Consider the following 288,358-nt stretch of genomic DNA (forward strand, 5'->3'; position numbering starts at 1 on the left):
CAAAGTTGCACGGTGCGGCCCGGCCCTTATTGCTGACCAATAAGAGTGTCGACCTTTTCTTACTGCTGCCAAGTTAAAAGAAGTGTATTTGCGATTTTCATCGCAAAAATTGTCCCATTCCCATCAGGCCAGTACCTCACTCTATATCGGATCGACTTTAGTTGTTTATAATAAATACCTATAAAACTTATTTCATACCTGTTTTTCTCTTCTTACATATTGAATTGTCATAGCTTGCATCGGTCACTGTGTCCAAGTTGGCCGATCCTGGGACTGCAGAATTGTCATAGCTTCCGATATTTGCGTTTTCTGTAATTTAACATTCTGGCTCGTCACGGAGACCGAGATGGGACATGCTACACCCGTCAACTCATTTGTCGCACAAATTTCCATACATTTTTTCATGTCGCGCAACTAGTCGGTCGACAAAGTTGCACGGTGCGGCCCGGCCAATAAGAGTGTCAACCTTTTCTTACTACTGCCAAGTTAATAGAAGTGTTTTCGCGATTTTCATCGCAAAAATTGTCCCATTCCCATCAGGCCAGTACCTCACTCTATATCGGATCGACTTTAGTTGTTTATAATAAATACCTATAAAACTATTTCATACCTATTTTTTTCTTCTTACATATTGAATTGTCATAGCTTGCATCGGTCACTGTGTCCAAGTTGGCCGATTCTGGGACTGCAGTATGCCTTCCGATATTTGCGTTTTCTGTAATTTAACATTCTGGCTCGTCACGGAGACCGAGATGGGACATGCTACACCCGTCAACTTGTTTGTCGCACACATTTCCATACATTTTTTCGTGTCGCGCAACTAGTCGGCCGACAAAGTTGCACGGTGCGGCCCGGCCAATAAGAGTGTCAACCTTTTCTTACTACTGCCAAGTTAATAGAAGTGTTTTCGCGATTTTCATCGCAAAAATTGTCCCATTCCCATCAGGCCTGTACCTCACTCTGTATTGGATCGACTTTAGTTGTTTGTAATAAATACCTATAAAATTAATTTCATACCTGTTTTTCTCTTCTTACATATTGAATTGTCATAGCTTGCATCGGTCACTGTGTCCAAGTTGGCCGATTCTGGGACTGCAGTATGCCTTCCGATATTTGCGTTTTCTGTAATTTAACATTCTGGCTCGTCACGGAGACCGAGATGGGACATGCTACACCCGTCAACTTGTTTGTCGCACACATTTCCATACATTTTTTCGTGTCGCGCAACTAGTCGGCCGACAAAGTTGCACGGTGCGGCCCGGCCAATAAGAGTGTCAACCTTTTCTTACTACTGCCAAGTTAATAGAAGTGTTTTCGCGATTTTCATCGCAAAAATTGTCCCATTCCCATCAGGCCTGTACCTCACTCTGTATTGGATCGACTTTAGTTGTTTGTAATAAATACCTATAAAATTAATTTCATACCTGTTTTTCTCTTCTTACATATTGAATTGTCATAGCTTGCATCGGTCACTGTGTCCAAGTTGGCCGATTCTGGGACTGCAGTATGCCTTCCGATATTTGCGTTTTCTGTAATTTAACATTCTGGCTCGTCACGGAGACCGAGATGGGACATGCTACACCCGTCAACTTGTTTGTCGCACACATTTCCATACATTTTTTCGTGTCGCGCAACTAGTCGGCCGACAAAGTTGCACGGTGCGGCCCGGCCAATAAGAGTGTCAACCTTTTCTTACTACTGCCAAGTTAAAAGAAGTGTTTTCGCGATTTTCATCGCAAAAATAGTCCCATTCCCATCAGGCCTGTACCTCACTCTGTATTGGATCGACTTTAGTTGTTTATAATAAATACCTATAAAATTAATTTCATACCTGTTTTTCTCTTCTTACATATTGAATTGTCATAGCTTGCATCGGTCACTGTGTCCAAGTTGGCCGATCCTGGGACTGCAGTGCCGCATTCCCAGTGGGGTGAAAAATTTAGACATGGCTTGCTGCGTCCATTGTACTGAATTTGGACATTTTTGTTGCTACAGTTTAGGGTTAACCAAGTACAGGTGGTGGGGATGAAGGCGGCTTGGTTCAGTATTGATTGGGCGGGCGCTGGCGATAACCGTAGCGCCCGCTATGGCATCGCTACTTGTGCTCGTCTTCGCTGCGGCGTTCGTGGCCAAAGTCATCGGAGATCTAGAATACTATCCAGGTAATATATTTTTATCCATATTAAAATCCCCCCTTAAATTATATATCAAAATAAAAAATAAATCATAAAAAAAAAACACTTGAAAAAAATTTTTTTTACCAAAACATTTCTACAACGGTAAACAAACACGAAGATGCTTCTTTGTGTACGCTTTTTTGCGAATTTAGCAGCTTTCGTGCCCTTTGCGAAAGTGTAGCCGAATGCAAACATATGCACGCGTAATTTTGACGATTTCGATATACCGGAATCACTTTTTTGTCTTCTCTTTTTGATGTAACATATATCCATGTTGAATTGTTGTAGATTGCTGTGTTTGAATTTTTTCTAGTTTGTCTTCCGACGGAGTATTTCATGCCGCGATTTGTATGTATTTGTCAGAAATGGGCGTATTGTACAAATGTCAACGGGCAATACTCTCTACTACAAGGTTTCCCATGCTTTTTCCAAAAAGGAAACTCTTGATATTTCGACGGAACTTATTTAATTTTTGTATTTTTTATATGATCTTATCTTATGCGGAATTTCATGATAAAACCTACATATTTCTAATTCAATGCCTGCTCGATACAATTGAAAAATACGAAATCGGTTTTTTCAACTTATGTATTAACATTAAAATAAGATAATACTCATAATTACTAACAAGAAAAATATTATGTAAAAGCATAAGCATTTAAAAATCAAAATCAAAAACTTTCTATAAATTTAATGCGATACATTTTCGAACGATAATAAAGGGCAAAACTTTCCAACTAATAATACGTACATACATGCGACGAACAAATTCTGCGAATTTCTTTCGTATTTTTTTTTATACGGAATGTTGGAATTTGCCGCAGCGTTTGAAACGAAATATTTTGTTTTATACACTTTTGCGGAAAATTAGAGCTCCGCGCAACAGTTTTAAAAATACTGTATTAGTCGAAAATGTAAGGCAAAGTATTTCAAAATCAAAAAATCACTTTTGATTTGTTGCAATATTGAAAACGCCGTCGGGAATAATTGAGCCGCTATATTTGAAAATGGCCGAAGTCCGATTTTCAGTTTTTCACAAAATTTTCACAAAATGTCCAGAATATTCCAAAATAAGAATAATCTTATAACAAGCCAACATTATTTTTAAATATTTTAAAACGCAAAACACTATATTTAATATTTCTCGAAATGATTGCAAGTGGACTTTGTCCAATTTTCAGATGCAGAAACACTATTTCAGTTTTAATTAATTCACAAATTGATATAATGGAAAAGAAGAATAATCTTATAATAAGCCAACATTATTTTTAAATAATTTAAAACGCAAAACACTATATTTAATATTTCTCGAAATGATGGAAAGTGGACTTTATCCAATTTTCAGATTCAAAAACACTATTTCAGTTTTGATTAATTCACAAATTGATATAATAGAAAAGAAGAATAATCTTATTACAAGCCAACATTACTTTTAAATATTTTAAAACGCAAAACATTATTTTAAATATTTTTCGAAATGATGGAAAGTGGACTATGTCCAATTTTCAGATCCAAAAACACTATTCCAGTTTTAATAAATTCAACAAATTGATATCTCTACTTTTAATTGCATATTTTTAGAATATTGAAAAAAGAAGAATAATCTTATAATAAGCCAACATTATTTTCAAATATTTTAAAACGCAAAACATATTTTAAATATTTTTCGAAATGATGGAAAGTGGAACACGATTTCAGTTGTAATTAATTCACAAATTGATGTAATGGAGAAGAAGAATAATCTTATTACAAGCCAACATTATTTTTAAATATTTCAAAACGTAAAATATTACATTGAATATTTCTCGAAATGATGGAAAGTGGGCTATGTCCAATTTTCAGTTCCAAAAATAATATTCCAGTTTTAATTAATTCAACAAATTGATATATCTGTTTTTAATTCGATATTTCCAGAATATTGGAAAAGAAGAATAATCTTATTAAAAGTCAAGATTATTTTAAATATTTTATAACGCAATACATTATAATTAATATTTCTCGAAATGATCGTATCACTTTCACGCTCTGAAGATGCGAACACGTACATATCTAATTGGAATTTGATATGACCATGTAAATGTTTATATTTGATGTTCAAAATATACTAATGTTACCCAATTAATCCAGTAACATAATCCGTTTTACAACGCATGATGTTGTATTTCATATCTAATTAGTTGTAAAAAGAATTGTTGTTCCAAAATACACGTATTTATTTTATATACATTTAAAATCTATATAGTTAGTACATAAGATACGCCTCCGCTACATAAAAAGACTACGTGTATAAAAAACGGAACCTAATTAGGTGCGCAGCAGGTTTTTTACTACGAGGGTAATATTACTTTATTAGGAAGCTTTACTTTAAAAAAAATACGTGGTATATAATATTTTCAAAGATTAAAATGTCGGATAATTAATTCATACATATTATCCTTATTCGTTATGACTGGTAGCGAGAACATATTTTGCGGTTTTCTTTTGAGTGAGGGTTTTTTTTATACATTTCAGATGTCACTCACTTACATATGTATATGTAATATGTCCAAATAGTACAATTTCAATGTCCATAAGTTGGAATTTTGAAAGAAAAACTCATTTTTCAAACAAACCGAAGGGTGTGGCTCAGGCCTACGTAATAAATATGTACATATGTATCTAGTTCTTAATAATCCTAATCACGTTTTGCCGCAAATGTTGCCGATATGGACGATTTGAATTTGTTTGTAGGCTTTTTGATTTTATATCCGTAGGCAAATTTGGAAACGGTTCAGCGATTAATCAAAGTAAAAGCAAAATAAAAATAATTGGATGTATTTTTTCGACGTTTCCAAATAAAGCTTTTCGGGCTTTTCGACAGTCGTTTTGTATTAGTTGATTTTTTTTATTTTATTTATTCGCCTCATTTTTGATAGTCCGTGTGTATTTTCGTAACAGTCTATGTAAGCCGCCGGTTAATATTCGAAAGCACTCACTTTATTAATTGCTTTATTGAAGCTCTCATTCCAAGCGATCTTTTTTTGCGTATGAATTTTGCACACAAAAAGGCTTTTGGATTTTTTTTTAATTATAAACGATTTTCAAATTATTTTAACCTTTCATACAATACGCAATAAAAGTATATTTTAATACCTACTGATTCAGTGATCATTTTCTATAACATTTCACACATCATTAAATCTTCTTAGTATTTTTTATATTATCTTAGTTTAATGTCAATGCTTAAGACATACATACATACATACATGAAAAAGTTCAAAATCTAATAATTATAATTATTACCAAAAATAATTCATAATACATATACATTATTTTTAACATATTTTTCAACAATACAATAGAGGCGATAGAACAATGGAGTTCACCACTCATTTTTTTTTATTTTAGCAAGGATTTATAACCACTCACCAAATTATTTTGTTTTTAATTATGATTGAGTACTTTTTTAATCATATCTATTAAATAAAGATGAATTTTGGTTGTTTTTATGTAAAATATAAATTTCCATTAATATAAAATATATACGTATTCCATAAACAAATTAATAATATGAACAGCTTGCGTATTTTATATGAAAATATTATTAATGTAAACATTTCAAAATACGAAGCACGAACTCAAAACTAACAAAATATGAAATTCAAATTCTACCGACGGCTACACGCACGAACAATGTTGTATTTCTTGTCCAAAATTCAACGCGAAACTGAAACGAAATGCAATTGGCCATCGCGGATCGAACGTGGGGTGAATACGATATAATCGGTTCGCCTTATAACATTAACTTGAAAAATATAAATTTATAGTCTGAAAAATATAAATTTCCATTAATACAAAATATATACGTATTCCATAAATAAATTAATAATATGAACAGCTTGCGTATTTTATATGAAAATATTATTAATGTAAACATTTCAAAATACGAAGCACGAACTCAAAACTAACGAAATATGAAATTCAAATTCTACCGACGGCTACACGCACGAACAATGTTGTATTTCTTGTCCAAAATTCAACGCTGAACTGAAACGAAATGCAATTGGCCATCACGGATTGAGCGGGGGGGGGGGGGGGTGAACACGATATAATCGGTTCGCCTATAACATTAACTTGAAAAATATAAATTTATAGTCTGAAAAATATAAATTTCCATTAATATAAAATATATACGTATTCCATAAATAAATTAATAATATGAACAGCTTACGTATTTTATATTAAAATATTATTAATGCAAACATTTCAAAATACGAAACACGAACTCAAAACTAACAAAATATGAAATTCAAATTCTACCGACGGCTACACGCACGAACAATGTTGTATTTCATGTCCAAAATTCAACGCTGAACTGAAACGAAATGCACTTGGCCAGCACGGATCGAGCGGGGGGTGAATACGATAGAATCGGATAGAACGACTTTCTAAAATATTAAAAAGAAATCTAAAATCTTGCCATCATAGTACATATATAAAACGGGCTGAAAACCAAACTGGTGACATTTTTAAAGTGTGTAAAATTAATAGCATTCCATATATGCTATCATTTTTACGGGTCCACGTGACGAGACAGAATGTGAAATCAGAGAAAACCCAAATATCGGAAGGCAAAGATCGAAAAAAAACAGGCTTTTCCTCCCGTATTCTGCGCGCGCACATTAATACGGGAGGAAAAGCCTGTTCCTCTTGCTCCTGTTGTATCCTGCCCGCGCAAATTAAGTGAGTATGTACGTGAGTATATACCGTTTACCATGCACCCTTTTCTTTTGATCTTTCGACTTAAAATCTTTCGATTTTCCATCTTTGCCTTCCGATATTTGCTTTGTCTGTAATTTCACATTCTGTCTCGTCACGGAGACCGCATTTTTACACACTTAAACCAGATATTTTTAAAAATGTCACTTGTATCAGTCCGGTTTTCAGCCCGTCATATGTACATACATACAAATTATATTCATATTTTTTATGTATAATATTATACATAGGTAATAGAATTGACATCTTAAATGGTAGACAATGTGTACGTCATAGGAGATTATTAACCGGCTATCAATTTCTTTCTGAATTCACCTGTTGATATTATCAACGAGCGAAGAAAGCACTCATTATACACATGTGTATTTGATATGCATACTCCAGTGTTCCAACAGGTATTATATCATAATATGTAATCTAGAAGGTAGCTCCAATGACTGAATTACGCTTGTGGTTAACTATCGGTAACACGATTACTCTCTAAAGAGGTTGTCACATTTTCCACACCATATTGTGTTCAGATTTACGGTTAGCTATAATTAATACACTTATATTATTTTGTGTCCGCGGTCTACTCACTTGAATAATACATACATACACATACCTGCTGGTTAAGTTAAAACCAGCTGGTTGGTTGGTTGGGTTTAATAAATGCTCGACTTCCGTTTTTAAAGCGATAACAAAAATACACTCGACTAAAAATAATGCCCGTTTAAAAGTCAATTGCTGCCGTTTTGTTCACAATCTGTCGGAAACTTCACCCGATGATTTCAATTTGCTCCTGTTTTCAGTGACTCGGTAACGGAATGCGATTAATAATTCATAACGGCACTCAACTGGAAGGCATCGGGAAAATGTCAGACTAATTTCCGAATTGTCAAATCCCTATCAATATCAGACGCATGCCAACTACAATATATTATTGAAGTGTATATCTGATATAATACATATTTTATTTTTTACAATTTCGCCATATTGACATTACAGACTCGTCACTTTGCATAATTTATTATAAGACATTGAAAACTCACATTATTAACGAGACATCTAAATACATATGCGATTAATAATTCAACAGCACTTAACTGGAAGCCAACCGGGAAAGGTCGGACTATTTTCCAAATTGTCAAATCCCTATTAATATCAGGCGCATGCCAACTACAATATATTATTTAAGCGTATATCTGATATAATACATCTTTTATTTTTTACAATTTCGCCATATTGACATTACAGACTCGTCACTATGGCTAATTTGTTATAAGACATTGAAAACTCACATTATTAACGATACATCTAAATACATATGCGATTAATAATTCAACAGCACTTAACTGGAAGCCATCGGGGAAATGTCGGACAATTTTCCAAATTGTCAAATCCCTATCAATATCAGGCGCATGCCAACTACAATATATTATTAAATTGTATATCTGATATAATACATATTTTATTTTTTACAATTTCGCCATATTGACATTACAGACTCGTCACAATGGCTAATTTATTATAAGACATTGAAAACTCACATTATTAACGAGACATCTAAATACATATGCGATTAATAATTCAACAGCACTTAACTGGAAGCCATCGGGGAAATGTCAGACTACTTTCCGAATTGTCAAATCCCTATCAATATCAGACGCATGCCAACTACAATATATTATTTAAGGGCATATCTGATATAATACATATTTTATTTTTTACAATTTCGCCATATTGACATTACAGACTCGTCACTTTGCATAATTTATTATAAGACATTGAAAACTCACATTATTAACGAGACATCTAAATACATACACACACACACACACACATATAAATCGAAACAATACATGACATCTATGGTCAGATACAGAGAAATGTAATAATTAGTCACCGGACCCAGAAGGTGCCGCGTATTGTTCAAAGGTTTTAAATGCATTGTTAAAGGTTTGCCGAACCTTTTTTACAAAGGATTTACAACAATGGAACAATGCAACAATAGCACTGTGATCCGGTGTCTAGTAATAATAATAGAAGGGACATTTTGTCGTGTCAACATTAATTATGGCAAATATGGAAGGAGTGCTCAAATTTCGAACGAATTTTTTAACGCCGAAAATCAATCTTAAATCGCGAATTTTTAACAAAAACCGTAAATAGGTATAAGTACATAGTTAATACACTTTAAATAAAAACTCTCATAACTTCCAGCTGACTTTTAAAACGCCCCACCTTTTTATATAGAAACAAGGAGATTCCTCGTTTGTAATCATTCTAATTGCAGACACACATTATGCTGTGCTCGTATTACTGGCAATTCCGATTTGTGGCTTACCATCGCTAATTATTTATGTACGTGTGTATTATGGCAACACTCAGATAAGGAAATTCGATCGGTATATGTATGTCCTTTGTTTGTTTTGTGCAACTAATATAATATACATATGCAAACTGAAAATTAATTATGTGGTCGCCACGTTTCAAATTTATGTATAATATTATATTCTGTACGGTAATATGTAATTGAAATATACCATGATATTATTATATACGAGCGTCCATTAACTATAATATCCACTCAACGGAGCAGAAATGTTTTAGAGTGAACCGCATCGCTGCACGTGAAAATGCATTTACTTCGCTTATATGTATGTACATAGGTGCTATAGTTACGATGACCATTTTTTTTTCGAGAAAATAAACGACATATCAAATAGTGCTTTATAAGTTTATAGCATTTAATATATAAAATATTAGCATACACAATTTAGAATTTTAAACAATCATATTTAGTAGATATTATTGCAATTTAAAAGACATTTACCGCTCAGATTAGTAAGTTAAGATAAAAAATATTGAGATAGAGAACTTTTATTTAGAAACATTGATGAAATTAAAAAGGTAGAAAAATCAGATCATTATAACGCGAAAATGTAGATATTAATTTATTTATTTATTTAGTTAAAGTTTGGACCATTGTAGCATTACAGGAATTCCTAATGCGCCACAATGGTCAAAAATATAACAGAAAAGAAACAAAATAATAACTAAAGAAATTAGACATGACAAAAATAAAACATATTTATATACACAAACAACACATTTAACACAATCATAAAAATAATAAGCTATATAATAGCGGATAATAATAATGATTACAAATTATAAAAAAACGACAAAGAAGGGAATGTCTTATAAAGAAAAAAGAGAAAGAAAAATAAATATAAACATATGTATGTTTATACATAGACATAAATACATTTATACATAATCATAAAAAACAATAGCATATAACGTAAAAATACCAAATATAAAATATAACATAAGGAATGTCATGCATCTACAGCTAGTTCCAATAAATAAGAACCAACTGCAAATACAAAACATCTCTGTGAGGCCCAAATAGAAGAGAGTAAATCAAAATTCATGAAAGCAATGATGAGCGCAGACTACCAGACCAATAGGTAAGATATAAAATTTCAGTAAACTTAGGAAAAAATATTTAAAAAATATTGGGGTCCGAAATTTTTAATCTCTATTACATGTAAAAAAATTTCAATCCGATTCAATTAGCTGTTTGGGAGATAATTGAATTCAAAAAATTAAAAAAAAGAGGACACCTATGTATAAGGGGAGGTACCATTTCCGGTCAATTTAAAATATTGAAAAAAATTTACGTCGTATCGATAAAAATTTCACTACTAACAGACTAACAGTATTCAAAAAATTCCCAAAATACACAAAAACACCCACACACATTTTTTCTAGATCATGAAAACGTGATCAGTGATCGATTCTGAGTTCGAATCAGTCAAAATTTCGAGTTTGAATTTTTGCATGATCACAAAACTTCATTTATTGTTACTACGTACACAGATTAAGTAAAAAAGATTATTTTTTACTTCCGAAATAAATATTATAAAGCATTGAAAAGTCACAATCAAAAAGGAAAAGATCTGACTATTGATTTCAATACTCACTTTTGGCATAGCAACACTAGACTTTGAGCTAAAGACTGAAAAACCCAAAAAATTGCGCATTTTTAAAACGCTCAAATCTCAGAAACAAAAAGGAACCAACAAAAATCATTTCCATATTCGAATTCAGAAGTTTAAACTTAATAAATATTGATTAATCTCGGCTTCCGTAATTTTTATCTGTTGCTCAGTGTAATCAATACAAGTTTGATACAATTTATAAAATTCATCTTGAAATATTTCGGCGTTCATATTTTAACGATAGTCAAAATTAAGGACAAAAGGGCAATGTTAGAATGTTAATAAATCTAAAGGACAGAGCAGTGAAATAAAACAAGGAGTGTTCTCTTACATAAAGGACATGTGATCAGCGTAACTATAGTAGATGCGAATTATGTATATTGTGTGCATATAAATGTAATTTTGCCCTGAAGAAAAGATATTGAAGAAACTTATTATATATTTTTCCGTGCGGAAAACGTTTCACTTTGAACATTTTCTCGTTCGCTGTATTATTACGTTTCGCGTTGTGTTGTATAAAGACTGTTGGAAAAGGAAAATGGTGAAAAATTATTATGAAACAGCTATTATTACTTTTTGTATGCGTATGTATATATGTGGCAAGGACTTATTTATATGTTGTATATGTATTAATGTTGGTTTTCTCGAATTGACATGTTCAAAGTGAAGTTTAATTAAAATTGTGTTGCCGAGAAGGCGCGGCTCATCCCCAACTAATGCGGCACTGCAGCACTCCATCAAAGCCGGTTTTATTTTTTTGAAACTACGTACATATGTATGCTTGTATATCATTGAAAAGATTTTCAAGAGCCGGCACTAATTAAAACCCCGGTCCCTGCACACACAGCATTGAATCTAGGCTAAAAATCTTGACCCATAATATTAACACAGATCTCTCTTTCATGGAAGGTATTAGAGATACTATATTCCTGCTTGTAAATGAAGGACTTATATATCATTTCAAGAGTCTTTGCAGTGGACGAACTCCAATTCTAGAGTTCCATTGGTTCAAAAGCTTCATTAAGAACATAACATAACGACTTATTGTATAATTTTCTTTTTGTGTAGCCATAGTTACGACTTGGAGCTAATCTGTAAAGTCACTGTGGCGAAATTGTAAGAAATAAAATCTGTATTATACCAGATATGCACTTTAATAATACAGTTGGCATGCTTCTGATATTGATAGGGATTTGAAAAAAAAATCCGATTCCTATTGGTCAGAACTAAGGACTGCCGGTTTTAGTCAAAATTCGACTTTAAGTATGTACTTTGGAAGAATTTGACGTTGTATCAGTTTATGATTTTCATTTTTAAATGCTTTTTATTATTACGAAATTATGTTCTTATATATATTTTAACAGCTATTGATCTACTGAACATTTTCTATTTTACAATTTTAATTTAATTTTTTCAGTAATCATAATATGTATTATATTATTCTAATGTTAATGTACAGCGTAAAAGGAAAAAGCGCTCGAAAACCTATTTAAAATTCTTGTATTTTTAAGCAGTAAGAACCATGTATTATTCTACTTGTGAAATGAAACAATATTTGTTTTGCTTTTTTTTTCATATTTAAAATCGAGTTTTTTTTTTTAAATAAAACAAATATTTATAACTCGTCCTAATGGATCTGCATTTAGATTATACTTTTTTGCGCGAATCGATCAATAATTGACTGGGCTTTTAAGATTATTCTCAGGTTGTGAGTGCTTTCGAATATTCTGGAAAGTGATTTATTCATACATATTTACGTCTTGTATAAGTAAAAAAGGAATATTCATATTGAAAAACAAAATGGCGAACTAAATAATAAATTGAAACACATTTGTATATATATGTGTGTATTATATTCCACAAAAAATGTTTCCAATCATTGATTGGAATATTTCTAAACCTTTTCGTACTAAATATTCTGAAAAGGTTGTGAGAATACTAAATAACGATCAACATTTTAATAAAATTGCGTTTTTTTATTTATAATAAAAACTTGAAACAACAAACATTAAAACATAATTTATCAAAAATATGATTATGCACATACACATACACACACACACACACACTATGTACATACATATTTGATTGCATTATGTATGTATATCATAGTTATTTATATACAGGCATATCATATTCATGCATCCTGACTGATACGATACGTTAGGAAGCCAATTAGGTCACAATATGAATCTCAATTTAGAACACAAATACCTACATACATACATACATATGAAGTTTATTGTTACTGGTTTATAATATATTATATAACTATAATATATCTGAAATGCTTATATTCCCAATAGTGAATTATGCAAACGACGTGTATCAGTTACAAGTTATCAGTTGCAAGTTGTAGGTTACAGTTCAACAGGAGTTTTTATACAATCGGAATGATACTTCTAACCAATCACAGAATTTCAATTAAGTATACAAAGTAATTAAGATACAAAGTAGCATCCGTGTGAGACAGTTTTAGACCTCAATTGTTGGAGATAAAGACATAGTTTATTACACAGATTGATAGTAAAATGTATTTGAGAGTTGCACGGGTCATGGGACAGATGCAACTGCAGCAATAAAGATTATGAAAAATAATACTTAGGAATTGAGTAGTAGTGTCGTCATTTTATCTTTCATTTGTAGTAATTTTTAGCTTTCAAATCTCTCTAAGTAGTCGCCCAGTTCAAATCAAAAGTCAAAAGTACGTATTTTTACTTGGGATTTTTTCCCACTGTTAATACTATTTTATATTGAGTATTTTATATTGAAACATGTTTATTGGGATTGTGTTCTGGCCACACTATTTTTTGTTTTCGTTTAAATGGGCTTATTGGAAGTGTGCTGAATTTTAAATCGGTAAAATTGCGAGCTAAAAGCTCGCACTAGTATTTAAACGAATCTGAATTGAAGTAATAGGGTTTATTGTCTTTATATGAGAATTAAATAAAATTCCACTTAATAAAATCATCTATAAGAAAAGTCATATCTCGTCTCTGGACCAAAAAAAAGCCGTCATTTGTCGAACAGTGTTATTAGAGATAATATTTTAGAGCTTAACAGGTCGCGTGATTTTATCGTCTCAAAATGACGTACGTATCACAAACCCTAATAAATTTGAATAGATACGATTTTAGAGTTCAACAGGTTTTGACTGTGGAGCTTTGGAGTAATAAAGATGTTGAAAAATCTAATCTAAGAGTAAACATCAAGTATTTTATGTAAAAACGATGCTATGTAGTATGTACTACATAGCATTATACACAAATACATATGTATTTCTTCTACATGTTTAGAAATGAAGCTTTGGTGTTAAATAATCCAATTAATTCTATTCGCATTTTAAAGAAAAACGGGTGACGGGGATTGTATACACATGTACATATGCACGTGTGGTTACCTTACTTTGTTAGGGTTGCCTACTGGGAAAAAAGGGACATTTTTAAAAATATTAATAATTATTAAAGAATCCCAATAAAGATAGCCTCGACATTAAGAACTATATTCGATCCGATGTAGCGTGAGATCTACAAAAACCTAGCATGCTGTCGCATTCGTGCAATATGTTTTAACATTGTAAGGACGTAAAATAATTTCTTTATTTTTTTTTATATAATATTATTACAATATAATTCAATGGAAGGTCTTTAATAATATAACTGTAAGTTTTGCTGTCCATAACATGACGTTGACAATTACTTTTATCGTCTAAAACATATAAATTTTCATTAATAAAAAATATATACGTATTCCATAAATAAATTAATAATATCACCAACTTACGTATTTTATATTAAAATTTTATTAATGTAAATATTTCAAAATACGAAACACGAACTCAAAACTAACAAAAAATAAAAGTCAAATTCTACCGACGCACGAAAAATGTTGTATTTTTGGCCAAAATTCAATGTGAAACTGAAACGAAATGTAATTGGCCATCGCGGATCGAGTGGTGAATGCGGTAGCATCTATATTTTACGTAACTCTCTCGCTACATATATCGGTTCGACTTTATAAATGCTTATTTATTATAAAATAATAGTAAATACTTGTTTAATTATTACAAAATATTAAAAGTCGGCTAAATATAAAAGCATATTTGTCACAAAAGAGATTGAACCAAAGAATTTTGACAAAAAAGAGGCACATTTTATTTTGAAAACAGACCTGTTGGAAACCCTACCTTACGTTTATTATATTTTACGTTTAGTGAAATGTGTGATTAATTTTCTTTCAATATTAATATTACCATTTCAACTGCGATACTTCTTTTATTAATTTTTATACTACCGCAATCCGAAACCACAACCGCAAGATAGTATACTAGAGTTTATGCGATTTTATCCCGTTTTAATTCAATTTAAATCTAAAAACACTGTATTGGAATTCGACGTGTAAGTCAACGATTAAAATAAACATACCGTGCTTCGGTATAAAACGTGCTTCAATATTATGTTGAAATTTTTTTAATTACATTAAATTTCAGTATGACAAAAGTTTTACTACAAATTATTCAATTTTTTTAAACTTATTATTGCTTCAAGGAATATAATTATAAAATATCATGAATATCAAAACGGCAAAATAATATTGAAATATTTTTTCAGTTGACGGGTCTTCAATTTATTACGTACCCCAACTTTTACTTGAAACTTTTCAATATGAAATTTCAATTCCATATATTGAAGGATTTCGGAGAAAAACTTTTGAGAGTCGAGAGTAAATTTCCACTCGAAAAAATAATATTTAAAAATATATACACATTTCAAGTGATTGACAGTACTTGGTTATTCTCATAATACGGAGAAATGGACACAGTATAGGAGGAAAATAACGAAGATTGACGGTTTTTGCTGTCAAGTCACCGTTGGGGGTCAACCGGGTGTGCAAATATGGGTCGCTATCCAATCCGATCCGAGTGCACACGTATTTGCAAAAATAGCAACCTCACCGTTTTCTCATCGCTGTCATCCCTATATATTAATATAAAGACAGACAGAAGCCATGGATATTTTCGCGTCAATTTTTATTCACACTCACAATCTACATACATATTTTAAAATAAAAAGTGATGCATACGACTATCTTCGTGTTTCAAAACCACGTTTTCAAAAAACAATCAGCGATCCATACATTAGAGATAGACAAAATAATACCTTAATGTATTAAAACCTTATATGTAGGTACTCGTACATATAGATAAAATGTACACGTTCAAAAGTAATAGGGTTAAAAACTTTCCTCTACGCGATGCGACAGCTTGACGTTTCACTATAAACTTACTACGAGAGTTAAATACTTTAATGTAATGTTTTTGATCCTGGTTGACGTTAGATTACTCACATACGTTTCAGAACTTTTCGCAAAACAGGATTAAGGATGGCTTTATGAATATGACGGTATTTAAAAATGCTGCTAGACACATGCATAACATAATCCATGTACGGAGATAGTCTCATATTATTTCGGATTCCAATTGTCTTTGAGTTTTTCAACCTTTTTCGGAATATGGATGCACATATGGATGCACGTGCATATATGCAAAAGCTAGACATCCAGTTAAAAAGTTTAGCACCCTCGCATAACATACAAATACCCCTTCACGCTTTATTGTGGAATTCTATTGCATTACTTCTCCTTGAACATCTTTGAAGGTTCGGATGTCTCGACAGTGCAACTATCTCGAGTGTATTTTTCCGTTCACCAGCAACTTCAAAGTGGAGTTTGTCGCGCAAAAATGTTTTCTGTCAGGTGTACGATATATAAGTGGTTTTGAAAAGACTCGAATTGCATCTACTGGGGATACCAAACAAACTTAGATACATTGTTGGAGGTTTGCTACAAATGGTTGCAAACCAAACGGCTGCATTCTCATTTCGATTGAATTTTGACTGTTTGAATTTCAGCATGTACCAAATACTAGACATTCATGGGGTTGCGCAGATGACATTTCGATGTACATATTATACATTGATAATTGGCAATTCTTAAAATTGAGTTGGATCTTTCTGGCAAGTTTAAAATGGCAAAAGCCGAGACAAAAGTATGAAATGAGCATGCGGCCGCGTGGTTTGAAACCATTTGTAGTGGAGCGATTTTCGGACATAATCTACGATTTTTTGGCATTTCTAACATGTTGAGGTACATACATACAACTAAAAATAAGGTTCGGTGATTATTGGTCACAAGGCGCTCGTCCAAAGTTCACTAAAATCTCTATAACGGAACATCTGGCAGCCGAAAAGTCCATCATACTAACGATAACTATCATATTAACGAGAATTCGAGTGCCAAATATGCCGTATTTGCGATTTTAATGGTAAAAATTGTCTTTTGGGCGGTCGCAATGTGCGTAATAATCCAATTACATCCGAAAAAATACACGATGAAAAATTTTCATATCAAGCTTTACCATTTAACTATAATATGTACATATAGTATGAGCCAGCCTTTTTTCAACTTTTTTTGGACCGTGGCCCCCCTTTTTGCGTTTATTATTTATCTGTGCCTCCACCCATATTTTCTCGGGAGTACATATTATATAAACTTTATTTTATAATTAGAAATTTGAACTTACATACGTAATATTTTTTCAAACATAATAAATTGTGCCTGATATGACAAAATATTCAACATAATAAATATACTTGTGGCTGATGTAAACTAGCGAATTTATTTATGTCTGACTCAAATGCTGTTAGTGAGATACGGAGATAGCCACTTTGTACAACATCGAGCCTTTGAGGGGAAATGCACAACTCGACTAAATCGAGTTTCGGAGAGATACGAAATAAGGAAATGCAGAAATGCAGTAAATAAGGAAATGAAATAAGGCAATGTAGAAATGCTGTAAATAAGGAAATGTGGTGAAATATAAACTTGCGTTCTCTCAAAGCTGCGGAAATATGTATACTAGCTATTTCAGTGCCGATCCAAAAATAATCTTTATTTAGTTTAAATCTTACTTGTGCATTCATATTATCAATTGCATTCACACTAAATGGATCAATCATTAAATCTAACTTGCATATCCTCATGAAGCTGCTTCAAATTTTCAATATACCTATGTATATATGTACATATGTGTGTAAAGATCATCATCTTGTAGAATTATTCATAAGAAATAACAGCCAATGATGGAAATTGTGTTAATCCACGTCGTCCAATATTAATTTTGAAAACATTTAAGTTTGATGAAAAATAAAACAATAAAGAAAGAAAGTTTGATGACAAATAAAACATTTAAGCTCTTCTATCGATATTATTTAAATATAAAATTTTATAATTTCATTCTAACTGTGCCTCCCCTAGAGCTTTTTATGCCTCCTCAAAAGTAGAATTTTGGTTTGTGGACTCAGGTTTAGAAACGCTGGTATAAGCGACCCGGTTAACCCATTTAAACGAAAACAAAAAATAATGTGGCCAGAACACTATCCCAATAAACATGTTTCAATAGAAAATAGTCAATATAAAATAGTATTAACAGTGGGAAAAAATCCCAAGTGAAAATACATACTTTTGACTTTTGCTTTGAACTGGACGAATACTTAGAGATATTTGAAAGCTGAAAAGTACTACAAATGAAAGATAAAATACTCGGCTATAAATTCCAATATTCATTTTGAACAGTAAATTGACAGATTTTGATACATCGACCGAACAACACGAAGATATAGAAAAATCACGCGATTTAAAAAACACATACGTATATTATATCTCCGAATCTCGAGCCAATCAACATTTTTTATTACCAGATTCGTGTTCACTGGGCATAGATCTATAAGAAAAGTAATATTTCGTCTCTGAACCATTTTAAACAATTACTATTTTAAAACCATTTTTATCCGCGAGCTATTTGCACGGGATACCGGGAGCTATTTGCACGGCTAATAATGTTAATTGGTATGTCTGCAGGGGATACGTGTCCGGATACCAAGCTACCCAAGAGGATTTTTCTTCTCTTTATCAAATGGAGTGTTTGTAATTGCATTGAAACGTTCGGTTAGTCATTTAATAATGCATGAATACCAGCGCACTCTATCGGCAGACTAATTGTACGTCTACGAGAAACTTTGTAATTGGTCAAGAAATCGAACGGTTTGCACAATAAATTGTTAATAGGCGACATGTAGTCAGTTTGAAGACATTAATCGTCGGATTTTTGCCGCCCCAACCTGCATTATGAAATCGTCACCGTGTTTGTAAAGTGCAATTTCAAGCTTCAAAGTCTTGCATTTTTTAATAGTAGAAATGCGGGCAGGCTATTGCTTATTGCTTAAATATTCAACATACATACATAGTTCAAAGAATCAATGCGGGCTCGAAGGAGAGTGACGTTAATCCTTAACCCCTTAGCGAAATTCAAATTGTGGTATCGCGTGAACCCCACATATACATACATATATGAAGATATGTACATACGTATGTGATACATTTACCGTCTCCTCAATTATTCACATTATCAACTTTCCGATGGCGTAAAATGGCCCCGCACGATTGACGTGCGCTGTATGCGTTTAATTAGATAAACATTGCAAATGCAAACTCGCACAAAGGCACACGTCATCTCGACAAAATGCATTGCGAATTTGCGGATTTGAATGTGAAAGACGAAAAGTCGTCATCACAAAGGAGTTCAGGTGTTGTTTTCGTTCCACGTTGCGAAACAATAGCCGAGAAAAACAAAAGGAGCGTGTGTATTGAAGACGAGACGAAGCGTGAAAGGTAGCGCATTAAATGCCAAGTGTCATCGAAATTTACAACGAATTTGAGATAGTCGTCTTTAAAGTGGAAAGTGGTTGTTATTCGAGAATAGGTTGCTTTGAAAGTTTTGTTTGAAATTCTTCATCGACGTATGTATATACAACTTATTTGCGGACGGGTGTGGTGTGGTTATTTGCAAAGCTGAAATATTGCATGAAACTAAAGGTACAAAGAGATGATGTTAGTTTGGCAGAAAGTTAGGTGACTGTAACAATAGGTAAACAAACGCGTCGATGAAGATGCAGTGAGCGACCTGCCCTTTATAAGCAGGTACTTAGGCCATATGAAGGCATTATCGACGGCTATCCTTAATCACCATTGAAGTTAATGTATAGAATAGTCATTCCTAACAAAAGTATCGCTTAAAAGCGAGCCATCGAAGAGAGAGACGGAATGTCAGAAGAGAGACAAAAGAGTGAGGAAAAAAAATTCGTGGAAGTGATCGTCCCTTATCGTCCCTTGACGTTCAGGGACGCACGGGCACATACATATGTTCGGACTTTGTCGAACTAATACTACCACACAATTTCACTAGTAGAGCCTACTGCTACAGAGTTTAACAATCAACTGGGCAAAACAGCCGAAATCTCCGTTCACACGGAGTTTTTGTAGCAACATTTTTGGAAGCTAAGAGCGCTTCTACCCATTCTACTTCAATGTTAATCACCCAATAAATGGTGTGAAGCGACTTTGGCCTTTCATTTGGATCCTCCACCCACCCCTACGCAACAATATTTTTAGTTCAGTGTTATTAGATATTGTTATATTAAATTTTTATAATGTATTATCAATAGAGCTCGGAATCTGAAGCGGCCGGAAACGTGCCGCCTATTGTTCAATTGTTGTAAATGCTTTGTAAAAAAGGTTCGGCAAACCTTTAAGAGGGCTGGACAGTAGCGCCTTGTCCATACTATACTTCTCCCTTCCTCAATTATGGAACTAGAGAAATTATTTTTTAATATGCTATGGATATCCACCATTGGGGTGCTTCTATCGTTTTATTTTTTGATTAATTATTTTTTATATGAGCTAGGAGTCGCCAAACATCTATAAAATCGCCTCTTTTTTACACCCACGAAACGAGTCCAGCGTGCTTATTTAACGGTCGATTTAAAAAAAAATACGCCGATAGATGCACAGAAAGTATCTTTCTCATACCGATGATGAATTTTTTTTTAAAAATTGGTCCAGTTTTGGAGAAGAAAATAGTAGAATACGAAACCTCGATTTTGTCAATTTAAAATACGTTTTATCTGGTCGAAGCGCAACTGTCGCATTCACTCAATATATATATATTGATATATATTGTCGCATTCACTCAATATATACATACACTCAATATATATATCGAAGAAAGGAACGGTAACAAAATTAAGGTTTCGGGTGTACAGCCCTCTTAACAATGCATTTACAATCTTTGAACAATAAACAGCCCCTTCAAATTCCGTTGCTCTAGTTATGAATGCGTCTCATTGGCAATTTTCCCCGTCCCAATAGGATATTGCTAAATCATAGCGACATAGTAGGTATACCCGAATTGTGGCTTTAATCAAAATAGTTTACCATTGTCATGAATCTGATCGTCAGAAATAAAATATACTAAAATAGAAGAAATTTAGGTCAAAACGTCAACAGGTGAACAGTTCAATATAAGGCTTTCAATCCTTCACCTCAATCCCCACTCCCTCCTATCTCGTTACTGATTAATGTTTGCTGGTTGCAACCTGACATTTTCAATATCCGGATATAACAGGTGTCCACGAAGGCACTGAGGTAATTCAATCGACTCTATAATGGCACGATAGCCTAGTTACATTATATAATATCTCCAGTGTAGTAATTGAATATTGCTCGGATGCTCAAGCACGAAACTCTCTGCTTTAAAATTTATAAGGAACGTCGAACGGTTTATTAATTCAATATTACGTATTCCCGTTATATAGACTGGTGTAATATGATTATTTAAAATTGAGTTATGAATAGCGTCGAGTGCCATATTTCATGAACCATATTGAACCAGATAAAACAAAGTCTTGCAATTTCAAGCCTCGAATACATTCGAACTTTAATTACTGCATACAGATGATTTTTTTCACTATTCAACAGAACTAGCAAATTCTATAAATTGTAATTATTTATTTATTTGTTTTAACATTTTTAACAGAAACTTACAGCTGATACAAAAATAATAAAATGAATAGTCATTTACGAGTTTCTTCAGATAGTATGAAACATCTGAGTAAAGTAGAACTACATAGCTAGGAAGGTTTGCTAAATAAAATGCTGCAATTATTTATTTCATTTTTTTATATTTATTATGTGATTTTTTACTAGCACTTGTCGCTTTGTGATGGAAAGCGAGTGATTTTATTTCTCCAAATATACTGAATGCAGAGTCCTTATATTTTATTTCAATCGAAAATGTACGTAAATTCGCCTTTACGGATCGCTCCAAAGCGACGAGTCTACAATACAGATACAATAGAATAATACAAACAATACAAGCATTTTATACAATGCGAATTCATACAAACAACATCCACAGTAACATCTACGGAGGGATTTGTGCCGTTTTTTACAGAAATTGTCGAATCTTAAGACGTTGAATAACTTGAGATTTGCAAGAGAGATTTAAAAGGAGATGTCAATTTACGGGAACCGTTTCAATGAAAATCAGAAAAATTGGCAAACTCTGATAGGAAACGATCGACTTGGAGTCATAAACCAAAGTCCTAGTGGGAATCGAACCGTTACCACTCTGCTTGAAAGTATAATATGCTAACCACTAGTCCACGCTGCTGGTTAATTATTATTCTTATTATGTATTCCTCATCAAAACCGCTATGATTCGAATAATGCCATTACGAAATAAAAGCTTATTTTCACGGGAAGCCCCTTGTAGACGTGCGTCATAGATGCGAGAATTCAGTACGCGCCGCGCTACATGATATCCACCTTGGAATGGCGGCTCTGCTTCAGCCGTCCTGTTTTTTTCATTTATTACACTTATTTTATACTATTCATTCGATTACGATTCGATTCGATTACACCTAATTCGATTTTACAAGAATGAATAAAAAATGAAACTGTTCGGAGCAAAACTTTTGCCATTTACTAACGACGCAAAAGTTCACGTATGTACATAATATATTTCTCGTTGGTAAAACACAGAGCGAACTTGTTATTTCTTTTGTATTTGGCAAACAAAATAAAGTTTGTACCCCGTTTGTCGATACCTTCAATTAAATATTTATTTGCAAGACTCGCAGACTGTCTATTCAAATATTAAATTGCCAATTAAGGGCAAACTGTTCGTTGAGTTATCTGAATTTAATTGTTTCCTTTTGATAGTTGGTTATTATTTAGTCAGTATAGCAATGGGAGTTCGACACGTGCAAATGATAATGATGAAATATTTTAATATAAGACATTTCACATTTCACAATACAAATATGCGCCTTGTGACACGTCTTATACTAAATATTATATCAAGTTTTTTACTGCTAGAATCCATTTATTCTATTCAAATTCTATCAAAAGTCATGTTGCCACAATCCGCTCTGTGAAGGCACTTAGGGAAAACGCATATAATGCCCCAGGGTCGCGCCTACCATATGTACAAATGTGTGCAACGCACATAGGCGGCCAAAAGTAATGAGTCGAAAAATGATATATACCTTAAAAAATACGAAACAAGACATCGTACTTTTTAAAATGCATTTAACTGCTTGTCTTGTTGTATACTTTTGGATTGCTGTTGCAAGTTACAACTATAATTCGGGATGGCAGGTATAGCTTCGGTCCGCACAGAGCTATAAAGTCTTTTATTTTCTATTATCTTTGCAACTGCCAGATGTATTTCTTCAAGGATGTATTGGTTGGTCATCGAAAGAATGTAGGATTGGCGGTAAAAACACTATATTTTCATGAATGAACTTGAAACGTCCAGTGTTTCTTGTCGTCTGGTCCTGTTCAGAGCTAAACGTTTTGGTTTGCTGTCTGATTTTCAGGTTATTTTTAATATGATAAAAAATTTTCAACACTATATTTCTCACACAATTAGTTTTTTTTTTATTAAAATGACTTATACAAATGCTAATAAAATGAAAGAGTGGCCGATTTAAATTTGCACACGGGTGACTGGTCTCCTAGGCGCGGCCCTGTGCTGTCCATTTTACCTCACATCAACCAATAGCATTTCGTACGTACAATATTCTATTGCAGAGCCACGTAACCTTCTATACACTTCTACGTGTGCTGCGGCACTCACGTTGCGATGCTCTGTTCTATTGTATATATTACAGTGAAAGCATATTTCAAGTGAAAATATATTTTCGCAAATTCAAGCAGTGAAAATGTATCAAACAATGAATTTACAACGTTTAACTCTATAAATTTAACCCTAACAGCCCAATCTTAAATGAATAGAGCCAAACCTTACTTAACCTAACCTATCCTAACCCTTAAATAATACCAAAGCTAGCAATATAATCTTAAATGAATAAAACCAACCCTGAAAATGTAAATGGTTATGATTTCACTGAAACGTTACTGAAAATATATTTTCACTGTGACATATAGGTATATACGAAATGCTATTGGTCGAGAGGTGGCGAAGAAGATAATTTGGAATACTATTTCATAGTACTACGTTATTACTACTACGACATTTTTTTTAACAGTCTACCTTTAATTCTCACCCTCCTGATTAGCGCCTGGTGATTCGGCTACTAATTATTTATAAACGTCCATAAAATTCCTTATGTAAGAAACGAACCTGCTGAAAAATATATAGACACGTTTAGACGAGGAGAGTTTCGTGTTACGTGATGGGCGAGGCCACGTATCCTTAAATAGCTTCACTAACTTGTAATTAATTGAATAACCACTTCAGACGTCCCATTTCATTACGTTTATTTTTATATATGGCATCATTCGACGAAAGAAGCCTCCTTCAAACAGTTCATACCCGAAAAACTTTAAACTAGGTTAGGTCGGTGTGTGCGTACACAAACGTGTTATATATTTTTCATCATTATGTACTACGAATTGAGAAACGTGAAACGTTAATAAATACAATACACAATAAATAAATAATTAATACGAACCCATTTAAGAAATACGGATTATATTCTAGCATTATCAAGCATTCGCCCGAACATTTAACGTCGAGCGTGTAGATCAGTGGTCGCCACGCGGGCTCTTTTTAGGCGTAGTTCATTCTTCCAGTATTATTCTATTGCCCTATTTTTTCTATAGATGCAATTGACCGGGGTTTTCTATATAAAATATTATAGTAACAAAATAAACCAATAACAATGTAAATATTTTCGTATTTAATATTAGAATAGATAAGATTCGTCTTTTCCTTTTTTACTATTTACTTTTTTTTTAACTATTCGACTCCTTTGAGAGTATTATTTTTACAAGGTTTTAATTCGTTTTACTTTCACATTGTTTTGGACAAACCTCCTAAAACTCTTCCGATCGCTTTGAAACTTTGCCGTTTTGAGAGGTTTGGCCCCCCGATAGAGTTTTTAATTGTTTCTAATTACATAGTTGATAGTGAAATATACATAGACATGTTTAAAAATTCTAAAATTTTGGACACAGTGACAGCTGACTCGTTTCCAAGGGCCGGTAGCATTGTTTGTTTGACTTTCCGCCCCCCACTCGTTTTGTCAGATTTCAATTGTTTAAAGGTCTATAACTTTATCTTCTTCGCACTATATCTTATATCATTTGCATTATAGGCTCTAATTTTATTTCATATGTAGTTTTACTACACTAATAGATATATTATATAATGAATGACAAAATGTTTATATGTATTATAATGCTGTTAAACATGTGTGTTACGACCAAATTCAGCCTCTAGATTTTGGGTTCTCTTTAAAACTTGTTTATCCTTTAAAATTATTTTAATATTAATATTTAAATCTTTCAAAGCAAGACAAACAACAAAACAAAATATATTTGCGAGATAACATTTTTTTTCTGGGAAAAATCGACGTGCTTATACCTGACAGTGTTCTAAAGAATTTCAATTTTATATTTTTGTCGGTTTAGTATTTTAATTCAAATTCATAATAATACATTAAACAACGTGGATAGTCTCGTTCAAACCCCGGGGGGGGGGGGGGGCTGACCCCCCCCCCAAATGACGCCCTTTAGATTAAAGTATTTATCTAACATTATTTCCATACAAAAATAGTCACAATGAACGGGCATAGCCGGTACTAATCTAATATATAATTTAGAAAACGACTTTGTAAGTATGTAAGAAAATATGTAATGTTGGTTGGGAGCTTCGTAAACAAAACAGAGTTTTTATGCCGACAATTCAATTGGTTGAATATTATATTTTTTTCAATTCAAATAAATTTAATAAAAAAACAAATGAATATTTACTATTAGATTCGCCATGTTCACGCAGTTTATATTGCAAATACTGAGCGAAGCCGGGTAAAACAACTAGTATACCACAAGTATACATTGCAGCTATTTATTTTTAAAAGATGCGAGAACACTGTCGATTTTTTGACTGGTATTCGTCCTTTATAAGTAATGGTAGGACCGGAAGCGTGCCGTTTTTGTTTATTGTTCGCCGTGCATTGTTCATTTTTATGATGAACCTTTTTTTTTGCACTCTAGCTTAGTAGTTTACTCTATTTCCTGGAAAATAGACCCATAACGCCTTGTAACGTCCTGGAAAAAGCACACTTCTGGTCCTACCTCTATTTATAAGTTGAAAAAAAGGTTCACGCCTGAAAAGAGCCCACGTGGCGAGCACTTATGTAGATGGCCACTCGCCGCGCCTCGGTCGAAGACACCTGAGATATTTAAATAGCGATCGCACAATTGTCTGCCTGGTGGTTGGCTCTTGTGAATGAATGAATTGTAAGTTGTAGCAATTTTCCTTTGACATTTAAAGTTTGCCTTTGTTTCAGACATAGGTGGCCCGTCTGACGAATACACAATGCAAGAGCTGAAGGAGCTGTTTAAAAGCGGAGAGTACTTACCTTTCGACGCCAAGGACGTGGAGTATGAAGGGGGTCAGATGCCTCCTTATTATGGGACTCAGCCGCAGGAAAAAGGGTCTGCGCCCCCGTTGGACGAGCATTCACCCCCTGACCCGAACCCAGCCCCAGCCCCGGTCCCAGCCCCTGCCCGAGACTTCAAGAGACACTTGAACACCAAGAATAAACTGTTCTTTCGCGAGAACAAATCTCCATCAGATCGGCAGGGGTATTCCGAAGAGCCTGAGTTTTATTACAATATGAAACGTCAAGAGGGCCCGGAGACAAAGACGCCATTCGCGGTGCCACCTGTTGATCCCAGGTACTATCAACAGGTACCCAGCGCCACCGACAACAAGGCCGGTGAGTCATACAAGTGTTTTATTTACCTACATACATACACCCACTACCTTATTCTACTCGGGATTTTTAGTCGACCTTTTCTGAAATATACACGAATATGTATTCAGTGCCGAAAATAACTTTTTCCACCCGTAAAAGATTTCAGTTTTTTTTTAGAAATAATAATACACACGTAAATACATGTTTTTGAGGTGAAAATTCTATGCGGACTTCTATCGCTTTAATGTGAATATTTCGCAAAGCTCAATTCCGAACATTGTCGTATCCATCATTGTTAATATAATATTATATTTCAGTAAAAGCCGAGTTTACGGACGAAGCGAACCTTCTCGGTTCGCTTGTCATTGGCTATTGTGAGTAGTCACCGGACCCAGAAGGTGCCGCGTCTTGTCCAAAGTTTGTAAATGCATTGTTAAAGGTTTGCCGAACCTTTTTTACAAAAGATTTACAACAATGGAACAATCGATAACACTGGGACTATCCTACCTCTAATTGTGAGAGTACTCGAGTATTGCCGTGCCGTGATTAAAACAGTGCGCAATTATTACACGTACCTATGTATACATTATTATACGTACATATACAGTTTACCAACAACAAGACATTTACCGATATAATTATTACGCCTTTAAAACGAAAATTGACGCCTTTTGAACTAAGCATATTTTTGAATTCAAATTATAAAAATAAAAATATTGTATTTATACGTAAAATATCGGCTTTTATACGTAACATATAATTTATATAAATTGGTAAATGTCTTGTTGTTGGTATACTGTACAGGGGTGCAACTCACGGGATCGAATTAGAAATGCATGAAAAACCAAATATCGGTAAGCAAAGATCGAAAATCGAAAGATAAAAAAAGGGTGCATGGTAAACGGTACATCCTCACTTAATTTGCGCGAGCAGGATACAACAGGAACAAGAGGAACAGGCTTTTCCTCCCGTATTCTGCGTGCGCACATTAATACGGGAGGAAAAGCCTGTTCCTCTTGTTCCTGTTGTATCCTGATCGCGCAAATTAAGTGAGGATGCACGCGAGTATGTACCGTTTACCATGCTCCCTTTTTTTTTGATCTTTCGATTTTCGATCTTTGCCTTCCGATATTTGGTTTTTCGTGCATTTCTAATTCGATCCCGTGGGGTAGACCCACTGTACAGGTACCTATAATAATTAGATGTAGGACCGGAAGCGTGCTTTTTCCAGGAAACAGGGCGTTTTCGGTCTATTTTCCAGGAAACAGGGCAAACTACAAAGCTAGACAGCATAAAAAAGGTTCATCATAAAAATGAACAAAGCACGACGAACAATTAACAATGAATTGCGCAAAGTAGGTCCGCTCTTTAATAATAATGAATAGGTACTACTAATAGATAACTCACACAGCAGCCAATGAAAGTCCAGAACATGGCGTTGACAATTACTTTTACCGTCTAAAAAATATAAATTTCCATTAATATAAAATATATAAGTATTCTGTAAATAAATTAATAATATCAGAAACTTACGTATTTTATATTAAAATTTTATTTATGAATATATGTATTTCAAAACACGAAACACAAACTCAAAACTAACAAAAAATTGAAATCAAATTATACGCACGAGCAATGTTGTATTTCTTGTCCAAAATGCAATGCGAAACTGAAACGAAATGTAACTGGCCGTCGCGGGTCGAGTGTGAGGTGAATACGATAACATCTACATACATTTTTCGTAAAACTCATGCTAGATCAGTTCCACTCATTGATGTATAATACACTAGATGGGCCCTGACGTGTGATTTTGGTCGGAGATCTTGTCTTCACTAACTGAGGGGTGCGGGGGGGTTTAACTAGCGGGGAAGTTGGGTTTTTTTCCCTACGACGCAGCGGTACTTACCTACCCACTGAGAGAAACTGTGCATGCGCCATGTATTTTGCATGCGCCAAAAGGGAGACCAGTATAAAACGTAAGGGCGGATCTAGTGTATTATACATCAATGGTTCCACTACAAGATAATATTTAAATCTTTGCTATATATATATATATATATATATATATATATATATATATATATATATATATATATATATATATATATATATATATTTAATAGCCACCACAATTCCAAAGAGGAGTCACTTTTGTAAACTAAATGCTAAAATCGTCCCCGTTTGGATCCTGAAGCAAATTATTCCGACGAGGACCCAAAACTACTATACGTATTATATACTGCATACCTAATTACGTATCAATACCCGTCAACATACCGGCCCGAAGTTGAATAATCGAGTTATATTTGTTTGTACATAAATGATTGATTGCATGCAGATGCCTATCCCATTATACAGGTTGCAATTGTAATCGGCCTTTCGAAATCGATTTTGTTATCCTTTCGGAATCAAATGACGCAATGTGCGTAATATAACGCTAAAAAAATCAATATGTTTCAACAGCATCGTCCTTGCTGTATACACACAAACATGCATATATGTACTTTGGTGCGGTCTTTTTTTTTTGTTGTCTAAATTTGCAAAAACCATTAAAGGCGTGACCATTAAATCATCTTATTTGGATCAATCCACATACATAGCATGTACCTATGTATGTATATATATAATCCAAAGTGTCATTTTTTACGTTTTTATGTAGAGTTGAAGCGTGCTGTCAACGAAAAACTCCGCTCTCGATTTGATTTGGAAGAGAAAGACGTCAACTACTATGACGAGAGAAGCTCTGGAGATGCTAACGATCCTCAAGAATATGAGAATGCTTTTGAAGAGCCTCGCCAACATAGGCAGAATCCAAATTTGGCCGCTACCAAGATCAACAAAATGATATATCCAGCTGAAGTTGGATCGGAATCCAATTCACAACGGTAAGAAATTACGACCAAGTGGTGTTGTGCAAGGAGTTGATACACATATTAAAATAAAGCAATTTTGTTATAGTTATTTTTATTTTAAAGTTAATTTAATGGCGCGCGCGCGTATTAATACAAAAAGGTCGAGCATTCAAAAAAATACGAGCGCGTGCAGATCGAACACAGGACCGACACATTTTTTTTTTTTTTTTTTTTTGATTTAATAACTTATGATGATATTTCATCGGCCACAACACTAGTAAATATATATATAATATAAGACGTATTGAAGTGACCAAATATGTCAATTGGCACCTGAACTTTTGTTTTTTAATAGTGAATCACACCTGAAATGTTTTATTTGCACAGTGAGTCACGCCACTCTAGATACTGGCATTTTACGTATGACTCCTATAGCGGTCATCAGCAGTCTTCGGCGGTGGAGCGTGGGAGTTTTGGGGCTATTTTCCAGGAAAGAGGGCAAACTACAAAGCTAGAGAGCAAAATAAAAAGGTTCACCAATAAAAATGAACAATTTATACGGCGCAGGGTCGCGCTGAAGCTTACTCATCATTAAGGCTCGGCGCGACCCGGTGCTATTTAGACAAAAAATGGGTTCATCATTTTTTTTTGCTCTCTAGCATTGTATTTAATTGTAATAGACAATGGTCAACCCATTTTTTGTCACGATAGCGCTGGATCGCTAATACGCTCGAAATGATGAATGAATGTGTGTCTACGTCTACGATTAAAAAGAAGTTGAATCAACCAAAGTAACCAAATCATTATAGAACTCAAAGTAAATGTGCTTATATATGTATTTCAAGGGGTCCGACCATCACTCGGTTGAATATAGAGCGGGACATTCCGACCTCGTTGGTTCCAACATCCCATCGTCATCAATACGTGATCCAGCAAGCTCTGAAGAACAATCCAGGATATTATCAGGACTCCAATGTATACCTCTTTGCTATGATCGCTGGAATCGGAGCTGCTGTCACGGTCGCCGTTACAGCTTTTATCGTAGGATGGTACACGTTAGTCACGAAAAGTTCTAGAAACATCCACTATAGTCGCTTCCATGCCTTGAGGTCTGATCTTGCTGACCCAACCATTGTTTCAGGATGCGCAAGAAGTCGAAGGCCGCGAACGACGTGGAGTATCCAGCATATGGAGTGACTGGACCCAATCCAGAGGTGACACCTTCTGGAGATCGCCAATTGGCTCATTCGGCACAGATGTATCATTATCAGCATCAAAAGCAGCAGATAATTGCTATGGAGAGGTTAGAATCGTTTCGGAAAAAAGAAAATAAATCTTATATACACCACCAAATTAAACTTGTCGCACTTTATTAACTATATACTTTGCAATTGTTTGCGATTATAATGTTTCATATAATGCTGTGTATGCCTGTTTTTTTTTTTTGTATATAAAATAATGTTTATATTTTTGTTTGTTCGTAATGCAAAACCATAGCTTTCGACTTTGGTATAGTGTGTATATATTTCATAGTACTTTAACTTCGACCATTTGAAGGTTTTTTCTTTAACTTTCACCCATCTGAGTAACGCCAGGCATCACCGGGCATCGCCGGCTAGAATATTATAACTAGACACCGGACCCAGAAGGTGCCGCGTATTGTTCAAAGGTTATAAATGCATTGTTAAAGGTTTGCCGAACCTTTTTTACAAAGGATTTACAACAATGGAACAAATCCGGTGTTTAATTATAACAGTTCAATTAACTGGGATTGCTTATCTGGTTGAAATTTGAAAAAAAAAAGTGAAAAACAAAACGTTGGACTAGATTATGGTGATAAAAAGTATGTCAAATTTGTTGGTATCAAATGGTAAAATGTGGATTTGCATTGCGAATATGAACAAGTATTCATCTATGTATTAGTTCGTTTAGTTTTCAGTTGAGCGATAAATAACATCATGATTTTTATTAATAAAATTTAGTTACCTGACTTTTTTACAAAAAAAAAAAATTATCGAATGCGGCGTATTTTTTTTATATACATTTCGAATAAAATCAATTTTTAATGCGGTTTAAGAAATTCATTTATTACACTTTTAATGGCGTATTAATTTGTCATGGTGATAGATGGATGTTATAATAAAATTTGCTTTTTATGAAAATTTTCAAATAGCAAATATGTTCAAAAAATTTTGCAGGCGGCGCATTTATTTTTAATTTCACAACAGAATTGAAACAAAGGTATGTATATATGTATATATATAAAGTCATAAAACCATTAGTTTTGAAAAAACATATACATATTTTTTATGCGTTTATTGATTTTTTTTAATATAAAAATTGTCTATTCCTCTATAATGTCATTATATCTGTATATTCATTGGAATAATATTATGCAAAGCGATTTATCTACAAAAAAAAAAACATATTAATCAAACTGTTATCTTCACTGTACATACATATATATGTATATATATATATATATATATATATACATATATGTATGTATTTATCGTATGAATAAGTGCGTTTAAAGAGCAATACAACCATAAATGAATTAAAATAATATTGTATTACTTACATACTTATAACATATATGTATATGCCATTGCGTGTGAATAATTTATTTACCTGGTATTTGGGAATTAGGTTAGGTTAGTTTTGGTGTTTTATTTATTTTAGGTTTTATATTTACTTATTTACTAACATACATATGTATATATTTGTAAATTATTCCATTTGAGGGTTAGGTTCCATTAGGCTATGTGTTCAGGTTAGGTTAGGCTATACGTATATAAATTTGTAATACTTTCATTTGAGGGGTGGGTTCTATTGGGTTATTTATTTTGGTAAAGTTAAGTTAGGATATATATGTATTTATGTATTTAGGCTAGGAAAGGTTCGTAGCTTCACTAAATCCAGACCTAAACTAGAATTTAGAAATGTGTAGAATTTGAAATAGAGTCGGAAGATTAATAATTCAAAAGCAATATTGAGTAGGTAAATTATAAAATAAAAATCCTGTATGTGTCCATAGTAGGGTTTCAATTTACTACCCTAACTTGTCAATCTCGCAAATATACTTTTCAAAAACAATGTTTGGTACTTGTTCATTATTAAGGCTTAGGTTTCGCTCTCGAAAACCAATTATTACGCTTCGCTGCGACATCAAGCTTCGACCATGTATCAACAGATGTCTCAAGTGCTGAAATCGATATTCGCGCGCGTTTTTCACGTTTGGAAACTAACACATGTGATATACGGTAATTGGACTATACGTCACATTGGGGTGGTCACAAAGACAATTTTTTTCATGAAAATCGCGAATACAAAATATTTGGCACTCAAGTTCTCGTTACTATGATAGTTATCGTTAGTATGATGGACTTTTCGGCTGCCAGATGTTCCGTTATAGAGATTTTAGTGACTTTGTGACGAGTAATTTGTGACCAGTAATCACCGAACCGTGATATACATATGCACAGTGCCGGTTTTAGGGGGGGGCTGGGTCGGGCGGCGCCCGAGGGCGCCGCTCGATGCGCCAAATGCGCTTTAAAATTTAAAATTAGAGCGCCAAAAGCCATGCAAAATTTAAGATTAGAGCGCCAAAGGCGAAATTTTTTTCTAAGGGTGTTTGGAAAAAATTGCCCGAGGGCGCCATTGGGTTTAAGGCCGGCACTGCATATACATATGCTTGAAGAATAGTCCAGCTGGAGTCCATAAAGTTTCGGTTAGTTCCTCGTCTCCGCTCATTTCCCCATTTGATAAAGTCCCACATTCATTCTATCCGTTCACGGACGCCATTATTACATATGTAAATAAGTGAAAAATGCACGAACGTCATGAAGCGTATATCATCTACAGCCATTCACCATCCACTGCTGGACGAAGGCCTCTCCAGCACGCTTCCACTCGTCTCTGTTTTGCGCAACTCTCATCCATCTCACCCCACATACTTTTCTGATTTCATCCTCCCATCTCCCCTTTGACCTTTCTTGCACCCTTTCACATTATCTCGGGTAAAATTCGAGCACTTCTTTCGTCCATATATAACCCGTTCTTCTAGCTGCGTGGCCTCTCCAACACGATTCCACTCGACTATGTTTTGCGTAACTCTCATCCATCTCACCCTACAGATTTTCCTAATTTCGTCTACCCATCTTCCCTGCGGTCTTCCTTTTACCCTTTTGCATTCTTTCGGGTACCATTCTAGCACTTCTTTTGTCCACCGTTCGTCCATTCTTCTAGCCGCGTGGCCCGCCTTTGACTAACATACCTTTGACTAACTTCTAACCTACCTATTCCGTTATGCCAAGCATACAGCGCTTCACACTTCTTTTAGTGCACTGGACTTTAAGCAGCATTCTGGCGTTTAATGCCCAAGTTTCGCATCCATGCGTCATCGGTTGACGGACTATTAGCCAAATGGACACTTTGCCGACTGACGTTTGGCCGAATTGACATTGCACTGACGGAAATTTGGTCGAACGGACACTTGGTAGATCGAATATTAGACCGACGGATATTGGCTGAATGAAAATTTTAATTGCTATAACCACTACTCTTTTCATACTTCTCACCCACGTATTCCGTTTATTGTCTTTCCTCGCAATGTCAAGCATACAACGTTCCATACTTCTTTGAGTGCATTGGACTTTGTGTAACAACTTGGCGTTCAATGTCGTTCAAAGTTTCACATCCATACGTCATCGGTTGACGGACTTTTAGCCGAATGGACACTTGGCCGACGGACGATTGGCCGAATTGACATTGCGCCGACGGACACTTGGCCGAACGGACGCTTGATCGAATGGATATTGATAGCAAAACACATTGATTTGAAGATCTTTTTCTTCAGGCAGAGTGGCATTTTTGATTTAAACACCGCACTCATTCGTCCAAATCGCCATTAAACACCGCACTCCATCCTAATATCATACTTCTCTTTATTTCTTCTTCTTTACTACCGGACCTAAATATAAATAATTATTTACTACTTCTACTATTTTATCATCTAATAAAATGCTATCAAGCATGCGATAAATATGATAATAATAATATTGAAACGTATATACATACACACATGTGTATAAATGTCACTGTTGGAAACTCGCGCGAATAGATTTTATCAATTGAGACATCTGTTGATATATTGTCGAAGCACTTTCTAGAGCGAAAACTGAACCTTAATAATGAACAAGTACTCTACTTTTTAAATTTTGTCTTTTAGAATTATTCCTAATATGCCAAATATTTTTCACAACTAAAATAATTATTATAAAATAAAATTCGAATTCAAAATAAATCATTCATTTTTTTCCAACAATTTGTAAAATTTGTATATACAAAATTTGTATGTAATTTTGTAAATTTGTATTTAATTTGTATGTAAAATTTGTATATACAAAAAAAATTATAACTTCATACAATTGAAATATATTTTGTATACAGATTTTTCATTCCAAATTGACCCTTTTGCATTTAATTTCAAATTGACCCCTTTTCAGTGTCAATTTTGAATGAAAAAGGGTCAATTTTAAATGGAAAAGGTTTAATTTCAAATGAAACAGGGTTAATTTCAAATGAAACAAGGTCAATTTGGAATGAAAAACCTATATATCTGATCATACCTTAATCTGTGTAGCCGTGGTGGTGTGGCTGAGCGCAACGGATCCGTCTCCGATGCCGAGTCCGAGGATGAAAACGACGAAGGCGACTATACCGTATACGAATGCCCTGGATTTGCTACGGTAAGTTGTTGCACTGAAGCGATGGCAAAAAAAACACACACACACACACAGTTCAAGCGTATATTACATCCGAATTGTTTTCAGACCGGAGAGATGGAAGTGAAGAATCCGCTGTTCTTGGACGAACCGGCACCGGCTATTCCCGCACAACAACAATCGGCCTCCTCCTCCAACCCTAAAAAAAATTAAAAGGATACAATTCAGACAGACTTACACGCACGCACACATATGATTAACTGATTGATTGAATTTAGCATATTTAGTATTAAAAAAATTTTATTATATAATACATACATATAAATTTGATGTAATGGGGTTACCATAACCTGGCCAGAAAAGACAACAACCAATCCATATGGATTTTAGATTTATATAGTTCAGAGCCCTTACTCATTGTTTTTTAAATACAGTTTCATATACTATTAAATGTCCAGGTCAAGGTCTTTCATATACCCACATATTGTCTAAAAAATGTTCACATACCTACACAGATACAACTGTTGGGTGTCCAAACGTCTAAACTAACATCTTATTAAATGACATCTTATAGAACATGCAGTGGCGGCAGAGCCCCTATTTAGGAACAACTGGTGCACTGACCCACAAATCTTTCTCCTAACCAAAAAATATAATAAATCATCTCACCTGTCACTTGCGAGTGGCACTAAACAAAATTTTGAACGGTATGCTTTAGATGCAGCGGCGGTTCGTTAGAATTCAAAGGGGGTGAGGCTGTAGAGAGATTAACGGAACTGCAGTTGCTCAGGCTGAAGTACCGGTTTATCAAATGCAGACAAAAATATCATGCATATGCACCAACTGGAAAGTCTGCAGTCCCACGGCCCATATGGACGGAAAATATAGTACGCATTTGTGCTATATAGGAAGGGCTGTTGCCTCGTAGCCTACAAAGACGAGCCGCCCCTGTTTAATTGTCAATTAAAATGTCACAATTTTATCATTGCATGTTTTTTCAGAATACATAATGAACGAAGTCGATAATTTTTTACTAAAAATATGTTTAATTCGTTTTTTAGGTAAAATGAACTGAATGTATTTTTGGCTTTGGTCTGATTATGCCCCAGCTGTTTTTAAATTTAAGAGCTTCCTCTGCAAATATGTATATGTAGTTATTTTGTGAACATTTTCAATTTATTGTCCGAAATGCACTATATATAATAGCCTTAATTGCCATACCAGCCATATGGAAATTCAAGGCCTCAGTAAAAAGAGGCTGTTTTCCACATAGAGAAGACGACCGCATATGGTAACCCTGGGTAAAATTATACTATATTAATATACATACATATATAATTATTTGTATTCAGTCACTTCGCACAGTCTTCATCACTTGTTAGATCAATAAATAAATAAGCAAAAAAATAAAAAGAGAGATATTGTATTCCGTTCTGTAATATCATACACTTCTGTGATTCTTTATACAAGTATATCTATACAAAAATATATGTATACACCCGGCTTTGAAAAATCTTGACTATAGATAAGTCTTAATGTTTTAAATAAATTATTAATATATATAAAAAAAAAAAATTATTGAATGTTTCAAAATGTGTAAATTTTATTCATAGTTTATAGTGCGTGTCTCATGGCTGAGGTGTCACGCATAGTGTTTAAGATCCATTTTTAAAAATGTTTTAAATGTATACTCACATATATATATTGAAGTGCATATTACAGGCAATTTAAAAATATTCAAGTATAAGTAAATATAACCCATGTTTAAATATATGCATATATATGTACACACATACATATATATGAAAATTATTTAGATTGTACGGTTGTCTATATTTTTTATTCGTATATAATACACATACAATACACATAAAAACACATACACACGAGTATAATATATAATTAAAGATGTTAAATGTATAATCTTAATCTATTATAATGGCAAGTAAAAAGCCACTTATTATTAAAATTTAATATTTTTAAATTATATCATAGATAAATGAGAGCATCTAAATTGTATTTGGAATTATTATAATACAAATATTTTTTCTTTGTTCATATTATTGTTATATATAATCCGATAGCGGAAATTAATTTATTTATTGTAAAAAAAAAAAATAGAATTAATTAATAGAAGCTTTTTGTTTCAATGGATAGATCAATATTATTCACAGGATTTTGATCTATCCATTGAATTCGAGTAATTCTAGTCAATTCTATCCAACAATTTTGATGAAATTACTCGAATAAAAAAGCGATATGTTAAAATCAGAGTGTTGAAGTTGTAATTAAATTAATTATATTTATATGTAAAGCACTTATTTTATGTATACTTAATTTTAAATAATATATGTAATTTTGCGAGCTTTCGAGACTTTGAAAGTTCTGCTTTTATTCGTGTTAGTAAGTAAGCAAGTGTATACAAAAAATATATTTAAAAGAAAAAAAAATTAAAAAAAAAAATGGCATTTCCAAATTATTACGTCTATATTTAAAGACGATGCCAATTTAAATTTATAAACTATTTTTGGTGTATTTAAAAAAAATGAACTTTAGAAAATTGTCAATTATGTATACTTTTCTATACCTTTTATTCATTTTTCAATTAAAAAAAAGGAATTTTAAAATTTTACGAGGGATTTGAACATTTGTCATGTATGTAATAATATTAAAATTTTCACATATATACGTGTGTAGACTTTTAAGGATTTGTATTTTTAAGAGAATAGCTATTTCACGTTGATTTTAACGCAATTAATAAAACCACTTGACGTTTTTCGACCAAAATTTCGGTCAAAACGGGCTGAAAAAAGCATTCATTACTCCCACTAATTTTTTCTATCTGTCACATGTTTTAATATGTATGCATATTTGCAAAAAAAAAAAATATAAATGTTTTGAATTAAATTTATGTATAAGATAAATGTGGACATTGAAGTCAAAATCTATTGTCACCAAATATATCATCTGCAAAAATACTTAGTTAATTATTTAAATAACTGAATGTATTTTGATGTGAAAAGTATTATATATAAGAATAATATAACAATACACACACACAAGTATTTCATGAAATGAAAAAGGCTTAAAATAACGATTTATTCGTAATATATATATATATATATATATATATATATATATATATATATATATATATATATATATATATATATATATATATTTATATATATATATATATATATATATATATATATATATATATATATATATATATATATATATATATATATATATATATATATATATATATATATATATATATATATATATATATATATATATATATATTACACAGTAGTCAAGCTGTGCGTCCAGGTAACGTTTTCTTACTATACACACATATATTGATTGATAACGGACAATTCAAATTATGATCAAGTGAAATGTGAGTATTTTTCGTGCTCGATGCATATACATATACTAGCTGTATTACCCGGCTTCGCTCAGTATTTATAATATAAACCGCTTAAAATAAAATTAAAAAAAAATCAAAAAAAAGGCCCCTGAGCCTTTGCCATTTAGGGCTTCGCCCCCCTTAGCTGATGCATTTAAGGGCTTCGCCCTTCTGCGCCCCCATGATTAAATGCCGTCTAGGGCTTCGCCCCTTTTAGTTTTTGCCTTTTAGGGCTTCGCCCCTCCGCGCCCCCATGATTGAATGCCGTCTAGGGCTTCGCCCCCCTTAGTTAATGCTTTTTAGGGCTTCGCCCCTCCGCGCCCCCATGATTAAATGCCGTCTATGGCTTCGCCCCCATGATCAGTTGCCGTTTAGGGCTTCGCCCCATGAGGCTGCGCCCCCTTCAGGGCCCCATGCGGCTGAGCCCCATAAGACTGCGTCGCATGAGGTTGCGCCCCCCTGCGCTCCATGAGGCGGCGCCCCCCTGCGCCCCATGCGGCTGAGCTCTATAAGGTTGCGCCCCATAAGGCTGCGCCCCATAAGGCAGCGCCCCATAAGGCTGCGCCCCCATCGGGGCCCCATAAGGCTGCGGCCCCTTCGGAGCCCCATGGGGCTGCGCCCCTTGTGGCGCCCCTGGCGGGGCCCCATGAGACTACACCCCTTGCGCCCCCGCGGGGGTGAATCCATTGAATCGAAAATAAACAAATCGGCGCCTATGAATCGAAAAAAAAAAAAAACGAATCACGTGCCCGATGACGTCACCGATCTACGGACGACGAACCAACGAACGAAGGATACATACATACATATATATATACAAAGTCTCTTTCCAAATTATAGATTACTAGCTGTATTACCCGGCTTCGCTCAGTGTTTATAATATAAACCGCTTAAACATGACTAAGCTAATTTAATTAAAAAAAAAAAAAAAATTTAAAAATTTAAAAAAAAAATAAAAAAAAAAATTAAAAAAAAATAAAAAAAAAAATTAAAAAAAAAATAAAAAAAAAATCAAAAAAAAAATTTAAAAAAAAAAAAAAAAAAAAAATCAATTTTTTTTTTTTGCCTTCTAGGGCTTCGCCCTCGGCACCCCCCTGAGCCTTTGCCTTCTAGGGCTTCGCCCCTCCACGCCCCATGAGCAATTGCCGTTTAGGGCTTCGCCCCCATGATCAGTTGCCTTTTAGGGCTTCGCCCCTCCGCGCCCCCATGATTCAAAGCCGTCTAGGGCTTCGCCCCCCTTAGTTAATGCCTTTTAGGGCTTCGCCCCCCGCGCCCCCAAGATTAATTGCCGTTTAGGGCTTCGCCCCTCCGCACCCCCATGATTAAATGCCGTCTAGGGCTTCGCCCCCCCTAGTTAATGCCTTTTAGGGCTTCGCCCCCCACGCCCCCAAGATTAATTGCCGTTTAGGGCTTCGCCACCCTTAGCTAATGCCTTTTAGGGCTTCGCCCCTCCGCGCCCCCATGATTAAATGCCGTCAAGGGCTTCGCCCCCATGATCAGTTGCCGTTTAGGGCTTCGCCTCATAAGGCTGCGCCCCATGGGGCTTCGCCCCATGAGGCTGCGCCCCCTTCGGGGCCCCATGGGGCTAAGCTCCATAAGGCGGCGCCCCATAAGGCGGCGCCCCATAAGGCGGCGCCCCATAAGGCAGCGCCCCATAAGGCGGCGCCCCATAAGACAGCGCCCCATAAGGCTGCGCCCCACGGGGCTGCGCCCCTTGTGGCGCCCCTGGCGGGGCCCCATGAAACTACTCGCGAAACGAATAAAACAAATCGGCGCCCATGGATCGAAAAAAAAAAAAAATCGAATCACGTGTTCGATGACGTCACCGATCTACGGACGACGACGACGACGACCAAGGATATTTACATACAAAGTCTCTTTCCAAATTATAGATTAGATATAATTATAGATTAGAAGAAGATATGATATGATATACAAAATTAAATATTTTAATATTAATACAATCGAAACGTTTCCTTTTTAAATAACAAATCATAAAAATAAGTCGTTTCGAACGACGTAATCAAATCACAACAAATTCTCACACGTTCAATTTAAAAAATGTGTGTCCAAATGTTTTATCTCTTTTTTTTTGGAATTGTATTATGACTTTTTCCAGTGTTTTCTAAAAAGACTTAAATAAATTTAATTCTCACCGTTCGTTTTGTTGTTTTGAACGAGACGTGTGACGAGTGAGATCTTCGCGGAGCCGGAACGAACGCCGCAACTGAACCGCTCGCTGTATAAGGAATAAGGTTTGTTCGGAGTGTGGTTGTTAAATAAAGAAACGAAAATAATCCATACGACTTTGGGAGAGTTCAATATAATAATAATTATTTTAATATAAAAAGATTTATCACAATTATACATTGATTGGTCTGCTCTGGCTCTACCACTGACAAGTACAAAGGTTACAAAGTGTTATTTGCTTACTATTTTTCTTTCACATTTCGTTCGATACACATTTATATTAAGTAACATATCACATTTATTCAATAAAAGGTACAATTATCAACATAATCATAGCTTTCGTTCCGTCGAGTTGGTCTACAAAAATACCTACGGAAAGATCTACAACACTTTCAAACGACGATCACAAATGAAAGTACACAAACAAAATAAGTGAAATTTCAGACAATTCAAACACTATAATAATACTTTCGCATACATTACAGCGATCTTCACACAATTCAAGCCGAATAATCATCATTGCTTTGGTTTTTTAATAAGTTAAAAGCCTCTGAAAGTCCCCGGGTGTAATTTATTTTTCATTAATATGGGCTGTGGGGCTGCAGGCCTCCCAGTATAATACATATGCATGCTATTTTCGTTTGCATTTGGTCACCGGTGTGGTCCTCAAGCCACTACAGCCTGATTCATCTCTGCAGCCTCCTCAATTTGAATTATCAAGAGCCGCCACTGCTTATATTACATATAAAAAGTTTAAAAATTAAAATCTGATTAATTTTCTTCAAAATATTTCAGACTGAGAAGCTTAAACGCATTGCAAAGCCAAAACAATGAAAAATTTTCGTCAAATCGAAGACCACTCTAATATATATATACATATACCCTCAGCAACGGAGTCTGATCTGTATTATATGATAGATGCGCCGATTAAAACGGCATAACTATTGCTTATACACATATATAATTATAATATCTTAAGTATCTATGTACATATAGGCACAGTTTTTATTTTTTTTAGGAATTTTTATATAGAGCAAATCGCATACGACGGGCCGTAATGTTGAAAATGTAAACCATATTTAGGGCACGGTTCAAATTCGTATCTAATCCCAATCAGTATACTTAGCATTTTATATATATATATATATATATATACGACTAGAGTCTGGGAGATTTATCGCAGATGTTCTGAATGCTGAACGGCAGCTAGACACTCCGTCTGCTTGAATTCATGTCTGGATTGATTGAAACAGACTTAAAATTGATGTAAATGCATCGAAAATGAATCTGCTGTCAATACTTCATTGGACAAAGCTCCCAGCCTCTATATATGACACATTCTGATCACGTTTGTCCCCTCGATTGGAAACCTTTTACTCGTATGAAAAAAGTAAATGTGATATTGCATAATAATAACAACAAAAAAAGTGTAACCTATTCATAAATTCATTCTTTATATGATACGATAGTCGTGTTTAAACAAAAAATAGACTACACTTAAATGTATATAATTATTTTTCTACGCAAGTATTTGCTTAAAAACTAAAAGTGTATAAATTTGGAATGATTACAACCATTTGGGACGGAATAATAACAATTCACAATAACTTAAAGTGTAAACTTATTCGATAGTCAAAAAAAAATTCAACTAATACACCGATAAAAATACTGAGTTATGTACACATTTAAAAACAAGCATATAATCTGTCTTCTTAATTACATTTACATCTCTATAAAATCATGTACACATACGGATATGTACTCATATCGGATGCATCAAAGAAATGGATAATTGATTTATTAAAATATATTATACGTATCATAATCATATGAAACTATGTCATAAAAAACAAACCTAAGAATTACTTAAATACGCTAATCACAATATCATACTGAAGTTTTGTAATATTAAAAGATAAACATAATCAACATTTTGCATCATCGTATAATAATAATCTCCGCATAACTAAACCCCGTTTGGATATATCGAAGCCGTTCACAGATCACATATCGTACAATAATGAATGATATAAAAATCTAAACAACCTATCTAAATATCAAAAGATTCTATATAAAATTATAAATAACATTTCATCAATGTCTATAAATTATCATATACATAAATTGAAAACAATTTTTTAAAACGATGTCTTGGCAAGAGTGTTTTATTTCCTTATTTCTTTTTTTTTTTTTTTAATTATTTTTAAGAGAACAAACTATACTTTAAAATCATACACTACAGCTCTCTTTCAACATTTAAATATCCAAAACATCTAGAATAATTTCCACGTATATTTCATCCCATTCATTGCCAGTGAAGTCCTTGAAATTCATCACATATAATATTTTGGGTTCTATTATTTAATAAATAAGAAATTCCATTACATGAGTTCTCTTCAGAAAATTTTTTCCCAGGATTTTTTGCATTTTGAGAGCCAGTTTTTGAAAGCAAAAGAAATTTGAAATCATTTATTTTTAAATAAAACCGTTTTTTTTTTATTATATTACCTACATATATATATATTTACAATATAATTTTTTTTGAAATAATCTAAGCTATGCCTGGCGAAAATGAGTCTGGAGATAACACTGTCATTACCCGTCATAATTCTCGTTTGAAGTATCGAATATTTTACACATCACTATAATAATATTGTATTGATTTACACTTGAAAGGATGAAGTCGTAATTTTTCACACTTTGTTAAGAGTTAAATAAAAAATTTGTTCTGTATTAAATGGCGAAAGTGAAACGGTTCATAAATCAAATATGAATTTGGGCAGATGGAATATCTATTTTGTCATAAAGTTCCCAGCCTCTAAATAGAAAATTTTAATACAAATAAAAATATTTATTAATTGCTGGTTTTGCAAACTTTAAAAATAATTTCACTAAAATTTAAACCCTTGTTTGAAGCCATACATGCCGATTAAAAAGGAACTTAAATTAAAGTTAAAATTAATTCTCAAATATCATCAACAAACATATACATATATATCTTAATATTGTTAGTATAAATTTCAATATTTAAGCAGACAATTCAACCAAGTTGAACGGCCGCATGTTGTGTACGTATATTAATATAAATTCGCTAAGCAGAATGTTCTTTAATATATAATTCAAATAGAAAATAAATATAAAATTGATAATTACAGTTACGTACAGTGTTTGCATCTCACGACGGCGTATTTTCCGTCGATTTTTTATAACTTTTACAAAAATTGGTCACCAATACAGTTTCAATGTACACACACATACTTGTTTCTTATACATTTAAAACCTGCCCAATAGAATTTGTAAAATACGCCTTCGCGAGTTGGAAACACTGTAAGTCGCTGTCAAATTTGAAACTACTCCAGCATCATTTGTTTGGCCTACATGGTAGGATTCCTTCCGAGCTGCTCTGCGGAAGCTCTCGCACGTCGAACGTCAAATTTAACTATTATATATTCCATTAGTTAACGCTATCGAAACGCAACGCGCTCAAACGTAAACCTCGCCTAATTTACTAGAACTTTGTTTGCGGTTTGGTTTACTTTCTTTGCTTTCGTTTTCGTTATTCTGAGAGGTGCATGTGGCCGCTAGCGATGATAACATTGAAGGCATGGTCAACGTGGCGTTCGCCAATCCATTGGAATCCAAAGCTGAAGACATAGCCTGATCAGTCGCCTCGTTTTGCTGACCGCTGTCCATCTTAGACGTGGCTATCAACGACGAGATGGTCGTTATCGGAGTGGACGCCGTCGACGGAGTCAACCTTGACGTGATCAGCGACGGGGATAGTCTAACGAGGGATTGCATAGTTACAGGCGTGACAGTGATCGAGTGGAGCGAGTTTGAAGAAGTGGAAGATAAGTTCAGTGCGGAGCTATTCGTAGTGGACATCGGTGCCGTAGACGTGGAAGACGCTGATACAATTTGAGATACGGCTACCGGAGTAAATGTCATAGGCGTGGCTGGAGCTGTCAGTATTGGACCGAGACCTGGAGATAAGACGGCTTGAGCAAGTGCAGCTGTCCCCGGGGAGCCGGGACTGAGGGTGTTATTCACAGACCCGCCGTCCAATTCTTGAATCGGAGACAGAACGAGCGCTCCTAGGACGGGAACTTCGTTCTGAAGAGAGTGGTGTGCCATCAAAGCAACACCTACTGATGAATTGTTACTCAAAGCTGTAGCTATCTGCTCTCGGTCCGGTGTTGGGATGCGCGGACGGTTCCGAACGTTCAACGGAACGGCCGAACCGTTCATCTTTTGAGTGCCTGAAAAGCATACGGAGAAATTTGTAGTGCAATTTCGAAATGAATACATTGAAATGTGAGTGAAATGTTACCTTGTCTTTTTGCGTGGCCTCGTACTGATTTGCCGCCGAGGACTCGCTCGTTGACGGACGTTTTTCTCTGGTGACCGGTCGTCGGCTGGGTACCGTTTGGAGATGAGGTCACGTCTCCAGCTTCCGGATTCGAATACACTACTGAGTTCAGAGAGTTTTTGGTGAACACGCCGCTGGAGGAGTATGCCGTAGACACGGAGCGCATGGATCCCATTCTTGATATTTGACGCTGGAACCAATTCTTGCGTCTCTCGACCAACGGTGTATCTACGCTTTCCTGAATTTACATATAAAATATAAATATATAAAAGAAACGCTAAGGATGGCATTTACAAATGTATGAAAGTGTTTGTATATTAGTCCTAGATTTTGTCTAATACTAACTGAAATGCTCGGCGTTTCTCCGGAGGGTGAAAGTTGAAAAAAATTCAACAGATAAACAAACAAACATTCATCTTTATATAGTAGATTATTTATTTGATTTATTATTATAATAAATACATTATAAATTAAGGTGACCATTTTTTCCAAATTCAAACCAGGACATTTTTTTCCAAAAATATGTTTCTAAATACTTCAATTATTTAGAGCGAAGATTAAAGAATCATGGACGCACATTTATGAAAAAGAAGAATTCATTTTCTTGATTAGCAAACATTTTAAGGTTTCAACATTCAATTACTAGACTATATATTGTTCATCAAAGTAAAAAATCCTTCGGCTGGTATATTTGTTCCTGATAAATGGAAACAACACGTGACTTATTTGCCAATGTTTTTGTAGGAGACATCATTTTCGCCGAAGAATTTATATATTTATCCATCTATTAGATAAAAATAATCTATTTCATAAAATGGGTACTGGTTTTATCTCACGACTTACCAGGACAGATACTCAAATATGTAACTAGTACTGTCTTGGTAAAATCAGTACGAATGGTCCCCTTATTATAAATGGATAAAGAATAATAATAACAAATTAATGACCAATGTAATCACATCAGTTTTATAAAAAAAAACAAGAACAATAACAAATTAGCAATCATTCATCTCATTCAAATAGACTCGTGTTGAATTTCATAACACTGACAGTTCATCAACACGACAATCAAACAGGTCCAAATACTCATCTATCACATTAAGGAACCGGATAGCCTTTACAAGAGACGAGTTATTGAAAGCAGACGTTTTTGCAAGCAATAGGTTGGAAAAGTCGACGATGACGCAAAGCTCTACCGCATTCAGTTTCAAAATTTAAGTTCTGATAAAACCGAAGGGTTGTCAATACTTCCCTTTAAAACTCCAAAGAAGTGTTTGGAAATGGCAATAATTCTTCTCGAAGATAGTGAGTCAAAGCCTAGTACACCTTGTAAAAAGGCAGTGGAAAATAAATAGAGGTAATATTTATATATCCTCATGTAAAGGCATCGAAGAAACTTTTTTTTAACTCTTTCTAATCAAGAGAGAGAATTTAATTTCAGTGGGACTCCAAATTACAAACCCAAACTCTAATATGCTTCGGACAAGCGAACAATAAAGCAACACCATTATACTTGGATCTTGGATGTACATAGTGAGCATTGCGCAAAACAAATCCAAGCATTTTGGTAGTCCTACAGCACATATCTGAAATATCTGGGGTCAAAAATTTGAAGTCACTCCTAAACAGTATGACAAGATCCACAGTTGAGTCAGCTATAAGAGAACTCAATAAGGGACATTATGATTGACAATTTCACTAATTAATAATAGGCTACATATTATTGCTCCTCATATGGTCTTGAAAACATCTTCAAGAATTTCCAGAGTCTATTCCTTTGTTGTGCATATACATATCTATATAGTTGGTGTTTGCATATGACAAATACTTAGAAAAGGCTTACAAAAATGTATACCAAGAAAAACTAAGTGTAGGATTAATATTGAATAATTCTTATAGCTTCCCTCGGTGAGGATTTGAACCCACAATCTCTCAACTGACATACAAATGCTTCACCAATAAGCCACAATGTGAGTACAATATGATAAAAATGCTTACATAGTCTGCGTATGTGTCATCAGTGTGTGATTTTCTCGGAGAGGTGGGCAGATTGGCATATACAGACTCAGACGGAGGAACCTTATAGTGATCTGCTGAACCAGGAGGTTCCCCTTTTCTATACTGTTCAGCAGCTAACGTGTACGGTAAATCTCGAGGCACCACATCCTCCCAGTACTGATCTCGCAGCAGCTCGGGATGTTCCTCGTGCATCTCGTCGACGATCATGTAGGCGGCCTACATAGAAAACATAAAATTAATATTCACATACAGTTTAAAAAGATAGATGCACAGTCAAATTTTAATTTTTGATATAAGTAACAGCCATAATTAAATGTTGAAAATTTATTTCACTCACCTTAACATGTCGGTCGATGAGCCAATTCAGTTCAAAGTCGTCGTCGTCTTCGCCGAAGGGATTAATAAGGACTTCAGCAACCTTGAGCCATCCGAGGTACATACTGAACTGCAAAAGATAAGTCACATACTGTATTTATAAGCTCAAGGATAAATCCAATATGACATTTTCCTTGTAACCAGCATTGAGCCTAATACGGTATATACCAAATTTATAATGTTAAAAGTGCCCAATTCAATTCTCTACACACACATGACAATAATTTGGTGTTATTTATGCAAAAAGGATCTATCTGTTTGATGTGAGTAATACGTATTTAGACAGCTGTATATTTCAGAATCTTTTTTTGTACAATACAAAAGCAAACTTGGAATGAATTTTAAACATGAATACAGATGTATGATTGAATATCATATACACATTTTAGGTTTCCATGAAACTTTTTCCATGAAATTAAATATAATTGCTATAACAGTCTGATATATAATATTAAAAAAGTCGGAATATTGAAAGGTTTCAGAAATACATACATATATTGTACAAAAAATATATTTTACATATAATTTATTTACAAAATATATATGAAAATCAGTAGAAGTAGTAAATAATTATTTATATTTAGGTCAAATAATAGATATGTCCGGTTGTAAAGAAGAAAATAAAAAAAAAGACGTATGAAATTAATATGGAGTGCATTTGGACGAATGAATGCGGTTTTTAAATAAAAAATGCGACTTTGTCTGAAGAAAAAGATCTTCGATCATTGTGTTTTGCCAGTGATGATGTATGGATGTGAAACTTGGACAAGTTGCTACACAAAATCCAACGCACTCAAAGAAGTATGGAACCTTGTACGCTTGGCATAACAAGGAAAGACAGGAAACGGAATACGTGGGTGAGAAGAATGACAAGGGTTGTGGATATAGTGGATAGAGTGAAGAGATTGAAATGGCAATAGGCGGGCCACGTGGCTAGAAGAATGGACGAAAGGTGGACAAAAGAAGTGCTAGAATGGTACCTGAGAGAATGTAAAAGGGTAAAAGGAAGACCGCAGGGAAGATGGGTGGACGAAATTAGGAAGATGGATGAGAGTTGCGCAAAACAGAGACGAGTGAAAGCGTGTTGGAGAGGCCTTCATCCAGCAGTGGATGGCCAGTGGCTGTAGATGATGATGATATGAAAATCGTCGCTGCAGAAAATTTTGTTTCCAATGTTGTTTCGATGTTATAAAATGGAAAAAATATGCATCGCAGGCGAAATTTTATCTACACAAATAATTGTTTATACGCCATTTCATAGGAGAATTTATTTGGAATGTACGCGTTCCTATTTTATCATGACTTCTTAAAGTATACCTGTAAAAAAAAGGGTTTCTAATTTGGTATTAATAAAATCTAGCTATTTTTTATATAAAAATAATTATTTTTTTATGAAAATACACATAAACAAAGACATTCTTATTAAAAAGGGAGTCGTTGGATGAAAAATATAATAGATAATGCAGAAGAGTATCCTAGATAGTAGATATATGTATGTAGATTGAAAGGATGTTGAACACAATGAGATGTTGAATCATAAAATGAAATGCGAAGATGACCAGTGCATTAAAATCTACAATTAAGAAATATAAAAGAGATTTTAAGACTCTTATTAATCTGACCATTTCAGATATAAGTCGGATTTTCTTTGAACCATTTCATCAATAAATGCTTGATTTTTTTAAAAGAAAAATTTTACTCCCTATTTTTATAATTTTCTTGTTTAAACTATTATTTTTGGCAGTTAAAAGGTGCTATTTTGAACAGAAATGTTTGTTTTTTCAAATTCAATATATTAAATGATTAAAAACTTTTCAGTGCAGTTGTTCTTGATTTTTGAATTTATTATTATAATACAAATAAATCTAATCAAACTTGATTAGTTATAAGCTCTGTTTTCTTTTATATTTCACGCCAAACAAATAACCTAACCTAACCTTGAAGGATTTGTAGCAATCATTAAGTCGACTTTCGTTCTTTGCAATAAATAACACAACCCAGAGGTGCTCAACTGAGCTAGTTTGTTTGAAATATTCTATACATATTAGATTACATGAACAAATTCAAAAAAAAATATATTGAAACAAAAAAACAATGATTTTGATAAAATTACTCTTATAACTCTTTTTGGCCAAAACATCCAATGAAATAAACTTCAAATTTATAATAGAACCAACTCGAACAAAAAAAAAAAACGATTTATGAAGCAGCAATATATGTACGTTCCTCATATTTTTCCTTGCATATTCTAACCCTAACAAGCTTTGACGGAATTATAGTGATTTTGGCTCAATTATTTCTGTATACACTTGTCAACTTGGCATAACCTAACTTAGACGGACTTGTAGCGCTAATTTGCCCAATTTTGTGAAAATCTGTTTTATATTTTGGGCAATTTGGCTCGGGTTGGCGTCACAAATGGACAAACACGAGCCGGCGGGTTGTTATTCTGTCTGTCAACATGTGCAAACATTGTTCGGTGTCAATAGACGTGTGCATTCTTTGTTTGCACAAATGTTGATCGTAGCCGATGTCAAAACTAGCCGAACGTGTCGCAATACGGTTTCCGATGAATAAACATGATACGATCATCGCCATTATTGCGAACAAGTAAGAGTGAAAACGCCATTTATTGCCAGAGTGGAAATGAGGATCGACATCGTTATCGAAAATGTTATCAGGAAAAAGCATGCATATAATGATTCAATAGAAATTGGTCACTGGACGGTCGCTTGCACTTTGCCATTGCGTAATATTACCTGCATAATGGCGAACAAGGGCACGTACACGTCTGGTTCCTCTCCTCCCTTCTCGTCATCTCGAGAGCTGATCATTTGCTTGCCCATCAGAGCAGCCAGGAAGTACGAGTACAAGCCGAGGGTTACCACCTGAAATATAAATAAAAAAAAACCGTTAGAAAACTAAAGCTTTGAGCAAATGTTCGGACAGATTCATAGGCATAAATTAATTGATAGGTACATGCATCAAATTAAGTTCTATGTATAATTATAATAACAAACAACAATTGTCGTCTTATTCGGAACCGTAGTCAGAAATGGAATAAGATTCGGAATCATAATCGAAACTGAAATAGGAATCGGGAATCGGAGCCAGATCTGAAAAAGGAACGGGAATCGCAATCGGAACCGGAAAAGGAATGAGAATCGGAACCAGGACTGAAATAGGAATCGGAACTAGAATCGTAACTAAAATAGGAAGCGGGAATTGGAACTGAAATAGGAATCAAGAATTGGAACTGAAATAGGAAATGGGAACAGAAATACATAAGAATCTGGAATCGGAACCAGAATTGGAACCAAAATCGAAACCAGAACTGAAAAAGGAATCAGAATCGCAATCGGAACCGGAATATCATTCGGAATTGGAACCGAAACTGATATAGCAATCGGGAATTGGAACTGAAATAGGTATCAGAAATCGGAACTGAAATAGGAATCGGGAATCGGAACTGAAATTTTAAATTAATTAATTCTAAGCTTTTTTTGAAATCTTCATTCTTGTTGATGCACTCACCACATAAAAACATACAAACGTACCGATGAACATGAAAAAGGTTTAATTTGAAATTGAGCAAGTCAATTAATTCGAAAATGTAAAAAATGAGTTATTTTTGATAAAAAATTTAGGCTGCAGTGGACTATTTCTTACGGCTTTCTTTAATATAAAAACGTACTATATATATTTTTTAATAATTCGTAGAGGGGAGGGTAGTTGGTAAGAAACATTCTTGGTTCAGAAAAAATTGAACCCTTTTACAATTGTTGATTTTTTTTAAATTCTAAGCTGAGTTTTAGATTTTTAGCTCAAAACGGTTCACCACCGCTGCTGTCGATGTAGGTGTACTGTTTTAGGTGATAAATTCTTACCGTTACAATTTATCATGTAAAAAAACTCTAGAAAAACACGTGTGATGCTTTCAAAGTGGTTTTCAATACGCATACATAATATGTACATATACTAGGTATATGTACATACATATATGTACATATATGATCGAAATCTGTGTATATATGTATGTAAAATTAAAAGTGCGTTAAATTTACGTCTTCTTCGAAAGGTGACTGGAAAATGTTCTCCCAAGGATTCCCAATTGCTAAATTTACTTTTCATGGCAGCAATTTCATTCTCACATCAACATGCTTATTTATTACGGTGTAAATTTTTCATCACTGAATCAGACGCTTCATGAATATTCGAACGATCACAGGTAAAATCAAATATTTGCATTGTGATGTGAACGGCTCTTTTAGCTACGTACGATTTCATACACAATAAACAATTATATTGTACTTATATACTACATATACAATGTATACTTGGGACGTGTTATTGATATGTGAAAAGACGGAAGAAGACATCTGGCGAAGAATGCAGTTCGGATGAAGTACATAGTATATACATTTGGAAGAATGAATGCTGCATCATTATTCACAGTCATTCGCCGTCCACTGTTGGATGAAGGCCTCTCCAACACGCTTCCATTCGTCTCTGTTTTGAGCAACTGTCATCCATATCCTAAGGGCCGGGCCGCACCGCTCAACTCGCGAACAACTTGGTTGAGGGCGACCAGACCAAAGCATGCAGGTAGATGGAACATGCCGCACTCGTCAACTTGTTTGTCGCACACATTTCCATACATTTTTTCGTGTCGCGCAATAAGTCGGCCGACAAAGTTGCACGGTGCGGCCCGGCCCTAAGCCCAGCTCGGTCGTTAAGTTTCTGCTTAACACCAAGTTATGTAGTTTAGCAAGACTTCCACTATAAAGTTGCCATATGGGTTGACCAAATGTGCAGAAGACACTATCTGAGTCAACCACGTGCATGTGTTCATGCAAATAGCACAGAAGTATTGCATTGAACTAAAGGTGCAAAAAGATCGAGTTGGTTTAACAGGATTTCTGCTATGAAGTTGCCATGGGGGTTGACCGGATGTGCAGAAGATACTATCCGAGTCAACTGGAGTGCACGTGTAGAAACCAAAAAGCTCATAAGTATTAAATTAAAGGTGTTGGTTTAGCAGAATTTCCGGTATGAAGTTGCCATAGAGGCGATCAAGTGTGCAAAAGATACTATCCGAGTCGGTCAGGGTGCACGTGCACAGAATAAGCCAGCAGCATAGCTCAATCGTTAAGCTTCTGCCTAGCACCGAGAGGCGCCGGGTTCAATCCCATGAGCTGACCTCGGTTGAAAATAATAACTGTAGTGCAGCTGGTCAGACCTGGATATTTGTGAGTCCAGGTCGATCGTTTCCTATCAGAGTTTGCCAATTTCTCTGATTTCATTGTTGAAACGGTTCCCGATTAAAATTGGCTAAAAACCTTCGTAACTACTATGTCACCACTATTTGAGTATGATTAATGTACAATAAAATGTATGTACAATTCATAGATGTCTCGTTAATTAGTGAGTTTTCAGTAAATATCATTTCGATTCGACATATATATGTATGTACGTCATAGTAAAAACACTGACAACAAAATGTACGAATATAATAACAGATCAAGAAAAAACTTCTATATATACTGTTTGCTACCAATTTTTCCTTTAGGGCAATAGTCTAAGAGCATTTAGCGCCATCTATTGAAAATTAATTAATTCAGTAATATTTCTATTGGTGTTTTATATTGTTTATATGTAGGTACGTATGTAGTTTTTACCATTTTATTTGTCATATTAAACAATTAAATATAAATATTAAATTAAATATATTTAAAAGGTATTTGGAAAAAAGTTTTTCTTTTATTTATTTTTTATTTAATAACTTAATAATGCCATTACCCATGCGATGATATTTCGTCGGGTACAACACTAGTTTATTATAGTTATGATTTTAAAAATTTTACATAGAGGCGGATTTGGAGTTGTTTTAACAAAACACCGAAAACAAAGAATCGGTGAGGGAGAATTATAATATTATTGATGTAATTTTGGTCATGTCGGATTTTGAAAACGGTCTGGTTTCGTCACTGGTGCACGTGTTCGCCTCTGGGCAAGGTCCCGCTTCGATTCACCTTGACATTGGTCACACTGATTGAATTGGTTCGAAATGGAACTTTTAACCAATCGAACAATTTACTCGTTTGGAATTTGAGTGTTTTAAGTGGCATTTTGTAATAAAATATATTATAATCTGTATTCGAGATTTCACAGTGTATAACGTTTGTACTATTTATAATGTGGTGAAGTTGTATTGGGAGAGTTTGCAATCACCATTGATTTCTCATTTGAAAAAACAAATAAAATAATGAAAAAAATATGAATGGATGATGATTTTGGTATGATTCTGGGTAGGTGTCGAACCAGTGACCCTCCTAATGATAACTCTTTGTATGTATGTATGTATAATGACTAAAGCCCGGACCCAGAGCGTGCCGCGTATTGTTCAAATGTTGTAAATGCATTGTTAAAGGTTTGGCGAACCTTTTTTACAAAGGATTTACGACAATGGAACAATGGGCGGCCTCTTGGATATCCTACCTCTAATAATGACATTAGAATTATGCTGAAAACGAACGAGGTGATGACGGTTAGTCATTTCACACTAATGAATAAGTACCAGGTTGTAAAAAAAATAAAAATTGAATTTTATAATATAACCAGTGGTGTAGTGCTAAATAATAAAGAACCAGAAAATATGTATCAAATATTTATAAAAAAAAAACAAATGCTAATTAACAAATATTCTTGTTGAAATTATGATGTTTTTTTATATTTTCTTAAGACTTCATAATAATAAGTAACATAATAACTAAATGAAAACAAAAATATAGAAAAGATATTGGAAAAGCGGAATTACAAAAATCATAATATTTTTAATAATTATGTTTTTCCGAATTTACTAAATTGTTGGGAAGAATATTTCAAACTTTAACCACTCTGTTTGAAAAGAAGAACTCTCTGATGAATTTATTCGAATTTTCTTTTTGGAGTCTGAGAGTGTGACCTCTAAGATGAGGGTTTTCATTGAACGGAATGAGTTTGGACAAAAGACAATTATGATGATTATTAATTATTTTAAAGACTTAGATTAAGTCGCCTCTTATTCGTCTCGTCTCAAGTGCTATTAATATTAGACAACATATTTTTTAATTTTACTCATAAAACAATTTTCATATCAATCAAAGTGCCAGAGCGGCGACCTGCCCCGACCACACCACTGAATATAACTAGTGTTTTTACCCGGTTTTGCTCGGTATTTGTAATATAAACCGCTTAAACATGGTCAATCTGATAGTAAACATTTTGTTAAATTTATTTCAACAGTTTATTTTATTTAAATTTATTTGAATATCCATTCGTTTCATTTATTAAATTAAACGTCACGGAATCTACGACCCAAACAAACAAACATACATACATACAAAGTCTCTTTCGAAATTATATATTAAGGCCTGACCGCACTATGCGGCTGCGACCTGCTGCGGCACGACACGACACGCCAAAGTTGATGGAAAAGGCAACGTGACGCGTAGTGCGTTTTATCTCATACAATTTCATACAAACAATATTTGGCAGCGCACTGCCGTGTCGTGTCGCTGCCGCATAGTGCGGTCAGGCCTTTAGACTAGTTGAACCCGGAATGCGTTGCAATGCCACAATAAGGCATGCAATTTCCGTTCCCGTTCCCGTTTCTCCATGTGCGTCGATAAGTGAATGTTTCAATTTCAAATTAATTAAACAAATTCCGACAAATTAAATGACAGTAATGATAATTTGTCGGAAAAACGCAGGCGGCGAACACATGTGAAATTATTCAATCGTTAGTTTATTTTACCCTAACAACGCAGGTGGTGATCCGAAAACATTTGAAATTATTGCCCTGCAATGCCACTCATTCCCGTTTTTGGGCTATTGTTTTTACAGGAACTATCGCGGATATACACACAATAACTCCAATTAGTTTCATTGCAACCGGTTGAATGGTATAGGAACGCATACGTGACAGACAAACATTGATTTTTATATATAGGTATATGTATGTATATATATGTATATTGTAGATAATTTTTTTCAATTAAAATTTTGACTTTAATTAATTTAGAATTGAAAGGGGTTTACTTGAAAATTATTACAAAAGTACGAAGAGAAAAATACAATACACATTAATGCATATGTGACGAGGTCAAAGCGTTTTTGTGCTTCATGAGTCGTAATTAATTCATTTAAATATTTGTTGTAAGATTTTAACAAATGTTCCTTTTAAGGTTATATTATAGATGCTATCGAAGCGTGACAGGTAATGTAAGCATACTGACAAAATTGACGAAAATAAATCGAATAATTTTTGATTTTTAGCCTTTAAATACATATGTATATTAATCATCGAGTTCTTCATATATGTACATAAATAAATAAATATACAATTTGATTCACAAAAGCCGTTCAAAATAAACTACAAGGCTTAAGGCCTGACCGCACTATGCGTCAAATGAACGATCCGACGCTTCACAACAGTGTGCGACAATATTAGGTAAACCGCACTTAAAGTATCTTTGAAACGGACGCTATTATAGTATCTTTGATAAGCGAGGAAGAAGAACAATCGAGAAAAACCAAAAGATTATGGCTACATGCTATTTCAAAGTCACGATATGAAGAAGGAGAATAATTGTCGCAAGGCAACCCCCACTCAACGACACTTGCATCACGTCGCAAACGACACCTTGCGTCAAAGTAGGTCGAAATGACGACTTTGACGAAAGGTGTCATTCTACGTTATGCGACTGTCGCGCAGTGCATTATGTCTCATATAATTTCATACAAACGATATTTGATCGCGTACTGTTGTGAAGTGTCGGATCGTTCGGTTGTCGTACAGTGCGGGCAGACCTTTAGGGCGCAGACGCATTAAATCGTACGGCACGGCATGCGTAGATTGACTCCAGCTGTGATGGGTGTATCCTTTTATTGGATCCGTCACAACAGTTAAATTAGGTAAATTGGAAAACTCTTGCAGGAGACGGTCGATCTGGTTTCAACAATCATCTAGAGTCCGGTCTATCTGGATTAAAAAATCATCGAGATTTCGGCTGTAATATGAACCCATGACCTCTCTACTGGTAAACTATTGCTAAATCAACGAACCACGTTGTGACTTTTGAGTCTTTTGGATCTTTGTGAACAAGCTAGCAAAAATCAGCAACTTTTTTGACATTTGATTTGCGAATTGACGTTTGACAGCTAAAATTAAAATGATTAATTTAAAAGTAATGAATATTTGAAAATGTGTATGTACACAGACGCACTGAATCGTACGGCACGGCATGCCTAGGTAGACTCCAACTGTGATGGGCGTATCCTCATTCGTCCGTTATTTATAAAAATTTATCCTATATTTCATCAAGAGAATCATAAGTAGAGGTAGGACGGGAAGCGTTCTTTTTCCAGGAAACAGAGCGTTTTGGGTCTATTTTCCAGGAAATAGAGCAAACTACAAAGCTAGAGTGCAAAAAAAGGTTCATCATAAAAATGAACAATGCATGGCGAACGATAAACAAAGAACGGCACGCTTCCGGTCCTACCTATAATCATCACTGTCAAACATATATGTATATGTCAATAGAAGGATAAAATATCACCGAAAACACTCCAGGGGGTCAGTTTTGGCGTGGGTGTCATAGCATAGATCAGGCGAGCTAGCATTTTTTTTATAAGTGCAAAACTATCTATGTATGTACGTATATAAAAAGGTTGTGGCTATTTGCAGGTACTATATCTGCAAATAATTGGCTATTTGCAGGTTCTATGTCTGCGAATTATTGACTATTTGCTGGTACTATATCTGCGACAGGCGCAAAGCCTTCTGCGCATGCGCGCGAACTGTCACTGTCAGCGTGTTTACTGTTAAAATTTTGTTTTATACCTCTTAAAATTTAGTTCGAACTCGTAAAGTGACGTAGAGTAAAAATATAATAAAAAAATAGTTAATATTATTAATTGTTAGAAAATTATTATCATATACAACGTATAATACCTACATACAAGTACAAGCCGCGAACTAGTTAAATGATATAAATGTATTATAATAACGTGCGAAATTTATTTTCATCATGTATAATGAACGATTGAGTAAACAAGTCTAGCATACATTAAATGTAAGAAATTATAATCGGATTATAAGTTCACGCGCATGCGCAGAAGGCTTTGCGCATGCGCAGAAGGCTTTGCGCATGCGCAGAAGGCTTTGCGCATGCGCAGAAGGCTTTGTGCATGCGCAGAAGGCTTTGCGCATGTCGCAAATAAAGCACCTGCAAATAGCCAATAATTCGCAAATATAGTACCTGCCAATAGCCACAACCTATAAAAAATAATAGCATGGAATTCTCGTGTTAGCAATACTCGTGTGCTTTGAACAAACCCTTATCTGGTGCCAGATAAGTTACTCGTCGCCGAGAAACGCCTTACGGTTGCCAAACTCATTCAGTTTCAATTTATATAAAGTTGTATTAACACGTCGCAAAATAACTATGCAGTAGGTTAGATCCATTTGGCAAAACCACGTCTGTGTCTGTACAACGTATTCGTAGTAGAATTACTTTCGCGTGTCAGTTTCTCACCGGATATTACTTCAATACACTTAATTAGGTTTAAAATTACACATACGAAACACAGGTGTGAATTAGTATGCGCAAATTGATTAAACAAGTACGTGTTCTATATTAATGAATTCGACTTTTTTTCAGCCTCGTTTTCAGAACTGAATCGAGTATTATAAAGTGAAATTTAAAATGATTACACTAACTATTGTAGCCATGTATATATGTACATATGTACGTGGAAGAAGAAAAAATAAATATACATTTATGATATGCATTTCTCAGAAATAGTTCGAATGCTTAGAAATGTGTATGTAATATGAATTTACAATACGTACTGTAATATTATACATATTATGCAAGTGTATGACTCGGCTCCACCCACGTAATATTTTTCGAGTTCTGAAAATTTCTGTAACGTCGTCGGTTCCATACAATCATTGAAGTATAATGTATAGAATAGTCATTCTTAACAAAAGTATCGCTTAAAAGCGAGCCATCGAAGAGAGAGACGGAAAGTCAGAAGAGAGACAAAAGAGTGAGGAAAAAAATTCGTGGAAGTGATCTGGACAAAACAGCTGACATCTCCGGGCACACGGATTTTTTGTGGCAACATTTTTAGGGGCTGAGAGCAATTCTATCCATACTACTTCAATGTAGATAAAGCAATAATTAGTTTTAAAAAAGAATACGGCCCTGTTTTTCAATGAGTGAGGCTGGTCCGAACATCTAGCACGTGCACATACAGATGTTTGGACTTTGTCGAACTAATACTACCACACAATTTCACTAGTAGAGCCTATTTCAAAGAGATCCTACTGCTACAGAGCTTAACAAACAACTGAGCAAAACAGCCGAAATCTCCGTCTGCACGGAGTTTTTGTAGCAACATTTTTGGAAGCTGAGAGCGCTTCTACCAATTCTACTTCAATGCATACAATAGATATTATTACAAACATATGTATATACTTGCATTTGAATTTTATTTATAATATTTTACAATATGTTTCCTATGAACAGTTTCGAAAAATCGTTGAAGTGGAAAGTGTGAAATTTTTATATGGATATTTTATTTTATTTTTACATAGATATTAGGAATACCCCAATGCGCCTTCCTGGACAATTAATTACAAACAATGCAGCATTTTATTATTACATAAATCACTGTATTTCCAGAACCTGAAGAATACGAAATAACTATTAATTATTTAATTAATTACAGAATTAATCCATTGAGACATCTATGGATTTTAGATTTGTACATAATTTTTACAAATCGTACACACAATAAATACAGAAGATTTGTGACAAAAGAAAATATGATTATTTACCAATATTGAGGAACCGTTTCAATGATAAGATAAAATTGGCAAACTCTGACGAGAAACGATCGATTTGGAGTCACAAATACCCCCAAATCTAACCAGCAGTATAGCGGATCGAACCCACTGATCACATGGTGCTAAACATACACGCTACCATTAAGCCACACTGCTGGCTATAAACAATTTATTAGAAGTTTTATTAAATCGCGGGGCCAATTACATTTCGTTTCATTTTTTCATTGCATTTAGTCAGAAAATTCAACATTGTTTGAATTTTACATAATCGGCTAAATATCCGTTCGGCCAAATATCCGTCGGCCTAATGTCCGTTCAGCCAAGCATCCGTCGGCCAAGTGTCCATTCAACCAAATGTCCGCGTACGCTTCGCTCTCTCTACTATATACTATGTATATCCAATATCCTTGTCATATTTATCACCCACGTATTCCGTTTCCTATCTCTTCTCGTCATACCAAGCATACAGCGTTCCATATCTCTTTGAGTGAACTATTTTCGATGTGAAACTTGAAATATGAATATGACCATATGAAAAACTTAGGTACTTCAGTTTTGTGCAATGTCTCAACGTTGCAAAATTTTCTCGATGAGTGAGGTCATCCCAAAAAAAATTTGCTTTACCGTCCGTAATTACTTCCTCATAGTTCCTCATAAACCTAACCTAATAACTTTTACATATTCTTGATCAGTGGGTCCAAATTAATAAAAAATCTTAAATTTTAAGATATCCGGTAAATTGCTCGCACAGCAGTTGCTCGAAAAACGACTTGCTCAAACAGCGGTTGCTGGAAAACCAAGTTGCGTGAACATCTATTGTTCGATTCATATTGGAATCTCATTTAAAGTATTTTCATTAATTGACAAGTTCATCTCAGTTAATATTAATCTTGGTAGAACAATCAAATATAATATTATATTAGTTGAAGAATGTTCCGAATTTATTGTATCACGTTTAATTTTATTATATATACCTAGATTCAAAATTATTATATAAATATGTATAAAGGTCTGCTCAAGTCTGTTAAGATAAGTCTGAACGTGCGCTGCTGTATGGTATGAATACAAATTGTATTTTACGTGCACTGCTGTGCCGGGCAGATAGTATGAATAGACTGATTTTTCTATTCGAGCAACTGTTGAGCAGCTTACCAGCTATTTTGAAATTGAATGTTTGTTTTTATTTAATTAGTACTACATGTATGTGTATGGTATCTGAGTAACTGCAGTCGAGCAAGCTACGTATAACCAACTTTAACGGATCAAAGAAGCGAAAAAATGAGTCAGCCGGTGCAATTTGTTGACACGTGTCAAAGAAAAAGCCTTAAAGTATAATAAATCGAACGAAAGAGTCATTGATATGTAAAAATGAGATGAGAAGAGACACAAGAGACTTTCTCGTGCATGAGATGCGGGACGCTGTGGATGCACGGGCGTGAAATGCGAATTTCTCGGAGTTCTATTGGGCATGCATAATACGACTGGGTAGACGATAAGCACAATAATAGCATCACGTACACATTTATGACCGTGTCATAAATATACATAAATATACCTTGTACATGTATGCAACGTGTGGTATATGAGCCGTGGCTTTTTCCGATGCAACAATCAATTTGCGGAAAATTGTCCGTGGCCCAATTGCGAAGACTCTTTAAATTCAAAGTCATAAATACATAAAAATACAATCATTCAAATTCAATTTTGGATTTATAGAGTTAATGTAGTATCTGGGCATGTAAAACTCTTACGGCAACTTCTATTTCCTTTTAATACATCATACTTGATTTCGAGTTTGGCCGTTACGTAAGCTTTTTGAGGGTGTTTTCCACACTAAAAAAAGAAGATGTTCATTTTTTGGATGTGATAAATATTTCCAAGAAGGGCATAAAGCTGTTGAGGGTGCATCACGGTTTTGATCATCTGAATAGCGGTCGGTGTGAGCATTTGAAGATTGCAAAACGCTTACGAATGGCGCCGGTTGCACATTCTCTCGATACAGTTTCGGTTGCACAATACCTGTTGCATGCAACGCTTCTATCTGCTGTTTTTGCTCTCGTTGCACATTTCGAGCTCATTTGAAACGGTTCGGCGGTGAAAATTAAACAAGGACACCGAATCCTCATCGAATGAAAATTAATGCTTTAAAGTCACCTATGAAAATCCACAGTTTCAACTTAGGATTGGCAAATTTGGTATATACATATAATTTAATCTGATGGTACATTAGCCGTATTTTCATACATATGTAGATTTTGGAAGAGCTCGGAATCGAAGGACTCTCATACAAAAATGTCCGGGCAATACCATCTCACAGTAACTGTCATCCAATGAAATGCCTGACTTTGCCGGACAACGCCGGTTGGTTATTGAATATAATACAAAATTCAAAACTAGTTGGACGGGTCACGGTCGAAGTCAGATTTTTTCACTGACTCCACAACCTTGATTCTAAAAATATTGTCATTACTGACATTTTCCCCAGATTAAAGCGTGATGTACATATGTAATTTTTTAAAGAATTCAAAATTACTAAAAAAATAAGCCACGGCTTAGCTTACCTGTAAAAATATTTACTCATTCTAGACCAAATCGACCATCATATCAACTCTTTGCCCGTGGCAACTTTCGCGGTACTTCGACCAGATAAAACGTATTTTAAATTGACAAAATCGAGGTTTCGTATTCTACTATTTTCTCCTCCAAAACTGGACCAATTAAAAAAAAAATTCATCATCGGTATGAGAAAGATACTTTATGTGCATCTATCGGCGTATTTTTTTTTAAATCGACCGTTAAATAAGCACGCTGGACTCGTTTCGTGGGTGTAAAAAAGAGGCGATTTTATAGATGTTTGGCGGCTCCTAGCTCATATAAAAAATAATTAATCAAAAAAAATAAAACGATAGATGCACCCCAATGGTGGATATCCATAGCATATTAAAAAATAATTTCTCTAGTGCCATAATTGAGGAAGGGAGAAGTATAGTACGTTTGTATGGACAAGGCGCTGCTGTCCAGCCCTCTTAAGGTGTGGATTAGGTTGTACGGGTCGGTATTATTCAGTCTCACTGTCGCACGCAAGAACTGAGACAGTGAGACCGCATATGCAAGTAAAAACGTGAAGGTAGATCGCATACTAGAGTAGATACCGCATACTAAAGTGGCACCTCCTCAATATACCTATACAATGAAGTGCATTAAGATAAGAAGAAGGAATAAAAAATCAAACCTGGGTGTAAACTAGTGGCACGCAGACTGTGTCGTATCCAATGAGGGCACCGAGCTTCTTCCTGATGTCTACCAATTCAACCAGCATTGTCTGGACGATGTGGTCATTGGTGATCTGTCCGTCCTTCCTGGCCCTGTTGATGATGTTGGTGGCCCACACCAGGGGCATCCAATACTTGGACATGGTGCTCTTGGCATCCATCTTCTCGAAGACCTGCCTCTCGCTCTCCAACATAATGCCTGAGGAATACGCACAAATGCATTATGTGAAAACACAATCGTGGGTTAAAAACATCACTATCCACAACGCGCATTATTAATAGCACTAAATATGTATGTACATGAACATGGATGCTGAACAAATGATATATCAGTGAAGTGTTCGAAGAATTCAGAATTCGAAGGAGTTATGGTCCAAAGTGAAAGGCTCACCATAATGGATTATCTTCTGAGAAGGACTGTCAATCCATTGTGTTCAGACTTTCACTTTTGACTATTCCTAGAGTAAACCGACGACGGAGAAATATGTTGACACGCAAATATACATATGACTATGATAGACTCGTCTCTAGAAATTTGCTTGTCGTAGCTGTTTCTCGGCAACGAGTAGTTAATTTGATATGATTTTTGTATAATTGGTTGACTCAAAATCTAGAATGTGTCGTAGCGTTGTTGGCTACGATCAACTTTGTGGCTAGAAATTTATTGTTTATTTTTTTGAATAATTATGTACCATATGTAGAAGAATAATTTTAAGCACATTGAAATGGTTTCAGTGTCATATTATTTTATCATATAATGGAATATGAATACCAAAAATGTCAAAATTTGGTAATGATACCTGAATAATACGAAATTTAATTATCAATAAATTTATTATTCAGTGTAACTTCTAAATTATATTCGACAAATTAAACGTAGAGTGCACATCGTAGCGTTTCTGGCTACGACAAAATTTTTTGTAGCTAGATGTTTAAAGACAGATTTATTTACTGTCAAGCCGGCGAAAAATAAGGGTAGGTAGCCAATTTGATAGGACCCGTTTCAAAAAAGAAATAAGAGACATACAGCTTACTCTGATAGGAAATCGACCTACCGAGTCACATACATACTATATGCAAAGTCTGGCCAGCAGCACTGTACCAGGGATCGAACCCGTGACCCCTCAGTTGCTAGCACTATACGCTAACCACTGAGCTATGCGATTGGTTTAACGAAATTCCAAGATTTGCGTATCTTTTGAACACATTGAATTGATTTCAGTGTATTCACATTATTTTATCATATAACGAAGGATGAATACTAAAAATTCGTAATAAAACCTCAATAATACGAAATTTAACTATTAATACAATTTCACTATATATGTATGTATATATATATATATATATATATATATATATATATATATATATATATATATATATATATATATATATATATATAGATAGAAAAATAATTAATTTTATTATTCGATGCGTATTTAAGAACTATAATCGATCTAGCATGAGACTTACGTAAAATGTACATGCTATCACATTCACTCCCTATTTGACTCGCGATGGCCAATCACATTTCGTTTCAGTTTCACACTGAAATACAACATTAGTTGTGCGTATAGGTCGTTGGAATTTGACTTTAATTTTTTGTAAGTTTTGAGTTCGTGTTTCCTGTTTTGAAATATTAACATAAATAAAATTTCGGTTCCCGGAAAGATCCACTATGTATATTGCACTGAATAGTAGCGCAGTTTCGAGAAGTCATAATTTTCAAAGGCGCTCAAAGAGAACTTATGCAATAGAATTCCACAAAAAAAAGTTTAACACCCTCGGATAAATCCCCCTTGACGCTTTTTTGTGGAATTCCATTGTGTTCGTTCTCCTTGAGCATCTTTGAAAGTTTGGATGTCTCGAGAGTGCAACTATCTCGAGTGCATTTTTCCAGTCACCAAAATTTCAATATAAAACAAGTAAGTTGTTGATATTATTAATTTATGTATGGAATACGTATATATTTTATATTAATGGAAATTTATATTTTTTAGACGGTAAAATTAATTTTCAACGTCATGTTATCGACAGCAAAACTTACAGTAATATTACTAAAGACATTGCATTGAATTATATTGAAATAATATTATATACTTAAATAGGAAATAGTAAAAAAATATAAAAATAAATTATTTAAAGTCCTTACAACGCTACATTGCACGAATGCGACAGCATGTTTGGTTCACGTAAGTCTCACGCTATAGAGATTAAATTATTTGATAAATTATATAATTAATAAAATTATTATATTTTTTACTTTGTTTGTTACAGACATTACAAACAAACTAACCAGTAGATTCTATGACAGAATAGTGATTCAGAATATTAGTGAATAACCATACTAACACACTTGTGAAGAGTCTCGGTGATTACAACAAAATGTCTTTACCCTTCAGGTATAACACACAGATTGCCTAAACACAATCTGCTTTATGTCATCGACTTTAGAGAGTCTTTAATTAATATTATGTATTAGATGTATTATGAACATTTATAAGGATTGTAAATACGTTTTTGAGCTCTTTTTCCTATTATGCTTTAGATTAACATTAGAATAATATAACACTGTGAATACTAACCAAATTAAATTAAATTGTAAAATAGAAAATTATCAGTAGATCAGTAGCTATTAAAATAGATATAAGATGTATTGTGAACAAAATTTCGTAATAATAAAAAGCATTTAAAAATCAAAATCAAAAAAATATTTTTTACTTCCAGAGAAAAGAAATTCGGAAACATTCACAGGTTATATTATAATTACATGCTTTTAGAAACATTTGGATTAAAATACAAAAGAGCACTATAAAATTATAATTTTCATGCAATTGAAAAATAAAACAACAAATGAATATACATACATAAGATGGAGGCCATAATGCGACAATGAAATGATATAAAACTCGCCTTTGTTGCATAGATATGTATATTATCATATAGAAAATATATTAAAATTCGACACACCTTCACACATATATATATATAAGCTTAAATTAAAAAAATCCTTTGAATAAACTTGGAAATATCCATAACATTCAAGAGAAACATTCTGTCATAAATAGTTTACGATTGCAACCTTCGCTCAATTGAACCAAAGCGGCCGTCAATAGCAAAGGCCAGGGCTCTAAGAGCGAGAAAGTTCCACACTCTCTGAGATTCATTAAAATCATTAAAATCGTGACAGAAATTCACTGTAAGATCGAATAAATCGTCGCGACCTTTGGTCAATTCGCTCACAATGCAACCAAACAATTATAAAAAAATAAAAAGGATACGTGAATTGAATGAAAATTGGTTCAAGACAACAGGAAGCTCAGGATGTGATATTGAAATGGATAGGTCGCATATTTCGATTATGTTTTTATAATATAAAATATATACATATATGTGTATCTGACCTCCAATTATCAACCTCGTTTTGTATAAGTGTATTTGACTTTCAATCACTGACCTTTGAAAAGGTCCTCTTGGCTAAAGTAAATAAAAACATTGATTACTTATTTCGATTGAGTAACGTTTCTCATTCGAGAGCTCGTCGTTGCACCCAAATGTTTCATTTCAATATACGAGGGTTTGAGAATCTTTTATGAATCGATGAGGATGAGTTTTATCATCTCATTTTATTCCTTTGTGCTTGCAGAATAATTGTAAAAAAGAGGTTTGTAAAAATATATTATAGCTGATCCGATGTATTCGTGCAATGTGTTGTAACATTCCAAAGACGTAAAATAATTTGTATATGTTTTTTTAATTATTTCTTATTTAACTATATAATATTATTACAATATAACTCAATGCGAGGTCTTTAATTATATTACTGTTAGTTTTGCTGTCCATAACATTACTTTTACCTTCTAAAAATATAAATTTCCATTAATATAAAATATATACGTATTCCACAAATAGCGTAATAATATCCACAACTTACGTATTTTATATTAAAATTTTATTAACCTTTGAATGCTGACCAACGCCGATCAGCGTTTTGCCAACAAGTCATTGAGCCTGAAATACGCCGATAGGCGTTGTTTTTTGAGTATGTAAATAAACAAAAATACTACCTCGCTTAGCCTTTCCAGGTAGTATTGAAAAAAAAAAATGCATTGAAAATGCGTCGTGTAATCCGCGTCAATGTTTATAAAGACTGGTTTACACCGGAATTTCTGAATCCATAACCATTTTTCAGATATTTTAAGCTAACCACTAAATGTATTAATTTTTATCCTATATTCGATTCGATGTAGCGTGAGATTTACGATAAACGAGTATGCTGTCGCATTCGTGCAATGTGTTGTAACATTGTAATGACGTAAAACAATTTCTTTATTTATTTTTAATTATTTCTTTTTTAACTATATAATATTATTACAATATAATTCAATGCAAGGTCTTTAAATATAGTACTGTATGTTTTGCTGTCCATAACATGACGTTGACAATTACTTTTATCGTCTAAATTAATATAAATTTCCATTATTATAAAATATATACGTAGTCCATAAATACGTTAATAATATCAACACCTTACGAATTTTATATTAAAGTTTTATTAACGAAACACGAACTCAAAACTAACAAAAACAAAAGTAAAATTCTACCGAACGCTATACGCACGAACAATGTTGTATTTATTGACCAAAATGCAATGCGAAACTGAAACGAAATGTAATTGGCCATTTCCGGTCGAATGGGGGGTTTTACATTTTTTGTAATTCTCATTCTAGATCGCTTCGACTATAGTCAATATTAAAGTATTTAAAAATAATGAAGATGGCTTTTCATCAACCCCCTACCAACTTATACTGGATTATATGTACATATGTATTATATTTTAACTTAAAGATATTCGATTTTTTTCCCGCCTGCAGCGTATGTTTTAATTTCGTTAAGCATTGACGATAATATTTTATTTTTTGGATATTTCAAGTACCTATGTATGTATGTACCTACATAAAGATTAGCTCCCCCTCTATAAAATATATATATATTGCGGCCCCCAAAATAGACACAAGTTGTTTTGCGGCCCAGTGACCCAAAAAGGTTAAACTGCCTGTTTATATACATATACATATATGATTAACGTTTGAAAATAAATGTTTTTGGCTTATATTTTTTTTTATTGCAAAATAACCAAGGTCGGAATTTCAAGATCGTAAAAAAAATTGAAAAACCCCTTTTATGCGGTATTTCGGAATATTGTATGTCTTTAATTGATGTAATTTTAAACTTAAATGTTTATGTATTTATGTATAATTAAAAAGTAAACGAATCGACTATACATTTTTTTTTCAGTTTAATTGAAAAAGTTTTCATTTTTTTTTTTATTATATGAGCCGTTCTATTTGAATATGGTATAAGAAATGAAAAAGGGTCAATTTTAAATGAAAAAGTATCAATTTGGAACGAAAAACCTGTATATATGACAATGTCTTGCGTTTAACAATAATACGTTTGCTTACTAATGCCTGTAATACGTTTATTCTGCTTTCCCAAGATTCTGGACATATCGAAGTAAAATAAGTGATAGCATTTTGTGAATACCTTCATATAGAAATAGTATTATTGGAACTGAATATTGCAATTCCACAACTTTCAAATATAATATAACGGCTCATATAAAATCATTTGACTGTGTAGCATTTTTGATTAACGGTTTAATCATCAAACAAAGAATCTATACAACTTTAAAGTCATCTGAAATTAGTCTTCACCGATCGTATTATGTCACAGTGACATTACATATGTACATATAATAAAACTACGTGGAAATTCGTGTCTTTTTCTTCGAAATCGCATACATCGGCTTGCAACGTGATTGAATTCGATTAAAATTTTCCTCAAAGTTTCGTCTGATTTCTGGGAAACTTTTCCTCGTTTCGAATTCACCGATCGCACACTACTCGGCTCTGCAATTCGACACACAGATCTTCCAAAAACGACTTTGACCCATTTCTCTGCAAACGACCGGCCATTTCGCGATTTTTAAACGATTTTAAATTACCCGAGAGTCTGCACCGTTTGCCATTTTTCTTCTCGCACGCGAAACTTTTACCGAACCATTCATAGAATCGTAATCTGGGAAAAAAAAAAAACCACAACCAAACTGAAACGTACGGGCTAAATTTCATCAGATCTAGAATACGCTTTTAGCAAATGGAATCGTCATTTTAAAAAACAATATTACATGTATCGAAAGGGTAAAATGGAGAATTAAAAGAAATTCCTTTTGAACTTAATTCACTTTCTTATAACGAAAGATTGAAAAGAATGAATCTCAGTACACTTCAGACGAGAAGAATAAGAGGCGACTTAGTTGAAGTCTTTAAAATACTAAATAATCATTATAAATGTTATATATATGTTCAATCTTATTACATTCAACGAAAACACTCACCTCAGAGGTCACTCGTTTAGACTCCAAAAAGAAAAATCTAATAAATAGATCAGTGATTCCTTCTTTTCAAACAGAGTGGTTTCAGTTTGAAATAGTCTTCCCAATGATATTGTAATTTCTGACAACTTTAATATTTTTAAGAAGAAGCTTGATGTATTTCTTTGACTTAAAAAAAATCTGTAATTCTTCTTTCCCAATATCTTATTTCTGTTTCTTGTTTACTTTTTTTTCTCTCTTATTTTTATTTTTATTATTATATTGTCATATTGAATGTATTTTACTTTTTTTTCTCATTTAATTTACAAATATGTATAAATCAAACCCCTTGGGTCTATCGGCTTTGCCGCCTCCCCCAAGTATCTAATATATAATTTCTAAAGAGATTTTGTAACTATAGTTGCGCCGGGGGCGCAGGCGCCGGATTCTGGTATACATATAATTTCGAAAAAGACTTAGTATATATGTATGTTTGTCAATTTAATAGAAACAAACAAGTGAATATTCAAATAAATTTATCTAAAATAAAGCTATTCAAATAAATTTAATAAAATGTTTACTATTAGATTAGTCATGTTTAAGCGGTTTATATTACAAATACCGAGCGAAGCCGGGTAAAACCACAAGTGTTAAATAAATAATAAAATATTTGACTTTCAATTTTCATAAATGCTTTTTCTATTCAGTCGACATATCAAGCTTGAGAGTATCTGGTTTGTGATATACATATGTGAGGTTCGAGTTTAGCCACATTCTCGGACTATCCTCGTCTATCCAGTGGCTCGGCGAGTTCTCTAGTTACTAAGCCGCCATTATGGGTTTTGCCGATCTATTTTTAAATGATATAAACAATACTGATGTTCTAATAAGTTTAGCCAGCAGCGTGACTCGGTGATTGCGTTGATATTAAGCACCGAGAGGTCACTGGGTTTAATCCCGTGAGCTAACCTCGATTGAAAATAATTTATTCTGAGTATAATCATAAATGCTGCCGGTCAAACTTGGATATTTCTGACTCCAAGTCAATGTCTGGCTAATTCTTATATAATTATAAGCACCAAAAGGTCCCTGGGTTTGATCCTGTGAACTGACCTCGATTAAAAAAAAATATTTTGTGTATAATCATAAATGCTGCTGGATAAACTTGGATATTTGTGACTCCAAGTCAATGTCTGGCTAATTCTTATTAAATAGACTATGAAACTTTCACGAGAAAGAAAAAAATCCGCATATATTAATCAGAAGCCTGGCTCGGTGGTTGCGTTGATTTCTACGAACGAAGGATACATACATATGTATGTATATACAAAGTCTCTTTCCAAATTATATATTAGATAAGGAATAATTAAAAATAAACAATGAAATAATTGTACGTACTTTCAATGTACAACACATTGCACGAAGTCTCACGCTAATATATTTTTATTTGTTTATTAAAATTTTGAATCTTTAAAAGAAATGGATCGTTCAACTATGTAGAACCACTAGATTGATTGTACAATTGTTTTGCAAATAAAAACCTCATCTGTTGGCAGACAAGCTGTTGGTCTCTAAGAAGCCATTACAGTGGCCAATGTAAGTGGCCACCTTCATATGTAAATTCCCATTTTAATCAATTCACATAGTGCATAGGTTCAGACGAAACATGTTCATAAATTCAAAATTATTTAATTAGGGTATCTTAACTATACACGGCGTCTAACATGCCAAGGCTTTCGAGAGATGTCCAATATTCGATATAATATAATATACCTGCAAATTACAGACACGAAGGCTCACGTGCCAAGTGTGCTTCAAATTTTGCCAAACAACTTCACCTTGACGTATGTGTGTGTGTGTGTGTGTAATGAGTAATGTATTGCTGACAATGATGATAATGATAATGATGATGATGATAAGCGCTTTACGTGACGACAGACATCGATTATAAAAGCGCCGGTGAAATCGGCGCTTCTCAAACGTTTAGCACGAAAGTATTTGCATACATACATATGTATGTTAGCGACCGTGTGTATTTATATAGGAAAGGATTTTTGTGAATATTAATGTACATATATATTGTATGTATGTAGAGCGGATGGCCAAAGCGATGATTTGAATAGTTTGAAGGCATTCAAATTTTCGCACTTAAGAGTCGTAATTGTATGATTATGCTAATTATATGTACATATTTGTATCCAATAAGTTTTGCTTTGAAATAAATTACATCAGATGTAATACTGTTACTAAAAACTACTGTAATTAAAAATCATATGTATGTATGTAGGTTTTTGAGCTTTTTTTAAAAAAAAATAAGATATTACTACAAATACTAGCAAGAAAAATAATGTGTAAAATGGATAATGATCACTGGATCAGTAACTATTAAAATATACTTAAGGTGTATTGTGAGCATAATATATCATACATATGTACATATACAATCAAAAACTATTACAAAATACACTTTAATGTAAAATATACGCTAAAATATGACGGTTAAAGGTTTCGGTACCATTCAACATTATGAACCAATTTTATTAAAAGTTTTTTATTGTACTAAATAACAATTTTTTACAGATTTTTTATTTAAAATATCAATGATTAAGCTTCTTGAGTTTATTTATAATCTTCATAGCTACAATAAAATGAGTACTAAGTAGTGGGAATGGTCGGAATCTAAAGTCGCGAATATCAATTTTGAAGAAATCATCATTTTTGGAATGTAAAATGTTGATTACTTCTACTATCCAACATTTATTGTAATATAACTGGTTTCAAAATAAAGCCTTGCTATTTGAAATATTTTAAAATAAAATTTGAAATACCAATGCAAGTTTGGATCATGACGGTGAATAGTACAATTACCTATAATATATATATGTGTATATACATACATACATATACATATAATAAAATCAGAATTATGTATATGTAAAAAGCTCAAATTAAAATTAGAACATAAAAATATATATATGTATATATATTTATAAATCTCTCGTATAAACGTCGTAAAAATGTAATATAGATAAAGTAAAACGAATAAAAGATTAAAAACAGCGGTTTTTTTTTGTATTGAAATAATGTTGAAATTGTAACAATTTTTGTATTTTTTTTTAAATTAATTGAAAGATCAATATTTAGAAATTTTTTTCATTATTAATTAAAAATGAAATAAAATATCAATTTAAAATTGGATAGACGAATCGCATATTTACATATGTACATATGTAAATAAAATATATTTTAAATCAAATTGACAAAAACATACGCATGACAACGGCTCGAATAAAATTAAATCATCAGCATTCAGTAAAAAGAATGTTTTATTGTAGAAATAATTTTTGTACTTTTTTAAATAAATTAAAGATCAATTTCGAAACTATTTACAAAATTTTTTCTTCATTTATTCAAAAAGAAATAAAAAATCAATTTAAAACATAAAGTTATTATATTGAAAAATTCGACAAACGTATCGCATATGAAAGTAAATACAAAATCAATCAATTTCAAATAAAAATAAAAAAGGTACGCATGACAACGATTTGAATAAAATTAAAAACAACAGCATTCATTAAAAAAGTAAAAAACAAAAAAACGCGCATATTAAAAATCATAAATCATTTTTCAAAATATCACATTTTTTAATCCAATATTAAAAAAAATCAAAAAAGAATTGGGCAATTTAAATTAATAACGCACAACATTAAAAAAATTTAGAACAAAATAAATTTAAAATACAAAATTGGATCGCAAGCGCGAAAACACATCACACACTCATACATACATACATACATATATAAAATGAAAACGCAATGATAATGGTATTTAAATACGGTGAATACCAAAAGAAGAGCTGTAATGCTGTCTCACCCGAGTCCACAATGTGCTGCAGGGTTGGAAATCTCTTCTTGACCCTTAGGGACACCCTTTGGAGAGTGACGACAAAGGCCAAGATGGAGTATCGGACGATGTTGCGCCTCATCAACCTGGCCGTCTCATCCTGAAATCGGAAAATATATATATTTATTCAATAAGTCACAAAGTCAATAATTCATATTTTGCTGTGGTTTCTTAGACCACCCCAACTTTTATTTAAATGTTGCCATAATGCCATGACAAGTCCCCCTAAGGGCGAAATCACACAGAGGTGAATGTGGCACGTGGTTTTTTTTACATGTAGAAAAAAATATGACGTTCACGGCACGCATGCATGGCACACAGTGAAATGCGTCGTCTCGAAACGACACTTTCGACCCAAGTCGTTGAAATTGTATGGTATTATTTATTCTTGCTTGAAAGTGGTATATATACCAAAACGAACTTTTGGACCATTTTCGGTAAAATTGTATCCTTGCTTGACAGTGATCGATCCCGTGACGGTGTATCCCATATTCGTGTTTTAATATTGAAAGGATGTAAAATATATATATTTTTAAATTATTTCTTATTTGACTATAAAATAATATTACAATATAAATCAATGCAAGGTTTTTATTAATATTACTGTAAGTTTTGCTGTCCATAACATGACGTTGACAATTACTTTTATCGTCTAAAAAATATAAATTTCCATTAATATAAAATATATACTTATTCTGTAAATAAATTAATAATATTGTAGCATACGCCGCTGGTTAAGTGCAATCGGATTAGGTCGAGTGGCATCCCCACTATTTCCCAGAATTCAGACGAGCGTGAGACGGCGCATCCTTGACACTGTGCGACCGTTATAATTGGTTTCGAGGATTATCTCCAGGCTAAGTGCAAGTAGGCTAAACAACGGAGATCACCGAATTGACTTAGTAACGGCACCCGGTCCCTGACGACACCCGGAACTGACAGCACGATAGCGTGGGACTACGTGCCTTGGACCGTGGGAATGCATATCCGGGTACGTGCCTAAGCAATATGTAGGTAAGTAACCGGAGGTCGAAGATGCAGTGAGCGACTTGCCCTTTATAAGCCGGTACTTAGATGATATCAAGGCATTCTGGACGGAGTACGGGCAGTGCGTGGATCTTCTGAATCACCCAATAAATCCTATAAAGTGACTTTGGCCTTTTATTTGTATCTTCCACCCAATCCTACGCAACAATATCAACAACTTCCGTATTTTCTATTAAATTTTAAAACTCAAAAGTAACAAAAAATTAAAGTCAAATTATACGCACGTACAATGTTGCATTTCTTGACCAAAATGCAATGCGAAAGTGAAACGAAATGTAATTGGGTTGGTTGCCGTTTGGCTATTCATCATTCGAACCGGTTAATATTGACAATCAGTTACGCGTAGTGATACCAAGTGATTTCAGTACTACTTGTTTTTTTCATAATAATTTTTAATTATATAGAGCCAGAGAAATGTTATAATAATAAAAGTGGCCTAGGCGTTATATTGTTGTCAAGTGACGATTGTCCACAGACAATCCTAAATAATTTTAGCATCAGTCGTATTTGATGCTTGATGGTCGATGTATGTCTGATAAAAACTTCTCTGGGCAAGGGCAATAGGCAAGTGCATAGTTAAAAATTGCACAATGCAATCAAAAACATAGAATTAACAACATGGGATATATATAAGTAAATTGATCATTTAAGTAACATATTATTCAAATATCATCGTAGTTTGACAGTTTTTAAAAGTGTCATGGCGTTCGCCCGCATTCTACATAGCATTTCAGGGGTGGTACCAGAGAAATGTAAAAAATATTTTTAAATAAATGTAAGAACATTTCTCTTGGTGGCGCCGAATACTCAATTATATTAATAACCAATTATTTAAGTTTAATTAATATAAATATTGTTCATTTTATATTATATCACAATAAAAAAATAATTTATGTAGTAAATATGTGATGACCCTGATTTTATTTCGTGCATTTTAGCATTGTTGGGGAGAAGTACATCATAATATTGAAACAAATTATTTATTCGTAATGGCGTTTCTATTATTATAACATTTCTCTGTTTAGAGCCGTGTTGAAATTTTCCTTCGCGTGTTAAAAATCAATTCATTAGTTTTTGTATAGAGTGAATTTAAATTATGAAAATGATTAATATCATTTAAAATGGTATGTAAAATAAATACCAGTTTGCTAAATTATGTGCAATCTTTTTAAACGTGCATTGAAGAAGATGATTGGCAAATATCACTATGGAAAATGCATACATAAAGCTGGTAAATTTTCAAATTGTTTTACATACATACATACATACATACATTGCTGTGCAAATCTGTTGATTTTAAATATTATATTTAACTTTATAGGTCGCAGCTAAGATAGGAGATTAAATTTAACTTGCGCAGATGATTGACCTGTAAGCATATTTTATTTATTTTTATACAAACAATTTAAATCGTCTTTAAATTTCGCCGTATCCCTACTGCATACCAGCAGCGGCATAGACTAGTGTTTACCATATCTTGCTATGGTCAGTGGGGTGATGAGTTCGAGTCACACTGGTTGCTGCTGGCCAGACCTTGGTTTGTAACCAAGTCGGTCGTTTATTATCGGAGTTTGCCAATTTTTCTGATTTTCATTGAAACGATTCCTGCAAAATTGGCTTTCCCTATCCATTTCTCTCGCGAAAGTTATTGAGTTATTGTGTTATATCTCAGGATTCAGTGGGTTACTCTTCATATATGTCTCTGTGGATGTTTATTGTATGCATTCGTATTCTTGTATATAAATGGTTATTAATCGTATTGTATTTGATGTTTACTGATCGTATTGTATATGATGTCTGACCATAGATGTCATGTATGGATTTACCTGTAAGGCTTTCCTGGTATATATGTAAATAAATAAATTAGCTATCCCCCCTCCCCTCCTCGTATGTCGGTAAAATATCAAAGCGATCCAAATAATGAAAGTGGTTCAAAATCAAATCATAATTTTTTGACGGGCAGGAATAATGTCACTGAACACACAGAGTGAAGCTTTTAAAAAGACATTTATCCCCACTAAATTGTTCAATTAAATATGTAGTTACGAAATATGCTGTATATTATAAAAGAAATGTTTATTAGAAAATAAAATAAGGAAGTCAATGATTTATCGAGTAGCAAGATTTGTAATGTGTTGGTTTAATTATGACTGTTCGCCTTGTAAGGTAAACGATTGTTCCATAAATTTTCTTGCTTGGTATAATATCTCTTTCCAAAACACAATTTATTTAAAGTGGGAAGAAGACATGATATGGTGGGTGGGTTTGATCGTGTTAAGATTTAAATTGGATTTTTTTCCCTCCGATATATGTATGTATATCTTCTGTCAAATTTAATAATAATATCACTTTAATACTGTCTAATTTGATATATGTATGTAGTATAATACTAAGAAGAAAATATCTAATATAAACAATTTACCTTTCCGAGAATCGGTCAGAAGCGTGTTAAGGCTCTTTTGGAATGTAAATACATATATTAACGTATAGAAATAATCAGGTTGATAAGAAAAAAAAAATAGTAATCAATATGTTACCAAAAATTTACTTTCCAAATTTAATAGTTTAATAGTATTTCCAAATTTAACAGTTTCCTGATATTTGATCTTAGAACGTCAAATAATTGTCGTCAAACGTTTGTGTGATGTCACAAGGCTATTGTTGACTAAAATTATGCATCATTATATTATAATTTCCGTGCGATATATTAATGGGAGAATGTGTGAAAAAAAATAATACAAGCCGATTAAGAATGACGTCATAATGTTTCCTATAGAAGTGGAAATAATATCACGAAACCTTTGCTATATGAAAAAAAAAATACAATTGGTAAATCAGTTCGACTATAATTTGCTTGTTTTTACCTCATTTTATTTATTCTCTTTTTTTCTAGATAAAATAAATGATTAAAAATTGTTTTCGTATTTAACAATAAAATTTTGATTGAATTTGAATGAAAAAAAAATCTGATTAAGTGCACCTTTTTCAAAGCCAATGATGTGAGATACAATAAATTACATACATCTTTAATAATTATCAAGAACCGAGACCTCATCAATCATGATTTTAATCAACGAATGTGCTATCGGAGTAGACTTCATTTTGCTGCAGTATTCTATTGTATAATTATTTTGAAGAATTTTTTTGTTTATACTTTTTTCCTTTTAGTAAAAACAATATTCAAAAATTGTATCTTAATTTTTAAATAACTTGTTTTTGAAACTTTCACCAATAATCGTACTAAATGAAAGAATTAAAAAAAAATTGTTGATACAAAAGCTCAACTTAATCGATTCATCATTCTGTAACTCATTCTAACCATTACTTATGATTTTTAGATAAGATTCCAGTGTAAAAATACTCATTTTGAATAGTAGTTACTTCCAATTAGTTTTTTACTGTGTCATACATACATACATATAACTATATATGTATGTTCTACATACTTTTGGATACTTTGATAAATCACTCGTTTCTGATGATGATATCGATAATGATACTGACAACGAGACGGGGTCAATGATCTCCGTCAGCCGTTCATTGTGGCACTCGCCATTGTCCTTTTTAACACTGCCATTTCTGTTCGAGGGGAAAAAATACCAAATAAAGAGTTGCGTTGCAGAATTTCTTTGGAAGAAAAGAACTCGATAAGAAACAAAAAAAAATAACAACAATAAGAAAAGAACGCAATAAGCGACAACGCAAAGTAACGTGTTGGTCGCACTTGACTTGGCAACATGAAAAATCACAAAAAAACGTCCTGACACACTCGATTTACTACCTTTAAGGTGGCCATCTACATAATAATTTGTCTGCTTACAAGTCTTTGGTCATGACATTTGTTATAACAAGAAATGCTACGACAGATATATCGAAACATTATATAATAAATCTCTTACAGTACATTCCTTGTCTGATGGTTTCAAAACCATAAAGGTGGACATCCACATAGTAAGATTTATCGAGAAATCCTTTCGATTACGATTGGTTAATATATGTTTAGTAGCTAGAAATCCTATGAGACACATAAGAAGGAATCAGTTTCCTAGCTTCAATAGCTACATATAATCTCAGTTTTTTATTGGCTTCACTTTGTTAGTTCAGTGACATTCCTGCTAACTTTGAATTAGTTCCACCGTTTATTCAAAATTACATAAGAGTCATGTATCAAATCGGAGCGATGACATCCCGCTTTCCATACGTCTCTTTCTACCACCCCTTTACAATCAATCGAAACAGTGGTAAAGCCACTTTTTTCACTCTCATTTACTCTCATCTTATATAAACTTTTGTTTTTTTTATACACATGTATGTCAAAATAGAAATTATAAATTTTATACCTTAGTATTTTTACTCCAACCAGAAGTAGTACTCTTACTCTAGAGAATCGAGGTTTTTTATGTTTTTCTCAAAAAACTTTTTGTTTATTGAACTGAAATTTCGTATCTAGAAGATTTAGCTTAATACCAAGTTATAAATGTATAAAATTTGGTAAGCATCCGTCAACCGGAAGTGGCAGTTTACTCTTGTTCGATTTTTCTTCCACTATTATTTTCGACCCCGACTTTTCTTCCACTATTTTTTTGACCCATGTGTGTTCGAAAAAATTCAAGTATAATTCTTGTATCAATGTGATGAAAATAAAAAAAATAGTGGGACTCTTTCCTCTTAGAAAGTTCAAAAATGTTGTGCCCACTATTCTGTCCACACCCCTGAGCTAATTAAGCTGAAAATTTATATTTGAATTCTTTATGTATTAGCTTAGAACTGATAAGGTTTTGGTCAGAATTCGTAAACCGGTAGTATTTTTTTTTAAAACAATATTTCATTATTTTATTTTGACCTTTTAAATTTTTGTATCTTCTTGATATGACATGTTTATAATAAAGTGTATAGTTTATAAGTAATAAAAAAAATTTGAACACAATCCAACCACCGGAAGTTTTTAGTTTTGTGCGAGTTTCCCTACATTTGCGCTCAATTTATATCGAAAATGCTCAAATAGCCGGTATGTGTGAACGTGTATGTATTTATCATTGTTGAATTTTGATTGATATACTTCTTATCTTTTTGATATTTATTTTGAATAATACTGATGGTGTTTTTAAGTAATAAAAAAATTGAACAAAATCCGATGAATGGAAGTAGAACTTTTGTCTTGTGCAAGTTTCCATACATTTGCGCTCAATTTGAATCTAAAATGCTCTCATAGCCGGTATGTGTGAACGTGTATGTATTTTTCATTGTTGAATTTTGATTTATATACTTCTTGTCTTTTTGATATTTATTTTGAATAATACTGATAGTGTTTTTAAGTAATAAAAAAATTGAACAAAATCCGATGACCGGAAGTAGAACTTTTGTCTTGTGCAAGTTTCCATACATTTGCGCTCAATTTGTATCGAAAATGCTGTCATAGCTATTAGTATTTCATAGTGCTGCCGGTATCTGTACGGTTCAATATAGAATTTTTTTTTTGTGACTTTCTTATATTCCTCAAATACATAGATGAAGTCATAGATTGGTCACACCCGAATTTTTTAATATATGTGATTGAGTCCTTGAAACTTATCGATCATTACAATTACGATCACTCGAACGATTGTATTGTGTTGTGAACGAAAGCCTCATCTGTCATCAGACACGTTGCTGATCTCTATGGAAGTTGACAAATTGCTAGAGACTTTGCCGATTTAAAAACGCCAGTTAATACATATAAGTTTAAACGTATGGACGATATTATTCCTTCTATTGAGAATTCGGAGACTTTTTTTTATCGGGTGTCAACAATGAATCAGATGTTAGGGCGTGTCGAAACAGATTCGATTCGTTGACCGTTGACAAAATGACGTTTCCTGTGTCGTTCCGGTATTGTGACCTCTTAATCATCGACCGGTCATCGGAGTTAGTATCATAGCGGACATGCAAGATTCGAAGGATCTTCAAAACCGAATATTAATTCGATTTATGTATCATCGAATGAACAAATTAATACGTTTCATATAAATAACTTAAATGATTTATAAATTTTATAATATAAGTTTAGTGATTTTTTTTTTGCATATTTGCATGAGATCATTGTGTGTTTATAAAATGTATGGACGTGTATAAATACAAATATGCATACATATGGCTCGCCATTACGTTTCAGGAAATAGAATGTATTTATTCTTCGATTTACACGCTAGATTGGCTACACTACTTAATAACGTGTAAATCGAAACTATGTAGCATAAGTCAGTGCTTAAAATTGAAAGTGTACTCACTTACAATTACATACGTACGTATTTATATGTTACAGTCAAAGTGTATTTTCAGTTGTAATATATTCCAACTGGGATTTTAGGTCATTCATATTCGAATACGATTATATCTCTAGAAGCGCAAATACACTTTCCACATTGTGCGTCAGTTGTAATATAACTGTTGCGTTTTGACAGCTCTGGTGTTTTTATGAATGCTTTAGAATTCAAAAATGCGCTAATATTTGCTAGGTATTATGAATAAAGGTAATGAGTACCGTAATAAGATAGCTCTAAGAATGTGTTCAAAATAAAAATGTGACTTTCAAAGTCAATTTATTAATAGAGTGACGTTTCCTCGAAAACCTAACCTGTCATCTAACCTATTACCAACTTACATATAATTGAACCGTATTTTCAGTTGTAATATATTTTGATCAGTTGAAACGTAATTTGCCATATGAATTAACTTATGTGAGTTAGACGGAGTATATTCCAACAAGTCAAAATATATTACAACGGAAAATACACTTCAACTGTAACTGTTGTTGGTACCAGGTTAGTTGGAATATATTTCAACTAGTCAAAATATAATACACCTGAAAGATACATTTCAACTGTTACACACATATGTAATATATAATGTATTACTTATTTCGAGGTCTTCTATTCCATACGTGTAAGATTTTTTGCACTTGGTATACATATGTATGTACATAGCCAGCTGTATAGCTCAGTGTTTAAGTTGATAGCAACATCCAAGAGGTTCCCGAGTTCAAGCCCTGGATTGATCTCAATTGAAAATAATTTATTCGAAGTATTATCTGTAGTGCTGCTGGTCAGACATGGATACTTGTGACTCCAAGTTAATCGTTAATTTATGGGTCCCACTGTGGAAACGATTCCTCACTATGTATGTATTTATATAACAGCAGCATAGTTAGGTCGTTAAGCTTCTGCCCAGCACCGAAAAGCGCCGGGTTCAATCCCATGAGCTCACCACAATTGAAAAGAAATTTTCTGAGTATATCTGTAGTGCTGTTGGTCAGACTTGGATAATTGTGACTCCAGGTCGATCGTTTCCTGTCAGAGTTTGCCAATTTTTCTGATTTCATTGTTGAAACGGTTCCCGATAAAAGTGGCTAAAAACCTTCCTACCTACTATGTCACCGCTATATGATTATATACACTGTGATTAATGTACAATAAAAAAATATTTACCTTAATATTTAAAATAATACCTACTATGTCACCACTATTTGAGTATGATTAATGTACAATAAAATATATCTACAATTCATAGATGTCTCCTTAATTACGAGTTTTCGGTGCCTCGTAATTCAGTGACTTGTGTAATAAAAATGCTGCATTGTTTGTAATTGGCCAGGAAGGCGCATTGGGGTTTACCTGTAAGGCCTTCCTGGTATATACATATGTATGTAAAATAAAAAAATAAATAAAAAATATATCACCACTATTTGAACATGTAATTTATAATCCATAAATGTATGTAAGTATGTATGTACATACAAGTTTAATACTATGGGTGTCACTCAGGGGCAGCCCGTATTGGAAAATATAATTTTATTTAAAAAAATACATACATACACAGGTATATACATAATATATAGATATGCATATGAATGAACTAGTTCGTTTGTCAATTCGTTTTTTTCTGTAGTTTTTTTGTCGTTTTATGAGTTTCCAGATTGGTTCGTGTATGAAAAGTTAGTTTGTTCATGAACGAATTAAATTTACGCTTGGACTGTAACATATTTTCATATATGTATGTATGTATATATGTATATATATACAAAAGCTTAAGTTTAGTATTTTCATCGTTTCTAAATAAATATAATTTTTTTAAGTTAAAACTCGTCACTTCTAAAATAATAAAGTAAAAAGGTAGTTAACCGCGTAAATCAAGGCATAGGTGAACTCAACCTTGATGTATGTATGTATCTCCGAAATATTTGCATAAAATTTCAATAAAAAAAATAGTATTATTTAATCATCAATTTTATGACGAGTATATGATGATTTTATATCACTAAACTATAGATGATTTAGAGTAATTTAATTCTTCAAAATGATTGATGACATAAACGATTTATTATTAGGTACGTAGCTAAATATAGGATATGTATTATATGAATGTGAAAATCATCTTCATCATCGTTTGAAGATCGTGTCATATTTTTTGGAACTCGTTAAAATTATATTATAAATACGTTGTATAAGCGAATTATTAGGGCATGAAATTGATCGGAAAATGGCATTACTGGTAAATCGGTAAAACATATTTTTCGTTACCAGTTTACCGGTAATTTACAGATAATTTTGAAAGTATCAAAGTGTTTTATAAAACATTAATATCATTTATTATTTCATTCAAAAGATTATTACAAATAGCAATACGTTGAAAACAAAGTGATAAAACATTGTATGCACGTATGAATATGTTCGCTCATTTGCGAGTTTTTTAAACTTTTAAAAATCAAAATGTAATTTTGGCGAGTTATTATTAATATTTCACTATGGAATTTATTTCAAATTCCAAATTAATGCCAAGACTTTTTTTATTGAGATTTTTTTTACCGAAATTCCCGGGAATTCAAAATTATTTACCGATAATTCGGTAACGGAATTCGGCCATAATTACCGGTAAACCGGTTTACCAAAAACCGGTAATGCATGCCCTATGAAATATATGTAGACTCGCCAAATAACCAGTTTTATTTATTCTTACTAAGGACAAAAGTGAAGACGAATTTATATATATAAATGAAAAAAAAATGATAAAAAAAACCAAATAGTGTTGTTATGTATTATAATATCATAAATACTTGGCCAAACGACGCAGTAAATTCGACAAACATGTAAACATCATAATCAAAATGAGTCACATTTGTTTTATGCGTTTTTAATAAATTTCAATGGTTTATATACGTACATAAGTAAATAAAAAAAAATCAATCATTGGATTATATACGCTATTGTTATGTACATATATAGTGTATATAATCGGAGTTGCTCGGGATTTTTTCGTACGGGAGTCCTCCGATCCCGGGCTCCGAGCCCTTCTAAAACATGTCAACGGTCAATGTTAATATACTTTAAGACCGCGGAATTTTATAACAGACTCTTGCAAGGCATTGCCTGGTAAGTTTTGTACAAAAGCATTTCATAGAAAAGTCCGAGCTTTAAGTCCATACGAAACCAGTCTATGTACAGTCTTAAGTTAGGGTCGCCGTATTGCAAAGGCGTATATCCAGAGCTCCTTTTCTAGTATAGGCCCTAAGCCAGGGCGCAAACACGCGGCATGGTACGGGGCACGTGTTTTTTTTTTTTAGATAGTTTTGCACATGTAAAAAAATCATACTGAAAAAAATCTCCTCGCGGCACTGGTGGCATAAGAGCGAAAACACACTGAGTGGTACGTGGTACGTGTTTTTTTTAAATACTTTTGTACCCACATATATACATGATACACAGTCCTAAAAATCAACCCCTGGAGTGTTTTCGGTGATATTTTATTTTTGTATTTATTGCATCCTTGCTTGACAGTGATCGATAACGGTGAATCCCATATTTGAAGAAATGTAGGAGAAACTTGTCTGATGTCGGTTGCATATGGATATGCATACACGCGCGAGCTATCCCAAACATATGCACTTTGCACGTGAAACTTCACCTGAATTCGGTTTGGGGAACCCCCCAGTGTGAAACTGTCACAGCGGTGAGCCAAAGGACGTGACGTCCCGTACCACTCAGTGTGTTTCCGCCTTGAGTCCACTTTACTTCATTTCGTGATATATCTCGCGAAAAATTAAATATATGGAATATATTTAAAAAGAGGTTAGTAAAAATATGTAAAAATAGATTCTGGACCTATCAAATTAAAAGAATTGATTTTTTAATCAAGTCAATTTGTCATTTTGTGAATTGAACCAAATAGAAAGTGTTTTTGGAATTGAAAATTGAACATCCGCCACTTTAAAATATAACGACTCATATATAGAAGATCATCATCATATATATGTATATATAATATCGCTATTCTGTCTGTGTGTCTGTCTGTCTGACTGAGATAACGCTTGCCGTAAAACACATCCAACAAAACGTATACATATACGAATACTTAAACATATACAAATACAAAACGTATACATATAAAAACTTCTATATATACTGATCGTAACTAATGTTTCCGCTTGGCAGAGAATTTACCGCCGTCTATTGAAAAATTATTTAATTAATTTTTCGTTGTTTTATATTGTTTATATGTAGGTATGTACATAGGTAGTTTTTACCAATTTTTTTTCATATTTAAACAATTAAATATATTTAAAAGGTATGTATTTGAAAAAAAAATGGACCGCTTAGGGATCGAACACATGACGGATGAAGCATTTCTTTTAATTTTTTTTTTTTAATAACCTAATATGCCATGCGATGATATACCTATGTCATCGGGCACAACACTAGTGCTATAAAATGATGATGAGAGTTTCCCCGTATTTCGACCGGTCGACCTTCGTGCGGATTAGATCGAAAATCGTATGCACAAGAGCGAGGTGTTAAATTGCAATAAAATGTCATTTGAACCGTTGCAAATTGCACAAATCGAATGCCAGTTCACACCACAAGTCATATAAATAGCGTAGCGAATTCGGAAATCCGATATATTGCACTTCGTCACGAAGAAAAATACCAAAGCGATTCGATATGTGTGAATGTATGTATGTATGCTGGATAGCATTCCATAGCTGATGGGTTGTAGTTTTTGTGGTTTGTTAATAAAATTTGGACTTACCGTTCCAGGAATTGCGGCACTGACGTAGAGTGCCAAGTTGTCTGGCCACGGTAGCAACTTGTACTGCTCCCACCATCTTTTCACGATGAATGCAACATAGAAGCTGAGGGCGAAAGACATCGGTATGCTTTCGCTGTGTGAATTGCAATATCGCATTATGTTTTCGAAAACCCTGTAAAAATAATCAAAAAAAAAATCAGTAAAGAAGGTTATTAAAAATAATTTACATACATAATAGGTCACCCTAAATCAACACTGTCGCTAGCACATGCTTACAATAATCGAGAGGGGAGGGGAGGGGGGGGGGAAATTTTAGAGAACTAAGTTACATAGATAAATTGGAAAAGTCATCCAGATTCTGGTTGAGACTTGAACCCACGACCTCTCTACTGGTAAACTATTGCTTAATCAGTGAGCTACGTTGTGACTTTCGTGCCTTTTGGGTCTTTGTGAATAGTCTAAACAAAATTCAGCAACTCAATCGTACGGCACGGTTTGCCTAGGTAGACTCCAATTGCGATCGGCGTATCCTTTTTCCATCACAACAGTTAAGTTAGATACATTGGAAATGTCTAGCAGGAGGCGGTCGATCTGGATTCAACTACCATCCATACTCCAGCTGAAACTTGAACCCATGACCTCTCTACTGGTAAACTATTGCTTAATCAGTGAGCTACGTTGTGACTTTCGTGCCTTTTGGGTCTTTGTGAATAGTCTAAACAAAATTCAGCAACTCAATCGTACGGCACGGTTTGCCTAGGTAGACTCCAATTGCGATCGGCGTATCCTTTTATCCATCACAACAGTTAAGTTAGATACATTGGAAATGTCTAGCAGGAGGCGGTCGATCTGGATTCAACTACCATCCATACTCCAGCTGAAACTTGAACCCATGACCTCTCTACTGGTAAACTATTGCTTAATCAGTGAGCTACGTTGTGACTTTCGTGCCTTTTGGGTCTTTGTGAATAGTCTAAACAAAATTCAGCAACTCAATCGTACGGCACGGTTTGCCTAGGTAGACTCCAATTGCGATCGGCGTATCCTTTTATCCATCACAACAGTTAAGTTAGATACATTGGAAATGTCTAGCAGGAGGCGGTCGATCTGGATTCAACTACCATCCATACTCCAGCTGAAACTTGAACCCATGACCTCTCTACTGGTAAACTATTGCTTAATCAGTGAGCTACGTTGTGACTTTCGTGCCTTTTGGGTCTTTGTGAATAGTCTAAACAAAATTCAGCAACTCAATCGTACGGCACGGTTTGCCTAGGTAGACTCCAACTGCGATCGGCGTATCCTTTTGTCCGTCACAACTGTTAAGTTAGATACATTGGAAATGTCTAGCAGGAGACGGTCGATCTGGATCCAACTACCATCCATACTCCAGCTGAAACTTGAACCCACGACCTCTCTACTGGTAAACTATTGCTTAATCAGTGAGCTACGTTGCGACTTTCGTGCCTTTTGGGTATTTGTGAATAGTTTAAACAAAATTCAGCAACTCAATCGTACGGCACGGTTTGCCTAGGTAGACTCCAACTGCGATCGGCGTATCCTTTTATCCGTCACAACTGTTAAGTTAGATACATTGGAAATGTCTAGCAGGAGACGGTCGATCTGGATTCAACAAACATCCAGATTCGGGCTGGAATTTTAGCCCATGACCTCTCCACTAGTAAACTATTGTTTAATCTGTGAACGATATAAATTTGGAATCTTTTGGGTCTTTATGAATAAACTAGCAAAAATTCAGCAACTTGATTGACATTTTTATTTGCGAATTGACATTTGACAGCTAAAAATAAAATCGTTAAACTGAAAGCATGGTCAAGTACATGGTTCCAATGAATATTTGGAACCATGTACGTAGTATGTAGAGCGCGACTTACGGTGCGGATGCACTGAATCGTACGGCATGGCATGCCTAGGTTGACTCCAACTGTGATGGGCGTATCCTTTTATTGGATCCGTCACAACAGTTAATTGGATCCATTGGAAAAGTCCAGCAGGAGACGGTCGATCTGGATTCAACCACCATGTGAGCCCATGACCTCTGTACTAGTAAAAAGTTGCCTTATTTTTGAACGATGTGATTTTAGAGTCCTTTGGGTATTTGTGAATAAGCTAGCAAAAATTCAGCAACTTTATTGACATTTATATTTGCGAATAGACGTTCGCGAAGACACAAATTTATTCATCATTTCGAAAGGGTAAACGGGTTGGATCGGTGAGCGTGTAATGCACGCACTCAACTTTTTCTGTTAATACGCGCGCGTCTATAAATTACCTTACATTATCTATATATTTTTGCATTTTTCTTATATTTTACATATATACCAGGAAGTCCTTACAGGTAAATCCCAATGCGCCTTCCTGGCCAATTACAAATACAAATGCAGCATTTTTATTATAAGTCGTTGAATTGCGAGACACTGAAAAAACTCGCAAATTAACGAGACATCTATGAATTGTACATAAATTTTTATTGTACATCAATCAAATTTCAAATAGTGGTGACATAGTAGGTAGGAAGGATTTTTAGCCATTTTTTTTTTCCGGGAACCGTTTCAACAATGAAAATTGGCAAACTCTGATAGAAAACGATCAACCTGGAGTCACAAATCCAGGTCTGACCAACAGCATACTCTGAAAAATTCATTTTCATTCAGGGATAGAACCCGGCACCTTCTTGACGGTAAGCAGAAGCTTAATGTCCGAGCTATGCTGCTGGCTATATATAGGTATATACAATTGAATGTCTGTTTGTCTGTCTCGTATAGCCTCCTACTAAACCACTCAACCGATTACGATAGAACTTTCAGGATTTGTTGTTTGCATGTCCGGGAAGCTTACTGTGAAAAAAAATCTTAATAATAATATTCACGAAAGTTTGAAGCGCCATTATGTAGTCAAGGAAATGTGTTCGTTGGTAACCACGTTACCAGTTGGTTTATGACGACACGTCGTTAGACAGACGTTAGTAGAGCTCCAACTATCACTTGAAACGGGAACGGGAAGGCAAGATTCGGAACTTATCGAATCTTGCCTTATTAAACTCGCCTGAAAGATCCAACTCAATTTTAATAATTGCATCTGTGCACATCGAAAGGTTACCCGTCATCTGGTGTGAAATCTATCATTCGAGAAGACGAGAATTGCATGAGAATTGCAGCCGTCCGTTAATCTGTCGTTCAATTTGTCTGGCGATTTTAGAGCGGATGCACCGCATCCATAAAAAAACACGTGCCGCGTACCACTCTGTGTGTCAGCGTCCTTATAGAAGATGCTTTTTGGAGCAGCTTCAAAAATAGACAGATTAAAATATATCTATAGATCGCCAAGAATGGATACTATCGTGGAAGATGACTAGTTCGAATTAGTATTATGTCAAACGGTGACAATTCAAATTCATCTTTCGTGTCAATCAAATGCAAGTGGCTCACACGAAGGCGTTACATAGTAACACAATTGGCATAAGGTCGACTCATTTCTTTATTTTTTTTACACTTCATCATTATTCAATAAATATTTTTTCGCCGTCATTAACATCATCATCATCGTCAGTCTCCATTCAAGGCATAATAAGCTTCTTAGAAAGTTAGCGCGACATGTACGTACATATACATATGTGTACACAGTACACTCATATCGAGATCATTGCCGGCGAAATCATTGTTCTCAGACGTCGGCAACCTTCGGCGACATTTCGAACATTTTAGAGACGAAGTGCTAATTTTTGCGTAATTCGCGTCAGTCGGCTTTTGTGGGAATTCCTCTGCTTAGTCACACGAGCAGTTTGGGCAAAATTAGCACTTTCGCCGGTGATCAGTGAGATCGACGGATGCACAAAATTGCACGGCGATAAAAATAGCAATAGAATAAACATTTATGTACATAATAAAGTGACGAAACTTCAATGAGCCGGAACTTGGGTTTTTCATATAAATTGTGAAATGATTCCTTTATAAGCAGGATGAAAATTTGGGTCGATTCCACTTGTTGGGATCTATATATCATATGTACAAATATCTTGGACAACTTTCATTTAATTTTTCATATCAGTTTTGACTTCCTTTATATCAGAAGCTATTTCCAAAGACACTTCAGAGATATTGCAGAAGGTTTTATGATGAAATTAAGTTGGGCTTATATGTAAAAGTGATCCAAATGTTTTTGAAAGTTTTATACGTCCAAGCTACGTCCAAATTCGCATCGTGTCATCCCGGAATTATTGATCTTATAGTTTTAGCGACCTAGCATTAGACTTTACCATCGCATTCACATTTCATTTCAGTTTCGCCTTGAATTTTAGTCAAGACATACAATATTATTCGTGCGTTTTATTTTTTGTTAGTTTTAAGTTCGTGTTTCGTATTTTGAAATATTAATATTAATAAAAAATTTTATATAAACATAATTAAATACCATGCATTGAATTATATTGTAACGACATTATGTAGTTAAATAAAAAATAAATAAATAAATGGTTATGAATTCAGAAATTCCGGTGTAAACCAGTCTTTATAAACATGGACACGGATTACACGACCCATGTTCAATGTATTTTTTTTCAATGCTACCTACATAGAAAGGCTTAACGGGGTAGTATTCTTTATTATTTTTTACATACTCAAAAAACAACGCCTATCGGCGTATTTCAGGCTCGTGGAGTTGTTGGCAGAACGCCGATCGGCGTTGTTCAGCATTCAAAGGGTTAATAAAATTTTAATATAAAAAACGTAAGTTGTGGATATTATTAATTTATTTATGGAATACGTATATATTTTATATTAATGGGAATTTATATTTTTTAGACGATGAAAGTAATTGTCAACGTCATGTTATGGACAGCAAAGCTTACAGTTATTAAATATATTAAAGACCTTGCATTGAATTATATTGTAATAATATTATATAGTTAAATATGGAATAATTAACCTTTGAAGGATTTAGCGTCGAGATTGAACGAGTGTCCCGAACCGGGGTCGAGTAAGACCCCAGTATTTTTTAATCAAAATACAGCTTTTCTCAATACAAATGGGTTTAATATATGTATATCTTATTAATCATTTTATACATCAACATAAAAAAGTTTTAGTCCTTTAACATATTTTTAACTATTTTTGTATTAAAAAATAACGACAAACATCAACACGCAAACGCGCATAGGTAAGGCCAACAGGCGACTGCATGACTCAATAATAGCCACGCGCCAAAAGCGACGAAAACAATAGCTTACGACATGTTTTTAACTATTTTTGTATTAAAAATAAACGACAAGCATCGACATGCAAACGCACATAAGTAAGACCAACAGGCGACTGCATGACTCAATAACCACGCGCCAAAAGCGACGAAAATATAGTTGTCTTTTTCTCTCGCATTGATTCATCGATCAACAAAAATATGAAACCGAACAGTCAAAAACATGACTAGAAATGTATAAATGTATTTTTTTACGATGTAACCCTTTTCTAAATCATACAAAATATATTAAAATAAATTTCTTGTAGTACATTCTAGGAATACAAGAAATAGAGGGTGTATAGCTTTGAAAACCATATAGTTATTACGAAAAACGTAAAAATTGGGGCACTTGCATACCCCACTTCGCTTACAATGTTACAACACATTGCACGAATGTGACAGCATGCTTGGTTTTCGTAAATCTCACGCTACATCGGATCGAATGTAGCATAAAAATTAGTACATTCGGAGGTTAGCTCAAAATATCTTGCGTTTTCTGAGAGTAGTCTATCTTTAGGCTATTTCACTTGCAACGATGAATAAAAATTTGAAATCGATTACATACATAGATGTCAAATGTCACTTTGCAGTTTAATGTGAAGTGACAGTTGAGATAAAAAATAAATAAAATCTTCACATTGATACTCTGTCTTTGGAATGTAAAATACGACTACGTGCATATGATACAATTTTTGAAGCTTGGTAGAGCTTCATTTTGAAAAGTGTTCCATAAAAAATCAGTCCATAGAACAAACGAGGTGAAAAATCCCCGACATATGTATGTACTTTTGGATATTGAGGATTTCTTTTGTCCATATTCACACCTTTCTAATCATCTTCTATTAATTACATTTATCTTGGGTAACATTCATGGCCAAATACATGAATGAGATGTGTGCAAATCGGTCTTGCAAAGTTTTAGGTGCTATATGTAGGTGCTATGTAGATTGGTTAATAGAGTAATTTGCTTATTGAGTGATTATAAAATCAGTGTCGAACGTCTTCTACTTCATTAGGCAATGGGAAATTACTTGACAAGACACTTACATAGCTTCAAAGTGAAATATTGTCAATATAATTTATGCAAAGCGACTGCTAAGATGCTTTATTATTATACTGAAATTGAATATTCAGATTGAAGAATAATAAACAGTTAAGATTTCATTATTGAACGAAAAAAAAACCATTGCAGAAATAATACCACATGTTAATGACAACGAATACATAATATTATATTTAAATTCAATTATGAGTATTTCATGGAAAACTGAAATTAAAATACAATAAGCCATAATGATGGCCTTCGATTACAGGCAAAATGATGAGCCATTATAAATGTGCGATTCTTATTATGATTAAATATATACCATTCATATAGGTAGACGATAATGTATACATGACTTTCACTCGTTAACTGCATAACATTGGAACGATTTTTTGATAACACGAAAAGCGATTTCGATATTTGATATTAGTAAATATAAAAAAGACATGCCAAATTGTCCAGACACACGTAATTATATCCGCTAATTTTCTTTTTTCGCAACTTGACTGCGATTGTTATTATATCGAAGAGAAAGTTTCGCAATGATGACTATCGTTGAGCATTTGCAACAATCAATACACGATAGTCATTTAGAAAAATTCAATTATATACATCATATATTATATATACATATGTATGATTCGTTAGCATTTTCAATTCAATATGGGTTTTATTAATATTTAATTTTCCGGATTGATTTATGATCCCGGATTTCACTCTGTGGGCCCAAAATTTTTATATTATATTTATTTATTTTTACTCTTTACCAGGAAAGCCTAACAGGTAACCCCAACGCACCTTCCTGGCTAGAGAAGAGAGACAATGTACATTTAATACAAGTATTATACAAAGTAAACACCCACAGAGACATATACGGTCAAATTTGTAAATTTGCAGCATTTTATATAATTCGGCTAAATTCGAGATTTCCGAGAAAATGGGTGAGGTTGCCAGTTTATTGGAACCGTTTTAATGAAAATCAGATAAATTGGTAAACTCTGATAAGAAACGATCGACCTGGAATCACAAATCCGAGGTCTGGCCTGCAGAAACCAGTGGGATTTGAACCTGTGACCACTCTGCTCAATGCATTATATGCTAACCACTAGTCAATTCTGCTGGTATATGTATGATTCATGCGTAAATGTACCTCACAAAACCTAACCTGTTTATTATCTAGTGACTTTTTAATGTAATATTGCAGTACATAGTCGCATTCGTGCAATATTGAAATGACGTAAAATAATTTCTTTATTATTATTTTTAATTATTTCTTATTTAAATATATAATATTATTACAATATAATTAAATGCAAGGTCTTTAATAATTTAGTGTAAGTTTTGCTGTCCATAAAATGACGTTGACAATTACTTTTTTCGTCTAAAAAATATAAATTTCCATTAATATAAAATATATACATATGTATTCCATAAATAAATTAATGATATATCAACAACTTACGTATTTTATATTAAAACTAGCTTTATTACCCGGCTTCGCTCGGTATTTGTGATATAAACCGCTTAAACATGACTAATCTAATAGTAAACATTTTATTAAATTTATTTGAATAATTTTATTTTATATAAATTTATTTGAATACTCTTTTATTTTTTTTTATTAAATTTACTGTCACGAACAAACAAACATATATAGTAAACATAAAGTCTCTTATAAAAAATATATGTACACCCCGGGGTCTGCGCCCTCGGCGTCTGCGCCCCCTTTGAATCGGAAAAAAGCGAATTATTTTTTCGATGACGTCAGAACAATAGACTGTCGACTATTAATTAAATTGACGAAAAATACATAGGTAAAAAAAATACATATTTTATTAGTAAGATTTTATTAATGTAAATATTTCAAAATACGAAACACGAACTCAAAACTGACAAAAAATAAAAATCATATTATACGCACGAATAATATTGTATTTCTTGACTAAAATTCAATGCAAAACTGAAACGAATTGCAATTGGCCATCGCAGGTCGAGGGGGGGGGGGGGGTGAATGCGATAGTATATACATTTTTCGTAAGTCTAATGTTCGATCGATTCAACTTTAGTATTATGTATTTACATTATAAAGTTGTAGACAATTTTAAAGTCGATTAAATCCGGCATATATTATATTATACATATATAAGTGGTTTTCCTTCGTCGAGTGTTTACGTTTCCGATTGAATAGACAATTTGTCGATCTACGCATGAATATATATTAAATTGATGTTGTTTTTTTTTCGGTTCGCTCGGCAGAAATATGCAAAACCATCGCAATTAATTGCCGCGTTGAATGAACTCGAATTTCGTTTTCGTTCATTATGAAATGGCGCTATGAGTAATCCGGGAGATTTTGTGTCAGATGTGCGATCTCACTTCAAATCCGTCAGATTGACGTTGATTTTATAATTGTGTATTATCAAATGATTATATTAAGTGGTGTGCAAGTTTTGTATACTATTTCCGGCGATGCCAGGCGTTGCTCGGCCGGATGAAAGTTGAAAACAATATCCGCCCAAGGAGGTCTGAATCATTTACCGAAATACGTTTACGGTATTAGTTGGAGTACTGTGAGATTAAAATAGGCGATTATAAGTTGAAAATTGTAGATTTGCATAGTGGATAAACATCCATACAATAATTAGAGAGGTTCTTAGTTTGTCAAAATTATCATCTATGTACGTAGTAATAATAGATGAAGTTTTGTGATCATGCGAAAATTCGAACTCGAGATTTTGACTGATTTGAGCTCAGAATTGATCACTGATCACGTTTTCATGATCTAAAAAAAATGTGTGTGTGTGTGTGTATTTTGGGGATTTTTTGAACACCGTTAATCCTATCGAACTGAAATTTAGTTCTGGTTACTGAAATTTTGATCGAAACGACGTAAATTTTTTTCAAATTTTCAAGGTGACCGGAAATGGTACCTCCCCTTATAGGTGTCCTCTTTTTTCAAGTTTTTGAATTCAATTATCTCCCAAACTACCAACTGAATCGGACTATATATTTTTTTCATGTAATAGAAATTATAAATTTTATAAGCTAATATTTTTTAAATACTTTTACCTGAACCGGAAGTAGTACTTTTACTCTAGAGAATCGCAGTTTTTTTAAATTTTTCTCAGAAACCCTATAATTTAATGAACTGAAATTTCATATCTAGAAGTTTAAGCTCAATACCAAGTTATATATTAAATTTGGTAAGCATCTGTCAACCGGAAGTGGCAGTTTACTCTTGTTCGATTTTTCTTCCACTATTTTTTTCGACACCTTAAACATGTGTGCTCTTCACGAAAAAAATCAAGTATAATTCTTGTATTAATGTGATCAAAATAAAAAAAAATCACTAAATTTAATAAGCCGGAAGTGGGATTTTTTCCTCTTAGAAAGTTCAAAAATGTTGTGGCCTCTATTCTTTCCACACTTCTGAGTGTATCAAGCTAAAAAAATATTTTTGTATTCTTTATGTACTAACTTAGAGCTGATAAGTTTTTGGTCAGAATTCGTAAACCGGTAGTATTTTTTTTTAAAACAATTTTCCTTTTTTTATTTTGACCTTTTAAATTATTTTTATTTTATTGATATTTAATGTCTATAATACTAATAGTGTTTTTAAGTAACAAAAAAAAATTTGAACAAAACTCGACAACCGGAAGTAGAACTTTTGTCTTGTGCAAATTTCCATACATTTGCGCTCAATTTGTATCGAAAATGCTGTCATAGCTATTAGTATTTCAAAATGCTGCCAGTGTGTGTGTCTGTACGTTTCAACATCGAATTTTGTTGTATACTCCTCAAATACATAGATAAAGTCATGGGTTGGTCACATCCGAATTTTTTTCATAGTGAAGAATGACATTTTATATAAAACTATGTGTATAATTTGAAAAAGGTAGTTTTGTACTATAATTTTGACGTTTTTACATGTACATATGTATATAAATCTGTAATATTTGAGTGTTGATTCACAACGGAGACTGCCAGCTCCCGTCGAATCACCCAAAAATATTGTATTATATTATATTATATATATTTATATATGTATGTATGTATTCGTGATGTGTTTTGTTTATTAGTGTACATACATATGTACATATATCCTAAGAACGGACCGGCTCACGGTTTGACTAGCGACTAACAAACAAAAACCAGTTTCTGCTGATTGACGTAACAAATGTTTCAATTACACGCTCGGTCGAGAACCAAACTGGTCCAATAGTCCAAAACGTAGCCAAGTTGGAACAACACCGTAGAAAAAAAATCACCTGTTCGTAGTCCGGCAAGGGTTAACGTCTCCGATGGCAGGCGAAATAATAATAAAATAAAAAAATATAAACTAGAGAGGAATTCGCATCATCGAATTTTACAGCGGCTGTGAAACCGACTGTAATACAGTGGGCGGGTTTCTCCTTCATGACGTTCGAAGCATAAATACATAGATGTAATTTCGGTATAAACTTACAAATTGCACTATAATTTGAGTGGATAAACTTTTTTCTGCGGGATTGTTTAACCTTGCACTTTGAATTTGCGATATGAAAAAAATTAAACGTACTTGAGGAATTCCACGAAACGCAACTGACCAGATTCGATCTTTCAACGGTAAGTATGTAAGACTTGTTTCTGGCAATACGTCTGCCGTAGATATTTTTCAGAGTTGAACAACTGGTTTGCCAAATGAATAATCTTTCGCATGATTGTGTTATTATAGATAACTGAACGCGGCGTGCGTTGCAATGCCGCAATAACGCATGCAATTCCCGTTCCCGAGCACATTCGAGTGCAAGGTAGGCGCGGCGCAGTTATTGTCACACTGTAAAGCTCTGACCGCACTATGCGTCTGCGACACGAACGGCAGCGTGCGGCCAAATATTGTTTGTATGAAATTGTATGAGATATAACACACTGCGCGTGACGCGACGTAGTAAAATCGTAATTACGAATATTATTATTAAGAGGTTTTTTCTCATTTTTTTTCACAGTAATCTTCCCGGATATGTATACAACAAATCCTTAAAGTTTCATCGTAATCGGCTCTGTGGTTTAGGAGCCTATTCGAGACACACAGACAGGCATACATTCATTTTTATATACGTTACACCGAATCCGTGAAATTGTCTATTACACGCATTCGGCAAGAGAATTGCCGAATGCGTGAAAAATGCAAGCACGTTGCCCAGTTTACGGATTCGGCAAATTCTTTGCCGAATGCGTGTATTCGGCATGAATTTGTCTGCTCAAAACGTGGAGTCGGCAAATAGACAGCAGCGCTCCGGTGCTGTTTTTTAGAACTGGACAGCGTGGACAAGTGTCAAAGTGACAGCTGAATGAGGATGTTTAATTTACATATTATTATGTATAATATGACTACAAAAATATGTTTCGATCATCTCATATAACTTACACTGTAACAACTCCTGTGAAATGCGCCAAATTTAAATTTGAGCAAAATCTATCTGTGACGGTGGGAAAAGTTGAAAAAATTGTTAAAATTTTTAATGTTAATTTATATCATGTAAAAATTATGTACTATGTATGAACACACAGTTATTTCTGGGGGGGATTTCTCTTTACGGTGAATTTTAATTCCAGATAATAAGAAGGATAGTGCAATTCCTATTATACTTGAAAATTACATTGAAGAACTATTTTGTGGACTTGTAGAGGATCACTTTCATCTTCAACTTTCAAGACAAACAAATTGAAAAAACTGAATCGTACGGCACGGGTGCGTTCTTGCGCTCATGTGGTAAAAAAACATTTTTTTTTCGACAAGTTTCTGCTACATTTCTTCGAATCAAACATTAATTGTCAAACCTACATATATTTGGCAATTTTGGCCTGGGTGCCTAAGCATACATATATCAGGCGTGCTAGTGTTTCATTAAAAAAAAAAAGTGCTGCATATCTCTCTGTGTGTATGCGCCCTTAAGATCCCTATATAGCACAGTTCGTTTTCGGCACGTTCATACTTGTTTCGGACTAGTGCAAGGAAATATCGGCTTACATTGTAGTTTACATTACACGACGATACGGTGCTTTATTTATTTATTTGCTTGCGTCATACCGTCGATAAAATATTCATATGATAATTTTCCATGACATGTACTTCTGTATAATATGAATAGATCATGCTGCTGTTTCAGATACGCCACATACATATTACGGAACATCAGCGTGTCTCCAACAGCGTGGCTCGGAAGTTTCGTTGATACTAAGCACCGAGGGGTCACCGAGTTACATCCCGTGACGTATCCCGTATTTATTCTGAGTATAATATTTAATGCTGCTGGTCAGACTTAGATATTTGTGACTCCAAGTTAATCGTCTCCTACCATAGATTGCCAATTTATCTGATTTAATTGTTGAAGCGGTTTCTCCATCGAATTGGCAAAAACCATCCTAACCACTATGTTATTTGAATATATATGTCTCAATATTATATATAGTATCTGTATTATGCTTGTATGTCTGGTCACAGTGACGCGTTTGAGCATTCTGTTATATCACTGTCTCAAAAAATATGTAAATTAATAAAATAAAAATAAATAAAATATACCCATAGAATGTACTAGATAATATTTTTCGTGCTGTTATTTACGTGTAGTTGCCGTTTTGAGCTCTGCTGCTATAAACGAACTTTAATCCGTGCTTGTAAACTATCCTGGTATGCCTATTTACTTGTTATCGTACATATGTTTACTGCCTTAGTGGTTTTTTTTAGACTAAATCTTCTAAATTATACTACATAATACATAAAAATTAGAGTTAAAAGGGTTAAAAACTAGGATACATTATTGCACTGTATCAAAAATTTTGTCAAAAAGTCTTATTTTGCTCTCAAATACAATACATATGTACATATGTAGAACACTCTTCAAACGAATAACATACATACATACATATGTACATACATACTTACATGCATATAATGGATATGTCTGTATCCGGGGTTTGGAAATGTTGAGTTAGTCAGTTGCGATTTATTACATTTGTACAATGTCGAATTGCACTAAAGTTAATTCGCATACACGTTTGTATGTGTTCGTACATATATATGTTCGGGGTTTTTTGCGGTGTGAATGGGTTAAAATTGAAAATGACAATATAATTACAGTCGTTAACGCTTCGATACGTTCATTGCAAATAAAATCTGTGTGTGTGGCGTTTGATGATAAAAAATACACTTTTTTTTTATTTGCACTGACTGTTGTGCTAATTTACAGACAATATGTCTCTTTAAGATTTTTCTTGGTTTATATATAATATTATATATATGTACATGTATGTACGTTGAATTATGATGATACAAGGAGAGGAAATTTTAAGCAATGGAAAGATATAGTTCAGTTTTGTCATATTGTTAAGTTCACACTTCAGCTTTATAATAGAATTCCCCAATTATAATACACGAGTGTTGTGCCCGTTGATTTCAACGGGTGGTTTCGAAAATGAATTGAAACACGAATAAAAAATATTAAAAAAAAATTCAGTCTGATTCAGTTAGTGGTTTGGGAGATAATTGAATTCAAAAACTTTAAAAAAAGAGGACACCTATAAGGGGAGGTACCATTTCCGGTCAACTTAAAATTTTGAAAAAAAAATACGACGTGTCGATAAGAAGTTCATTAACCGATACTAATTTTCAGTTCGATAGGACTAACGGTGTTAAAAATATCCCCAAAATACACACACACACAGACGCACACACATTTTTTCTAGATCATGAAAACGTGATCAGTGATCGATTCTGAGTTCGAATCAGTCAAAATCTCGAGTTCGAATTTTCGCATGATCACAAAACTTCATCTATTGTTACTACGTACATAGATAAAGTAATAAAGTTATATGTTATATGTATATAAGTATAATGTAAGGTAATTTATAGGCGCACGTGCACGTAATTATATATTTAACAATCCAACCCGTTCGAAATGATGAATGAATGTGTGTGTGTGTGTGTGTGTGTGTACACCTCTAGAATCCAGAATCGAAATCGAAACAGCTGGTTTCGGAAAGAAATTGATGCACGAATTATAAATTAGAAATTACGGAATGATACGTTTTGTGCATCGACGACGCCCCCAGCGCTTCCGACGCCCCCAGCGCCCCGACGCCCCCAGCGCCCGGTGCAAATGCAAGTGACGCTCGACACCCCCCTTCCCCCACTTCCCCACTACCACGCTTCCCGGCGTCTCGAATACTCAGCTGTGATTGGTTCCCCATACTGGTCCACGGTCTGTCACATATTTATATACATACGAACAAAGGTCGCCATTTTTATACTCAAATTAGATATACAGTGTACTGTTTAATTTTTGGTGAAAAAAATAAATTTAAAATATATAATGGTACATACCTTTTTTGATCTACGTTGAGTGCATATCGATAGACAAAATTGATTAAATAATATAAACTCAGGTAGGTGAGGAGTTCTCTCCAAACCAACTTGTAAACGCTCCCCCGCCATCTGTAAATAAGAAATAAATCAATTAAAAACGACTTTATAAATAAGAGGAAGCATACATAACAATATCCTGTCGTTCGATTACAATATGCACGATATTCGATATTGTGATCGTTTCGCATAAGCGAATTCCAAAACGCATGAGTTAGCTATGATATCGCAAGTACCGTACAGACGAGCTTTTTTTTCTAAATGAAAAATCAAACATATGTATGTATGTATGTATGTACATGCATACTTTCAATCGAAAAAGACCTAGATTAAATTCTCGGAAAAATGCCTAAGCGTTTATGTGTATAAACACAAATATATGTACATGTTTTTGCGATGTATCTGACGACTGTTCAATTGACGCGATAATATAATATGAGCGTTCTCTGTATTTAATTTTTTTCGGTGATTTTTTCAATTCATTTTCGACCGAAAAAAATCTTGATGTTTCGTTTGACCTTCGTCGAGATTTTTGAAATATCTCTCGGTACAAATCGATGCCGTCAGATTTGACGGGAAGTGATTTATCGACGGGTTCCCCCTTTCGGTCGTCCGTTTCATTTCTTACGTGCGTTCGAATCCCTTATCCGTAATGCAGAATGTGATTCCATTAAAGTCTTTACAGAAATAATACCTGTCTTGTGAATTTATTATATATGTATGTATGTATGTACGTTACAGTCGAAGTGTATTTTCAGTTGTAATATAAAATTCCAACTGCCGTTTTTGGTAATTCATATTCGAATACAATTCAGCTAAGAAATTATATCTCTACAAGCGCAAATACATTTTCAACATTGTGCGCCAGTTGTAATGTAACAGTTGAGTTTTGAGAGCATGCTTTAATATGCTAGGTATTATGAATAAAGGTAATGAGTACCGTAATAAGATAGCTCTAAGAATGTGTTCAAAACAAACATGTGACTTTCCAACTCAATTTATTAGTCGAGTGATGTTTTCACGAAAACCTAACCTCTCCATCTAACCTTGTGCCAACTTATAGTTAAAGTGTATTTTCAGTTGTAATATATTTTGTCCAGTTCGCCATATGAATCAACTTAGGTGAGTTAGACGGAATATATTCCAATTAGTCAAAATATATTACAACTGAAAATACACTTCAACTGTAACGGTTGTTGTTACCAGGATAGTTGAAATATATTCCAACTAGTCAAAATATATTACAACTAGAAGATATGATATAAAGGCGACCCAAGCTTTTAAGTAATAAATTTGATTACATTAATCCTTTATGTTAATCCATATTATATCTTTATATCTCGTTTTCACGAAACCAAACCTGCTGTCTAACCTAAAACCAACTTGTAATTGAACTGTATTTTCAGTTGTTTTATATTTTGACCAGTTGGAATGTAATTCGACATATCAATCAACTTACGTGGGTAAGACGGAATGTATTCCAATTAGTCAAAAATATATTACAACTGAAAATACACTTCAACTGTAACCGTTGTCGTTACCAGGATAGTTGAAATATATTCCAACTAGTCAAAATATATTACAACTAGAAGATATGATATAAAGGCGACCCAAGCTTTTAAGTAATAAATTTGATTACATTAATTCTTTATGTTAATCCATATTATATCTTTATATCTCGTTTTCACGAAACCAAACCTGCTGTCTAACCTAAAACCAACTTGTAATTGAACTGTATTTTCAGTTGTTTTATATTTTGACCAGTTGGAATGTAATTCGACATATCAATCAACTTACGTGGGTAAGACGGAATGTATTCCAATTAGTCAAAAATATATTACAACTGAAAATACACTTCAACTGTAACCGTTGTCGTTACCAGGATAGTTGAAATATATTCCAACTAGTCAAAATATATATTACAACTGGAAGATACACTAAAACTGTAACATATACAAATGTACATACATATCTTCGAGATCAATAATTCCAATATTCTAAGAAGCGAAGTTGAAAAAGCGTGTCTAGAATTTCGTTTTGAGACCTTACATAGTTTATGAGTCATAAATTATGACAAGAGAGGATTGTTAACGCTACAATTTACGTACGACAGAAAATAAACAATAGTGCATCATTTTCAAATTAGCTTATAATAAATTGTAAGTCGCTATCGATCGTTTGAAACATAATTATTACACGCAAAGAACAATTGTATTCAATGTCCAAGCAGGTATGGGAGTTTTTATGACTCAATCTAATCGTAAACTGCGTTTAATAAGTATAATACTAATGAAACATTCACAGCGAACATGAATATTGTTTCGTAATGCCGATAAAGTCACTTTAGTTATCATATTTTATAACGACTTCTTGACGTGTAAAATATTTATATATAAATACATACATACATATATACGCCAGAATTGACTTTTATTAGCAAACGTTTCGAGTTGTGTACATAATAGCAAAATGGTCAGTTATATTTCATACGGAATCATATCGGAAATGACTGCTATTATTATAATCTGTCAAATTTTAGTGCAATCAAATTTATCTACATACATATATGACAATGACACTAATAAAAAGCTTTTTACTAACCTCTTCTTATTTTTTACCACGTTTAATTTATTTTATGCTCTTTAGTATTTCAGAATTTTGGGAGTCGAGATCAAACGAGTGTCCCCAACCGGGGTCGAGTAAGACCTCAGTATTTTTAAATCAAAATACAGTTTCTCTCAATACAAACGGGTTCAATATATATCTTATTAATCATTTTATACATCAACATAAAAAAGTATTAGTCCTATAGCATGTTTTTGACTATTTTTGTAATAAAAAATAACGACAAGCATCAACACGCAAACGCGCATAGGTAAGGCCAACAGGCGACCGCATGACTCAATAATATCCACGCGCCAAAAGCGACGAAAACAATAGCTTACGAAAATATTGCTATCTCTTTCTCTCGCATTGATTCATCGATCAACAAGAATATGCAAGCAAACAATCAAAAACATGACTTATCGCTACCGCCTATGAATCATACTTTGGAACGTAGAAATGTATAAATGTATTTTTTTACAATGTACCCTTTATCTAAATCATACAAAATCTATTAAAATAAATTTCTTGTAGTGCATTCTAGGAATACAAGAAATATAGGGTGTATAGCTTTGAAAACTACATAAAAATTGGGGCACTTGCATACCCCACTTCGGTGAGGGAGGGTTAGTCTGTGAGCTGTGACAGGGTGGGAGGAATAGTAATCAAAGAAAATAGTTTTGAATCAAAATTTCGAAGTTAAGACACAATCCTAACGGTGATATCGAAATATGATTTTTTAGATCAGCTTCCAAAACAATTGGAACTTTCGTAACAAGTACATATCTTGGCCCCTTACTATTCATTTTATTTGTTAATGATATTAGGGAAATAGTCCACAACTGCAACTTCTTATTATATGCAGATGATCTAAAACTTTTTAGGTGCGTTGAATCTTCTTCCGATGCTCTACTGCTACAGAGCGATTTAGATTCACTCGTTATTTGGTCACACTCAAATTGTCTTCCGATAAGCGTTGAAAAGTGTCACATTGTCTCTTTTTCCAGATCTCGATCATCAATTGAATTTGGTTACAATATTGATGGCTCTATTCTTGCCCGTCACACACATATCAAGGATTTGGGAATTACTTTTTCAAATATCTGGAATTTTAATTCTCATATCCAAGATGTGTGCAATAGGGCTACAAAAACTTTAGGCTTCGTCATCAGAAACTCACGCGCCTTTAATAGCACCAGAGTGACGCGTTTACTGTATACTACATTGGTGCGCAGTTTGCTTGAATCTGGTTCGGCCATATGGAGTCCTAATCATTTAAGGTACACGCTAATGTTAGAGAGGGTGCAAAGAAAATTTCTTCGCTATCTCTACATGAGAGAGTTTGGGCGCTATCCCTACTTATTTCCTAGTAAGTTTGTCATGGGCTCCTTGGGCTTTGACTCCTTAGCTTCACGTAGAAACAATCATCTTGGTAAGCTTTTTCTAAAAATTCTAAGGGGTGAATATCATCTTCCTGAAGTTCTGTGTAATCTTAAACTTAGAGTACCTGAGAAACTGAGAGAATCTCGCTCCAGAACTCTATTCCTACCTATTCGGGCCAGGACTAATGTGCTTGATGACTCACCCCTTTCAAGAGCCATTCGACTATTTAACCTGCTTTCTGGGAGCCTTGATGTTTTTACTTCATCATACAGTTCTGTCAGGCAGCATATTTTAAATGACTTCTAGCTACATACATATTTACACATGTTGTTTTCATTTTGTAATGTTATTATTTAGCATAATGTGTATGTATGTTGGTTTTATCTATATTTATATATGTATGCTATTTTTTATTTATATATATATATATATGTATATATATATATATGAGTAATTTATCTTTATTTATGTGTATTGATGTGTTTATGTGTATATGCATGTATAATGTTTGTATGTTTATGGATGTATGTAATGTATGTGTATATGTATATGTATATGTGTATGTATGTATATGTATGTATATATGTGTGGGTATATATATATATGTATATATATATATATGTATATGTATATATGTATGTATGTATATATATATATATATATATGTATGTGTATATGTATATATGTATGTATATGTATATATGTATATATATGTGTATATGTATATGTATATATGTATATGTATGTGTGTATGTATATATATATATGTAGGTGTGTATGTATGTATATGTATATATGTGTATTTTTATATTTATGAATGTATGTATCTGTATTTGTGTATACGTGTAAGAATTTGTGTATATATGGATGGTATACATATATGTTTATATAATTGTCTTTGGCCAGGAAGGTGCATTGGGTTTACCTGTTAGGCCTTCTTGGTGTAAATTAAATGAAAAAATAAAAAATAAAAATAAAATAAAAATATGTATGTGGTTAAACCAAAGCTACGAAGAAGTCTGACTGTATACAATGTTGTTTTTTTTTTTTTAAATAACATGTATGTATTTTTTGTAACAGTTACATTCACCTGTGCGATCACACCTCGAGTGTCTATGATGGTGATATAAATAAAAAAAAGTCGATGGCACGTGACATGTGTACCTATATATGGGAAGGAGATTGCCCTGCCCGCCGAGCCGAGCCATACAATTTTGTGTGCTATTACGAATTTGCGAACAAGTATAATACAAACATACCAGTGCGGTTTTTGCGAATCGTGAGCCGCAATAATGATGTTAATTTGAACCGAGGTCTCGGGTTCAATTTTTGATATGTCTGTCTTTGTGTACGTAGCACGTACATACATACATACGTACATGCATATGAACATACACGATGGGTCCGAAAAACAGTACATGTGTAGTTTTGGAAATTTCGGAGAGCCGATCGTGCTGTTTGCCAGCCTGATTTTGGTATACATATTAATTAACGGTGCTTTTTTCATGAAGTCGTCAAAAATATTTGCCGATTTCATGGAATGAGCAAAGTTAGCCAGCAGTATGGCTCGGTGGTTGGGCTTTTGCTTAGCGCCGAGGGGACGCCGGGTTCGATCCCGATCGACCTCGATTGAAAAAGAATTTATTCCGAGTATAATCTTTAATGCTGCCGGTCAGACTTAGATATTTGTGATTCCATGTCGATCGTTTCCTAATTGAGTTTTCCAATTTATCTGATTTCATTGTTGAAGCGATTCCCCCATCAAAATTGATAAAAACCATCCTACCCACAACGTAAATTATTTCAAAAAACTATTATCTATTATATGACATAGATGTCTCGCAAATTTTCTTATATGTATATAGTATTTGTACATATACTGCTTATATGTATGTCTGGTCACAGTGACGCGTACGAGTAATCTTTAATATCATTGTGGCTAATATGTATATAAATAAATAAAAAAATAATTAAGTGTTAGGTTATTATATGCCGAGATTTTTTGGCGATTTCATGAAATGAGCAATTTCGCGAATTGATGGGTAGCCTTTGAAGACCATTTCATTTTACACAATATGTACGTCTTAAGGTAGAAATTCAACGACAGACAAATCTCTGTCAAGGAAGTTTTCCACGAAAAATGGACACATTTTCTATTTCTTCTTCTTCGAGGCAGTTCTTCACAAGACAATTTCTCACTAGAAAAGCTCTTACTTTGTGTTTGATGATAAGCACAAATATGTAGTTTTGAAATAACATGCACTTTTATTTTCCATAAATACGTCATCATCATCATCATCATCATCATTCATAGCCATTCGCCATACTTCCATCCGTCTCTGTATTGAGCAACTCTCATCCATCTCATCACACACATTTTTTTTCTGATTTCATCCACTCATGTCACCTGTGGCCTTTCTTGCTCACTTTTACATTCTTTCGGGTACCATTCGAGCACTTCTTTCGTCCGTTTACCTGTTGGGCCTTATAATATAATAAAAATAAAATATATGCACGAACTTTTTAACTTAAAGAATTTCCACAATGATTTTTCGCACGTTTTTATTTGCTCACAGATTATTTGTGTACATTCAATATACATAAATATGAATGTATTTCTATATTCAGTATAATTTTTTTATCGTATGTCTACGCAATTTCTTTTTTCTTCTCGGAATAAAAAGTTCTCTATGACGTGTTTTATATGAGTCATATATGTATGCATTTCTTTCATACATATGTCACATGAGAAATTTGAATTATTATTTGTATTTCATTATACATAATATATGATGCTTTTGAATACTGATTTTTTATATTTATGATAATGCCTTTGTACATATGTAAATAGTTTTTTTTATCGTAATGTACTATGAATGCAATTTCATTTGAACAAATCTTCGCAGGAAAAATCAATCAGTACTACAGAAATATTTAAACTGGTGTCGGTATTAAGTATTGATTAAATATTATGATTTTTTTGTACGGTATGAAAAGTAAACTCGTTCAATTGAATGATAGTAAACAACAGTTTATCGGCTAATACCACCGAATTGAATAAGTTTGCTTTAAAATTTCAGAGTAAATATTATACATAAATCGCCGTGTATTTTTCTCACTCGCGTCGATTGATGCGTTTAAACGTTTGTTTATTTTTTGCGTTTACATTCATTCCTGTTATTATCAATCGTTTACTATAATATCGCGAACACTCATCTTTGTTGCTTCAAAGTGCGTATGTACATATGTGTTTTCAATTCGAATTTAAGCTATGTATTTTTAGGCATGGAATTGGGTTTTTTTCATCGATTTTTGATCGAAAATGTCGGCTGCCTCGTTTTAAACGACATAAAATCAAGAACGATTTTCTATATATGAATATAATGTTTTTTTTTTTTTATTTGACTGATCGATGTCCACCGATCGAGCTAACGGTACGCTTTACCGAAAAATAAAGACCTTTATTGATGCTAATAAAACGAAATGATACTTTTTTTCCGACGTCGAATTCGTTATACGATCAAAAGTGTTTTAAAAAGTCACGACTTTACCGTTACCTTCCTTGTCGAATAAAAGTATTATATAATATATAATTAACCAGCAGCGTGGTCTAGTGGTGAATGTTGAATTATTTCGTACTTGATGTTACGGGTTCGAGTCCCACTAAGTCTCGTTGTTGGCCAAACCATGGTTTGTCGAGGTCGATCGTTTCTTATCAGAATTTGCCAACTTTTGTGATTTTCATTGAAACGGTTCCTGTAAAAATTGGCGTTTCCTTCCTTCCCATCCCAATTTTCCGTTGCAAAACTTTTAATTATTGTTATATCTTATTTTTCGCCATATTGATCACCATAGATGTCTCTGTGGTTGTTTATCGAATAAAAATTCGTATTGTTACATGAAAGTTATTCATCCTTATTTATCGTATTTATACGATGTTTTTAATATCTGACCATAGATGTCAGATATTGTTTAGATTTACATGTATCTATGTAATAATTATATGGGCCAGGAAGGCGCATTTAGGGTTTACTTGTTAAGGCTTCCTGGTATATTTGAATATATATGTATGTAAAAAATAAAAATAAAATAAAATACAATATATTATGAAGTGGAATGAGTCTACTCTATCTCCGAATACATAAATATATTCAGCATATATGTAAATACATATATAAATACTAGTGTTGTGGCCGATGAAATTTCATCGCATAGGTTAGGGCATATTAAGTTATTAAATAAAAAAAAAATTAAAAGAAACATGTCGGTTCTGTGTTTGATCCACATCGCGGTGTTATTTTTTTCAAATATTTACCTTTAAAATATAATTAATTTAATATTTATATTTAATTGTATAATATGAAAAAAAAAAGATTCAAAACCGCACTAAATCAATTATCGTTATGTATTTTTTATATGGCGTGATGTAAGAAATTTCTATATCAGGTAACAGACCTGTAATATAGTAACAGACCCGATGAAATTTTAATCGAGTGTAATATAAGTAAAAAATACCTACCTACCTGCATATACATACATATATACCTATATAAAATACTAGCTGTATTACCCGGCTTCGCCTGGTATTTGTAATATAAACCGCTTAAACATGACTAATCTAATAGTAAACACTTTATTAAATTTATTTGAATAGTTTTATTTTATATAAATTTATTTGAATACTCAGTTGTTATTTTATTAAATTGACTGTCACGACAATCAAACATAAGTAAGGCTCTTTTGAAATTATGTGTATACCAGAATCCGGCGGCTGCGCCCCCTAGGGCTCCACTCCCTAAGGCTTCGCCCCCCGGCGCGAAGGTGGCTTCCCCCTTGGCGCCTTTGCCCCCGGGGACTTAAAATTATCAAATTATTTGTCAAATTATCAAATTATTACTTCATTTATCAAATTATTTGTTCAATGACGTCACGGATTTACGACCCAACGAACGAAGGTTACATACATACATAGTCTCTTTCCAAATTATATATTAGATAAAACAGCAATAGAAAAATTAATTGATCCATTCATTAAATTAATTTTCAATAGATGGCGCTAAATACTCTCAGACTATTTTCCTAGAGGAAAAATTGGTAGGAAACAGTATATGTATATAGAGGTTTTTTCTTGATACGTATTGAAAATATATGAAATATATGAACATATATTTTGAAATATATGAACATATTATATAAAATATATGTTCGTATTATATTCGTACATTTTGATGGCAGTGATTAACCATTGTTTGTCGTCGATTGTTTCTTATCAGAGTTTGCTAATTTATTTTATTTTGTCCCTTGGCATCCCCTTTCCTATCCCTCTTGCTAATCTCAAGTTATTCAGCGTCTTGAGGTTCGTCAATTTGATTGTAAAAATCCTGCAAAAATTTCTCGTCAGATGTCACTGTAGCTGTTTGTATTAATTCGCATTTTTATAAATGATTATGCACATACATATATTGATTGTATTGCATCTGTATAAGTTACACTAAAGTAAAGACGAGTGTACATGTTCGATGAAATAAATAAATAAATATACGCACGTTCAATATAAAGCTGATTTCCAAATAATATTTTGTATAATTGCATGTGTAGACTATTTGCATTCGAATATTGATCTGTTCAGTTTCCTTGACACGTAAAACTCTTTTCATTCATAAATCAAAGACACGCGAATTCTAAGGTACACACTTACTTATGCAAAATGCGAATTTATTCGACTGTTCATATTGTTGTGTGTACTTAAATTCGTTTCAAGGTACCTGTTCGTATAAAATAAAATCGCATTAATTCAATGTATTGTATGTATGTACGATTGTGTGTACGACGAGCCTTTGGATGATTCAAACCAATCTACATACATAAATAATATGAAATGTTTAAAAAAATTATACAAATGTATTCAACACGAGGACGAGTCCGTTTTCCTATGAATTTGAATGTTCTAGTTGTCGATTGTAATAAATTATACTCACAATTAGTGTTTTGCCCGTTGATATATCAACGAATGGTTTTAGAAAGGGATTGATAATTGATATTAAAAATCAATTTCAAATATTTTATAGTAGAAATCTGAATTTCGTGTGTTGAACAAAAAAAACTGATCAAAATGGGTGAAAGATTAGCACGTTTGCGGACTCATATATGAGCCGTTATATTCGAAAGTGGTGTGAAGTCCAGTTTTCAGTTCCAAAAACACTATTTCTGTTTGACTTAATTCATAAATTGTTATCACTTCTTATAATTCGAAATGTCCAGAATCTCAGAAAAGCAGAATAAACCTATTACAGCGCAACGCAACATTTTAAATATTATATTTACTGCTTTGTGATATTGTTTCTGGAATGAAATAAAAGTGAACTTATGCCGCTTTCGATTATAATGGTTCATATATATTTATTACAGTGAGAGTCTAAAGCTCGAAACAGTACACACTGACTAGTAAGAGTAAACATCATCAAATTCACCCAGTAACATTATACGCGGGAGAATTAATGAACACTTTTACTAGTAAATTCATACACTGGCAGTCCGTACGCAGTAAATGTTTACGAACGGTAGTAAGTATGTAGTCGGCCTATGACGGATTAAACTGAAAACTCAAAGAATGCGACTTTTATATCGAAGAACATATGCATTATTAAAGAACAAAATAAAATGTAACCTAACCTAACCTTATCTGAAAATATGGATGTATGTAATTGTTAAACTTCTACATACAGTGAATTTAACGTAGTTAATTATTGTCTATTTCGTATTAATTCAACATTAAATTAGTTATTTGAACACAATCAGCTATATTCTTGAGCATAAAATTCATTGGAAGAGCAACTTCAAACTTTGGTCAGCTGTCAAACCACCAAAACTTCATTCGTTAGCAGATTTACTGGTGCACAGCAGTAAGTGCATGAATTTGCGCGTTAGTGTATACTTTGTCTAATAAGAGTATCTGCGGAATCCAGAGTCGTAAGCTTAAGCAAAAACCAAAGCTAGTATACACACTTACTAGACGGTGTACGCTGATGGGAGATTTGACAATCTTACTGTAACATACATATTGTATTTTTCACAGTGAAAATATATGTTCACTGACGTTTCGGTGAAATCATAACCAGTTACATTTTCGGGGTTGTTTTTATTCATTTAAGATTAGATTGCTAGGGTAGGTATTGTTTAAGGGCTAGGATAGGTTAGGTTAAGTAAGGGTTGGCCCTATTCTTTTAAGATTGGATTGTTAGGGTCAAATGTATAGATTCAAGCGTTGTAAATTCACTGTTTGATACATTTTCACTGCTTGAATGGGTGAAAATATTTTTTCACTAGTGAAAATATATTTTCACTTGAAATATGCTTTATTCTTGAAATATCCACTTGAAATCTGCTTTCTCTAGCTTCCGCTCCTGTCCATTCCCACTCTCCTCATGGTTCACTATCTTGATTGAACCATCGTTTCAATTTGGCTTTTTTTTAATCCGAATGTGTGGGAATGGATACGGAAGCAAACACATTGTAATATTTTAGTAGCCAACACTTATTTATTTAAAGGTTAGGTTAGGTTAGGTTAAGTTAGGGTTGATTTTATTCATTTAAGATTAGGTTGTTAGGATTGGTAGTACATTGTAAATTTATTGTTTGATTCATTTTCACTGCTTGAAATGGTGAAAATATGTATATTTCCACTTGAAATATGCTTTCACTGTGAAATATGTACCAAATGACAAATGGTACATATTGACAAATGGACAAATGGTATGGTCAAAAAAATGGCAAATACGGTAGTCCTTTGCCTGCAGACAAACTATTATACAACTTTACACACAGTGTTGAAATTCATCAGAGAAGGACACGACATTAAATCATCAGTTTCGTCATTCGTATACGTTTGCCGAACTTTTCAATCGCACCTCGTACACATCGACGTATGTTTTTACAAACAGATATACAATTTGTTTTGTTATTCGCGACGCAATCGAAGGCGCTGACCCACAAAAGAGGGTCGTAGAGAGGTGAGATGGGGAGGGAGGGGGGAGGGGTGGGGTGGGGTTATAAGGTATAGGCGAGTCGGAGGAAGTTGGCCGTGAACCGTCGAATTGTCGACGAGATGGCGAGTGCATTAATAATGCAAGTCAATCGGATGGAATCTGGCTCGTGTCCGAGCACGTACCCGATAACATGATTTATCGAAGTGCATTTGCATCGTGTACGATGCACACGATGGTATTTCCCATTTGTAATTAATTATTCTGAATGTATACGTATGTACGTACGTACGTACGTCTTTTATATGTAGGTACATTTATCGTACGTTTGAGTCGATTCACACGACAGTGGGCTATGTCTGATTTAAGTTCATTTGGACTGCATGTGCTACGGTGAAATTGTTATTGTCAGTGAAATTATAATTTCACTGACTCAAGCAGTGAGTACGGATATAGCAGTAGATTTACAAATTCCCTTAACAATGTCAGAGAATTTGTAATTCGAATTACAACGTACGAATTCGAATTACAACGTACTACCGACCCTAACAACCAATATATAATTTCGAAAGAGACTTTGTATATATATATGTATATATATATATATATATATATATATATATATATATATATATATATATATATATGTATATGTATGTATTACGTAACATTACGAGGGGCCAGTGAAAATGTAATTGGATATGATTTCACTAAAGTATACCCAGTGAAAATGTAACTGGTTATGATTTCACTGAAACATCAGTGAAATTATAATTTTACTGTGACATATGTACATATGGGTCTACGTGACGAGACAGAATGTTAAACGACAGAAAACGCAAATATCGGAAGGCAAAGATCGAAAATCGAAAGATCTTAAGTCGAAAGATCAAAAAAAAATGGTGCATGGTAAACGGTACATACTCACTTAATTTGCGCGAGCAGGATACAACAGGAACAAGAGGAACATGCTTTTCCTCCCGTATTCTGCGCGCGCACATTAACACGGGAGGAAAATAGAGACCGGTACATATATATGTATATATATATATATATATATATATATATATATATATATATATATATATATATATATATATATATATATATATATATATATATATATATATATATATATATATATATTGCGTGAATGTGACAGTTGCGCTTCGACCAGATAAAACGTGTTTTAAATTGACAAAATCGAGGTTTCGTATTCTACTATTTTCTCCTCCAAAACTGGACCAATTTTTTAAAAAAATTCATCATCGGTATGAGAAAGATATTTTCTGTGCATCTATCGGCGTATTTTTTTTTAAATCGACCGTTAAATAACCACGTTAGACTCTTTTCGTGGGTGTAAAAAAGAGGCGATTTTATAGATGTTTGGCGGCTCCTAGCTCCTATAAAAAATAATTAATCAAAAAAATAAAACGATAAATGCACCCCAATGGTGGATATCCATAGCATATTAAAACATAATTTCTCTAGTGCCATAATTGAGGTAGGGAGAAGTATAGTACGTTTGTAGGCGCTGCTGTCCAGCCCTCTTAATAGACTTCTTTCGTTTATTTTATATTGTTGCAAGATATGTATATTAGAGACAATTAAACACACCTTTACAAAACTCGAAATCCTCGGCGGTAGTTATCTAAGGTTTGTTTGGATTAGCTTCAATTTTCATACCTGATTTCTAAATTCATAATTCTAGTTGGAAATATTGAATATTTTTCACCATCGTATGGGTAGAAGCGATTTAAATTTCTATCGTTGACCTGATGGCAAAGTTTCAAAACTATAATTTAGGAATAGTCCCAGACCAGCAAGCGAAGTGAAACATAGAACAGTCTTGTAAAAAGCTTAACACTGTGCCTCGGTTTCGATTTAGGGCACATATTTTCGATACTTTTCCATTAAGGTAAGCTTCACACATTTGATCAAATACGTGAAAACAAAGACGCGATTCGATTCAAAGGTTCAACCGGTCGTAATTACAGACGAAATTGAATGGTGTCGTCGAAGTAAAAAAAATTAGAATCAATTGTTTCGACTTTCAAATGGCACGCGTCGCGCCTTTTATACGCAATGCGCGCGTGCCACATACGAACGATTGCCACGCCAAATTTAACTGTGTCACAATGCGAGTGAAATGGACTGAAGATGAACGACGTACATATACATATGTATATATGTGAATAATAGAGCGATTTGAGAAGCGTTGAAAAGTTGAGTGTGAAGTTCAAGGTGAGTGACAGAAAGAGAGTGCGTGACGACTTGACGTGCCGCATACGCATATTTTTCTCTTCTGTTATGTTTCAATCTACATATCGCAGCCTGATTCAAACTCGAATTCATAGAAAACTAGCTGTGTTACCCGGCTTCGCTCGGTATTTGTAATATAATCCGTTTAAACATGACTAATCTAATAGTGAACATTTTATTAAATTTATTTGAATAGTTTTATTTTATATAAATTTATTTGAATACTCATTTGTTTTTTTTTATCAAATTTACTGTCACGAACAAACAAACATATGTAGTAAGTCTCGTATAAAAAATTATATGTACGCCCCCGGCGTCTGCGCCCCCTAGGGGGCAGAGCCCTAGGGATCCGCCCCCGACATCTGCGCCCCGTAGGGCTTTGCTCTCGGCGTCTGCGCCCCCGGGAACTTCGAACCCTTTGAATCGGAAAAAAGCGAATTATTTGTTCGATTGCGTCACGGATTTCTACGAACGAAGGAAACATACATACATACATATATACAAAGTCCCATTCCAAATTATATATTAAATATGTGCAAAAATCTGGTTCAGATGAAATTATAAAAATTCCGACCTGACCAAACCATGGCTTTATGATATGACGGGCTGAAAACCAGACTGGTACAAGTGACATTTAAAAAAAAATCTGGTTTAAGTGCTAAAATAATAGCATATAATAAATGCTATTATTTTAGCACTAAACCAGCTTTTTTTTAAAATGTCACTTGTACCAGTCTGGTTTTCAGCCCGTCGTATGAAATGCTGTTATTTTAAATACATATATTTATATTTAATTATTTAATATGAAAAAAGGTAAAAACTACCTACATATAAACAATATAAAACAGCAATATAAAAATGAATTAAATAAATAAATTTTCAAAAGATAGCGGTAAATCATCTGCCAAGAGAAAAATTGGTAGCAAATAGTATATATAAAAGTTTTTTCTTTTGTGATTCTAATCGTATATATGTATGTACGTTTTGGGAGTGGTTTAGCTGTGACGTACATATGAATGTCGAATCGAAACGCTAAAATAATAGCATTTCATATTACGGAAATATGAAATATGAAAACCAGACTGGTACAAGTGACATTTAAAAAAAAAATCTGGTTTAAGTGCTAAAATAATAGCACATATGAAATGTTATTATTTTAGCATTAAACCAGATTTTTTTTTAAATGTCTCTTGTACCAGTCTAGTTTTCAGCCCGTCATATAAAATGCTATTATTTTAAATACATATATTTATATTTAATTATTTAATATGAAAAAAGGTAAAAACTACCTACATGTAAACAATATAAAACACCAATAGAAAAATGAATTAAATTAATTAATTTTCAAAAGGTAGCGGTAAATCATCTGCCAAGAGGAAAAATTGGTAGCAAATAGTATATATAAAAGTTTTTTCTTTTGTGATTCTAATCGTATATATGTATGTATGTACGTTTTGGGAGTGGTTTACCTGTGACGTACATATGAATGTCGAATCGAAACGTTAAAATAATAGCATTTCATATGACGGGCTGAAAACCAGACTGGTACAAGTGACATTTTTAAAAAAATCTGGTTTAAGTGCTAAAATAATAGCATATATGAAATGCTATTATTTTAGCACTAAACCAGCTTTTTTTTTAATGTCACTTGTACCAGTCCGGTTTTCAGCCCGTCATATTTGAGGAACATAATAAGTATAAAAAAACAAATTTCGATAATGACACACATAGCACGTCTATGCGCTTTGGTATAGAAACTCGATCATTTTGGACCCATGCCTTAGATTTCAAATCAACAACTTACAAAGGTATCGCACGTACAATGTTCTGTTGTCTATACGAAATGCTATTGGTCGAGAGGCGGTGTGAGGGACAGCAGGTACGTGGCTTCCTACAGTGGAACAACTATAATTGATTTTTATATATATGTATAAACTAGCTGAAACCGGCATGCGTTGCAATGCCAGAATAAGGCATGCAATTCCCGTTCCCGTTTCAAGTGATGGTCGGAGCTCAACTAACGTCTCTTCAACGCCGTGTCGTCATAAACCAACTGATAACGTGGTTACCAACGAACACATTTTTTTGACTACACAATGGCGCTTCAAACTTCCGTGTAATTACGAATATTATTGTTAAGAGGTTTTTCCCCGTTTTTTTTTCACAGTAAGATTGAAATCTCTAAAATCCTTTTACGGACCCCCAATAGGGCTGGACCTCAGCGCCTTGTCCATACAAACGTATTAGACTTCTCCCTTCCTCAATTATGTCACTAGAGCAATTATTTTTAATATCCTATGGATATCCACCATAGGCATGTTTAATTTTTTTTTTTTTGATTTTTGATTTTTTGATTAATCAAAAAAATAGAAACATGCCTATGGTGGATATAAATAGCATATTAAAAAATAATTTCTCTAGTGCCATAATTGAGGAAGGGAGAAATCTAATACGTTTGTATGGACAAGCCGCTGGGGTCCAGCCCTCTTAAGGGCGCAGACAGTTTTTTTTTTGTAGTTTTGTACAAAAAGCGATAGCACGTCTGATCTACGCCAGGCCAAAATTCAACTGCTGAAGTGTTTTTAGTGATATATATATATATGTTTCTTGTATTGACCGTGATTCTTATATTTGAATAAATGTAGGAGAAATTTGTCGAAATAATGGCATAAAATAACTAGGCATGCCAAGGTGTACGATTCTGTGTGTCTGCGCCCTAAAAATCCACTGAAAATTGGTTAAAAAGTCCAAGACTAACAATTCGAATGACCACTCTGCTTCGAGACCATCCTCTGCTCTAATATGAGAAAACTAATTCGAAAATTCCATGTCGCTAACGGGACCTTACTCCTGACCCTTAGACGATTGACCTTCCCGTCTGCAGCCGCGGTTGACTTTTCCGGAATATTGCAATTCGAGTCACCGAAACGATGACTCAATTGCAATTTGCATACGTCAACAGTGCACCGAGCCAGAGGCCGATTCAGCAAAGGCGACCCTCGAGATATCGAATCGACGAAAATCGCGCAAAGCATAAACACGACGGTGACTAATCGAGAAAATGGGTCACGTGTCGAATTTTCCTCGACCGGATTTTAAACGTCATTTAAAATTAAATGATAATCAGTATCGAGCGTTGATTGGTGTCAAGTTGACACAAGTATTACGACTGATGAAATTGCGAATGAGTAATTAATTCGCATTGCGTGCCTAATGCAAAATGTAAAAAGAAAAACATGCTCATTGTGCGTGCAATTCTTTCATTTTGATAAAGTTCAGTGTCGTGCAGTAATTCTATACCAATATATTATATTATAACTAGTGTTGTGCCCGATGACATATCATCGCATGGGTGTTGGCATATTAAGTTGGCATATCATTTTTGTATGTTATAAAGCGGGTATTCAATATTCTAAATTTAACTATTTTAACAAAAATATATAAAACTTTCATCAGACCTAGACTTGAATACGCTTTTAACATATGGAATCCTCATTTTAAAAAGGATTATTACATGTATTGAAAGGGTTCAAAGGAGAATTTCAAAGATTCCTTCTGAACTCAAATCACTTTCTTATAATGAAAGATTGAAAATAATGAATCTCACTACATTGGAGACGAGAAGAACTAGAGGTGACTTAATCGAAGTCTATAAAATTCTTAATAATCACTATAATTGTCATATGTCTAATGTTATTTCATTCAACACAAACACTCACCTCAGAGGTCACTCGCTTAGACTCCAAAAAGATAAATCTAATAAATTGATCAGAGATACATTCTTTTCTAACAGAGTGGTTTCAGTTTGGAATAGTCTTCCCAACGATTTAGTAATCTCTATTAATATTAATATTTTTAAGAATAAACTTGATACTTTTTTTAAAACCAAACGATTTTTGTGATTCTTCTTTCCCATAATCATATTTCTGTATTTTTATCTTTTTTGTTTATATATATTTTTTTCTTCCCTTATTTTATTTTATTTTAATATTGTTTTTTTTTTATGTATTTAAATTTTTCTCATTTTTTTATTGCAAATATGTATAATTTGTAAAATATGTTTATTCAAACCCCTTGGGCCTATCGGCTTTGCCGCCTCCCCCAAGTATATTAAATAAATAAATAAAAAAAATAAGTTATTAAATAAAAAGAAAATAAAAGAAATGTGTCGTCGGTCATGTGTTCGATTTTTTCGGATTTTTTTCGAATACCTGTTAAATATATTTAATTTAATATTTATATTTAATATGAAAAAAGGTAAAAACTACCTACTTCTATTGGTGTTTTAAATGTAAACAATATAAAAAACCAATAGAAAAATGAATTAAATAAATAAATTTTCAAAAGATAGCGGTAAATCATCTTCCAAGAGGAAAAATTGGTAGCAAATAGTATATATAAAAGTTTTTTTCTTTTGTGATTGTAATCGTATATATGTATGTATGTACGTTTTGGGAGTGGTTTAGCTGTGACGTACATATGAATGTCGAATCGAAACGACTATTATAATACGGCGAGCGTTATCTCAGACAGACAGACATAGAGATACACAGACAGAATAATATTTATAGTCAAACCGATCCAGCGTGAGACTTGCGAAAAATGTACATGTTATCGCATTCACCCCCCACGTGACCTGCAATCACATTTCATTTCAGTTTCGCATTGCATTTTGATCAAGAAATACAAAAAATACAATTATAAATTTTATGCCCTAATATTTTATAAATATTTTTACCTGAACCGTAAGTAGTACTTTTACTCGAGGTTTTATATGTTTTTCTCAGAAATCTTTTGGTTTATTGAACTGAAATTTCATATATAAAAGATTATGCTTAATACCAAGTTATGTGTGTATAAAATTTGGTAAGCATCTGTCAACCAGAATTAGCAGTTTACTCTTGTTCAATTTTTCTTCCACTATTTTTTTCGACCCCTTAAATATGTGTGCTTTTCTCGAAAAAAATCAGGTATAGTTTTTGTATCAATGTGATAAAAGAAAAAAAAAATCACTAAATTTAATAAACCGGAAGTGGGATTTTTTCCTCTTAAAAAATTCAAAAATGTTGTAACCACACGATTTTTTCCACACCCCTGAACGTATCAAGATGAAAATATAAATTTGTATTCTTTATGTTCTACCTTAGAGTTGATAAGGTGTTGGTTAGAATTCGTAAACCGGAAATAGTAATATGACATAGTAGGTAGGATGGTTTTAGTCAATTCAGTGCAGGAACCGTTTCAACAATGAAATCAGGAAAATTGACAAACTCTCATAGGAAACGATCGACCTGGAGTCATAAATATCCAAGTCTGACCAGCAGCATTATAGAGATACTCAATAAGTTATTTTCAACTCACGGGATCGAACCCGGTGCCTCTCGGTGCAAGGTAAACCACCAACCACCAAGCCATGCTGGCTTGTAATATAAATTATAAATTTTATTTCTTTAAACTGCATAGCGATAAATAAATTACAGCGATATTTTTATTTTATTATTTTACAACGAAAATCATTTGAGTAGTCTATTTTTTTCTATTATATATTTATTATAGAAAATGTATAAAATTAAAAAAACATATGTACATATGTATGTACATACATATGTACATACATCTCGACCCTTAAAGATTCTGTTGTATTTATTTAAGAATAAAATTTAATATAGTTTTAGAAAAAAAAAATTAACATTCCAAATTGAGAAACGTTAATTTTAAACTGACGATTTCCCTAACGAAATTGAAATTGAAACGATTTTTTTTTATATCCTTCAATAATTTATAACCAAACAGTATACCGGCTGCGCGATACCCGGTGAATATATTATACATACATATATTAATTATCGGCATATTATTCGCATGCAAATTTCGGGTGAAATTTTTCCGAGACGTCGCGCAGTGTTGCGAAAACCGAATTTACCCAGACATTCGCGTATTTTGTTTTAAAACAACATTTCTCGAATACTTATACATATATATGTCACAGTGAAATTATAACAGCAGTGAAAATATATTTTCACTGACGTTTCAGTGAAATCATATCCAATTACATTTTCACTGGTCCCTATCAGTGAAAGTATATTTTTTGATACTTGGATGATAGCGCGTCGCCCCGCTCCTGTCCATTCCCACTCTCCTCATGGACCTCATGCTCAGCCAACACTTATTTATTTAAGTTTAGGTTAGGTTAGTTTAAGTTAGGGTTGATTTTATTAATTTAAGATTACGTTATTGCGGTTGATATTATTTAAAGGTAAGGTTAGGTTAGGTTAAGTTAGGGTTGGCATTATTCATTTAAGATTAGGTTGTTAGGGTTGGTGGTACGTTTTAAATTCATTGTTTGATAGATTTTCACTGCTTCAATAGGTGAAAATATATTTATACCAGTGAACATATATTTTCACTTCAAATATGCTATCGCTGTAACATCATATAATATTTAATTTCAAAAGAGACTTTTTAATGTTGGTTGGTAACAACGAAAACAAATCAAAGTTTCTATGACTGCTAAAGAGAAGTTTCTATGACAAAGTTTCTATTTCTATGTTTATAATACATATAAAACCGAACATGTAAGATTTTAGATTTTGCAGGTAAGTAAATACACACAATCGGTATAAAATAAATCGACATAAAATACTACTTCCGGTATAAAGATTTGAATTAAAATCTGAAGAATGACATATTTGCATCAAATATAAATTTTCAGCTTCATACATATACATACATATGTATGTTGGTAGTTGGATTATTAGTCACATTGCGATCGCCCAAAAGACAATTTTTGCCATGAAAATAGAAAATATTACGTATGTAAGTTCAAATTTTTAATTATAAAATAAAGTTTATATAATATACAAAAATTCCGAGAAAATATGCAAAAAGGGGGCCACGGTACAAAAAAGGTTGAAATAAGGCTGGCCTATACTACACATATGTACATACATAGTAAAGCTTGATATGAAAATTTTTAATCATGTATTTTTCGGTAATTGGATTATTACGCACATTGCAATCACCCAAAAGACAATTTTTGCCATTAAAATCACGAATACGGTAAATTTGGCACTCGTGTTCTCGTTAGTATGATAGACTTTTTGGCTGCCAGACTTTCTGTAATAGAGATTTTAGTCACTTTTGGGCGAGCGCTTTGTGACCAATAATCACTATATCAACTTTTTCAACGCTGTGCGTCGCCGCCACTATTAAATGGAGTCTAAAATGTCACGTCTCATACGCATGTATGTATATATATACATATGTATGTAGATTTATTTGTATTATTGGAGCGTTTATTTGCGAGCCAGATGGTACATGTAGTACGGCAATATTGCGCACATTGAATTTTTAATGGGCGATCGAATTCCCGGCGAAACAAGTTGATGAACTTGTTCCGAGAGCTCGTTGCAAATTAGCCTCCTCTCTGCTACCTTTTCTGTCGCAATCTCTCTGTCAATTCACGCCGAATACATTCTTTTCAATGATAGATTTGTATCGGTCAGCGTTTCTCAATCTTCTTTCCGGCCGTGTCAGGGCTACCCGGTGAAGGTGGTATGATGTATCGATAAATATAATTAATATATACTAGGTTTCAAATATGTAAACATATTACTGTAGCAGCTTTTTCAAAAATTATGTGGCTTTTTATACAGTTATTATAGTCGGGAGATATGCGAGAACCGAGCATGCTGCCGCATTCGTGCAATGTGTTCTTACATTGTAAGGACGTAAAACAATTTCTTCATTTTTTTTAATTATTTATTATTTAACTATATAATATTATTCAATATAATTCAATGCAAGGTCTTTAATAATATTACTGTAAGCTTTGCTGTTCATAACATGACGTTGATAATTACTGTTATCGTCAAAAAATTTTAATTTCCATAAATATAAAATATATACGTATTGCATAAATAAATTAATAATATCAACAACTTGCTTATTTTATATTAAAATTTTATTAATGTAAAAAATTCAAAATACGAAACACATACTCAAAATTAACAAAAATTAAAAGTCCAATTCTACCGACCGCTATACGCACGAACAATGTTATATATCTTGCTTAAAATGCAATGCGAAATTAATAATATCGACAACTTACGTATTTTATATTAAAATTTATTCAATGTAAATATTTCAAAACATGAAACAGGAACTTAAAACTAACGAGAAATAAAAGTCTAATTCTAATTTTAATTATATAAATATAATCTAATCTATAATTTGGAAAGAGACTTTGTATGATTAGATTAGATTCGCCATGTTTAAGTATGTTTATATTATAAATACTGAGCGAAGCCGGTATATATATATATATATATATATATATATATATATATATATATATATATATATATATATATATATATATATATATATATATATATAAATATAATAGACCGGTTCGACTATATCTACATACTTGTATGTACGTATGTATATATAAGAAGTATCGATAGATAAGAGTATTGTGTTCGAGAGAAATTTAAATTTTGACTTATTTGTATACAGCATCGATTTTAGATTACACTTTAATGGTTTCTAGATGTGTGTGTGTGTGTGTGAATTTTTGTGATAATCTAAATACCATTAGTTATATTTATGTATTATAAGTTTATAGTTGACGTGTATCTTCCAGTTGTAATATATTTTGACTAGTTGGAATATGTTTATTTCGTATAATATTTTGATTTTTAAATGCTTTTTATTATTACTAAATTATGTCCACGATACATCTTACATATATTTTAATAGCTACTGATCTACTGATAATTTTCTATTTTACAATTTTAATTTAATTTTGTTAGTTATCATAGTATTATATTATTCTGATGCTAATAATGTACAGCATAATAGAAAAAAGAGCTCAAAAACCTGTTTACAATTCTTATAAAGGCTCACAATACACCTGATACATAATATTAATTAAAGACTCTCTAAAGTCGACGATCTAAAGCAGATTTAGTTTAGGTTATCTGTGTTTATACCTGAAGGGTATACAGATGTTGTTGTAATCACCAGACACTCTTGACAAGTGTGTTAGTATGGTTATTAGTGATTCTGCCATAGAATCTACTGGTTAGTTTGTTAGTAATGTCTGTAACTGACGGAATATTATTTATGGCATGCAGTTTTTCAAGTTAGTATATATGTATGGGTGTGTAATGGATTATTTTTAGGGATTTATTTTGTATTATTTGGAGCTTGGAAAGGTTAGTATTCGAGGCGTCATTCCATACAGGTTCGTATAATATTGTATAACTGGTACCCACTACCGCTATATATTTGGAACATATGCATGTATGTATGTATATACATATATGGAGAATTATTTCCATTATAAAAAGTTATCTTTTACATTGAGTATCGTAGTTATAGCTTTAGACAAAAAAAAACGTATATAAAGATATAAAGACAAGGAAAGCGCACTTGACCGATTCGATTCGGAAGAGGAAGAAATGAGATTATCATCCACGTGGGACAACTTTTACGATGGCGAAGGTCGAACCAAGTAGGAGAAGGGAGGTGAGGCTCTGGAGTCGACAACCTCGACCGGAAAACCGGTTTATCCGGCGGGGCCGTAATTATAAATCATAATCGAATCGGCAAGGGCCAAAAATAACGTAACTCGGAAGCCGCGATGGCGCACTTCTTCGGCTGCGAAAAGTCCGGAAAAACTGCGACCGATTCGCGAACCGGTCGACAGTCGTTACGTAACGTCGACGCGATTAATTTTTAATATTGTCAGTCGTCGCAAACGTATGTACGTGCTTCTATGTATTTATAGTTCCGCGAACGTGGAGTAATTTATTAACGATTACCATTATATTGCTGAATGTAAATACAACAAATATTATGGTGTGAGTCAGAAAATATTGTTTTTCAAATGCGATGTGTTGTATGTATGTATGTGTGTGTGTGTGTGTGTGTGTGGTTTCCGGATATTTCGCTCTCAATTACATTTATATATGGATGTTTGTTTGTCTTTGATGCGAATTCGGTGAATGTTCAGGTATTCTCAATTCAATTTACTTTGATTTTTATTTATTTTACTTATTTTCTATAGTTAGAGTTATGGACTGGATATGGAGTTATGGACTGTAGTGAATTAGTGGACCTCATAAATTTTCATACACCGGGAGGTTTACCAGATGCAACTATTTACTGGAAACGAATTTAGCCAATTTGATTTTTTTAATATTAGTAAACATAGTTTAAAAAAATTGTTGCATCATAATTTTTCTGATTTATTCATTTATTTATTCAATTAGTTTTAAAACTCATATTTTTTCTTATATTAATATTGTGTTTTTTTTGTTTTTGTTTTATTGTTCTATTTATAATATTATTGTTCAATGGTCCTTGCGGGCGTATATGTATAAAAATAAATAAAATAAAATAAATAAATAAATACAAATATTATATACATATATAAGAATATAGACATATAAGCATAATACAAATAATATACATATATGTATGTATGTATATATAAGAATTAGCGAGACATATGTTATATTTATTTATTTAATATACTGGGGGGGGGGGGGGCAAAGCCGATAGACCCAAGGAGTTTGATTTATACATCAAATGCATCAAGCGTATTCTTAAAAATGAACAAATTACAATTTCATTGGGAAGTCTATTCCAAACTGAAACCACTCTGTTTGAAAAGAAGGAATCTCTGATCAATTTATTACATTTTTCTTTTTGGAGTCTAAGCGAGTGACCTCTGAGGTGAGTGTTTTCGTTGAATGTAATAAATAAGATTGGACATATGACATTTATAATGATTATTTAGTATTTTAAAGACTTCGATATTATATGTAGATAATATATATATTTTTAAATCTTATTCAAATCGTGGTGACATAGTGGGTAGGATGGTTTTCGCCAATTTGATAGAGGAACCGCTTCAACAATGAAATCATATAAAGTGGTAAACTATGATAGGAAATGATCGACTTGGAGCCATAAATATACAATTCTGACCAGCAGCATTAAGATTATCGGAATAAAGTCAGTTCACGGGCATCTTCGACCCCGGCAACCTCTCGGTACTTAGTATCAACGGAACCACCGAGCCACGCTGCTGGTTAATATATGCTCTGCATAATTAATATAATTATATAACTTTTCTCTATATAATTTGCTCTATATAATTTTTTTTCTTCTCGTGAAAGTTTCATAGTTTAATTATAGTCTTCAAAGAATAAAAATATGTTGGGTTTATATCGAGATAATAAGTTTTTAGGAGGTCATCTTCAATAACGTGAAAATATATTGAAATATATAAATATAAATATAAATTCTATACAAAAGTAAATATATAATCAATCACCACAGTTGGAAAAATTTAAAAGTCGAAGACAACGTTAAAGAAGCTGTATTCCAATTTTCAATTTAATTGATAGAAAGGCATCGAAGTGATGTTTATTTTACAAAACCTATAATTTATACTGTTACTTAGAGAAGAATATGGGGAAAATTCGGGTGGTCTATGGACCACCCGAATGAGTTAAGAATAAGATAATTTTTACACAATCCTCTTCAGTTAATGTATTTCAATTGTATGTGAGTTGATTTAGTGTTAACTGTAGTACTGAAAAAAAAAAATGAAAACAGGAACAAAAATGCATCAATAACTCAATTTATCCAATTTGTGAATTTATTACTATTGCATTTTTTTATTTACATAATATGATTGAAGCAAGTTCTTATATCTCTAAAATCAATAATTTGTAGCCCAAATATGACCTATCAAGGAAGATCCTGGCATTGCAAAGCCTAATCAATAAGTATTCCAAAAGGCAGTATATAAAATAAGAGCAAAAAGTTTTGCAAAAGAGATAGTATATGTATGTAACCAATCAAAGATGTTGTAAAACAGTTAATTATAAATCAATATATGTGCATGTGTATGTGTCAGTTATTATGACAGTGATATATTTCATCTCGAGATAATTGATCTTTTGCGTTTTTGCATGCTTAAACATCATTTCATTAAATGATTTTGAAAACTTCAAGTAACCGTTGTCTTGATGACGAGTATATATTAAATTTATATAATACTGATTCTAGAAACTTCGAAACCACTCCAAGTCGTTTTTATACGCGTATGTATGTATATGTATTATTTCGACTAAGATTACAATAAAGCCTATAAAAAAGCTGCCATTCAAATTACATGTCATTATTTAGTCATCCTACAGATTTTGAAAAACTACCAATTTAAGATCTTCTCGTACATTCTAGCTCATTTGTTCCAATTGGGTATTTTAACTTATGTACATATAAAACGATCGTTTCGAAATTCGTCAAACTCACAACTCACAATAAATTAATAACATTTTATTAATTTATTACTCGATAACATCTCGCATATCGTATTTGGGTTAACATTTTAAACTTGTAAAACCTATAAACGTTTCACATGCGTTATTGCGCAAAAGTTACTATTGCAAAATTTTTATTGCAAAGATGTTTGTGCTATTGAAATTTTCGACCTAGATTATACCGGGTAGCTCAGAGCAAGCAAAAAAAAAACAAAAACATGGCTGACAGAAAACATGTGCATGTCACACACGTACATATAAGTATGTACAATACATTAAATACATAATAATCAATTATGATATTATTGTTATCGTTTTATTGTGTGAGATATTTGAATAAACTACTGGTATTCATTGATTGCATCGTAAAAAAAATGTATTCTGCATAAAATGCAGTGTATTTTGGTTCAAATATGTATATATGTAGATATATATCATTTATAATGTAAATAATTGGTGTTTGCAAAAACAATATATCTAATGTTATATTTTAAAATTCTTCCACCCATACAAATATTCTAAAACGTTAATATAACGTGATATTAATATAAAGGTTTAGAATTGTTTCTAAATATAAAATAAAAATACCATGAATTATCACAACTACGATAAAATAATATGGTGTTTTGATAGATTTTTGATTTTTCGTTTCAATGCTATTTAATTATTTTTCATAAATACATATGTGTCACAGTGAAATTATATTTCAAGTGAAAATAAATATATTTTCACTAAGGTTTCATTGAAATCATAACCAGTTACATTTTCAGTGTTGGTTTTATTCATATAAGATTAGATTGTTCGGGTTGGTATTGTTTAAGGGTTAGGTTAGAACTGGGAGGAGGTACAAACATCAAATGATGATGTCTACCACGCACATAATTATTAGGGACATAAAGTCCCAACTGTTAAATTTAGCAACCCAACAATAAAGTCCCAGCAACGAGAAGGGCATGACGTATTACCCCGTAGAAGCTGGATAAAAAAACGAATGATGAGAAGTTTCTCCGAAGTTCAAGGGAATTATACTCAAGCATGCCCAAAAGGAAATGAGTAGGGTAGAGATATGGGTGATACCCATACTCTTTCTTTTATAGGAGACGAAGAAATGCTTTTTGCACTTTCTCAATCATTAGAGAGTAATTTGCTTCATGCAGATACCACACAATCGCATTATACTCATTAAGCTTGCTTCTCACAAGCGAGTTCAAAAGCAAACGAGAAGACAAAGGGTTGGAGAATAGCCTAGTATATCTCAAGACAAATCCGAGTCGACGAAAGGAAACGTCAGCAACTGTCTTGATGCTATTGTGAAAGGTGAGTTGAGGATCAAAAGTAATACCCAAGTCGACAATAGATTCCACACGCTTCAACAAGACGGATCCAATGGAATATCCGTGACAATAGAGCGAATGCGCACGCGTCCATAACCCATAATGGCACATTTACTAATATTAAGTTCAAGCCCTAAACTGGAACTGAATTCTAAAACAGCGTTAATATCCACTTGAAGGAAAGAGGCTTGCCTCTCATCCTTAACAACAAAGAATAATTTAACGTTGTCTGCAAACTAGAGACATGAAGCATTGCGTAACACTCTAGGGAGGTTATCAATAACTATTGTAAATATTAAAGGGCCTAAAGTGGACCCCTGAGTTACACCAGATTGAGTAAAAATTGAAGGACATTCATAACTACCATATGTAACAAATTGCTTCCTATCACTAAGATAAGAAGCAAAGATCCACTTCAGCTAATCTGATCAATAGAGCGTCATTATTGACAAGATCAAAGGCTTTACGAAAGTCAAAGTAGGCTACATTAACTTGCTGACCACCGTCAACTTTAGACATGGTAACATTAGGAAAGCAGGCCCAAGTGACCATAGATTCGTATAAATAATAGTAAAATCAACGTAATTTTCATATCATACAATACTTTGATAATATTTGATGTGGTTTTAAGATGAAAGTACACGCGATATGTAATACATTGGCTTTGCATACGTATATGGAATATACGTATATTTAAATAAGTACAAAATAATATGCCATTGTGTGCATTGATAGTGTTGCATCTGTGACATGATGCAATCTGGGAATACATACATACATAAATAGCTAAGTGCTCATGCGATATGTGTGTCGAGCATGCAATACCCAATGTTATCATTATCACGGTTTTGTCGTTATCGGCTTCTTCTTCTTCTTTTCCTGATGACTTGCATCCGACCTTCAATCGTCGATAGATGCAAGCGCCGTGCATCCGCCGGCGATTTTTTTTGTATTATTATTTTTATTTATTCCTTTCGTCTGCACGAGCACTTCCTGTAGTTACCTGAAGAATGGAACGTGTCGTCTCGGCGATTTTTTTTTTATTTCCTTCGTACGATTGTCTTTAATTAACATTCTCTGATTTGTGCAGAACACCTCATGTGCAACACTGCGAAGGCTACATACAAATACTATACTAATGGTATACATATATTATACGAAGTCCTAGTCGTGATCAGTTTGGCGAGCCTAGAGAAGTCCATTCCGATTTTAAGTAAGGATATGTACTTATGTACTTAATTGTGTTAGCAAATATCAGTCTTAAAATTGAAAAATTCCTTTCAGTTGTTATCTATTTACTACTTTTCCAAAATTAATGTTTATTTGTTTGTCTGCTATGCAAATCTAGAGTTTTCAACTTACATACACGAGACACCAAAGTTGGTATATTATCTCATGGTACTCTAACTTATGTAAACTGGGCAATGCAAAATTTTCTTAAAAAGCTTACCCTCCCGAGCGATGCCAGACAATTTTTGCCTGGTTAATTATTTATGCCTGGCTAACACCTACTTATGTATTCTTTTTTAGGGTTGTTTTATTATAATGTTTTATTGAATACGTGTCTGTGTATATTTTAGAAGTTTTATTTCTTATAAATTTAACAACAATTTTTCAAGACAATAAATCTATGATAAGCGATTTTATTAGTGTAACTTTTCCTTTTGGGATTTTTTTTAAATTTGAAGTTTAATTATGAAAAAAAGATTCATTATTCCAAAACCTGTTTTCTCAATTAATATAATATATATAATACTTGACGTGATATGTCAAGCATTATATTTAAAATCATTTTATTATTTTTGATTTCTTATAAACATATGTATGTATACAGTAAGTACTATATATGTACATATATTATTTAATTTTTAAATTTCAAGCTATGACCCAAATTAGAATCATACTCTCAAGGTCACTCCATAGTAATATTAGTTCTGTCTTTCATTTTAGATATGTATTTATGTGTATCATAGCCATAGCCAGGTTTTTTTTTAGGGGGGGGGGCTGAAACAAACCTTTTTTTTTCAAAAGAATAAACGAAACTGGCTGGTAAGGGCTAGCACCCCTATAGTTCTCGACTGTATGTCTGTATATATTGATTTGCTATTTACATTTATTTCATTTTATTTGTTTAAAAAACAGAAACAAACAATTACAACGTTTATAAGAATTGAATAATGGTAGATATACATACATACATACGTACATATGTATTAATAAGAAAAATCATCAAATAATTTAAATTTAGAGCAAGAAAAGTAAAAAAAAGCATCAATATGAGCGGGAATATTGTTAAAAGAGCCAAGATCTACATAAAAAGGAATTATGTACGGAAATAGATGGTGGAACGAGATTCTATATGAAATAATGAAGAATTGATAAATGAGGGTTATCAATTATGTAATTCAATTATGTAAATCATAAATATTCCCCGTAGATTGTAAGGAAACAAAACGATCATTGCGGAGAAATCTGAAATTCCAGTAGGAATGGAAAGCTTAATTTATGCATTTTAAATATTAATATATACCCGATAGAAAAGATTGTGCTAGTTAATTCCAGATGACTTCTTGCAAATGAATTAAAAAACAAAGCAACAGTATTAAGAGCTTGGATAGTCTAAAAATGAAACCTAAATTCCCATTGATTATTATTAAATTAATATGAAAACGTCAAGATATATTGATATTTAGCATAATTTTGTGCTATTTTCTTAATCGTTTTTTGAAGAAAGCAAATAATTGCATCCAACACTTTCAAGAACAAATTTAAACCACTTGAAAATATTCGAATAATCTAATATTTGCACACTAGTGGCCTGATGTACTCATTCACCAAATAAAGGAATTGCTCGCGCAATATTTAAATATCTTTTATATAGAAAGATATTTAACGCAACTTCGGAAATAATCATATATAAAAATATTACACGATAAACTTTAAATGGAAATGTAAACGCATATATAGAACGACATATGTATGTATGTATGTACATATGTAGTTTTTAAAGTCAACAAACTCGATATTACACACTAAAAAGTTACGAACGTAATTAAATTGGCGCAACCGAACAATACTGTTTATAATTTCACACAACAAACAGCGCAAGACCGCACAATGCGCTGTTTATCATTTAGTACTTTATTGCATACACGTTGGGATGTAATATTATACATATGTACATATGTACGTATGTATGTATATATTTATTGACGATGAAATTACAGGTCGTTCGTGACCTTTGTTTCGATCGCACAGCTCCAGTGCAGCGGGAATTAATTATCGACAGCGAACAGAGAAGATGATAACCGGTCAATTACATATACCGTCACGTTATCCCCCGCAACAGTTTGATAAGCATCGGGGATTGCAAGTATGACGTGTGACGTGTGACGGCGTGTCATATGCACATCTTATGCACTTTCAAATTCACCGCACTCGTGTGTGCGTTCTTGCGCATTAATAATTCGTGGTGCACTTCGCAGAACGCAGACGAACCCATCGAGACGACGGAAAGTGAAAATCAATGCAAGTTATGTACCTACATACATATATACATACGTATAATACTAAAATATACATGTGTTTCGTTTCAGTTTTCGTTCATGGTCCAAGTACTAAAATAACAACGGACCAACACACGCCCGGCGTTGCTCGGGCGCTTTCGTATGGCAGCCCTTCTATTCCGGACTCCGAGACCCTCCAAAATGCATCAACGCATAACAATAATAATATACGTATATATTTATTTATAGTTAGTTACATAGTTAGTTTTGGACCATTATACCATATACGTATGTATATATGAAAACGCATGGGATATTTGCATGTTTGTATAATATGAGGCGAGTGCTTCGACTAGTATGGAGATTTAAAAACAAATTTGATTTGATTTTAAAACAAATAAAACATTTGAGAATTATTAAGAGACTATATCGATTTCGATTCCAATTTCGGTTCCGATTCCTGTTTCGGCTCCGGTTCCGGTTCCGATTCCCGATTCCTATTTCAGTTCCGATTCCCGATTCCTATTTCAGCTTAGATTCCCGATTCGTATTTCAGTTCCAATTTCTTATTTCTATTTCAGTTCCAATTCCCGATTCCTATTTCAGCTTAGATTCCCGATTCGTATTTCAGTTCCAATTTCTTATTTCTATTTCAGTTCCAATTCTCGATTCCTATTTCATTTTCAATTCCTGATTCTTGTTTCAGTTCCAACTCCAGATTCCTATTTCAATTCCAGCTCCCAATTCCCGATCACTATTTCAGTTTCAACTCCTTATTCTTATTTCAGTTCAAATTCCCGATTCCTATTTCAGTTTCAATTCCCGATTCCTATTTCACTTCCAATTTCTTATTTCTATTTTAGGTTCAATTCCCGATTCCTATTTCATTTTCAATTCCCGATTCTTGTTTTGTTCCAACTCCAGATTACTATTTCAATTCTAGTTCCAGATTCCTATTTCGGTTTCAATTCCCAATTCCTATTTCATTTTCAATTCCCGACTCTTGTTTTGTTCCAACTCCAGATTCCTATTTTGATTCCAGTTCCCAATTCCTATTTCCGTTTCAATTCCCCTTTTACTATTTTGGTTTCGACTCCAGATTCCTATTTCAGTTACGATTCCTTATTCCTATTTCAGTTTGATTTCCCGATTATAATTTCAGTTTCAATTCCCGAATCCTATTTCAATTCCAATTCCTTATTCCTATTTCAGCTCCCATTCCCGATTCTTATTTCAGTTTCAATTCCTGATTCTTGTTTCAGTTCCAACTCCAGATTCCTATTTAAATTCCAGTGCCCCAATCCTATTTCCGTTTCAATTTCTGATTACTATTTCAGTTTCGATTCCATATTCCTATTTCAGTTCCAATTCCCAATTCCTATTTCAGTTCCGATTCCGATTCTGATTTCTATTTCGGTTCCTATTTCAGTTCCGATTCACGATTCTTATTTAAGTTCTATTACAATAAATTCTGATTCCTATTTCCAATTCGGTTCCAATTTAAGTTCCAACTTCGGTTTCAACTTCAGTTACGATTACGATTATGACGACAATTGTTGTTTGTTAATATTATTAAACATAGCTTAATTTTAATTCGTGTATCAATTCTTTTTCCGAAACCAGCCGTTGAAATACCAACGTGCACAAAACTATTGTAATAAAACTAGTGTTGTATTTTTTTATATATATTAACGGGTGGTTTTTGAATTGCAAACACGAACCACACCCGAGGCTATTGTCACTAGCAGACCGTGTGTAGACCAGTTAATAAACGGGTTTGTTAATCTCAAACTCTTTAATTTTCTGAAATAAGATTTACATAAAAATATCCGTCTTGATATGTAAAAATAAACTGAATAATTTGACCACCTCTGTCTGACGCAGCTATAGTACGAAACAGTAGCAACAATATACTGATGTTAAATACCATTATATTTTACGACTTTGTTGTCATATTGTACAAAAAACATTCACAATATTGTAAACATTACTCACAAAGTCACAAACTCGTGAAATCGTACGGGTTGGTTCCGTTAGGCAAAAATCATAATATGTACATACAATTACAAAAGTGGCACGAGTTCCTTTTGTGTTTTTAATTGCAACCGTTTTCAAGGATTAAAACATATGCATCGAGACAAAACAAAGCCACTTAATAAATCAAATTATTTTTTGGCCAACACTTACATATGTATGTACATACTACATAATCACCGACATACATATGTATGTATTTATATGTATGTACATAAAATATTTGTGTATCTTAGCTCGTGATCGAGACTTACAAAGACATTCAGGTGGTAAATTCATTATAAATAGCGCTTTATTATTATTTATATAACAGAATTTGATAGCATAACGTATTAAATCCATGTGCGCATTGGATATGTGACGTCACTTGTTGTGGCCACAGGCGCCAATTTAAACCTGTTGATTTTGATCAGATGTTTCTCTTGCGAATGCGTTTCATTATTAATAATATGTTTTTGGATTTAAACATAAATTTTTGGGCATTTTATTTATTGTTAAACTTAAAATTAAAAATTAGATTTTGGGCTTTGGGTTTTGAGGGAGACCGCGCGTTGATATCTCTAGACGGTAAAATGTAATTAAAATTGTTAACTTTTGAATACAATTTTCTATATCAAATACTAATAGTTATACCCGGCTTCGCTCGGTATTTGTAATATAAACCGCTTAAAAATGACCAATCTAATAGTAAACATTTTATTAAATTTATTTGAATGGTTATTTTAGTTATTTTATTTTATATAAATTTATTTTAATATTCATTTGTTTGTTGTATTAAAATGACTGTCACGAACAAAAAACATACTGTCTCTTCCTAAATTATATGTATACCAGAATCCGGCACCGGCGCCCCCGGAGCCTTCGTCCCTTAGGGCTTTGCACCCTAGGGCTTTGCTCCTTAGGGCTTCGCCCCCTAGGGCTTAACCCCCGGCGGCGCCTTTGCTCCCGGGGACTTCGAATCCTTTGAATCGAAAAAATCGAATTTTTCCTTTGAATCGATTGAATCGAATTTTTCGTCTACGAACGAACCAACCAACCAATATTACATACAAAGTCTCTTTCGAAATTATATATTAGATGTTGAATTCAAATAGATACATTTATATTTTTAACTAGCTAGTATATTTTTATAGCTAGTATTACTAAATATGTTGCCAGGCGTTGCTCGGATGGAAAAAAGTAATAAAAAACCTTCTAAAACCCGTTTACAGTTTAGTATACCAAATTTGGGGACTTTAAGTTGAAAATTCTTGATTTGCGGAATGTGAAATAAATGTGGAACATTCATTTTTATGTATATATGTATACTCAAATTGCCCGGAGTTGCTCAGGTGGGTAAATATTGTAAATATGTAGTCTACGGGCAAACTTTTGGGAATAGTGAGAAGTAGATACATATGTACATATATGAAACTTGTTGGCCCTATTTGATTGCAGATTTGCAGGTGGACAAATACATAAATACAAACGAAAAAAAACTTTCTAGACATTGTCTAGATGTGGTTTAGTTATTCACTTGACAGTGAACTGTAAAAAAAGCAAACAACAACATAAATTGTATCTCAAAACAACCGTCGCCGAAGAATGAAATCTTATCTGTGTTTAGCATTCATTCAAATGCAAAATCTGATGATGTCACAAAGAAAGTAAAAGCGGTGAGATATGAATACGTACAACATATGTAGCTGTGCAGAATTGATCAAACTTTTACCAAAGTTCAACAAGTAAAACGCATAAATTTAAACTCGGATTGGAAGTGTGCATTTGAAATGCACAATATTTCAGTTGCACAACGATTCATACACAAGTGGGACATTTTAATTCTCAACTCCACATCGGTGTTATTGCAGCGAGTGCAAACCGAATGCAATTCTAACCGCAAACGAAAATTGCATACGATTGAACATCTCGCTGTGCAGTTATCTTCGAGCCGCAGAGAAAATTACACCATGAAAGTTTAGACAGAATTGTAATCAACACACTCTGAGATTAAACAGGAAGAGGTTTCACGAAACTGTGCAAACGTCTATTGTACGAAGTATTGTAAAACGTGTATAAAGAAAGCGATATCCAATTTTATGCTTCATTATTTTATGGATACTCAGTTTACAACTTATGACCAACAAATTTTACTACCATTACTTACACCGTAAACAGGTGTTGAAACTACTCGAAGGCTTGTCGAAGGCTTAAAAAATCGCCTGAGAAACGCCGCGCAAGTATTTTTGTCCACTATGCAAATTCAGTTTGATACCATATATTGGATCGTAGGCGGGTGTTGAAGTCCTCCCATATACCAGATCAACGCCGGGCAATTGTTTATGTCCGCTATGTGAATCCACAGTTTACAACTTATGACCAACTAATTTGATATATTATACTTTCTTTTGGTACCATAACTTAGACCGTAGACGGGTGTTAGAACTACTTGAAGGCCTCTCATAAAAAACGCCTGGGCAACACCGGGCAAGTGCTTTTGTCCGCTATGGAAATCCATAGTTTACAACTTACATGCGACCAACAAATTTCATATATCTATATTTTTTTATGCCATCACTTAGACAGGTGTTCGAACTGCTCGAAGACCTCTCATGAATAACGCCTGGTTAACGCCGGGCAAATGATTTCGTCCTTTTTGCAAGTTCACAGTTTACAATACATGTATGTAAACTATTAAATTTTGTACGCAATCTCACCAGTTTTTAATTACAAGTATTAGTTTGTTAAGGTTGTAGACGTGTTTTAGAAGGGCTTGGAAACAAAGTGCTCTGATATAATAACGCCCAAGCAACGCCGGGCAAGTGTGTTTGTCTATAATTCTATATGTAATTAATGAAATAAGCAGCTTACAAATATACTGGAGGGTTTTGGAAGGAATCTAAGTTGTTTAAAGACGTTTTTTTCAAAATCTAGAACAACGAACTATGTATGTACATACTTTGCCGAACAACGCCGACTAGATTATTATGTAGTGAAATTTTTTTAGGTAAGGTTTAATCTCCAGTGGCTTTTCATTAGCCTGGAGTAGGTCTGCTAGATTTATTGATAACTAAACCTTTACATTTTAATTGTATTCCCCCCCCCCCAGGCACAGATATTACAAGAAAGACAAAAAACTTACATTTAAGATCCTTCCTTTTATAAACTAGTATTTCCTTTATTTTTTTCAGTTTATTTATCATAGTTATTTTAATATTAAATGAAATTAATACATATTGCCAAAGAAGATTGAAAAAAAAAGATTTTCTCAATCTCGTTTTCTTGGTTTTTTAACCATGCATGTGGATCTACGGTGAGATTGAGATTCGTGCATTTTCATTTTTTTGTGCATTCGTGCATTTTTTTGCAGAAATACCGACCCTCTGCTGGGGTTCGGTATTTCTAAACAGCGAGAGCTTATCTAAAACCGGGATTTTCGGCTGTCCCAAAAGGTCCCCCTGGGACGCCGGGACGAGAGGCTTGAAACCGGGACAAAACCAGAATACCGGGACACCTGGCAGCCCTATTCTGGAGCAGTGTGAATGGATTTTTACTGATTTTGTATGGAGCCGCCTCAAAAATTACTGTCAAACTTTGACAGGAGATGGACCGTCTAGATTTTACAATCATCCAGATCTAGCCAGTGACGGTAAATAAGAAAACAATCGTTTCGTTATGGATAAAGTTAATTGGTATGTCAATTTAATGGGGAGGGTCTTAGTTTATGTGGTATGAATGGGCTTATTCCACTTTCATATACATGTGTTGAAGGTATTTGCGGCTCACTGGCGATGTCTTGCGGATGAGAGAGAGAAAGAGAGGGAAAGGTGGGGTATTAAGTAACCGGCGCCCATTAGTCGTTTTCTTAAAATAAACTTAGCAAGTAGCCAAGTAGTCAACATGTCGGACAGGATAGAAAGTCGTTAATCAAAACCAAGGCCGCGCATAATCTCGCCGATTGGCCGCGGATATCGAAAGTGCATAAAAATGCACGCGGAAACGAGAGCGCGCATAGCGAGTGCACTCTATTCGAAAATCACAAATTTAAACAGTAAACAATAATATATTTTGGAGAAGGTTCTTGTCAATTCGTAGACTGTATACTCCTGTAAGAGCGCTAAGTTAGATATGTACATATATTCCATCAATACTTAAGAAGGCTGTACACCTGAAATATTAATTTTGTTGCCGTTCCTTTCTTCGATATATATATTGAATTAATATATATATTGAGTGAATGTGACAATATATATCAATATATACATATATTGAGTGAATGCGACAGTTGCGCTTCCACTAGATAATACGTAAATCGACAAAATCGAGGTTTCGTATTCTCCTATTTTCTCCTCCAAAACTGGACCAATTTTTAAAAAAATTTCATCATCGGTATGAGAAAGATATTTTCTGTGCAACTATCGGCGTATTTTTTTTTAAATCAAGCGTTAAATAAGCACGCTGGACTCTTTTCGTGGGTGTAAAAAAGAGGCGATTTTATAGATGTTTGGCGGCTCCTAGCTCCTATAAAAAATAATTAATCAAAAAAATAAAACGATAGATGCACCCCAATGGTGGATATCCATAGCATATTAAAAAATAATTTATCTGGTGCCATAATTGAGGAAGGGAGAAGTATAGTACGTTTGTATGGACAAGGCGCTGGTGTCCAGCCCTCTAAACAATTTGACTTCACATTTTGGGTTGATGTATAAAAAAATCAACTCAACACCAAATTGCAAAGAAAACATTTCAATAACATTCTGGGAAGCTCAAAAAATACACGATAACCATTTCTGAGAACATTTTGAGCGTATTTATATAAAGTAAAAAAAAACTTGATATGTATAAATGGACAATATATACAAATGGCATCGTACTATTTTTTTGATACGAGATGTACATACATATGTATGCACTTTTAAGATGCAACAGTCAGTTTCGCGAACGATAATAACCAGTCTGACACTCGGCACGTGAATCACGCGTATCGTCACGTGATTCGTGGCTGTGATACACGAACGTTAAGCTAACCCATAAATTAGTCTGTAATAGCAGTTAAGCATGTTTGTGTATTGATATACCCGTTTCGCGCTAAACCGATTGTTTGTCCATCCAATTGACAATGTGAAATCAAGAGCAATCAACACGAAACTCTAATCCGAGGCATTATATACCTACATATGTACATACAATGGTGTCATCCGATTCCCGCAACAACGGGTCTCCAACAAAAACACTCTTCCAATAAATACTATAGTTAGAAAAACCATTATTTGTATACATAATACTACATGAGACTTACGTAAAATATACATGCTATCGCATTCAACCCCCCCCCCCTTCCCCGTTGATGGCCAATTACAATTCGTTTTGGTCAATAAATACAACATTGTTCGTGCGTATAGCGGTCGGTAGAATTTGACTTTTATTTTTTGTTAGTTTTGAGTTTGTGTTTCGTATTTTAAAATATTTACATTAATAAAATTTTAATATAAAATATGTTAGTTGTTGATATTATTAATTTATTTATGGAAATACGTATATATTTTATATTATTAATGGAAATTTATTTTTTTTAGACGCTAAAAGTGGTTGTCAACGTTATGTTATGGACATCAAAACTTACAGTAATATTATTAAAGACATTGCATTTAATTTATAATTGCATTTAATTATTTTGTAATAATATTGTTGCGTAGGGGTGGGTGGAGGATCCAAATGAAAGGCCAAAGTCGCTTCACAGCATTTATTGACAGATTAAGTAAGTCTACGCGCAGCCAGCGTTCGTTTCATTTATTTCATTTTTATTATATTTTGGGATTTACCTGTAAGGCCTTCCTTGTATATATGTAAAAATAAAATAAAATAAATAAAAATATCAGGAAGGCCTTACAGGTAAACCCCAATGCACCTTCCTGGCCAATTACAAACAATACAGCATTTTTTTTATACAAGTCGCTGAATTCCGAGACACTTAAAACTCGCAAATTAATGAGACATCTATGAATTGTACATAAATCATACTCGAATAGTGGTGACATAGTAGATAGGAAGGTTTTTAGCCAATTTTTAATCGGGAACCGTTTCACCAATGACATCAGAGAAAATTGGAAAACTCTGATAGGAAACGATCGACCCGGAGTCACAAATATCCAGGTGTGACTAGCAGCACTACAGATATACTCAGAAAAAATCTTTTCAATCGAGGTCAGCTCACGGAATCGAACCTGGCGCCTCTCGGTGTTAGGCAGAAGCTTAACGACCAAGCTATGCTGCTGGTTTCAGAATAATAGCCCATGCCAAGTGTACTTCCATTTAAAGGACAGGTTGCTCACTGTAGCGTCCTCGACCCGTTTGTTTATCTATTGTTTAGGCACGTACGGTCTCACGGTCTCAGGCACGCACAGTGTCACGCTTTCGTCCGGATTCTGGGAACTAGTGGAGATGCCGCTCGGCCTAATCCGGGGGTCTCCATTGTTCACTTCCGAATGCAAGTAACCGACGGCTTATTTTAGCCTACGCTACAATATTATATATTTAAATAAGTAATAATTAAAAAAAATAAAGAAATTATTTTATGCCCTTACAATGTTACAACACATTGCACGAATGCGACAGCATGCTCGGTTGTCATAAGTCTCACGCTACATCGAATCGAGTGTAAGTCTCCATACAAATATATGTATGTGTATGTATATTTTCACGATTTTTAAATATAAACTTATATTATTTAAGCTTGAGAAGTCTTGGTACAGGCTAAAAATAGACAGTTCCAAGTATCATTGTAGACGCTAGCAGTGTTTAAATAATAATAAATCAAGATCCTGTCAGAAACTGCACCATTAAATATGCATCCAACCTGCCAAATAATTCTCCCTTCGTGGTTTCAATTCTGCACGGTTGCCACAAGTTCACGAGACGAAATAAAACAACTCGCTTAAAATTACTGTTATTCTAACAACTCTGCTCTAGCTTATTATCAATAATTCGGGTCTGGTAATGATTGAAACTACGATCCAAAAATGTTATGAGCAATTTATGATGTACATGTTTTAGAAAGACGGTATCGTACGCGTCGTAATTTGTACGCAAAGACGTTTGTACGAAATTTGTACGCGTAGCATGGATTGAAAGTGGAACACGTGTGTTACATAGAAGTATGATTAGAATTGCGAATAAACCCGAATGCAATAAAACGAGAAGGATTGAATTAACGTTAGACAGAAAAGAGTTGAGGAAAGTCGAGCAAGTTAGTGTGTGAATGAGAAAGTCCATAATCATCGGAGAGGCTGTGTTTTGTGATTGGTTCACAATCATATTCCCTTCCGATGACAGTTCACTTGCGACTCGATCCAATATTTACTTGAAATTATTTATTTTGCTCAAGGGCCAAAAGCCAAATATACACTGGGCAAATGAAATTGTGTAGAATGCAAAATGAATAAGAATAGGACATATTTATTTATTAATGATATCTCATACATCTTCAAACATTCCTTTATACTTCTTTACGCTGATGATTTAAAATTTTACAAACCAATATACACCATAGACGATTGTCATAAGATACAAGAAGATCTAGATATATTCTCTATATATATTGTTTAAATAATGATCTTTTTATTAATCTAGAAAAATGCTCTATTTTAAATTTCACTAGAAATAAGTCAATTATTACTAATCAATATCAATTAAATCATTCAATCCTTAACACGTCATCTTCTATTTAGGATCTTGGTGTAATACTCAATAATAAATTAGATTTCTCTGAACATATTTCTTTTATTACCAACAAAGCATTTAAATCTCTTGGATTCCTACTCCGCTCTACAAAACCCTTTAATGATCCTTATGTACTAAAATTACTTTATTTTTCCTTTGTAAGGTCTCACCTTGAATTTTCCTCAATTATCTGGTCACCTTTTTATTTATCCCATATTAATTGTATTGAGAAAGTTCAACTTAAATTTATTAAATCCTTACGCTACCTTTTTCCTACCTATACCCATTCTACTGTTTCCGACATTTTAAAAATCCTTTCTTTTGACGATCTTTCTGTCAGGCGACGACATACTGATGCTACATATATTCTTCTTTAAGCTCATAAATGGTTTCCTTGATTGTTCTGATTTACTGAATAAGGTTAATTTCAGAATCCCAGTTCGGTACTCTAGACGCGTTGCACTCTTTTCACTTGATCCTTTCAATACTTATTCCCAAAAATATTTTTATCTGCAGCGCGTTTATCGTATGTTTAACGGAGAGCTGAATGAGGTTGATCTATTTGGTATTTCCCTACATTAATTCAGGTCTAACATCAAGAGAATCTTGACCGATTGATTCATTTCTTCTCCTATTCTATTTTTCCAATATTTTTATACTTTAGTTTAGTTATGTAATGTGCTATTTAATCATATTATAGCTTTCATTCTTTTCCTTTTCATTTGTTTATTTTGTATTTACATTTTTCATTTGTTTTATATTTGTAAATTTCAATTTCTTCTTATATTCTATTTTATAACCTTTTCCAAATATTTTAATACTATATAGTTTAATTATGCAATGTTCTACATATTTTGTCATGCCTTTATTATTTACTTTTTAATTTGTTTTCCTCATATTTATCTTTTTCATTTTCGTAAAAATCTATTATTGGACTCGGATGTTACATATATTATTTATTTAAATATTTGTTTTTTTATACATATCTATGTACATCCTGTCTGTTGATTTTTCAATTAATAAAATAAAATAAAATATTTAGCCAGCAGCATAGCTCGGTCGTTAAGCTTCTGCTTAGCGTCAAGAAGGTGCCGGGTTCAATCCCTGAATGAAAATGAATTTTTCAGAGTATGCTGTTGGTCAGACCTGGATTTGTGACTCCAGGTTGATCGTTTCCTATCAAAGTTTGCCAAATTCTCTGATTTCATTGTTGAAACGGTTCCCGGAAAAAAAATTGGCTAAAAATCCTTCCTACCTACTATTTCACCACTATTTGAAGTTTGATTGATGTACAATAAAATTTATGTACAATTCATAGATGTCTCGTTAATTTGCGAGTTATTCAGTGTCTCGAAATTCAACGACTTGTAATAAAAATGCTGCATTTGTATATGTAATTGGCCAGGAAGGCGCATTGGGATTTACCTGTAAGGCCTTCCTGGTATATATGTAAATAAATAAATAAATACATATCCATGTACATATAAATTTCTTCATTACTAGAGGTAGGACCGGAAGCGCGCCGTCTATTGTTCCATTATCGTAAATGCTTTGTAAAAAAGGTTCGGCAAACCTGTAACAATGCATTTACAACATGTGAACAATGAACAGCGCGCTCTGGATCCGCTCTTTATTCATTACTAGTTTTTCGTATCAAAAAACCCAAAGTTCAGATTCCTATGAAAAACGTACATCTTATGCTGTTCGCTTTGAAAATGCTACCTATAAAATCATTTTCCTTTTAGGTGACCTTTCCTCGAACATTCTGGGTACATGTCAGCAGCGTGGTCTAGTGGTGAGTTTGAATTCTTTCGTGCAAGGTGTCACGGGTTCGATTCCCACTACTAGAGTCTCGCTGCTGACATTGCAAAAATCGTATACAATACGATCAATAGCATTTTTCATGTAACAATTCGAATTTCACGTTCAATAAACATCCACAGAGATATCTATGGCGAGAAATCTGGCGAAACTTGAGATATAACAATAATTCAAGGTTTCCAATAGAGAATTGGAGAGGAAAAGCCAATTTCGTAGGAATCGTTTCAATGAAAATTAGAAAAATTGGCAAACTCTGATAGAAAACGATAGCAGCAACCAGTGCGACTTGAACTCATAACCACACTGACCATAGCAAGATATGCTAATTTGGCTTTATGGGAAGATAATATTATGCCATTAATCTTAAAATATAATATTGGGCATGGGAATAAAGCATAATCTGGGAGTTCAATTTTAGACCACTTTTTCGAACAGCTGAAGCCGTATATTGGCAATAACGCGGCGAATGTTGGCTTCCTAGTTTTCCATCGTCTCTGATTTATCAGCATAGACTAGCGACTTCACATATCCCCACAGAAAATAATCCAAATGTGTTAAATCACACGATCTTGCAAGACAATTTACGACCGTAAAATAATTTAAGTTTGAACCACGATTTTCGAAATAAATTTGCACAATTTGCAAGCATTGTTTTAGCATAAGTCTATTCAAGGTAAAATGGCAAACTAAACTAAAGACAAATCAGACATCAGATGTCACAAAAACACGCTTGACAAAATCGCTTGGATAAAAACGGGCAGCGACAAAATCGCGCAAACCAAAAAGGTGCGTTGACAAAATCACGCAATGCAAATATAAAATATAAAAAAATATAAAAAAGAAAATAAATATTACAAACAGGTTTAAACATGATATGATAAAAATCATTTATTAATTTTGAAAGTGTTCTTTTGAATTTATTCATATTTTATTGAAACTTGAATAACAAGTATAAACATATTAAATATCATTACGTCCTAAATTAAAAATTATATCGAAGGATCAGCACAAATTCAAAAGTACAGTTTCAAAATAAATAAACGATTCTTATTTTATCATTGCTGTGTTCTATCGGATTTTTCTTGCACATTAAACCTGTTTTTAATATTTATATTACTTGTTTTTGTATTAATTTTCTTACTTACATTTGTTTATGTATGCGTTGCACGATTTTGTCACCGCGCTATTTTGGTTTGCGCGATTTTGTTGCTGCGCCATTTTGTCCCGCGCAGTTTTATCGGGACACCAAAAAAACATCCTTTATATATGTAGTTATTAGCTGAACCCGGCAATGCCAAAATAAGGCATGCAATTCCCGTTCCCGTTCCAGTTCCCGTTTCAAGTGATGGTTGGAACTCAACAACCCCTCTTGAGTTCCAACGCTGTGTCGTCATAGACCAACTGGTAACGTGGTTCCCAACGAACACATTTCCTTGACTACACAATGGCACTTCAAGCTTTCGCGTCGGTAAAATCGTAATTACGAATATTAATATTAAGAGGTTTTTTTTTCACACTAAGCTTCCCGGACATTAGGGATCCCAAATCCGAATATTCGAATACTTTTTATATAAACTTATGTTTTTATTTTCAATCTACAGCACATTTAGTTCTATTCGATGTTCCGGATAATGATTCTCTTAACATCTTAAAACTACACATAAATAATTTAAAGCCACCATTCGATTCGATTCGAATATATTCGAATATTTGGGATCCCTACCCGGACATACAACAAATCCTGAAAGTTCCATCGTAATCAGGTGAGTGCTTTAGGAGCCTATACGAGACAGAGACAGACAGACAAACAGACATTCAATTATATATACATACTAGTGTTGATTTCAACGGGTGGTTTCGAAAAGGAATTGAAACACAAATAAAAATAAAGTTATATGTAGTATAATGTAAGGTAATGTATAGGCGCACGCGCACGTAATATTAATCGTAATAAAAGTGGCACATTATACACTTAGCAATCCAACCCGTTCGAAATGATGAATAAATGTGTGTGCCCTGAGGGCTTCGCCCCCCGCACCCCCCGACGCCTCCAGCAGCCTGGGGGCTTTGCCCCGAGGGCCTCCGTCGCCCTGGGGGCTTCAGCCCCCACGCCCTCGACACCCAGCGCACCTCGAACGATCAACCAGAGTTTGTATGGTTCAGACATTCAATTTTATATACATACTAGTGTTGTGCCCGTTGATTTCAACGGGTGGTTTCGAAAAGGAATTGAAACACAAATAAAAATAAAGTTATATGTAGTATAATGTAAGGTAATGTATAGGCGCACGCGCACGTAATATTAATCGTAATAAAAGTGGCACATTATACACTTAGCAATCCAACCCGTTCGAAATTATGAATAAATGTGTGTGCCCTGAGGGCTTCGCTCCCCGCACCCCCGACGCCTCCAGCGGCCTGGGGGCTTCAGCCCCCACGCCCCCAACACCCAGTGCACCTCGGACGATCAACCAGAGTTTGTATGGTTGATCGTCCGAAACATACAAACATACATATTTAGAGACAGTCAAACATACATATTTAGCGACGATTTATATACATATATATATATATATATATATATATATATATATATGTATATATATATATATATATATATATATATATATATATATATATATATATATGTATATATATATATATATATATATATATATATATATATATATATATATATATATATATATATATATATATATATAGATTTTTAGACACGTTGCTGTTCTCTGGGAACTCTACGACAGATTTGGCTGCATACAAATTATTAAGTGAATAGTCACCTTTAATCAGCAGAAGTCTTTAAAAACATCTCGGTATTATTTCCTACTACTTTAACTACTACCTGTGATTAGTGCCAGTCTTAATTTCTGTTCTAGATGCTTCTGTTGTGAATAAAACCAACCTATACGGATAGCATGCCATACAGTGGCGGACTGGCCATACAAGCGAACATGCCCAATGGCATGTGGGCCCCACTATCTGTTAGAAAATATGGGCCCTCAGTAAAATTAAATAACTTTTTAACTATTTCACGTGTGTAAAAATTTAAACGATATTGCAACTTTGGGACCTAAAGTTTGGGTATTTCAACAAAACAAATTTCTTACGATATACACAAATAACTAATACCTGCTTTAACAGCCCAGGGATCGGTTAACTTTTTTTATTAGGCTCGAAATGTAAGTTTCAACATTTGCGTGGGCCCTTTTGCCGGGCCCATTTCCAACGTCAATATTATGTATATACCAATACCTATGTAACAACTATTTACTGAAATAAAAATGGGAATAAACAAATTTTCGTGAATAATATAAACTGAATTGCTTAAAACAATTTTGATAGGACGACTCATCATCAACCAGCGATTTAAATTTACTTCATACTTTCAAAATAACATTTGATTATACTTCGATGATATAGTAAGATTTAAATACACAATTTTTTAAACAGTTTCCGAATATAAAATCTATTCCTAATCTAGACACATCCATGTAAATAGAAATATAGGATAGGGGCCCCCTCCCCAAAATCCCGATTTTCGATTAACATTAATTGAAAATATTATGCATTTTTTTCAAGGACGTAATTTGGGGGGGCCATAGAGGGGCACTCGCCTAAATTAAGGAATAGTGTGAATTTAGAAAATATTATGAATTTAATGATTAATGAGATACTATGGATCTATAAATGCTACGTTTATTTCTTATGTATATTACTTTTGGGTAACTAATAAAATAATCGCTGCTATGTGCTTTGAAAAAAAACAAAACAAAACTTTATCTAATGTTATTACGTACATATAGATAAAGTGAAAAGACAGTCGGTAGAAATTAAGTTAATTGATAGTTTTTTGGTGACTCAGTTTGATGGTCGATTAATGTTGACCATGTAAAGATTTGTGGAAAAAATTTTCACCTGCGGCGCTTTTTTCTCTTTTTATTACATAATATTTTTTTATAATTACTTTTTCAAAAATAAGCTTATTTTTTTCATATTTTATAGCTCAATAAGGTAAAAAGTAAAAGCCGCTTTTATGCCGCATTCTATCTACCTAGGACAAGGTTTAAAACGAAATATACAATGTAATTTATGGGTCTATTTTGCTTTTGCCATTTTTCTTGTACCTAAATTTCTTTGTTCCCATTTTTGAAAATTTTATTTGTTTTTTCCCTTTTTTGAAAATTTTGTTAAATGGGGGGGGGGGGGGAGACAAATTTTATTAACCCTGGGTGGGCCCCCTTTGACTCCTGGCATGTACAGATTTCAGTCCCAGTCCGCCACTGATGCCATATATGTATATTGAATACCACGAATATAATTCATACGATCAATTTATACACATAATACGTTGGCGTGCGATTTTCGTTCGTTTGATAACACAAACGAAACGGACAGGAACCGGATGCGACTGGTCGATGTTGCCATTGTTGCTTTTCGCGTGTTTCCGATCGACAGTTGCACACAAACGCTATCAAACCGCACTGCAGCTAAAACTCGTATCGAAAACGGTCACATTTTATCAACAGCCCATTAAGAAGTAGACACGTCGAAGGCAAGTCCATTGTTTGGCATAATATCTGACCAAACGGATCAAACACTAGAACTTGCACGTGCGTATAAATACATTTATGACAAATTGAAAAGAAAAATGCTAACATACAAAGATTAAACATCTTGAAGAAAAGTTCTAGATCTTTGCAAGTTGTTGAAGTTATACAAGTATGTATATTGTATTATCATTATCATTCACCTCTTTGCCTCCCATCCATCTCACCGCAAGCATTTTTCATATTGCATCCACCCATCTTCCTTGCGGCCTTCTAACAATCTCTCGGGTACCATTCCAGCACTTATTTTGTCCAACTTTTATTCATTATTCTAGCTACGTGACCCGTCCATTGCCATTTCAATCTCTTCACTCTCTCCACTATATCCACTACCCTTGTCATACCACTCACACTGTAGAGTATGCAGCATTCCATACTTCTTTGAGTGCATTTGTTTTTCTGTTACATCATATACATATGTATATATATAATTCCATCTGTCTGTCTGTCTTTCTGTCTGAGATAACGCTCGCCTTTCTATAATAGTCTTTCGATTCGACATACATATGTACGTCACAGCTAAACTACTGCCAACACGAATGTATCTACGATTACAATAATTCTTCCATTTGGGCCTCGCAGGGATGTTTTTGTATTTGCAGGTGCAAGACTACTTATTAAATTATCTTTGAATTTTTACTACTTATTAAATTATCTTTGTATTTTTACTGATTATTAAATTATCTTTGTATTTTTACTACTTTTTAAATTAACTTTTTAATAAATAATAACAAAAGAAAAAACTTCTATATATACTATTTGCTACCAATTTTTCCCCTTGGCAGAGAATTAACCATTGAAAATTTATTTAATTAATTAATTAATTTTTCTATCGGTGTTTTATATTGTTTATATGTAGGTAGGTAGGTACTTTTTACCATTTTTTTTTCATATTAAACAATTAAATATAAATATTAAATCTAATATATAATTTCGAAAGAGATTTTATATAAGTATTTTTGGTTGGGAACGATTCGATTGGTTCGAAAAAAACAAATGAATATTTACTATTACATTCGCCATGTTTAAGCTGTTTATATTACAAACACTGAGCGAAGCCGGGTAAAACAACTAGTTAAATACATTTAAAAGATATTTGAAAAAAATACGACCGCATGGGGATCGAATACATGACCGACGAAAAATTTTCTTTTAATTTTTTTTTTCATTTAATAACTTAATGTGTCAACACCCTTGCGATGATATGTCATCGGGTACAACACTAGCATATAAATAATGGCTTTTGTTACTACATAAGTACAGTATATGTAACATACATATATGTCGGAAGATTTTTTGTCGGGAAGACGTTGTTGCTGATGACACTGGTGCAGTCGCAGCATTGCTATGATTACTGGGAAAGCATCGAGAGCGGACTTGGCCCACTTTTGACGGCAATGTCGCCGGTGTAAACGAGCCCTTACGTGCATTGGTTTCGATTGCAGTGTCCCGGTGCGGTACTAACCTCGTACGACCGGACTCGACCAGACGGTTCAACGAACCTCTTGACAACGTGCCTAAGTTTTGCCACAGACACTCGGCCTTCACTACCGCTTCCCAAACTCTAATATGTTGTGTATCGATGAAAATGTCAGGGGTGACTAATGTCAATTGCTCATAAATTTGCATTTTGCAATTTTAATTTGATTTTGCAATGAAGCCATTGCTCTTTCGTATGCGAGTTCTTCAATTCCAATCTTTGAGCTTTTTCAAAGCATATCTAAGGTCTACATAAGTTGGGGTATTATGAGGTTGTATATGGAATTCTGCAGTTTAAATTGACGACTGTGAAATTGCATAACAAACAAACACACTTACAAAGCGTTGCCTTTGCTTTTAACTTTTCTATAGGAGTTCTTCGATTCCAATTTTTGGCCTTTTTCGAAGCATGTCTAAGGTCTACATAAGCTAGGGTACTATGATATTATGTACGGAATTCGGCAATTTAAATTGACTACTGTGGAATTACATACAGACAAACAAACTTGCAAGGCGTTGCCCGAGAACTTTCATATATGAGTTCTTCGATTCCAATCTTTGAGCTTTTTCAAAGCATATCTAAGGTCTACATAAGTTGGGGTATTGTGAGGTTGTATACGGAATTCTGCACTTTAAATTGACGACTGTGAAATTGCATAACAAACAAACACACTTGCAAAGCGTTGCCTTTGTTTTTAACTTTTATATAGGAGTTCTTCGATTCCAATCTTTGGCCTTTTTCGAAGCATGTCTAAAGTCCACATAATTAAGTGTACTATAAGATTGTATACGCAATTCTGCAGTTCAAATTGACTACTGTGGAATTATATACAGACGAACAAACTTGCAAGGCGTTGCCCGAGAACTTTTATATATGAGTTCTTCGATTCCAATCTTTGGCCTTTTTCGAAGCATGTCTAAGGTCTACATAATTAAGTATACTATAAGATTGTATAAGGAATTCTGCAATTTAAATTGACTACTGTGGAATTATATACAGATACACAAACTCGCAAGGCGTTGACTTTACTTTTAACTTTTATATGGGAGTTCTTCGATTCCGATATTTGGCCTTTTTCGAAGCATGTCTTAAGTCTACATAATTAAGTGTACTATAAGATTGTATAGGCAATTCTGCAGTTCAAATTGACTACTGTGGAATTATATACAGACAAACAAACTTGCAAGGCGTTGCCCGAGAACTTTCGTATAGGAGTTCTCCGATTCCAATCTTTGAGCTCTTTCAAAGCATGTCTATATAAATTAGTGTACTGTCAGATTGTATACGGAATTTCGCAGTTTATATTGACAAATGTACATACAATTACATAGCAGACAAACAGACTTGCAAGGCGTTGCCCGAGAGCTTTCGTATGGAAGTACTTCGATTCCAATCTTCAGATTATACAAAGCATGTCTAAGGTCTACATAATTAAGGGTATTATAAGGTTTGTATAAGGAATTCTGCAGTTTAAATGAACAACTGTGGACTTGCATACATACAAACACACATACATGGCGTCGCCCGAGAACTTTCGTATGGGAATTCTCCGATTCCAATCTTTGAGTCCCAAAGCATGTCTACGGTCTATACAAGTTAGTGTACTGTCAAGTTGAATGCAGAATTATGCACTTTAAATTGGCTCCTGTGGAATTACATACAGACAAACTTCCAACACTTTCTAAGCTTTTTCAAAACATGTCTAAATTCTATAAATTATACATAAGTTAGGGTACTCTGAGATTGTATACGGAATTCTGCAGTTTAAATAACAACTGTGGAATTGCATACAGACAAACTTGCAAGGCATTGCTCGGGAATTTTCATATGGAAGCCCTTTAAGAGGGCTGTACACCCGAAACCTTAATTTTGTTACCGTTCCTTTCTTCGATATATATATTGAGTGTATGTATATATTGAGTGAATATGACAATATATATCAATATATATATTGAGTGAATGCGACAGTTGCGCTTCGACCAGATAAAACGTATTTTAAATTGACAAAATCGAGGTTTCGTATTCTACTATTTTCTCCTCCAAAACCGGACCAATTTTTAAAAAAATTTCATCATCGGTATGAGAAAGATACTTTCTGTGCATCTATCGGCGTATTTTTTTTAAAATCGACCGTTAAATAAGCACGCTGGACTCGTTTTGTGGGTGTAAAAAAGAGGCGATTTTATAGATGTTTGGCGGCTCCTAGCTCATATAAAAAATAATTAATCGAAAAAATAAAACGATAGATGCACCCCAATGGTGGATATCCATAGCATTTTAAAAAATAAATTGTCTAGTGCCATAATTGAGGAAGGGAGAAGTATAGTACGTTTGTATGGACAAGGCGCTGCTGTCCAGCCCTCTTTAATCGCGGGCTCTAAAACTATTACGGTTTTTACAAGGTCTTTTTTATTTAAATTCCGAACTACATTTGCTAGCCCTAAGTTAAAAATGTGGGTTTGTATAATACAACGAACATGGGTACATTAATTTTTAAGATGGAAAGATCAATCTTAAAATTTGTCGGATACATTGATATAAAATATTTAAGAATCTTTGAAATTGCAGGAATTTAGTGGCTATTGTTAAATAACTATTTGCAACTAAAAAAAAAAACTGAATAAAAAGACATCAACAATAGTTTAATTATGTATGATATTTTCGTGTGACTGTTGGTATTGTTTTAATCACAGGAATTATGATTTTTCTATGGATCTATTGTATAACCTTTTTATCCTCGGAGTAGAATTTGCCGATTGAACAGTCTTCTTATGCCATCACAATTAAAAGCAACAATGGCGGGTGCACGTACGACGTTGGTTACGTCCAACGATTTTACTTTCTAAAATCGAAAATTGTCTCATTTGTAATACAAATGAAAATAAAAAAAATACGTCAATCATCTGAAAACATCACAAAAATTTGTACACTTCTAATCTCCAATAGATTTTTTACGTGAACTAATTGATTTAATAGTGGAATATCTATTTTCGTATAAAAAAATAATTCAATAAATAAATAAATTCAATATAATACTTGAATGAACGGGTCGATAGATTCCTAATTGGTCTTTATATTTTTATGAGTATTTATTTACATTAAAAAACAGTAAATTTCGTTGAAAACTAATAGCCGATCGTTCGAGTAGAAATTTCGCCAATTTTCTCAATGCAATATCTACAAGAGAAATGCATTGATTTTGCAAGAATTGCACTTTCAATCGGGCGTTTCCAAATAACTTATACAGCGTTTTGATTTCTCAACAATAATTCAATATTATTTATGGACACCTACCTGCTGCCTAACATAGATTTATATAAAATTTTAAATTGAAAAGATTCAACTTCAAATAGAAAACATGGAAATCGATTATCAATTAGACTGCACGCGGTTCTATCGGCTTGAATTTGATGCCATATTAATATTGAAAATTAGCTTTATACGACGCAAACACATTTGACGGTTTTAACAAGTGGTTTCATCAAATTTTCGTAACAACGGGTTCTCGATAAAATTAACCCATGCATACTTTATTTACAAAAGTAACTGATTTAGAGACTACATATTATAATGATAGATTTAGCATAGGAAAAGGAGTAAGACAAGGAGACACCATCTCTCCTAACTATTCGATGCGTTGATTGAGGACGTTTTCAGGAACCTGGAATGGGACAGAACAGGAGTAAGCATCAACGGTCGCTTCTTGAATCATAAATAAATAAATATAGTTTTAATATCTCACGATCCAGCTGACCTACTTAACAGACTAACACAGCTGGACAGGAAAAGTAGGAAAGTGAGATTAAAAATTAGCGTAGATAAGTCCAAACTTATGTTCAACAGTTATTTCATACCTGATGGCATTTTATTAGATGTTAAAATAGTAGAAGTAGTAAATAATTATTTATATTTAGGTCAAATAATAGACATATCCGGTCGTAAAGAAGAAGAAATAAAGAGACGTATGAAATTACCATGGAGTGCATTTGGATGAATGAATGTTGTTTTAAAATAAAAAAAAATTCCACTCGGTCTGAAGAAAAAGATCTTCGATCAATGCGTTTTGCCAGTGATGACGTATGGATGTGAAACTTGGACATTGAACGCCAAGTTCCTACACAAAATCCAATGCACTCAAAGAAGTATGGAAAACTGTATGCTTGGCATAACGAGGAAATACAGGAAGAGGAACACGTGGGTGAGAATTATGACAAGGGTTGTGGATATAGTGGATAGAGTGAAGAGATTGAAATGGCAATAGGCGGCTAGAAGAGTGGGCGAAAGATGGACAAAATAAGAGCTAGAATGGTACCTGAGAGAATGCAAAAGGGTAAAAGGAAGACCGCAGGGAAGATGGGTGGACAAAATTAGGAAGATGGATGAGAGTTGCGCAAAACAGAGACGAGTGGAAGCGTGTTGGAGAGGCCTTCATCCAGCAGTGGATGGTGAATGGCTGTAGATGATGATAATGATGACACATGTACTTCTTATAGGAAAAGTATCATTATCATATTGCATGAACACTAATTCGTCATATACACACTCAATGATGGGATTATAGCAAAATAAGTGCTTGAATGGTACCCGAGAGAATGCAAAGGGGTAAAAAGAAGACGAAATAAGAAAAATGTGTGGGGTGAGATGGATGAGAGTTGCGCATCACAGAGACGAATGGATGCGTGTTGGAGAGGCCTTCATACAGCAGTGGCCGTAGATGATGATGATATTATAATAACACGTCCGTTGCTGTCCAATTGTATTTACTTGTAATCAATAATAACGCAGTGAATTGTGTGTATTATATGACATTTATAAAAATCTAATATATGTGAGTGCATTCAGAGCCGAATACGTCACTGGGTAATGTTAGAAATGCCAGTCAATTTTATACGCTCGTATATCATGTGTGAAAGCCTTAAGTTCGAATTGAAATATGTGTATACGTATGTAGATTTATTGCAATTGGAACATTATCGGTATTTACGACCCATATAACATTATGTACATATATTTCAAAGACCGACAAAACTCTACTTCCGGATAGCACGACGAGATTGAACTGGTTCGGTTTCAAATTAGATTTCATTTATCCGACTGGCTTTTAATTTGAGTTGAGCGTCTCTGCGAGAGGTTGAAGTGTTTCGAATTCATTAGTAAATAAATATGGATGTCTTATTCAAATCAACCATTGAATTATCAACGGGTACAACATTGGTTATATGTACGTATGTATATAAATTTGAAGTTATCAGACAGTGGTGACAAATAAAGTTAGGTTTCCAATATGATATGATCCGTTTCATCATTCAAATAAGATAAATTGGCAAACTCTGTCAGGAAACGATCGACTTTAAATGACAAATAGCCAAATCTGACGAATATTCGCAATATTTGCAACTCTACGACTAGATTTCGCACACGTCTATAGCCAAGAAAAGGAAGAGAAAGCGATCTCACCATCGCGAGATGTATGAAAAATGAGCGTGGCGCCTGACAAAAAAGACTTTTTGACGACGAACGGTGATTTTGCACATTCGCCGACCTGTCCGATTGAAGATTTGCACATGTCGACGTTTCTTAATTAAATTAATTCGTATCGATTCATTATGTATTATATTAATAACCCTACATTATAAGAACGCGCCGGCTGTGCATTATCCTGCACCGTGATGTGCAATTTGAGTTATGCAATTCTAAGTAATGTGGACAATTCGTATTATGGCGTGTTAATTTAATTAAATTAAATTTTCCTCGTTTGTGCATTTTTAAATAAAATTCGTATCGTGTTGGAGACATCGACGCATGCGGATTATTTTTCCTTAAAACCCAACGATGCGCATATTTAATTCAATAATGATGTTGTTTAATTATTTAATAATAACCGGCGTTGCTCAGGCTATGCCCTAACAATCTTCCGGAAACCTTTTATTAGTGATAAAAAATTGTCGAGCCGTTGTTGAATTTTTTCATAAATATTCATATAACTTTTCATTTCAATGTATAGGTATATTTGTAGGTACATATATTTGCTATTTATTTTGTATAAAAGTTGAAAAAAATGCTTGTTGGAAACCTGCTGTTACATCACGGCTCCCAAAAGCTTTTATTTTTTTCCGAAAACCGTGTTAAGTCACCGTGGTATAAAATTGTACGTATGTACATATATTAAAAAAACTGTAGATTCGCAAATTCATTTTGTATTTTCATAGTAAGTCTTTGAAGAGATGAAGTTTTTTGTGATGTGTGTTCACATTTATGTACATAAATATAAATTTCTGAAATAAAATGTACATTACGTAATTAAGACAAATTAATAGATGTTTTTAGAAATACTTGAAGTGTATTTTAATAAGACTGAAAATTGGATATGTCAGCTAACCAGTCAATATTTGATTACATACATACATATATGAGGAGTTTCAATGGATAAGTATAAAACGAAAAACGACATTCGTCAGTATATCTGACCTTGGGTAGTTTGAAAATAATTGACTTTTAGTTGAATTCAATCCTGCAATTTATAAATATGTATTTGATAGATAGAAATATAAAGTATTAATAAAAGTTTAATTGTGTGATAGAAAATTTTATATCAACTCTAATGAAAATAATTTATATTAGTTTCAATTGCTATTTTATCGATTTTCCAAGCATCGTTTTCCGCTAAGATCCTATTAAAATGCATTTATATACTGATACACCTAAAAAAAAAAGCTTAAGGTATCATAATGGTCAATAAAATGAAAAAAACATTAACATTGTATCTATATTTTTTTATTTAACTTCAAGAAAATTGATTTTGTTCTTTATATTTATTTATTTTTATCGTTTTTTGTTGATTTTTCAAATTGTATTTTCTTTTCTCAAGATTATAATGTTCTATATTTTGTATTGATTATTTTTATTGTCATATATTGATGCATTTCATGTTGAGAATTCTTATTATGCCTAAATTGAGTTACCTAATCTACCTAAATCTAGAATCTACCTAAAAATATTCTTAAAATAATTACATAAATACTCTCATCTATATTATATATGTATTTATATACTCAAGAAATATACATATGAGTCGCTATAATTGAAAGTCCACTTTTCTACATTTCTAGAAATATCTCACAAAACATTAAATATGTATGTATAATGTTTTGCGTTTAACAATATTTAAAAATACTGGTGTCCTGTAATACGTCGATTCTGCTTTTCCAAGATTCTGGATATATATAATTAACAGAATTTATGACAATTTGTGAATTAAGTCAAAGAGAAATAGTGTTGTTGGAGCTGAAAATTGAACTTCCACCACTTTCAAATATAACGACTCATGTGTATTACATAGTATATTTACAATCAAACGTATATTTAACTTTAATATTATATGTAAAAAAATTTCAATCTGATTCAATTAGCCGTTTGGGAGATAATTTAATTCAAAAACTTAAAAAAAGAGGACAACTATAAGGGGCGGTAGCATTTCCGGTCAACTAAAACAATTTTAAAAATTTTACGTCGTATCGATAAAAATTTCAGTAACCGATACTAAGTTTTAGTTCGATAGGACTAACGGTGTTCAAAAAATCCCCAAAATACACAGACACACGCACATTTTTTCTAGATCATGAAAACGTGATGAGTGATCGATCTTGAGTTCGAATCAGTCAAAATCTCGAGTTCGAATTTTCGCATGATCACAAAACTTCATCCATTGCTACTACGTACTAGGGTTTCTGACCCGGGTCGACCCGGGACAGACATTCCCGGGAATTCACGGAATTTTTGTGTCCCGGGAATTTTTATCTCGAATCCCGGGAAATGAATTAAAAAAAAACTTGGAAACATACAACATTTTCACGACTGCACGAAGGGAAATAATAAATCAAATACACAAAGAATCGTAAAATATTCTCAAAAATTAAAATCGAAGAAAGAAGAAGCCAAAAACTGATTTTTTTAAACACACATTTTAAATAATTCTGATTTTATACCGAACAAAGCATTCTTTAAATGTTGTAATAAAAGCGAATGTATATCCTACAGTGAAACTATTATGAAGCGAGTATATCCTTCTTGTATTGACGATTCCACAATGGAAGAAACTCTTTTCGATTCGGATGAAGATGAAACAATTGACGATGAATGAAGAATTAAATAAGGAGTTATCAAAGACGAATATACAAAATAACGTAAATAAAAATTAGCCTCGACTTTAAAAAAGAAATTAAAATATACATGCGGACCGGAGAAAAAACCGATAATTTAAAAAATTGTTTTCGTCCCTTTTAACAATAAAACCAACTTCGACCGAAACTAAAAGAGTTTTTTTCCATTGCTAGAAATTTTTGTACCAAATCTAGAATTAGACTTTCGGATTCTCATTTAAATATATATGTATTCTTAACATTAAGAAGCTACTTTAAATAAGTTTACTATCATAATTACATTTTTTCGTGTTAATAGATATATTACGTATTTTATTAATAAAAAATATATTAAATTGAAAAAAAAAATTTTTACATGCGTCCCGGGATCCCGGGAATCCCGGGATCCCGGGAATCCCGGGCTCCGTCCCGTGTTCCGGGAATTGAAAAAGTCCGGGAAATCATTAAACCTACTACGTACATAGATAAAGTAAAAATACAGACTACAGACTCGTCTTAAATCGCAATTTGTATAAACCAAATTCTTGTGACAATGCATCTTCCTTTCAAATCGGAACAACGTGAAACAAAAAGTATCGTACGATTCAAATTACGCAGTATCGCTTATGACGATTATTTTTTTTTATTTATTTATATATTGACAATTTTTTTCCAATGATTTGCATAGTCCACGGGTACACGGTTCGGCTCGCATTGAAATTCGCCAGCACCTTGAATTGTTATTATCGGATTAATTGGACTTATTACGAGATGGAGAGACGTGTGAGAAAGTTTTGTAATACGACCCAGAGTCGTGGCGATTAACCGATCGATGGTTTCGAGATCGTGTCGAGGACGTTCATGTTTATAATAATACCACAATTCGTGTTATGGGTTTACGTACATAGGGATATACATATATAATATATGTATGTAGGTATATTGCCGGTGCGTCTGCTACATGTCACGATTGTAACGAGCTCGCACTAGACGTGACGCTGCACTTGCACTTCGGCCATCGCCCAATATTCGACACGGAAACGACTTCTCATTTCGATGCAATCGTCACGTTCGATTGTTGTCGTATTATGCAAGGACGTTCTTGCAATTCTGCTCTTTCTAAGCGGTATTTATTTATAGCGACCTTCGCCAGATCGAGTTACTCAATATGAAAATAACGTACGTATGAATGTGCATATACGTTTCGTACGGCAAAGCCTGCAACATCTGTATATATAATATATAAAATTGAATGTTTGTATGTCTGTCTGTCTCGAATAGGCTTCCAAACCACGGAACCGATTACAATGGAACTTTCAGGATTTGTTGTATGCATGTCCGGGAAGCTTACGGTGAAAAAAAACGGGAAAAAACCTCAACAATAATATTCGTAATGACGATTTTACCCGCGCGAAAGTTTGAAGCGCCATTGTGTAGTCAAGGAAGTGTGTTCGTTGGTAACCACGTTACCAGTTGGTTTATGATGACACGGCGTTGAAGAGACTTAGTTGAGCTCTAACCATCACGGGAACAGGAAGAGCTGGTATGTATATATAATATCGCTATTCTGTGTGGCTGTGTGTGTGTATCTGTGTAAGATAACGCTCGCTGTACTATAATAGTCATTTCGATTCAACATACATACATACATATTTACAGCTAAACCATTGCCAACAAAATATACGGATATAATATCGAAAGAAAAACTTCTATATATATGTATATTGTTTGCTACCAATGTTTCCTCTAGGCTAATAGACGGCACTAAGTCTCGGAGCATTTAGCGTCATCTATTGAAAATTTATTTAATTAATTAATTTTTCTATTGGTGTTTTATATTGTTTATATGTATTTAGGTAGGTATTTTTAACCTTTCGTGTTTTAAAATATTTATATTAATAAAATTTTAATATAAAATACGTAAGTTGTTGATATTATTAATTTATTCATGGAATACGCATATATTTTATATTAACGGAAATTAATATTTTATAGACGATAAAAGTAGTTGTCAACGTCGTGTTATGGACAGAAAAACTTACAGTAATATTATTAAAGACCTTGCATTGAATTATGTTGTCATAATATTATATAGTTCAAGAAGAAATGATTAATAAAAATAAAGAAATTGTTTTACGCCCTTTCAATGTTACAACACATTGCACGTATGCGACAGCATGTTCGGTACATTGACTCACGTACGAAGTCTCACTACTCAGTACAAAGTCTCACGGTACATCGACTATTGATTAAATACATAAATTATATGTATATTAAGACGGTAATCTGTGTGTGTGTGTCCTAACGCTAGCCGAACATCGATAAAAAGCCTAAACTTTATATAAATTCTCATTCGGAGTCGAACCGGCAAACCCTCACACGCACACAAATATCCTCTCATAGGTATACCTGAATTCAGAGACTTTAACGATATTCGAAAAATAATATTAATTCCAGATCGCGGAGTCGAACCGTTCTACATATTACTCCACTATGTAGACCAATGCTCCACGGGGGCGGACAAAGGAAACGTTTTAAATTTAATATAGATGTAATTTATAATATTCAAGGTTACGAGGTCAATGACCGGGGTTTGTTTATACATAAGTGTAGGTATTAGGTTTTGTAAACTAAACATACAAAGCTCATATGTACACCTTTTTCCTTACATTTCATTCCCAAGGTTTTGAACATTTCGTTTTTTATATTATCCGATTCCCGATTTCGATTTCGACTTCGATTTTGAATTCGGATTTTATAATATTATTATAATTTTTTTGTCATGCATAATTTAATTGGCATGACCGATTCCCAATTCATGTTTCAGTTCCAATTCCGATTAATTATTACCATTCTTATTGTAAATTTATTTTAAATCATGCATCAATCCGAAAGCACCCGTTCAAATTTCAACGCTCATAAAACTAGTAATAATTATAATATTTATATACAGTATTTGCGTATCGTTTAAAAATCAATTCACAATAGTTGGCATATCATTGGTGATTTTAAATATTGGAAATCTAATACTTTGAATCGTTTTAATGTGAACTATCTAAAGTTGTGTTGTGTGCGATGCGTGTTAGCATTTTCCCTTGTGGCAACACATTGACTGAATATTTCAATCACATACATACTTCATTCGACTCTTCTAGTCGATTCTGGGCACGATTTGTTCCATAATCTTGCTTCTGTGCTTGCGTTTACAATACGAGTTTCTCTGACGACAATTATAATTACACGTAGAAAAACTACACATTAAAAAAACACTCATATGTACATCGTATGAACATATATATATTCACAAAAAAATATCTTATATGTATGTACTTGTTTCAATGCTAGTTTTGCCCTAGTTTTTTACCAACTGGTAGATAATACTATACTGGCTCTGATTTACAATTGAAATGCGAAACGAATAGACGTTCAAAGGATCAGAAGTTCCAAAGGAATACTAGTTTTATCTATTGTAGACCTCACAAAACGTTACTCGTATATGTATTATATACATATAAAACAGGGTTTCCGAAACATTTTCTGCGATGGAACACTAAACATTATTCTGATATATTACACTACAATCTCGCGCTCCAGCTGATCTACTTAACAGACTAACACAGCTGGATAGGGAGAGTAGGACTAAAAATTAACATAGATATGACCAAACAAATGTGTAACAGTTATTGCATGCCTGATGGCATTTTACTAGATGATAAAATAGTAGAAGTAGTAAATAATTATTTATATTTAGGTCAAATAATAGACAAATAAAGAGACGTATGAAATTAATATGGTGTGCATTTGGACGAATGAATGTTGATTTTAAATAAAAAATGCCAGTCTGCCTGAAGAAAACGATCTTCGATAAATGCGTTTTGCCAGTGATGACGTATGGATGTGAAACTTAGATGTATACTACACAAAGTCCAATGCACGCAAATAAGTATAAAAAGCTTTATGCTCGGCATAACGAGGAAAGACAGGAAGCGGAATACGTGGGTAAGAAGTACATATAACTAGGGTAGTGGACATAGTGGATAGAGTGAAGACATTGAAATGGCAATGGGTAGGCTACATGCCTCGAAGAATGGACGAAAGATGGACAAAAGAAGTGCTAGAGTGGTACCCGAGAGAACGTAAAAGGGTAAAAGGAAGACCGCAGGGAAAATGGGTAGACGAAATTGGGAAAATGCGTGGGGTGAGATGGATTAGAGTTACGCAAAACAGATTCGAGTGGAATCGTGTTGGAAAGACCACGTAGCTAGAAGAACGGGTGATATATGGACGAAAGAAGTGCTTGAATTTTACCCAAGATAATATGAAAGGGTGCAAGAAAAGTCAAAGGGAAGATGAAAGGATGAAATCAGAAATGTATGTGGGATGAGATGGATGAGAGCTGCTCAAAACAGAGACGAATGGAAACGTGTTAGAGAGGCCTTCATCCAGCAATTGATGGCGAATGGCTGGGAATGATGAATGATGATATTAACATTGCAAACTTTTGTTACATTATCCAATATATAATTTCGAAAGAGACTTTGTATGTAACTATTGTTGTAATTATTTTTGGTTCGTAGAATTCGTGACGTTCAATTTAATAAAAGAACAAATGAATATTCTAATAAAATAAAACTATTCAAATGAATTAATTAAAATGTTTACTATTAGATTGGCCATGTTTAATCGGTTTATATTAAAAATACCGAGCGAAGCCGGGTAAAACCGCTAGTGTTATATAAGCGTAGCAAACTTTTGATTGAAACGAAAAATTGTCGATCTATATTATTTGATCGACGTCGTGATAATCCATGGTATTTTCATTTAGAAACGAAAAAAAACTTTACATAATATTATATTGCTGTACATTAACATTAGAATAATATAATACTATGATTACTAACAAAATTAAATTAAAATTGTAAAATAGAAAATGATCAGTAGATCAGTAGCTATTAAAATAGATATAAGATGTATTGTGAACATAATTTCGTAATAATAAAAAGCATTTAAAAATCAAAATCAACATAATATTATAATATATCACTTTTATTGTGCATTTTTTAATATTATTTTTAGTTAAGCCTCTAGAATATTTGTATGGGTGAAATAATTCTAAAATTCATCATTTCCTCCAGTAGTGGATTATAAATGGCTGTGAATATTAGTTGAGATATTTTTTAAGTCAGAATATCAAAATATAACAAAACCATCGAAATTATATATTAGATTATAGATGTACTAAAAATATAAAAAATAATAACAAATTTCCGGACGATGAAAAATAAATCATGAATTCCAATTATTAAAAGGTGTATGTATGTATGTATTACATTAGTGCTCAGTGCGGCACAAACACGGGCGATTATAAAATGGCAATAATACTATAAATATTTCACATTTTACAATTTTTCAACTGATTCATTAAAAGTCAAGGGTTTGCCATTTGATTTAAATTTAACAATATAATAGGTTTGAGTAAATGTAATGAATCAAATATGATTTTGATCAAAACAATTCATTACTTTGGTTTATGTAATTCATACTTTGGTTTATGTGACGGAACACGTTCCATTCACATGCTCAAACAAATGCAAAAAAAAAGTAAGAATTGCAACAAGCACGATCTTTGAACAGGTTTCGAGAAGAATGATTTGTGTATTGATCTCAAAATTTACACGAACGTTTTGTCATACGACTGCAAATCCTGTTGCCAAGCAACATTAGACAACTTATTCAAACAGATTCGATCCCAAAACCAGAAGTGACAATTCAAAGTATACAAATAAATGCATGTATGCCATATACTTGATTTTCGTCACGTTTCTTTCGGTCCATGCTGTGCATGCACATTTTTGCGATTTCCATTCGAATTCATCGCAAAAAAAGTCGATCATCAACACTGTACGTGTAATTTATATATGATACACATATTTTTTTTGTATAATTTGATTCGGTTTGACGTAATTGCGATAGGAGAACAATGGTGCTGTTTAGTTCAGGTGTTTGGTGTTGAATAAACACACGCTCGGTTATTACATACATACATATGTACATATACATTATGTATATTACTTTTCAGTATAAACAAACAGCTGGTTTATTTGGACCGAACTTGGTCTTTGGATACTAAAAAATAGTGAATGGTCTGAGGAAACCTCCGTTGAATAGATTCCAATTGGATTAATGCTTTATATGCGCATACGTATAAAAATAAATACATAATTCGGTCGAAACTCGTCTTTGAAAGGAATCGTCCATTCGTGAAAATTCTCAATAAGAAGACCTCGAATTCTCGAGACGAGATTCTTTGAATATGCCTACTGCTTATATGTATGTATGTATACATATTTATATAATACGAAGTCAACTCAAACCCTATAATGATTCAATCGGAATAAAAAAAAAATCAAAAGAAATGTATCGGTTCTGTGTTCAATCCGCAATACAGACACAAACAGACCTGTAATATAGTGATATATCCGATGAAATTTTGATTTTTAATGCTTTTTATTATGACGAAAATATATTCACAATACATCTTATATCTATTTTAATAGCTACTGATCTACTGATCATTTTCTATATTACAATTTTAATTTAATTTTGTGAGTAATCATAGTATTATATTATTCTAATGTTAATGTACAGCATAATAGGAAAAAGAGCTCAAACACCTATTTACAATTCTTATAAATGCTCATAATACATCTAATACATAATATTAATTAAAGGCTGTCGAAAGTCGATGACCTAAAGCAGATTTTGTTTAGGTAATCTGTGTAAATGAAAATTTAATCGGGTGTTTTATAAGTAAAAACTACCGATGTACCTACATATAAATAATATAAAACACTAATAGAAAAATTAATTCATTAAATAAATTTTCAAAAGATGGCGCTAAATTACCCATTTTTTCTTAATTTGCTCTTATATTCGTACGTTTCGTTGGCAGTGTTTCAGTTATGACGTACATATGTCGAATCGAAACCACTATTATAGGACGGCGAGCGTTATCGCACACATACACACTCAAACAATAACGCTGTTATATTATTAAATAAACTTTCTCTTGTCAGAATATTTGTGAATAGATACAGCAATCTAAGATGAATTAATGAGGGATCTGGAAGTCGAGTGTTCACGAGATAGCTTGTGTTTCGGATTTGATTGAAACCACTGATTTTTATTCCAACGGGTATAAAGTTGACATTTGAAACTAGCAATCAATCAGATCAGATCAAAAAATCCATTGAAAGTCTTACAAATTGCAATTGTTAGACTTCTTACATCTTACATTCTTAAATCTTACAATTGATACTAGTGAAAATAAAAATAGCGCATGATAATAGCATTTCACAACTGCATAACGAATTTACGTTTAAAATTATTCGCATAACTGTTGATGAATCGATACTGAGCTCCGAACTGGACACATCTAGAGCATACAAGTTTCAATCTATCTTCACATCTGTATGTATCTACACAGGTTTAGATCGTCGAGGTAGAGGGGTTTTCACTGTACCAAGTTTCACATCCGTTCGTCACAAACACCTGTGAGAAAAATTGCACTAGCCATCGGAAAATCAGCGATGAAAATCATTTAAAATACAACGAACCTCTTCCAGGCTCGGTTCAGGTTGGAAAAAAAATCAAGTTGGAATCCAAAAAGAAATGTCATTATAAAATATACTTGACACTGTTTGTTCATATGGAATATTTCTGAATATTATATGTAGTATTCGGTTTTGTGTCTTAATTTCTTTGGGTATATTTTTTTTACATGTACATACATACGTATGAGTAAACTTAAATATGCATAAAAATAATCAATGAATAAATTGCATGGTAAAAAAGATCTGTATGATGAATCAGTTAGGATAACAATAATTGAATAAATTTATCGAGATTTGAACTCAGTTCGTAAGAAAACAATAGTCTTTATACATATAGAAGCAACAAGTGACAATATTCTCGTTCAAACATGCATATGTATGTACATATTAAAAGAAAGTTTAAAACAATTGCAAAATATGCTATTATCGCACTGTTGAAGAAACGTCATATTAATAATCATAGGTTTTTGAGCTCTTTTTCCTATTATGCTGTACATTAACATTAGAATAATATAATACAATGATTACTAAAAAAAATAAATTAAAATTGTAAAATAGAAAATGATCAGTAGATCAGTAGCTATTAAAATAGATATAAGATGTATTGTAAACATAATTTAGTAATAAAAAAAAGCATTTAAAAATAAAAATATTAATAATCGAATAAATTATTTAACCATTTTTATACAGTTTTAATAGAAAACTAATCGACTTTACAGTATAGTAAAGTATAGTATAGTATACAGAATCTATAAATATAAAAGCAACATACGTAAAACTTCAATCGATGACATAATAATGACTTGTATTAAAAAAAAGCCATGCTAAAAGTCGAATAAATATTTTGATATGCACCAGAATTTGATGCCAGTTACATATAAGCTCTGCAGTTGGTAACTACTCAATCTGACTTGTACACAAACTCGCATCTAACAATGTCAAAACACGTTTCAATCGTGCTATAAATAGAAAATCAAATAAAAAGTCGAGTAAATTCTTCGAATAAGTCGAAGAAACAGCAACGACTCAACGATTCTTGCATACGCGGAAGCAAAAAGTGACAAAACTTGCGTTCAAACACACACGAAAGTAAATCAACACAACAAGGAAATGCATTTCAGTCGCATCGAATGATTTTTTTTACTTCCGTTATAAAAATTTGAGCACAGTTAGTAAGGATGTAGAATCGTTGTATATACGGATGCAACAAGTGCCAAAACTCACGTTCAAACACACACCAAAGTAAATCAACACAACAAGGAAATGCATTTCAGTCGCATCGAATGATTTTTTTTACTTCCGTTATAAAAATTTGAGCACAGTTAGTAAGGATGTAGAATCGTTGTATATACGGATGCAACAAGTGCCAAAACTCACGTTCAAACACACACGAAAGTAAATCAACAAAACAAGGAAATGCATTTCAGTCGCATCGAATGATTTTTTTTACTTCCGTTATAAAAATTTGAGCACAGTTAGTAAGGATGTAGAATCGTTGTATATACGGATGCAACAAGTGCCAAAACTCACGTTCAAACACACACCAAAGTAAATCAACACAACAAGGAAATGCATTTCAGTCGCATCGAATGATTTTTTTTACTTCCGTTATAAAAATTTGAGCACAGTTAGTAAGGATGTAGAATCGTTGTATATACAGATGCAACAAGTGCCAAAACTCACGTTCAAACACACACCAAAGTAAATCAACACAACAAGGAAATGCATTTCAGTCGCACTGAAAAATGAAATCCATACATAAAATCGAATATTTGTATCGACTTCTGCCATCAGAATTTGGGCACAGTTAGTAAAGAAAGACAATAATTATTGTATACACGAGTGACAAAATTTACGTTCAAACACATGAAGTAACAAAACAACTAAGAATCGCATTTCAAACGTGCTAACAATTTAAAAACAACCATGATTTGAACCCAATTTATAAGGAACCCAAGTTTCAATCTATCAAAAAAATATACTTTTAGATTTGAGATGAGAATTTGAGCCCTATTTTTTTGTTTCATATACCACTACGTACTATTGACTACACAGAAAACTAAACTAAACATATAGAAGCAACCGTTCAAGTGTATGAAACCTTTAGACAGTCTTTAATTAATATTAAGTATTAGATGTACATATTATGAGCATTTATAAGAATTGTAAATTGGTTTATTATGCTGTACATTAACATTATAATAATATAATACTATGATTACTAACAAAATTAAATTAAAATTGTAATATAGAAAATGATCAGTAGATCAGTAGCTATTAAAATAGATGTATTGTGAACATAATTTGGTAATAATAAAAACTAAAATCAAAGTGTATGAAATAAAACTGCTAGCATACTTATAGTATGATATATAGCATTTCTCTGTATGTATTTATACAGAGTTTCAATATACCACTATATGTAGTAGATCAAAGACATGTTTTGATTTTCAGTTCAGTTTGTATATATGTATGTAGATACTATCAATTTAGTATTTCCTTACAAACTGAGCTGAAATCTTGGTGGAAGTCGACAAAACATCAGCTCAACAGGATAATAATATTCCTTACAAATTGAGTTCTGTATTTAGGTATACGTACAGAAGCAAAGAGTTCAAAAGTTTGAAATGCGTCTTCTAACTTCGTTACATATTAATGGAATGAATACTTCGACACGGTAAGCCATACAGCTGAAAAGTATTCAACACACAAACACAATATATAGTCTCACTGTGGAATAAAAACTACACGTTGACATCGAAACGAAACGCACGAAAGCAACCGAACAGAACAGAAGTGAACTGGTGACGGGGGAAGGAAGTAAGGGAAGGTTCCCTTGGTTGGTGGAAATTGGAGTAAATTAGAGGAGTTCGTGGACTGACCTGGTGAGTATGGGCCAGAAGCAGCCGAAGTTGCTGCCGTTGGGCACTTCACTAGTATATGATATGGTCATGTTTGGTGCGCGGCGCGAAGCGCGGCGCAGCTCGTAAGCGCCGGCTACACTAACGGACTCAACTCACGGGCTACACTCACCATCCCCACCATGGACATGAGCTCCCTCCATGTGCCATGCCATGCCATACCATCGTCATCGCCATGCCATGCCAATGCAACTGGTGGGGACACCTCGCGGACGAACGACTCAAACTCCACCACTCTACTCTACTCTACTCTACTCTACCGGACGTACTGTAGTCGCCCTTCGCCCACACCGACAGCCGAAATTGACACAGTTGGCGTTTCAGTGACATAGATACTGGTAGGCCTAAAGCCCTGTGGGCCTATTTTTATTTTTTTTGAGAAATTTTAAATGCGCATTTGTAGTAATTTGCGTTTTATGTATTTTGTGTGAATTAACCCATTTGAACCCAGAGCTCGCGTGAAAACACATGTCCCATGTGCCCAGGACTATTTTTTCGTTTATTTTCCAAAATCTTTGAGTTATTTCATGGGAAATATTTTTTATAGGATAGGGATGGATAATTAATTGATTTTTCAACATTTTTAATTTTTTTCAAGGTGGTGTCGTGAACGATCTTTGAGGATAATGAAACATGTTTTTTTAAAATAATACAAAAATCACAATGGAGTCACATAATCAGTTATAATACTTTCTCACTGGTTATATGTAATTTTATTGTTAAGAAATTTATAAAATTAATTTTAAAAATAACAAACACGCATCTCTTCGATAAAATGATATTTTCAAATCGCATAACATAACACACGTAGGTACATATATTGTGACATATACACATCGTCAACAAAAAAAAGGGTGCACCCTTTTAAAAGAAGAAATGTCATAAACGAGATTTTGGGTTCAAAAGTCGTAAAAACAAAATACACGAAGACAAAATAATTAATTATTATGATACGGTACAAAACATTTGTCATGCAATGGATTTTCACAGTTACCACAAGCGGAAAACGTTTTATTTTTACAGTGTCCACAATTTCTCCTTTTCTGTTTGACCAATATCAAATGTCTTCCAACTTCCTTTTGATTTTGATTAACTTTGCCGGGTCTGAATGGGACCAATTGTTTTCGTTTTTGACCACAACACTTGCACAACGTCTCTGCTACCTGTCTGATAAATCCTAATTTATCAAATTTACAACCAAAACTTTTGCTTAGAATCCAAGCGTTATTCACAGCTACGTCGATGTTCCAAAACAGAATAGGCATGTACCATTTTTTCCCTCTAATACTTATATTATAGTTAGAAAATGGTTATCCATTTGATCAACCCCACCCATATATTTATTATACATATTTATACTAAATGGTTGATTGATTTCCACCCTACTTTTTTCTTTAACCGAATATCAGTTTCCAGGGGTGGTAATATGTATGTATGTGGAATCCGGAAGTTGAGACTCGTCCCAATTATCAATTTCTTCCCGTATCTCTGCAGTAGTAAAATTGCATTCTCTGGAAAAAAATATGTGTCATTATCCCAAGGAGTCATATACGACTCCGTCGACTTTTGATTTTTTTTTTCAGGAATATGAGATATATGTATAAACGCAATTTCTCTTATGCATATTATACAATAAGTCCTACTGTATTAGAAACATAAAGATAAATAAAAAATATGTAAAAATAAAAAACTTACGTATGTTTTCTCTTCGACATATCTGCAAGTCGAAAAGCGCTAGATGTTATTCCCTCAAAACTCCAAAAGGAACTGATTTAATTTCGTGTGACTTTCTTAAAATTCATCACCAACATCTAACCAAGCGTAACGAAAGGTTTTACGGCCGGCCTGAGTGATCCTTTTATTTTACGACGCAAAATTGTAAAATGCCGTGAATGACCGCGCTGGCATACATAGTGTAAGTTCATAATTGACCGCGTGGGTTCAAATGGGTTAAATCATAGCATCTAGAACAGAAATTAAGACTGGCACTCAGTGGCGGACTGGTCATACAAGCGAACATGCCCGATGGCATGTGGGCCCCACTATCTGTTAGAAAATATGGGCCCTCAGCAGTGGCGTAGCGTGAATTCCTGGTGCCCCCTCGAGAAATTACTGGGTTTGATCCCGTGCTAATCTTTAACCTTTGAAGGACGGAGCGTCGAGATCGAACCGGGGTCGAGTAAGACCCCAGTATTTTTTAATCAAAATACAGCTTTCTCAATACAAATGGGTTCAATATATATCTTTTTAATCATTTTATACATCAACTTAAAAAGTTTTAGTCCTATAACATGTTTTTGACTATTTTTGCATTAAGAAATAACGACACGCCAACGCACATAGGTAAGGCCAACAGGCGACTGCACGACTCAATAGCCACGCGATGAAAACAATAGCTTACGAAAATATAGCTGCCTATTTCTCTCGGATTGATTCATCGATCAACAAGAATATGCAAGGAAACAGTCAAAAACATGACTTATCGCTATCGCCTTTAAATCATACATTTAAATGGAAAATTTAAATGGCCCTGGCGCCCCCCCCCCCCCCCCTCCCCATATATAAATATTAGCAAAATAACTTTCCAAATTAATATTTATACTTTTTTACGTATCGGTATTTGTACCTATATATCAAAGTGCATTAATAGTTTAATCTGGACGACCAACAAGCAGTGCACAATCTGTTTAAAGTAACTGATGGTGAATTTTCCTTAAAAACTTCCCACCTGTTAATGGTGGCAGCGAAAAATTTATAAACTTTATTGGTTTTAATCATATAATTTTGTTTTATTGTTTACACATTGAAAAAATATATACAATAATAAGAGAATTCTCAGCTAATAGGTTGAAGTGGCGCTGACGTTCAAAAGATGGAAAAATACGGTAATCTTCTAACCCTATTGGCATAGATCAATTACACAATGAGGATAAATTCAAAATATGTTAATGTATGCACATACACATAAAGTACAAATAGGTTGAAAAATAAGAGAAATTTTAAAAAAATTACGGAACAAATTAAAAAATCCGTAAAAGGGCGCGCTTCGAGGCGCCCCCCAGGTCTCGACGCCCCCCCGCATTGCGGGGTGTGCGGGCGCGGTAGTTACGCCACTGGCCCTCAGTAAAATTAAATAACTTTTTAACTATTTCACGTGTGTAAAAATTTATAGGATATTGCACTTTGGGACCTAAAGTTTGGGTATTTCAACAAAACAAATTTCTTACGATATACACAAACAACTAATACCTGCTTTAACAGCCCAAGGATCGGTTAACTTTTTTTATTAGGCTCGAAATGTAAGTTTCAACATTTGCGTGGGCCCTTTTGCTGGGCCCATTTCTAACCTCAATATTATGTATGTATATACCATTACCTATGTAACAACTATCTACTGAAATAAAAATGGGCATAAACAAATTTCCGTGAATAATATAAACTGAATTGCTTAAAACAATTTTGATAGGACGATTCATCATCAACCAGCGATTTAAATTTACTTCATACTTTCAAAATAACATTTGATTATACTTCGACGATATAGTAAGATTTAAATACACTATTTTAAACAGTTTCCGAATATAAAATCTATTCGTAATCTAGACACATCCATGTATATAGAAATATAGGATAGGGGCCCCCTCCCCAAAATCCCGATTTTCGCATGATCACAAAACTTTATCTATTGTTATTACGTACATATGTATGGATTTATGTACATAGATAAAGTGAAAAGACAGTCGGTAGAAATTAAGTTAATTGTTAGTGTTTTAGTGACTCAGTTTGATGGTCAATTTTTGTTGACCATGTGAAGATTTTTAGAAAAAAATTTTCCATTTTTATTCCGATATAAAAAAGATTTTTTGAAAAAAAATTCAATTTGACCAATCTTGCTGCCTGCCTGCCATGCCTGCGCCCCCCAAGAAAAAGCTGAAATGACGTCCCTGATTGTTTTCTACCGAAAGTAAAAGCCGCTTTTATGCCGCATTCTTTTATGATGCTTTCTATTTACCTAGGACAAGGGTTAAAAAGAAATATACAATGTAATTTATGGATCTATTTTGCTTTTGCCATTTTCGTGTGGCATGCACTAATTTCAGTCCCAGTCCGCCACTGCTGGCACTAATCAGAGGTGGTAGTTAGAGTAGTAGGAAAAAATACTGAGATGTTTTTAAAGACTAATGCTGATCAAAGGTGACTATTCACTTCATAACTGATCTGGAATCCTTACACTAAGTCTCTATCTGTGAAGCTTGAACTTGTCCAAAGACGATTTCTGAGACTGCTTTATAAGGAGCAATATGGGATTTATCCATACTTATTTCCTTCAAAATTCGTCATGGGTATGGTCGGCTACACTTCTCTTGACCACAGGAGGAGTGTTGCCCTCATCAAGTTCTTGTTTTCCATATTTAGAGGCTGTATCTCCTGTCCGTCTATCCTGGCTGAGTTGGGCCTTCATCCTCCAGAGAGTGTGATATGGACCCGCCATCGTCCCCTTTTTCACAATCCTTTGGCTAGAACTGTGGCTTTTAGTTATTCTCCCATTCCTCGCGGCCTCCGTTTCTTAAATTCACTGGATGGTGCCATTGACATTTGTCACGTCTCTCTTCATTCTCTGCACCACTTCCTAAGTTATGGAGGTCGCGACCATTTAGAAAGGTTGAGTTAGTGTTTTTAATTGTGATTTCATGTTTAATTTAGTTATCTTTTCCTTATGTAATTTGTATATTTGTATATATAATTTGTTTATTTAACTTGTATTTTTTCCTTTCGTACTTCTTAATCTTTTTAGCACACTCGTCGCTTTGGAGCAATCTGTTAGACGAGTGTGCTTGATTAATTGATTTTGTAAAATAAAATGAAATAAAATAAAAAATAAAAATAACACTATTCGACATGAAAAATGGTTCAGAGACGAGATATGACTTTTCTTATGCTGCGTACGCACCAAACCAACGAACGGCCCTCAGGCCAAATTTTAGAACCAGTAGCGTACAAAATATTGAAATAAAAATTAAATTAAATATCGAAATTAAGCTTAAGAGCGCGATTGAGCTAAAATTAGATCATCGTTGATGTTTTGAATTACAACAATGTTTTGAGTTACGAGGATACGCATTTCTGAAAAATAGTCTTGTTATTATTTCTTAAAAGTCGTTTTTTAATTATTTCTTAAAAGTTGTACGCTACTGGATTTAAAAGTTGGCCTGTGGGCCGTTCGTTGGTTTGGTGCGTATGCAGCATTATAGATTTATGCCTAGTGAACACGAATCTGGTTATAAGAAATGTTGATTGGCTCGAGATTCGAAGATATGTGTTTTTTTAAATCGCACGATTTTTCTATATCTTGGTGTTGTTCGGTCAATGTCTCCAAATCTGTCAATTTTCTTTTCAAAATGAATATTGGAATCTATAGTCGGGTATTTCATTTGTAGTACTTTATGTAGGATTAATAACAAAAATTCGTTTATTTTATCGAGTTAAGCCAGTTATCAATAGAATTTTTGTTATTAATCCAGAAGAATAGTCGAAATATGATTTTTTTAAGTGGAATTTTATTTAATTCTCATATAAATACAAATTAATATAATATCCCTATTAATTCAATTCAGATTCGTGTAAATACGAGTAAATACTAGTAAGAGCTTTTAGGTCGAAATTTTACCGATTTAAAATTCAGCACACTTCCAATTAACCTTTTTAAACGAAAAAAAAATAGTGTGGCCAGAACACTATCCCAATAAACATGTTTCAATAGAAAATATTCAATATAAAATAGTATTAACAGTGGGAAAAAATCCCAAGTGAAAATACGAACTTTTGACTTTTGATTTGAACTGGACGACTACTTAGAGAGATTTAAAAGCTGAAAAGTACTAAAAATGAAAGATAAAATACCCGACTATAGATTTCAATATTTATTTTGCACAGGAAATTGACAGATTTTGAGATATCGACCGAACAACACCAAGATACAGAAAAATCGCGCGATTTAAAAAACACACATATCTCCGAATCTCGAGTCAATCAACATTTTTTATTATCAGATTCATGTTCACTGGGCATAGATATAGAAGAAAAGTTATATTTCGTCTCTGAACCAAAAAAGGTCGTCATTTGTCGATAATAGATAAAGTTTTGTGATCATGCGAAAATTCGAACTCGAGATTTTGACTCGGTCACACTATTTTTTCACACTCAGTTAACACTTTAAATATGTTTTCTTTTCACTAAAAAATTAAAATATATTATACACGTAAATAAAAAAGTGGGATTTTTTCCTCTTAGAAAAGTAAAAATTTTGTGACCACACAGTTTTTCCACACCCCTTTAAGAGGGCTGTACACCCGAAACCTTAATTTTGTTACCGTTCCTTTCTTCGATATATATATTGAGTGTATGTATATATTGAGTGAATGCGACAATATATATCAATATATATATATTGAGTGAATGCGACAGTTGCGCTTTGACCAGATAAAACGTGTTTTAAATTGACAAAATCGAGGGTTCATATTCTACTATTTTCTCCTCCAAAACTGGACCAATTTAAAAAAAAAATTCATCATCAGTATGAGAAAGATATTTTCTGTGCATCTATTGGCGTATTTTTTTAAAAATCGACCGTTAAATAACCACGCTAGACTCTTTTCGTGGGTGTAAAAAAGAGGCGATTTTATAGATGTTTGGCGGCTCCTAGCTCCTATAAAAAATTATTAATTAAAAAAAATAAAACGATAGATGCACGCACCCCAATGGTGGATATCCATAGCATATTAAAAAATAATTTCTCTAGTGTCATAATTGAGGTAGGGAGAAGTATAGTACGTTTGTATGGACAAGGCGCTGCTGTCCAGCCCTCTTAACGTATCAAGTTGAAAATTTATATTTGTAAAATATAAATTTACTTGCAAACGACATCGATCTGTCCAAAATATACTTGCTTAAAATCATAAAACCTTTTTTTTTCAAAGTAGCTTATTGCATTGATTATTTTATTGGCCACTAAGCTACCCAAAAGTAGCATAAGAAGTAAACGTAGCATTCATAGATCCATAGTATTTCATTTATCTTTAAATTCATACTATTTTCTAAATTCACACTATTCCTAAATTTGGGGGGGGGGGGGGGGCAAGTAGTGTCGGGGAGGCTTAGGGTGAAATCACACAAGAAGAGTGGTTTTCTTTGGATACTTTTAAACATGCAAATAAAATGTGGCATGCCTTGCACATATTCACGGCACACACCGTCCCAAAATCACCCCCTGGAGTGTTTTCGGTAAAATTTAATCCTTGTATTTATCCTTGCTTGATCAATAACGGTGTATCCCATATTTGAAGAAATGTAGTAGAGCGCCCATAGCGGGGAGCAAAGCACATGACGTGCCGTTCTTCCCTGTGTGATATTTCGCCCTTATACCTACTTTTCTATTTAGGCTTGAACTTACATTTAACGACATCGATCTGTCCGTCCGTAATAAACATTATTTCTTGTCTTTAACCATTCGGCTCTTTTTACATGTGAGAGTATTATTTTTAAATATAATGAGCATCCCTGCTGGCAGCTAAATAATTTTTGCCCAAAAACAACTCACTGATATACAGTGTTGTTTTATATAAAAGGAATTCAATGTAATTAATAGAATGATATAATTTATATTTTACAGTAAAAAACAGTTGATTTCTATAATTTACTAATTGTGTATATGCACAAGACATAAGTTTAAAAATCGTACATTTGTTATTTAATTTGATTCGACACCTACATAACTATGAACAAATGTTTAGGTTGGCAATTTCATACTAAAATAAATTCTTCTTACTTGCAATTTAATGATGATAGGTTTTTAAAACTGGTTTTGATACTTGCTAAATATAAATATATTTAACAAAAATCAAATATTTCAATAGATGTCTCGATATAACAAAATATTGTAAATTTTCAATAGATGTATATGCATATGAATTTTTCCAAACAAACCAGTGATTCTCAGATCAACTGATAAATCGGTTTGCATGAAAGAACATGCGATTGATGTTGAGTTGTATAATAATTAAATTTTACATAATTTATACGATTCACCAACATATGTAGATTTCAAGCAATATATTTACATTATTAATAAACTCAAAGATTAATGAATTCGAAAGTTAGTCACGAACAAAATGATGGAGACCATTTAATAAATATCATTATTTATAATATATTATCGATTCAATTATTTTATTTCAAATTAGAAACAAACACAAGTTCCATTGTTTGGGATTTGAAGACACTTGAAGAATCTCGGGTTCACTTTAAGTGATTTCTTTGGAAAACTACACACAACAGTCTGAAGTGTTATATATATATTTGTTTTATGTAAGAGGAATAAGTAGGAAGAGTAGGAAGTAAAAATAGGAAGTAAGAGGAATAAATAGGAGATAAATATTATATATATATATATATGTGTGTAAATAAACTCGTGCCGAAATGATTGAGAACTAGTCGTTTAAAGAAGCCAGTTTTAGTTTCTTTCTAAAAATAAAGGAACTAAAGCTGGCCACCAAGCATCTTACCGAGCTTTAATTTCTTTCTTTATAAAAAGAGGTCCTTTAAAATTTCGTATGAATTATTTTTTTCTCCTGCCTAAAAATGGTATACTATATAAAGCAATGGCACTGGTTTCTCAATGCTTAATCATTTCGTGTATTTTTTTATATTGAAATAATTAAAAAGGATATGTATTGATTCTTCAATACGTATATATGTTACAGTGAAAGCATATTTCAAGTGAAAATATATTTTCACCAGTGACATGTTTCATATATTTGAACATATATTTTCACTAGTGAACATTTCACCAATTCAAGCAGTGAAAATGTATCAAACAATGAATTAACAACGTTTAACTCTATAAATTAACGTTGACAACCTTTACTTAACCTAACCTATCCTAACCCTTAAATAATACCAACCCTAACAATCTAATCTTAAATTAATAAATCCAGCCCTGAAAATGTAACTGTTTATGATTTCACTGAAAATATATTTTCACTTGAAATATAATTTCACTGTGACATATGTATACAATATGCCACGAGAAATTCAATGATTTTAAACCGATTTACAAAATGAAAGTTTTATACGTTTTCAGACGTTTTAAGAACTACAAAAAAAATGCATGTTTTAGTATTCATAAATAATAATAAAAATATTCAACGGCATATCAACTTAACTGTTTAATTGATCGTAGAAAATTTTATAGCTGCAATTAACCATGAATGATGATAGTCTTGACTGTTTAATATTTATACAAACGATTTTTGAACTGGGGTAACCAAATGTCAATATGAAGACATTTTTTTCTTATCTTGAATATAAGCAACTAGACAAGGCAACACGCATGTCACATTGGACATTGAATTTGAATTTAGAATCTTCTAAACTTCTTCTCTCAACTTTTTCAAGTTTATATTTTATGAGGGATTTTTCTGTCTAAGCTTTATATTTAAGAGAGTTTGTACCAAAAAATCGCGAGCAGAAATAAAATAATCGATGAAAAGAAGCAATTTATTGCGCAATAAGTTGCTCGCTACGAAATTTTTCGTAGCGAGCCATAATGCTGTGAGCCATAATGCTATGTACATATAAGAATGCCGTCTTATATGTACATAACGTCCAGATAAGTTGTTTCCTGTTAGAATTTGTTACTTTTGATTGATAATATATTTTGAGGCAGTTCAATAAAAAAATTGGCAACACCAAATATAATCTAGTAACAACCCAAGAGATGAAAACCCTTTCTCAATACAACTTTTATTACTAGTTTTCATTAGAAAATTATAAACCGCTATAAAAATGTTAGCTGCAACGCTGTTTTTTGTGAAAAATAACAAGAAATACATTTATATATGTGCCCATAATTATAAAAGTGGTCTAAGTCAAGAAAAATTTAATTTTTTTTAAGTCGATTTTATCTTTTAATATCGGTTATATTGTAATATGTAATTGATTAAAAAAAAATGTTTTTTTCTTGACTTTAACCACTTTCATAATTATGGGCACATCTTATGAATGAAATCAAAATTTAATTGTTATTGTTTCATACAATCTTCGATTCATTTGATTTCGGGTAAATTTCCTTTTCCCAATTATTACATCGTGTTATAATCTTTGTGCGGTGAGATTAAACGTGTAACATTGTTCGCAATTTATTAATAATATCAACTAAATCGAGAAATTTGTCACGATAAGAAATAAAAGTTTAATCAATCATCAAACTTTAGCAGTAAAAAATATAACTAAATGCGATAAAACTATTTTTTTAACTAGAAATTAATAATCGTTGATTTCGTTAAGGATAATAATAAATATTATATGTATGTATGTATTGTATCGAGTTTTGATAGCACATACATACATATGTATATGTATACATAAAATATCCCTTTCAAGTTAATAAATATTTTCGTATAGTGTAATGTTTTTCAAATTGGTAAAATAGGTACATTATCAATTTTTGATAACAGAAATAGCACTCACTTGGTATTTATAATCGTTGCTAAACAATTTTGGGAAAACCTGTTTACGTGTGCTATCATTACAATATATTTTCATACTACTCATACAGTCACGAAAATGGAAAGTGGAACAAGGAGATTATGCGTAAAATTTCAGCATTAAATGTTTAAAACCAACACCCAAAGTCGTTAAAATAGTAGATGATATCATAGTGCACTATTTAAAAAAAAGATAAGTGTTAAAATTATATAACAGAAGGGGGGCGAGACAAGTTTTATGGCTGTTTAGTTTTAACGACGGTGTGTCGATGTCGCGCAAGAATGATATTTGGGATTCAAATTACAGTTTACATGTACATTTTTCATTTTATTTCGATCATATAAACTATTTACAAATTAATAAAAAATATATTAATCTATCAAAACTCTCAGAATTTCAGAACCATTTTTTTCTCTTTTCATATAAAACAATTAAATATATATTTTTAAATTGAATTGAATTGATCTTATTTACGGGCGGGTGCCGGGAATCGAGCCTCGGACCTCTGATTCCAAACGCGATGTGCTCACGGGCCCGCGCCACACGCCATATCCTCGCCCAGGATATGTGTTGTAAATACACATCATATGAATATGTACATAATTTGTTATCTGTAATAATAATATTTAACGTTACGAGGTCAATGACCGTTTGTATATAATCGGAAAATTTTACATTTTGTTAACTTTAATTAACATATTGTTAACGTTAACTTTAAGAATTGAAAATTATTACAAATAAAGAATTGAAAACTATCTATGAGAGTCTACGAAAATAACGGTTCCGGTACCGGATTTTTTTTAGTTTTATACGAGTATATAATAATTTTATACCCATGCGATGATGTTTCATCGGGCTATTCACTAGTATTATTATAACATCGAAGGTTGACTGGAAACAAAATTTGTCTGCGGCGACGATTTTCATATCATCATCATCATCATCATCATCATCTACAGCCATTCGACATCCACTGCTGGATGAAGGCCTCTCCAACACGCTTCCACTCGTCTCTGTTTTGCGCAACTCTCATCCATCTTCCTAATTTTGTCCACCCATCTTCCCTGCGGTCTTCATTTTACCCTTTTGAATTCTCTCAGGTACCATTCTAGCACTTACATATTTTGTCCTCCTTTCGTCCATTCTTCTAGGCATGTGGCCCGCCTATTGCCATTTCAATCTCTTCACTCTATCCACTATATCCACAACCCTTGTCATACTTCTCACCCACGTATTCCGTTTCCTGTCTTTCCTTGTTATGCCAAGCATACAAGGTTTCATACTTCTTTGAGTGCACTGGATTTCGTGTAGCAACTTTGCGTTCAATGTCCAAGTTTCACATCCATACGTCATCACTGGTAAAACACATTGATCGAAGATCTGTATTTCATGATAAACTAACTTAGATCCAAGATGGATCTTAAAAGGCCCCGGAGTGCTGAATCAAAGGGTTCCCAATTAAAAATGCCCGAGCAATGCCGTGCAAGTACGTGTGTTCGAAATTCAATTCAACTGTTTTCAATGTACATAAGTATTATATATTATTTTATGATACTCCAATTTAGACCGTATACATGCATGTGCTTCAGTAGACGGAATTTAAAGAGCCCCTATACGAATGCATCCGTTTATTATATCAATAGTTAGATAATCAATTTACAATTTCAATTTGTACAAATTAAAGTACATATGTACATACGTATGTATGTACATATTGAGTTTTGAAAGGGGTCGAAATTCATTTAAAGTTTTTCAAAAAAAAAAAATAATGATTTTATTTTAAATAAAGTAAAAATGCTACGCTGCTGGCGTATTTTCATAATCAATTAATGGATTTTATTTCATTTTTAAATCATGTTAGATGTGTTTTAAGATTATGGTGACATGTTACGATTCATCTTTCTATTCATCATCGACGTTATTAAAAAGTGTCACGATTGAGAGGGAGAAATCTGCGTCAGATAAGATGATTATCGAAAAGATTGTTCGATTTATCGATGATTATCTTTATTGCCCCTTAAATTATTATATATAATATGTGAAAATGAATTTTTATATGTACGTATTTTTGTACACTACGCAAATCTAGTCTTCAACTTAACTAAGATCGTAGACAGGTTTTGAAATGGTTCGAACCCTTTGGAAGAGTTTTTCTAACAAAAATCCACTATTTTTTTCCCAATCTTATATGTACATATATATGCAGGTATGCACATAACTAAAAAAAAGCTTTCACATAAGCCGACCACATTAAAATGAGGTATATTTTTCGGTGATTTACTAATTAAATAGACTACGTATACTATTATTGTATTCAAGTGCATTTTTCATATAAAATTCCGAAAGTGTCTTTGAGACTGTATGCATTGGGTGGGATGGCCTCGTGTTGAGGGCTTAAATAAATAAATATAAAATCCAAAGATTCTTGTACTTTATCAACAAATGTATATACAATGTATCAATAGATGAAGAACAACATGTTTAAAAGTACATATATTACGAATATTCCAGTTTTGTCCAACATTTTTGTCTTTTCTTTTAAGAAGATTATCCCACAATGTATTATTAATATCAAGCAGTAGTAAAAGTGACTCAATATACATATGTATATGGACATATATAATATATTTACAATTATTGATCATTAATATAATCCAATACATACATACGTATTTGCTTCCTACGCATTTCAAACCTGAAAATTAACCTTAAAATTAAAATTAATTTTAAATTAACCTTAAATTTAAATTAAATTAATCTTAAAATTAAAATTAATTTTAAATTAAGCTTAAATTAAAATTAATTTTAAAAATATGACTTTGTTTCGTGAAAACATTGAAATACATATGTAGGTATGGAGAGAATATAAAATTAAAATTTCTGATTTCTTGAAAATATGCATCAAGTGTTTTTTTTACTGGCATACATACATACAGGGCCATGCCGTGCTATAATAAAGTGATGCGGCCGTATCAGGCGGCACCTTAAGGGGGGCGGCATAAGAAGCGAAATAAAAGTATAGGTCTTTCATTTGGCGAAGTCTTATCTATCAATAACTTGTATTGGAATAATAATAACTTGTATGTATTGGAAACAAATGCGTGTAAATTTTATACCGGTAGAAATATCGTTTAGTCAGCAGCAAGTATTGTTCAGTTTTATATCATGGTACAAATGTAAGCATAACATAATAAAAACCATAATTCCGATATACATACTTTTTGAACTAATATGAAAGTAAGAAAGGGTGTACAAACTATAATAATTGAATAGTATCCAAGGGCGTTATATGTGCCCTGCGCATGTTATTTTTTAAACTTAGTTGTGATTGATGAAGTGTCTTCTTCTACAGAAACATCTTTTTTTGTACATTACTATGGATTTTTTTTTAAATAATTCCATAGTACTATTAAATTTTTGTCGATTGTCATAGTTGATATCATTATTTTAAAGTAGTTTATATTTTCAAAATAAAAATAGTGTTCGTAGATTATGTGCAGTTTTTTTTAAATCACAATCGAAGGCTAGAAAAAATGTTTTGGGGGCGGCATTTCGAAGATTTGCATCATACTGAGAAAATCTACCGCACGGCCCTGCATTGTATATCATATACAAATATTAGAAAAATTCTAACATTGCAATTTTTAAAACATTTAAATTGTACTATATAATACACATGTACTAAAAAGCCAAAACCCAATTAAGTTTGATATGCATGCATACATACATACTTAAATACATATGTATATATGTATTATATATAAGTATTATTATTAGAGGTAGGATAGTCACAGTGCTATCCATTGTTCGGCAAACTTTTAACAATGCATTTACAACCTTTGAACAATACACGGCCCCCTCAGGCTCCGGTGACTAATTATTATGTATTTGGGTATTTTTCAAATCCCCTCTGTTACATTTAGTACCCATCGGCACATTTAATCAATACATATTAATATTCCCTTATTTTAATTACATTAAATTCTGCCCCCCCCCCTCTCCCAGGGTAATATAAATGATTGATTTCAGTATAATGTTTTCACAAGTCACAACTATTTTTGTATTTTGTTACTTTTGTGACGTCACAACTCTCATATTGTTCCCCCTTCATTACAAATTATTACATTAATTTAAACCCCCCCATATATTTGGGTGTGTCTCATTTTTAAACGACTATTTAAAAATGGTTGCTTTAAAAGTGCATATTATTTCAAATATATGCGTATGTATTGCATTTTTTACTTAAAAAAATGTAATTTTGTTATTTATTAATAAATAAATTCATTGGCAAAAAAATGAACTTCAATTCAATAAAATCGAAACGACACGCAATCAAAATTGCTTGATGATTTAATGCTATAAATGCTTTGGGAATTCTAAGCAAATTACTTTGTTAAAAGATAATCATTTTAAACGCTAAATGTGCGCTTTGTAATTATAAATTATATAAGATAACGATGTTTTGATAGTTTTAGCGATATCTGTTTCGAAAATGACTTGTCAATCTGTTTTCCACAGCTTGAAATTTAATTATTGTAAATAAATAATAATTTTTAGTAAATTATAAAATAATGAAATTTTCGTCAAAACGAAATATACATACCGTTAAAAATTGATGGATAAATTTGCCAATTAGTAAACGACACTTTTCAATTTATTTTTTGTTTTGAAGAAAATATGTTGAAAAATATCATAGTTATATTGGTTTTGAAATAGAGACGTTTATTGATTTCAGCACTGTTTTGACAATCAATTATTTATGTAATAAAAGCTTTCAAAGTGTATTACCGTGGTTATTTACCCAGTGCCGGAGTACATCGGCTACGTTCAAACATTGATAAAAACAGTGTTCGCGCGCGTCTTCAATATTTGGAAAGCGGTGGTCTGTTTGGCGAAGATAAAGTGTACAGATATATATGTATAGATATATATATATATATAAATACACATATCTGCAGATATATGTAGTTCAGTCCGAGGCAGAGACGCAGCAGTCACACAACAGCCGAGATGGTTGTCGCCGGCTGCTGCCAAAGTGCCTTAATTGCGCTTACGACTCTCGTAGCCATCTCCAACGCGGCTGTAACAGTCGACAATGGCATCCTCAGGACCAGGTTCAGGGCAAATGAAGACCACTACCAAGAGAGGGCGAGGATCATCGCCGAGGAGCGAACCCTCACCCTCGGAGGCTCCCAAACCCTCACCCCAGCAGAGAGTCTTCTCAACGAACGCCTGATGATGCACAAGCACCAAGAAGTCGACAAAGGCTTCGAGGACGTCTCCACCTTCAACCCAGCCCAGCACTTTTTCAAGAGGAAAGCGTACATAGACGCGTCCCCCGTCTTCAAGTTCTTGAGAAGGATGCCCAAGGGTGCCGTACTCCACGTGCATGACGCCTCTCTGATCGGCGTTGACTTCCTCGTCAAAAACATCACGTACATGGACAATCTGTACATATGTGTGACGAGCGAAGAGTTGAAACTCCACTTCTTCAAAACACAACCGAGGCCGACCAAGGACTGCGTGTGGCAGCTGCTGAAGAACGTGCGCGACAGCTCGCAAGACCCAGAAGAGTTCGACTACCAGCTCAGCAAGCACTTCACGCTAGAAGTGAAAAACCCAGCGGTGGCTTATCCAAACATTGACGTGGTGTGGGCAAAATTCAGCCAGATCTTCCTGACAGTAACACCTATGCTCACCTACAAGCCAGCGTGGGAGGCGTACTTCTACGAAGCCCTCACCCAGTTCAGAGCAGACAACGTCATGTACATGGAGATCAGGACGACCCTTCCCGACCTGTACGACTTGGAAGGGAACGTGTACGGCCCTGAAGAATGCGCTAGGACTTATAAGAAGATCAACGACCAGTTCAAGGAGGACTATCCAGACTCGTTCGGCGCTAGGATCATCTACGCCCCGATGAGACTTGTGACTCCCGAACAAGTCAGGGCGTATGTCAAAACTGCCGTCGCCATCAGAAACGAATTGGGCGATTTCTTCGCAGGATTCGATCTCGTCGGACAAGAGGACAAGGGAAGACCTTTGGAAGCGTTCCTGCCTGAATTAGTCACACTGCCCAGTGAGATGAACGTGTTCTATCATTCGGGAGAGACTAACTGGTATGGACTGTCGTCCGATTACAATTTGATCGATGCTGTACTATTGGGCGCCAAACGACTGGGTCATGCCTACGCTTTGCTCAAACACCCAGTAGTAGCCAACATGGTGAAAGAGAACGATATAGCCGTAGAGGTGAATCCACTCTCCAACCAAATCCTGATGTTGGTCGCCGACGTCAGAAACCATCCAGCTTCCTTGATGTTGGCCAACAACTATCCATTGGTCATATCGAGCGACGACCCAGGAATTTGGGGCAGCTTGCCCATGTCCCACGACATGTACATGGCTTTCGTCGGGCTGGCGAGCAGGGAGGACGATTTGAAGCTGCTGAAGCAGCTCGTCGTCAACTCGATCAAGTACAGCTCGATGCCATCCAAAGAGAAGTACTTCGCCATGTCGAAGCTGACCGAGCAGTGGGACCTTTTCATCCAGAGCGAGCTGGCCAACACGACGAGTTCGAAAAAAAATTAAAACTAAATATCTAAAACAGTGAGTACACATTTGCGAATTTTCATGAGTGGCGCGACTGTGTGAATGTGTGCCACATTGTGTGGATCTGACTATACTCCTACCACCAAAGAATCCCCCCCCCCCCACCTAATTTGTACCCCAGTGATTAGTGTAATGAAACATTGTTCGAGAATTTAATTATTATACATATTATATGTGGGTATATATATTTAAAAAATAAATATATGTATATATATATATATATATATATACATCTATATATATATATATATATATATATATATATATATATATATATATATATATATATATATATATATATTTAGCGCGAAACATATTGTAATCAGAGACGTATCAATAAAAAATGATTAATGCAATTAATACCTTTTGAATGTTATTTATATGCATGACGATGATACATCCTTCATATAATATACACACATACAAAACATCCCTTTCACGTATTCAATTTTCTTTTCTGTTTGACAAACAACAATTGTTAAATTAAATGCATCATTAGCATAATTGCGAGCAATACTTGTTACTGTATAAATATACGTTTGGCTTTTGCTATGTTTGCGTAGTTGGATTTCACATTTTTCAACGGAAATTTTATATATATATTTTCTTTTTTATTTTGTTGCAAAAATAAAAGAAAGTATTCGAAAATTCTCGTTTAAAAAATAATATTTGTTCACGCACTGCACGCCACTGCATCGGTGTGTATTATAAATATTAATTATGACACATTCGAGACGATCCTGTGTATAATGGAGCGCCACTTTGCAGAATTGTTAAAAGTTGTCATTACAAATAGAAATGCTATTTACTCTGTTGCATATTTAATTGTTGAACATTCTTATTTTTTTTTTTGCAGTTACAATTGTGTGATTCAGCGCTTCTCAAGTTTTACGGGCGCCAATTTATTTGTTCGCTAAATCTCACGTTAATTAAACGTATAAATGAAATGCGTGCGCCCGCTCGGAGATCATTGAAGTATTGTATAATATTGATTTAAAATTTTTATTGTAATTGAAAATCACTGTATTGAATAATATTTATATATTTAAAAAATCGTATCTTATTATTGCGACGATTTGTTTTTGTGATTATTTTACAACGGTGGTGTGCGATCGATAGTGAGCCGTGTAATTTGAATAAAAGTCTGATATTGAATTGAAATATTTGTTTTAAATTAATGTGAATAAATTCAATGGAAAAAAAATGCATTAATAATAATAATGAAAAAAACTGAAATATCTACAATTCAGACACTTTGAGAAATTTCGACGATTGACTTAGCTGTGTCTACAAATTTTATATAATCAAAATTAAAACCGATCATATAATCGAAAGAAAAAAATTTCAATCGGAAAAAAATTTAAATTTTTTATTTCAACCAGTTATGTGCCTTTCTTATTGACATAAATTTAAATTATTTAAATTTTACATTAAAAACACGGCCAATATTTACCTACATACATTACACAATATTAAGCTTTTTTATAATATGAGCCGTTTCGTTTGAAAGTGGCGGTAATCCAATATTCTAATATCCAATTCCAAAAACACCATTTCAGTTTGACTTAATTCACCGATTAGTATCATTACTTCTATTTCGATATCTCCAGAATCTGGGAAAAGCAGGATACACTTAATGCAAACCATCATTATTTTTAAATGTTGTAAAACGCAAAACATTATATTATATTTATTGTTTTGTGAGATATTTCTCTAAATAAAGAAAAGTGGACTTACGCCAATTTCAAATAAAACGGCTTATATAATCATACATAGTAATAAAAATAAACGAATCATTCAATAATTACATATATACCTTTATCAAAGATAATATAGGAAAATTATTGGATTTCCTCAATTTTTTATAAAACTATTTATTTTTCAATAATTTATTGTTCAATCAAAGTGTGCAATGTTTTAAAATTGAAATTTAATTTAATTTTCAGATTTTATTTTAAATTGGTTTTGATATATTGGCGCTTTTAGCGTTTAATGTTTCAAAAATGAAATCAACATGATATAATTTATCTAAATTTAAATTAAAAAAAAATATTGCGCATTTTTTTCATATTAATTGTAACAGAATGATTTTAAAATTGTTATAAGTAGCGCATTTTTTCTGATTTTTATACTGTATTAGATGAAACTTAAGTAAAACGTACATGCTATCTCCCCCACCACCTCTCGACCAATAGCATTTCGTGTAGACAGTATGTAGAACATTGTACGCGCGAAATGCTATTGGTCGAAATGGGGTGAAAAGAACAATATATGCGTTTTACATGTCATCTTACACCGGATAGACAATACTTACATTATAATGATCAAATACTGAGACTTTTTCAATTTTCTATATAAAAGATCATTTCTTTTTGAAAAAATTTAGCCCGCAGCGCATACATTTCACAGCTTTTTCATTAACAACTTAGCGATTTTTAAATATTTATCAAACAAATAAATGCCTGTGGTGAACTTTTTAATTGCAGATAAGTGACGTCACATGGCACATTTGGGTATTTTTCAAATCCCCCTCTGCTATATTTAGTACCCATCGGCACATTTAATCACTAAATATTTGTATTCCCTTATTTAAATTACATTAAATTCTGCCCCCCCCCCTCCCCTAGGGTAATATAAATGATTGATTTCAGTATAATGTTTTCACAAGTCACAACTATTTTTGTATTTTGTTACTATTGTGACGTCACAACTCTCATACTGTTCCCCCTTCATTACAAATTATTACATTAATTTAAACCCCCCCATATATTTGGGTGTGTCTCATTTTTAAACGACTATTTAAAAATGGTTGCTTTAAAAGTGCATATTATTTCAAATATATGCATATGTATTGCATTTTTTACTTAAAAAAATGTTATTTTGTTTTATTTATTAATAAATAAATTCACTGGCAAAAAAACTGAACTTCAATTCAATAAAATCGAAACGTCACGCACTCAAAAATTGCTTGATGATTTAATGCTATAAATGCTTTGGGAATTCTAAACAAATTACTTTGTTAAAAGATAATCATTTTAAATGTGCGCTTTATAATTTTAAATTATGTAATATAACGAAAAATTTAGCCCGCAGCGCATACATTTCACATCGTTTACATTAAAAACTTAGCGATTTTTGAATATTTCTCAACCAAATAAATGCCCGTGGTGAACTTTTGAATTGCAGATAGGTGACGTCACATCGAAATAAACAAAACCATTGTTTTGTAATTGTAATTATTGATTCAACTTCACAACGCCTTGACACTCACTACACAAATAAATTGGTCTCAATTCGCCGACGGACGGCAAAATTTGCATTCGCCAAAAGGTTAATTTTAAGTTCAAAAGCGTTTGAGAACATTTTAATTTGGGTTTCGAAAATTAAACGAGTTCAAGACCCTTCAATTGACACCAGTGCGTGCGTGTGTTATTATTTTCTTGTGTGCATTATTTTAATTATTGTATTGTTGAGAACGCTTCGTTTGGAAACGTTTCGTCGATTATTTATATTGAGGAAAATATCTAAACAGGTGTCTTTGGCGTCTTTGACGATGAGACTTTATTGGTGAGCGCACGTTCCATCATCGAGATATGTTGAATCGCTGTTGAATGATGACAGTGACAGGTGGGCACGTTCATGCCGTGTACGTACAACCTTTTCATTTTTTTTCATTTGAACTTGGAACTTTGGAACTCGGGAACCCGGGCCTCGAGTGCCAAATCATTCGAATTCCTGTCCGAAGGTCAAGTGGCGATCGGTTAATTAAGTCCTCCTTCAATAATGTGTGGCCAGCTCGCGATTTTATGCATAAATTATAACGTTGCGGCCGATAGAATCTTAACATTCTACTTTATGGTATGTACATCAATGCTCGCTTTTCAAGGAAACGTGATTGATCGATCGTTATCGACTAATATTACAGATAGGCGCTTTGGGTTCGAGGATTATGATAGTTGGATTATTAGTAGAGACACTAGATGCTTAATTCGTAAAATATGCGAATAGTTGCTAAAATATCAAACAAAAGTGAAATTTGCATTAAATTAATAGACAATTTAGAAGGGTCTTCCTATCCCTTTGCCCATTTATTATGTGAAGAAATTGAGGAGATAAAACAGAGCTTGCAGTTTACCATAGACAGTGTTTTTCCTGTCGTGACCAAGCAACTGCTTTTGTCTACTACTCTAAACAAAACAAGACAGTTGGAGCTGTGTATCCAAAGGGCTGCTCATAAAAGTGTCTTAAAACTAGACTCGCACTCAAGACTAAATGAGACAAATCTATTCCTCCAAACATTGAGTAAACTATTCAATCCATCTGTGGCAAGTACAAAATCTAATATTAATGTTAAAGAAACAGTTTTGTTTTTTAGAAACCTGCCATTGTTACAGATAGATGTTTTGGGTTCGAGGATTATGGTAATTGGATTATTAGTAGAGACACGTATTTTGGGCATTTTGCTATTAATGCTTAATTGATGCTAAAATTTGGAATAGATGCTAATAGATGCAAAATTCGTAAAATATGCGAATAGATGCTAAAATAACAAACAAAAGTGAAATTTGCATAAAATTAATAGCCAATTTAGAAGGGTCTTCCTATCCCTTTGCCCATTTATTATGTGAAGAAATTGAGAGGATAAAACAGAGCTTGCAGTTTACCATAGACAGTGTTTTTCCTGTCGAGACCAAGCAACTGCTTTTGTCTACTACTGTAAACAAAACAAGACAGTTGGAGCTGTGTATCCAAAGGGCTGCTCATAAAAGTGTCTTAAAACTAGACTCGCACTCAAGACTAAATGAGACAAATCTATTCCTCCAAAAATTGAGTAAACTATTCAATCCATCTGTGGCAGGTACAAAATCTAATATTAATGTTAAAGAAACAGTTTTGTTTTTTAGAAACCTGCCATTGTTTAATGTATTAACAGAGGCTCAATGTTTGGAAGGATATCAGCACTTTTTTTTAGACAATTTATAGAGAATATAAAAAGTGAATCCACACCGGATATATTGCTATTATTGATGGCAACAAAAATTAAATATGAAGAGTTTGGTTGTGCCGCTCTAAAATCTATTTGGTGTCCCGTCAATAGTCTGGATGCTGAAAGGTATTATAGTAAATACAATATAATTGTTACCGATCGTCGCACGAATCTCAAAAAATAATCTGTAGAAATATGCTCCATGTTGAGTTTTAATAAATTTTAATTTGTATTATATTTTTATATTCATGTTTTTTTCATTGTATTTTAATTCCAAACCATTTTTAAATTTTTCGATTATTTTTTAATTGTTGTGTTGTCTTTAAATTTAAATTTATATGTATATAAATTTTATTAATATTCATCGAAATTTTGTATTCTTTAAAATCATGAAAATAAATGCTAAAATTAAACATTTTTAATGCCCTAAAACGCTAAAATACAAAATGAAAATGCTAAAATTGACGTACATGCCCAAAATATAATACGTGTCTCTAATTATTATTAGTCACGTTGCGATCATCCAAAAGACAATTTTTGCCATGAAAATCGCGAATACGGAATATTTGGCACTCGAGTTCTCGTTAGTATGATAGTTATCGTTAGTATGATGGACTCCGAATGCCAGATGTTCCGTTATAGAGATTTTAGTGACTTTTGAGCGCTTTGTGACCAATAATCACCGAACCGAGGATTATAGCAAGACTATAGTGGTCTTAAATCACTATGTAGTGTAGCTGGTGGCTTGTAAATACATGCAATTTGATAAAAATAAAGGAGGTTTGTAACAATCAACAATTGTGAACTTCGACTAATGCACAAAGGCTTTTAATATTAGTAGATATGCAATTATAAACCCGACACAAACATATGTTATCTAATATACATATATGTATAATTTTGAGACTTTTACTAGTTATTTTACCCGGTTTCGCTCAGTATTTGTAATATAAACAGCTTAAACATGGCGAATCTAATAGTAAAAATGCATTTTTTTTTTATTAAATTTATTTGAATCGAAAAAAATATAATATTCAACCAATTGAATCGTCGTCATAGAAACTTTGTTTTGCTTACGAAGTTCCCAACCAAAGATACTTAAATATATATGTACATAAATACTCTATATATTTACATATTTACAATATATATTTATATATTTACATACATACATATGTAAAAATAAATACATATTTACATATCGATGTAAAAATGATCTAATTTCGTACTTTAAACTGTCCGCCTGTTAACTGCTTGAATCGGCCAAGGGATATTTTACTAATTTGTTTTAGATATTGTGACGAGGGAACTGACCATTCCGAACACCATAACGGATCTTTCCCTAAATTTTATTACGCCATAAGTAGGTAAAATCTGTTACTCGAAAACAGTTTTACCATACCATTTTGATTAGTGTCCAAAAAACCCTAAGAGCATAAAGGCCAAATAATGCTTTTATACTTTTGCTAAAAGTGTACATATTATTTATGGGGGCCTCGGCCCCCCTTCGAAAGCCGGGCCCGGATTATTTGCATACCCTTTCCCCCCCCCCCTCTCGTCGGCCCTGCCCATGCGATGATATTTCATCGGGAACAACACTAGTATATTATAATAACATGAATCATAAACACCGCTACACGGGATTTTATATCCATTTGGGTCTCCATTACCCTGGGCAATGTACATGAAAGTAGGTCGAATGGCGGGATGAGATTCAATGACCTTTACCCTATAAATCATCCCTGGGAGTCGAGAATAGATGTCTGGAGGGGTGGGAGTAGCAAAAGGGCGAGTTTGCGCACATCGCATCTCCTCCAGCTGACAGCTTCCCAGTGAGCAATTGCGCACTTGTTCATCCGACTGATCGGAAATATTGGCTTCCTGGTGAGGGAAGGCTTGCAGGACGAATGATGAAAATCTCTCTGGTCCTCGGAGCCCTCCTTTACTCGGCCAACGTGGTACAGATGCTGGCCGAGGATGGCACCTCAACCGCAGAACCACGAGGCGACCAAGTCGAAACCACCACTGAAGAGGGTAAAATTACAACACTCTTATTTATTTTCATATATTTATTCTTAGTTCACATTGTATATGGATGGAAGATTTGCAATTTGGGTCTTAATTTGATTATTACAGTACTTTTTATTGCGCCTTATTTCATATTACTGTTCTAGTGATCAATATTTATATGAATATTTTGTCGGTAATTGAATTATTAGTCACATTGCGATCGCCCAAAAGACTATTTTTGCCATGAAAATCGCTAATACGGAATATTTGGCACTCGAATTCTCTTTAAGAGGGCTGGACAGCAGCGCCTTGTCCATACAAACGTACTATATTTCTCCCTACCTCAATTATGGCACTAGAGAAATTATTTTTTAATATGCTATGGATATCCACCATTGGAGTGCATCTATCGTTTTATTTTTTTGATTAATTATTTTTTATAGGAGCTAGGAGCCGCCAAACATCTATAAAATCGCCTCTTTTTTACACCCACGAAAAGAGTCTAGCGTGGTTATTTAACGGTCGATTTTAAAAAAAATACTTCGATAGATGCACAGAAAATATCTTTCTCATACCGATGATGAATTTTTTTTAAAAATTGGTCAAGTTTTGGAGGAGAAAATAGTAGAATACGAAACCTCGATTTTGTCAATTTAAAACACGTTTTATCTGGTCGAAGCGCAACTGTCGAATTCACTCAATATATATATATTGATATATATTGTCGCATTCACTCAATATATACATACACTCAATATATATATATATATATATCGAAGAAAGGAACGGTAACAAAATTAAGGTTTTGGGTGTACAGCCCTCTTAATATGATAGTTATCGCGAGTATGATGAACTTTTCGGCTGCCTGATGTTCCGTTATAGAGAATTTAGTGGCTCTTGGGCGAGCGCTTTGTGACCAATAATCTAAATATTAGTGCCTTTTTCTCAGTGGTGTCATCCAATCTTTGTAAAAGTGAGTCTCTCACAAAATTTTCTCCAATATTGTAATTACAAAAGGCATTGTTTCAAACATTCAAATAATGCTATATTAAACGTACAGAATAATTTCTTATTTAACTATATAATATTATTTTAATATAATGCAATGTAAGGTTTTAAATAATATTACTGTAAGTTTTGCTAGTCCATAACATGACGTTGACAATTACTTTTATCTTCTAAAAAATGTAAATTTCCATTAATATATAATATATATATACGTATTATCAACAGCTTACGTATTTTATGCCTATGAACAATTTTGTATTTTTTGACCAAAATGCAATGCGAAACTGAAACGAAATGTGATTGGCCAATGTTGAATCAATATTGATTGTTGATTATTGAATCAATATTGAAATATCCTTAGAATTTGCTTATATGTACATACATACATAGTTTCGCGAAATTTAAAATATAATCTCATCGGTAGATAACATTTGACTTAATAATGTGTACATATACAAATGTAAATTAATTTAATTTTTATATTTTTTTTTATTATATTATTATAGGTTTGTTAAAATTATATAATCATAGCAAAATTAATGGAATTGTATTGGATAAATTCAATTTGTAAATAATATTTTATCTCATACGTATGTCTACAAATTATATTTATCTACATGCTTGTTTACAAATTATAAACGCAATTATTAAAATTGGTAGTATAACGGGCACAATACAATTTCACTTAATTGTGCATTAAATTTAAATTACACTATTGATAATTTTAAACACATTCAATTCGCACATGATATGTTTTTGATATTTTTTTTCCATTCATTTCAGATCACTTCAAATGTACACTGCCCGAGATAATAGTCAACGGCTCCGATCTGAACAAATCCCAGTTTCAATCAGACTACACATGGATTTCAGAGGTAAATTTCAATTGCATATTTACATACATCAACAATTTTACAATTTCATTGAACTACAATACACATATAGACGCAGTAGATATGCTTTCAAGGAAATATTTTGTAACCGTTTTTGTTAATTTGATGATGTACGAAGGCATACGAGATATTTTGACAGACTTGTGTGTGCATGTCAATTGATGAATATACGGATGACAAAATGAGCCTAATCGATTCTTCCACTTAACCAGCGTCGTTCTTACGAGTGAGGACTTGATTGAATAAAGGGCTTTTGATGTGTGTGGTGTGCATTAGACTATTGCGAGGTTTGTTTACGAGAGATAGAAATAACTTCAGAACGGTTTAATCGAGCATACGTTTCCGCAAGTCAACGAATATGTCATGATGGTATTTGCTCCAATCACTTGAACTAAACTGAACCTCACCGACACTTGTTCTCTGCAAGTGTTGAGACCATCGTCGGAAGCGGGTTTGAAGAGGAAGAACTATTTAAAGAGTAGAATGTCTGTGTTTCTTAGCAGGGGGGCTTTTTAATGTTGAATTCAAGTTTATACAGGTTTTTCATTCCAAATTGACCCTTTTTCAGTTCAAATTGCACCTTTTTCATTTCAAATCAAACCTTTTTCATTTCAGTTGACCCTTTTTCTTTTCAAATTAAACCTTTTTCATTTCAAGAATTATTTAATGAGTAAAATATCAGTGTTTCTTATCGGGTGCTTTTTAATGTTGAATTTAAGTTTATGCAGCTTTTTCATTTCAAATTGACCCTTTTCCATTTCAAATTGACCTTTTTTCATTTTAAATTAAACCTTTTTTCATTCCAAATTAAACCTTTTTCAAATTGACGCTCTTTCAATGTCAATTTGAAATAAATAAAAAGGGTCAATTTAAAATGAATTCATTTAAAATTGACCCTTCTTCCTTTCAAATTGAGATTGAAAAGGGGTCAATTTGAAATGAAAAACAGTCAATTTGGAATGAAAAACCTATATTATTGTTATTTTAACTTTTGCTGCTATTTTTTTTTACGTATTATGTATAAATATGTATTTTTTCCGTATATATGTACATATATATATATATATATATATATATATATATATATATATATATATATATATATATATATATATATATATATATATATATATATATAAATTTTTTTTTTGACCTTTGTGGGGCATTATTAATTCCTGTAATGCCACAATGTTTCCGAACTTAAATAAATAAATATGGAAATAAATACTACATGTATTAAATTCATAATACTGATAATTGATAAGCAAAGTCAAAATATCTCTCTAAATCTGTGCTGGCTTAAATATAATACAGGTTTTTCATTGCAAATTGACCCCTATTCAATGTCAATTTGAAATGGAAAAGGTTTAATTTTAAATGAAAAAGGGTCAATTTGTAAATTTTAATTTATTTTTAAATGCTTTTAATTATTACTAAATTGTGTTCCCAATACATCTTATATATATTTTAATAGCTACTGATCTGCTGATCATTTTCTATTTTAAAATTTCAATTTAATTTTGTTAGTAATCATAGTATTATATTATTCTAATGTTAATAATTTACAGTATAATAGGAAAAAGAGCTCGAAAACCTATTTACAATTCATATAAATGCTCATAATACATCTAATATACATAATATTAATTAAAGACTCTCTAAAGTCAACGATCTAAAGCAGATTGTGTTAAGGCAATTTGGAATGAAAAAACTGTGTTATATTTAAGTCGGCACAAATATAGAAAGATACTTGAATGTATGCAAGTTCCATGATTGAACCAATATCAAATTTTAATAATTCCACAATCTACTAATACATACATAATAGAGTTATTGACGATTTTATATTAACGAAAGGTTTGCTATAAATGTTTATAAATAAATTTAATTACAGGTAAAATTTCCCGGTATTATCGGTCCGCTGCAGGAGCGGCTAATATGCAAGATAAAATGTGTCGATGGACAATGGGTAGGTCCTTTGTGTGCCACGTCTGAAGGTATGTTATAATAATTTAAACCGTTTTATTTTTAAATATGACATTCTATTTATTATAGTGTGACATTAGATGTAAAGAGAAAAAAAAATGTGATTGTGAATATGAAACAAATACTATATTTATAGAAGGGAGATATCAACCGATATTCAGAGAGTGTACGATGCAATCCGATTATCCATATTTAACATTGACTTTCAAGAATAATAGCATTTTGGTAGCATCTCCAAATTATTTATATACATATACATATATATTTTGAATATCAAATGTCAAACATTCTTCAATTTTCATTATATGATCATTTTGATTTACAAAATTACTCACATTACAGCTCGGTTCAAGATTTGCACATGGATCCATAGTCCAAGCGAGATGTAAAGAATTGGGCACGTACAAGCTCTTGGGGGAAAATTCCATCATGTGTGCCAACGGCGAATGGACTTCTAAATTTCCCACATGCATTCCAACATCAATTCTAACCAACTTCACAGGTAATCCTCACGTTTGATTGTCTCATAGCAAAATCAACAGAGAGCGTTTCAAGCATGATACATTTCAGAGGACGCTCCGCCAACAATACTGATCAACGTGCCGATGGGCTCGGCGTCTGTGGAACCTTCCGGTGAGTTGTCCGTCTATCCAGACTCCACAGTGCATCTGGATTGTATTGTTGTACGACGAGCAGGCAGTCCTGAATGGTCTTCGACTATAAGCTTCCACCGGCATAGAATTGGTAGCGAGGTCGCGGGGTTGTTGATGTGTGTTTAGACGTGGACGGGTTCATGTTGTGTTTGGTTTTAGATTGGTCTCCGGATTCAATGGAAAAGGATTCGCATTATAGACTGATATTGGACCATATGACGCCTCAAGATTCTGGTATTTACACGTGTGCAACGCCACATGGAGTCACAAACAGCATTACCATACATGTTGTCAGTGAGTTTTAATTGATTTATTTTCTATAGTTGTATGAAATACCTTAGCCATTGTGTGGATTAATGAATTTAGCAGCGCGTTCAAAGCTGTAGATTTGTACAGCAGACAAGTTTACAAACATTCATCTTTGTATGGTAGGAGATATGGATCTTTTTTTTATAATTTTGTATTTTCATATTTCATTTAAGTGAATAGAATGTTCTTTAGAGATAAATTTCAATACTTTGTAATACAGTTTATGAAATACATACAATATAAAACTAACCTAATGAATGAAAAATAATATTAAATAAAAACTATAATATGAGAAACAAATTAGTATCTATTGTGATTTTTTTAAAAAAATGTTCTAGTAATTTGATAACCCAAAAAAATGCATGTTTATAAAAAAACAGGGCTGTAGAGTCACTTCAAAATTTATTGACTCCAAATCCGACTACGACTTTATGTTATGATTCCACTATATCTCCGAATTTAACTTGATCGATTTCAGTAAGATTGACTTTTCTCGCGAACGTATAAAATTAATAGTAATAAAAGTAATAATGACTTTCAAAATATAAAAATTAAAGGAATTGAAAAAAAAATTGACCAATTGTTAATGAAATAGGTATAAATAAAAAGTAAGTACATTTATATTGAATATGTACGAATTTCATAAACAAACAAATCAATTTAATAAAAAAAAATAGATTAAAAATAAGAATAAAAAATCATTTCCATAAACAAATTATTAAATTTCAATTTTTTATTGGATTTACTTGAATAAAATTGGAAACTCTAGTTGACACATATCGTAATACTATTAATTACAGAAAATAATAATAAAAAGTAGTCAAAGTTAAAGTTGATTTTTGACGACTGCGACTCCGCTTGAAATGCTGCGAATGCTGCGACTCCGATAATATAAGACTGATATAAGCAAAATATTATTAATAAACCAGTAATTACTATTATATATTTGAAAGATACCGTTTGTGATTCCATATTTCTAAATCAGCCTCACTATATTTCGACTTCTTGTTTATGTTATTCCAAACACATATTCTCGAATTTAAATTTGTCTCCAAATTTCATCTACATTGATGAAATTAAAAAAGTATTCTAATACGGAGACAAAACAGACTTATCTCCGTCTGCCGGCAACTTTAAGATTTGATAAGATGAACCGTTGTGTTGTCTCATTTATTTCTACATCGTGAAACTTTGGAAATTCGATACTAAAAAGTATGAAGAATGATGATATGTTTTTAAATGATTTTTAAAATATAAAAACATTCAAAGCAATTCTGTTACATAAATCCACACAATGGTACTCTGTGTGTTTAATATAATATGATTTATATTCCTTTCATCAATTATTACATTGTCAAAGGTATGCAATGTGAATCTATGGAGATAGTCTCACCCCATATAACATACTGGATGGAAGGAAATAACGTCGGACAAGTTATACGATTTTCATGCCCGGTTGGCTTTCGTCTAAACGGAACTGCTAATATAACATGCCAAGGATCTGGTAAGGATGCTGATTGAATCACAAAATCAAAAGCGTTATATAACCAGACCAATCATGCGAATTTTTATGTGTATATTGCAATTTTATACTGTTTAGTTGATGTCATATCATTATGTTATATATGTAGATATAAATCCAGTGGCATACATACATACATACAGTACAAGAGCATAAAACCAAGAACTGATTTTAGTTGTGAACCAAGTTTCATCTGAGAATTTATTTGGCCAAATATTTATGTATTTTAGGATATATATTTCAATTTAATGATTTACATAATAATATATATAATGTAAAATGGCAGTTTCTTAAAATTTGACTTTGAATTATTACATGTATAAAGTCGAAGATGTCATTCGATTGTTTATCATCAAATAAAGATGTTGAATTGAATTGATTCGTCGACATTTGACATGATTCGTGTTTGCAAATGATATTTCTTATCTGTACATTGACCACTATGCTCCACAATCAGTTTAATATTATGTAAATCGCCATAAATATTGAACAGTGATAGTGTATCATTTAATGTTTATGAATAATGACTAATGTGTATAATTGTATATGTATGTGTGTGCGTTTATATATTTGTTTGGTGTTTAATGCGTTGCAAATTTCATATACATACATTAATCGAAGTCAATCTTTCATTGGCAAATCAAACAGTTTCCTCGGAGTTTATTTATTATATTTATAGACATGTGTATAGTTTGTGATAAGGATCGAACCTTGCAGGAGTAATTTTTTGCAATTGTAATGTCAGTGGGTCAGAATTATATTAAAAAATCAATACTTCAATTGAGAAGAAAATAGTCATAGGTTTTTAATACATAAAGCTATGTTGTACCACAATATTAATATTAAGTTATAATTAAATAATAAAGATAATTCCGTTCAAATGAATTATACTGTCCACCACCGAGACTTAGAGCCGGGCCACATGTGCGACTTGCGAGCGACTTGGTTGATGGCGACCAGACCAGACGCATTATATGCAGTTAGATGGAGCATGCCACATCCGTCAACTTCTTGGTCGCTCTCATTTCCATACATTTTTTCTGGTTGAGCAACTAGTCGGCCGACAAAGTTGCACGGTGTGGCCGGGATCATAACGAGCAGAGTTTTTTAGACAATTTATATGCAATTTATACGCATCTTAGACAATTTAATCGCGGTAGAGTTTCTTAGACAATTTATATGAAATTTTGTGCAGTTTGCACTCATCTACATAGTTATGCCTCATCTTATTGCAAGCAATCCTTTGCATAATTTTAGAAATTTTGCTAAGAAAACGATTGATTATGTGTTGAGGTTTGATTGATGTCATTATCTTCACAAAACTACTCTGTGAAATGATGCTATATGTACTATGCTGTTAATAACTGTTTATGAATAGTTCTAAGTTCTATTTATAGCAGATCAAATCGAGTATATGAGTGGGATCCGTTCTCTTTTGTATCATGCGTTCACATTTCTTTACCCAAATGTCAATTATTTCAAATCACAGCGTCATTTTCTTCAATTTGATCACATCTCACATTCAAAACCTATTATTTAGATCACTCATCGATGTTCCGGCCATACATTATTGCATGCACTAGACTTTATAAACAATTTTTGCGTACACTGTTCAATATTATCATTCAAAAACAAAATTTGACATGTATTCTTTATCATATTTCCATTCCCCTACTGCTACAATCAAGACATTCCACTACTGCTACAATTAACAGAAATTGCATTCGATCAATTAGCGCGAGACTTACGAGAACCGAGCATACTGTCGTATTCGTGCAATGTTTTGTAACATTTTAAGGATGTAAAATAATTTCTTTATTTTTTTAATTATTTCTTATTTACATATATAATATTATTACAATATAATTCAATGCAAGGTCTTTAATAATATTACTGTAAGTTTTGCTGCCTATAACATGACGTTGACAATTACTTTTATCGCCTAAAAAATATAAATTTCCATTAATATAAAATATATACGTATTCCATAAATAAATTAATAATATCAACAACTTATCTATTTTATATTAGAATTTTACTAATGTAAATATTTCAAAGACGAAACACGAACTCAAAACTAGCAAAAAATAAAAGTCAAATTCTACCGACCGCTATACGCACGAACAATGTTGTATTTCTTGACCAAAATGCAATGCGAAACTGAAACGAAATGTAATTGGCCATCTCGGGTCGAGTGGGGGGTGAATGCTAGATTGTTTCGACTATAGCAGGTGATATTTTATAGTTTCTGTAGGTCAGTGGCATGCCGTGAAATTCTCCCTGTTTTTGTCGCACAGCCTTACTCACGTGTGCGTGAGCAGGATTCAACGTGAGGGAATGACGTCATACCGAGTCATCTTGTATCCTGCTCGCGCACATATAAATAAGGCTGTGTGACAAAAACAGAGATAATTTCACCACATGCCTCTGCTGTAGATTAAAAATACCCCCTCCCCCTACTCTTTTGCCTTTTTTATATTATTTGAATATGTTTTATTTATATTACATCATTTAAATTTACATATATTATATAATATACTTGTTGAACCTGGCATGCAATTCTCATTCTCGTTCCCGTTCCCGTTTCAAGTGATGTTTGGAGCTCTACTAACGTCTCTTCAACGCCGTGTCGTCATAAGCCAACTGGTAACGTGGTTACCAACGGTCACATTTCCTTGACTACACAATGCCGCTTCAAACTTTCGCGTCGGTAAAATCGTAATTACGAATATTATTGTTAAGAGGTTTTTTTTCACAGTAAGTTCCCAGCATGCATACAACAAATCCTGAAAGTTCTATTTTAGGAGCCTATACGAGACAAACATACATTCCATGTACATATATAGATTAATCATTTGTTATTTTTTTGCCAAATAATATATTGTCAATTTGTTTTTCTGCTGTGTATTTTTTATTAAATAATTAATGAATTATTTTGCAGCTCGCATTTATGTATGCATTAAATCGCCTATAGCGACCGTTTCTAATGTGTATGTATTGTGGTAGTAATAAATTTAATTTTAAAAAAAGGACAATGGTCGGCCAGCCCCCCTATTTGCGTGATAATATTTTGCCCTCGTCTTTCGTGGCCAAGTCCTCAATTATCCCTGGTGGAGCACAATGCCAGCTACGGAGGTCGTGCTGTGTTCCGGTGTGCTTGGGGATACAAATTGGCCGGCCCGCCCGGTATAGAGTGTGACCGTGATGGAAATTGGACCGGAGCACCACCGACATGTTTAGGTATTTCATTCGGTTCTGTTAGACTCGTGTACTCTCGAATGTGATTATATTTAAGCTTTATGTCATTTTAGTAATTCAGTGTCCTTCGCCGCTGTTGCCGGCCAACGGTGAGTTGGCCGAGTGGGTCAACACACCGTTTAGTGGAAAGTACGGTGTTGGAGATTTGGTGCAGTACAAGTGTCACGGTGGATACAATCTGACCGGAGAAGCTTCAATTGTATGCACTGAGACTGGCTTCTGGTCTCATCCTCCGCCGTTCTGCATCCTTCCCAATAAGTTCACCTACAAAGCCCAAGAGTGAAGACTGAACGAAATATTCTCATGCTGAATTTGATGATGGCCGGGGGAAACGTTTCACAAGAAGCGTTAGTTTCAAGAGTGTAATGCCCAATAAAACATAAATATTATAATTGTATTGAATGTATAAATGTTGAATGTTGATAAATTGTACTTATAGTGTATAATGTTTGTCATTTCCATTATACATAAATGTGTGGAGTTAATGTAATACACGTGTACGTATGTATACTTAACATAAATTAATATTGTGAAATAAATCAATGTTGAACTTCTGCCAGTTTTATTTATTTATCATCATCATTGCCGATATTTCAGTTTTCAGTTCGAAATATGTGTCAACATTTTATCATTTAATTGCTTTAGGCCAAAAACAATACTTTTGGTAATCGACATCAATGAGAAAAGTCAGGAAAAATAATCTCTATATTATAATGGATGTGGCCATTTGTAGATACAGTATCGATGAATCATTGGCCATTTGTACATACAGTATCGACGAGTTATTGGCTATTTGTACATACAGTATCGATGAATTATTGGCTATTTGTACATACAGTACATAGTAAAATACATGGGAAGATTATAAGAATTAGGATTTAAGGTTAATAAATTATAAGAATAGAAATTTAAAATTAATTAAAAAACTTTTCTTTCGGCCGTTTGGTATAAACTTTTTAAAAGTCAACAAAGTGTTCAAAAATTCTTATAACTATAATAATCTTCTAATCTTATAATTTTCTTTTGGAAGATTATAAGAATTAGTCAATAATTGAAATAGCCAATAATTCGTCAATACTGTATGTACAAATAGCCACACCCTCTTATAATAAACCTGTATTTTAAGCATTTACTTTTTTTCATTTGAGCAAATACAATAGAATGTTCAGTTTTAGTATTTATTTTAAATTTTCTTTTCAAAAAAAAAGATAAATTTAAATAATAATGTAAAAGAAAAATGTAACCGAATGAATAATGTTTTGAAATGAGAATTACTAAGAATTTATATAATATGTGGAAAATAAATATAAATTAAATCAAAAAATCATAATAAAATAATGAAATAAAATAATAACCAAGACCTTAGTTGATAACTCTGGATAAAATACATAAAGCATACAAATATAATTTTTTTTTTTTATTTATTTACAAAGAAATATTGATACAAGGACTATGCTGTAGTTTTCTCGTGAAGATCACATCTATTGAAGGGGATGAAAAAAATAGTAGAAGAAATAAGTAATAAGAGTAAACTGCCACCTCTGGTTGACAGATATTTATTAAATTTATTATCTTACTCAACCTAAATTATTTCAATTTGATAAACTGAATGGTTTCGGTAAATAATAAGTAAAAAAATCTGGGTATTCTAGATTGAAAGTACTACTTCCGGTTGAATATAATAATAAAATATTCGAAAAATACTACTTCATTTATGAAAATTTTTATACCTGTTGAGCGATTTGAAAAAAACTAAATAAAAAGACCTAAAAGTCAAGTAACACTTCCTGTAAACCCAAAATTTTTAAAAAAAATTACAAAATAACGACAAAGTTTCAGTTTGATCAAATTAATGATATTCGAATTATCTCCAAAATACACACAACTTATTTACACACCATGGAAACGAATCAGTCAAAACTTCAAGTTCGAATTCCATCATGATCACAAAACATCATGATACTAATTGGATACAGAAAAGAATATAAATTCAAAAACTGAAATTTAAAGAGTTAAAACTTAGGTTGCTTAAAAATTTAAGTAAAATTAAACCAAAATCAATTTTTTGTACACAAATTATGTAGATGTATATATGTATTTATTTATTTTATTCAGATTAATACCAGTGTAAATAATTATGAATTAAAATTGATGCGTGGTTTTGAGACATCTATCGGTTGTTTTACAAAGCTTTTGCGAAAATTTTTAGAAAAATTGTCCAAATCAAATATTAAACATGCATTTATGTAGATGGCTAAATTAATAAATAAGACTGTTTCAAATTTATTACGCTACTTACTTTTCAGATTTACTGCGCAGTTTCAAGATTCATGTTTCAACGTAGTTTCACTAATTAAAGCACTATGTACTTACTCCTTTCTAGTGCATTAAAAGCATGACAAACACGAGATGCATTAAATGCAATTCTGTACACATCAAAAGAATACACATTATGTTTAAACCGAACCACTCTTGCATTGTAGACCATCATAGGTTTATAATTAATTTAATCAATACATTTAAAAATAGTAACTATTAGCAAGCGTACGATTTATTTGATTTAAAAAAATATTTAACGATTTCTAACAATCGCCATTTCCATTTTTATGGCATTCTTCAGGCGTATTTTCGAATCGACAGCAAATAAAACGTTATTACGTGTAAATATTGTAAATTTATCCAATACCAAGCCAGTGCCAACTTCAATACAAAGATTTAATTGCCAATAAACTCTCGATTTTCCCGAAAATGTTTGTTTTTATGAAAGAATCCATATGAATTGATCATCAAATGCTATCATATATTATTCATTTTGAAAGTACTTAGTACTTAGTAGATGATCCAACAAAGAAATGTGCAGTTATATACATATATGTATGTTATAGTCGAAGTGTATTATCAGTTGTAATATATTCCAACTGGCGTTTTAGGTCATTCATACTTGAATACAATCCAACTAGTAAATTATATCTCTTCAAGCGCAAATACACTTTCAACAATGTGCGTCAGTTGTAATATAAAAGTGGGTTTTGACAGCTCTGATGCTTTTACGAATGCTTTAGAATTCAATAATGCGTTAATATTTGCTAGATATCACGAATAAAGGCAATGAGTACCGTTTTATGATAACTCTAAGAATGTGTTCAAAACAAAAATATGACTTTCCAACTTAATTTACTAGTCGAATGACATTTTCACGAAAACCTGACCTCTCCATCTAACCTGGTACCAACTTATAGTTGAACTGTATTTTCAATTTTAGTATATTTTGACTGGTTGAAATGTAATTCGCCATATGAATCAACATACGTAGGCTTTGCGGAATATATTCCAAGTAGTGAAAATATATTACAACTTAAAATACACTTCAACTATAAAGGTTGTCGGTACTAGGCTATTTTTACATAGATATATAACAGCAAGGCTTGACAGGAAGACCCCAATGCGCCTTCCTGGAAAATTAATTACAAGCAATGCAGCATTTTAGTATTACATAACTGTATTTCTAGAAGCTGAAAGAACACAAAATAACAATTAATTAAGTAATTAATCCATTGAGACATCTATGGATTGTAATACATAGATGTCTCAATGGCTCAATGCAATAAATACAGAAGATTTGTGACAACAGGAAAGATAATTTTTTGCCCATTTTGAGGAACCGTTTCAACAATGATCACATAAAATTGGCAAACTCTGATAAGAAACGACCGATTTGGAGTCACAAATCACCACAAATCTAATATATTTCAACTAGTCAAAATATTTTATTTATTTATTCATTTTTTACATATATAACAGGAAGGCTTTATAGGTAACCCCAATGCGCCTTCCTGGCCAAATACAAACATTGCAGCATTTTTTTTTATTATACAAGTCGCTGAATTACGAGACAATGAAAAACTCGCAAATTAACGAGACATCTATGAATTGTACATAAATTTTATTGTACATTAATCAATCACTCAAATAGTGGTGACATAGTAGGTAGGAAGGATATTTAGCCTATTTTACCGGGAACCGTTTCTACAATGAAATCAGAGTTATATGCGATATATTCCAACTATTCAAAATATATTACAACTGGAAGATATGATATAGAGGCGACCCAAGGTTTTAAGTAATACATTTTGTAATTACATTAATCATCTAGGATACATATTATATCTTTATATGACGTTTTCACGAAACCAAACCTGCTGTCTAACTTAATACCAACTTATAATTGAACTGTATTTTCAGTTGTTATATATTTTGAACAGTTAGAATGTATAATAATTTGACATCAACTGTAACATAAAAATCCATATACACTCATGATTTGAATTATGCGGTAGATATGTTCAAGGAAAACGCGTTTTTCTTTCGATTTCGGCGTTAAATACCGTCATTTTCTGATATTGATCATCAGTTGACTTTTACATATTCATCAAACGGACTACACGAAAATATATGTATGTATGTACAATATGTTACACCGAATCCGTGAAATTGTCTATTACACGCATTCGGAAAGAGAATTGCCGAATGCGTGAAAAATGCAAGCATGTTGCCCAGTTCACGGATTCCGTAAATTCTTTGGCGAATGCGTGTATTCGGCAAGAATTTGTCTGCTCAAAGCATGGAGTCGGCAAATAGACAGCAGCGCCCCGGTGTTGTTTTTTAGAACTGGACAGCGTGGACAAGTGTCAAAGTGACAGCTGAATGAGGATGTTTAATTTACATATTATTATGTATAATATGACTACATACATATGTTTCGATCATCTCATATGACTTATACATAAATTAATGCCATTTTTATACATTTTGATCAATATTTTAACAGTGAAACATATGTATGTAGTCATATTATACATAATAATCTGTAAATTAAACTAAATTAAACATCCTTATTCAGCTGTCACATTGACACTTGGTTATAATTAGAGGTAGGACCGGAAGCGTGCCGTTTTTTGTTTATTGTTCGTTGTGCATTGTTCATTTTTATGATGAACCATTGTTAAAGGTTCGCCGAACCTTTTTTTTTGCACTCTAGCTTTGTGAATAGACCCAAAACGCCGTGATTCCTGGAAAAAGCACGCTCTCTATCCGCCCTTTAGTTATAATATAACACGCTGTCGAGTTCACGCATTCGGCAAAGAATTTACGGAATCCGTGAACTGGGCAACGTGCTTGCATTTTTCACGCATTCGGCAATTCTCTTGCCGAATGCTTGTAATAGACAATTTCATGGATTCGGTGTAACATATGTATATATGCATAGAAAAGTACTAAATAGTAAATTTATTTTATTTTGTTAATATTCTTAAGAAAAAACGATTAATTTGAAAGAAAGAACACTTGAGTATTTAATATGATATCTTTTAATTAAGGTCCTTTTCATAATGATAGGTAATTTTCAACGTTTTTATAAATTTTCTCTTAGAAGCTACTCAATGACAACATGCATACATGTACTCTTTCAGATATTCTCACAGGAACAAATCGAAAGATCAAAGATCCAGGAAAAGTGTAGGTAAATCTGGGATCTTCTTAGAATTATCCATTCGTCGAAAACCCATTTCCACATATGAGATGGGGAGGGGCGGGGGGGGGGGGGGAGAGAAAAGGTCCTACCGTTTCGTCTTTCGTCTTACAGTAAGCTTAGGACCTCTTCTCGGAAAATTACAGACTGAACCATTACCGGTTAACTAACCACTAGCCACGCCGCTGGTTACTTGATCATTTTACAGGAGAGCCTAATAACCGAGGCTGTGGAGTTGAAGTCGGAGCTAGAGTCGTGGAGTGGGAGCACTTCAAACGAAGTCGGAGTCGGATTCGTAAATAATGGAGGTTTGCAAACAACCGACTCTAACACCTTTTTATTATTTTCATCATTACGGCATGTGTCGACTAGAGTCTCCAATTGTATCGAAGCAAATCCAATAATAATTGAATTAAATTGAATTTGAATTGCATTATAAATAAAATCGTTGAATTCCACATTTTTTGATTTGTTCTGGCATTCAAAACCGATGTTTTTTTTCAAAGTTTATATTAGTTTATTAGTACTCTAAATAATCGACGGGTCTCTAGAGCAGTGCTTCCTAATTACTTTCATGTCACGACCCCCTAAATCTGAAAGAATTAATTCCCTAAAAATTTTTTTTTCTAGTTAAAAGGTTTATTTGGCAGTTATTATTATAATTATAATATACATATTTATATTCAGCACGAAATTATAGAAACTTGCTTAAACACATTTTTTTTTAAATAAAAACTATACACACATGAAACAATTTAATGCGATAGATGAGGTCGCATGTTTTTACATAACAAATCGATATCGGGTTTAATGTCAGAAATGCTAACTCGCAAAGCATCTTCCAAAGTCTCCGTGGAAAGGCATGACCTTTGCTTATTTTTTAAAATAAGTAATGACGAAAATGCTGTTTCGCATAGGTACGTAGTCGCGAAAGGAATAAGAGTAACTAGGGCTTCTTTTCCAATAGCAGGATATTCTTGCTGTCGCCTTAACCAAAATTATGAAATACTTTTTTCATTAAATTCCACTTCAAGCAAATAATCTGATCTGAATCGATCAACTCTTCTTTGGCTGTCCACGTAATATGATCATATTTTAAGGACTTGGCAAATGGTGTTATCTTATCCAATTGTTCCTTTCATCCTCATTCAAGTTTGGGAAATATTTCCTTAAATATATACATTCCCTAAATATTTAATGTGGAAAAATATTCATAAATGAATATTTGTACTTTCTATTGAATATTTTCGCGGCCCCCGCGAGAAATTCTACGGCCCCCCAGGGGGTCGCGACCCCCAATTTGGGAAGCACTGCTTTAGATTAAAAGTACTACTGTACTTCCGGCTATGGTAAATATATTTAAAAAATATTGGGGTATAAAATTTATATTTTCTATTACATGTATAAAAATTTCAATCTGATTCGGTAAGCAACATTGAAGTATAATGTATAAAATAGTCATTCCTAACAAAAGTATCGCTTAAAAGCGAGCCATCGAAGAGAGAGACGGAAGGTCAGAAGAGAGACAAAAGAGTGAGGAAAAAAAAAATCGTGGAAGTGATCGTCCCTTACAACAACTGGACAAAACAGCTGACATCTCCGGGCACACGGATTTTTTGTGGCAACATTTTTAGGGGCTGAGAGCAATTCTATGCATACTACTTCAATGTAGATAAAGTAATAATAACTGTTTTTCAATGAGTGAGGCTGGTCCGAACATCTAGCACGTGCACATACAGATGTTCGGACTTTGTCGAACTAATACTACCACACAATTTCACTAGTAGAGCCTATTTCAAAGAGATCCTACTGCTACAGAGCTTAACAAACAACTGAGCAAAACAGCCGAAATCTCCGTCTGCACGGAGTTTTTGTAGCAACATTTTTGGAAGCTGAGAGCGCTTCTACCCATTCTACTTCAATGGTAAGCAATTTGGGAGATAATTAAATTTAAAAACTTAAAAAAAAAAGAGTACGCCTATAAAGGGAGGTACCATTTCCAGTCAACTTAAAAATTTGAAAAAAAATTACTTCGTATCTATAAAAATTTTAGTAACCGATACTAAGTTTCAGTTCGATAGGACTAATAATAGTGTTCAAAAAATCCCCAAAATACACCGACACACATTTTTTCTCGATCACGAAAACGTGATCAGTGATCAGAGTTCGAATCAGTCAAAAATTTAATGTCTATGATGGAAAATCCGAAAATGAACACGCAACGCAACCGTGCATACAATATGCACTTTTCGATAGAAAAACCAGAAACGAAATCGAAATATTCCCTTATCGGTCGTAGACGGAATTAACGGTGATAAGACTGAAATGAAAACTGAGATTCAAATTAACCGTTTTACGAGTTTAAGCATATAAGCCGATGTGTCGAATATGATCGAACGTTGATAAAAAAAAAATCATAAATCCAGACACTTAGTTGATAGTTGATACTTTGCAGTTTGACTCGTGAACAGTTGGGTCTACATACTTGGCTGTTGGAAGGTTTTCAAACTGGCAAGATGTATTACAAGTAAGTTATACGATACCTGAGACTTTATAAGTGTTGTTTGTGAGACTTTAACTGACAAAGTATCGAGCGCTGCCCGAGACTTTGTCAGTTTAAACTCGATCTTGCATCTGTGAACGCAGATTCTTTATATTTATATTTTTATTTTTTAAATTTATATTTTTTAGACGATAAAAGTAATAAATTGTCAACGTCATGTTGTCGACAGCAATGCTTACAGGAGTATTATTTAAGACCTTGCATTGAATCATATTGTAATAATATTATAATTTTACAACACATTACACGAATTCGACAGCATACTTGGTTCTCGCAAGTCTCACGACTGTAACTATTGATTCAAATACTTACTTTTGGCACAAAAACACTAGAATTTGACTAACAAGACTGCAAAAGCCAAAAATGTTGCTATGATGAACAATAATTGTAAATTTTTTTATTTAAAAATTTGTAGATTTTTATATGATTATAAATAAAAATAATTGTTATCTAAATATATAAAAGTCAATATTTGTCTATCTGTCTATCTGTCTCAAATAGGCTCCTAAATCACTGAACCGATTACGATGGAACATTCGTGATTTGTTGTATGCATGTCGGGAATATTACTGTGAAAAAACCTCTTTATAATAATATTCGTAATTATGATATTATCGACGCGAAAGTATGAGGCGCCAGTGTGTAGTTAAGGAAATGTGTACGTTGGTAACCAACTTGCGCGCACGCATGCCAACGCCCTCATTACGTACCACTCATAACAATCCTACATATGTACATATATATAAAAATCAATATTTATATGTATGTCACGTATGCGTTCCTATACTTTACTATAATTTAATTTGATTGTTAAGTATTAATTTGAAACTGAAACATTCACTTATCGAAACGCATCGAGAAACGGGAACGGGAACGGGAATTGCATGCGTTATTGTACGATAGAACTATCAGGATTTATTGTATTGTATATTTATTGTATTCAATTATTTATTTATTTAAAGACGGGAACGGAAACGGGACAAACGGGAATGAATGGCATTGCAACGCAATAATTTCAAATGTTTTCGCGTCGCGACATGCGTTGTTAGGGTAAAATAAACAAATAATTGAATAATTTCAAATGAGTTCGCTGCCTGCGTTTTTCCGACAAGTGGGAATGGGAACGAGAACGGGAACGGGAACGGGAACGGAAACGAGAATGGGAATGGTAACGGGAACGGGAACAGGGATTGCATGCATTATTGTGGCATTGCAACGCATGCCGGGTTCAGCTAGTCTTATATATAAAACCGAAACGGCGTTTTTAATTCGTTTCTGATTAGCTGTCGTCAAAGTCGTTTCTGATTGGCTGAATTAATTAATTAAAAAAACAAATAAAGATTTTTTTCATTGTTCGACGGTATTTTAGTCGGCATTTATATTTCAAGTTACTTTCATTATATCCGTGCTAAAACGGAAGATATCGTCAAATGTAGAACCGAGCGAAGCCGGGTAGCATCACCGGTATTGTATATATAACCAACAGCGTTGACTAGTGGTTAGCATATATGCTTTCGAACAAAGTGGTCACGGGTTCGAGTCACACTGGTTGCTGCTGGCCAGACATTGGTTTGTGACTCCAGGTCGATCGTTTCCTATCAAAATATGCAAATTTATCTGATTTTTATTGAAACAGTTCCAACAAATTGGCAACGTTTACTCATTTCTCGCAATTTTCGAGTTTTCAGCGTCTCGAATTTCGCTGATTCGTATAAAAAAAATGCTGTAAATTTGTCTATAAATTTAAAATTTATCAACATCTCGAAATTTGACGGTTGATATAAAAAATGTTTAAAAAATTTATCCATAGATGTCTCTATGATACTTTGTTAAAAATTATTCTAAAAATTGTATATGGATGTTTGTAATTGGCCAGGAAGGCGCATTGGGGTTTACCTGTTAGACCTTCCTGATATATATGTCACAGTGAAAATATATTTTCACTGACGTTTCAGTGAAATCATAACCAGTTACATTTTCAGGGTTGTTTTTATTCATTTAAGATTAGATTGTTAGAGTTGGTATTATTTAAGGGTTAGGATAGGTTAGGTTAAGTAAGGGTTGGCCCTATTCATTTAATATTGGGTTGTTAGGGAATTTAAAGAGTTAAACGTTATAAATTCATTATTTGATACATTTTCACTGGATGCGGTGCATCCGCTCTAAAATCGCCAGACAAATTGAACGACAGATTAACGGACGGCTGCTTTAAATGCGATTCTCGTCTTCTCGAATGATAGATTGCACATCAGATGACGGGTAACAGATGCAATTATTAAAATTGAGTTGGATCTTTCAGGCTTAGTTTAATAAGGCAAGATTCGATCAGTTTCGAATCTTGCCTTATTAAACTCGCCAGAAAGATCCAACTCAATTTTAATAATAGCATCTGTGCACATTGTAAGGTTACTTGTCATCTGATGTGCAATCTATCATTCGAGAAGACGAGAATTACGTTTAAAGCTGCCGTTCAGTTAATCTGGCGATTTTAGAGCGGATGCACCAAACCCATTTTCACTGCTTGAATTGGTGAAAATATATGTACACTAGTGAAAATAAATTTTCACTTGAAATATGCTTTCACGGTTACATATACATACATATGTATGTATGATATGTAAGTGTATACGTCTAAAATAAAATGTAGTATAGTAAAATATGTAAGTGTATACGTTGAAGGAAAGCGATATTTTAAAAATGTAAAGAAAATTCTTTATGAAACATTTTAAAATTTGATACAATCTGGTAGATGAATAAAATATGAAGTGCATAAAAAATGCTATACACTTAATATCAAAGAACATTTTAATGTAATTAAACAACTTTGACCTTTGTCGCACCGGCTCGAGCACTGGATCGATAACGAGCCCCGGATTCAAGGGCATAGAAAAGCCCCCAGGTGACGCCGGGTGAGTTTGCTCGCTGTACAGGTTCGTTACTTTATCTAGTAACAATAGATGAAGTTTTGTGATCATGCCAAAATTTGACCTCGAGATTTTAACTGATTCGAATTCACGATCGAGAAAAAATGTGTGTCGGTGTATTTTGGAGATTTTTTGAACACTATTAGTCCTATCGAACTGAAACTTAGTATCGGTTACTAAAATTTTTATAGATACAACGTAATTTTTTTTCAAATTTTTAAGTTGACTGGAAATGGTACCTCCCCTTATAGGCGTACTCTTTTTTTTAAGTTTTTGAATTAAATTATCTCCCAAATTGCTTACCGAATCCGACTGAAATTTTTATACATGTAATAGAAATTATAAATTTGATACCCCAATATTTTTTAAATATATTTACCATAACCGGAAGTAGTACTTTTACGCTAGAGAATCGAGGATTTTTATGTGTTTCTCAGAAATATAAAATTTGGTAAGCATCCGTCAACTGGAAATGGCAGTTTTTGTTCGATTGAGTGGGGAATCTTCAAAAGACACCCTACAGTAGTGCTAAATTTTTACCGGCTAATCCCCACCCCCAATCTCCATTCTCTGGAAGAAACGAAGTATATGTTTTTATCGGAAACCTTTTCGTATATTGAACTGAAATTTCATATCTAGAAGTCTTAACTTAATACCAAGTTATGTATAAAATTTGGTAAGCATATGTCAACCGGAAGTGGCAGTTTACTCTTGTTCGATTTTTCGACTCCTTGAACATGTGTGCTTTTCACGAAAATATTCAAGTATAATTATTGTATCAATGTGAGGAAAATAAAAACAAATCACTAAATTTAATAAACCGGAAGTGGGATTTTTTCCTCTCAGAAAAGTCAAAAATGTTGTGACCACGATTCTTTCCACACCCCTGAATGTATCAAGCTGAAAATTTGTATTTGTAATTTTGATGTACTAACTTAGAGTTGTTAAGGTTTTGGTCGGAATTCGTAAACTCGAATTAGTAATTTTTTCTAGAACAATATTTCATTATTTTATTTTGACCTTTAAAATTATTTCTATCTTCTTGATATGACATGTTTATAATGTAGTAAGTAATAAAAAAAATTGAACAAAATCCAACCACCAGAAGTAGAACTTTTTAGTCTTGTGTGAGTTTCCCTACATTTGCGCTCAATTTGTATCGATAATGCTCTCATAACCGGTATGTGTGAACGTGTATCTTTGTTTAATTATCGAATTTTTGGTGCCACTTAAGTATGCGGTCTACCTTCACATATCTACTTTAGTATGCGATCTACCTTCACGTTTGACTTAAATATGCGGTCTCACTGTCTCAGTTCTCGCGTGTGACACTGAGACTGAATAATACAGACCTAATCTTAAATTAATAGGGCCAACCTTAACTTAACTGAACCTATCCTGACTCTCAAATTAATATATGTTGGCTGCTAAGATATATTTTTTTAAGTTTTATTTCATCAATATTTCCACACAAAAAAAAAACATATATTATCAGCCAACACCTATTTATATAAGGGTCAGGATGGGTTAGGTTAAGTTAAGGTTGGCCCTATTAATTTAAGATTTGTGGACAGACTTGTGTTGGTTACGACCTATTTCCCCCTCCATTCAATGTAATGCTCTATAAGTTGCAATGCGCACGCACAGTCAGACAGACACGTGAAATAAATCACTCGAGCCCACACATACACCCGGCAGCCGTCGGCACGCAAATTATAGAGCAAGCCAGGAAAGTGTACTTATCATACACTAAATGTGAGACAAAGAGAAGAGAGACTTTAATTATAACACTCTGATCCTGAAGCAATCCTCATACAAATCCAAACAATTTGGTTAAGAGATAGTACGAGTCTTGAAAGAAATGCTTCGACAACATTATGGGGCGGCAGGAAAAAATAAAAATTGTAATAAACATTTCGTTGCTACGATACAAATAAAAAAAAAATAGTCGACTGTGATTCAAAGGTAGATCGCATGCTATGGTAGACTGCATAATAAAGTAGCACCGAATTTTGTTTAATAAAGTCATGGGTTTGTCACATCCGAATTTTTTTCAATAAACACCCCTCAAAATTGGCTCATGTGCTCTGAAATAAAACAAAATGCCGGGTGAAACCCGCAAATGCACAGTTGTCAGGCAAATCCGGCTGGTGGGTATTATTTTATATAAATCGAAATATACTGCTGTTTTACGTTGATAACAGATTCATACAAATTGAATAAAAACGGACTGAAGTTTCAAATGAAACGAACTGTTAAATTGGACAAGTTTGCGCAATATCGATTGCATTGAATTTGCGACGTAGTTTTCGCCGAGTTTCAGTTAAATTAAGCCTACAATGAATGCGACGGCAAAATAACACTTTTCAATGATGCAATAAATAATATAATATACCAATAAAGTCGGATGTAAATTGGCAATAATTACAATTGTGATATCTATGTTTTTGTCTGATGATCATTCAACTAGTGTTTAACTGGAAAATTGTGATAATCGTCTATATGAAATTTTTATTATTGATTTTATATTTACAAATACGTATGTTTGTAAGGTTTTATTTACGGTGATATGTACTAAATAAGTATTGAAGATTTTCAGCGGAGAGAAAAGATTAAAATTCTCGCAAAATTCACATGGGAATTTTCCAGCATTTCTCGTGACACGTTCGCTGGTATAATTTAGTTTATTCGTAGAGATTCAAAAGTAATGCAATTTCATTCTAGGCGATGTATTGCATTTCTTCTGCAGTACTATATTGAATTTAGTTTGATACACTATATATCATGGCCATTTTTTTTTAAAAGCGCTTTATGAAAATCTTATTTATTATTAACCCTTTGAGTACTGACGTCTTTTCTGTTGAAAGCCCGCCACGCTGAAAATTTCGCAAACATTTCCAACTAGAATTATTTAGAAATGCAATAGAAAGCAAGTATATAAAATTGTAGCTAATCCAAACAAACCCTAGATAACTACTGCCGGGGATTTCAAGTTTTGTAAAGATGTGTTTAGACTCTCTAATATATCTTGCGACCAAAAAAAAATAAACAAAAGAAATCTATTAATGAATGTATTTTTCCAAAACTAGATAAAAATCTTTATAGTTTTTATCTTATGGAAATCTTATTCATTGTTGTTAAAATGTAATGCTCACAATCTAAATGCCAAGCCACAATCTAAAATACTCAGCAGTTAGGGATTTCCATCGGGAAATACTGCTATGGTGATAAATTCAGAAATTCCGGTGTAAACCAGTCTTTATAAACGATGACAAATGAATGACATAGATTACACGACCCATGTTCAATGCTACCTGGAAAGACTTAGCGGGTAGTATTCTTGTTTACTTTGTAAATGCCCAAAATACAACGCCTATCGGCGTTTTACAGGCCCATGGCCCTTTTCGCAAAATGCTGATCGGCGTTGGTCAGCATTCAAAAGATTAAGCTTTAATATGAGTATTATATTGATTTATAGATATTGTATGATTTATAGTTTGCTCGTCATTGATTCAATAGAGCTTTAAAATTTGCTTAATATTAAAAAATATACAAAGGTAAAGCAATACTATGCAATATTTAGTAAGTTTGACCCACTTAATTCGAATATGACAATGATTTTTTCAATTGTATCAATAGTAGGAAAAATATGTATACCTATATGTATGTATGTATGCATATTCGATCCCATGTAGCGTGAGACCGAGCATGCTGTCGCATTCGTGCAATGTGTTGCAACATTGTAAGGACGTAAAATCATTTATTTGTGTTTTTTAAATTAAATTTTCCCGTTTCTCGTTCCCGTTCCCGTTTCTGTTCCCGTTTCAAGTGATAGTTGGAGCTCTACTAACGTCCCTTCAAAGCCGAAAGTCTCTTCAAACCAATTGGTATCGCGGTTACCAACAAACACATTTCCTTGACTACACAATGGCGATTCAAACTTTCGCGTCGGCAAAATCGTAATTACAAATATTATTATTAAGAGGTTTTTTCCCGTTTTTTTTTCACAGCAATCTTCCCGGGCAAATCCTGAAAGTTTCATCGTAATCGATTGAGTGGCTTAAGAGCCTATACGAGACAAACAGATATTCAATTTTATTTATTTATTTTGGTAAAAATAGTCATATATAATTATTTAATAAAACACATATAAACAAACAGACCTAAATTAGCATAAATTTTCACAATCTTATGAATAAATAGCAGTCGAAATTAAACAATATACTTAATTACTATGAAATAATAACAATATACTCAATAAATATGAAATAATAACAATATACTTAATAACTATGAAATAATACAATATATGTATGTACTTATATAACTATGAAACAATATACTTGAAACATCTGAAACTAATGCAACAACAAATATATACTATAAACTATGAAGCTAATGCAACAACAAATCAGGTAATCTTTTCCTGAAATAAAATGTATCGGAAAATATATCAAGGTCATTCATAACTTTATTAAAATGTGAACAGGATCGTCTAAAAAAGGTATTTTTAGAGTAGTTCGTATGAAAAGAGGGGATATATATGTAGAATGTATCTTTTGAGGAGGAGGAAGACTGAGGAGTTTTAAAAAGAATTTATATATTTTTAATATGTAATATTATTAATAATATTATAGGTCTTTATAATATTATAAGTCTTTATTATCATATTATAGGTCTTTATAATATTATAGGTCTTTATTATTATATTATAATATCTTTATTATTATAATATTATAGGTCTTTATTATTATAATATTATAGGTCTTTATTATATTAATATTATTAATAATATTATAGGTTTTTATTATTATATTATAATATCTTTATTATTATAATATTATAGGTCTTTATTATTATAATATTATAGGTCTTTAATAATATTACTGTAAGCTTTGTCCATAACACGACGTTGACATTTACTTTTATCATATAAAAAATATTAATTTCCATTAATATAAAATATATATGCATTCCATAAGTAAATTAATGATATCAATAACTTGCGTATTATATATTCTAATTTTATTAATGTTAATATTTAAAAATACGAAACACGAACTCAAAAATAACACGAAATAAAAGTCAAATTATACCGACCGCTATACGCACGAACAATTTCTTAACCAAAATGCAATGCGAAACTGAAACGAAATGTAATTGGTCATCGCGGGTCCGATTGGGGGGGGGGGGGGGGTGAATACGATAGCATGTACATTTTAAGTAAGTCGGTTCGACTATAATCGTTGAAATTTATTCACGTTTTAAATAAGTGTCTACAAAAAAAAAAATTAAGTCAGCTCAATATTTTAGTCGTAGACGAAAATTATCATAAAACGACATTTTCCTGTAAATTTCCCGATATTATCGAAGTTTTTAAGTATATGAATTCATAACCACATTGTATATATGTATAGGACGCAATATGAATGCTGGGGTCTCGTCTCGTGTCGGTCTACCCTTGACCTAATTCGAACGAGGGATACACGAGCAGGTAAATTTCATACAAAGAACGCAATTTGCGAAAAAACTATGTATTATACATTTATACAGTGGCTGACAGACTTGCGACATTGAAATTAAATCAACACACACTGTGATTGTTGTCAAACAATGACTTATTCGCGGACGATATGGTGAATTGCTTTGATGAAAATTTGCAATGCTGAAACTACAATGAGACAACAAGGAATACCCGATAATATTCTCACAAACCTATTCCGTTTCTTATCTGCTCATTATATATGTATGCAGATACATATGTGGTAGATATTGTTGTTTAATAAGTTTTACTTTCGTATTACTGTAAACTATGCAGTGCTTTTCAGTACGTAGTAACAATAGATGAAGTTTTGTGATGAGACAACAAGGAATACCCGATAATATTCTCACAAACCTATTTTGTTTCTTATCTGCTCATTATATATGTATGCACATACATATGTGGTAGATATTGTTGTTTAATAAGTTTTACTTTCGTATTACTGTAAACTATGCAGTGCTTTTCAGTACGTAGTAACAATAGATGAAGTTTTGTGATCATGCGAAAATTCGAACTCGAGATTTTGACTGATTCGAACTCAGAATCGATCACTGAACATGATTTCATGATCTAGAAAAAATGTGTGTGTATTTTGGGGATTTATTGAACACTGTTAGTCGTATCAAACTGAAACTTAGTATTAGTTACTGAAATTCTTATCGACACGACGTAAATTTTTTACGTAAAGTTGACCGGAAATGGTACCTCCCCTTATAGGTGTCCTCTTTTTTTTCAGTTTTTGAATTCAATTATCTCCCAAACCGTGGACTGAATCGGACTGAATTTTTTGACATTAAATAGAAAATATAAATTTTATTACCTTATATTTTTTAAATACTTTTATCTGAACCGGAAGTAGTACTTGTTTTTTAGTAAATGTTTTTTTCTCAGAAACCTTTTTGTATATTAAACCGAAGTTTCACATCTAGAAGTTTACGCTTAATACCAAATTATGTATAAAATTTGGTAAGCATCCGGCAACCGGAAGTGGCAGTTTATTCTCGTTCGATTTATCTTCCACTATTATTTTAAACCTCTTACACATGCGTGATCTTCACGAAGAAATTCAATTATAATTCTTGTATTAATGTGATATTTGTATTAATAAACCGGAAGTGGCGTTTTTTCCTCTTAGAAAGGTCAAAAATGTTGTCGCCAATATTCTTTCCACACCCTGAACGTATCAAGCTGAAAATTTATATTTGTATTTTTTATATACTAACTTACAGCTGATTAGGTTTTGGTCAGTATTTTCATTATTTTATTTTGACCTTTTAAATTATTTTATTTTCTAGATATTTAATGCGTATAATAATTAAAGTGATTTTAAGTAACAAAAAAATTTCGAACAAAATCCGACAACCGGAAGTAGAACTTTTATCTTGTGTAAGTTTCACTACATTTGCTTTCAATTTGTATGGAAACGCTCATATAACCGGTATGTGTGAACGTGTATACATACATATATGTTTAATTATCGAATTTTGTTTTGTGACCTTCTTATATTTCTCAAATACATAGATAAAGTCATAAGTTGGTCGCATCCGATTTTTTTTTAAATGCGTTTTTATGTACATATATATATATGTACTTCACAAATAACAATTTCAACGTGTTTGTTATTCGACGTAGAACTACACTATTATATAATATACCAATATACAAACATATGTATGTACGTGGTGGTCGCGATATGAAAATTTGTAACTACATATGCTGAAACCACAATACTGCTAATTAGTAATAATATCACAAAATAATTGTATAAAATAATGCATTTGGGAAATTTACATACATATATATGTACCAGGTAGAACCAACATTTAAACCGCTATGCGCCTTCCTAGCCAATTACAAACATCGATAAACAATACAGAGCAATTTTACAGACCATCATATGTATATATCTATGGATAAATTCGATAAATTACAGCATAAAATATATCAGCAAATTCAAGTTGCTTTATATTTGAGAGATATTGCCAGTTGCCAATTTGTTGGAAACGTTTCTATGATATCAGAAAAATTGGCAAAATCTGGTAGGAAACGATCGACTTGGAGTCGCATATCCAATGTCTGGCCAGCAGCAACCGGGGGATTGAACCCATGACCACTTTATTCGAAAGAATTATATACTAACCACTAATCTATGCCGCTGGTTATAAAAAAACAATTACAGGAATAGTTGGTAGAACAGAAATTAATGTGAAGGACTAAGGAGGGATCTGATTGGGCATTGGAATAAGATATTGCTTTATAAATAAAGACTATCAATTATTTTATACTTCGAAAGCTTAAACAAAAGACATGCATCATAAAGTTTCCATCTAGATTGTAAGGAAATAAAATCATAATTGGGAAATAATCTGGAATTTATATACATATATCGAAGGATTGGCCAGCAGCTCCGGGCCAAGAAATGAACCCGTGACCACTCATTTCAAAGCATTATACACTAAACAATACGCAATGCTGCTAGTTATCTTCATAACTACAAATCGGTGTATTTTTTTTTATTAATTTTCATGTCCTGTATTCAGATTAATCACGATAATTAGATGTATATATATGTATGTACATATTTTTTAGTCTCTGCCTTTTCTTTGTTTTATTCTGGACCATTGCGGGGCATTAGAGATTCCTGTTATGGCACAATGGTCCAAATTTAAACAAATAAATAGATAATATTTTATATATAAAACCGAAACGTCGTCCGTATTTCTTTTCTGATTGGCTGTGGTCAAAGTCGTTTCTGATTGGCTGGATTGGTCAAAGACGTTTGTGGTTGTCGGTCGTTAATAAAATTTTTTTCGTGATTTTCATTTCATTTCCATTTATCGAGCAAAGTTGGGTAGCAGCACTAATAAATAATAAATAAATAATTCTGTATGATGGGTGTGTGAATAGCCGCATTGATGAATAGTCCGTTTATGAGTTGTCTTCTGATTAACAGTGTGCGTTATGTATTCATTTTTATTCTAAGTTATACATTTTATCAAAGCACATGCTCAAGGACGACATCTGGGGTCTCAGAGGGCGCGGCTTCCTCCCCTCCCCTTAGGTTTGCCCAGGACGGAAACTTTAATCAAATCAATTATTATTCTTTATTACAAGCTTAGGACAGCAGAAACTTCAACAAGTTTAAATATTTTGTTCCAAAGCATTAAAAAAACAACAAACTGGGCAATTTTTTGCCCCCTCCCCCCTCTGAAAAACGGCTGTAATATTAGTTGCAGTTTTAATAAGTCGACTATGATTAGTTTCAACTGATGATAATTCAAAGTCACAATTTTTCTCGAAGTTTCCACATACGACGCATTACGGTCGCACGGGCATTTGAATGAAGGTCGCGTATTTTTTACGAAAATCGTAAATATTTTCATGATCCAGATGTTATTTTGATTATAAAAATCATTAGGAACATTCTTAAGTATCTACTTTATTATTTAGAAATAATAAATTTAGAAAAATTGTGCTAGTTTTCTGAAATATTCGCAAAATATACTGGAGATGTGTTCCCTGGGACACGGGGCATTATTTAAAATCGATGAAATTTGTTATGTAACGTTTCATTATTACGACGCAAATGTTCCATTAGTCCTTGGTGGAAAATTTTAAATATGGATTTTCCGCCCCCGCCTAGTGTGTATGTATTGTATATCGTAGTGGAAATTTCCAGCGAAAATGAGCATGAAGGTCATCCAGAAGCTTCCCTGGCCAAACCCCTGGATTGCATGCATAATACCGAGGCTCGGATCTAAAAACGTCCGGAAAATCAATAAAGCAAAGGGTACAGCCTCAACAGGGGCCCCTGATTCCTGGTACCGGTGATGATGCACCAATGCGAGCGCTGCAACCTTGCAGTTGCAACTATCACGTGACCAAACCATGGAAACGGGGATGTTGGAAAACGCCCTTCAACCTTGAAATCAGAAGATGAAAACCATATCGGAAAGTACATAGAGCGAAAAAGAGACAGATTCTATACAACAGCAGAGGACCGATTCGGCCAACGGGATTTCAAGGGCACAAAGACACGCCTACTTGTTACGCCGGAAATGCATATACAGGATGTGACAAATTTAAAAAGGGGGTTGTTGTAATAAATCAACACCTTCAGTCAACATATCCTTCACCTGTATGGAATAACGCCTCGAATACTAACCTTTCCAAGCTCCAAGAAATACAAAATAAATCCCTAAAAATAATTTATAATACACCCATATATACGAACTAGAAAAAACTGCATGCCATATATAATATTCCGTTTGACATTACTAACAAACTAAATTCTACGACAGAATCACTAATAAGCATACTAACACACTTGTGAAGAGTCTCGGTGATTACAACAAAATGTCTATACCCTTCAGGTGGGTCTACCTCATGGGACCGAAAGTCGCAATATTATATAAACCGATTATCTAAACACAATCTGCTTTAGGTAATCGACTTTAGTGTATTATGAGCATTTATAAGAATTGTAAATAGGTTTTTGAGCTCTTTTTCCTATTACGCTGTACATTCATATTAGAATAATATAATAATATGATTACTAACCAAATAAAATTAAAATTGTAAAATAGAAAATGATCAGTAGATCAGTAGCTATTAAAATAGATATAAGATGTCTTGTGAACATAATTTCCTTATAATAAAAAGCATTTAAAAACAAAATCAAAATCCCTTCAGTCTATTTCAATTAATCAACGTTGAAGGTGTGGTGATTCGTTTGATTGGGTATAGAAGATGAGGTATTGCAAAGTCGGACTAGTTCGATTGCATTATTCATAACGTTGTTTAAGTTTGAGGCTTTGAAATCGTGCATGAATATTCATTCCCTTTGAGCTTTTCGGTGGAATATCAATGACTTCTTGAAACTATCTGCTTGCTTAGCAGTTGTCTAAAGAGGTTCACTGAATCCAAGACCTTGACTGTATTCGAGAAGATTTTCTGTATTCGAGAAGATTTTCTGTATTCGAGAAGACAAGGTGTAGTAAATTTCAATCAAGTAACTGCAAAAGCAACAGAATCATTAGCTGATTTTTTTCATAGCAAGCTACACTTTTGTAGATCAAATCTACAAGAAACTTTCTTTTCTGAAAATAATTAGTTGAATGAAAAAACCTTGTCAAATGTAGTTTTAAGATTGCATCATACAAAAAATCTACGCTTCATTTAGTTCCGATTGCATCATTTCAAAAAAAAATTGTTTATTTGACATTTCGTCGTCACCTACAGCCATTCACCATCCACTACTGGATGAAGGCCTCTCCAACTTGCTTCTACTCGTCTCTGTTTTGTGCAACTCTTGGGTACCATTCTAGCACTTATTTTGTTATAGTCACAGCCACATTATTCGTTATGGCTTCGGCGTGATCCTGCACACCATTTTTCTTTTTTATGGGGAACCTTTTATTTTTTGCTCTCTAGTTTTGTATGTAGTTTGCGCTCTTTCCTATAAAGTAGCCCCAAAACTCCGATTTTTTGTTCCAAAAGCACACTCCACCGCCGAAGACTAGTTATGACAAGCATACAGCGTTCCATACTTCTTTAAGTGCATTAGACTTTGTGTAGCATCTTCGCATCCATACATCATCAATAGTAAAACACATTGATCGAATGGTTGTATTATATGTTTGTCTGCTATAAAAATCTACAGTTTTTACTCAATCCTCCTCATCGGGAGTCATCCTCATTTCCTTGAGATCAATGCACCTATGTATATACATAGGTAGATAAATCCGTCGACTTCCTCATAGTCTTTAAGAGCCGAGACACACCGGGTGACTTGCGAGCAACTTAGTCGGACGACTTGTCGCGACACAAAAAAAAAGTATGGAAATGAGAGCGACCAAGAAGTTGATGAGTGTGGCACGCCTCATCTAAGGGCCGGGCCACACCGTGCAATTTTGTCAGCCGACTTGCATGGAAATGTGTGCGACAAACAAGTTGACGGTTGTGGCATTTCCCATCTACCTACATGCATTGGTCTGGTGGCCCTCAACCAAGTCGCTCGCAAGTCGCACGGTGTGGCCAGGGTCTTACAGCGTTGGACCTTACAAGAGTCTCAATTCTGTCAACGAAAATCGTGGACTCTTTCGTGGAACTTTCCAGAAGTTGCTTGTTCTGTCTGATGACCTATCATGAGACACATAAAATATACATGCTATCGCATTCACCCCTCACTCGACCCCCGATGGCCAATTGCATTTCGTTTCAGTTTCGCCTTTTATTTTGATCAATAAATATAACATTGTTCGTGCGTATAGCGGTCGGTATAATTTGACTTTTATTTTTTGTTAGTTATGTGTTCGTGTTTCGTATTTTGAAATATTTATATTGAACACCGAAATTTACATACGCAATTAGATGCGTTAAATCAAATATGTATGTTCGCATGCGTGAAAAACAACAATGAATAAAATTCGCATTCGAGGCCCCTTTGTTTTAATTTATTTTCCCGTCATTCGCATGTATTGATTTTGAGCATGTATTTATTTTGGAATTCCGCTGAATAGAACCAACTTTACATCCATACATATGTACGTATACCTGCTATAATCAAACCGATAGAATGAGACTTATGTAAAATGTAATATTATTAAAGACTTTGCATTGAATTATATTGTAATAATATTATACAGTTGAATAAGAAATAGTTAAAAAAAATGATTAGCCAACAGTATGTCGAGAGGTTACCGGGTTCGATCCTTGTATATCTGTGACTCAAAGTCGTCATGGAAAGTCTGACTAGTTTTCGAAGTTCCCAACCATTATCCAACCAACAATATTTACATACAAAGTCTCATTCGAAATTATATATTAGATATATTTTACGTCTTTTCAATGTTACAACACATTGCACGAATGCGACAACATGCTTAAGAGGGCTGGACAGCAGCGCCTTGTCCATACAACCGTACTATACTTCTCCCTTCCTCAATTATGGCACTAGAGAAATATTTTTTAATATGATATTGATATCCACCATTGGGGTGCATTTATCGTTTTATTTTTTTGATTAATTATTTTTTATAGGAGCTAAGAGCCGCCAAACATCTATAAAATCGCCTCTTTTTTACACCCACGAAACGAGTCCAGCGTGCTTGTTTAACGGTTGATTTAAAAAAAAAATACGCCGATAGATGCACAGAAAGTATCTTTCTCATACCGATGATGAAATTTTTTTAAAAATTGGTCCAATTTTGGAGGAGAAAATAGTAGAATACGAAACCTCGATTTTGTCAATTTAAAATACGTTTGATCTGGTCGAAGCGCAACTGTCGCATTCACTCAATATATTCTTCTTCTTGTTAATGCCTTGTCCGCATCCGGACGTTGGCGACCACCTCGTCGATTATTTGAATATATCCGCATCGGTCTTCAGTGGCTCGGAACAGCTCTTCGCGCTCATATCGGTCCACATGCGCATGTTTCGAAGCCAAGATAACTTTTTCCTGCCAATCCATTTTTTTCCTTCTATTTTCCCCACGGTTATCAAACGGAGAAATTCGTATTTTGGACCCCGTATCATGTGTCCGAGGTACTCCATCTTTCTCCGCTTGATGACAGAAACAAGTTCCCTGCCTCTCCCCATCATGCCGAGGACAGCTTCGTTTGATATCTTTTTAGTCCACGGAATCTTCAGCATACGCCTATAAACCCACATCTCAAAAGCTTCAATGCGGCTGATAATCTTGGTTTTCAGAGTCCACGTCTCACATCCGTGTAGTAATACTGTCCAGACGTAGCTCTTCGCGAATCTCAACCGCGTATGAAGATTGAGATGCTTGTTTGTAAGCGCCGCCTTCATTTTTACAAATGCTGTTCTAGCCATCTCGATGCAGATTCTTAGATCTTCATCTGGGTCCATCTCTTCATTCAGCCAGGTACCAAGGTATTTGAATCTTTTTACTCTTTCTATCACCTCTCCATCCAAGGTTAGATTCCCGGTGTCTGTTTGCATTCTATCTACTATCATAAATTTTGTCTTCTTTAGATTTATGCGCAAACCTCTTCGATTGCTTTCTTGATGTACACGGTCTAGAGATCTTTGCAGGTCTGCTAAATTTTCAGCGACTCAATATATATATTGTCGCATTCACTCAATATATATATGTATATACATCGAAGAAAGGAACGGAAACAAAATTAAGGTTTCGGGTGTACAGCCCTCTTAATTATACTCAAATAGTGCTGACATAGTAGGTAGGAAGGTTATTTTAGCCAAATTTAATCAGGAACCATTTCAACAATGAAATCACAAAAATTGGCAAACTCTGATAGGAAACGATCGACTTGGAGTCACAAATATCCAAGTCTGACCAGCAGCACTACATATATACTCAGAAAAATTATTTTCAATCGATGTCCGTTCATGGGATCGAACCCATGAGCTGACCATTCTTAAAGACCGAGCTATGCTGCTGGCTATAATATACTTTGAATAGTCAACAAGCACAGTTCAAATAAATCATCAACTCGTCTGGTACATCGTGAAAATTGGAAAATGAAAATTGTATGGAAAAATTGGCCACTTGGAGCAACCTGTATATTGTGCGGAAATGCAATATAAACCCCGCGAGTGCGGGTGCATCGCTAAGTGCAAAAGCAACTCTGTAGCAGAGCGGGGGAGTCTGCTCGCGGTCCACCATCATGGTGGGAGCCGCGTAAATACTTGAAGTCTAATACAAGCGATTTAGTAGCGCCAATGCTGCGCGTCGCTCACCCACGCGATTAGCACCATGGCAGAAAGACCCTCCGGGAGGAGGCTCTCCTTCCTCAGCATGGGAAAGGGGGTGAGTCCAAATTACACTATTTCAACCCCAACATCGTCCAAAATCAAAAGCCGACAGATTGATCCCATTTAAAAATCCACACTTCAAAAAAATCAACAATATACATGTACAGTAAATGTCATTGCCTCAAACAAAACTAGACACTCCTGTCTTTGTAATTCTTTTGCAATGCGTTCGAATCAATTTCTTGGAACGGTTTGGAATCCTTCCATATGCTAATCGTATTAAAATGGTCCGTTTTTATCCTGTATCGACAAGTTGTCTACATCTACATTACACATAGATAGAATTCGCTTTAGATCGTCTTTGTTTGAGAATAGTATTCGTATTTTTATCACACTTATGATACATCAAAAATAAAATAATATAATACAAAATACATTAATCATTCGAGCAGTGTGTAAAGGTTTGGACACTTTCCGTATGCTAATTGTATTAAAATGGTACGTTTTTATTAGATCGACAAGTTGTAGACAGAATTTTTCTATCGCACTCTATATTAAAACGCACACTTACATTGAAAATAAAATAATATAATACAAAATACATTAATCAGTCGAGCAGTGTGTAAAGGTTTGGACACTTTCCGTATGCTAATTGTATTAAAATGGTACGATTTTATTAGATCAACAAGTTGTAGACATAATTCGCTTTAGATCGTCTTTGGTTGAGAACAATATTAGCATTTTTTTCTATCGCACTCTATATTAAAACGCACACTTACATTAAAAATAAAATAATATAATACAAAATAAATTAATCATTCGAGCAGTGTGTAAAGGTTTGGACACTTTCCGTATGCTAATTGTATTAAAATGGTACGTTTTTATTAGATCAACAAGCTGTAGACAGAATTCGCTTTAGATCGTCTTTGGTTGAGAACAATATTAGCATTTTCTTTCTATCGCACTCTATATTAAAACGCACACTTACATTGAAAATAAAATAATATAATACAAAATACATTAATCATTCGAGCAGTGTGTAAAGGTTTGGATACTTTCCGTATGCTAATTGTATTAAAATGGTACGTTTTTATTAGATCAACAAGCTGTAGACAGAATTCGCTTTAGATCGTCTTTGGTTGAGAACAATATTAGCATTTTCTTTCTATCGCACTCTATATTAAAACGCACACTTACATTAAAAATAAAATAATATAATACAAAATACATTAATCATTCGAGCAGTGTGTAAAGGTTTGGATACTTTCCGTATGCTAATTGTATTAAAATGGTACGTTTTTATTAGATCAACAAGTTGTAGACATAATTCGCTTTAGATCGTCTTTGGTTGAGAACAATATTAGCATTTTCTTTCTATCGCACTCTATATTAAAACGCACACTTATGATACATTAAAATAAAATAATATAACACAAAATACATAGATCATCCGACCAGTAGGAAAAAGGTTTGGAATCTTTCCATATGCTAATTGTATTAAAATGGTCCGTTTTTATTCTGTATCGACAAGTTGTCGACATCTTCTTTACACCTAGATAGAATTCGCTTTAGATCGTCTTTGTTTGAGAATAGTATTCGTATTTTTTCTATATTTTTAAAACGCACACTTATGATACATTAAAGATAAAATAATATAATACAAAATATATAAATCATTCGAGCAGTGGGTAAAGGTTTGGACACTTTCCGTATGCTAATTGTATTAAAATGGTCCATTTTTATTCTGTATCGACAAGTTGTCTACATCTACATTACAACTAGACAGAATTTGCTTCACATAGATCGTCTTTGGTTGAATGTAATATTCGCTTTTTTTTCTACAGCTCTCTATATTAAAACGCACACTTACATTAAAAATAAAATAATATAATACAAAATATATAAATCATCCGACCAGTGGGTAAAAGGTTTGGAATCTTTCCGTATGCTAATTGTATTAAAATGGTCCGTTTTTATTATATCAACAAGTTGTCTACATCTACATTACACCTAGACAGAATTTGCTTTACATAGATCGTCTTTGGTTGAATGTAATATTCTCATTTATTTTTTTGGCTATCTATATACACTTACATTAAAAATAAAATAAGACAACACAAAATACATAAATCATTAGATCAGTCAGTGGCTATTTAGAATCGACCTGAAATGTGTTCATTTTCGAACGTATGAAGTACCTACTAGAACGTTTATCGACGTTTTCCTCGGAACGGTTCGGAATCTTTCCATATGGTAATTGTATGAAAATGGTCCGTTTTTATTATACCGACAAGTTGTCTACATTTACATTACACCTTGATAGAATTTGCTTCAGATCGTCTTTGGTTGAGAATTATATTCGCATTTTTTCTACCGCACTATATCTATATACCTACACTTGCATTAAAAATACAATAAGATAATACAGAATACATAAATCATCGGATCAGTGCCTATTTAGAATCGACCTGAAATGTGTTATGGACAGTGAAAAGCGTTTAGAATCAAATTCATCATAAATACTATTATGATGCCTGTAAACTAATATGAATATGAGCCGTTATGTTTCAAAATGGCAATGAGATATATGTATAGTACAATGAGGTATATGGAAGTTTAATTTGAAAATGGCGGATTTGGAAGCGAAGAAAAATTTATTTTAAATATATACCTACATATATACATATATATATGAGCCGTTATATTCAAAAGTGGCATACATAAGTAAACATACACTTTTCTTCATTTAGAGAATTATTTTGTAAAAAATTAAATATAATGTTTTGCGTTTGGCAATATTTAAAAATACTAGTGGCCTGTAATACGTTTATTCTGCTTTTCCAAGATTCTGGACATATCGAATTAAAATACGTGAAGATTTGATTTGTGAATTATGTAAGTCAAACAGCATTAGTATTTTTGGAACTGAAAATTGGACTTTCAAATATAACAGCTCATACGTGTAAAAATCAATAAATGTTAATTTTTTTCAATCATGTTCACAATACATTTTAAATACATATACTCGTATTCTACTGGCTACTGACTGATCCAGTGATTAATATCTATTTTACGCATTATTTTCTTAGTAGGATTTATATCTATATTACGCATTATTTTAGCGTATATAGAATAATATGAAAAAGAGCTTTAAAATCTTAAATTTACATTTACATCTTATGCATTTATATTATGTATTACTAAAAAAGACCGATCTAAATCAAATATCCTTTTGTTGATTTGCGCTCATACCTAAAAGGTATAGACATCTTGTTGTAATCATCGGGGTTATTACTTTAAAATGTCCTGAATTGCGATTTGAAATCAGTGAGTTAGATATATATGTATGCAAATTGGTCACAAATGAAAATATTTAGTCTTAAACTATTTTTTAAAGGCTGAAAAAACGAATCAATTGTATATGTATGTCATTAAAAGTCTCTGAAAGGAAGAGACGACTAGTTATTATCAGCTAGATTTTTTAGTGTGACTTTCAGCAGTCCCTTTTATGTAGAATCGTCTCAAAATTTATATAATACAATTTGAATATTGTATTATATATACTATGTATTCTGAATATTTTGAATATTGTGTATATACGGTCGATGTATACATATATACGGTCGATTTGTTTCTTATAATCTGCTAGATAGATTTTTTTCTTCTAGATAGATAGTCTTTATTGAAGTTTTCTTTAGAAATTTCGTAAAAGTTAAAACAAACGGTTGTGAATTGTGATAACTATGCCTTTTTGTTCTAATCAGTGTGCTAAATAAATTTTAAACCAGTCGTGAAAGTTGAACTTTTGATCGGTTTTCGTCAATAATACAGTGTAATGTTAACTTCCTCAATTGAATATATCTTGTTTATAAAACTAAAGTTCTTGCGATTGTAAATGATAAAAGACGTTACAATTAAAAAAATTACGATATGTTTATATTTTCATATAATAAATATTGTTGAAACTAATAAAACTATTCATTCAAATATATGTTTAGAATTTATTATATATGTAAAATGAATTTGTAGGGCATTGTTTCATTTTTATTATTGCGTATATATATGCTTGAAATCAAAACGAAAGTTATATCAAAATTTTCAACCGTTGTGATTCAATTTGTGAGCAATACGAATGAAATTGACTGAAACCAATTCTGAATATAAACTGTAATTGATCTCATTGATTGTGTATATATTTCTGAAATGAAATTTATGCCGTGCTTTGTTGAAAACACATTTTCTGCACTCGACAAGCAAATTAACACCGAATAGAAATGTACACGAGTTAATTTTCTCTGTATATATTGTATTTCAAATATCGAAATTTACAACCGCTATTTCATATATGTATACAATGCGTTAAAACAAACAAGTATGGTCAAATGCATCAAAAATAACGTTGGATGAAATTCGCATTGTCCCCTTTGTTTTCAATTATTTTCCCGTCATTCGCAGGTATTGATTTTGACCAATTCATTGTGGAATTTCACTGAAACGAGCCAACTTTTCATACGTGTATATGCACATATGTGCATAAATATTTATATACGTATACCGGCTAACTGATGAATTGATTGGTTTATTTTTTTATGAAATTACCATTTGATGAATTCGATCACGATAACCGACCGTTGGTTTTGTTTCTCGTTCATTTTTCAACATATCGTGATAGTAGATGAATGCGTCATACATAATGTATTCAAATAAATTCATGAATTCTACCAGCTGGTCTTGGAAAACTGCAACGATGCTAATTTTCAGCGCTCGTATGAAAAAACTGAAACGATTACTGAATCATCCAGATATATTCTATTCAAATATTTTTATCTACATACGTCTACTACATACATACATATGAACATATTTATATAAAGGTGAATAGTTTGTGTTTTAATACTATGCTAAATTTGTCATGCTATCTCATACTACTCCAATTTTTCTTTTCATTTATTAATCTTATTGACGATTGATTCATACATAACTCTGTAACAAAAGAAATAGAAATGTATGTGATTGGAATGTTCGATGAAGTGCACTTGAATAATGCAAATGAAACATATAATATATGAGATTATATCATTTGAAATGTGATTGTACAAAAACGTATACTCAAGTATTCACTTCTTGATAGTCGTTTTTTAGTAACATATACAAGAGTCGTACAATTTCAGAGTACCCGATTATTCGGAAGCTAAATCCGTTGTATAGATTTTATACTGTTTAATAAATCATAAATTAGAATGGCGTTTTTATATACTTTCAATCATTTAATGCTAGATCAGTTCGACTATATTAACTTTAATAATCCTTTGAATTAAAATAAACGGCCAGTATATTCAGATATGTAGACAGACAGCCAGTAATTACATCGAATATTCAGCTATATAGTGCATTGGTCAGTATTTTAATTGAATAGCCACGGTGACAGTTGGTTCGTAATTTGACACGTGAAGCTCTATTGTGCAAATGAAATGATTAATCTGAGGCTGAAAATACATCAACGAATTTGCGTTATGCATTTTGTATTATTCAATGGAAATTTTGTATGCGATTCTATTTTATACGCATATATTTTGCGAAGAAGGCAATTGATTGAGTCCATTTAATGTTGCTATTTTTTCCATGCTTGAAATACACTTACAAATGAGATTGTGATGTTTTCACTAAGACACTTTATGATAACTGAAAACAGCATTCAGAAAGACGAAGATCAAAATATGCGTATGCCAAAAAACGATTCTAGCAAACAGCGTATGATAATATAAATTATACGTAACGTCTGTTGCATTTTTAAACAAATGAATTGACCTTAGACATTTCAACCTGAACAGCCTTTTCTTATGCTGTGAGAATAAAGAAGGTGTACCGATCCGTATTATGTATATTTATGTAAAATAATAAAAAAAACGTATCCATAGATTTTTGTATGAATTTGCAACATACATAGACATAAGTTCAAGCGTACATAGATCACGTATAGAATCGTTATTTTTCCCCTCAACAATACGTTCAAACGAAAAGATCAAACGAGTGGATTCTCAGCAATGTATTGTAAATATGAAACCAACGCGAAAGAAGCTTAACGATTTCCGGAAAATATAATATATTAGTAACAAGAAATAAAATTGAATAGAGATTGCTTCGTTTGAGTTGAAGCATTTTTCATATGTGTTTTTCTCACCATTATCACATAATGACTCAACAAGAAAGTTTACATATGTACATATATTCAGCTTATTTTCTATAATAGAATGGTCCCTGAATATGCTTCAAGTCTGAGCCGGGTAAAGCCGGGTAAAACCACTATATGATACCTGATAAAAACGAGTCTGAAAAGGATTGCCAATTATAATAGACCCGATACATGCTATAGCATTCGGCAATGTACTGTAATATTGTAAGGAAGTAAAATGTATTTTAAATTATTTATTATTTAACTATATAATATTATTACAATATAATTCAATGCAAGGTCTTTAATAATATAACTGTAGGTTCTTCTGTCCATAACGTGACGTTGACAATTACTTTTATCGTCTAAAAATATAAATTTTCATTAATATAAAATATATACGTTTTATATTTATTTATTTATTTTAAACAGACCATTGTGGCATAACAGGAATTCCTAAAGCGCCACAATGGTCAAAAAATATAACACAAAAAAGAAAAAAGAAAAAAAATAACAATTAAACATAAACATAAATACATCCATACATACATAAAAAATAGCATTTAATAATAACAGATAAAGTAAAAATATCAAATAAAATATAGCATAAGGAATGCCTTGCACCTACAGCCAGTTTCAATAAATATGTAAGAAACAACTACAAATACAAAACATCCCTGTAAGGCCCAAATGGAAGAGAGTTAATCAAAATTTCACTCATAAATCACAATCAATCATAAAAACAATGATGAGCGCAGACTACCAGATAAATGGGTTAGAGTAATTTCCGACAATTTACGCTCACTAAGGTGGAAAATATCACATTCAGTCTCGGCAGCAACGATTTCATTAAGAAGTCGGATAGCTCTTGGAATAGGAGCCATTCGAAAAAGGACTGTGCGGGCAGGAGGTACAGCCAGCAAATGATGATGTCTACCACGCACATAGTGATTAGGGACATAAAGCCCCAACTGCTCCAGCAACAACGGGCATGACGTATTACCACGTGAGAGCAGGAGAACGAAACGAATTAATGAGATATAATGTAAATATTTCAAAGCACGAAAGATGAGCTCAAAACTAACAAAAAATAAAAGTCAAATTGTAGGCACGAACAATGTTGTATTTCTTGACCAAAATGCAATGCGAAACTGAAACAAAATGTAATTGGCCATCGTGAGTCGATTGAGAGGTGAATACGATAGCATTTTACATTTTACGTAAGTCTCAAGTTACATAGATCAGTTCGACTATACATAATTGCAAATACAGCATCCTTTTTACGAATCAATTACCGTTATACAATGTATAGTCTTTTGAAATATTGAAAATAAATCCTGTATAATTATAGCGAAAAATTGTTTCAATGAACATTTTATAACAAAGTAAATTTTTCTTTTCCTTCCAAGTTTTGAGCTGATTGTTAGCGCGATAACAATACCTCGATCGTCAGCTGGAGGGGCACTTTCCGATATAATACAATACAAGTATAACGAGCTGTCTCGTTCATTATTGGGCTATAGCAATACGCAGACATCGTTCGTTGTTATGATCTTGAAATTTCAGCCATTTCGTTAATATAATATATTGGAAATAAGCAACAATTTCATAACTTCGGTATCTTGAAATTGTGCTTCAAAATAATTGATTTTACACATGTACGCACATATTGGAGTCCTTGAAGGAAATAATTCCTAGAACAATACCTAAATGTTCAACGTACTTTGTAAAGCTTGCAATAAATTATCGAGACTATCAATTTATTATTTATAATAATAATAACAATAATATGACCAATGTGAACTGACACATTGCCCCAAAGTGTCACACCAGTCATACAAAAAAAGAAAATAACAAAGAAAAGAACAATAACCATCACCAATCATTCATCTCATTCAAATAGACTCGTGTTGAGTCTCATAAAACTGACCAGCTCATCAAAATGACAATTGAACAGGTCCAAATGGTCATCTATCACATTAAGGAATCGAAAAGCCTTTACAAGAGACAAGTTATTGAAAGCAGACGTTTTCGCAGGAACTATTTGTATAATTGTAAAAAGAAATATCGATTTTTCACTTGCGCTTCATCACATTTCATTCGAAATTGTTAGGTTTCGCAAATTATTATTTGAAATAAATTTTATAAAATTACGTAACATGTACATATGTGTTATATAAAATACAATTTTACATACACACACACATGTACATATGGAGGCAGGCATAGCTTAATTGCAAGATCATATCTCAAGTGACTCAATTGTACTTATTGAATGGATTCGTAATTGTTCATTTAATTGCAATCCTCGAATCCTATGAATCCTCGAAACTATGAATCCGGTCTGCGTCTACACGACATATATACGTACTACAAATGTAGTAGACGTCTAAATTATTAGTTCAAGCAGTAAGATTATTGAAAGTACATACATATATACGACTCTGACATTTTTCCACACTACAACTCCGACTCCAACTGACTTCAATTGAAACATAAAAAAATGACTTTTTCGCCATTTTTGTTCCATACCTATAAATATAGCCGTATTTTTACTAACCAATGCGACGAATTCGCTAATATTTCAAGGCCTCTATTTAACCGATCAGTAAAAATACATTTGGTAGGTAAAAATAATGGATTGATCAGTGACAAATGATCAGTTGCTATGCGATCAGTTATTAAATAGAATGATAAGTATTTAAATAATATGAGCAGTAATTAAACCAAAATGATCAATATATAAAACGAAATTGTATGAATTTTAAATAAATGATCAATTATTAAATGAAACGATTAGTTTTACGCATTCTGATGTCAGTTCTCGCGTGTCTTAAATTAATAAATACCGACCCTAACAACCTAATCTTAAATGAATAGGACCTACCCTAACTTAACCCAACCTAACCTGACCCTTAAATAAATAAGTGTTGGCTACTAAGATATTTTTTTTTTTGACCCTAATAACATAATCTTAAATTAATAGGGTCAACCCTAACTTAGCCCAACTTAACCTGACCCTTAAATAAAAAGTATTGGCTGCTAAAATCTAAGATGGGCGAAGCGCTATCATCAAACTGTCATTTATATTATTTAACTGATCACTTATTTAATAAATTACTGATCATGAATCATAATTTTTAACTGTTCATTTTAGTTATTTTTAACCCACTAAATATTTAGTTCCCATATTTCAATATATCTGGCGTAAAAATACAGCCTTAGTATTAGAATATCAGTATATTTAGTATAATGACATTCTTTAACTGGATGAATACTGATGATAGCTTCAGCCACTATAATCAGGGTTGTATTTGAAAGTTGAGAGAGACGGTGATATAGAAGCTGTCCTTTTATTATTATGAAAGTGGCAAATACAACGCTATTACGGCACTTAATGATGACACAAAGTGATGGCACTTAAAACGTTTTGTTCTCTTTATTTATTTTTTCAGATTATAATACTTCGCAGGAGAATTAAATGTTGTAAGACTAAATTTATGCATTATTTACTTATTTAAACAGTTTTAAGTCTCTTCTAAAAAATCACTTTTCTGGCACTTGAAACGTTATCTCACATATGTAACATATGTATATAGTCAGCTCACGTACATAAATCATTAACTTTTTTTATTATTATCTTTAATACTTGGGAATATTTTTACATTATTTGTTAAAAAGTATACGCCGCTAATTGCCGCCATTTTTAATTTTATTGAAATTTCAGGTCTTATCGCTTATCAATCTCTTGTTTTTTTTTATTCACGTTAACCCGAGATATTCAGAAGCTCCACTTAAAGGAGTTGAAGATGTCAAATCAATTAAACCAAATTAAGTTCGTTAGTAATACACTGTTAAATAAAAAAAATGCGATTTTAATCGGAATTTCACGACTCTGACTCCTACCAGAAAGCCACGACTCTGCGACTCCGACTCAACAGCCCTGGTACATTCTGACATATATGTAGATTGGAACTAAAGCAAAACAAAAATGATTAGGAAAATGGTAATTCATTTCAATGTTAATGTTTTTTTATTGCTACAAAATTCTCATCAAATTTGTCAATGAATATTTTATTCAACATTGACATTTACTTAATAAATACTTGCATATGTATATATGTACCTATATTATGTTCCTAACTATAGATTTCAACATCAATTTTAACTGAAGGTATACATGATTTTTAGCCGCAACGCTAAAACTGTAAAGATTTCAAAATTCAATATACATATGTACGTACATATCTATGTTTGTATATATAGCCTTTACCTAATGTAGAAATTCCGATGTTACATTCATGCTAAATGGATTCGAATTAGAAAGATTTTGAACTCAGTAAAATCGCACTATAAAAAGACATATATTTTTGGGATAATTCAATACGTTGATAGTTTAAAAAATACATAAGAAAAACAGCACTTTAAGAATTCAATCTACGATCTAATTTAGAGTATTGTAAAATTTTACGCTTCAATTTTAAAAACTGATGAATTTTATAGCGGACAAATATAAATGCCTGGCATTGCTCAGGATTTTTTGTCCAAAACCCATCTACGTCTAAGTTAGAATACTGTTAGATATGTAGTATACCAAATTTGGCGGTTCCATGTTGAATATTGTAGAATTGCATAACGGACAAATACACATGCCAGGCGTTGCTCGGGCGCTTTTGAATAAGAGCACTTCCAAAGTACAACTCTAAGTTGATATATAGATATAGAAGGTTTTGGATATTATTATGAATTAGTAGGTGTGTTGGTTTGACGTTATTATAGAACTGACCACTTCAGAATCGATTAAAATCATCATCACACCGCGAGATCGATCCTTAGGAGCATTGATGCGATGAAAAATATCATTAAAATAATCATCATCCGTAAAATCGATGTTTCATAATCGATGACAGAACTAATCTGTGATAAAACCCATGATGAACAAATACCAGTCATTTTAATAGTCGGGCACGTAATATTATTACGATAGGAAACTATGTAGACGACCACAATCCTAATCGATTTGCAATTGATAAGGCTTATCAATTTTTTGCATTTTCCCCACATACAGATGTACATGTATGTTTATCACATTTAATAAAAACGTTGAATGAATCGTCAATATTCAAAATTCATTTTAACTTATTCGGGATTTAAATATCATTCTTGATTTAATAATGATATACAATAATAAATTTGAATGTTTTTTTGACAATTCATATATTATATCGAATTTTGTACATACATACATGCATATATGCTGATCGTTTAAAAATTTGTTTAATTGTAATTTTATATATTTTATGTGAACAGACAAGTTTGGAATTCTTTTTATAACGCTTGCAGAGCTGGTTTTATAAATTGACGATTGAAAAATAAGGAAAAACACATTATAAAATATTACATAAGAAACTAATGGTTTCCGTAAAATGTAACTAAAACATTCAGTAAAGACTACGTATATGTATGTACTTTCATTGAAGTGAAAAGGAATGAAAATTATTAGACGAAATATAAAATAACAAAGAGGGAAATATTTAAAGGAAATAATAATGTGAGACATTCTCAATTAGTATTATATAAATGGTCAGTTTTTTTATAAAAGGTATTTATAAAAAAATATAAAAAAGTACATTCGAGTTAGTAGAAGAACGGTCAGTAATAATATGTAAATGTACAGTTGTATATATACATATATTAATCGCTCAATAGTTAAAACTTAACGGTCAATACTTAAATAAAATCATTATTATATTTTGATAGTTTGTTTCGAAATTTGACATAAATATATTTTTTACCATTGTATTTTGAAGACAAAAATAATTGAGTGATTTTTTGACAATATGTTAGTTCAAATAAAAGTATTTACTGATAAATAAACATATTTTGTATTAGATTGATTCGCTTATAACCTTGAATGCGAATAAATGCTCAGTAACTATAATAAACGGTCAGTAAATGAAATGAACGGTTAGTACATTCGAGTTAGTAGAAAAACGGTCAGTAATAATAAATGTACAGTTATATGCATATATTTATCGGTCAATAGTTTACATTTGACGGTCAGTACTAATATTAAATCATTATTATATTTTGACCGTTTGTTTCGATATTTGACATATGAAGTTTTTTTATATAATTATACTGTTGTATTTTGAAGCAAAAAGAAGTTGAAATATTTTCTCATTATATAGATTAAAGTAAATCAAATAGAAGTATTTATTGATAATATTTATATACATATGTTTACTGGCCATTTCATTTAATCACCAACTTTTATTTTTATTTTTAAAATAGTTTTTTGCAACAGTGTCTTTACAGTTGCCCAAAACGACAATGGCTAAACATTTAAACAACAAAAAATTCATACGAAAAAGAAAAATTATCATTATAAACATTGTAAAATTGTAACGCAAAACAAATTAATTAAACAAAATTTAAAAAAAGTAATAAAACTGGAAAGGTTAGTTTAAATCGGAAAATCCCCAAAATTTAGTAGCCTCGATAAACTTCACTTCATAATTTTTAAAATGTAACTTTTTCAAATTAAAAATGAAAAATGTAATAAATAAAAATAGAAAATTGTATATAAATTTAGAAAATTCTTCATTTCAAACAAAAAAAAAGATTTTTTAAGAATCTTCGGCCGACACTTTTATAAGGCACGAAAAGGCTTCGGACAAAAATTGAAAATATACATATTATACGCATAATCCCGACTCGATAATCGGTAATTGCGAGATGTTCACGTTTTCAAAAATAAAAAAATACATTTCGAAACGCCTTCTGACATTTTCCGCGGTTATTTTGTTGTTCATAAAACAGGATTCGGTTCCTTTTGTTTCAAGGTTGCGAACAACCGGTTAAATTTTTATTCACACACGTATATAAATAATTTGGTTATAAAATTTAATTATTTAATGTCTCGCAAATGGAATGCATTCAGCATTGGATATAACGATTCACACACGTATATAAAATAACCAGTCTTTATTGTGCTTACGTTACGAGATTTTACGTTTACTATGTTTATGTATCGGCAAACGACGAGTTTAATCGCTTTTTTCTATTTTTTTCCTTTCTTCAATGCGGTTATAATTTTAACGACATAACCAACGAATACATTCTATCCGTATTATCCCCCTTAATCGGTCTGAAAAATTCAAAGAAATTTTTTATGAACGAGACATCCTCTCATCTAGTCAAATCCAATGGACGATCCATATATGGATTATTCGTCAAGGGAATTTTCATCAAACGTACGGTTCATAAAATAAAATCCAATGAACAGGCACATTGCGTTTGAGAAATTGAGCTATACGAATCCGGACATTCTCATCAAGAGCTGAATCACGATTTAGAAATGTTGACATAAATTAAAACAAAGTTTGAATATGATAAAAGTAAGTGTGACGTCAACTACGTTTGCAAAAACATTAAATATAATGTTTTGAGTTTTACAATATTTAAAAATACTGGTGAACTGTAAAACGTTAATTCTGCTTTTTCGAGATTCTGGACATACCGAATTAAAATAAGTGATAATAATTTGTGAATTAAGTCAAACAGAAATGGTGTTTTTGGAACCGAAAAATTAAACATCCACCAAATATAACGGCTCATATGCTAAATTATGATATATTCACTGAACAAATTTGATCTCATGCCTACACATGTTGCGAAAATATGAATTTAGCAGCAGCTTCATAAAAGACCAGAGCTGTTAAAATAAGGGTGCGGCTTCTAAAGGACATCATTATAGAAATGAAAATTTGAATATTATCTTTGTATTTTAAAATATCCAAAAAAAAGCAAAAATCCAAAGCGACTGTTAGTTAAAGCAGTGTAATTTGTATTTTAAGTCTGAATAATTTTACACTGCAATACAATAGCAATTTGTAGAGGAAACCTGAAATGAAATGATATTCATTTTTATTATATATATAAAAATGCGATTGTGTGGAATCCGCATGAAGCAAATAACTGTCTAATAATTAAGAAAGAGCATTTCTTCGTTTCCTATATAGGATCTATATAGGAGTATGGGTATTACATCTCTACCTCTACCCTATCTCTACCTTACTCCTTCACTTTTGGGCATGCTTAGGTTTTTTTTTTGATTTTTAAATGCTTTTTATTATTACGAAATTATGTTCACAATACATCTTATATCTATTTTAATAGCTACTGATCTACTGATCATTTTCTATTTTACAATTTTAATTTAATTTGGTTAGTAATCACAGTATTATATTATTCTAATGTTAATCTAAAGCATAATAGGAAAAAGAGCTCAAAAGCCTATTTACAATCCTTATAAATGTTCATAATACATCTAATACATAATATTAATTAAAGGCTCTGTAAAGTCGATGACCTAAAGCAGATTGTGTTTAGGTAATCTGTGTGTTATACCTGAAGGGTATAGACATTTTGTTGTAATCACCGAGACTCTTCACAAGTGTGTTAGTATGGTTATTAGTGATTCTGTCATGGAATCTATTGGTTAGTTAATTATTAATATCTGTAACAAACGGAATATTATATATGGCATGCAGTTTTTTCAAGTTAGTATATATGGGTGTATTATAAATTATTTTTAGGGATTTATTTTGTATTACTTGGAGCTTGGAAAGATTAGTATTCGAGGCGTTATTCCATACAGGTGAAGCATAAGTTAATAATGGTAATATGAGCGCGCGATATAATTTTATTTTATGCATGCTTAGGTATAATTCCCTTGAACTTCAGAGAAACTTCTTAAATAATTCGTTTTGTTCTCCAGCTTCTACGTGGTAATAGTTGGGATTTTATGTCCCTAATAATGTAATTTTAAGGTACTTCCTGAAACATTTGCATCATTCGAACCATACGAGCCGCGCTTCCCCTAACCAATGTCGATTCTATTGACACTGTCCGTGCACAAAGTGACACTTGCGCAAACAAAAGGTACTGGTTACGGTTACTGTCGAAAAACATAAACATAAAAAACGTTCAATTAAAACGGCAAAGGTTCTCCACACGTGTGACTAAAATATATCATAAAGTAAAAAAAAATAAATAAAAACACCATATTTAGTATTTCATAACCGGTGTAAAATTAGCATATAAACTGTGTGTATACATACATACATACATATTTAGCTTATTGCCAAACGTGAAATAATTTTTGTCGGAATATTATTTAGAAACTCGCGGGTATATTGGTATGTACATATGTGTGTATATTATACGCATAAAAAGGCTAATTTCAATAACTAGTTTCGTACGGCGTTGATTAATCGCACGTATGTACATTTTACACATGTATTTTTTTATGTATTACAATATTAATTCGTTTGAAAATGTGTTGAATTTGAATAATCCGTACTACCGTGAACGGTTGGTAATTGTTTGCTAGAAATATGTATGTAAAGTGGCCCACTTTCAGATTTTATCTCCAGAAGCTGCTCTAAAATAAGGTGCTTTCATCTCGCGACGGTGTGGTATAAAAGGGATGTATTTTCCTCCTTTGTAAAATAATTGTCACGTCCAGTTCGTTAAACTGCTCATTTTATAAAATGAGCCTTTGTCATGGACATGCTCGATTCACAACGGTGCAATTCTGTTTCTTTTGTACAAACTTTGTATAAGCTTCAATTGTGTCATGTACAAAGCGCAGTTTATATAATTTTTAAATCACTTGGTTAACCCTCCCTCACCAAAGTGGGGTATGCAAGTGCCCCAATTCTTTCGTTTTTCGTAATAACTATGTGGTTTTCAAAGCTATACACCCTATATTTCTTGTATTCCTAGAATTAACTACAAGAAATTTATTTTAATAGATTTTGTATGATTAAGAAAAGGGGTACATCGTAAAAAAATACATTTATACGTTTCTACGTTCCAAAGTGTGATTTAGAGACGGTAGCGATAAGTCATGTTTTTGACTGTTCGCTTAATTATTCTTGTTGATCGATGAATCAATGCGAAAGAATGAGGCAGCTATATTTTGTAAGCTATTGTTTTCGCCGCTTTTGACGCGTGACTATTGAGTCATGCAGTCGCCTGTTGGCCTTACCTATGTGCGTTTGCGTGTTGATGCTTGTCGTTATTTTTTAAAACAAAAACATGATATAGGACTAAAACTTTTTTATGTTGATGTATAAAATGATTAATAAGATATATATATATATATAATAAGAAAAGCTGTATTTTGATTAAAAAATACTGGGGTTCTTATTCGATTCCGGTTCGGGACGCTCTTTCGATCTCGACGCTACGTCCTTCAAAGGTTAACAAACCAAGATTTCTTTATTATCATAAAAACGTTACATTTATGTTATTGGTAGATATGTATATTCGAAAACTGCAGATTTAACTATGGAACGATGATGAATTTAAAAGCCCCGAAGAGGCCGCAGCCTTATGGGGCCCCGAAGGGGTCGCAGCCTTATGGGGCGCAGCCTTATGAAGCTCAGCCGCGTGGGGCCCCGAAGGGAGCGCAAGGGGGCACAGCCTTATGGAGCTCAGCCGCATGGGGCGCCGAAGGGGGCGCAGGGGGGCGCAGTCTTATGGAGCTCAGCCGCATGGGGCCCCGAAGGGGGCGCAGCCCTAAAAGGCTAAAAGCCCTAAAAGAGGGGCGAAGCCCTAGAAGGCAAAGGCTCAGGGGGGCACTGAGGGCGAAGCCCTAGAAGACAAAGGCTCAGGGGGGCGCCGAGGGCGAAGCCCTAGAAGGCAAAAAAAAATTTAATTAAATTTAAAAAAAATTAAATTTAATTAAAATTAGATTTTTTTTCAATTTATTTTTTTATTTATTTTTAATTTTAAAATTTTTTTTAATTTTTTTTTTTAATAAAATGTTTACTATTAGATTAGTCATGTTTAAGCGGTTTATATTATAAACACTGAGCGAAGCCGGGTAATACAGCTAGTAATATTATATAGTTAAATAAGAAATGATTAAAAAATAGATAAAAAACTTATTGTACTACTTAACGTGAGTAAATACACAGTCTACCGAAAAATCGTTCATATTTGATCTTGAATTGGTCAATATATACAATGTATTTGTAATAATTTTCCACAATTGCATCCCCTCTTGCTTTTCCTTTTAATGATTGTACAAATAAAATATCAAAACGCGTCAAACATGCATCGAGTTGCGTATTTTGAGGTTTGTGTATGCTAGCATTAATTTTTATTGTTAGGTGGGTCATTTTTTAGTTTTCAGAAATCGTTCGGAATTGAATCCGAAATAATATTGCATTTATTTATTCTGATATTTTTTAAATGATTTATGATCAAACAGCTGCATTCATTTTCAGACAAATTTACAGCTTTTTCATGCACATCGTTAAATTTTTAAATATTATTATATTTTCGCATACCATAGCTGCGGCTTTTATTTTGCGATAATGACTTGTATGTATATATTTATGTATAATTATTTCAATTTGTATATATGAATGCACTCAGATTATACATACACTAGCTGTATTACCCGGCTTCGCTCAGTGTTTATAATATAAACCGCTTAAACATGACTAAGCTAATTTAATTAAAAAAAAAAAAATAAAAAAAAAATAAAAAAAAAATCAAAAAAAATCAAAATTTTTTTTTTAAAAAATCAAATTTTTTTTTTGCCTTCTAGGGCTTCGCCCTCGGCGCCCCCCTGAGCCTTTGCCTTCTAGGGCTTCGCCCCTCCACGCCCCATGAGCAATTGCCGTTTAGGGCTTCGCCCCCCTTAGCTAATGCCTTTTAGGGCTTCGCCCCTCCACGCCCCCATGATTAAATGCCGTCTAGGGCTTCGCCCCCCTTAGTTAATGCCTATTAGGGCTTCGCCCCTCCGCGCCCCAATGATTAAATGCCGTCAAAGGCTTCGCCCCCATGATCAGTTGCCGTTTAGGGCTTCGCCTCATAAGGCTGCGCCCCCCTGCGCCCCCTTGCACCCCCTTCGGGGCCCCATGTGGCTAAGCTCCATAAGGTGGCGCCCCATAAGGCGGCGCCCCATAAGGCGGCGCCCCATAAGGCGGCGCCCCATAAGGCGGCGCCCCATAAGGCAGCGCCCCATAAGGCTGCGCCCCATAAGACTGCGCCCCATAAGGCTACGCCCCATGAGGCTGCGCCCCCTTGCGCCCCCTTTGGGGCCCAATGAGGCTGCGCCCCCCTGCGCCCCCTTCGTAGCCCCATGGGGCTACGCCCCTTTTGGGGCCCCATGGGGCCCACGAGGCTGCGCCCCCTTTATGGCCCCATGGGGCTGCGCCCCCTTGCGCCCCATGAGGCCCCATGCGGCTAAGTTCCATAAAGCGGCGCCCCATAAGGCAGCGCCCCATAAGGCGGCGCCCCCCTGCGCCCCCCTGCGCCCCCCTGCGCCCCATGAGGCTGCGCCCCCTTTGGGGCCCCATGGGGCTGCGCCCCATGAGGCTGCGCCCCCTTCGGGGCCCCATGCGGCTAAGCTCCATAAGGCGGCGCCCCATAAGACTGCACCCCTAAGGCTGCGCCCCATAAGACAGCGCCCCATAAGGCTGCGCCCCATAAGACTGCGCCCCATAAGGTTGCGCCCCATAAGGCTGCGGCCGATAAGGCTGTGCCCCATAAAGCTGCGCCCCCTTTTGAGCCCCATGGGGCTGCGCCCCATAAGGCTGCGCCCTCCGGGCCCCCTTCGGGGCCCCACGGGGCTGCGCCCCTTGTGGCGCCCCTGGCGAGGCCCCATGAAGCTACTCGCCTTGCGCCCCCGCGGGGGTGAATCCATTGAAACGAAAAAAACAAATCAGCGCCCATGGATCGAAAAAAAAAAATCGAATCACGTGTTAGATGACGTCACCGATCTACGGACGACGACGACCAAGGATACTTACATACATACAAAGTCTCTTTCCAAATTATAGATTAGATATGTACGTATGCGTTTGACATTATTTTTTTTTGTAGAATTATAAATTAAATACATACATTAATTGATTGCGTTTAACTGTATGATTCATACGTTACAATATTATGTTAGTAGATATAAAAAAAATTGTAGATCATATATTAGTGATATTGTGGTTTTTTTAAAGTAGAACTTTATTTATGCCCCTAAGAGTGAATTGATTATATGCCACTGGATGCGTCTGAAACTTTGCAACGCTGAAACTATGTACATTGATCAGGATGATGCTTACGACTCCCCCCCCCCTTTCCACCCCCCTCTTCCTTAAGAATCACCTCACAAACCTGACCAATTTATTATTTATATGTAGATTTTTCGAAAAGGAAGTTTTTCTTCTGTAGTGTGTACAATAAAAACTAAATGTATGTAAGCTTATTGTAAATCATATAAACAATTAGATACAACATAACTTCTTATTGAATACTTATCTCACAGATAAAACTCACTGAAGAGATATACAGTGAAATGTCAGATCTGACATATTTGGCCAAAAATCAATATATATCGTGTATTACATTACATGAAGCCAGACGCCAAATTTGAATTTTATATATACATATGAGAGTTAAAATTATAAATATTTAAATATTAGAGATAACGAGAACCTATAGAGCAAATTTTATAAAATATAGAGTGAATTATAGGCGATTAAACAATTAAAATCTGATATGGCCGTATCATGGCGAACAGGTTACAATACAAGTGACAACGCTTGTTAAACGTCAGGAAGGTCTACGGGCCCCGTTTTTAAAACGCGTTGTATACGATATTTTATCTCGAACATTAACGTATATTGATGACCAAAATGAGCAATATGGCAAAGTATGAAAACGATCGGATAAGAGATAAGAGATATAAAAAATTTCCACTAACACGAAAACCATGTGAAATGCAAAGGAGGTATGTAAAAAAATACACCATTTTTTATTTGTGAACTTTAAATATAAATTAAATTAATATAATACTACTCCAATGGGAGATTTTAGTAAAAAATATTTGCAAACACTCTACAAGGCCAAATTAAAGTATGTTTTTGAAAAATTCCACGATGCAATACATAATATAATTAATCAGTTTCATAACATACATCAGTTTCAGTTTTGTAAACATAGGTGTAACATATTTACAATACATATTTGTAACAGATATGTGTTTCAGTTTTGGGCAATATAAACTAATCTAGTTTAATTTCAACCAAAACCACAACTGAGAAACTTCCCCAGGGAAGGAATAATGCTGTGGAATATTCGGCTGACGATACTGAAATATTTTCCTAACATATTACAATCGATTTATTTAACTCATTGTAACGTCAATTTTACTTGTTTGTCTTTCGAATTTTACGCTCTACGCTCACTGACATGGAAAATATCACATTCAGGTTCAGCAGCAACGAATTCATTGAGAAGTCGGATAGCTCTTGGAATAGGTGCTGTTCTATTAAGAACTGTGTGAGCAGGAGGTACAACCATCAAATGATGATGTCTATCTTTAATATAATCATCATTTGGCAAGAAGCATAAGTCGCCAACATACCCAGATGAACTTCGAAGCGTTTCCAAACTTGTGAAAATATCTTTGCGCGTGATAAATCAAAAGAAATCAACACTAATTATAAAATTATAAAAAATGTTTTTAATGAAACGAGTATGAAAGTTGGTCAGATTTTGGATATTTTCCCCGTTCGAGTCGAGATCGTTTAACCTTTTCGATGCGAGCGCTTTCCGGCGTATGTCTTCTAAGCGTATGCAATTATTTCACTATACCGGTTTGCTGGCAGCTGTTTAACGACTCGTTTATACGAGCGATACATCGAACTTGAAATTTTTTGATTCTTCGGTTATTAAATGGACATATCGGAGAAACTGAAAGTTTATTGCACACAAATATTTAAAAAAAAAAATCAAACGATTACATTTCATATTACATCAGATCGTTGATTAACAAAATATAATACTATGTAATTGATCCGATGTAGGGTGAGAATTACGAGAACCGAGCATGCTGTCGCATTCGTGCAATGTGTTGTAATATTGTAAGGACGTAAAATAAGTTCTTTGTTGTGTTTTTTAATTATTTATTATTTAACTATATACTATTATTATAATATACAATTCAATGCAAGGTCTTTAATAATATTACTGTAGATTCTGCTGACCATTTGTAGCAAACCCGTATCTAATATATAATTTCGAAAGAGACTTTATGTATATGTAACATTGGTTGGTTAGTTCGTTCGTAGACGACACGTTCGATTTATTTTTTTTTCGATTCAAAGGATTCAAAGTCCCCGGGGGCAAAGGCGCCGAGGGTGCAGGTGCCGCCGGGGGTAGGGTTGCCAGATGATAATTTGGGCAGATGGGTCTAAAAAGGAGGATTTTCTGTAAAAAAAGAGGACATTCAGAAATTAAACGAATTTTTTATATTATTTTACTTTATTTTAATCATATTTAGCTGAGCTGCCAATTTTGGAAAGAAGTTCTTGGTTTTTTAACAAATAATTATAAAAATCTTCACATGTCATGTTTTTGAAGTTGTATTGAGTAAGAATTAAAGATTTAACTGACTGCACACTTAGTCTATTCCTCTCTTTGCTCCACTGAGTATTAATCAGTGAAAAAACTCTTTCCACATTTGCGTTATGTGCGCTTATACAAAAATAAAACTCGCAGATCTTGAGCACTTCTGAGAACCATTCATTGTTTTTAACACTTTTGAAGTAGATTGTCCACTGCTCGTGCAACTTCAAATCATAATATGCATGCTTCATCTGATTTTGATTTAAGAAATGAAATCAAGTTACAAAATTGATCGTGTAGCTTAACATTTTCAATCTCTACACCCATTTTCGCCTCCCGCCAGTCCCGCCCGATGTTTAGCAAAAAGGAGGACTTTAAAGTAGGTAAGGGAGGACGGGAGGACAAAACATGGAAAAGGAGGACATGTCCTCCTTTTGGATACCATCTGGCAACCCTAGCCGGGGGTGAAGTTTCCGGGGGCAAAGCCCTAAGGGGCGCAGACACCAGATTCTGGTATATATATTATTTCGAAAGAGACTTACTATATATTTTTGTTTGTTCGTGACAGTCAATTTAATAAAAAAAAACAAATGAGTATTTAAATAAATTTATATAAAATAAAACTATTCAAATAAATTTAAAATGTTAACTATAAGATTGGTCATGTTTAAGCGGCTTATATTACAAATACTGGGCGAAGCCGGGTAATACAGCTAGTAATATATAATAAGAAATTGAACGTGGTGCCGCCGGGGGTGAAGTTTCCGGGGGCAAAGCCCTAGGGGGCGCAGACACCAGATTCTGGTATATATATAATTTCAAAAGAGACTTACTATATATTTTTGTTTGTTCGTGACAGTCAATTTAATAAAAAAACAAATGAGTATTTAAATAAATTTATATAAAATAAAACTGTCAACTATAAGATTAGTCATGTTTAAGCGGCTTATATATTACAAATACCGAGCGAAGCCGGGTAATACAGCTAGTAATATATAATAATAAATTGAACGCGGAGCCGCCGGGGGTGAAGTTTCCGGGGGCAAAGCCCTAGGGGGCGCAGACATCAGATTCTGGTATATATATAATTTCTAAAGAGACTTACTATATATTTTTGTTTGTTCGTGACAGTTAATTTAATAAAAAAACAAATGAGTATTTAAATAAATTTATATAAAATAAAACTGTTAACTATAAGATTGGTCATGTTTAAGCGGTTTATATATTACAAATACCGAGCGAAGCCGGGTAATACAGCTAGTAATATATAATAAGAAATTGAACGCAGCGGTTGAGAGTCAAAAGATGGCCGGATGTGTATATGTAGATATGTCGGACGCTCTCAATAGAATAATCGTAATGCAAGTAACGTGTGAACGGGGTTTGGTTCAATTTTGCGCGGAGAGTTTTCGGTATTTTTACATTTGGAAAATATCGAGAGTCTCGAGAGTCGAGCGTATCGAAGACTGGACACTTATCTGATATTATGATCTTCCAGCTTATGTATCTACTTATGCAAAATAGTTTTTTTTTTCGCACAAATGATCGCTGTTGTTCATTCAATTTTTTGCGACGATGTCTCGAGTGTTAGATTTCGTAGCAATTGGCGATATGTTTTTATTACTAATCGTCGTTTTTCTTAGAAGTGAAATACATAATTATAATGTACGTACGTACATATATAAGTTGCAATTTTTAGTAGGCTATTTATATATGTAATAGTATTTATAATTATAAAGCATTTTATAATTTAAAATATATATAAAAAAAGTTTTTCATATGAAAACATTTGGAGACTTGGTATAGGTATTTTATTTGTACTGCAATTAGAGTCACTATGACTATTCGATCATATTATGTATACTGTCAAAGCAATTATAAAAATGAAGATTGTAGAGTCGATACGGCTCCAATTATTTTAATGAAGTTCTGAAGGGATTCTGGCATTCGAGATTTTGCATAATCATCCAGATTTCATCGACATGCATATATTGTATGTACATATGTATGATTTGTTGTTTTTCTCAAGGGGATTATTAAACCTCATCATCTTCACTTATGCATACCACATACAAATAGTGTTTGATTTTCGGGATTCGGATATTCGAGATTTCGATTAGCATCCAGATTTTATATATATGTACAAAAATTCACATACATATGGATGTAAAATGCATGATTTGCTTTTCTTCTCAAAGGGATAATCAAACCTCATCGCCTATACACACTTACATACATATACCAAATAAGAATATCATTTGATTTTCGGGATTCTGACAATCATCCAGATTTCATCGACATGCGTATATTGTATGTATGTATGATTTGATGTTTTTCTCAAGGGGATTATTAAACCTCATCATCTATACTTATGCATACCAAATAAAAATAGTGTTTGATTTTCGGGATTCGGATATTCGAGATTTCGATTAGCATCCAGATTTTATATATATGTACAAAAATTCATACATATGGATGTAAATTGCACGATTTGCTTTTCTTCTCAAAGGGATAATTAAACCTCATCGCCTATACACACTTACATACATATACCAAATAAGAATAGCATTTGATTTTCGGGATTCTGACGTTCGCGATTTCGGATAATCATCCAGATTTCATCGACATGCGTATATTGTGTGTGTGATTTGATGTTTTTCTCAAAGGGATTATTAAATCTCATCAGCTATGTACATATATACTTGCCAAATAAAAAAATACTTGATTTTTTGGATTCTGATATTTTGAGGTTTTTTATTAGCATCCAGATTTCATACACAAAAAACATACATACGTATACTGCATGATTTGCTTTTCTTCTCAAAGGGATAATCAAACCTCATCGCATATACTGACATATACCAAATAAGAATAGGATTTGATTTTCAAGATTCTGACGTTTGAGATTTCGGATAGTCATCCAGATTTCATATACATATGTGCATATGTATAATATTTGTTTTTTTCTTCAAAAAGACAATCGAACATCATCGTCTTTACTTACATAATAAGTACATCCACAAAAAAATAATATTTTACTATAGGGATTCTCACGTTCGAGATTTTGGATAAGCATCCAGATTTCATACACAAAAATACATACATATGTATTGCATGATTTGTTTTTCTTCTCATAGTAATTGTCAATGCTATGCTTTAATATACCAAACAAGAACATCATTTGATTTTCCGGATTCTGATTGCATATATGTATAATATAATCCTGATTGCATATATTATAAAAGTAATAATATATTGTATGATTTGTTTTTTCCTCAAAAAGATAATCAAACATCATCGCCTTTGCTTACATAATAAATATGTACATCCACAAAAAATAGTATTCGATTCTCGGGATTCTCACGTTTGAGCTTTTGGATAATCATTGAGATTTCAAATATACATATATACATTTGTATATGTATGTACATATATTACATGAGTTGTTGTTTTTCCCAAAAAGATAATCAAACATCATCGCCTTCACTTACATAATAAGTACATCCACAAAAAAAAAATAGCATTTGATTCGAGGGATTCTCACATTTGAGATTTTGGATGATCTTCCAGATTTCATATTAAAATGTTTATATATCTATGTATACATATATACGTATATATATATATATATATATATATATATATATATATATATATATATATATATACATATATATATATATATATATATATATATATATATATATATACATATATATATATATATATATATATATATATATATATATATATATATATATATATGTATATATATATATATATATATATATATATATATATATACATATATATATATATATATATATATATATATATATATATATATATATATATATATATATATATATATATATATATATATATATATATATATATATGTATATATATATATATATATTGCGAGATTTGATTATTTTCTCAAAAAGATAATCAAACATCATCGCCATTACATACATATGAATGTACATCCACAAAAGAAATGATTTTCACGATTCTCACATTCAAAATTTTGGATAATTATACAGATTTCATATACATCTGTACAGATATTGCATTTGTTTTTTCCTTATGTATATGTACATGTACCAAATAAAAATAGCTTTTGAATTTTTAGGGAATTACCATTTGAAAAATGTCTCCCGGATTACGCAATCATCCAAATATTGCATGTTTTATATTTTTTATGTTTCATTTCTTTTCTTAAATTGGATAGTTAAGCTGTTTGGTAAATTTGATATAAGCTTTAAGATGTATTTAAAATCGAATATAGATTTTTTTCCTCTAAAAATCCCAATCAAAAGCTCGCTTGTAACAAAAATAAAAGTCACGTGATTGTTCACACGTGCATTTTGCAATAATATTATTGCGCTAAGTGGCAAATCGGTACACATCGTGTCAATCCGATTTGTGTAATACGCTTTTAAAACATACAATATTTTTCAATAACCAACGGTGTAAAGTGCCATAATAATATTACACATAAATTCAATATAATGCTACTATATTCAATATAATATTAATTTATTTATTACAAGTAGGACAAATGCTAGTGTAATCGATCATAATTGAGAACTTTTAATATCAGTTATTGCGATCTGCTAATGGAAATGTATATAATATGTACGTATAACTACATTATGCAAATGTTTAAATTGTCACTCGATGTCGAAATTTAGCGAAAATTGACAATTTCAGACATGATTAGTGTTGAATAGTTTTTCGAGTATATTCTCGAAACGATGAATTTTCTTTTTTAGACTATCTGAAGGATTTTTAGAAATATCCTTGCATTTAAATGGCGGCTGTATTTAAGAGGTTATTGACATGGCATTGTTCATGCGGATCATATTATTTACAGCAGTAAAGCATCGAACTTCCGGGATATAGTTGAATTTGCTGGATAAAAATCATATTTTCGGGATGAAATCTCTATATTAGAATAAATTAAACAATTTATTACAAAATCAATTATTAAAAATTCGTTTCAACTCAACTAAGAAATACAACATTGTTCGTGCGTATAGCAGTCATTATAATTTGACTTTTAGTTTGTTAGTTTAGAATTCGTTTTCGTGTTTTGAAATATTTACATGTGATTCTATTTTTTTAGAATTTTCTCGAATTATGTATGTATGTATGTATTCGAATTGTCTCGAATTATGTTACTATGTCGCCATATTTCATCATAACAGATTATACCAAAATCTATGATAAAATATTCCAAAAAGCTTTGTATTTATTTGCGGTGATAATCAATAATCATTTAAAAAAAAACATAAAATAAATTAATTCAAAATAAAATTACTAACGTGACGTAATATTGAGCAGGGTCTGTTCAGATGTGTGTGTGTGTGTGTGTGTAAAAAATATTGTTAAAAATCCGATAATTGTATTATTGCCTTCATTGATCGGTCACGATCAAAACTAAATGAATTATTCATATTCCGTTTAAAGGAAAATGTGGATCAAATACATGCAAACAGACGAGTGACAAGATATTGAGTTGCGAGTTATCTGAAATGAGCTTCAAATTGACGTTCAAGTTCAACAATACGAAGCCATCTTGAAAATCAACAAGGAGAGGTCGATCGAAGTAGAAAATCTATCTCATTCTCTTTTCGAGTTGCTTTATCTAACTGATGACATTACATACATGTATATAGATATTGACACAGTTGCATATAGTGTTGATATTTACAGATATGACGATAATACATGAGCTTAAAAATACAGTCATAACACTTTCTATAGGTGGATAGATAAACAAGGGCTTGGTGCATCCGCTCTAAAATCGCCAGATTAACAGAACGGCAGCTTTAAACGTAATTCTCGTTTTCTCGAATGATAGATTGCACATCAGATGACGAGTAACCTTTCTATGTGCACAGATGCAATTATTAAAATGGAGTTGGATCTTTCTGGCGAGTTTAATAAGGCGAGATTCGGAACTTATCGAATCTTGCCTTATTAAACTCGCCTGAAAGATCTAACTCAATTTTAATAATTACCATTTTAATAATTGCATCTGTGCACATCGAAAGGTTACCCGTCATCTGATGTGCAATCTATCATTCGATAAGACGAGAATTGCATTTAAAGCAGCCGTCCGCTAATCTGTTGTTCAATTTGTCTGGCGATTTTAGAGCGGATGCACCGCATCCCTCAAATACATATCATAAGAATGGGATGATGGATTAATTTACAATGTGCAGTCGGAATTGATATACAATGCAATTTTATTTTCATTGCATTCAATCATTTACATATGTAAATGTATTAATCAGTTTGGTAATATGTCGTCCCATTTTGTGTATACCTATATATGTATATGTGAAGTAATTATATCATTACATCAATCATTTAAAAATAAACTTGACTGATTACAGCGAAGACGATAGTAATAACTTATGGAAGAAGCTTTTGGGGCACTTCAAAGCGGGATTTTAGGTTGACTCGTTTTATTGCAATTTCACACAATTTAACCGACCGAAGCAAAAAAATTTGCATTTAAATGTAAACGGACGCGAGAATGAAACCCAATTCCGATCTTATTTGAATAATTTTGAATTTTCGCGACGATTTCAAAGTGCTCCTTTTAATATTTATGTATATTGACTATAAAAGATGCAAATTCAAAATTTGAACACTTGTGCATGTTGTTTAATATGACTATGTATGTACATATATATACATAGATAATTTATTTGATCTTGTATATTTAACATTATTTTATTATGTAGAATTTTTTTTTTTAATTAAAATCTGAATACATTTTTCTTGAAAAGCCGTCTAAGGATTGTATTACTTTGATTGTGAAAGTTTAATTAAAGCTATTTTTAATGTAAGATAAATAAAACGAATTGAGGCAATTCAAACGATGTAAAAAAGTTATTAAATAAATAGACGAAACGTCTTTGATACAAATTTCATAAAATTATAATAATATTTGTCTATACAGAATATAATTATTTAAATTGAAAATAAAATATAATTATTTATTTGAATATCATGAAATAAGAAACCATTAAATTTCAAACTTAATATAATGTCACATTTTGAATGGTCTGTATTTATTTGGTCGATAAATATGTAGATGATTAATAAGTTGCACTATCGATATTTTCCGTTTGTCAAAAAATACTTCAATAAATCAATAAGCGGCTTACTGACCGTTCATTTTTAATAATAATGCGAATACTGACCATTTACTGAAAATGCGAATACTGACCATTTACATTTATTTTCATGAAAAAACTAGCCTCTTAACATGTCTGTATTAAATTGGCAGGTAATCTAAACAATAAATCGTCAGTATATTCAGGTCAGAATACATATTTGTATACATATATCTTATATATATACATATGTATATCGATCGGTCAGTATTTTATAAACGTAGGTAATTTGTAATTATAAGAAATATATTTTCGTAATGATTCGTAATTTTATAATTGTACTTTCATTGAAAATCAAATTATTGTTGAAGACGAAAACACGCGAGCAAATCCGTGTATACATATTTATGTATATGTACATAGATGTGTAAAGCGTGTAAAGCTCGTATTAGTATACATTGACTAGTAAGTGTATGCATCATTAAAATCAGCCAGTAACATTATACAAGGGATAATGAATGAACACGTTTAATAGTAAATTCATAAACTAGCTATTCATGCGCAATAAATGTAAAGCTATTCATACGCAGTAAATCTAATAACAAGTATTATACATATATAGTCGGCCTATGACAGATTAAACTAAAAACTGAAAGAATGCGACATTATATCGAAGAACATATTATCAATGAACAAAATTAAATGTAACCTAACTTAACCTAACCTAAAATCGTAGGTAATACATGTAGATACTTAATAATGAAACTTCTATGTGTGTAAATTGGATTTAACCTTGTAAATTATTGTCTATTTCGTATCAATTCAACAATAAATTAGTTATTTGAACACAACCAGTTACATTCTTGAGTAAAAATTAATTGGAAGAGCAACGTAAAACTTTGGTCAGCTTTCAAACCACCAAAATTTCAATCGTTCGCGAATTTACCAGTGAGCACAGCAGCAAGTGGGTGGATTTGCGCGTCAGTGTATACTTTGTCTAGCAAGACAGCAATTGTTTGTATTAATTTAAGATTATATTGTTAGAGTTGGTATTATTTAAGGGATAGGATAGGTTTGGGTAAGTAAGGGTTGGCCCTATTTATTTAAGATTGGGTTGTTAGGGTTAAATTTATATACAAGTTAAACATTGTAAATTCATGGTTTGATACATTTTCTTGAATTGGTTAAAATATATTTTCACTTGAATTATGCTTTCACTGTAACATACACAATTACTAGTCAGTGCATATTGATTCTAGATTTGACGCTCTTACTGTGACATATATGTATATATGTGTGCATTTGTGAAATTCAATCACGTTCTTTCAAAATTTATTCAATCGAATATATATAATAGACTGCTAGATTTACAGTGACACGCTTCCTATTCAATTAAAAAAGAAGTGATTGGAAAATGGAAAAACGGAAAGTTTATACGTTCACGGGAAAATTCTTTCGCAAACAATTGTGTGGAAAATTTGCACCGATTGCGAAATTCGATTTTGGAATCCAATTCTGATTTTAGACTTCAATTATGACAATAAAAACTCAATTTTCGTATGAAATCGCGACCGGAAACTAGTTTTGTATTATTCTCGTGAATATGTTTTTTCGTGATGCAACGTCAAGAGCGCGTCATTTTGCCGTTCTTAGAATCGCGACCTGATTTTTTTTTATATGTCAAGATTGTCCTTTCAGCCGCTGGAACAGATGAAAATCATATGGTGATAACTGATGTTAAATCTTGACGTTTTTCATGCACTGTTTTAGTCAGTGCTAGTCGATCAGTGTAGCGGTTGCTTTGTGCGCTTCGTTTTCGAAGCTCTTTGTGTCGTTTTCTGAACTGAAACTAAACTATCTTAATTGTGCAATAATTACAGACCACGAAAATCAATATGACTAATTTTTTTTAAATAATCAATAGTGTTTGCATATTCCGCTGAAGTCCAATAAAAAAAAAAAAATCGCAATTGAAAACTCAAAGGTAATTGAATGCTTCTAAAATAATTTATATTCGATGTGAGACATATAAAGGTAAAATGTATTTTAAATTTAAAAATAAAACGGATTTCAATTTAAAATCATTTTATTAATGTCAATGTGTCAGTGTTTATGTAAAAATCCAAAGACAAAAGCTAAACGATGAAATTTTTCTAAAATATACATACATATACATATATAAAAAGACAATTAAATACGATTTATTTCTAAATTCATCTCATAGGTGCTGCAAATATTTTGAATATACTTATTTATGCTTATATAATATATTTTGAAGACATTTTCATACTTATAAACTGAAAGCTTTTATGTACTTCAACTTACATACATACATAATTACCAAGTAAAAAGTCAATTAGATTTTTCAAAATTGAAAATCTGCCCCAGATAGAGCTTTCATGATTTATTTAAACGTTTTTTTTATTTGAATAGTTCAGGCGTTTGTTAATTTTACCAAGTCGTCAATTTACAGCAATGAGTTTTCTTGTTCGGAAAATTCCTTGTTAGAAAAAAACCAAAAAAATTTGACTCAACTGGTCAGTATTTTTGTAAAAAATATCACAATTGAACTTCATATCGAATTAGGAATAGACTATTAAATAAACTGAACATTGATTAAAAATAGTCAACGTTAAATATAAAATATTGATCGTGTATTACAATTACTGACCGGTTTTCCCAGCCGTTTATATAATTACGGACCAATTTAAAACAGGCCTTATTCAGTATTAAATTTTACACATACATATACCTACATAGGTTCTAGTATGCTTTTCATTATTCGTAATCGGAAAATTACAGCGTTTGAATGTATTGTTTTTCCAGATATTTTCCAACTATGGTTTGAAAATTTAATGACTGTTAAAATAAACTAACAATTTGACTAAAAATACTTGACGTTAAATATAAAATATTGATCATGTATTACAATTACTGACCGGTTTACCTCCTAACACAAACGGACCAGCCGTTTATATAATTACTGACCAATTTCAAACAGGCCTTATACATATATTTAATTTTACACATACTCAATACCTACATACATATATAGATACAAGTATGCTTTTCATTATTCGCAATCGGAAAATAACAGCGTTCGAATGAATCATTTTTCCAGATAGCCAACTACGGTTTGAAAATTCAATGAAAATTAGCACAGATAAAATCACTTGCGTCCGACAATTACTAACAGATTTTCTATTAGCATGACAATACGAAATTATCGCGAGGATCACACCTCGACATATTATGCATTGTTACAATTGAGTGACGTCACAATTTAAAATCATCACTCCTCCTCAAGGCTTCTCGGGCCATACCGTTTCGTTTAGCGAATTTCCAATAAGTAAATATGCATTTTTAATGCACATCGCGATATGTCGAGTCCTATAAGATATATGTACATACATGTGTATATAGAAAACACAAAAGACATTTATTTATTAAAACATGCAGTTTAACGATATTTTTAATATTTCAATTAGAATATCGATATATTATACATAAATGTGATTTTTATCCGCTGTGTAAGTTCAATTCATCGAATTCGCTATGCTATCTATAGTAATGTAACTTAGACCGTAGACGAAAGAGCTTTTTCTGATCCGATTTCAATGACTCATTTTTTTTAATTAGTCTACTATTTCTTAACTAGCTTTATTGCGAATAAAAAAAATGCTTGAAATTTGTATACCCTTAAATGCATTCGAATTGAAGTGCAATCTATGAAAAAAACCTTAAAAATTTCATGTTTATTTTGTAGTACTAAATTTGTACTACAAAATTCCACTATTTTCCAAAGTATCTATAAAACGAATATATGTATATGTTGGTAAGTTCGAGTTATTTATTTATTTTTTTGTAAATATTTAAAGTAGTCAAAACGTAGTTAGAGAAAATCTATACGTGAACGCGTATGTGCGTTCGCGAACGCATCAGGGACGTGCGGTAGATTTTCTCAATGTTAGATAGCTACTGATCTACTGATCATTTTCTATTTTAAAATTTAATTTAATTTTGTTAGTAATCCTTCTTCAGTTATTCAAATAGACTTTTTGCCTTTTGTTGGATAAATATACTGTATATTGGCATATTACGTCAACTTCTATACAATATCCCCGTCAACAAGATCTTATCGTTGTTCTCAATATTTACATGTCTTTTAATATGGTGATATGTATATTCGATTTAAAAAGTTGTCCGCAAAGCGATATTCAACAAATCCACTCCCCAGTAAGCCTAATCTTGATTTTTTTAAATGCTTTTTATTATTACGAAATTATGTTCTCAATACATCTTATATCTATTTTAATAGCTACTGATCTACTGATAATTTTCTATTTTACAATTTAATTTAATTTTGTTAGTAATCATAGTATTATATTATTCTAATGTTAATCTACAGCATAATAGGAAAAAGATCTCAAAAACCTATTGATAATTCTTATAAATGCTCATAATACATCTAATACATAATATTAATTAAAGACTCTCTAAACTCGATGACCTAAAGCAGATTGTATTCAGGTAATCTGTGTATTATACCTGAAGGGTATAGAAATTTTGTTTTAATCATAGAATCCGAGACTCTTCACAAGTGTGTTAGTATGGTTATTAGTGATTCTGTCATAGAATCTACTGGTTAGTTTGTTAGTAATGTCTGTAACAAACGGAATATTATATATGGCATGCATTTTTTTCAAGTTAGTATATATGGGGGTATTATAAATTATTTTTAGGGATTTATTTTGTATTATTTGGAGTTTGGAGAGATTAGTATTGGAGGCATTATTCCATACAGGTGAAGCATAGGTTAATAATGGTAATATGAGAGCGCGATATAACTGTATTTTATTTCCATAAAATATAGTTATATCCATTCACAAGTGTTTTAGTATGGTTATTAGTAATGCTGTCATAAAATCTACTGGTTAGTTTGTTAGTAATGTCTGTACAAAACGGAATATTATTTATGGCATGCAGAAAAATAATAATATATACTATGACAATCTACCACAGTTTTAACCTTCTGTATTTTGATTTCGCTGCTTATGCCGCCCCCCTAAAGGTGCCGCCCGATGCAGCCGCATCACTGTATCATTATGTATGAAATCAATTTTCATACATGAAGATCACGGCACGGCCCTAATCTTCATGTATGAAAATCGAGCATGATATTTATCCAATATTTCCAATTTCCAATATTTCCAGTACTCTATATATGTAAATTATGTTTAATACTATGTATATATATATATATATTAAACTCTAATATACATTGGCCAATAATCGAAGTACCTCAAATATCGATCACGCGAACGCACCCCAATCCGATGCGTGGTCAATTTATGTGTGGGAGGGAGGAGGGTGGGTGGGTGGGCGCAGTTGTAGAAACAACACAACATTGGCCTAAACGATAAATCGTTTAAATTGAGATTCGCAACAGTGGACGTGTTCAAATTGACCGTCTTTCAGAGATGAACGAGAACGATAATGTCGGCGGTAATGCGACAACAATGGCCGGCCGACGTGTACAAATTCGAGGAGAGTCACCGGTAATGTGAAGCTTGATTTGTCACACGAGTTCGGGTGACAAATCGTTCGTGAAAAAATTTTTTGGGAAACAAATCGATTTCGGTCACTGACTGACTGTGCATTCGACATTCCGGCAGTGCTTCTCAGCATTTTTTGGAGCTTACACGCAGTCACGCGACTCACATTTTGACAAGCGGGTGCACTCGTGCGTGTCGTCACTTTTCAAGGAAAATTCGTCAAATGGCATTTTTCTATCTGACGCGATGTATCAATAAAATATTCATACATAATTACACACTCATATTATACAACTATGGCTCCGAAATTCGTTTATTTTATCGAGGAAAGCGAGTTATCAATAGAATTTTTTTTATTAATCCACAAGAATAGTCGAAATATGATTTTTCTAAGTAGAATTTTATTTAATTCTCATATAAAGACAATTTAATTTATTATCCCTATTAATTCAATTCAGATTCGTGTAAATACGAATAAATACGAGCTTTCTGCTGGCAATTTTACCGATTTAAAATTCAGCACAAGATATGACTTTTATTTAGTCAGAGACAGATGATATTTTTATAGTCAGAGACAAGATATGACTTTTCTTATAAATCTATGCCCAGTGAACACGAACCTGGTAATAAAAATTTTGATTGGCTCGAGATTCGGAGATATGTTTATTAAATCGCGCGATTTTTCTATATCTTGGTGTTGTTCGGTAGATGTCTCAAAATCTGTCGATTTCCTGTTCAAAATGAATATTGGAATCTATAGTCGGGTATTTTATCTTTTATTTATAGTACTTTCCAGCTTTCAAATCTCTCTAAGTAGTCGTCCAGTTCAAATCAAAAGTCAAATGCACATACGTATTTTCACTTGGAATTTTTTCCCACTGTTAATACTATTTTCTATTGAAACATGTTTATTGGGATAGTATTCTAGCCACACTATTTTTTGTTTTCATTTAAACCCTATTTAAAATTCGGCACACTTCCAATTATACCCGCTTAAACGAATCTCAATAAACATGCTTCAATAGAAAATATTCAATATAAAATAGTATTAACAGTGGGAAAAAATTCCAAATGAAAATTCGTACTTTTGACTTTTGATTTGAACTGGACGACTACTTATAGAGATTTGAAAGCTGAAAAGTACTACAAATGAAAGATAAAATACCCGACTTTAGATTTCAATATTCATTTTGAACAGAAAATTGATACATTTTGAGACATCGACCGAACAACACCAAGATATAGAAAAATCGCGCAATTTAATCCGAATCTCGAGCCAATCAACATTTTTTATTACCAGATTCGTGTTAACTGTCCATAGACCTATAAGAAATGTCATATCTCGTCTCTGAACCATTTTTCGTGTCGAACAGTGGAATCAATTCGTCCGTGCGCGTCCTTGGGTACCTAACTGTCTGCCCAGACTACTATCTGGACAAGCCTTTACATGTATGTATGTATGTCTGTGAGTGCCTTTTGAGCCTTTACAGCCAATTACATATGTATGTAAATGCATATATGTAGTATGTATATACGGGTACTTGCTGCACAGATGCAATGCACGCCCCACAATTTGTAAATCTGTCTGTCAGTCTATCTGTCCATTTATTCCCTCGTCCAGGTGGACATTAGTATGCAAATTTGCTCGCCTGGAACCTATTTCAGTGACGTCACGCGGTTTAGCCGCTCAGTCGCCTGAATTTTAGCGTTTGATACGCTCGGTTCAACATATGTAAATAAATATGTACATATGTAGTTACTCTCCATGCCATTTGCAAATTATACCTTTGTCTCAATTTGCGAGCCAATTTGGATACCTTTGTCTTCTTTCAGAATTAATTGTTACGGGGACAAGCAGTAGATGGTATAGTTTATAAACAATTTTGATGTTTATATTTTATTTATCAAAAGAAGCAGTTTGTGTTAGCGAGATGTGTGCCGACATGTTTTAAGATGCATGATGCAAGTCACAAATTACTATTTACAGATACAGCAGATACATACTTCTTTTTGAGCCGGGTCGCCGCTCTGGCACTTTGATTGTTATGAAAATTGTTTTATGAGTAAAATTAAAATATATTTTGGCTAATATTAATAAAACTTGAGATGAGAAGAATAAGAGGTGACTTAATTGAAGTCTTTAAAATAATAAATAATCATCATAATTGTACAATGTCCAAATTCATCACGCTCATCTTAGAGGTTACACTCTCAGACTCCGAAAGTAAAATCGAATAAATTGATCAGATATTCCTTCTTTTCAAACAGAGTAGTTAAAGTTTGGAATAGTCTTCCCAGCAATGTAGTAAATTCTGAAAACCTCAATATTTGTAAAAAGTCTTTCTTAAACTTGAAGATTTTTACTAACCTCTTATACGTTTCACATGGTTTTCGTGTAAGCGGTAATTTTTTATATCCCTTGTCTTTTAATCGATCGTTTTCATACTTTGCCATATTGCTTATTTTGGTCATCAATATAAGTTAAGGTATCATCCGCAATTACGATCGTGAAAAAATATCGTATTAGACACGTTTGAAAATACTGCATCGTATTACTCGGTGACGTTTATCTGTCACATTCATCATTCACATCGGTAGTTTCATTACTTTTCGCCCTGCAAATTTTAATTATTTAAACGCTTATAACTTTTTCTTTTTTCACTCTATATTTTATAATTGTAATTCTTTTATTCCAATTTCTTCTATATTTTAGTTTTCTTTTAGGTATTCTGTTACCGTCCCAGATATTTTTTTTCTCTTTTATCTTTTGGTATTTTCGCTTATTTCGTATTTTTTTTCATTTGGTTCTAACATTTGGTGACCACAACCGAAAAGTAAATTCAAAACTTAAAAGACGTTTTGATGAAAATTATGGGCTTTTTTGATAAACTTGAGGATAGTAACTAGGTAGTTACTTGTTGAATGGTTTAATCACAAGTGAGGTTCAATAGATCTACATATTTATACAAAAAGAATGATAAGTTGTAACCAATGACAGAATTTTGGTAAAACGTGATTAAGTGATTAAGATGTAAGCAGCATCCGCGTGTAAGACAGTTTTAGTATTTGATGTGTGTATCCTTTGAGAATATGGAGACATTATTGAGTATTATCATACAGATAAAGAGTGATACTAATATTTGAGGGTTACACGTGTCGTGAGACAAAATTGAGCTATAGCAATAGAGATTATTAAAAATAATACTTTATATTTCAACAGGTCATTGACTGTATCGTCTTATAGGTATAACAAGTGTATTAGAAACTCGTATAAATTATAGTAGATAAAAGTTAAGTAGATAGAATTGAACAGAATATGTAACTGTAGAGTCTGGAAGCAACAAAGATATTGAAAGTCTCATAAATAATGAGAGATTGCTCTAAGAGAAAATATCAATAATGTTAAAAAAATTAAGAGTACGTTCAAACAGTTAAGATTAGACAATACTCGAGGTAAAAAAGTATTATACATTAATACATACATAGGTTGTAAGATTATACCACATAACATTATCCTTATTTAATGTTATGCGCTATGCTTGGCTTGTGAACATTTTTGACGAACGTATAATTTTTATTACTTTTTTTACAAAAGCCGTTCATTATTAAATTTAATCTATGAAATTTTGTAATCATGAGATGATTTACATATACTCTATCAATGTACATATGTATGTGCGTAGTAACAATAGATGAAATTTTGTAATCGTTCAAAAATCGGACCTCGAGATTTTGACCGATTTGAACTCATATGTATGTATTGTCATATTATATAGTCCAAATAGTATTGTCTGAATAACTTGATTACTCGCCTGGAAACTTTCCGCCAAATATTGTTATCGACAAAAAAATCTTAACATTGACACATTTTTTTTCTGGCAAATTTTGCAATACGTGCGTGAAAAGTGTTAACACGCTAACCTCCGCGCATCGCATATATATATATATATATATATATATATATATATATATATATATATATATATATATATATATATATATATACATATATTGGTTACATCAGAATCAAAGAGATCGACTTCCAGCTCGTTTTTTCACGTGTCGATCTAGTTAGCCGGAGAACCGGTTCCGGTCGCCGAACCGGTCGACCGGTCGTTCCTCAACTTGACCACTCGGCGCAAGTGCACCAATAACAACAACAAACAACAACAACGACCAGCGCGACGTTTCATTGTCCGTCAATATCAATTCATCAACTTTTAACTCGCTCGCCACCGCCATTCAACACAATCGGTACCGACCGCGATTGTGCTGAATAACTTCGCGAAACAGCAAAAGTTTTCGGAGAGCAGTGTATTTCATGGAATTTCTTGGTCAAGGTCAATTTGTTTTAAATGTAAATCGTAATGAATTTATGGCCGAGTTGTCCAGAGTTAGGGCCGGGCCGCACCGTGCGACTTGCGAGCGACTTGGTTGAGGGCGACCAGACCAATGCATGCAGGTAGATGGGACATGCTACACCCGTCAACTTGTTTGTCGCACACATTTCCATACATTTTTTCGTGTCGCGCAACTAGTCGGCCGACAAAGTTGCACGGTGCGGCCCAGCCCTGAGGATATGCGCTAGGGTGCTATTTTCCAGGAAATAGGGTTTGTCTAGTGTCAACCTATAAAGTTAGAGAGCAAAAAAAAGGTTCACAAAGGCAACCTCTCATTCCTGGAAAATAGTACCCTAGCGCCTATCCTTAGTCCAGAGTATCCAGAGTGAAAAACTATCTACGGGAACTTTTTTTTTGTGCATGAACCTTTTGTTTTCGAATAATGAAGGACAAATACCATTTAAGAAATTGATATTTTTCTCTCATATTTTAAAAATAAAATAATTGCAATAAATACTTATGGTATACTAGTTGTTTTACCCGGCTTCGCTCAGTATTTGTAATATAAACAGCGTAAACATGGCGGTGGCACGACAAATCAGCGCAAACCAACTTAGCGCCGACCTGTCGGCGCAGACAACACAGCGCAACGACAACTCAGCGGATGAAAATTCAGCGCATGGACTATTCAGCGCAAAATCAATTTTTTCAATAAGTTTCAAATGTGTTTTCAAAAATAATTACTGTATTGAAATTGTCGGTCATATCTACATGATAATTTCATAAATGCGAATAAATTTATTTGATACTCTTTGTGCCCGGTTTAGAAACCCTGCTTAAAAATAAATTTCTGCGGCCTTAGTTGAGAAAACCTGCTTGCGTAATATTTCAAGGCACAAAGAGATAGCTCTATCTCTTTGATATCCCAACCAAAGATACAAACTTACAAAGTATCTTTCGAAATTATATATTAGATTAGTAGCTGCTTGCTGTGTTCGTTCATTGAGACTCTTTCTGTATGAAATTAGTGTTATATAAACACTTTTTTACTCTAAGCAACACATTATTTAGCTGCCAGCAGGGATGTTCATTTTATTTAAAAATAATACTCTCGAAGCAATCGAATAGTTAAAAACAGGAAATAATGTTTAATACGGACGGGAGGACCGATGTCGTTAAGTGAAAGCCTAAATACAAAAGTAGATATAAACCTACTCCGACAATTAGAAAAATAAAACGACAGATATTGTTTAAAATTAGTGTTGTGCCCGTTGATTTCAACGAGTGGTAGAGACGGTCCCCACCCCTCACTTCCCCGCTACCCCCACTTACCCGCTTCCCCGCGTCTCCCTGACACGGCTGGTAGACGCGTCCGCCACATACATACATACATACATACATCGCGTCCATTTTTATATATAATACATATATATTTAACATGAAAATATTTACATTATTATTGATTTATTTTATTAGAATACACGGTACTTGTTTGTTTATTTTATTATAATACATATTATATTTTAAAATGAAAGTCTATGTCAACTGAATCTATAGCCAGCAGCATGGCTCGGTGGTTGCGTTAATACTAAGCACCGGGAAGTCGCCGGGCTCGATCCCGTGAGCTTGCCCCGATTGAAAAGAATTTATTCTGAATATAATCCTTAATGCTGCTAGTCATACTTGGATATTTGTGACTCCAAGTCGATCGTTTCCTACCAGAGTTTGTCAATTTATCTGATTTCATTGTTGAAGCGGTTCCTCCACTAAATTGGCAAAAACCATCATATGTCACCAATATTTAAATATGATTTCAAAAATGTATTATCTATAACACAGATGTCTCGCTAATTTTCTTCTATATAGTATTTTTATTGTGATTATATATCTGGTCACAGTGACGCGTTAGAGTATTCTGTAATGCCACTGTGGCTAATCATATATGTATGTACATATATATATATATAATATCGCTATTCTGTCTGTGTCTGTGTGTCTGTCTGTCTGTCTGAGATAAAGTATACGGATTTCAATCGAAAGCTGTATATTTTCATTGGAGATGCTAATCATTAATCTTTATATTGAATACGGCTGAATTACCAAGCGTTGCTCGAGCCATAGAAAGTTGAAGTAAAAAAATAAATAAATCACTGTTTGCGTGTAATTTACCAAATAATCCCAAAATATAAATTGACATTTTTGGTATTTTTTAATTTAATCAATAGAAATATCTTCCGAAATTCGATCCAACCGACTAAAAATTCAATTCAATGGTGGTTGAAAGTTGCAGAATCGCATAAAATACACACACACACACATGTGGCCGGTGTTGCCCGGAGTTCTTTTGTATTGGAGCCCTTTTATTCCGGGCTCCGAACCATTCAAAAATCTACTCTCCTGCTTTCTTGGACAATGGAGAGGTCTTTTGTTATTTTCTGGCGGAAAACTGACCGCCGCTCTTTAATAATATATATGTATGTCGTGACTCTACATATACAAATTGAAAACTGTAAATTTAATAATATTAAGATATATAAATTTTTATTTTGAATAAAAATACCAATAATTTTATTTTACTACCGCCATCTATGTATAAAACTAAAGACTACACAGACGTCACCAAGATTTAAAATTTGCAAACTCCAAACGCGTCTTAAACGATATTTATCGATATCGTAATGGCGGAGGATCCATTTACTTATATTGATGACCAAAATGAGCAATATGACAAAGTATGAAAACGATCGGATAAGAGACAATTTTTTTCCTGAATTGTAATCGTAAGTCAAACGTAAAGGGGGGTTTGTAAAAAAACATATATAAATAGAGATATTCAATTATAGTAAAGTCCATGTTAAACCGGCATTTAAAAAAAAAACATTACATAATATTTAGTGCTTTTATTACGATCTTGGTCTACTAATACAATTAGTATTTTCTTTAGTCGAAAATATTAGCATAAAAATCCAGTTTTGAACAGGCTGTCAATTTCTTTTGACAAATTAGCGACTGACGAAATACTATTACGCTCGTCTATTGTATGCTAATACGGCAAAATTTTTGCACATACAAACATTGTATAAATTGCATGCTAACAACGAAATGAATATCAAATTGTATGATATATGTACATATGTAGCTATCAATTTGAATTGTTTTTTTTAAAACTTTAATATTTTTATAGCCATAATGACACTCTGGAGAAAAATCCGTGATGTTACTATGACAAATTAATTGTAATAAACAAATACTTTTATATAATAGCACCTTAAATCTACAGGACGTAAGAAATGGGTCAGGTTCGTGAGGTGATTATCATGCAACGTTTTCGCATCTGCGCGAATATGTAAATGGGCATCTACACGCTCGACGACCGTGCCAATACTCTTAGTTCGTTCGCTTTATAATGTTCGGTTCACATCATAATTTAAATTCTATACCGTCCGTGATGAAGGTATTCGCTTCAAGGAACCTAATTTGTAGGAAATTTCTGACTTATAATAGCGTTCAAATGGAATGATTAAAATTGTACGGTAACTAGCGGAACTTTACGCATCGTGTATAATTGCAATTTAAGCTTTGAACTTTAGTCAGAATATAATTTCAGATGAAAGTATTGCCAGTTAGTTAGCAAATGACATCGCAGTTGCAAACATCGCATGCTAATTAAACAAACTTTACGAGTGACGTTGCTTTTGCACATTTATTTTCTAGCATGTGCATTATTATGTTCTTATTTTGCTATGAAGTGAAGCGGCGATTTAATCTGGATAGTGCGGAATGATTTGGTTTTCCCTGGAGGCTGCAATTACTAAAATGGACTCCCCTTTGTCGTATAGGATATTTACAATGGGATTAAATCCGTGCACAAATTCATTTGCAAAATATGTGTATGAGAATTCTGTCCGCATATGAAATAAACTGCATTGTTATTGTGTAGTTTGGCATTTTTTTTTTATTGAATGCACATTCAAAGCCTATTTATATTTGTAGTTGGAAAATTTACTTGCCAGAGGCTTTAATATCCGGTGGTTTTAGTCTCCATTTATCTTCTGAAGCTGAAACAACATAAAGTGCATGTCGTGACGTACATACAAACTTCCTGTGTGAATTTGCTCTACTTCTCTTCAAAAAGTTAACGGTAGATTCAACTCATTGCCAAGTTTTAAGACAAATCAACAGGGGCGTGGACTAGTGGTAGCATATTATGCTTTCGAAGAGTGGTCACGGGTTCGTGTTCCACTGCTGGCCATACCTTGATTTGTGACTCCAAGTCGATGGTTTCGATGGTCTCGATTTTCATTGAAACATCTCCTTTCCAATCTCTCTTGCTAATCTCAAGCTATTCAACGTCTTGAAGTTCGCCAATTTGATTATAAAATGCTGCAAAACTTTCTCAAAAGATGTCACTGTGGATGTTTTTATGAATTCGCATTGTATAAAATGCTTATGTATATTAATTGCATTGTATCGTCGCTTTGGAGCGATCTGTAAAGGCGAGCGTTCATGTTCTATGAAATAAATACATTAAATAAATATTCTCATTTTATCTTTTGTGAATTTACATACGTATATATATATATAATTTATCTGTAACATTAAAGTCTTTTCCGTTGACAGACACACTTTTTTGTTTTGTTATGCTATCGAATCGTTTATATTAGTTAGTGTGGTTAGCTGACGTTTGGTGTGACTTTCGTAATTGATGTCAAGTGTTGTCTTCGCCCACGGTCTACCAAAAGACATACCGCTCCAATATTACAGGGCTTCTGTAGCGCCCTTTACTCGAAATTGCTTACGTCGTGCACTCTTTTGCCTTTTGTCATGTAACAAGGTGAAACGGCGGCCCGGTTGTTTTTCACGGTATTTTTAATGCTTCAAAACAATTCAAACGAAACAATGTTCGCACGTACACAGCGAAAAATCCATATTTTTATACATAACTCGTCAAAATGGTAAAATTTCTACGTTTTGAACCGTTTTGTGAAGAATTTTAAGTACCGCAAGGATGGCATCTACATGTACGTCGCTTTCGTTTAGGGCTTAACAAAAAAAAATCGCGTTTTCTACTTACCGGAACGGAATCTAATCAATCATTATTAAGTTTGACCTATTTAATTCGAATATGACAATACTTTTTTTATGAGACTAGCTGAACCCGGCATGTGTTGCAATGCTGGAATAAGGCATGTAATTCCCGTTCCCGTTCCCGTTTCAAGTGATGGTTGAAGCTCAAATAACGTCTCTTCAAAGCCGTGTCGTCACAAACCAACTGGTAACGTGGTTACCAACGAACAAATTTCCTTAACTACACAATGGCGCTTCAAACTTTCACGTCGATAAAATGTATTACGAATATTACACGTTATTACGTACACACGCACGCACGCACGCATTACACAATTATTATAATACTAGTGTTGGGCCCGTTGATTTCAACGGGTGGTTTCGAAAAGGAATTGAAACTCGAATAAAAATAAAGTTAAAGATATTGAATCGACTGGTTTCGGAAAGAAATTGGTGCACGAATTAAAAATTACTAATCACAAATTACGAAGTGATTACGAATTACCTTATGTGCATCCGACGCCTTTGCCCCCAACGCCCCCGATGCCTCCGGCACCCCGGCGCCTTTGACGCTCCGGGGCCTTCGCCCCCAGCCCCGAAAAATAAAATAAATTTAAAAAACTGAAAAAATGAAAAAAAATGGAAAATATGAAGAAAAAATTTAAAAAATGAAAAATATGAAAAAAATTTAAAAAAAAAAATGGGTTCCCCATACTGGTTGATGGTTGATCGTCCGTCACATACAAATATATAAATATATATATATATATATATATATATATATATATATATATATATATATATATATATATATATATATATATATATATATATATATATATATATATATATATATATATATATATATATATATATATATATATATATATATATATATATATATATATATATATGGGAGTTCGGTCTTTCGTGTCATGCGGGGAAGACGTGCTTCTGCGTTCTTCCCGCTATTACTCGCTTAAACCCGGCTATTGCACGAAATTTAATCTAAAAATTTAACCATCTAATCACTTATTTTACTAATTGCATCCTAGTATAATTTAAGTGTAAAAATAAACAGACGATCGGCCGTTAACAGCGTTTTTAATATCAGTGATTGCGAAAAATTTTGTGTTAATTTTGTGTCAGTTACAAAAGCGTATACGAACGAGATACATCTCCCTACCTGAATACAAAAAAAATAAGGGTCCCTGCTCGCCAGTCAAAATTCGGCCCCACAGAAGCAATAAATCTTCCACATAATTGCTTTCAGACAAAAATTTTTAACGAACTTTACTTAATAGAATAATAGCAAACAGAAACGGTGTTTCCCAACTGTCTAATAGTTCTTTTTCATATTTAATTTATATTAAAGTAATTCGTGTAATTTTATATTCTTTACTAAATTTATTATTAAAATATTAAATTGCAAACCGCACTCACATATATAAATCCGTTGTCTCCAAAGAGGCGTCTCACGATAAAGATCTGTAAAAAAGTAGTATAACAATTGCTAATCTATTATTATCATAACTAACTACTTTCACTTACAAAGTAACCCTGTTAAATGGCATGTAATAACTCATAAGTGATCCAAGTGATACCTAGGATGACTATCTGTCAAAGCTGACCACAGAGAAGAGTCTATGGCGGTAAGAACTCACTCCTTGAATGGAAATCTCTCTCAAGTACCGCCTTTTTCTCAACACATCTTGGATAAATGCGAGAAAAATAATATCCAAACCTCCAACAAGGTAAGAGTGACGATGGATGATAGCTTAGCTAATAGAAACCTGTATTTAGCCACGTACAATGTAAGAACGTTATCGAGTGAAGGAAGTGTGCTTGCATTAGAGAATGAATTAGAAAATATCAAATGGGATATAATAGGACTTAGTGAAGTAAGACGAAAACAGCAAAACCAAATAATCCTAAAAAGTGGTAACTGTCTCTACTGGAGAGGGCTACCAAATGGTAGAATAGGAGGAGTAGGGTTTCTTATCAATAAGAGAATAGAAAGAAATATTATAGAAATAAGCGACATATCGGAACGTATATGCTATATAGTATTAAGAATCTCGAGCAGGTACACTTGTCAAATCTTCCAAGTGTACGCCCCCACATCTAGCCACCCAGACGAGGAAATAGAAGACTTCTACGAAAAAATACAGGACGCATACGATAATAGCCGTCACCACTTTAAAATAATCATGGGCGACTTTAACGCAAAAATAGGACAAAAGGCAAATACTGAAAGAGCAGTAGGCAATTTTGGTACCGGCCAAAGAAACGACAGAGGCGATCGCCTCATAGAATTCGCAGAACACAACAGGCTCTTTATCACTAATTCATTTTTCAGGAAAAACACCAACAATAAGTGGACTTGGGAGAGTCCTAAAGGAGACAGAAACGAGATCGATTTCATCCTAACAAATGCCCTGCACTCCGTTAAAGACGTTAGTGTTTTAAGTAAAGTAGATATAGGTAGCGATCACAGATTAGTCCGTGCCAAGATGGCCATTAATATAAATTGCGAACGTAGGAAATTAATAAAAGGATGCAGTAACTCTCCAGATTTCGCTCAACTAAGGTCTAGGAAAAAGGAATTCGAACTCGAACTTGGAAATCGATACGGGAAATTAAACCCAGAAGCAGACATCGAGGAATTGAACACTGTAATTAGTTCGGTTCTAACCTCAACAGGTAAGAAATTAGGTGGATTCAGGAAACAGATTAAATTAAGCAAAATTTCAGCGGAAACAAAAAACCTAATTAAGCATAAAAGGAATTTAGATAGGGATAATAATAAGCAAGAATACAATCTAGTAAATAAGGAAATTAAAAAGAGAATAGTCAGGGATGTCAGGGATTTTAACAGCAAGCTAATAGAAAATACCATTAAGAATAACCGTAGCCTGAAAAAGTGCAAACAGGATCTTTTCTTAGGCAAAAACCAAATGATCGCAATCAGATCAGAGAGCGGAGTAATAATTAGGAATAGAGAAGAAATCATAGACAGAGTTTACACGTTCTATGCAAAACTATACGAGAACGACAACGGCCAATTCCCCGCTCTGGAATCGACACACGGCCAAAGGGTTCCTGCAGTATTGCCTAGCGAAGTAGAGGCCGCGCTAAAAACTGCAAAGAACGGTAAAACCCCAGGGGAAGATAATATTCCCATTGACTTACTAAAATGTGGCGGCCCCCCCCTAATTAATATCTTAGCTAGGCTTTTCAGCAAATGCATCCAGAACCAAGTTATACCAGAAGGATGGAATAACGCAACTATCATTTTAATACACAAAAAAGGCGACAAAAGCGATATCAAGAACTACCGACCCATTAGTCTACTTTCAGCGGTCTACAAGCTCTTCACGAAGGTTATTACAGAAAGGCTGAAGAATATCCTCGACGAGAACCAACCTATAGAGCAGGCAGGGTTTAGGGCAAATTTCAGCACAATGGACCACCTCCAAGTAGTTGGCGAACTAATCGAGCGCGCCAACGAATATCAACGGCCATTGTGCCTAGGTTTCGTCGATTATGAGAAAGCCTTCGATACAGTTAGTCATAATGCAGTACTTAACGCTCTAAAAACACAGGGAGTGCCGGAACCCTATGTGGGACTGTTAGCTGCAATATATAAGAATGCCACAGCTTCGGTTAAAATTTTTTCAGGTACAGATAGATTTAGCATAGGAAAAGGAGTAAGACAAGGAGATACAATCTCGCCCAAGTTATTCAATGCGGTGCTTGAGGGAGTTTTCAGGAAATTGGATTGGGATACAGCCGGAGTAAGCATCAATGGTCGCTTTTTGAGTCACCTTCGGTTCGCAGACGATATAGTTTTAGTAGCTCGTGATTCAGCTGACCTACTTATCAGACTAACACAGCTGGACAGGGAAAGTAGAAAAGTAGGATTAAAAATTAACGTAGATAAGACTAAACTAATGTTCAATAGTTATTGCATGCCTGATAGCATCCCCTTAGATGATAAACCAGTAGAAGTAGTAAATAATTATTTATATTTAGGTCAAATAATTGACATGTCTGGTAGTAAAAATGAAGAGATAAAGAGACGTATGAAATTAGGGTGGAGTGCATTTGGACGGATGAATGCTGTTTTTAAATCAAAAATGCCACTCTGCCTGAAGAAAAGGATCTTTGATCAATGCGTTTTGCCAGTGATGACGTATGGATGTGAAACTTGGACACTGAACGCCAAGATGCAAAATAAAATCCAATGCACTCAAAGAAGTATGGAACGCTGTATGCTTGGCATAACGAGGAAAGACAGGAAGCGGAACACGTGGGTGAGAAATATGACAAGGGTAGTGGACATAGTGGATAGAGTGAAGAGATTGAAATGGCAATGGGCGGGTCACGTAGCTAGGAGGATGGACGAAAGGTGGACAAAAGAAGTGCTTGAATGGTACCCGAGAGAAGGCAAAAGAGTAAAAGGAAGACCGCAAGGAAGATGGGTGAACGAAATTAGGAAAATGTGCGGAATGAGATGGATGAGTGTTGCGCAAAACAGAGACGAGTGGAAGCGTGTTGGAGAGGCCTTCATCCAGCAGTGGATGGCGAATGGCTGTAAATGATGATGATGATGATATATATATATATATATATATATATATATATATATATATATATATATGTATATATATATATATATTTAGCGACAGTCGGTTTTTATATATATTATTATTATTATATACGATGGCATATATGTATATAACATATGTACCTGCTCTCAGCTTTTCTACAAACAATGCAACCATGTAAAGAAGTGTAAATATAGCCTTTCTTAAACATATCGCAATCTGGGAATGATTCATCATCAGTAGACATTTCATGTTCTGTCGGCATTTCAGATTCTATGGACCCACATTCAGAGACCCTTTCGATATACGACGACGTTTCGGATCTGTATCCTGAAGACATCATATGTTCGGAAAAACTTGTTTTTTCGAAAGATGTAACGAAATCTGAAAAAAAAAGAAAACTGTGATTTAAGTTGAAAATCAGAAAATATATATTAAAATAAAAAGTCGTTTGCATGCGTAGCTAGAGCCTCCAATTCGAATATTCGAATACCGAATATATTCATCCGTTTATTAAGTACTAGTGTTTTTACACCCGGTTTCGCTCGGTATTTGTAATATAAATCTAATCGTAAAAAAATTATGAAATTTATTTGAATAGTTTTATTTTATTTAAATTTATTTGAATACTCATTTTTCCGATGACGTCACGGATTTACGAACCAACAATAATTTTCAAAACGTATTGAAGCTGTCACAAACATACTTATGTAAGCAGCGGCGGTTTATCATACATTGAAAATAAGCGCGTGCTTGGGACCTCCGTATCTTGGGGGGTGACCGTGAAAAAGTCGACAGTGAAAAAGTCGAAAATATTCGTTTATCATGCATACATGTGAAAAACGGTTAGTATATATTGTATATCAGTGGCGTGCGATAAAGCTCTTTCTCCCCCCGTCGTACATCCTCACTTAATTTGCGCGAGCAGGATACATCAGGAACAAGAGGGACAGGCTTTTCCTCCCTTATCCTGCGCGCGCACATTAAACAAGGCTGTATGACAAAAAGAGAGATAATTTCACCGCATGCCACTGATATATATTATATACACATAGTACCATTTACCATGCACCCTTTTTTTAATCTTTCGACTTAAGATATTCCAATATTTGCTTTTTCGACCTTTTCACTTTCGGTGCCGTGAAGTAGACCCGAATAAATGAAATTAATACCCATTTTATATAGTATTGTAAAATATAATACAGTAGAACCTCGATTATCCGGACTAATTAGGGATGGAGGTAGTCCGGGTAATGAAAAATCCGGATAATCGAAAAAATCACAATTAACAAGGAAAGACGAGTACATTCAGTATGAATAATTTTTACTTTGTCTCTGTTTTTTATTTGTCTACATCATCTTCTATATATATAAAAATTAATGTGTTAAAAAATAATTGGTTTTAACTATGCACATAGCAAGGCACGAATCAAATGTCAGATAATTTGCATTATAATTAAACAATAGCGTAACTCACTAGTTATGCGGTTGCAGTTGAGGAATCAAATCTAGATCGAAATCGATTAAGTAGATTTTGCAAATTTTTATATCGAAAGTTGTATTAAAAAATGACGATAAAAAAACTCACTTAACCACAAAAATTGTTTCAGCCCCCACTAGCAAGTTAGAGGTAGATACATGTCAAATATGATTTTAGTTGCGCGGAAGGCAATGTGTTGAATTCAGAGCGCTTAAGATACGTAATGTCACTGACGTTTACTGTGGAGATGATTAAGTGTTATTTTTTTTTACTATGCATAAAAAACATTCGCAAAGTAATCGCCAACCTTTTTTTCTCGTATTTAATTACAAAATATGTGTTTTTTTTGTCGATTGACTGCATATATATTTCGATGTTTAAAAGCTTTTTATTCTTCATATGTTTACTATAGTCGATCTGATGTACATATGTATGTGTAACTTTCGAGAACCAAGCAAGCTGTCGCAATCGTGCAATGTGTTGTAACATTGTGAGGACGAAAAGTAATCTCTATATTTTTTTATAATTATTTCTTAACTATATAATATTATTACAATATAATTCAATGCAGGGTATTTAATAATATAACTGTAAGTTTTGCTGTCTATAACATGACGTTGACAATTACTTTTATCGTCTAAGAAATATAAATTTCAATTAATATAAAATATACACATATTCGATAAATAGATTAATAATATCAACAACTTGCGATTTTGTATCAAAATTTTATTAATGTGAATATTCCAAAATACAAAACACGAAATCAAAACTAACAAAAAATAAAAGTGAATGCTAGATCGGACTATATGCATAGTTGGTTAAGTTTTTCAATTAAATTTTCTATGTAATATTATTACAATATTATTTTCAATGCGTGGTCTTTAAGTTTTACTGTCCATAACATGGCGTTGACAATTACTTTTATCGCCTAAGAAATATAAATTTCCATTAATACAAAATATAAATGTACGTATTCCGTAAATAAATTAATAATATCAACAGTTTACGTATTTTATCTTAAAATTTTATTAATATAAATATTTCAAAACACGAAGCGCGTGCTCAACTTCTATTATTTTGGATCACTTAGTACTATGAAAAGTATTGGAAGCATTATTTTATAATGCAAATGTATGTATGTTGATATAATATATAAATTTTGACTCAAAAGTGTGATGAGAGTGCTTGATCTCAGTGGACCTATTAAGATGGAAGTCTTCTGGATTTTGAGCTTAGTTATGATTTTATGTAAATGCTTTTCTATTGGAGGGATTCTGAGTTGTCGTTTGATCCTTTTAAGCTTCAATTTTAGACGACTTTTATAATGAAATGAATATAATATTATATATTTATGTATGTACATATATTATTACATTTAAAATTTAAATATACTTCATCTGAACACATTCGACTGCAAACTAAATGTTGTATAATGATTATATATATTTCGTATTATGTACATGACAAGTAGCGTCTGAAAAAATGAGAATATTTTATTAAAACAACGTATTTTCAATCAATATATATATTTATATATATATATATATATATATATATATATATATATATATATATATATATATATATATATATATATATATATATATATATTAAATAATGAATTTATAGCAGATAGATTAAATTATAATCTTGATATTAATAAAGATAATTTTTAATCGATAAAAGCGTAATTATTGTCGTGATTAGATACACATTGTGGTTATTAATGAGCTACAAAATATCACCTCTATTATTGTAGATCAAGCTTTGTTATGAACATGTACACATATAGATTAATTCACAATGACATATTATAAACAGTGGATTAATCAAAACATTTATCATCTGCTGACAAGCATTTAATTTAAACAAAGTATGTTTGTAATTCGATATATTCATGAATAATTTATGTCATATTACACAATTATAAAGACTAGATGGATGATCTTTATATTGATTTTTAATCAATTGTTAAATAGTATTTACTTACTAAATGAAACGACGTTACTGATAAAATAAATACAGGTCTTTTAGAAGTCAAATAAAATTAATGATCAGTTATATCTTGATCGGCTTATTTTAAAACATTAATTAAATGGTCAGCTAATATTTACTGACAATGCTAAAAATGATAAACATAAATGTCAATATGTGTGTTAGGCAACTATACAAATCCACAGTTTTTAATTTAGAATCACTAAATTTGATAGAAATGTTACAGTAAAAACGTTAAGTCCCGAATCAGTATACACTGACTAGTAAGCTTACGATGCTGGATTCCGCAGATACTCTTACTAGAAAATTTTTGCTGCTTTGCACTAGTAAATGCACTTGCTGCTTTGCACGAGTAAATCTGCTGACTAATGAAATGTGAGTGGTTAGATTTGATTTTTAAATGCTTTCTATTATTACTAAACTATGTTCACAATACATTTTATATATACGCTACTGATCTACTGATCATTTTCTATTTTACAATTTTAATTTAATTTCGTTAGTAATCATAGTATTATATTATTATAATGTTAATGTACAGCATAATAGGAAAAAGAGCCCAAAAACCTTTTTACAATTTAAATGCTCATAATACATCTAATACATAGTATTAATTAAAGACTCTCTAAAGTCGACGACTCGACAGCTGACCAAAGTTTGACGTTGATCTTCCAATGAATATTATGCTCAAGAATATATGTAACTGGTTGTATTCAAATAACTAATTTATTGTTGAATTGACAAGAATTAACAAGGTTAAATCCACTGTAGATTTTTTTACAATTATGTACATCCATATTACCTACGATTTTAGGCTAGGTTAGGTTAGATTCGTTTAAATTCTAATTATTTATTTAGAAGAACAATTTATTAAACAACTTTTTATTTTATTCATTAATAATACATATGTTTGTTCTTACTGTAACATACACATGTTTGTTAGTCTGTTGTACAATCTACAGTTTATAATTTGGGATCACTAAATTACTATACATATCATCACACACATTACTATACTATGTTATTCTAGCTTAAGCAGTAGGTTTTAAAGCTCTCCGAAAAAATCAATTTTGAATTTTTGTCAAACTCTGCCGTTTGAGAAACGCCGGGCATTTTGAATAGTAATTTATATAATTGATTTTCGTTTAAAATGATACGCGTGTCGTTGGTTGACGATCCCACGCTCGAAAACGTATAGTCATCGTATATATGAGTAGCCTAATTTCAAACATCTCTATGACGGTTATGTTAAAGAAAAAAAATCAGAAATGAAATAAATATAAAAATGACAAATCTGGATTAAAAAACCCATTAACAACCTCAAATTAAATTAATTTTGATTTTAAATATAATCAAACTTCAACCACCAAATCGATTTGAACTAATTTTTGGATTTTTTCGTTGAGTTTTATTTGTTTGGCATCGCATCTGGCTGCAGGTCGATTTAATCTGCATGCATAATAAATGTATAATTGTGTATATATGTATATTATTACGAATACAACGAGAGCTGTAAAATTCAAATCGACATTCGTCGACTGATTCGTCATCGAATTGACGATTAATAATTACCCAAAAGTATCTATGCATAGATGTAAATTTCATAGCTTTATTGAAAAAAACGATTGTCACAAATAGCAATAGTAATAAATTAAGTTGCATACATATTATACATATGTAAATAAAATGATACACAAAAGTTATAAGTTTGAACTGTAACTAAAAATTTCATATCAATTCCAAATTTCAATGGGCAAATAAAAGCGGAACAATTAGCTTTTGAAGAGCTTTCACTTTTGCGCTTTAAATGACCAAAAAGTATCTGAAAAGGTTCCGTTGTTTACTTATTATCCAACTTCATTCTGCCCGAGCAACTCTAGACGATTTGTCATAATCTTTAATACTTAAATAATGTTAATACGCATTTTTCACGCTTCTAAGTAATACGGCTAGTACATACTGTATAATAATGATATAAACACCTTTCAAAAAGAGGAATATACTAATCAAAAGCTTTATACGACTGCCGCTATATTTCACAATTGCTTAAATCCCTTTGAAACCCGCATATGTTTGCCTGTGCAAATTATAATTTTCACAGAATTTCAACTCTTTCTCTGTCGCTGTGTTTATATTTAGCCGACAACATAATTAACAACTCTATATTATAATTTCGAGTACACTAAGCCTTACATTTCACACGACCTGCACTAGTGCAGTGCTTCTCAAGCTCTTCAGTTTGGCTTGGAATTAATAGTTAAAGTCAAAAATGAATATTTTTAATATAGTAAATTTATATAAAATATATCGTTTTTATTTGAAAAATCAATCCCGTAATAAACATTTACAATGTTATGTATACTTTGCAAACGCCCTGTAATCTGGGAACGTGTGTTACAAAGCAGGCGATGAACAGGCATTCGAGAACTTGCGCTTTTGTCGACTTCAAGTCTCTGTTCGCCATAATGTTTTCTTAAATTTCGATGAAATGTCGTAATTTATGATGAATATTATAATTTATAATAAGTTACAATAAATTTAAAACCTCTTTACAATAAATTTTTGTATCAAACAACCTAACTTTAGACTTAAAATTCTTGGGGTCACTTAGTTCCCCCCATCGAAATGTGGCGTTGTGCGTTGGCATGTCGATGCTTGTCGTAATTTTTTAATACAAAAATAATCAAACACATGCTATAAGACTAAAACTTTTTTATGTTGATGTACAAAATTATTAATAAGATATATATTGAACCCATTTGTATTGAGAAAAGCTGTATTTTGATTAAAAAATACTGGGGTCTTACTCGACCCTGGTTCGGGACACTCGTTCGATCTCGACGCTTGTCCTTCAAAGGTTAAATGAGTCTTTTATGATCATTTTTGTTTAATTAACGAGAATTCAAAGTCACCGTTTCGCTTCAAAGTCCCCGTTCAAAGAACGTCACGCTCGCTAAGTGTTTGTATAAGGAGACGCTATTTTCAGTAAATTTCATTATATAAGAAATAAAATTGTTTGACGTAAAACATGACATTTCAAACAAGTATACAACTCTGGGAGTGGTTTATTTGATAAAATAAAAATAAAAAAAAGATATAAATATTTTAAAAATATTAGGATCAGTATAAAGATTCAAGATAACACGAGTCAAGAAAACTCCAGTTTCTTGACTCGTGTTATGGTGCGTACGAACCAAACCAACGAACGGTCTCTGGGCCAACTTTTTAAACCAGTAGCGTACAAAATATCGAAATAAAAATTAAATTAAAAAATTGAAATTAAATATCAAAATTAAAACTATTATTATCATATTAAAATTAAATTCAAATATCAAAATAAAATTATAATCATTATATTAAAATTAAAATTAAATATATTGAAAGTTAAAGCAGAACATGCACAATTTAAATAAATTTTCGAGATTGACCTAAAATTAGATCATCAACAATCACATACAGGTAATCCTCGACTTAAAATGTTTTGACTTACGAAGATACGCACTAAGATCGAAAAAAAATCAAAGAATTATTATTTTTACTTCCCCGTAAAGCACAGTTACTGAGAATATATCAAGTATTAGTATGGGTGATCCAACGACAGTTGCCGATCCGTTGCATTGTTTTTTTTCTGCAATTATTTCTCTCGTCGAAATAAATCAAGTAATTAAATCATTTCAGAGGTAAAATTTATCGGATAATGTGTGATTATTAATTTTATTTCGACGAAAGAAAAACAAACCCTTTGACAAATCACCGACAACCGACACCGCGGTTTTTTGTGAATTGTTTTTTTTATCAATCATCGACGGTCGAAATACAGTAACATATCGTGACGACTTTTAAGAAATAATAACAAGATTTTTTTTCGCTCGTAAGCAGAGAAATTATAATATTTCTCTGGTTTTAAATGCGTATCGTCGTAATTCAAAACATTTTTGTAATTAAAAACATCAACGATGATCTAATTTTAGCTCAATCTCGCTCTTTAGCTAAATTTTGATATTTAATTTCAATTTTTTAATTTAATTTATATTTCAATATTTTGTACGCTACTGGTTTTATCCTGCTGGTTAAAAAAGTTGACCCAAAATCGCTGTTGGTTAAGTCCTTAGGCACCATTATGGAAACTGGCAGTAATTGGTCCACCACCACTTTGGATAGCACTGTTGAAAGTTGGACCTACTAGAGTCTAGTGGGTTGAAGTTTCAATCCCATTTGAGCTAACCTATCAGCTTAAATTTCACATGTGAAATAACTCGAGCTAATTTCTCATATTTGTATATATTGTACATATGTTTAAGTACTTAAAATCCAATCAATATTAGTCACATTCGCCAAATTTTTCAAGAAGGCAATTTTTTTGTGTAATCAACATATGAACATACATACATACATACATACATATGTATGTATGTCTGATCATGTTTGTAATAGTTTTCTATAATATATAATTCTTGAATTATTTTGACTTGGGCGATGCCGAGTATTTGTTGCGACACGCATATACTTATGTATGTAAGTATGACTAAAATTTTCTCAAGATCGCGACGAATTCATTGATGTATTAAGCTTGTGATGAATGATCTTTTTTATTGCCATTGTGTGTAAATACTAATTTACCTTTAATTGGAGCCAAACGACTTTTGTCATCATCTTAAATTTTAATTACCGACAAAAATTTATGGTTTCGTATTTGGCACGCGATCTTAACCTTTAATGCTTCTGATGTCTTGTTGCGGTCAGCGCTTCTGAACATTAGACGCGTATAAATAATAAAACTTTGAAACAATAGGTTAGTACATTTTTAGTATATTTTATTGCTTTTTTTACACATACGAGTTTGAAGTATTTTATTTGACTAAATAATATCGAACGATTCGTTTGTCGTGTTTATGTCCGGTTCAGTTTGAGGGACGCTGATTACACCTACGCACAGATTAGATTTGCAGACGTGGTCAATGTCTTTTTTTTTAAGTTAACATTTGTTTTAAATTTAAAAATGTTTTTAACGGATTGCGTTAATTTTTTTTAATAAGTATTTATTTGTACATCATACATATGTAGATACATTTAAATATCACTATATGAACATATGTATACATATACATAGGTTCATGTACTAATAAAAATATCGGTGAATCATTAAACTAAAATAGCATCTCAACGAAATTTTATTATCAAAATATTCCATTTTGCAAAATATAAAAATTTAATAAAATAAAATAAACAAAAAATTTCCCTTTCATAATAACCCTTATGTAAGAGAAACGGTTATTTTTTATAGAAATAACAACTCAACAAAATTTTAATAAATACCTTTCGCAAAATTTAAAAATGAAATAAACAAAAAATACCCGGTTTCTAAATTACCCTTTATGTAAGAGAAACGGTTCATTACAATGAAATTATTTTCCTATATACATACATATGCAGGACTAAATTACAATAAAGAATATATATATATATATATATATATATATATATATATATATATATATATATATATATATATATATATATATATTCATTTAAATATTACATATGTAGATTTGAAAATATCGAGATTGAAATTTTACACGTAAATAATTAATTAAAAAATAACAATTTATAAAAATATCACGTTTTGTTTATATTTTACCATCACCTTTTCGGTATACATATTTTAACATTGTATCTTTCGAAACCTTTGAACTGATTTTCGATCCTTTGTTATAATTGAAAAAAGAAAATATTCACAATATATACACATGTATATTCATACCCGGGATTGGCAGGAGGGGTGGGAGGGAGATAAATTCCCAGGGCTCGTGCTATTTGAAGAGCCTCAATTCTGGAGAAAATAACAACAAAAAAACACAATAAAAAATAACGACCGCAAATAACGAATCAACACTCGCTGGATATTCCACCTTGAAATGGATTTTTTTTAATCAATAAGATAGTACGAAAGAGGTAACTCGTTCGGAAAAAGGTTCGATGCTTTCCACACATAAAATGGTTCACGATTGACAAATTTCTTTGAAAAACTATTTTTTGCTCTCTTGCATTGAACACTAATGGAGAGGTGTATTTTTATTTGAAAAACATCGAGCCGACGCCTACCTCTGGTTACTAGATCAGATGGTCGTCAGGGCAATTGAAAATAGCAATACACCCTTCCAATAGTGTATAAGCAATAAAAAGTTTTGTAAAAAGAGGATTTTTCTATGAAATTAACAATAGAAAAACCCCATGTACAAATTTCTAGCCTTTTTCTAGTCTAGTGATAACTATTCAACTACATATGTAACATGTAAAGTCACGTAGAGGTCTTCTCACGGTCGCCTCACCGATATGACAGATGATTCTGATGTAATTTTAAATTATTAAATTCCTCTAGTGTCCTCTATAGTCGATCCGATTAGCGTGAAACTAACGAGTATCGAACATGCTGTCGCGTTCGTGCAATGTGTTGTAACATTGTAAGGACGTAAAATTATTTCTTATTTAATTATATAATAGTATTACAATATAATTCAATGCAAGATCTTAAATAATATTACTGTAAGTTATGCTGCCCATAACATGACGTTGACAATTAATTTTATCGTCCAATAAATATAAATTTACATTAATATAAAATATATACACATTCCATAAGTAAATTAATGATATCAATAACTAACGCAATTTATCAAAAGACGAACTCAAAACTAACAAAAAATAAAAGTCAAATTCAACCGAACGCTATACGCACGAACAATGTTGTATTTCTTGACCAAAATTCAATGCGAAACTGAAACGACCTGTAATTGTCCATCACGACTTGAGGGGGGGGGGGGGTTGAATGCGATAGCATGTAATTTTTACGTAGGTCTCATACTACATAAATATCAAAGCGATTTAGAAGAGCAGAAGTGATTCAAAATCAACTCAAAAAAAATGTCGAACTCCATCTAACACACAGGTGAAGCTAGTAAAAAGCTTGTTAATATGAACTTTTTTACAAAAATGTGCCTGCAGTGCAACTTAAAGGTATTCAGATAGTATTGATTTCAACATTTGAATAATATATACATTACGGGTATTCATTTCTTATCGCCTGCGGTGCATTCTTTTTCTTTCATGATTATTTAATACACCAAAAAGGGAATATTTTCTTTTCCCTATATAAGAAAGGTACACAATTATTGTTTTTAGAGGGCCTGTGTTTGTTTCCAACGGCCCTGTATGATCATACATATTATATTATATATATATGGAGGCGTTCAAAAGTTTCAAACAAGAAGAATTCATTCCAAATGCGAATCACAGTTTGGCATTCCGCGACTCTTCTTGCGAGTGTTTCGCGCTTTCGCGGCTCGCCACTTCAATTAATTTCGATGACATGAGATATTGAGGCTTCAATCACGAGACTAGTTTTTCAATATGAGCGTGAGAGACCATTGATATATTGTCAGGGATCGGTAACAGTCGGCACGCGAAGCCAATTTAATATACCTATGTATATATGGTGATGCTTTATTGTTAGCTTGTCGGGAGCATATTAGAGTTTGGGTCTGTAATTCGGAGTCCCACTGAAATTAAATTCTCTCTTGATAGAAAGTAGGTCTTAGATGCCTTTATATGAGGAAATATAAATATGACCCCTATTTATTTCCCACTGCCTTTTTACGAGTATGGTAGGCTTTGACTCACTATCTTCGAGAAGAATTATCGCCATTTCCAAATATTTCTTTGGAGTATTAAAAGGAAGAATTGATGACAACCATTCGATTTAGTTGGAATTACTTTTCCAACCTATTCCTGCGTCTCTTGTAAAGGCTTTTCGGTTCCTTAATGTGATAAATGAACATTTGGACCTGTTCAATTGTCATGTTGATGAGCTGGTCAGTTTCGCGAGATTCAACAGTAGTCTATTTGAATGAGATGAATTATTGGTAATTTGTATTCTTCTTTTATTTTTTATTTTCTTTTTTTGTTAGACTGGTGTGACACTTTGAGCAACCCGTCAGGTGCCATTGGTCATATTATTGTTGCATAGGGGTGGGAGGAGGATCCAAATAAAAGGCCAAAGTCGCTTCACAGCATTTATTGGGTGATTAAGGAGATCATATGGCCTAAGTACCTGCTTATAAAGGGCTGGTCGCTCACTGCATCTTCCTCGACGCGTTTGTTTACCTATTGTTATAGTCACGTACCAGATATGCAGTCCCATGGTCTCGCGCTGTCAGTTCTGAGAACTCTAGCGGGAAGTGACCGAATGCCGTTACCGACCACTAAGTCCATTCGGGGGTCTCCATTGTTAGCCGACAGCACTTAAGCCTAAAGAAAATCCTCGAAAACCAATTATAACGGCGGTTCCTTTTAGCATATGCTACATTATTATAAAAATAATAAATAAATACGTGTATGTAAAAGTTGAAGTAACGCGCACCATGTGTCGATACTCGTACAATTAGTACAAGTAGTCATTTAAGCTAAAATAAATAGATAAAGTATTGTGTTGATGAAAAACTACAACTACGAAATTTTTTTTTTTTTTTTTTTTTTTTTTTTTTTTTTTTTTTTTTTTATATATACCAGGAAGGCCTTACAGGTAAATCCCAATGCGCCTTCCTGGCCAATTACAAATACAAATGCAGCATTTTTTTATTATAAGTCGTTGAATTGCGAGACACTGAAAAAACTCGCAAATTAACGAGACATCTATGAATTGTACATAAATTTTTATTGTACATCCATCAAATTTCAAATAGTGGTGACATAGTAGGTAGGAAGGATTTTTAGCCAATTTTTTTTTCCGGGAACCGTTTCAACAATGAAATCAGAGAAAATTGGCAAACTCTGATAGGAAACGATCAACCTGGAGTCACAAATCCAGGTCTGACCAACAGCATACTCTGAAATATAAAGTGTAATTAATATCAATGTGTTCGAGATAAAATACTGATAGGCATAGGCATACTGATAGGCATCCTGGAAGTGACATCTCTATCTCTCTCTCTCTCGACGCTTGCAAGTCTATACTGCTCCGAATGGATATCATTATAATTAAAATGCTGTCAATGTACGTATGTACATGTGTATAATATGTACATGCTGTATATTTTGCGGTTGAAGTTTCGACGCAATCGCGATATTCCGCGTGCAAACTAACGATAAAGTGAAAATTATGTCACAATATGATAAATCAGCTCGGCCGTCACACGAGTATGTGTAAAATAATACAGTTGTGTTCCGAGTCGATTTATGAGCGGTCCTGTTACGTTCGTTATATGTTAAAAGTGTGACAGTTTTTAATTGGGAAACTCAGTCACGAAATGACAATCAAAAAAATTCATATTTTTTTACTGAAAAATTAACACGTCCCCTCTTCCTAATGTCAAATTTTATATGATTATATACTTAAGATATCCATATATATAAATGTGAATGCTCGAACTGTCTGGTTTATTATACCTAGATATAGCACGAGACTTGCGTAAAATGTACATGCTATCGC

At 33.0% G+C, this 288,358-nt stretch overlaps 4 protein-coding genes across 15 annotated transcripts; 3 read left to right on the top strand and 1 right to left on the bottom strand.

The window, feature by feature from the left end:
- The first annotated feature begins 1,039 nt into the window (after positions 1–1,039).
- Positions 1,040–37,171, top strand: LOC143922985 (uncharacterized). Of its 2 annotated transcripts, none has more exons than XM_077446455.1 (7): positions 1,040–2,162; positions 26,641–27,072; positions 29,711–29,936; positions 30,749–30,958; positions 31,045–31,206; positions 35,548–35,653; positions 35,738–37,171. In XM_077446455.1, the coding sequence occupies exons 1-7, from the start codon at positions 2,087–2,089 to the stop codon at positions 35,840–35,842; spliced, it is 1,317 nt and encodes a 438-aa protein (XP_077302581.1). In that variant the 5' UTR covers positions 1,040–2,086; the 3' UTR covers positions 35,843–37,171. The 2 variants fall into 2 exon arrangements, with proteins under 2 accessions (XP_077302581.1, XP_077302582.1); XM_077446456.1 differs by having other exon boundaries at positions 30,749–30,952; positions 35,738–37,014.
- A 6,258-nt stretch (positions 37,172–43,429) lies between these two features.
- Best2 (bestrophin 2) lies at positions 43,430–168,145 on the bottom strand. 2 transcript variants are annotated; one of them, XM_077445921.1, is made up of 11 exons: positions 167,964–168,112; positions 100,213–100,323; positions 85,549–85,724; positions 77,294–77,298; positions 73,418–73,547; positions 63,126–63,364; positions 50,757–50,885; positions 47,960–48,067; positions 47,602–47,838; positions 45,565–45,841; positions 43,440–45,493 (listed from the first exon to the last, which is right to left on the bottom strand). In XM_077445921.1, the coding sequence occupies exons 1-11, from the start codon at positions 168,032–168,034 to the stop codon at positions 44,718–44,720; spliced, it is 2,259 nt and encodes a 752-aa protein (XP_077302047.1). In that variant the 5' UTR covers positions 168,035–168,112; the 3' UTR covers positions 43,440–44,717. The 2 variants fall into 2 exon arrangements, with proteins under 2 accessions (XP_077302048.1, XP_077302047.1); XM_077445922.1 differs by lacking the exon at positions 77,294–77,298 and having other exon boundaries at positions 43,430–45,493; positions 85,553–85,724; positions 167,964–168,145.
- A 42-nt stretch (positions 168,146–168,187) lies between these two features.
- On the top strand, positions 168,188–202,340 carry hig (locomotion-related protein hikaru genki). Of its 9 annotated transcripts, none has more exons than XM_077445924.1 (11): positions 168,188–168,340; positions 192,041–192,180; positions 193,948–194,039; positions 195,952–196,026; positions 196,113–196,268; positions 196,386–196,545; positions 196,614–196,787; positions 196,856–196,990; positions 198,366–198,509; positions 201,558–201,767; positions 201,839–202,340. In XM_077445924.1, the coding sequence occupies exons 2-11, from the start codon at positions 192,054–192,056 to the stop codon at positions 202,066–202,068; spliced, it is 1,503 nt and encodes a 500-aa protein (XP_077302050.1). In that variant the 5' UTR covers positions 168,188–168,340; positions 192,041–192,053; the 3' UTR covers positions 202,069–202,340. The 9 variants fall into 9 exon arrangements, with proteins under 9 accessions (XP_077302050.1, XP_077302052.1, XP_077302056.1 ...); XM_077445926.1 differs by having other exon boundaries at positions 168,202–168,340; positions 195,952–196,054; positions 196,180–196,268; XM_077445930.1 differs by having other exon boundaries at positions 168,236–168,340; positions 192,049–192,180; positions 195,952–196,054; positions 196,180–196,268.
- On the top strand, positions 183,482–188,072 carry LOC143922608 (adenosine deaminase-like). 2 transcript variants are annotated; one of them, XM_077445923.1, is made up of 2 exons: positions 183,482–185,156; positions 186,016–188,072. In XM_077445923.1, exon 1 carries the CDS (start codon positions 183,558–183,560, stop codon positions 185,136–185,138), a length of 1,581 nt encoding a protein of 526 aa, XP_077302049.1. In that variant the 5' UTR covers positions 183,482–183,557; the 3' UTR covers positions 185,139–185,156; positions 186,016–188,072. The 2 variants fall into 2 exon arrangements, 1 of the variants encoding a protein (XP_077302049.1); XR_013261597.1 differs by lacking the exon at positions 186,016–188,072 and adding an exon at positions 185,451–185,517 and having other exon boundaries at positions 183,488–185,337.
- Positions 202,341–288,358: the final 86,018 nt, after the last annotated feature.

This window comes from Arctopsyche grandis, chromosome 2, assembly GCF_051622035.1.
Source record: "Arctopsyche grandis isolate Sample6627 chromosome 2, ASM5162203v2, whole genome shotgun sequence".
Classification (NCBI taxonomy): Eukaryota; Metazoa; Arthropoda; class Insecta; order Trichoptera; family Hydropsychidae; genus Arctopsyche; species Arctopsyche grandis.

What these genes read in the sequence shown, in the direction of transcription:
- LOC143922608 (XM_077445923.1), top strand. Translation starts at nt 183,558, where the DNA reads ATGGTTGTCGCCGGCTGCTGCCAAAGTGCCTTAATTGCGCTTACGACT.
- Best2 (XM_077445921.1), bottom strand. Translation starts at nt 168,034, where the DNA reads ATGACCATATCATATACTAGTGAAGTGCCCAACGGCAGCAACTTCGGC. An exon ending in TTCTGGCCCATACTCACCAG is followed by an intron (nt 100,324 to 167,963) that starts GTCAGTCCACGA and finishes TCTTATTTACAG; the next exon opens with ATGGCGGGGGAGCGTTTACA. An exon ending in ATGACACATACGCAGACTAT is followed by an intron (nt 45,842 to 47,601) that starts GTAAGCATTTTT and finishes ATGTAAATTCAG; the next exon opens with GAAAGCGTAGATACACCGTT.
- hig (XM_077445925.1), top strand. Translation starts at nt 188,771, where the DNA reads ATGATGACAGTGACAGGTGGGCACGTTCATGCCGT. An exon ending in CGAAACCACCACTGAAGAGG is followed by an intron (nt 192,181 to 193,947) that starts GTAAAATTACAA and finishes CATTCATTTCAG; the next exon opens with ATCACTTCAAATGTACACTG. An exon ending in CATTACCATACATGTTGTCA is followed by an intron (nt 196,991 to 198,365) that starts GTGAGTTTTAAT and finishes ACATTGTCAAAG; the next exon opens with GTATGCAATGTGAATCTATG.
- LOC143922985 (XM_077446455.1), top strand. Translation starts at nt 2,087, where the DNA reads ATGGCATCGCTACTTGTGCTCGTCTTCGCTGCGGCGTTCGTGGCCAAA. An exon ending in CGCCACCGACAACAAGGCCG is followed by an intron (nt 27,073 to 29,710) that starts GTGAGTCATACA and finishes GTTTTTATGTAG; the next exon opens with AGTTGAAGCGTGCTGTCAAC. An exon ending in CAGATAATTGCTATGGAGAG is followed by an intron (nt 31,207 to 35,547) that starts GTTAGAATCGTT and finishes TAATCTGTGTAG; the next exon opens with CCGTGGTGGTGTGGCTGAGC.